This window comes from Myotis nattereri (assembly GCF_964212035.1).
Source record: "Myotis nattereri genome assembly, chromosome: 7".
NCBI lineage: Eukaryota > Metazoa > Chordata > Mammalia > Chiroptera > Vespertilionidae > Myotis > Myotis nattereri.
The window spans coordinates 28,119,838-28,364,523 of NC_138082.1; the positions used below are offsets into that span (position 1 = coordinate 28,119,838).

Consider the following 244,686-nt stretch of genomic DNA (forward strand, 5'->3'; position numbering starts at 1 on the left):
CACATTTGCTTTTCAAAAGACACCAATAAGGAAATGACAAACCACAGAATGGGAGAAAATATTCATCATAAATAAATCTGGCATGGGTCTTGTATCCAGAATACATAGTAACTATAACTCAACAGTAGGATAGAAACAATCATTTTTATTTGTTTTTTTTGTTTGTTTGTTTTTTTAATTAAATCTTTATTGTTCAGATTATTACATTTGTTCCTCTTTTTTCCCCCCCATAACTCCCCTCCTCCCAGTTCCCGCCCCACCCTCCGCCCTCACTCCCCACCCACTGTCCTCATCCATAGGTGCACGATTTTTGTCCAGTCTCTTCCCGCATCTCCCACACCCCTTTCCCCCCCAAGAATAGTCAGTCCATTCCCTTTCTATGTCCCTGATTCTATTATAATCACCAGTTCATTCTGTTCATCAGTTATTTATTCACTTGATACTTAGATTCACTTGTTGATAGATGCATATTTGTTGTTCATAAATTGTATCTTTACCTTTTTCTTCCTCTTCCTCTTCTTAAAGGATACCTTTTAGCATTTCATATAATCCTGGTTTGGTGGTGATGAACTCCTTTAGCTTTTCCTTATCTGTGAAGCTCTTTATCTGACCTTCAATTCTGAATGATAGCTTTGCTGGATAAAGTAATCTTGGTTGTAGGTTCTTGGTATTCATCACTTTGAATATTTCTTGCCACTCCCTTCTGGCCTGCAAAGTTTCTGTTGAGAAATCAGCTGACAGTCGTATGGGTATTCCCTTGTAGGTAACTGAGTTTCTTTCTCTTGCTGTTTTTAAGATTCTCTCTTTATCTTTTGCTCTTGGCATTTTAATTATGATGTGTCTTGGTGTGGTCCTCTTTGGATTCCTTTTGTTTGGGGTTCTCCGTGCTTCTTGGACCTGCAAGTCCATTTCTTTCACCAGGTGGGGGAAGTTTTCTGCCATTATTTCTTCAAATAGGTTTTCAATATCTTGCTCTCTCTCATCTTCTGGCACCCCTATAATTCTGATGTTGGTACGCTTGAAGCTGTCCCAGAGGCTCCTTACACTATCCTCGCATTTTTGGATTCTTTTTTCATTTTGCTTTTTTGGTTGGGTGTTTTTTGCTTCCTCGCATTTCAAATCATTGACTTGATTCTTGCGCTCCTCTGGTCTGCTGTCGGGAGTCTGTATAATATTCCTTATTTCAGTCTGTGTATGCTTAATTTCTAGTTGGTTCCCCAATATAACATCGAGGGTCTCATTAGTTTTCTTGTAGATCTCACTACGTTTATCGGCGGCTTCTAGAGAGTTCTTGAGAGACCTTAAAAGTGTGGTTCTGAACTCTATATCTTCCATTGACAATTTTGTCCTGTTTCTTTGTCTCCGCATTTTGTTATGCTTCCTTGGTGCACCCCCGAGTGGTCTTTGTGCACAGTCTTATAGTTAAACCTTGATTGTTGTAGCTAATACCAGGGAGGGTTTGACCTCCAGGCCAAGTGGCTATGAGAATCAGCTGTGTCTGCAAGTGAGAGAACTTCTGTCCTCTAGGGAGGTGCTAATCTAGCCTTTGCCTGAGGCTATCCGGCAAAAGCCTCTGTGCAGGGCTTGGGCGGGGCGGGTCGCACAGGATCAACAGGGTGGGCTGGAGAGAGCAGTTATGGCGGCTCTCAGTTCTGTCCCCAGGGGCTCTGCCTCTCTGAGTCCCAGCAACAGCTGCAAACCTCGGAGAGAAAGCTGCACTCGCTCTGACCGAAGCCAGACAGTCCCACTTCTCCCGTTTGAGTCTGGGTCCCTAAAGACTCGCCTGTATCTGGAGCTCAGAGTCTGCGACTCCCTCCCGATTGAAAACGCCAACCACGCACTCTGGACCTCAGAATTTGACTTCAGCACTGCGCCTTCTCTGAGTGTCCGTATGCGTTTCTCTTTCCTCCTAGTTGTAGGACTTTCACTCAGCCAGTGTTCCTGTGGTTCTGGGTGATGTCCGTTCCGTTTTTTAGTTTCACTTTTGAAGTAGTTGTTCAAGGCAGCAAACTCCGGCGTTAACCTATGCCGCCATCTTGGTTCTCTGAAACAATCATTTTTATTTGAATATTCACCTCACAAAAGTTCTATAAATGATTAATAATTACATGAAAAGATTCTCAACATCATTAGTTATCAGAGAAGTGAAAAGCACATTGGCATAGCACTGCATAAGTACAGTATTAGAATAGCTAAAATTTAAAAGACTGACAATACCAAAAGAACGTGCCACAAATATATGGAGCAACTGGAACTCTCATACATTGCTAGTGAGAATGTAAATGATACAACTACTTCAAATAACTGTCTCTTTAATAATGAAACATGCATCTCACATATGATCAGCCATTTTACTCCTAGGTATTTATTCAAGAGAAATCAAAACACATGTCCACACAAAGCCATGAACAAAAATATTCATAGCAGTTTGATTTGCAGTAGCCCCAAACTGGAAACGATTCAAATGTGCAACAATAGGTAAATGGATTTTTTAAAAGTGATATCCATACAATGGAATATTACTTAGCAATAGAAAGGAACAAATATTTTTCTGCTGAGTCAGAGAAGCTAAACACAACAGAGTACCTACTGTGTGATTCCATTTACATAAAATTCTAGAAAATTCCTACTATTCTACAGAGATGAAAACAAATCAGTGGTTGCCTGGGAATGGGATGGACAGAGCGATGACTGCAAAGGGGCAGGCAGCAACTTTTGGGAGTGAATGGATGATCTGCATCATGATTGTGGTATTGGCTTCACAGAGTCAATGCATCTACAAAACTCTTTAAATGGGTGCTGGTTTTTGCACATAAATTATAACTCAATCAATTTATTTTTTAAATGTCTGTTATGTTAAAAAAATAATCTCTGTTTCTTCCCTTAAAGGCCTTGTAAACCAGAAAAGTAAAATATGTGACAGTCTCTGTGCTATATAATAAAGGTTTGGACAAAGGTCTTCCCAGAGACCGGGACCTTTGATCTTTGACTGAGAACTGAAAACACAGGTTAATTACACCATACAGACTACAGGGGAGGTAGCTGAAGTGGAGGGAACAGCAAGTACAAAGGCATGAAGTAAGAAAGTGTACAGAGTGAACCTAAGAAGTATGGGGCGAAACAGAAGAGCTTTTAGAAGTTGATTTTGGACCACTCTATTCTAGAAAGTGTAAAAAATAGCTGTAAAGGCAAAGAAGAGCTCTGCAAGCTTTAAAATAAGCAAGTGACAGGATGTATGTGATGGGCATTACTAGCGATCACCAAATATTTCCAGCTCTTTCCAGGAATGTGGTAGATTTCATTTTCCTGCCACTTGCAAAATGAAGCATGCCCACTTTGGCCAACAAAATGTGAAGGGAAGTAGTATGTGTCACATCCACATGAAAGCTTTTAGAGCAGTTTTTGATTTGGCACATTCTCTTCCCCTTCTGAGGTGATGAGAGAAGAGCACGTTGAGTGAGACTTTCCAGGAGGTTCCTGAGAGGCTATGATAAGCAGAGCTCCTCACCTTTCCCATCTCCCTACATCCTGTGATGAGCATGTCGCATAAATGGAGAAAAAATGTCTTGTTACTGTAAGACTGGTGCTTAGTGATTGTTTGTAACTGCCCCCAAAAGTAATCTAACCTTCCTGATACAATGTGCAGTGTTTAATTTTTTTAATATATTTTATTGATTTTTTACAGAGAGGAAGGGAGAGGTAGAGGGATACAGAGTTAAAAACATCGATGAGAGAGAAACATCGATTCAGCTGCCTCTTGCATGCCCCCCACTGGGGATGTGCCTGCAACCAAGGTACATGCCCTAACCGGAACGAACCTGAGACCCTTCGGTCTGCAGGCCAAAGCTCTATCCACTGAGCCAAACCAGTTAGGGCTACAATGTGCAGTTTTAATGGAACTCTGACTATAACACAGATGATGGATTTCACAGGAGAGAACTTGCAGGGGAGGCTACTGCAATCCACAGTTGATACGTGCAGGCACTAAGGCAGGGCCATGAGCTCAGAAAAGAATCTGGAGATGTAATAGCAAGAACTGACATGTGTTGATAATGACTGAGATTCTAAAAGAACCTAGGGGTCAACTATTCTAGAGGTGTTGAAAAGAGAAAGTTCTTACCAGAAGTGGAATGACTAAGTGGGGAGGGAAGTAAAACAAGATTAATTTTAAAATTAATTAAGATTAAATTTAACCTTTTAAAAGGTTAAACAAAGAGCTACAAGCAGTCTGGCAAAGTGCAACTCGTCAAAAGCAGAAGCACATCCCTATCCAAAGAAAGATCATGAACTTTGGAAGAAAACAGACCTGGGTGTGAATCCTCAGTGAATTTGTCAAGTCATCCAGTGTCATTCATTCAGCAAATAGTAACCAACTTAAATTATTCATTCAGCAACTGAACACCAAAAAGGTCCCTGCCCTAATGGGTCTTACATTCAAGTGTAGGGAAGCCAACACTACATATTTCAGCATTGTGCAGAGAACAGACACGATACTGTGATTATGACAAGGAGGCAAAAATAATAATGTAGGACTTGTCAAAGACAATGACCACTTCACTTTGTTCAAAACCCTTATCTGGCACCAAAGTCAAAGGTAGAGATTTGTGTGTCCTTTGTATGTACAATGATAGTTCATTGACTGCAAGGGAGCAAGTGGGTTGTGCTTCACCTGCCGGCGGCCGTTCCATCCTTGTTGCTTGACACAGTCGCTGCTGGGAAGAAACATCTGCACATCATATGTTTCAAGGTACCTGGCATATACGGCATACTGTTCTTGATATGTTTGCTCCCCCTTTTTTAGCGCTATGTGTTATAACCAGCACTACCTCCCTGAGAAAGGTTGTTTCCCCAGGTGGGGATTTTTCCCTGGAGTTAGGGATTAACAGGACTAAGGAAGGGAATAAATCAGCAAAACCCCCTAGTGTTACAGAAATACCATGTACTACTTATGAAGAACTTGGACTAAGACTGTTGGCAATAAATTTGGGACTTGTTGGGCCCACATCCCCAGGGGTCTGCCCACCAGGGAAAGCACCAAAGCCTATACTCCTGAAAACCCACTGACACAGGGCAGTCCCAGGGAAGGCAAGCAGCGGGGCTGGGAGGACATAACCTTTACTGGGTAGGATAATCTCCTTCAGTCACTTCCTTGTAGTTTATCAGTAGAGCAGTAGAATAGTGACCTTGGAATAGCCCTTATAATGGAACACAGAGATTAACCTAGACAAGATTAAAATCAACAGAACTAGATAGAGACAGGATTTTTGGCAAAGGTCAGATAAGAAACTATGGAAATGAAACAAGGAACTGTAGGTTACCCAAAACATACCATGATGTGATTATAGAGACATGCTTATAGGATCAAATGGTATAAATACAGATGTAACAGGACAATAAAGAGAACCTGGCCATGCTGATCATCTGAACGCTGTCTCCGTGTCCTTCATTCATCGCCGACTCCGTCCACACCTTTGGGAACCCCTGGACCTGCTGGGGCTGGACCCCAACATTCACCCTTTTCTACTGAGCTGAGAACATCTCTATCTTGTGCCACCATTTCTCATCCACCTTATTTTCCTTTATGCAACTGGAGGATCAAATTCTACTATCGATTGTTTTGTGAAGACCCTGGACAAAGGGTTTCTACTGGGTCATTGCACTGGATTTCTATCACTCCTTGAGGTGGGTGCCATGACTATGCCCAGTGTACAGAAGAGAAGACCCAGCCCAGAGAGGTTAGGTCACACTAGTAAGTATGGAAAGGATTCAAAATTCAGAGTCTACTGTGGAGACCAAGCTCTTAACCACACTTCCTCCTTACTGTACAGGGTGGGGGAAAAGTAGGTTTACAGTTGTGAGCACATAAACCAGAGAGTTTATTTTGGTATTATTATTATATTATTTTCCATACGAACAACTGTAAACCTATTTGGTCTCCCCCTCCCCCCCATATTTACATGACAAGTTTCTCTCCTGCTCGGTTGTGGCATCAGAAGTGAGGTGCAGTTGACTGCTCCTCCCACTTCAAAGGTGATAAAACTAAGTCTGGTCTTTCATCAAAATGACTTGGTTTCAGGGAAAAGAAATTAAGGTCCAAATTGAGAAATCTTCTGGAATTCAGCAAAAAGGAGGAGCATTTAACACTAGCTTTGAGGTTATTTTCCCCCCCAGGAAGTAGTGTTAGTCCATGCAAGATTATCATACGCCACTTGGAATTCTTGGACACTGTTATTTCAACAGAGCTTCTGATGTCCTGTCTACCCAGGATAGCAGGAGAAGGTTCCATAAGAACCTCCTGTCAATAGGAAGATGCTACTACATACCACCCTGCAATATATGTGGCCTGGGCACACATAAGTCTTAATAAAGAGTTTAATATATATTTTATAAATATGTAATCTTAATAAATGTAACATATTTGATTTTAATATATTTTAATAATGCAATAAATCTTAATGAAGATGTAATAATAAAAGTCCATTTATTATTTTCCTAAGAAGAGACCCTAATTCAATGCAGCTAACTTAACATGAGACATGCATGTAAAACAGTGGCTCTCAAACTTGGTTGTAGGTGGGAATCTCCCGGAAGCTTTAAAACAAACTCATACCCAAGTCCTACCACTGGAAAGTCTGGTGTAATTGGTTTGGGATGAACTAGGTATCAGGGTTTTTAGAGGCTCCTTCGGAGATTCTAATGCACAACCACAGTTAACAATTGCAGGCATAAAAAATAAAAATAATAATAATAAAACAGAGGGAAGACTATAATATTCACTCTACAACTAAAAGGAAAAGGGCTGTGTCTTCATTCATCTACTGTCAGGGTTTTGTTCACCTACATAGGTCTAATACACTATCAGACCCAATTCTAATTGAAGCAAGTTGTTCTCAGTGACTAAACCATATATTTCACAGATGGTGTCTGATGACCAACTGCTGCAGATGTTGGGACACTGCTCGCACACAGGGGTTCCAAGCCTGGAGAAGAATTCAGGTGGTCTGTGAACTTGGATGGAAGTAAAAGTTGCACCTCCAGCTTCACTAGCTTTCCTGGAATCTCAGCATTCCCTTGGGCGATGAATATGGACAACATTGATCATTGTATTCCAGGAGAACTGATTCTGACTTAATTGTGCGTTATGTATTTAAAAGCATTATTCTGAAAAGGGTCTGAATGCATCCCCAGAGCCATTGTGGTCAGTGGCACAGGAAAGGGCACCAGGCCTGCTTTGAAGAGTGTGCCCTGACGGGCCAGATAACTGCACTTTTGCATCCAAGGCCACCTCCACCAAGGGCACTCCGGGAGGGAGACACCCCGGACAAAGATGGCTCTAGGTTTCCCCTGCACTTCCGCAGATAAGATTTAGCCTGAAAAGCCAGTTCAACACAGCAGAGAATAGGATGGGCATTCTCTTTCGCCTCAGCTGCCTTCTGCTCTTGGCATTTCGGAGTGCCCAGACTGCCAGGCTGGTGGTAACTTGAGCCTCCAACTTAATCAAAACACACAGCGCCCAGTTCAAACTCAGGCAGACAAGCCAGGGAGCCAGACACGTTCTCCTCTGGTAACCCCCAGGCCCCAGCTGCCCCCACCCTCAGCCCGCCCCCCACCCCGCACGCCCCACCAGAGATGCCAGGTTTCCTCCACTGCCCCCACCGACAGGTGTCCCTGGCCCTAGGGCAGGGACTGCCCAGACTGGGTCCTGGGCGCCTTACCTCAGGGGGCCGCCCACAGCGCCAGGAGCCGCCTCATCTCCAGCCGGCGCGGCGCACACCTCCAGGCTCTGCCGCGCCCCGATCCGGCGGATTTCACTCAGCTGCCCCTCCAGGTGCAGGCGGTTGGAGAAGGGCGAGCAGCGAGTTCGCACCGTCGGGAGCTGGAGCCCGCAGGGCCTCTCCAGTGCCCGCACCCTGCGCGCCTCCCACTTAATCTGGGCACGGCCGCTGGCCACTCCCTTCACTCTGCTCCGCCGCCTCCCCATCGCACACCCCCAAACTCCCCACCTCCGACCCGCACCCCGCCCCGCTCCGCCTCGGCTCCAAGACTTTGGGAGCGTCCCTCCCTTCACCCCTCACCTTGGACCCTCGCCCACCTGCCCCGCAGGCGCGCGGCCCTTCCTCGCCTCCTGGGCACGGCGCCCAAGTCGGAGGGACATAGCCCGGTGAGTTGGAGGGGAGGGGGGACGAGGGCGGGACCTGAGCCACTGCTTCCCTCCCTGGGAGCCACAGTCAAAAGCCTGGGTGGGGAGGGACGGACGGCGCTGCTGGGCCCTACAGAACACGTCCGGGCTGGCTGCCGAGGCCAGCTTCACAGCCGGACTCCCCTACCGAGAGCCACGCAAGGGACGCGGTGGCCGGATCGCCTGCGGGACCCGGACTCGCCGGGACTCTGAGCGGGTGCCCACCATGAGCCCCTGGACGGCGCGGGGGGCGCCCGCCCTCCTGCTGCCGCCAGTGCCGGTGCTGGCGCAGGTGCTGCTGCTGCTGCTGGCGGCCGCGCCCGCCGCGGGCAAGGTGAGTGCGGGGCGGCGCCACCCCCATCCCCCGCACTGCAACTCCCACCCTCCGCCCTGGGACACGCCCGCCCCACCCGCCGGGCGCTGTCCTGGAGACCCTTCCTGGTGGCTGCGGGCTCCATGGAGGTCCCTAGGCGGGCAGCGTGGGGGGTGAGCAAGCGGAGATGCCCAGGGAGCAGGTGGGTAGGTAGGTCGATGATCGCCAGGGTTGAATGCGTGAGAACACGGGATGCAGAGAGGCGCGGTGTCTCACAGGCTGGTGAATCAGAGCAGGCAGCGTGTCCTGGCAGAGAGCACACAGGGCTGATAGTGAAAACCCGAGCCGGAGTCCTGGCCCTGCCGCTCCTTAGATGTCACTTCACGCTGAACTCTGACCTCTCTGGGTCTCGGTTTCCTTCTTGCCAAAGCTTGTGCTCCAGTGTTCAATCCGCATCATCGGGAAAAGCTGATGCAATCACTGAAGAGTGAGCATCACCTTAGAGATAGAACTGATGTTAGTATAAATGAAGCAACCTGTCACTTTCATTTCCAGTAGGAATTGGAAAGATCCCCCATTCATTTAAATGCAGCCCATATTTCTTACTCTTTGCAATTACAGATAAGTTGGGTGCCCTCAATACTGTTATGGCTCCTAGAGTTGAGTTACTTGGTTGTGAAAATGAAATTCAGCTTTTCAGATTCTTTCTGTGACTTTTATATTAAAATTTTTAATTTGGAAAAATAATTTGGGGTAATAATGCAGTTGTTTCATTTCCAAGCATAAGCAGATGTTTTACAAATTTCATGACTGAGATTATTATTGGATATTAATAGTCCCGTGCATTTGTGTTCCATAAAAAGATTTTTGGAACCCTTGGCCACCTGTAATCCAAGTACTTTTCATGCAAATTAAAATGTAAATTAAAACATTACAGATGAAGCTAACATGCCCTTGATAACCTCCATACATCGCCCCCTCCTCTGTCTAAACAAGGCATCCACTCAGCACTTCATATTTCTTTTGCAGCGTTTCCTATGCATTTACATGAACATATGTGGACCCACAAACATTTTTAACATAAGTGATATGATTGATTTTATATGTATATATTATGTTGTATGTTATATGTTTGTTATATGTTATATGTTAATATCCTTTTGCAACCTATAAATCTGTCCACGTCAGTATTTAAGATAGATCTATCTCTTTTTTCTTTTTTGCCCCCTTGCGTAGTTTTCCACAATATGAATATGCCAAACTATTGGGCCTTTCTCCTATTGATTTACAAAACTTAGGCTATTTAGTGTTTTACATTTTATAAGTTTTGTAATCCATGTAATCTCTACACGGAGCTGGTTCTAACCAATGTATTTTGCATAGACTAGGAATGTGCAACCCAGGTAGCTCAGTACTTCTGGGGATAATGGATGGAATTCATCCAAGTCAGTGTAGATTGTCTACCAGCTTTAATCCGGGAATAGATAAATCCAACAAGCAAACAACCTCCAGGAGATGGATGCGATGGGAAGGCTTGGGGGAAAGGTCCAGAGCAGGGTTTGCACATCCTTCTAAACTCAAAAAAAAAAAAAGGAGATATGTATTAGAGAGGAGTGGAGAAAGAGAAGGGAAATCACAGGTGTACAAAGATCAGCCAGGAAAAGTGTGCTCTGTGATTATACAACCTCTAATTAGACTAATTTTCAATTATATTGTCATATTCCCATATTATTATTTTTATTGATTTTTTTTTTTTTTTTAGAAAGAGTGGAAGAGAGAGGGATAGAGAGATAGAAACTTCGGGGAGAGACGTCATCAATCGGCTGCCTGCTGCACACACCCCCACTGGGGATCGTGCCAGCAACCCAGGCATGTGCCCTGACCAGGAATCAAACCAGCGACCTCTTGGTTCCTGGGTCGATGCTCAACCATGGAGCCCATATTATTTTTTACACGTCAAATTTGAGATAACAGTTTATCTTTCCTCTTTTGGCCCTAAAAGTCCAGACTGGCAGAAGCATGGCAAGCAAATACCAGGAGCTGAGTAAGAGCTGGATTTAGGGAGGATACTCACTCAACAGAATTCATTTTTAAATTTAAAAATGTAGGTTGAATTAGGAAACATTTCAAACTAACAAGAAGTGATGTGACAGACACCATTGTATCTGTCCTCAAGAGTAAGCAGGCATGAATAAGCTTTAATCTGTTTGCTCTCACATTTCCCCCCTTTATGAAAAACAATGTATAAATAGAGAAGGTCACACACACAGTCTTTACTCCATCTCCCACCCCCACGACGTGTGCACACAGCTGACCATGTGTTTGAACTGTGAGTCTACTAATTTTTTTTTTTTAATAAATGCAACAGCCCTTCCTATTCCAGGGTTTCACATCCTCGTATTTCCTATCAGGAGATTCAACCAACCGTGGATCAAAAAACAACAGTATTTCCTCATTCCCAACTGCACATGGAAAATACTGTTTTCCAGCAGCGGTTGGTTGAATCCACCAATGCACAGGGCCAACTCTAGAGTGTGTGTGTGTGTGTGTGTGTGTGTGTGTGTGTGTGTGTGTATAATTTTGACATTTAAATGTGCAGAAAATATTTTATTCCAGTCTTTGATTTATCTTCTCATTTAATTACTGGTACCTTAATGTATAACATTTTTGTCTACTATAATCTCAAACTTATCCATTTTTTTCCTTAGTATTTTGTGGTTTGCATCTTTTGAAGAAATCCTTTCCTTCCCTGGTATTATAAAAATGTTCTCATTTTTTTTTTTAAAAAAAAGTTTTACAGTTTAACTCTTTTACATTTAGAACTTTTAATCCCAGAATTGTTTTCTACTTATAGAACATGATTTCATCTTCTCCATAGAGGTAGCAAATTATCCCAACACTACTTATTGAACAGCCCATTCCTTTCCTCACTGTTTTGTAGTATTACATCTGCAAACATGTGTAGCAAGCACTCATTTATATTTGAGTCTGTTTTCATATATGGGTGTGTTCATTTAGAGATTTACTTTCTCACAATGGTTTAGGGTTTTCTGTTTCTTTACTTCCAAAGTATTTAATATTTTATCACTACTGTAAATAGCATATTTTGCAAAACTTAATAGTCTAACTATTAAAGATAGAGCAAAACACAGTTGAATTTTGTATTTTAACTTTAATAAAGCAACTTTGAATAGTTGAAATGCATTTAAGGCTAAAAAGTTTCCTCTAAAATACTGCTTTAGCTGCACTACACACATTTTCATAAGCACTATTTTAATATCATTAAATTTAAAAATCTTTTCTAATTGATTTATTTGTCCTATGTATTATTTAGATGTTTATTTCTTTTTAATACCCCAAAATATGGGGATTTTCTAGTTATCTTTTTTATTGAATTGTGGTAGAGATAATATTCTGACTTCAAAGATTTCTATGTAAATCAATTAGATCAAGATTTTTGATCATGTTATTAAAATTATAATGTATGTGCACATGTATTTCTTAATCTGAGATTCTATACTTTTCATCAAATCTTGAAAATTCTCAGAAATTTCTTTTTTATATTTCTCCTTTCCCACTGACTCCTGGAGTTCTTAGGATGCATGCTGGACCTCTCATCTTTTCCTCCAGTTCTTCTAACTTCTTATATCAGATCCCTTCCAGATGCTACTCAGCTCCTCTTGGCCTCACTTTGCTCCTGGGTTGTGGGGACTTACTTCCCCAGCTGTCACCTTGGCCACAGACTTGACACAGGCACAGCCTGATGGCTCCTGTAGATTCTATCTCATGGCTTCTTATTGTGCTCTAGAAATGTAGGGAATTAACACCTATGGGGCAAATCTTTGCCCAGTGGGAGACAGGAGCCATTGGGTAAAATTCTTCTCTCCACAGAACAACTGTCATGAAGTATGAGGGTTATGCAGACTCCCTATGAGACCAATTGCCAGTTGAACTTGAGACCAAGTTGTAGCATTTTGAGCTTTTGTTCTGGTGCTGCTTCCCTCCAGGCTGCATTCTATGAAACATACTCATACCCATCTTTCAATTTTTAATTCTCTCTTCTGTTGATTGTAATTTTCAGATTTTTAACTCTACTTTAATTTTCAATAATAAAAGAAAACTCTAGAACCATTCCATATGGGTTGTGCCTAAATATCTGTACAACTTTTTCTCCAAACAGTTAAGGTGGTTGGCGCTGGCTGCAAATGCTTAAAGCTATACACATTACCATTTATATATATTCAATTATATTGCCCCATTATCAAAATATGAGGAAGTTTGGCTCAGTGGATAGAGCATTGGCCTGTGGACTGAAAGATCCCAGGTTTGATTCCGGTCAAGTGCATGTACCTTGGTTGCGGGCACATCCCTAGTAGGAGGTATGCAGGAGGCAGCTGATCGGTGTTTCTCTCTCATCACTGTCTCCAACTTTCTATCCCTCTCCCTTCCTCTCTGTAAAAAATCAATAAAAATGTATTTTAAAAAAAAGAATTAAACATTACCAAAACAGCAAACACTTGGAGAAATGAATGGAGATAAGGAGAGAGATATTAAAAACCAATATGGCACACCTCACTTTTCTTCTTCAGCTGTAAACTAGACATCACTAGAGTTCAGCCAGGTAGCAGGTTTAGTGTTACTTTGAACCAGTTACCTCCCAAAAGAGCCATGTTTTTGTTATCTGAAAGTGGTAGTACTTTATGTATTGTAAAGTATTCAATACAATGCCTGGTACAAAGTAAGTAGCCAGTTTTTATATTCTAGCTATAGTTATTTGATTATTACTATGAAAAGCAGGACGGAGAGAATGGGACAGAGACTTAGACATGTGGCCAGGTGTTGGGGATTCACTGAAAAACTAGACAGTCTGCATCCCTGGCCATGGTTAGGAGCCTAGCAGAGTAGGGCAGAGAGACAACAGCCCAGCAAACAAGTGTGTAACTAGATCGTGGTGCCTGCCAGAACAGAATGGGATGTGGTGACGGAGAAGGAGAGATTCTACCATAGCTAGAGGTGGTTGGGAACAGCTCTCTAAGGAACTGGCTCACAGGCTCAGCCCTTTCATGGAGACAGCCTTGGGAAGCATTGAAGAATGTGGCCAGGCCAGGGTTTCTCCATGGCGGAGAGAGGCCAGACACTTCCAATTTTACGGCTCCTGGGTTGTCAAAGAATAAAACCAGACTAACAGAAGTGTTTTTTTGTAAAAAGAAAGAGAAAAAGTTGAGATAATTTCCTCACCACAAAGGGAATGTATATACCGAGTATTTTGCTAGAGGTGGAGTGAGGAAAGGGAAGCAGGGAACCAGGGTACCCCAAGGGGTTGGGGTCAGGGTGGTTGTGCGCATGGAGGATGGAAAATTGCTCACTGCACAAGGTGAAATCAGTCCACAAGACTGCGTGTGGCTCAACATCGTATAATCTTAATGTTTGCACTGAACAAATTAATATTATAACATAAAGAGCTATTCACAGGACATTAGTACTGGATGAGTAATGAATTCACACTGTGACTTGGTAATGGGCCCACTTCTCAAGCGGTGTGATGAAAACATTCTTCTTTCATTCCTGTTGATGTGTCTCTGTCATTCTCTCCTCAACCTCATTTAGACTAGACAGGTCTTAATTTGCTGAATGTGGCTGTGAGGCCCAGGGCAGGAAGTTGATGCTGTACCTGAAGAGCCCTTGTCGCAGCCAATGTAGGCCAGGGCCTGAAGGGGCTCTAAGCCAGGGAAGAGTGAAACCAGTTAAGGACCTGCTGGAAGGAGGTGAAGAGCTCCTCACTCAAAGAACCAGCAACACCAGCCCCACCCCACCTCCACCCAACCCCATGCTGGTTAGGAAGGCAGAATGTCACGTGGGCCCACCTCAAACCTCCCCAGTGGGAATCTGCATTTTAACCAGCTCCACAGGCGTTTGTGGGCACACTGCTGTCTGAGAACAGTGCCAGCCTCCATAAGCAGTCTGGAGATGGCACTCGGGACTGTGACATGACTCCAGTTTTAAAGATTTGTTCTCTCCTTGGGAATCCAACTTACGTAAAGGACAAGTGACAAAACGGGAGACAAGTCATGTTGGTTTCTCTTTGGCTATGTCTTGCAATTCAGAAAGAGAGGAAAGAAGGGGAATCAGTCTAATTCAGTGTTTCTCAACCCTCTGGCCCTTTAAATACAGTTCCTCATGTTGTGACCCAACCATAAAATTATTTTTGTTGCTACTTCATAACTGTAATGTTGCTACTGTTATGAATCATAATGTAAATATCTGATATGCAGGATGGTCTTAGGCGACCCCTGTGAAAGGGTTGTTCAACCGCCAAAGGGGTTGCAACCCACAGGTTGAGAACCACTGGTCTAGATCAACATAGCAGTTGCTCAATCTGTCCCTGTTCATTGATTCAGTGCTCTTAATTTGATGATCATTCATGTACACACTAAGGAAGGTTAAAAAATCCAGTTCATGGTTCAATTTATGTGTACACACCTAAGCTATGTGTCCTATAAATGCACACACATATGTTTAAAGAGTATTTGATATTCTCAGCATTTTAGTAATAATTATTGCGATGAATTAATGGTTTTTAAAAAGTGGAATTCTCAGAACTATTTAAAACATAACCATATGCCCTAGCCAGTTTGGCTCAGTGGATAAAGCATCGGCCTGCAGACTGAAGGGTCCTAGGTTTAATTCCAGTCAAGGACATGTACCTGCGTTGCAGGCTCCTCCTTGGCCGGGGCCCTGGTCAGAGTTCACGCAGGAAGCAACCAATCAACGTGTTTCTCTCACATTGATATTTTTCTCTGTCTTTCCCTCTCTCTTCTACTCTCTCAAAAAATCAATGGAAAAATATCCTCAGGTGAGGATTAAAAAACAAGACCAAAAACAACAAAAAAAACCCCATAACCATATAAAATCTTTTACTTTTCTGACAGTAGTTTGGGACAAGTTAGGAATTTTCCATCTTTAAACTTTAAGATCAATGTTTGTTCATTAGATTGTCTCTCCAAATTGGTCTTAGAGCAGTGATTCCACTGTTTAAAAATGAGTTCAAGTGTATTTAGAAACCTTGGGAGATTCATCATTATGCAGACAAAACAGTCAGGTCATTGGATTTTTTTCCCCACAGGATATTTTGTTGTTACTTGAACTTCTCAAGGAAAAAGTTCTGCAAATGGAAAGTTGAGAAAGCTTCAGTGTTTTCCCTGAGAATCAAAGGACAAAGTATGTCTGGAAAGACCCAAGACAACTCATTTTTTAGTTTTACCATGTGACAGGATAGTTTTCTGTTGTTTATTTATATGTGATATTGGGAAAGCTGAAGAGTTCACATGCTGGCTTTTAAACAATTTTATGTGCTGTACAAAGTTTAGAACATGTTTAAAAGTACAAAAAGAAATATAAAAATAAAAACTGTCTATAATCATGATACTGTAGATGTTTACTGGTAACATTTTGGTGTATCCCCTTCTAGACTTTTTAAAAAATATTTTTGTATGTTTTTATTGATTTCAGAGAGAGGAAGGGAGAGGGAAAGATAGAAACATCAATTATGAGAGAGAATCATCTATCAGCTACCTCCTGCATGCCCCACACTGGGGACTGTGCCCACAACCTTGGCATGTGCCCTGAACAGGAATCGAACTGTGACCTTCTGGCTCATGGGTTCATGCTCAACCACTGAACCACACCATCCAGACTAGCCTTTTTGTTTTTTTTTAATTCTACATTTTTTCACCTAATAATTGACTGGTAAAATTTTTGAGTCATTAACTATTTCAGATATCATTTGTAAATGTCTACAGAGTATATTTCATTGTAGGTTTGTACCATAACTTATTAATGCCCTTCTATTTAATATTTTGGTTATCTGTAATTATTGAGAAATAATGCTACAATGGAGCTCCTTGAAGATAAACATTTACAAAATCGTATTTTAAATAATTTTATATGTAGATGATTTATCAACTGTCTGATTTTATGCATTCTTGAGTACAATGTCAAGGTAATAGCATTCCTGATTTATAGATGAGAGTCTTATCCAAGGGCATTTATCAAGTTAGCACAAGAAGTGGGTTTAGAATTGCGAGTTCTGGTTATTAGGGCTCTTTGGTAGAGCTCTTCCCTACCAAAAACTTCCCAGATAATCTAAGGGGAGTGTCAGATGCCACTTTATTTATCATTTAACTAACTTAGCAATATTTGAGATAAGATTGATTTTTAAAATGCTTTGGTTATTGAGAAAGAATGATTATTTTTTTAATATATTTTTATTGATATCAGAGGAAGGGACAGGAGATAGAAACATCAATGATGAGAGAGAATCATTGATCGGCTGCTTCCTGCATGCCCCCTACTGGGGATCGAGCCCGCAACCCGCAACCCAGGCATATGCCCTTGACTGGAATCAAACCTGCAACCCTTCAGTCTGCAGGTTGACACTCTATCCACTGAACCAAGCCGGCTAGGGCGAAAGAATGATTCTTGACACTATTATCCTTTTATATTCAAAGCATCAATGAAATGATTTTATTTACTGAAGTATTATTTGTTTCTTCAATCTAGAACGAGTTTTACTTGTTTCTAGGGATTTCTCCTACTGATTTCTTGAAGATGGGTGTCATGCCTTACCCACCCTTCTGGGTCCAGCTCTTGGCATCACACTGGTACTACTGGTCCTCAATGAATGTTCATGGAATGAGGCCAACATTTTATTAAATACCAAAACTAAAATTCAATAAAGAATTAATAGATTCTTGAACCCTTTGGCATAAGCCTAAAAAGAAAACTCTATTTTTCAGATGAAATATTGAAGGCTTTATTTATTCATTCAGCTAGATGCTGGGACAAAGGTAGATTAAACCAATGTTCCTTCCTACTGTCACAGAGAATGCCACCAAGTGAGAGGTTTAGATAAGTGCACAGACAGTAACAATGAAATTACACATGCTGGGACCAGGCAAGTTTGGGAAAGCAAAACTTAAGTGGAGTTGAGAAAGGAAGAACAAAGATCAGTAAAAACAGCAAACATGCAGGGTTTAGATGAAGCAAATGTGTAAGGGTAATGGAGTAGGAAAGTAAGATTCCAGTGACTTTAAAACATAGTTTATCTTTAAAGTACTTGAATTTGTTGGAACGGGCAGAAAGCAGCATGTAGAGTTGCTGATGGTACTTTTACCTTCTCTCAGCCTCTGCCCCAGCTGGAGCCTGGGTCAGCTTTTAATAACAAGGCTGGATTCTCCTTATTTTGCAGATTCCACAAGCCCTTCCAAAAAGTGATAAAACTAAGAACAGTGCTGTATCTGAAATCTCATAAGATAAGGTCCCTACCAATTGGAAGCCAGACTAAATGCCTATATAGATACCAGTGCTAATTGCTATCGATGCAGTTGGAGTGGAGGACCAAGAACTGATCAATCAAACACTGCATGTGCCTGAGGCTGTGACCATAAAACTGGTCAGAGTTTTGTACTCACTGTGACCTGCTCAGGCCTTTCATAGACGGAGCATTCAGACCTCAGAATACCTGAACAAGCAGTATCCCCACATCCCAGGCGAGCAGTCATGCAGGCAAGGGCATCTGAGGCACCCTGCCATCCAAGAGAAGCAGCACATGGCAGCAGTAAGACCTCTCATCCTGTGCAGGGATAGTTTGGGGCAGGTCAATTGAATTCCAAGACTCTCCATTTCCTCTATTATAAGATGTGGTTGATAAAACCTACCCCTCCTATCTCCAGAAATAATGCACTTGAACACATTTTGCACACAGGAAAGTGTTCTACAAATGCCAAGTAGTATTGAGACAGGAATGAGTTTCAATGTCAGAAAAGCAATAGTCCAAATATGTTTCTTATATGCATTTAATTCTCCTGTTATTTTTGTGACCTAGTATCAACTTCCTGGAATGTATTAAGGAGTTTTTATATTTTCAAAAATATTATTCAGTGCATTCTTTGCTGCTGGTATTTTCTAATAACATTATTTAGAAACATCAGCAGAAATGCCATCCTCCCTCAGCACTGTCCCCATTAAAAATGAACTGTCTTATTTACTTTGCACCATCCCATGTGAATAATGATGCTACAACTCACCCAGTGATTTCATCACTTTCATGGTTACTTTCCAAACACTTCAATGAAAATACCTGTTAATTATGGAGATAATCCTGGGTAACATTTAATGATAATAAATTATTTATTTTTTTAGCTTTAAAATATAGGCTCTTTGGCATGTATTTAAAAGAGAAGCCATTTAACTGGCTTTGGCATACAGCCTCCCTCAAATTCCATTAATATGTAATCAGCTGCAACAGGGTAGAAAGTATAAATTCACTTGGTGCTCATTCACTGAGCTCCTTAAGTGCAATGCACTGGGCTAAGGAAACCCTTGGAATATCCTTTAGACAGAGGCTGACTCCTTGGGAAATTTCAAGATGAAGTCTCTAGAACTAGTTATCAGATTGAGCAAAGATATTTTTTCTATGTTGATCTTTTTTTCTAACAATAAAAGTAATATATGCCCATTTGTAAACATTTGAGATCTATAGATAAGTATAAAAATAGTACTACTAATATAAAAACCTAGAATAGACAGTGTTAATATTGTGTTATATTTGTATAAAGTGAGATCATATAGAATTTTGTATCTTCCTTTTTTGACGTTATATGGTTATTACTTTCTTTCTCACATAATCAAATACCTTTTAGAATCAAATGCATCCTATTCCATCATGTTGATATACCATGTTTAGGTTTCTTTCCCCTGAATTTTTGATATTATAAACAAAGCTAGGATGAATTCTTGCCCACATATCTTTTTGTAAGACTCCTATAGTAGTAGGAGTCTTATTATTAGATAAACCAGTATAAATTTTTTATACAAGGGGCTTAGCAGTTATTTTTCTCATTAGAGACCTGGAGTCAGCCTAGCATTAGACAATTATAAAGACTCTCACCTTAATCAGCCCACCATTTCTCAGTGCCCCTTCAGCCTCACCCTCAGCTATAAGTCAGGAATCAGGTAAGTCCAAAGACCCCCTCAGCCATCACCATAGGGCATCTCAGTGGTTTTAGATCATCCCCAGCATTTGGAGAAAATGGCCCATTTCCAATCAACATGCCGAAGGAGCAACATTTCTCTCTCCCAGCACCTCTTCATCTACCCTATCTCCTCATGCTTCTCTCGCCCATTTTTATGTCCTCCCAGCAGGTGACATTTGGGCCTCAGATCTCTTAGACTTTTTCTAGGTTTCTTGAAGGCTGATCTGGCTTAAACCATGCATCTAAATTAAAATTGAATTAATTTAATGTCAAGACAAACAGTAAACTTGATAAACTCTGTAATTCATTATAACCTCAGTATCTTATATAATGGCCACTTTATGATCTTGGAAGCAACTGGAGTGCAGAAAAAAACACACCAAGAATTGATATAAAGAAAAAACTTTAAGACCCACAATTTTGTAAAAGAGGAAAATATTGAGAATTTTCACCTTCACCTAAAACAAAATATAAATCAGACCCCTCTTGAACCATCACATATAAGATCCAAATACTTTTCACTTAAGCAAGTTAACATGAATGCAATGTGTTTAACAGTTACTGAAGTCAAAACAGAAGACTAATGTCAATTACACTGAACATCCACCCACTAGCATACTGTAAATGATTTACCTGGGAATCTATTTTAATAAAGTTCACCTTCAGAAAGTAGCAGTCAGAAAAACCTCACTGAAGCCAGACTTGTTTTTACATGTGAAACTGCTATGCTCTGTCATTTGGATAAATCACTGAATTGGTCTAAATACAGTGGGTTCTTTGTTGTTGTTATTGTAAGCTTTTATTGGCCTAGAATTTGTCTGTTTATTCACTATGAAGAAGGCAGCGCTTTTTTGTTTCTAAAATTGGAATGGTATTTTCTAACTCTATAAGCAAATTGAAGATGATCATGTTCATCAGAACCACTGTAGTTAACCAAGACCCCCAAAAGGTGATCACCATCAGTCTATCTCTGGCACCATCTGGGGAAATGTAAATGTGCATAGCTATGCATTCAAATAAAGTTAAGGGACTGCTGATTCAAATCATAATACCTTCCTGAACTCTGAATCCATCATTTCTCATCTGTTTTAATCTGAGGACTCTTTTCTCATGTAAAAAATTTTAACAAGCCCAAACTTGTTTGAGATGCTAGAACAGCTGTGGGCAAACTACAGCCCGCAGGCCGGATCAGCCCATTTGAAATGAATAAAACTAAAAAAAAAAAGACCGTACCCTTTTATGTAATGATGTTTACTTTGAATTTATATTAGTTCACACAAACACTCCATCCATGCTTTTGTTCCGGCCCTCTGGTCCAGTTTAAGAACCCACTGTGGTCCTTGAGTCAAAAAGTTTGCCCACCCCTGTGCTAGAAAGTCAACCATTATATAACTCAGTCTACTAAGAACTAGCTATGTGACCCTAGCTAAGTGGTTAAGCTTTGCTTTCCTTCTCTGTAAAATGGGGACAATAATATGAACCTATAGGTTTATATGTATGATGATGATTAAACATGATAATGTCTATAAATGCTTAAAACTTTGCCTGTTGCATTAGTAACTCAGGAAGTGTTCATGGGGATCAGCAGTGATGTCCGGCAGGACTTGACCAAATCATCATTCGGATTTTACCTACTAGACCTCAGGGGTCAGGCATCTTTCAGTTTACTTTACAATCTTTTGTTGCATACTGAGAGCAATTGAGCTACACATTTCTAAAAATTAGTTTCTAATTATTTCACAAAGTATATGTTTTATTTTTTTAACTTCAATTTATCAACAGGAATACACATGAATTCAATTAGAATTGTTCCTAATGACACTGCATTCACTAACATTGGATTTTTTTAAAGATTTGACTTTGGAACATATGGAAAGTAATTTCTAAGTAAATAGATTTCTAAGGGTTATGCATTTCCAAAGGAAGTAGAGTGGATCTGTTTGTTTGCTGTGCCATTTTGCAAAAATTTTGGAAGTATATAGATAAATATCTTGAATTGTTCTGGTAAATTTAAGCATTTGGGGCAAAAGAGCCTAGGAGGACAGTAACCAGCATAAGGACAGGATGAATCTGGAGAATTTCTGAGAAACTGGTGGCCCAGAAACATCTGAATGTTCCAACCAGTGGCCAGAGCCACGTAGTAGATGACAAAAAGGGGAACACAAATCAGAGGGCTCATTGGAAATGTATTTGACTTCAGGCTTTAGGTCAAACCAAAGAGAAGACTGACTCAAACTTAGTGGTTATCAAACTTGGCCAGAAAGGACTCTAAGTAAGAAAAGACAAGGTCAACAGGCAGGCAGGCAGATAGAAAGCAGGTGATACCAGAAAACGGGGCAGTGGATGTCTGCTCTTTTTTCCCGACCACTCTCCTTTTCTCCTCTGGTGTTACCGTGTTGATTGTACCTGAGAAAACTTGCTTCCCCTCACAGTGTTGCTTAGCCAAGGGTTGGGCACATAACCTACACAGAACCATTCAAGTGCCCTCTCCAGGAATTTGAATCTACAACTGAAAGGGCAAGGATCTTATCCATCCTGACAGCATGCCTGGAACATTCTCCGTTAGTTTTTGTACCTTGATCCTCACAAGAGCCCGGAGGCTGAACTCTTCTGAGGCCTGTTTATTTAACTTTTCTTCAACTTCTGTGTGCTACCCTATTCCAACAAATTCCTCTTTTATCATTCAGTTAGCATAAGTAATTTCTGTTGCTTGCCACCAAAGAACCCTGGCAAGGATTCAGGAATCCAGACAACAGTCTAGCCAGCAGAACTGGTGGGTCAGCAGCCTTCTACCCCAGCTAAGGATCCTCTGATATTAACATGTGAGGAGAGAGTTACCTTCAGGAGCAACAATTTGTACCAACCAGCGTGCATGGGTGAGCTTTTGCTAGGAAACTGACCTGGCAGTTACCCAAGATGGACTGGGGCATGTGAGAACTGAATTACTGATTAATCATTGCTTATCATCAAATTATGAGGCATTTTATGGTTTATATATATCTAGCATGAGTGCCAGTCCAGGTAAATTCAAGATTAACTAAATCAATTTTATAAAATTCATGATAAACATTGAATAGTATCCCTACTCAAAAGATGGAATTTGGAGTAGCTACTTGACTTAGACATTCATTGAGGTATCCTGGCTTGCCAGCTTGGTTTCAGCCCTCTGCCTTGCTCATCCATGCCCCTTGAGAAGTTATGGTCCTTGCATGTGTTTACCAAGAAGGACTGTACTGCTGTATTTTGGTATTCATTTCCAAGTCTGTTTTCATTAAATATGCCCTTTCACTTTTTAAGGTCTGCCTTTTCGTCTCCACCAGAAATAATTTTTTAACTGCTCTAAGTAACTTAATTTGAGCATGTTTAAAGTTCAAACCCAGAATCAACCTAACCAAATAGAGCATCTTAAGTATACAAAAAGTCTAATCTTTTTTTTCCATTATGCACATTTTGGAAAAATTCTCTCTAAAACTTGTGTACACATTCTTGATCCTCACTTTGAATAGCTGCCTCATTGGACTTTTGACATTAGGTTGAATTCTTTTATTTAGGAGTGAATTCAGTCAACCAAGTTGTAAAAAAAAAAAAATTTAAAAGTTTCTGGCCAAGTACAAGGTTTAGTTTATTACTGATTAAATGGAGGATGGATGGCTTCAGGTGATCTGCCACAGGGCTCTCAACAATCACCCCAGGTAGTTAGTGTGTACTGTAACTACACAAAAATCAGAAAAAATCTCCATAGGAACTGATTAGCTTTTAGCCATCTGAAGAAAAGAAAAATTTTACAATTTTTCTTGCTCTTGAATGTAAGGTAAATCAGTCATTATTACTACTGGAAAAATAATGTAAAATGTGGGTTTAAGGTAGTGTATCCATCTTCAAAGATAAAAGGGATGTGTATTTTATTTTATTTGTTATACAGTGCACCAGTTTTCCCCACTCCAACCACCATGTTGCTATTTTAATCTTTTATAAATATTTGGTCCTGTTGAGACCTGGAGGTGAGGCCCAACCCATGGCTAATTGGATGAATGTTCCCTGTCAGGAATCAGGGAAGAAGTTGAAAAAGAGCTATAATTCAGAAGGAAAGCCTTGGGTCAGTAGTTCTCAGATTTTAGTCTGCAAAACAGTCTTTTGTGGAGATTATTTTAAAATGAAGATTTCCTGGCAAAATCCTCATGGTGTGGCCTAGGAACCTGCACTTGTCACATGATTCTGGTGCAAGTGGTCCTTGGAGCTCTCCTGTAGAAACACTGCATCAGAAAGATGGAACAGGGGGGATGTCTGCCTCTCTCTGGGCCTCACTCTCTGGGCCTGGAGTTCCAGACCTGTGGGTCCCTGGAAGAGTTCCCAGATGTTAGAGACAGCCTGTCACTCAGATAGTCTACCCAGCATTGGGCAGGAAGAGCTCTGACAAAAACAGAGTGGACTGTACATTGAAGAAGTCAAACAATGCTAGCTCTTTTGATGGAGAGTTTGGTTGAAGATGATCGCCCATCACTCATAATTATGATGATACCACTGTCTCAGCTGCCCTACTAGGAAATAAGAGGAGAATGCAATAGTGACTTGTCTTCCCCAAGTCCAGTGTTAATGGTGGCATCAATGCATCTGCTCTTCTGAGAAAAGGCTAGCATAGGTAGCAGCTAATAGTGAGAGACCTCCCAAGGGAAATTTGAATTATGTTGATACAAATCAAAGCTACAAAATCCAGCCAGTTCTCCCAAGGAGGGTCTTTCTCTGTTGTCAACTTAGGAAGATCTTGAGTTGGGTTATATTAAGAAGGCAAGTAGATTCCTTATTTGTAGATTTTACTAAGATTGGCATGCCATGGGGAAAAGTATAGATCATCAGTTTTTAGAGGTATTCTATAAGATGAAATGCCCTTGCTCAGGACACATGTGAAGAATATGAAATATTCCCTTTTTAAGTCTCCTTCGTAACAACTTGTAAGAATCATATTGATACTGACCTTATGCATTCACCGTGCCACATATTTATGTGAATTATTCAGTTTAGTCTTGGACAATGTGAAATACACATATGAATATATATAGCAATAAGTCACATAATAATTAGACTTTATTGTGTGAAGGTTAAAGAAAAATGCAATTAATTTGGTTGGGCATAAAAGCTAGCGTTTGGTAGTCAATATAACTATAACTTACTATAAATAACAAATGCATCCTAGAAAAAGCTCCAGGAAAACATGTGCCCAAAAAAACAAACTATATTGTTAACTTACTGCTTTAAAAGAAATTTTGAACCCATCAAGAAATAAATATTTAAGAATCAACTGTATATTTAAGTACTTAATTTATCTTAAACACACTTAGCAGGAAAATTAAATAGTACATCAATACTAGGAATATAGAGTTGAAATGTAAAGAAAATTTAGTCCTTGACAATATCATAAACATAGATGCTTGTCACTGACATGGAAAATTCTACCTGGAACAATAAGTTCAAAACTACTTGGAACAGCCCCCTCTTATTGATTGATGGTCTCCTCACTTATCAGACATTTTCCAGATATTTTCAGTACACGTGGTGAAATTCCAGGTGCATAGAAATAAATGTCTCCTATCCTTGTGATCAAGATGACATATCTGTAAAGGTCAGAGTACCTTACTCAGGGTAAGAGAGTAATTGTTCATCTTCCTGAATCAGGGACCTTTTAAATATGGACTGATGTGCTGAATGGATTCTTCTGCAAAATGAGAAAATTGGGAGGAGGATAAGCATGAGGATGGGAAAATGGTGGTGTTCACTCTGCACTAGATCAGATTTACCAGGGATGAAACTGAAAATCTGACAATGCTTTTGCAAATATGGGCTTTGAATGGTGTGGCCATGAGAAGGGCAAAGAATGGCAGCAGGGAAGAGCTGTGTACTACCTAAATGAGTATGCATGCTGGTTTAGTCATATATACCTGGATGAGCCTTTTTCGATGGGGAACAGAGATTCTTCCAGTATCTCAAGAAATCAAGTTTTCCATAAGTATGCACATTTAGCAATAAGAGAAACAGGAATCTAAATCTTGATTTAGGTCCCATGGATAATGGAAGTTATTTTAGGAATATGCAGCTTTAATGACCAAAGTAACCCATTGTCCCTTCAACAGCAGGAATTATAGAAATTCTGTAGAAGTTTCTGCTTCTTTCATTTCTGCCCCAGCCAACCAACCACCTTACCCTCTGCCCTGTGTGTGCTATGTCTCATGGTTTCTGCTTGCTCAGCTTCTACATCCTCATGGTTTCTGCTCATTGACATCTCCTGCCAGAATGTGTCTCTTCTGCATCTCTCTGTTGGTCTGGGCTTCCACTATCACCATCAGGCATTTAAGTTCCAACTCCAGAGAGAATCTGATTGGTCCACAGGTCAATGGACTCACTGTGCACAAGGCTGTGGTCCATCATAAACTCTCAAACAACAATCCCTATTATTTTGCCTTTATGGAGTCTTATGGGAAAAATGTCCCCAAATTATTTATTTTCTAAAATTAAAGTAAATATTAGTAATACCAGATATTATCTTATTGTTCTCCAATAGAAAAGTATTTTAGGCCCAAATATAACAACCTTTCTTTATAATTAAAGGACTTTAAAAAATAAATTTCAGTATTAACATTGGGTTTTTTTGAGGTGCCTGAAGTTAGAAAGTGATAACTATTTGGACATTGTACCTTTTTCTCTAGGAGATTTTTTTTGTCTGATTCTGTTTATAAGCAGATATTCAACACTGAAAAACGGATCCCAAATAGCCTTTTCAAAGCTCAGCGATCCATTGTGAGACATTGGCTTAACACAAAATACTTTTACATAACCCAAGCCACCGAGAGGGATATCCGGTCAGCTATTTTTAAAGCCTTCTCCCCCACACCATCTCACGTAACAGAGTTACAGCAGTTTGATTAGAAAATTGGCACAGTTTCTGTGATTCATGAAATGAAAACACAAATGAATTGTTTTTAACTTGCTTAAACTGGAACCATTTTCACTTAAATGTGCTATAATACCAAAAAATAACATTCTGGATTAGACACACATACACACACACACACACACACACACACTACATAATTTTTTGCATTCACATATATGTGGCATTATGCATTGGGTTTACCATATGAATAATTTTCTAATTAATTAACTCATTCAACAAGTGCTTATAGAACAATAATTGTGTACTGTGTTATAGGTGGGGCATGAGTGTGAGAAGGGTGGACCTGCCTTCACTGAGCTTCCAGTCAAGTAAGAGTTAGGCAATTGCAATGTCATATGATAGGACTCCAGCATGGTGGGAGAGAGTGCCTGCCAAAGAAGCACAAGGAGGGGTGACAGAAAAGGCTTCCCAGGGAAAGTGATATGGATGCTGAGACCTGAAAGGTGAGGAAAAGCCAGCCAGGAAGGATGGGAGGGAAGAATCTTCCAGTCCATCCTGAGCTGGGGCTTCCTGTTTGAGGGCCAGACAGAAGGCCAGAGTGGCTGGATGTAGAGAGGCAGGGGGAGGAACAGGATGTGTGGGCTCCATCAAACAGGGTCATGTTAAGGAGTTTGAACTTGGTCCTAAGAATAATGGGGAGCACAGAAAGGTCTTGAGCAGGACAGAGATAAGATTCGATTTATGCTTTGGAAAAAGTATCCTGGCACTAGCTGGTTTGGCTCAGTGGATAGAGTGTTAGCCTGCGGACAGAAGGGTCGAGGATTCGATTCTGGTCAAGGGCACATGCCCTGGGTTGCAGGCTTTATACCCAGTAAGGAGCATGCAGGAGGTAGCTGATCAATGATTTTCTCTCATCACTGATGTTTCTATCTCTCTCTTCCTCTTCCTTCCTCTCTGAAATCAATAAAAATATTTTTTTAAAGACAAAGTACCCTGGATGTGGTGTGGGGAATAGATTAGAGGCATTATAGTGGTCCAAGTGAGAGATGGAGGTGGCCTAAAGGAAAATAAAGGTCAAGAGGATGGAGAGAAGCAAGCAGGTCTGAGTTCTTTAGGTCTAATTGGTATACCTTGATGATAACGGATGGCTCTGCTTCTACCCAAAGTCAGCATCAAAGCACTGCCCTCCACGAAGGACTTGTGCTGCATTTATTTCACAAACTGGTGTCAGTAAAGAGTTTGCTAATTTTACTATAATAATATACATTCCTTTTATCAAGTAAGAAGTAAATAATTCAGAGTTTCAGTTGGCACCTTTATCATTGTAAGTAACCTAAAACTCTATTCAAAATGGCATAAATAATAAAGAGAATTTATTTGTTCCCATAATTTAAAAATCCAGTAGTCAACAGGGTTTCAGGTGAGGCTGGATCTAGTGTTTCAGTGATGTCACCAAGACCTGGTTTCTTTTGCTGCTGCTCTTTATTTTATGTCTGCTTCATCCTAAGGTTGTTTCCTGTCATGGTCTCAACAACATACTTTCATGTATTTATTATGTTTACCATGAAAAGACACTATCTTTACCAGTTATCACCCTCCAAAAGCAGAAACTTTCATTTCCCTGGAATCCTCAGGAAAATTTTGAAGTCCTATCCTCTAATGCAAGGGTGAAAAAACAAACATACAAAAATCCAATCATAGTTTCACTACTTAAAGACAATATCAATAATGGGTTTTTTTTTATTTTGATATATACAAAAGACTGATTTTTAAAATTCAGACTTTATGCAAAAAAAATTAAAAAGTGAGTGGGAAAGCAGAAATATAATCAGCTTTATAAAAGTGTTTGAAAGCAGTCTACCGAATCACTCTGCATCAGCAGTATAAAAATATTGAATGGCTCCATCCAAGAAGCACCCGCGGTTGGCCAGACCCATATCAAGGACTGTAAGCAAAATGCCTGTGCCAAGGGCTGCTGTAGATTACAGTGACTCAGCAGAACAGTTATCAGATTTCAAAGTCAGCCAGTAACTCATCTTGGAGACAGATGTGCCTAAAATGTTACACTATTGCCTTCAACTTCAATAAATTTCAATGTCATTCTAATAAAAACTGTGAAATCTCACATAGCTTTTAATGAAAATCACTTTCTTATTTTAGTCATTGCAAAAGTAAAGACTTTTTTCATAATTCATCTCTGAAACACGATGGTAAGAATTTAGAATATCACTAATGTTTTTAAAAAGTGCAGGGACTGTAAAATAAATTTGATAAGTTATTTGATACGGACACTGTCAAGAACAGGCTAATGAGAGTCATAGAGAGTTTAGAGAGAAAAAAACACTGAAGGAAAGAAAATATTTATATTTGCTTAAATTTCTCTGTGAATGTGTAACAGTTAATTTCTTCATTCTTTAAAGCACAACATTTAAAAGAATTAGTCTGCTTTAAATTCAAGTATTCATTTTTCTCTCTCAGGCTATAGAATGGAAAGCGAGACATGCTTTTAGCAGAGAGCTTATAAATTAAATTACATTATACCATTCAGATGAAAAATGTATTTGGAAAAGAGATGGTTAATTAATCCTGAACCAGTATTACCCAGGTGCTGACCACCTACTTCATCTTGAACAGCTTGTCTGAACTTAGTTATAGGATTGTGAAGAAGACTAAGTGTCTGGTTGTTACCTTTCCCCCTATCCTTTTATTGAATTTTTTAATGTGTGCATAATGTTTTGAAATGTTAATTTTTTTCTGTTTCCGTAAATGCATTTATTTTAATTAAATTTATCAGGGTGACATTGATTAATAAGATTATATCAGTTTCAAGAGTACAGTTCTATGATACATCATCTGTATATTGCATTCTGTGCCCACAACCCAAAGTCAAATCTTCCATCACCATATATTTGGCCCCTTTTACTCTTTACTAAATCCCCACCCCACTTCCCTCTGGTAAGCAACATACTGTTGTCTGTGTCTGTGAGTTTTTGTTTGTTTTTCTTGTTTGTTCATTTGTTACTTTCAGTCAAATGCAAGTTGGCTAGTCACATATGACTTGCTCATTTCATTTTTCCCAGAAGAGCGGGATAAATAGCAACCCCAGGCTCCAGTTTCTCACTTACCCTTGTTACATTTCAGCTCTTTGTGGGGATCAAATGATTCAGTAGATATAACCATGATCCTCTTGTAATAGGGTTGGTACCGGGACTGTGAAAGTCTTCAAAAGTAACAGTAGCTGTTCTTGGAGAGAGACTGCCTCTGATAGCCCTCTTTGCCCCAAATCCTCAATCTCTCCAAGTGTCCAAGTGTCCCTTTTCCTGGGACTTTGCTCTCTCTCTCTCTCTCTCTCTCTCTCTCTCTCTCTTGTGGTAGGGAGGAAGGTAGGTAAAAAGTGGCTTGGAAGACAGGGAGAGAGATTCGATGTGTCCTCTGGGTGGTGAGTAAAGAGTGAATAAAACCCTTGATAAATCAAGTTGACCAAAATAAGTAGGAGTTTAGAGCCATATTTCTCAAACTTTCTGTGGTGAAGGACCAGTTTTGTCTTGTTTTTGACTCTCCACTTAATCATGGACCACTACCATTGTAAAATACAATAAAAGTGAATTATAAGAAACTAGGATAAAAGAGACATATAATATAAACCTGAATATTTTATTTTAGATCCAACCAGCTTTGTTTGCTCTGTCAAATGGCTCTAAAATTGCTAAATGCTTACTCTCATGTCCTGGACAGGTAAGAAAGACCCAAGCTTTGAATTGCACTGCTTTAGAGGATCTGAATATTACAATTACCACTTACCCTGATATGTCCAACTCTATTTCCTGCATGCAAACATACATTTTTTCAGTAGTGCTCACAGAATATTCATAAAACTAATCCTATCTAATAAAAGAGAAACATGGTAATTGGCGTATGACCGCTACCCTTCCCATTGGCTAATCAGGGCAATATGCAAATTAACTGCCAGCCAAGATGGCGGCTGGCAGCCAGGCAGCTTGAAACTAACATGAGGCTTGCTTGCCTCAGTGACGGAGGACTCCAACCTTCCCTGCCTGCCACTGTAGGCCTCTGAGCTGCAACTCTAAGCAACTATGTAACAAATATAGAAGCTAAACAAAACCCCAGAAACCTACTTTAGTCCGCCAGGCTTCAGCCAGCAGGATCACAACATTGTAAGCAAAGGCCAGAAACCTACTTTCAGCCAGCCGGGATCTCAGAGCTGGAGTTGATACAGTGTTTCGATTACAGAACCCAAACAAACGAGATACCTGCTTTCAGCAGCCGAGGCCTAAGAGCTGGAGCCAAGCCTCAGAGCTAAAGCTGGCCCAGAATAAAAAAGAAAAAAGAAAAAAAGGAGTGGTTGGGAGCTTCAGTCACCTGCCAGCCTGAAAACAGCCCTCAGCCCCTCACCCAGACTGGCCAGGCACCCCAGTGGGGACCCCCACCCTGAAGGGGGTGTGACCAGCTGCAAACAGCCATCATCCCCTCATCCAGGCTGGCCAGGCACCCCAGTGGGGACCCCCATCCTGATCCAGGACACCCTTCAGGGCAAACCAGCCAGCCCCCACCCGTGCACCAGGCCTCTATCCTATATAGTAAAAGGGTAATATGCCTCCCAGCACCGGGATCAGCGGAGCCGCGAGGCCTCCTGGCACCAGGATCAGCGTGACAGGGGGCAGCGCCCAAACCCCCTGATCAGCCCTGCTCTGTGCCTGATTGGGGGGAGCTCCCCAACCCGCTGATCACCCTGCAGCTCTGTGTATGACAGGGTGCGGCGCCCCAACACCCCCTCCCCCCCCACGGGCCCTGCTCTGTGTGTGACGGGGTAGAGCTATAACCTCCCCATTGGCCCTGCCCTGAGTGTGAGAGTGGCGGCGCCCCAAACCCCTGATGGACCCTGCTCTGTGCATGACAGGGGGCAGCGCCCAACCCCCTGATTGGCCCTGCTCTGTGCGTGACAGGGTACAGAGCCCCAACCCCCCTGATGGGCCCTGCTCTGTGAGTGACAGGGGATGGCGCCCCAACTCCCCAATCGGCCCTGCTCTGAACCCGACCAGGGCCTGCACCTAGGGATTGGGCCTGCCCTCTGCCACCCGGGAGCAGGCCTAAGCCAGCAGGTCGTTATCTCCCGAGGGGTCCCAGAATGCTAGAGGGCACAGGCTGGGCTGAGGGACCCACCTCCCCTCCGAGTGCACAAATCTTTGTGCACCGGGCCTCTAGTTTATAATAATAAAAGTGTAATATGCTAATTAGACCTGACAGCCAAATGACCTTCCAGACGTCCTTCTGGATGACCTTCCAGACAAAGCTGGGGCTGTGAGGGCCGAGCTTCTTGCATGAATTTTGTGCATCGGGCCTCGAGTTTATAATAATTTGACCACAAAGAGAAATTGAGGGAATCCCACAAAAAAAGTAAGAATCAACATCTGTTTACAATGCAACTAAATTTCAAGCAAATAATATTAGAAACCAAGATCTTACCTACCCATTTTAAACCTTCCTTCTAAATAAGTCTTAGTTTTAAAAAGTCATGATCACAATAGCAGGATATTTAAATAAATATTGGTAATGAGAAGACAAGGAATAAAATCATACGGATGTGTTCAAAAGTATCCTCTGAGGAAAATGCGTAGCTCTTGTGTCAGTCAAGTCCCAAATGGAAACATGTGGCTCATTCAAAACCAGGTAATTTTAGCAGCGTTTATTTATGGAGACACTCTTTACTAAGGTGAAGCTTAGGGAAACCATCAGAGGCAGTACAGCAGCCAACTGGTTCCACCTCTGCCTCTTTTCCTGGGACTCAGAATACAGTGAGTTGCTGCCACCTGGAAGGGTCCAGGTACCATAGGTAGGGAGATCCAGAAATTCCAGGCAACCCAGCAGGAAGGGAGTCAGAATAAAAACCCTGACCTCCTCTGCTCTCTTCCCTCCCTCCATCCCTGGCCGGACACTTTAGGATCCCCTTGTTGTGTGAGTCCTCGCTGTGGACCTCACAGTCAGCCTCCCAGAACAGGGAGCAGGTCTGGAGGGAGGACGGGATGTTACCTGCCACAGCTGTAAATCACATTCTTTACAAAATAAAGATTAATATAGTAAGCAATCAACTCAACGTTTTTTGAAAAAAATACAAATACAGAAATTTAAGCAGGAGGGGATAATTAACTAAAAACATAAAAAGTGAGTGCCAAAAAAATGGAAAAACTATAAATTCATAAATTGCTAGGTCTTTTGAAAACAGAAAAATACTAGCTCATTTAATCATATTTAAACAGAGACAAACAACAGTATGGTGATTAGGAGCGAGAAAGTAGGGATTATGGAAAGGGTTAAGGGGAATAAATGATAATGGAAAGACACTTGACTTGGGGTAGTGAACACACATACAATATATAGAGGACATATTATAGAATTGTACCCCTGTCTTAACTGGTTTGGCTTAGTGGATAGAGCGTCAGCCTGCGGACTCAAGGGTCCCAGGTTCGATTCCGGTCAAGTGCATGTACCTTGGTTGCAGGCCTATACCCAGTAGGGGGTGTGCAGGAGGCAGCTGATACATGTTTCTCTCTCATTGATGTTTCTAACTCTCTACCTTCTCCTTTCCTCTCTGTGGAAAATCAATAAAATATATTTTTTTAAAAAGAATTGTATCCCTGAAACCTATATAATTTTATTAACCAAGTCACCCAATAAACTCTATTAACCAATGTCACCCCAATAAAAATAACAATAAAAAAGAAAAAATATTAATAAAACAAAAATCACTGATACACAAAATGAGAATGTGGAAATAAAGGCACATACAGGTGAAAGTAGAAATATTCTACATACTTTATGCTAATAAATTTGAAAAGATGGATGAATTAGAATAATTTTCAATTATAATATATTATCAAAATTAAAAGTTACAAAAGCCAATAATCTGGGAAGAAATAAGAAAGTGCTTTAATAATTACCTATAAGGAAACTCTTACCCCAAAGTTGTCACAAGTGAATTTTTCCCCATTTCAAGAATAGTTCATCTTCAGGCTGTTAAATAGTTCCCGTGTATAGAGAAAATGAACAGCTGTCCTATATTTTGTTTCCTTTTTTGTTATTTTGTTTATTTTTGTTATTATAAATCAATTCCAAACCTGAACATGTAAGTGTCCTGATGAAGTCTAAATAAAATGTTGGTAAAATAAAATAAAATGAAAACAGTATATTTTAAAAAATAAAGCACCAACACCAAGTAGTATCATTCCAGAAATGCAAAGTTGTTTAATACTTTTATTTATAAATTGACTGTGCTTGTAGTTCAAAAGAGAAAAACTAACCTTATTCCTAAAGATACTAGAAAGCCTATGAAAAACTTCCAGACATTTCTCACAACACACACACACACACACACACACACACACACATCTTGGAAAAGTAGAAATGGATAGGTAATTATGATAGCTAATGCTGAGCCCACCTACTATGCGCCAGCATGGTGTAAACACTCCACATGTGTTCATTAGAATGCCCCAGTACTCCCGTGAGAGGTTAGTACTATTATTCCATTTTACTAATGAGGAAATGGCAGGAGGTGAAGTTATGGGCAAGGATCATGAGGTTGGGTGAATGGTGCAGCTGGGATGTTAACCCAGAAGTCTGGCTCTGGGACACTGGGTATGACCATTCCAATATATTGCCTTTCCCATGTCCTCCATGACCTGTGGAAATCATATTTATGCCCAGGTGAAGAACAATCAAAATGTCAAGTCTCATGGAAATAGCCCCTGTTTGACTCTCACCTGTTTGAGTGTTAGTGAGGCTCAGCTCGTTGGCTTGTTGTTCTAAAGACTGTTGCATTTTCCCCTTGGTCAGAATAGATTTAATTTGGTTCTTTGCTATCTATGTGGGTCATCTGCTGTAAGTGATAGTGGGGGCTGCTATCTCCATTTGATAACCATTCATGCCATTGAAACCAAAGTCTGGAGCCGAGATGTGAGTTTCCTGTATCAGCGTTTAATTGAGCAAACTTGGGTTTGTGAATGGGCATCCGAGCCTGATTTGAAGTAGGTTATTGACCTCAAACACTGATTTTTTAAAATTATTACAATGCTCATTTAAAAATTCAAATGTAATATATTATTTATTAAGAACAAACCATTGTCAATAAAGTCCTAAACTTTTTCAAGTGAATCAAGTAAAATCAAATATGTTGCTACAAATATTTACGTTCTTACTTCAAATGAAGCAAATGAGATATAGACATTTTTGAGACAATAAAATAATTTATTCTTTCATTGTTTTTTTTAAATAGTCATTTAACAAACACTTCAGGACAATGTTAGTGCTGGGGACACGAAGATGAATGAGAAAAAAAATCCTTCACCTCAAGGAATTTCCATCGTAGTAGAGAGAAAAGTTTCCAAATTACTAGTAAAATTCCTATCGTGAGGTAAGTACTAAAAGACGAGAGAGAAGAGCCTCTAGCACCCCAAATGGACGTCAGGGTGTTCACAGGGAAGTGGAGGGAGAGAAATAGTCCGTATTTATACAAGCCCCTTGTTCTTTTTTTTCAATTTAAAAACATTTCAATTTTATATTAAAGGCAATGTAAGGTTTTAGCAGGGAATCAACATAGATTTACATTTTAGAGGCATTATGAGGTCAAGGTGAAGGGTAGATGAAAGGGAATTGAATGTCTAGAAATAGTAGGAACCAGGATGGCCCCACTGAATCAAGGGGCGGGACTTCCTACCCCCACCCCCATCCTATCATCTCATCACTGCAGTCTGGGCCCCAGTGGGGTGTGCCTTTGGACAAGGGACTTCCCCCTCTAAAAATTGGGGAATGTTCACAGGTCCAAAATAGTGTTCACACTTGAAGAGAGGAGGACTAAACTGAAGAGCTATTTAAATATTTCCCATGTATATAAAAAGTTTTCTGTTTGTTGGTTTGTTTGACAAACCAATACCCATTGTTTTTACTCTTAGTTAAGGATAGAATAGACTAAAATGAATTAAGGAATGAAAAATTCAGGTTAGACACAAAGAAGCACCTTAAGTAAATGAAACCTGGTAAGCATGGCAATGGGGCATCTCAAAATAAACATCAGAAAAACCCCAAGTTCCTCTGGAGGATATGCCTGGGTAATCTCAAACTCGGTAGTTTTATAACAGAGTTACAGTGGGGCCTTGACTTGTGAGTGTCCCGACTAATGAGTTTTTCGAAATATGAGCCGTCTCTCGGCCGATTTTTTGCTTTGAGTTGCGAGCTAAATTCGGGCTACGAGGCAGCTTCAGATACCCCACCGCTAGTTGGCACAGCGAACGTCACAGTGAACGCCACAACATCAGCCCAGCATCACGTGTCTCACTCGTTCACGTTTTGATTTGACATATGAGTAATTTGAGTTAAGAGCTCCGTCACGGAACGAATTAAACTCGTAAGTCAAGGCCCCACTGTAGTTACCAATTTCCTTGTCTAACTCCCCTAATTGGGTTGTTTCAATTGCTGATACCACTTGGAAATGTTTGCCTCTAGAAATTCTTGTCCCTGGCACCATCATTCTAGAAAAGACATATTTTAGAGATTGAACTATAACCAGGTAATCAATGCCCAATTGTAGTTCATCTTGGCTCAGCCTACAACTGTGACTGGATCCAAATAGATCTAAGGGATTTATCTCTAATCTGAAGCATTCCAAAGAGATTGATTTAAAACTTCCCTTCAGGTCCTTGAAGTGCTCAGCCAGAGAAATGACTAAGGGTCAGGCTTAATCCCCTGCTTCAATGTTCCTGAATTGTTGCCCACAACCCCAACCCGCCAGGACCCTTGGCATCACAATCACCTGGGGCAACTTCTTAAGCATACAAATTCCTGAGCCCAGCCCAGACTTTCTGAGTCACAATGAGGACCGGTTGCAGGGAACAGAAGTTCAGAAGGGCTTATGCTTTGACCATGCTCCCTGCAAAGTCTTGTGTAATAAAAGTGCTAGAAAACTAGTGTGAAGGTTGGGTCATGCCCTCCATGAGTTTGAAGAGAATAGGAAGGTTGCGCACGTGCTTATCTTTATATTTTGTATGCTAATTCATAAAGTATATTGCATGTTTATTCACAGCCTGAGGGGACCACGTTCTGTAGGCATAAGCAGAGTTTGGTTTTGTCATAGAATGCTAGAAGTAGAAGGAACGTACAGATGGCCTTGAGCAATCTAAGGAAGCTGAGGGTCAGAGGATTTAAGTCTTTTCTGGGAGCACAGAGCTACATGTTGGCAGAGTCTGACTATGGGCTGAGCCCTGTCTATCACCCCACTATCTTAGGACATTTCTTTTTGTGACCTGGATTCATTGAAAAGGAATGCACGGAAACAAATTTTGTTTGGCTGTGTGTGTGTGTGTGTGTGTGTGTGTGTGTGTGTGTGTGTGTTTCTAAGCAGGTTCTCTCTCTCTCTCTCTCTCTCTCTCTCTCTCTCTCTCTCTCTCTCTTAAAGCTACTTTCCATTAACAGCAGTTCTCAACCTGTGGGTTGTGACTCCTTTGGCAGTCAAACGACCCTTTCACAGGGGTCGTCTAAGACCACACTGCATATCAGATATTTAAATTACGATTCATAACAGTAGCATCATTACAGTTATGAAGTAGCAACGAAAATAATTTTATGGTTGGGTCACAACATGAGGAACTGTATTTAAAGGGTCAGAAGGTTGAGAACTACTGCATTAGAACTTTAAAATCAAGCATTTACAAAGTCCTTCCTAGGTGCCAGCAGCCAAGGCACCTTACTTTTCTACGTTGTTTCAAATAGCGCTGGTTCCACATAGGATTTCAACTCCTAATAGTTCTCTTCTTGGTCCTCAACTCTCTTCTGTTGTATACCCTTGGTTCCTTTGAGGCTGGGCCACAATGCATTTTTTTTCTTAGTTCCCAATACAGTTATGACACATAGTCAGTGCTTAAAGAGTGCCGGCTGATTTAATCTTGCCCAATCTTAGAAAATAAGAACGATGATGGTGGATGATGGTGGATGTTTCTAGTATACACTGGAGCTAGAACTTGAAACTGCTCAGATTCACAAAACCATTCATAGCAGACACTTCAGCAGCGTAGGGGAGGAAAATATTTTCCTCTACGCTCATAGGCTCTGTACCCGAGGCTTGCAAATTAAACCGTCAGAAGACATGTGAACAGAAGAACAGCATGCAGCTTTTATTTGATGTTAATATTTTTATGTTCATGGGGGTTTCAGAGAAAAGTGAAAAACTGAAAGAAGTGGTTAGACTTGGGGGCTTATCTACCATTTTAACAAAGGACATTACATTGTTGCAAAGTGACTAGACAGAGAAAAGGGGGTTTTGGCGTCTAGGAGTGGTGGACGTACAGGGGGAACTTGAAGGTAGCTGAGGGCTATTTATTGCAGTTTGTTTAGGCGCACTCATCTCCGTGCTGTCTCTGCCACCGGTGATAAGGGTTGCTCTCTTTCTGGTACAGGAGAGGAGAGAACACCTTCACCCGGTGTAAATTCCCTGCTTTTAGGGAAGACAGCCCGGGAGTGGGGTGAGCAGAGAATGCTTCCTGTATCCTTTTGTTCTCAATTGCCCTCAGCTCACAATAATTCTTATGCCATAGTTGCATATTTGGAGGTAACATTCTAACCCACTTCAGCAGCACAAATAGAGTTAAAATGTTTGGGGACTAGACTGTAATTTCTAGAAGCCAGTTCACACTTTCCGGAAGCAGGCACCTTGGTTCTCTGCACTTCGTCCTTGTAAACTCATCTCTGTGATCAGTTACATGATGTTAATTTATAATAAAGGTTATGGCTTCATATTCAACTATAAATATCAAATATGTGCTTATTTTTGTTTTGTTTTAGTTTGAATTTTTTCCTAAATTTTATTATAAACACTTGAAACATTCAAAAAACTTGAAAGAATTTTTTTCTTAAATTTGCTTAGGTTTAGGTTATAAATTTTATTTTTTCACATTTAATTTTTATTTTTTTGTCAATCCTCAGCCAATGATATTTTTTCCATTGGTTTTTAGAGCAGAAGGGAGGCTGGGGGACAGGGAGAAAGAGAAACATCTATGTGAGAGAGACACATTGATTGGTTGCCTCCCACACGCACCCTGGCCAGGGCGGGGATGGAGCTTGCAACCCAGGTATGTATCCTTGGCCAGAATCCAACCCAGAACCCTTCAGTCCTGGGGTGACACTCTATCCACTGAGCCAAACCAGCTAGGGCTTAATTTTCATTTAAAAATCATGAAGTGTCTTAAGTGTTTTTTAAAATGGTTTTGCTCGAACAAGTACATTTATTTTAATTAGATTGAGATGTTACCTTGATTCACCTCTGCCAATTAGTCTAGAGCCAGTCAGCTCCAAGAAGAATGAACCAAGAAAATAAAAGTTGAACAATATCTGTGTAAAGAGCAAGGGAATATTTTCTGTGGGGGGGAAAATCATCTGTTCACAAGTTCATGAGTCGTTTTAAGATGTAAAACTTTTCCACTGAGGAGGAAAATCATTTTTCCTCTTGGCAAAATTTTGATAGCAGTTGAATAGGAGCAACATGGTTAACTGGGATCAAAAAGCAGAATCCAAAATGATAAAAAAGAAAGAAAACCCAACATATTAGGGTTGGAAAAGCAAATTTGTCACATCCCAGACTTACATTGTACATGGGGTTATCTTCTCAGTCAATGGTTTTAGTTAAAGTCTAAAGGCACAAAAAGAAGAATGAGACCAGAGTATTAGTTTCCAGTTGACCTTGATTTCAATAGACTGTGAAATTCAAGGTGTGAGGTCGTGTGTGTAAAGAAACAAATAGTTCATTCTAAAAACTGAGAAATACCCGATGTTGCTACAGACAGCCGTCAAAAACAACTGTAAAACAGAAAGGATTCTGAATGGAACGAGAGATTTAAAACCATCTATGGGACTCAAGCATTCCAATTGTATGTGCTTCTCTCTTGACATCAATGACTCCTGCTATTGGAAACAGATAACCAGCGTCATTTTGCCCTAAGCAGCCCCTGATCCCAAATGAGGCATGAGTCTAGTTTGCCATTACTTGTTTTGACAGACTCTTCAGACACCACAGGATGATGTATTATTAACTAAAGTACTGAAAGGAAGCTATAGTACACTTTACATACCAACCCTTAACCATTAACCTGAACACCGGTAAAAAAGGAAAAAAAAGAAAAAAAGAAAGAAAAGAAAATAGAGGACTTCAAGATTTGCCAGTGCATTAAGCTCTATTTAGCAGTTTGATTTCAAGATTGGTTAGCAGCATGAAAATCCAGGTGCAGAATTCCTTTGCAGAACTGTTGTATTACTCTGTGCTATTAAACGAAGGCTCGTTGGAACCTGATGTGTCCAGTTCACTGTAACACTGAGGTGTCAACATCAGGTCATCCCGAGTTCTAGCTTGCCTGCAGTACATCGTTCCCCTTTGTTCAGACAGCTATGTAGTTTATACTTGTCTGTGTTTTCCTTGGGGTTATTCATGTATTTTTTTTATGTTTCATTGTCCCTCCTATCAAATGTTACCATTCTTCCGTAGGTATTTCTTGAAGCCCTAATTTCTATAACTATGGCTTATCTTTCTTTGACAACCAAAGTTTGCTGTCTGTATTGGATGAATGATTCTGGTATTAAAAAAAAAAAAGTCATATACCACAGGAGCAAAGTCCATTTTTATGTCCCAGTTCATTTTATTTTCAGCAACAATATTCCCCAAATACTCACCACATATCAAGCACATCTCTCTGGAATATAAGCTCTTTGAGTGTGGGATGTTCATTGCCAGATCTCCAGCACCTAGACCAGAGCCAGGCACATCATAAGAGCTTAATAAATATTCATTGACTCACACTCAATCTTAAATAGAACCTGGGGATGCAGTAGTAAAAAAAAATGATAAGATCCTTGGCAGTATGGAGCCTAGATTCTCATGAGAACAGTAATTTATAGCAGGAATGTCATCACTGGGTGGCATCTTGATAACAAATAGTAGAACTAGGCTACCTGAATTCAAGTCCAAATTCTATTACTTATGATCTGGGTGACCTTAGTAAAATTAATATAATCACTCTCTGCTTCAGTTTTGTTTTTTGTTTGTTTGTTTGTTTACCTGTAATATATTGTAAGGATTAAATGAATCAATAGAAGAAATAGCATAATTAGAATAATACCTGCCATGTGAATGTTCAATAAGTCTAAGCTATTATTTTAGGGACCACCCAGTACGACCCTCATAGCAATCTTTTCTTCTCTTGTTTCTATCTCTTTTCTCTCTCCATCATTACTTCTAACTTACTTTTGTCTTCTTTTTTCTTCACTCTTCCCTCTTTTCCTTTACTATATTCCTGCTAGGGAATCTCACAAACATTATTTAATCCATGTGAAGGGGCCCATGCAAATGATGGCCAAAAATATGCATAGCCCTTGGACACGGGCAATAGGGTAGTGACCTGGGTGGATGGTTGGGTAGGAACTGGAAGGAGGGAGGGGAAAAAGGGGGAAATGGGAGATATCTTTAATATAATCAACAATAAATAATATATTTGCCCTAGCTGGTTTGGCTCAGTGGATAGAGCGTTAGCCTGCGGACTGAAGTGTCCCAGGTTCGATTCCTGTCAAGGGCCTGATCTCCAGTGGGATTTTCTCTCATCATTGATGTTTCTATCTCTCCCTCTCCCTCCCTTTCTGAAATAAAAAATATATATATTTAAAATATATATATGTATATTTTAAAAAATACAAATGCCAAAAAATTTTAATCTTATTATAAATCTTTTAGAAATAAAAAGGTAACTCAACTTCATAAAATAAAAAACTGGAAATTCTCAAGAGAAAAAAAAATACAGAAATTTTGAGTTTCTAGAGACAGGCTAACAGAATCCCTTCTTTGTATTTTTCTTCTGAATGCCTCTTTCTTAGCTTAATCCTGTTACCCAACAATTGCCTAGCTGGACACAGGACCAAGAATCCAGGGATTTTAATATTTTATCCCCACACTTGCTTCAACCTGCTCTTTGTTGAAGTTGTTTAGATGTAGCACTCTTATTTAATTAGGGAAATGTTTTATACAAGAACTTAAAATGTTTCCCTACTCTGTGTCTGAATCCTCAGATCAAAAACTTGTGCGGTCAGGTGTGCACATAAACACAAAATCAGGCCAGTTTTTAGTATTTCCATTATACTTTGAAATGACTGGTCGTGTTCAGGGTCCACAGTGCGTGGAGTGGCATACTGTGATGAAAAACTGGATTCAGTTGTTCTCTTGGTTCACCTTTTTAAATGTGTAGATGAAAATCATGGAAACATTCTATTATATTTCAAATAAGAAACGGAAGTGTCTTTAGGCAGAAATGTAAATTTGGTTTCTTTACAAAATTATATAATGTTTCCACATGTTATCTTGACATTTAATATATTTTCTTTTATTTCACAGTTTTAAACAGTTTTACCTATATATTAAAGCTAAAACCCATAGCAAAATTCTACTGTTCTAGTTTGGCAGTCTCTGCAGTAGCACAAACATTATAATATTCCTTTCTAGCATAAGAGAATTTGTTTTGAGTGCCTCAGGACATACAATGATTTTATTATACCTCATGGTTACAGAATAGACATTTTAAATTGGAAATTATTTTTATAGTCATAAATAACCCCAGATGTGTGTACATTTTCTTGAGACTATTATTTATAGCTGAAATGATTGTTGATTAAAATTTAAAAATAACATGAAAGCAAGTAAATTACTTCAAAAATATTTATCAAGGTAGTACTGTTTCATAATGATTGAAACTCATGCTAATATACAATTTAATACAAGAAATATTTTTTGAAATCTTATTAAGTTCAAAATGCTCTCATAAGAGTTTCATGAGCTTTAAATATTATTAAGTCACAGCCTCCACTTTCAAGGAACGATCCACGTAACTAAGTTAAGCAGCAAGATGTCAAATGTCGTAAGGGAAGTGCCTTGGTGAGTCAACTCATATAGCTGGGTGATCAGGGCAGCTCAGTGGAGGCTTTAGGGCAGAGGTCCTTACCTTGGGCTCTCCATGGAAACCATTTGAACAGCTTTAAAAAAATGCTGATGGCTAAGTTCAGCCTCCAGGCACTCTAATTCAATTGTTGTGTAGTGTAGGACTTCAGAGGGTTTTAAGAGTCCCCTAGGTAACTCTAATGTGCAGTTAGAATTTGGGTCTGAAGGATGAGTACAATTTGGATAGACTGGGAGGAGGACTAGAAAGAGGGTGGGAAGAAAAAGATGAGAGAGCAGAAGGAAAGAACCAGGAAAGCAACAAAAGTGAGTTATTGTGAGAACAACAGAAAGAGTAGAAACAGTTGACTAGGTCCTTCTACCCAAAGTGTGGCCCATGGACTGGCCCGTGGACGGGCACCGTGGGTTTTACCTGGAAACTTGTTAGAAATGCAGACTGCTAGCCCCCCCCCCCCCAGGGTGATTTGTAGACACAGTAAGATTGGAGAAGCTCAGGCAAGATCACAGGATAGCAATCACTGACAACAATCACTGACCTTCATACACCAGTGTGCAATTTTGTGTTATCATCTCAGCTAAGCCTCATACCAACCCCTAAGGAGGTATTATTCTTTATCATCACTCTATTCTCCCGGTGAAGAAACTGAAGCTCAGGAAGGTTTGGTAGTTTGCTCAGAGAGTAGAGAGCAGACACTCAAACCCTAAACTCCAAAGCTCTTGTCCCACATTCACTCCCCACTTCTGTGGTCCGAAGGGGGTCCAGAGCACAGAAAGAGGCAGACTTTGAGATAGTTCCAGGTGGAAGCCTAGGTCCTGGGAAAGGGCAAGGACCCCATTCCAGAGCCCAGAGGTGCAAAGTTGTATACCTGAACCTGTCCATTCTTGTCATCTCTTGCCTTTCACCCCAGCTTCCTAAAGTAAAAAAACGTCCCGGTGCCTTAGAGGAAAAGTTCTAGACCAGTGATGGCGAACCTATGACACGCGTGTCAGAGGTGACACGCGAACTCATTTTTTTGGTTGATTGTTCTTTGTTAAATGGCATTTAAATATATAAAATAAATATCAAAAACATAAGTCTTTGTTTTACTATGGTTGCAAATATCAAAAAATTTCTATATGTGACACGGCACTAGAGTTAAATTAGGGTTTTTCAAAATGCTGACACAGAGCTCAAAAGGTTCACCATCACTGTTCTAGACAAGCATCAAAAAAGATAATAACCTCATACAAATGGAATGCCTAGTCACCTAGGCTTAAAAATCAAGCGCACACTAAAATGACATGCATTTTAGTGTAACATAAAGATAAACATCTCTTTTAAGTATTTCTTTTCTCTTCACTTCTTATTTACTTTCCCAAACAGAACCAGGGTAGAAATGGTCATATGTCACCAACATTGTAAGTCACCAGCACAATACTAATTCCTGTTCCATGCTGGGGTACTTGAAACATTATCCCAGGATAATCCTGGGAAATTCCCCAGGGGTGCATGGTCTAGGTCAGTGATGGCGAGCCTTTTGAGCTCGGCGTGTCAGCATTTTGAAAAACCCTAACTTAACTCTGGTGCAATGTCACATATAGAAATTTTTTTTATATTTGTAACCATAGTAAAACAAAGACTTATATTTTTGGTATTTATTTTATATATTTAAATGCCATTTAACAAAGAAAAATCAACCAAAAAAATGAGTTCGCATCTCACCTCTGACACACGTGTCACAGGTTCGCCATCACTGGTCTAGGTTGTGTTTGAGACTCTCTTTTACCTCAATGTAAATGGAATCATTCTGTATGCATTTGCTGGGACTTGCTTTTTTCACTCTACCTGTGTTGTTGTTTTTTAAGTCATCCTTGCTAATTATCAAGCTGTAGTTTCTTCATTTCACGTCTATATAATATACCATTTTATGAATGTAACAAAATTTATTTTTCTATTCTACCTTGAAGTATATGTGGGATTTTTAGTTGTTAGTATTACAAACATAACTGTTGTGAATGTGTTTGCACACCTGTCCTGGTGTGAATGTCAAGTTCTCTGTAGGGAATAAACTAGGTATGGAATTGCTGTGGAATAGGGTGTGCACACACTTATCTTAATGAGGAAATGCTGCGTTCATGTAGGAAAACAGTTTACAGCCTCTTCCTGGAGGAAATGAGGGTTTCAGTGTCTCCTCATCTTTACCAACATTTGGTGCTGTAAGACTTAATTTTTGCACATCTGGGGAGCCACTTTTAGTTTTTGCCAAAATGTTGTGTGGAAAGTCATACCTGATTACTAATGGCGTTGAGCATGCTTGTACATGTTAACAGGCTGTTTGTGTTCCCACTTCTGTAACATGACTGGTCATATCACTTACCCATTGTGTCTTTTTCTTTTGGATTCCTAAAAGAAATTCTTTGTTGGCTGTGTGTGTGTTGCACATATCATATCACAGTTTATGACTTACCTCTTCATTCTCTTTATGATCTCTTTTGAGAAACACAATTTTTTTCATTTTAATATGGTAGGATTTATTAATATTTTCATTTATAATTTATGCTTTTACATCTTATTTAAGACTAGAGGCCCAGTGCATGAATTTGTGCACCAGTGGTGTCTCTTGGCGTGGCCTGAGGGGATTGGGCCAAAACCAGCAGTCCAACGCCACCTGCCGATCCTGCCTGCCACTCCCGCTCATCCTGGCCCTGCTGCACCTTCCCCGGGCTCATGCCCAATCAATTCTGAGCGGGAGAGGCTCACATCGCTGCAGCGGCACTCGCCAGCCATGAGCCCTGCATCTGGCACCCATCCCGAGGGGGTTGTGGGTAGGGCCCGGGACCCAATCGGCCTGCCTGGTGGGCAGTGGAATGCCCTTGCCAACTTGGGATCCGGATCTGTCCAGCTGATGTTTGCACCGGTTGTCGGGAACCACTTGGCAGCCACTTTTACATAGTTTCTTCCTTGTGGAGCATCTAGGGAGGGGAAGTGTCTGAGGTGCTCGAGGCCAACTTCCAGGAGGCTGGTGGCACTGTCAGAATCATGCGGGCAGTGCTAGTCCATTGGTGCCTGGCCCATTCTCTCAAGATTGGACCTGCAGGACTACTGAGGGAGTGAGTGGCTGCCGCAGGGCTGGTGGGCCACCAGGACAGGTTGGTCAGCTGAGCAGCACTCCTGCTGTGGGACCACACTGACTACCTGTGTTGAACGTCTTTCCCCTGGTGGTCAGTACACATCATAGTGACCTGTCTACTGGTCATTCGCTTGTTTGGTCACTTAGGCTTTTATATATATAGACTAGTGGCCCAGTGCACGAAATTCGTGCACAGGGGAGGGTGTGTTCCTCAGCCTGGCCTGCACCCTCTCCAATTTGGGACCCCTCGAAGGATGTCCTACTGCCAGTTTACAGGGATCGGGCCTAAACCAGCAGTCGGACATCCCTCTCGCAATCCGGGACTGCTGGCTCCTAACCGCTCACCTGCCTGCCTACCTGCCTGATTGCCTCTAACCACTCTGCCTGATGGCCTGCTCGCCCCCAACTGCCCCCCCTCACTGCCGGCCTGCTTGCCCCCAAATGCCCCCCGACCAGCCTGATCACCCCAAACTGCCCCCCTGCTGGCCTGCTCACCCCTACCTCCCCTCCCCACTGGCCTGCTCATCCCCAACTGTCCCCCTGCTGGCCTGCTCACTCCAAACTTCCCCCCCCTGCTGTCCTGATCACCTCCAACTGACCCCCACTGATGGCCTGCTTGCTCCCAACTGGCCGCCCTGCTGGTCTGCTTACCCCCAAGGGCCCCGCCCCCCACCAGCCTGATCACCCACAACTGCCTTCCCCTCTTGGCCTCTAACTGCCTCTACCTCGGCCCCGCCACCATGGCTTCGTCCAGAAGAACATCTGGAAGGTTTCCTGGAAGGTTTCCCAATCTAATTAGCATATTACTCTTTTATTAGTATAGATACATTTGTCAGTAAATATGGTTATGATTGCAGATATGAGTAGGACCAGGTAAAATTTTATAGAATGGGCCTTTTATTACAGATGGTTTGCCATGTATGCATTTTTTCTAAAGAAGTAAAAATTACTTTAAAAAATGTTTCAGGAAGACTTTGAGAAATTTACAGTATCTGCTTTTCTTCCAAGAAAGTTGTCACTTTTATGCCAGAGTGAGAATTATTTGTATGCTTTGTATGTCAGCATTGGGCCACTGTGACTGGGAGGCACTTAGCTTGACTTGAGAGTAATTATCTTGCTCACTGGCTGGGAGGGAGGGTGTGAGGCAGAGGAGATAAATACTCGGTTCTGGATTATTCATAGATTGCTGACTTTCTGGATTGATTGTGCAAGCCCCTCCTTTTATTGATGTCCACCTTCTATTGACAGACATCTACCCTGGGAGAGAAATGAGATGAAACTCTCTTTCTTTTCATTGTAAAAAGCATTTGAATTCCTAAGGTGTGATAAGGTCACCCAGCCATCCACAGTCAAGGTACACATTTTCATGGAGGATGTTCCCACTCTTGAATAAATTAAAACAATTTTTTTCTTTTAATTTAAACTTTCATCTATAACTGTTTTCTTGTTATTTAAAAGCTAGTTTTTTTAAAACTACTTCCAAAGCTTTTCAAGCTGTATATGTCCTTGGAATGAATTTATAAATAAGAATTGAGCCCGGCCGGTGTGACTCAGTGGTTTAGCAGCGACCTATGAACCAGGAAGTCACAGTTTGATTCCAGGTCAGGCCACATGCTTGGGTTGTGGGCTTGATCCCCAGTACAGGGTGTGTAGGAGGCAGCCGATCAATGATTCTCATCACTGATGTTTCTATCTCTCTTCCTCTCCCTTCCTCTCTGAATCAGTAAGAATATATTTTAAAGAGAGAGAGAGAGAGAGAGAGAGAGAGAGAGAGAGAGAGAGAGAGAGAAAGAAGAGTATATATGTTTGTAAATAAGAAAGCATGTATTTGATGCTCTTAGAATGTCTTATTTTCTTTCATTAAAACTTGTGCAGTATAAGGAACTCCATAGATTCCCTTAATTTGAAGAAAGTTAGAGGGAAAGGAACTAATTCAGAGTTCCTTGGGAAAATGTGTCACTTATATATTTTTTATGTTTATTTTCTTTTTAAATCAAAAACTGAAATATTTTCTATTCAGAAAATATATTTGGATCTAAGTATCTTCTATAATTTTAACCCTAAAATATCAATTTAAATATTTTAAAAATGGTTGGGATGTTTATTTTTTAAAATAAGTTAGGTTACTGGAGTTCTACATGTTACTGGATCACCTGGGGTAATTTTCTGATTGGAAAATTAAGAATTATAGTCAGAGGGGAGGACATGAGAATTTTTAAAGAACATATTCAATTTACTTTAGAAGCCGAACTTCTCTTATCATGTGACTTGTATGTTTGTTAAACTATATTATCACATAAGCATTGCTGCTATTGGGACAAACAGTGACAGTTGATTCGGGTCATTTGAATGTCCACTGTCTGTTTTAATTTGTATGTTCATTTTGACTTTGTCATATGCTCAAACTTCAGTGGAAGTCATGAGAACCTATTATTTTTGCCTGCTCCCTCCTTTACGTTGAAAATATTCTTTTTTACTTAGAGGGACCTTAACTTTGATGTAAGGGATTGTTTCCGTTGCCAACTGTTTTCTTCCTTGCCAAGTAAGAGAGTTGTTGTGAACTCTTCAGTGATGCCTTCCCCAGGATATTTGCAGATGTGGTTGGGAAAAGTCATTTCATCCCCAACCTTTGCATGTCAGGTGCTGGGGTGCCGGAGTGCCTCCTCGCCTGTGCCCCAGCTCTCCGATCCCTATGCTGCTCTCTCTCCCTCTGATCACCATGGTGACCACTGGGACACAGGCCAGGCAGCACCCCCGCAGCTCTGGCCTGCTGCCTGGGTTTCCGATCACTGTTCTTCCGTCCTTCCCCTTTCGCCTCCCATCATTGTGCCTATATATGCAAATTAACCACCATCTTTGTTGGCAGTTAATTTGCATATCGCCCTAATTAACCAATGGGAAGCGTAGTGGAGGTAGGGTTAATTACCCTTTTTGTCTTTTATTAGATAGGATATCCTTCCCTACCCCAAGGTCATAGAGATGTACTCTGAAATTTCCTCCTAAAAGTTAAAAAAAAATTTTTTTTCATTTGAGTCTTTAGTCTGTTTGGTACTGATCCTTGGAAGGTATGAGTCAGAGAAGCTTTGCATTGTTTCCTCTATGGATGACCAATGGACCAGAACCATTTACTGAACAATGTCTCCTTTCCCCGGGATGTGCAGTGCTGACCCTGTCCTGTATAAGGTTTCCATATATGGCTGGTCTATTTCTAAGTTCTCCATGTTGTTCCATTAGTCTGTTTGTCCATCTCTACATCCACACGACACTGTCTTTGTTATTATAGCTTTCCATAAGTCTTGAAATCTAGAATGGCAGGTTCCCTCCCTGGTTATTTTATTTGGATCTGTTTTGGCTAGTAAGGTCCTACTAAACTTCTATCTATATTTGAAATGATGCTTCTCACTCTTTGTGGCTCTTGGTCATCCCCAGTACATGCTGCTCTTGTCTTACTGCTAAAAGAACATTCTCAGCTCTCACTCTGGGGGCTCAGATGTCAGTCCATAGTGTGGGGTGAACATCCACAACTTGTAGGTTCCTGGTGAAAGTAGTTGAGAGGTTTCAGAATCTAAAACAACATTGCCCTGGTGTGTTTGGAGACTATAAGCCCATTTAAAGGAAAACTCAAGACCCTTGCACTAGAAAGGGTTCTCAACTCGTTCAGAATAGCCTTGCCATTCATAAACAAACTTGTTTTGGTCAGACTTTTTGTTTTGACATTTAGAAATTTGTAAACACCATAATTACTTCCTTTCATCCTGACCCAGCTGTCTTCCTCCAAAGAAAGTCAAGGTTTGCGGTGCTAGTCTTCGCCTGCTGTGCACATTAGGCTTGTGAAGGATGTCCTAAATAGCATAAACACAAACTAGAATTAAACTACAAGAGATCTCATATGGTATAAGAGTATGGAGACCCAGATAGGGTCCTTAAACAGTCCAAAATCACCCAGTCTGAAAAACAACTCAAGTCTTCTTGCTGTCTGTGCCAAGGGTTACAAACTTCTTCTGAAGAGTCAGACAGCAAATACTTTAGGCTTTGTGGGTCAAGAGGCAATGTCTTCAACAATTTGAACAACCTTATTTCTGGAAAGGCTGGTTGTCTTTACATCTGAAGACAGACGTAAAACCATTCTTAGCTCAAGAGCCAGATAAAAACAGGCAGTGGACCAGATTTGCCCTCTGGCTGTATTTCTGTCACTGCTCTAAACCACACCTAAGAGATGTGAACTCTTGTTCCTGCCTTTTGTGTGATAAGAGGCTTGTGACTATAGAGTTACAGCCCAATGTCACAGATTCTGATTGCATTTTAGAAGCAACAACAGATGTTCCTTGACAGAAGCTGACTCTATCTATGTCATATAGATAATTTGAGAATCAATTCTGAAAATGGCCTAACTAAATTGGAGTCTAGTTCATTTTATTTTTTCACATAATGAGAAAAATCTGTATGATTTAGAGAATTTTATGTACCAAATCACAAAATTAGGAATAGTAATTCAGGTGAAAATTTGTTATAATCTAGTAAAATACAGTGTGGGTGTCTTATAATCCCTTAAATATACACACTGGAAAAAAGCAGGGTTATTAAAATATATATTTAATATAATTAATACTTTTTTTCATCTAAAACTTAAATGGTATGTTGAGTTATTCATAGAGCATCTTTAAACTCAAGTATATTAAAGTTCTGAACATATCAGACATGCCATTAATATTTCCAATATTCTGTTAGAGAATTCTCCTATGATGGGATTTTATCATGTGTATCTTCTCTGATTTAGACATATGTTGTCTGTTTCTTGTACATTTTAAAGAAAGTGTCATATTTATGACAATTCAGCATCATAACCTTTTCTCTGTTTCTTGTCCTGAATCCAGATCACTATAGAGTGCACCCAGAATTGTGTCTTTTTTCATTTTGTATTTCTTAAACCAGAGCCTATAAAAACACTTTATAGACCAATGCTATCTCTGGGCGTACAACTGGCTTTCCATTCTTCAAATGCCTGTTCATTGTGAATTATAGGCACTGGCTGTGTCAGTAAAAAACATTTCGAAGATTTGTATGTGGAGAACTTGAGACTTACTGCGAAGTCCTTTGAACAATACCTGAAACGTGGTCACAGGTCTTGTTAGCCTCCTTCTCATTTATTTAGTGCCCCATATTCTGAAGAGCCTTCTTAGAAATTCATAGGGCTTGTAGTCTGGGTGTCTGCTTTAAGAACTTTCTTATCACATCCTTACCTAAGGACTACTCCACAAAAATGAAAAGTATACCTGAAAATATTTGTTTTTAGACTGATTCATTCTTGAATGTCTGAGGCTTATATTAGAATTTTTGTTGATTTAATTGGCTTAGAATGTAGGATTGAAATGAGAAACCAACATAAACCTAACTTAAAACCTAGACTTTCCTCAGCAATGAATTTTTATTTTTATTTTTTTTGTGGATAGGTTAATAGCCTACCATTCCTTCATAATCATCACTATTTCCTTTTATTTTAAAAAAAATGAAAACTGTTGATTTTTCCTGATTATGAAGTAATGTGTGTGCAAAAAGTTTAAAACAATTTAAGGAAGTAAAAAGTCAAATATAAAAAGCACCATACACTCACTCTCAGACGTAATCATTTTTAACCATTCTGTGTATATAATTCCTGAATTTTTATGTATATACATGTATGTTTCATAAAAAAAAATATGATCACATTGTTCAGCAAGCTTTTTTCTTCACTTAATGTCATATCTTCTCTCCCAGGTAAAATGCCTGGCTGTATTGACATGCCATAATGTATGTAAGCAACCCCTTATGAAATCTTGTTTTTTTTTATGGTCAGATTTATACTCCCTCATTTTTTTTCCTAGCATCATATGTAGAGGTATGTATTTCATGACCTTGGATTTCAATGGTAGATGTTTGTATTACTCTTGATATTAGCACTTTAATTATGAAAAAACAAATAAGAGGATGTTTATATGTGACAGCATGGATGAACCTTGAGGACATTATGCTAAGTGAAATAAGCCAGTCACAAAAAATAAACAATGAATGAGTCCAATTATATGGGACACCTAGAGTCATCCAATTCATAAAGACAGAAAGAATGGGGATTGTCAGGGGCTGAGAGGAGGGGAGAAGGGGAGTTATTTCATGGGTACAGAATTCCAATTTTGCAAGATGAAAATAATTAAATGCAAATGTACTTAACACTACTGAACTGTACACTTAAAAATGGTGATGACAGTGAATTTTATGTTATGTATATTTTACCATAACCAGACTTTTTTTAAAAAATAAGAAGGTGTTTAAGATATGACTTTATATTTTATTGAAATATTTATTTACTATTTACCCCCCCCCCTTGCAATCTCAATAATCAAAAACCAGGACAATAATACAAAGCTCTTGAACTTATATAGTTGAGGCCTTCAGACCTTACCCAGAGTCTCTTTATTCTGAATTTACAAGCAATTCTACCAAACTCTAGTTACCTGATTTCTTAATCAATAGCATATATGAAACAATTAGAAATGTGGGAAGAGGTACAGCCAGCTATGGGCAAGAAACCAACAATAGAAAGAAGGAAGGGCAGAATACTAATACCACAAAAAAAGCCTCCCTCAAAAGAAAGCATATGTAACAATTAAAAGCATATACCATCCTGCAATCGAATGCTTTCGATGCAAGTATCACTATACAAGCAATAACATCACTCGACAAATATTTCTTAATCATCAGTATGTGCCAAGAATCTATTAGGGTGCAAACATATTGACAGTGACAGCAACAGTATTCAGAAATGGAGGATTATGTCCCTTACAACCTATTTACAAAGACCAAGGAGTGGATACTATAATGACAGATGAACAAAGTTTGGGCACTTTTAGGCTTAAACTTCAGTTACCTGGAAATTGTACTTTGTAGAACATTTCATGTGTCCCCAACAGCCCTGGATCCAAATGAGACTCTTTTAATAAATCTCATTTTGCTCCTTTTCTAAGCAGTTTGTAAGTTGTTCTTCATTAAGTAGCAGGTGTGTGCATTCTGAATGCACATTTGCTATTTTTAAACATTTGCAATAGCTTGTCTTGACTTTAGCCACAATGCTTTCTTAGCTATACCCCTGTTTTATTTGGATGTTTGTGCCAATAACCAGTTGATAGATTTGGGCTATAGAAAAAGCTGATATCAGACAGAAAAAAAAATGTTTGGGTATATCATCACTGTACGATGGTTAACTTAGGGGTCTTTCTGCATTTTTCCAGGGAAGCTATAAATAGTGAGAATTATCAGTGTGTCATCTAGCAGTTTGCCGTGCAAAGATTCAGAAATGAAATTTGTGGTTTCAGCAACTGAATTCAATAGCAGAGGTAACTGTGCAAGAAAAATGTGTTCATATAGAGTCCTGAACACCATCTGATGAGACCTAAGCACTTTTTTTTAGACAAAATATTAAAATGTGGAGGCCTGAAAGTTAAATATCATTTTGGGCATTCCTGGCTTTGCTGGTTCCACCTTGCAAATTTGTTTCTGCAAACAAGACCATGCTTGCTGGAGGGCCGAGGACACTCTGGGCATTGCTGCAATATTCACATTCACCATTCAACTGCACAAGGGAACTCCCAGAGTTAGTGTCTTGAAATACCTGAACTTGAAGGATTATTAACATTGTCTAATCACTTGTAGCACAGCCCACAACACTGCTGCTCTCATTAGGCCTGACTGCCAGTCTTATTAAAGGACTGTGACAGGTCTACATATACACTGAGTGGCCAGATTATTATGACCACCTGACGTTTGTAGGCAAATTAGCTATAATTTCACGCTGAAGTTGCTAGAGGACCAGACCATTATAAATAGGGAAGCAGGTTGTTTACCACGACAGTAGAAGTGGTTTTTTTCTGAAGATATGGGTAAACAACATGATTTAATAGCCTTTGAACATGGGATATATGTTATTATGAGTGGCCAGATTATTATGACCACCTGACGTTTGTAGGCAAATTAGCTGTACACTACATAGTATGGGATATGGAAGCCGAAGTCCTGTTCGAACACCTTTGCTGTCTGCAGTTACCAAGATAAAACGTCTGCAATTCGCACAGGAACACAAGGATTGGACAGTCGAGCATTGGAAAAAAGTCATGTGGTCTGATGAATCACGTCTCCAGTTGCATCATGCAGATGGCAGAGTGAGAATTTGGCGGAAACAGCATGAAAGCATGCACCCCACATGCATGAGTACAACCCTTCAAGCTGGTGGGGGCAGTGTTATGGTTTGGGGCATGTTTTCCTGGCATGATTTGGGCCCTTTAATTCATGTAGAACAGTGTCTGAATAGCACAAAATACCTAAGTATTGTTGCTGATCAAGTTCATCCTATCATGTTGATGGCGTATCCCAATGGAGATGGCTTCTTCCAACAAGACAATGCACCATGTCACGGTGCTCGTATTGTGCAAGAGTGGTTTCAAGAACATGAGGGAGACTTTACCTTGCCCAGGTGGCCCCCACAATCACCAGATCTCAATCCAATTGAGCATTTGTGGGATGAAGTTAAAGGAGCCATCAGGGAGCTAGTTCCACAACCATCAAATCTCACAGAACTGGACAGTGCTATTCATCAGGCATGGTGTCAGATTCCTCGCATCACCTTTCAACATCTCGTGGAGTCAATGCCAAGAAGAATCACCGCAGTACTGAAGGCAAAAGGTGGCCCAACGAAGTACTGATGGGGTGGTCATAATAATCTGGCCACTATATATAGTATATGTAATCATGTTGAATTCAAACTTTCCAGAGTAGCTAACCCCCCTTTTATGTTTTCTAAAATGCAATCATACATTTTAAAAAGATGTCATGACAGCGTAGTGATTGTGGGGGGTGGGGATGGAGGTAGAAGAGGGCATAGAGAGGATAAATGGTGGTGGAAAAATAAAATAATAAGTTGAAAATAAATAAAATCTATAGGATTACCAAAATAAAGAAGATATGAAAAACACTGCATTTTCTTAAATTAGGACATGATACTGATTACATCTCTGTATTAAGAAACTAATTTAGCCCTGACCGGTTTGGCTCAGTGGATAGAGCGTCAGTCTGCGGACTGAAGGGTCCCACGTTTGATTCCGGTCAAGGGCATGTACCTTGGTTGCGGGCACATCCCCAGTAGAGGGTATGCAGGAGGCAACTGACCGATGTTTCTAACTCTCTATCCCTCTCCCTTCCTCTCTGTAAAATAATTCAATAAAATATATTAAAAAAAGAAAGAAACTAATTTAAATGTGCTTCTGTTGTTCTTTCTATAGCTTCCCTCCTAAACTAACAGTGAAGCAGGCTATCTACGTGCCTGCTCTGTGGATCCAAGCTGAACAATCAAACTCTATTGAGCAAAGACTAAATAATATTTTCAATATTAAGAGAGAAGCAAAGCAAATATTAGGAAAGTGTGCAAATATAATCATCTCGGAGAGCTCCAAAAATGCTTAAAATTTAGACCTGAATTTCAATTGCTTTGCATTCTAAATTAGGGTATTTTGTCTACATATATTTTTATTCTAAAATTAAGATTTTATTCTAAATTAAGAATTAATAACAATTCCATTTCTCATATCCTTTTGTATTTTTACAAAACATATCACCATTGAGCAGGCTCATCTTCCCATCTTAAGAAATAGCATAGGATGAAACCTCTGTCTTCTGACTCATTATTCCTCTTTCATCTTTGTCTTTTCAAAACACTTACTGTGCTGTCCAGCTCATGCGTCTGCTCTTATCTTAGTGTCCTTCCCATTTATACTAATATACTCTGCCCGCTGGTGGATTTTTCCTCCCACTGCTAATCCCAAGGACTCTGGTGAATTCACCCAGGCTTTCTCATTTGTCTACTCCTAAAATTTTGTTTACTTGGTATTAGTCACCTGCATGAGAAGAATAATTCAGTCAATCATCAAAATGTCTAAAGTATCCAAATGTTTCTTTTGCCAGAGACATCGCTTACATTTTCCTATTTATTTTTGTATGATGTCTCACACCAGCTGTCATCATTGTATGTATATGCCTATCTCTCTGTAATCTGTTTTCAGTGCCATGAAGCATTGCATGGTACTTGGCATTTGCCCAGTTTCAGTGTTAACCTTTTGCTGCTTCAATAACCATCATATGTCTTACATCATTGTGTAAATTACACCTACCACCAACTTTATGCATTTAGTACCATGTAAATCTATCTTTTCATATGTGTGGCATTTACTGAGCATCTCCTTTTTGTAGTTGTAGCCCCAGTGCTACAACTTGAAATTCTTTGAGTGCCGTCTCAAATCCACGGAGAATCCAAATTCTGCTGATGATTTATGCAGCTTCCCGGAGTATTTCTTTCTGATTTCCTGTACCTGCTGAAGACTGAATCTCCCCAACATTTCAGTTTCCACAGGATTCGTCCCTGCCTGGACCAGAGCAGGACAGAGTGCGGCTTGTTCAGTTTCCCTAGAATAAGGCAGCTTTTTTTTCTTCAATATTTTTATTGATTTTTAGAGAGAAAGGAAGAGAGAAGGAGAGAGAGAGAAACATCCATGTGGGAGCATTACATCGATGGGCTGCCACTTTCCATGCCCCCTACCGGGGATCAAGCCTGCAACCAGGGCATGTGCCCTGACAGGGCAACTAACTAGCAACCTTTTGGTGAATAGATGATGCCCAACAAACTGAGCGACACCGGCCAGGGCCAGAATAAGGCAGTTTTATAGAACAAATTTTACTGAAGATTCAGAGACAACACTAAAGACTTGCACTGTATTTGTAATGTGCTTTTTCCTACCCTGGGTGATAAATGCAGGGGTATATGTTCTATTACTCTTTATACCTTTCCATGTATATGGACCCCTCCACCCCCAAAGGCCCATTAAGTCATGTGACACACCTATGGGAACAGTTTCCACCTGTGAGAACTGCTCCCCTCTGCCCCACTCCACGAACTGTTCTTTGCCAGGTATTGGAGAAAATTGCATGTCAACAAATAATTACAATGCAATTGGATATGTTGTAAGAGCACTTAGCACAAAACAGATGAGAAAGCAACTAACTACTTGTAGGATTAGAAAAGTGGTCTTCCAGAAAGAGGTAACCTTTGAACTGCTCCGGAAGGGGCAGGATTTAGACAAGCTGAGCAAGGGGAATGAGCAGTGGGCATTCAGGCCAGAGAAGGGCCGCATGGAAAAGCACAGGAATTTGAAAGAGCGCTTGGGGTGACCAGAGGCCTCTGAGGCAGGGCCAGTAGTGAGGACCAGAATACAGAAAGCCTCTTACACCACGCTGATGAGTTTAGACTTGACACTGCTGGCCGTAGGGAATGAAGAAATGATTTTAATCAGGGAAGAGGCATAATGGGGACTTTACTTGGGGTTGATAATTAATCCCAGCTATCCTCTATTTTTAAAAGTAAATTTTTTTCTTATTTCACAAATTGTAAATTGTGTTTTTTCTCTTCTATATTTATTCTCACTGTACCACAGAAGTTAGGGCAATAGTTTTCTAGAGGAGTCTTAGTTCCTGATTAATGCTTGATATGCAAAGGAGATTCTTAACCTCCTTTTCAAATGCAGGTTCTAGGTCCTCAGACCTACTCCCTGGACATGGGCTCCTGGAAAAAGTAAGATCACTAGGGGCTTCAGGTAATTCATGGATACTAAACATTGAGAACCTCTATTTCTATTAGAATGCCATGAAACTAAAGAGGGAGATTTTACTTCATTACAATCTGATTTGAACTGGTGTCATCAAAGAAGTGTGTGAATCATAACAAATGCAGCAAAAACATCCCAAACATTTCTATCATACATTTGAAAAAGCAAATTCAGGGTATCAGATTGCCTTCTTATTCTTTAGAGTTATATTAGTGATTTACTGGCTTATGTCCAGCCCCAATCAGCGTGAATTGGACAGCACCTACGGCCCTCTCCTTCTAAGGGAGAAGATAGTTTCATAGTGGTGACCAGCCCCAGCCAGGAATGTGTCACAGCCCAATTCAGCCATAAATATTATTCTCCTCTAAAGTGATCGCCCCTGAGACAAAACTCCCAGACTTATCGGGCCCTGGTTCTCCAATCTGCCAAAGCTCTGTGCAGAAGAGCTAACATGCAGCGTGGCTCTGCTTTTACATCTGCAGTCTCACCAAGCTGCAGGCCGCTCATCTGCCCAAGGGCAAATGAGAACTTTTGGGCTCCACATAAAACCTGGACCCACCTCAGAATCAGTATAAGACAGATGAACCCTAAGGCCTCTTGCAGTCTTCATGTTCTCTGAGTTACGACATCAGAAGAGTGCATAGCAAGTGAGAGGTCAGGCAACCTCTGGGCTTTACCTTGGTCTGCAAAGAATTGTCAGCGTAAGGTTTTTCTCATCAACTGCCTGAATCTTTTCTTTAAAATTTTCCTATGTTTATTCTCACGGTACTTTTTTCTACCAGGAAGTCCACACGAAATTGGTAGTTTTCCAAATTGGAGGAAAGTGTCACTTCAGATGAACTTGAGAAAATAATAAATTGTAGGACTTTAAATGTAAAATAAGAGGAAATTTTCTGCTTTTGAGATGAACTTTCTTTTTTGTTGTCCCAAATGAACTTTATTTTTTCTTGTTCATTTTTAGTGAAGTAAAGTAGACAGTAAAAAAATAAAAATAAATATGATAAAATACTAAAAGTAATAATAAAATACATGCACTATTGAAGACTTAGAACAAAAACAAAGTTCCTCTCCTGGCTGCATTCTCCCAACTTCCTCTCCACAGAGGCAACCACTTTCAACTCCTGTAGCTGTTTCTTCCATTATTGACCTCCATATTTCTGAAAAACAAAAAAACAGACTTATAAAGCTATTTCCCAGTTTCCCAATTTAGTATTAGTGACTGACTTGCCTTTTGATAGCTGAGGACTTTTCCATGATCCACTGCCCTCCCTTTTCTCAAACCTTTCCAACATGCTCATATCCTAGCTTTTGTTAAATCATTAGTATGTGTTTATGAAAATGTGTTCACTGCTCAGCCACTACTTCTTATGTTTGTAGAGTTTCCCAGACAAACTGCTGTTTTTCCGGAAGTTTTAAATTTTCTACTGTCACACCCATCAGACTATTTTCTTGTTTTCTTGTTGTCCTGGGGAGGCCTCCACACGGTGGCACCAATCAGGTCAGCTGTACCAGTCTTCCTGTGACAGACTTCTTGAGTTAGAGTCTCTCCTGGACACCATGTCTTTCCCTTTCTTGGCCAATTCCCCTTTTGGTGGAGCACATCCTCCAGTGGTTTTCTATGAATGGGTGCCTGTAAGGTAATATCTTTGATTCATTACATATCTGAAAATGTCTGTGTTTCCTCAAACACTGGATCAGTTGGTGCGCAAAGTCTGAGTTGAAGATCCATTTCCCTTAGAATTCTAAAGGCCTCCTGCCATATCTCCCTGTGGTATTATTACACTTGACACATCCAAGGCCATGTTGATTACACTACTTTTATATGTGACTTTTGTTGCTTACTTCTAGGATCTTTGTCTCCAGGGTTCTGGAATATTGTGATACCATGCCCCAGGTGCCTGCACATGTGAGAGGATGACATTTAGTGGACTCTGTTCATCTGAACATTTGACATTTTTACTTTCAAAAATGTTTTCATTTATTATTTCTTTGGTAATTTTATCCTTTCTTCTCTCTCTCTCTGTTGTTTTTTCAGAAACTCCTGTTGGTCAGACACTGGGCATCCTGGATTGATCCCTAAACCTTCTTGGCTTTTTTTCCTGATTGTTTATCTCTTTTCCTTTGGTTTTATTTTCTGGGAAAATCTCCTGAATTTCTCTTTCATCATTTTCATCAAATTTTTAATTTTAGGTGGACCCCTGTATTATTTATTACTGCCTAAAAAAATTGTCCCAAAATTTTGCAGTTGAAAGCAGCAAACACTTACTAGTGTTATCTCATACATTTTCTGAGGGCCAGGGATTTGGGAGCAGCTTCGCTGGGTGGTGCTGTCTCAAGGTCTCTCAAGGGGCTGCAGTCAAGCTGAAGGTTGGGGCAGTGGTCACCTAAGGCTTGATAGGGTTGGAAGGTTAACTTGCAAGATAGCTCACTTGCAGGACTGTTATCAGGGGGCTCAACTCCTCAAGACTTTGGCCTCTTCATAAGGCCTTGACTTGACATGCAGTTAGCTTCCCCAGAGCAAGTGATCCAAGACAGAAAATGGACATCACCATGTCTTTTTATGACTTAGTCTCAGAAGTGACATAGCATCATGAATGCCCTATTCTATTGGTCATACAGACCAATCCTGATCCAGGGTGGGAGGAAACTATACAAAGGCATGGACCCCAGGACAAGGGATTATGGGGAGCACCTCAGAGGCTGGCTACCACAGCTCTGTATTTTCTTTCTCTTCCTCCTTTGCCTTTGCCCCCCTTTTTGGAGCTGCCTCAGTTGGGACTCTTCCATGACCCCAATCCAAATACAGTTGACCCTTGAACAACATGAGTTTAACTACACAGGTCCATTTATACATGGATATTTTTTTTCCAATAAATACTGTAAATGTATTTTCTCTTCTTTATAATGTTCTTAATGACATTTTCTTTTTTAAATGTTTTATTGATTAAGTTATTACATGTGTCTTTATCCCCATGTTACCCCCCCCCCCCAATCATGCCCTCACCCCCTGTTGTCTGTGTCCACTGGTTAGGCCTATATGCATGCATATAAGTCCTTTGATTGATCTCTCCCCCTTACCCCCACCCTCCCTTACCTTCCCTCTGAGGTTTGACGGTCTGATCTATGCTTCTCTGTCTCTGGATCTGTTTTGGTTCATCAGTTTATGTTGTTCATTATATTCCATAAATGAGTGAGATCATGTAATATTTATCTTTCTCTGACTGGCTTATTTCACTTAACATAATGTTCTCCAGTTCCATCCATGCTGTTGCAAATGGTAAGAACTCCTTTTTTACCACAGCATAGTATTCCACTGTGTAGATGTACCACAGTTTTTTAATCCAGTCATCTACTGATGGACACTTAGGCTGTTTCCAAATCTTAGCTATGGTGAATTGTGCTGCTATGAACATAGGGGTGCATATATCCTCTCTAATTGGTGTTTCTTTAATGATATTTTTTTAGCTTAATTTATTGTGAGAATACAGTATGTTATATATACAACATACAAAATATATGTTAATTGACTTCTATGTTATCAGTATGGCTTTTGCTTAGCAGAAGACCATCAGTAGTTAAGTTTGGGGGGAGTCAAAAGTTATATGCAGATTTTTGATTGCACAGGGGTCAGTGCCCCTAACACCTGCATTAAAGGTCAACGATAGTATTAAATGGTGTTTCTTGGCTTCTGCTCCCCAGTTGGTACAGTAACCGAACTCCAGGTATCACAGTAGGCTGCCAGACTTAGTCCAGCTTCTCAGGCATCAGCCCTCCCACTGCTTTCTGTTGCCATTGCATTTTGCTTCCCAGAAACATTTATCTTGTTTTTGAATCTATTTATTTTCTATTTTGTCTTTTTATATCTTACCTTTTGTTGGAACAAAGAAAATGTGCCAAAGCAATAACAAAGCTTCCAATCGCCACCATCTTCCAAAAGTTAATTGGCACTTTTTATCTGTTTTAGTCTTCTCCCCTGTTTTCCTTATCTTTGGGTTGATACATTTTTTATTCCTTACTTTATTTTTTATTCATCATCTTATTCTGGTTTTCAAAAGGAACAGACACAAATAAAGGTATTTAATCAACTCTCTTTCTAGCTTAACTCTTCCATACATAAGTGAGCCTGTTTCTTCTGCTTAGCATGCAGAATAATATTGCTACTCAAGCAGTGTCCATATTTTCAAATCATGTGACATCAGAGTCTTTTCTAAAATCCAAATAAGACTTCCATTTGAAAAGGTGGTCTTGTCTTATGGGTGATGCTCAGTCAGTGCTCCGAAAATGTTAACTATCGCTACCATTTTGGTACTGATCAGGGCAAAAAATAAACAACTAACAGCCCAAGTTCATGATTATAGACTTAAATATCACTCACTGCATTATGGAAGATGTGTGAAGCTCCCTTAACATATTGTTCATTCCCAAATGTAGCAGGGACCTCTGAGTCAGCGCCAATGATCTGTATGCTTGCTGTCATCCAGAAAATCACAAATAGGCAGCTGGGTTAGATGTCTAGACTGGGGGTGTCTCTCTGGACAGCAGTTGAAAGATAGGAAGTGGCAGTTGCAGAGAGATTTCTGTGATATCCAAGTATGGGGACTTGGTTTTGGTTCATCAGGGTGGGGAAGAAGGGGGCCACTGAAAAAGCAGCACAAGGATGGCACCCCTCTTTACTGGAGGGCGTGTTGTCAAGGCTCAGGGGCAATTGCTTAAGGCAGACGAGGGTGGAAGGGCACAGAACAGTCCATGGACTCTGTCTGGCACAGCTGCCCGCACATGGTTGATGCTTTTCACACACAAAAACTTTTGCCTCTGGCTATTGGCTGGGCAGAGGGTCAATAAATATATTGCAAAATCAACAGGCTTGCTCGGTAGAGTGTGAACCAACTTTGAATGTCGCCAGCTTCCCCTTATGCTAACCCAGGCTGGGCTGGGCTGGGCTGGGCTGGGCTGGGCTGGGCGTGGGGGAGGGGAGATTAAACAGAGGGCAGCAGAATGCATGTAAACTGGTCACGGGCTGTTCTGAGAGTAGAAAGAGGACATATCTGAAATTATTCAAAAATTAGTTCCTAGCCTATTTATAAACAAACAAACATGTGTGCATAATTAGATCCTTTCTTAGTTTTAGGAATAAAAAGATAATTTTTTACTGCCTGCCAGACATAGCTCCTACCTGCAGTCTAGTAAACATAATAAACCTCAACTCATGAGCATTTAAAAATAGCAATATTAAGTTAATAAGTTAGTAAAAGCCCACACTGTTGGTAGCCCACAGAAACAGCTGTGGGGGAGGAAAGAGTTTTCCTCGATCCTCTTAGGGTCCCTGGCTGACCTGAAAATTAAAGCGACAGTCAGATTAACAGGAGAAAAGCACACACATTTTTTAATTAAATTTTTACATGTGTGTGGGAGCCTTCACAAGAGAATGAAGACACTAAGAAGTGACCAGAGCAAGGAGCTTTGAGATCTTTTGGATAAAGAAACAATAAATTTGTGAAGAACTGACAAGACAGTAAAGATGTAACTAGGAAGAGAAGGGTGAGTTTACCAAGGTTTACTGGCAGATCCCGACAGTGCCATCTCTGGGCTGAGTCTGTTCCAGTACACATCTTATGTACTTGTCTAAGTACTTTAACAGTGTTAACCCATTTGACCCCATCTTACAGATGCAGAAACTGAGGCACTAGAGATCACATAGAGTCACACAGGTGACTTCGCAGAGCTGGGATTCAGGCCCAGGAAGTCTCCTCTTAACCCCTCTGCCATATGGACCTGCAGGCAATATATGGGCCTTCATGAGCACAACAGGAATTGAGACAAAGAGAAAAGTGCAAGAGACAACTGACCAGCATTTCTGGAATTACCTGCTGTCTTTGTAAAATATATTTGATTGGCACTTTTCATTTATAAGCATCACGCACTGTTGGAGTCTCAATCCAATAATATATTAAGCAAACAAAGTGTGTGTGTGCTCATATACACATGATATTTGCTTAATTGACTAATATATTTAATCTACTCTAAGAGCACTATTAATGTCTGTAGTTAACGCAGTTGTAGTTGAACCAAAATACTTCTCAGTTTGCTTACCATTGGTCTTAGAATGAAGACCAGCTCTCTGGAACTAGCCAACCCCCTTCAGGAGGAAATTCTGGGAAGACCATGGCTAGTTCCGCCTGGCAGAAGGAAGGGTTGCACAGTAGCATGTCTGTCCTTTGGCATAGGATATTGCAGCAAAACAAGAGAGAAGGGTAGTCTCCATTGACTATTATACTCAGTGCAGGGCACAGGCTCTGCAGAGCCCTATGGCAGCACCTCAAGTCCTTTTCACAAAAAACACCTTGAGACAGAGCTTAGCATCTTCTTTTACAGATGAGGTAGCTTGGAAGGATTAAGTAATTTGTCCAAAGCTCTAGTACAGTGATAGCGAACCTATGACACGCGTGTCAGAGGTGACACGTGAACTCATTTTTTTGGTTGATTTTTCTTTGTTAAATGGCATTTAAATATATAAAATAAATATCAAAAATATAAGTCTTTGTTTTACTATGGTTGCAAATATCAAAAAATTTCTATATGTGACACGGCACCAGCGTTAAGTTAGGGTTTTTTCAAAATGCTGACAAGCTGAGCTCAAAAGGTTCGCCATCATTGCTCTAGCTAGTAGGTAGCTGGAAACCTGGGGATAGCTCCTTTGTAGACCTGACCTACATGAGCACACACACAATTTATTTGCTTAATAAAATATTGGTTTGAGACCCCAATGGTACATGATGCTTTTAAATGAAAAACCTGTGATTTCTGGAATTTCAAAACCTCTTAAAATTCTCCACTATCAATGTTTATTTTGCATTCAAAGTAAGGTTATTGTCATAAAAAATGAATGTGACTGTTAAAAGAATGAGTTTCACAAGTTTAACTGTTAAATATGCAAAAGTGCTAAAACATCACCATAACCTTGGTCACTTCCTGATGTGTTAATGGTTAGCACATAAGAACATTATTATGAGCTTTCGGTTCAAGACAAATGATTTCTTCATGGTGGAATATGGAAACTAAAAGGTATTTTATTGTTTGAAGAGGAAAAATAATAAAAATATTGCTTAAGAAATATCTATTAGTTATGCCTTCTAAGTAATGGCATTTGGCCAGACTGTTTTTTAATGGATTTAGCAATTAAATAGTAATTAATGGGTTTTAGTTCATTAATATATTCATAGCATTTCACAAATGGGCCCAAAAAAGTGAATTAAAATTAATGAAAATAAAAATATGGTCACTGTGCCCTGGCTGGTTAGAGTGTTATTACTTACTCTGAAAGTCATGGTTAGAGTGTTGTTACTTACTGTGAAAATCACGGGTCTCAATTCCTGGTCAGGGGGCATACCAGGATTCAGGTTCGATCCCCTGTTAGGGATTGTGTGGGAGGCAACTGACTAAAGTTTCTCACATCAATGTCTCTTTCTCTTTTCTCCCTCTCTGTTCCTCTCTCTCTAAAATCAGTAAAAAATATATATCCAGGTGAGGATTATATATATATATAGCTGCTGTATCTTTTAGCTAAGCAATCTATGAACCAGGAGGTACTGTTTGATTCCTGGTCGGGGCACATGCCCAAATTGTGGGCTCGATCCCCAGTGTGGGGTGTGCAGGAGGCAGTTGATCAATGACTCTCTCTCCTCATTGATGTTTCTATCTCTATATCCCTTTCCCTTTCTCTCTGTTAAAAAAAAAATACCAACTATCCAAACCTTGGGGAAAATACAGACTTTTCTTTTCAATTAGTTGCTTTCTATTCATATAGATTATGATGTACTAGTATGAAAATGTGGTGAGGATATATGATGAATGTCTAAAATTGCGATGTACTCCCTCTTTTGAATGACAGCATAGTCTACTGCCCTATATTCAGGAAATATGTTCAATTAAAGACTTTTGTTTGCATATTTTTATTTTGATTGCACAACTTTGGGACTTTGGGACTACCTGAGTCAATTTTTTAAAAATTTTCTTCCCAGTCAGCACATCTCCTACCCTTGCCCAGCCTCTGCTGACAGTTAATTTTTTTTGAGGGGGTGGGGACAGTGTAAGGGAAGAGAACACATTTTAAGTTAATATTTACCCAAAGAAGAAAGATAAATATGTAACCATAGAATGTATATCAAAATAAACTTTAAATCCACTAGATGAAATTATTTCTCTTTTATTCCTCTGCTGGCCTTCATCAGAATTGGCATGTGCATACGTGTGAAAGCTGGGGTCGTGTGTCAAAGTGACTAGTTAGGGAGGTAAGAGCTGCCAAACTCACAGTTCAGTTTTTGTTTTTTAATAAGAACACTTTGATATTAGCATTAGTGAATTAGTTTGTTTTTCTCTTTAAAGATACATCATGGGTATTGATCATCTTTTCTCCGTCTTGAATTATTTCAAGAAAAGAAAACCCTAGACTCAACCTCAGAAGATGCCACCAATTAATATACCCAAATACATACATGTACATTATGCTGAACTTACAACACTTGCCAATATCAGACCACGTTCTACCTACAACAATGGCAATCTCATATGGTTCAACTGTATATTGTTAAAAAAAAATAAATAAAAAAAGGACAGTTGGGTTTTTTCCATGAATAAATTTCTTAAAATTCTTAAATACCATGAGAATGATGTATATTCACCTGACAGTTCTTCCATATGCAACAGCTTCACCCTTATCTACTCTATTTCTATTGATACATTGCCACCGCATCTCATCACTTCTAACGATCAGTGTTCAATGCTCTAAGAATAGAAAACTATGTTTGCTTTTACCCAGTCAGTTGGGACTTACTAAGCTGTTTTCACCCAAAACCCTTTCTCTTTCCCTCTTCCTAGGGCTGTGTCTGCACCGACAAAGGCCAGTGCTTCTGCAGCGGGACCAAAGGGGAGAAGGTAAACGTAAAGCCTTAATTTCGCTTCTTTTCTCTTTGGAGCTCATCCTGGAGCTCACACTCTTCTTTCACTAAGGGCAGGAAGATCAGCAGTGTGTTCTTCCATTCCCCAAATCCAGTGTTAAAGTAATTGTATGTAAAAGTTAACCTGAAAAAAAAGGGGGGTGGGGGGTGGGGGGGGCTTTAGAGGAGCTTCAGATAACTTGTATAAATACAGGCAGTGATTTTTAACTCTCTTGGCCTGTCAAGAAGAAATGGCAAGTTAGCGAAAAGGAAAGTTGATGTATACCCTATTTACAATTTTGCTAACCACGAGAGAACAACTGGAAATAACTTAATTCACTCACTTAGTGACAAACTAAACATTGAAGTGCTCAAATTTTAAGTCCTTCGGCGTTGATGCAGGCCCGCCCCCTGGTGGAAGGATCCTGTAGCAGCGCTCTACTTGAGGCAAACATTTAGCAGAGGGAAGTGGCTCCATTGCAGAATTCAAGGGGGCTGGGGGAGGAGGGAATGCGATGAAATCTCATTAATTCGCTCCATTAACTTGCAATCTGTGATAATTAAGACAGAGGCAGAACTAAAGTTGTGTCTTTGTTCACAAAACCCTTTCCTCAGATACACTAATGATTTACTTAACAATATTGAAAGGTGACTGCTTAAATACTTTGAAAAGAATATATTTTAAGCTCTCTAGATAAAACAATTTACATATAATTTATATGATCACTATAATAGCTATTATTATATTTATTTTAAATTATTTTAAAATTCATGTGTAGTTGATTTAGGATTTTTCCCCAGAAGCTATTATACTCAGATTCATGATGGAAACTATGATTCATTCTCACATTCTAGAAGCAGTATTGAATCCCTACTGTGTTCAAGATGCTAATCTAGGATGTGTGAAGGGATGTGTGAAGGAACTTGAGTATTGAGAGGAGTCTAGCAAATTCTTTTATTTCTCTTTTTATTGGGTATATGCTCTCTCTCTATCTCTGTCTCTCACTCTCTCTTTAAAAATATAATTTGCCAATTGTGTAACTAAATTGACCGAATTAACTGGTGGCCTTCACTGTTAAAGAGTAAGTCCAGGATCCATGGGAAGATTCTTTGTTGGCAGAGAACCATGTAACACATTGGGCCTAAATCACTTACACTCACTCATTACTAGGGGCTTTCCCATATCATCTGACTCTTTCTAAAAAAAAAACAAAAACTATTTAGCTCACACAGATACTTATGCCACCCTTGACATATCTCTTGCACAAATATCATATTGAATTACAAATTCCTCTGTAATCAAGAAAGAACTAAGACCCACTGCCTGCATGTTGTTCTTTGCAAGCTACAGAGCAGTTGTGTACACTCCCAACAGCATTCCTGTGCCTTGTCCTCACTCTCTCCATCACTCAACAAACACACTACTGACCTCAATCTTTCTAACTGGGTTTCCCCTTCATTCTGGATTTTATTTTTCTTTCTCTCCCTGTTCAGTTAACTCTGCCATTTGGGCTAAAGTTCTTACAAATCAAGGGCCAGCACTTCCAAGCCTATAGACAATGCTAATAGCCGGCAGCTTTTCAGTTACTGATCCACTCACTGCTGAGGGCTGATTTTTGTTTACATCTAAGGGGGGAAATATGCAAAAACGTTATCAAGTCATAAAGGGGGGAAAATAATGGTTAAGACTGTGTATGTTGTTGAAGAGTTTCTGTTCTGTGTGTTTCTCCTCTTGTTTTCATTTTAATAGGGAGAGAAAGGTCTTCCCGGACCCCCTGGTTCTCCTGGCCTGAAGGGATTCCCAGGTCCTGAAGGCTCACCTGGACCACAGGGACCCAAGGTACATCAGCCTGCAAGGCTGAGGAATACTCAGCCCACCCACCTTCTTTATGCCTACCCTCTGGGCTCCTGAGAACATGGAGAGAATTCCACATCTTAGCTGATGGCAAATTCCTGCTTACCCTCACAACTGCATCCTCACCCAAGACCATCGCAAATGATCATTATTATCTTCAAATCCCCTACTCAACTTCCTCCTCCCAATCTACACAGCTTCTGCGTCTGCATCAGCTCCTACTTTCTTCTCTTCTACATGGAAAGATGAGTTCTTTTCACCTTCCATTCAGGACCAACAACCCCCTCCCACCCCCCTACCCCCCCCCCCCCACACACACACACACACACTGTACCCTGCTCACTGGAATTATAAGTATAACCTTATTCCAAGAGATATCTCCTTTGTCTTGGGATATTCTAACATTCCTTTTGATGTTGGCCTTTCTCTTTCAGTCCTTAAACATAGCAATATTTCCCCATATTAATATAAACATTCTCTAGACCTTACAGGTACAGGGACCAAAGAATTGCCATCCTTTCCCTGTCTTTTCTTTCTGTCAAACTTCTTTAAAAAATAGCTAACCAGGCTGGCTATAGTTCATCTCCATTCACTCCTCAGCAGGTGATAATTGCCTTGGGCCCCCTCTCTCCTGACAACACTCTTGCAGAGATCACCCATGACTCCAAGTGACCAGTGCCAATGGATACTTCTGTGTCTTTGTCTGACCTGGACCCCTCTGCTTTGTCTCAGAGATCACGGAGTGGATTGCTCTCTTCTCCTTGAAGCTCAGTCTTTGTTTCTGACTCTCTTCTTGCTTCCCGCCCTTCCTGTCTTTCTTGGGTTCCTTTTTCTCAACTCTTCCCTTAAACATCAGGGACCCTACGTTCTGACCAGAGCCTACTGCCTTTCACACTGGTCACACATTTTTATCCTAAAGTCTGTGATAAAACAAAGGGCTTTTGCTTAAATCAGTGCCCTAGAGGATTTGCTAAAGAACTCGTAACTACTAGATTGCTCATGGCTCTTTCCTGCCGTGGACATTAGTCAGACATAAGCCTAGGCTCTCACACACTCCCATGGTCACAACCCTGACTGCTGGTCTCCAGCAAACTATGAACTAACCAGTAAGTTATGGAAGACAATCACAATTGATCTCCACACAGTTTTTTTAAATTCCATAAATATTGTTATAGGATATTGACATGGTCATCAAAGGCAATATTTACTGAAAATGTACTCTGTGTCAGCACTAGACCGTGTATTGCTGACTACACCTCATTTACATTTCACAGTGGTTCCAGAAATCATGATGGAGATTCATAATCTAGTTCTCATTACTGTCTCCACTTTATGGATGAGGAAGCCGACACTCAGAGCACTTAAGTAATTTGTCCTGGTTACACAGCCAACAGGTGGCTGCTTTTATACAATGCCAGCATCAACCTCCGTAGCCAAAGAAGCTAAACCCACATCTGTAGTTTCCAAGTAAAAATGCAAAGATGGCTTGTTCTCCAAAAACTCCACCATTTCCTGTCTATCCCTGTATGCGTTGTTTCTTCATTTCTCCTTCTTGTGATCCTAATTTTGGAAAAGTCATTTGGATTCTGGACATTCTATGCCTGAATTTGGATACATTCTGTGGCCTCCCTCCCGGGTGTGACCTCATATTTTCCTCCATTTTGCTGGTAGAATGAATTGGCCACTTCAACCCTATACATCAGATCAGCTAAATTCTAACTCCTTCCTTTTCGTTTTGTTCTCTGTATTCTGCTTGTTTCTCTCAGCATTTCTTTAATGATGCTAACAATACATTAAAATGAAGGTTCTGAACATATGGTGCTCAGAGTTCAATGATGTGCAAGGATTCCGTAAAGCTAATTCAGAAAAACCATGTGCCACGTTGACATGGAGTTCATATTTTAAAGCACAGCTTGTAGATGTGGCCGCACAAGATAATTTGATCCAAGGCAGACAAAGATATCAAAACCTGACCAAAAGATTTTTCAAACGTATAAACTTCCTACCTTACTTTTAAATATTGTTTTGCATGAGAATATTTACAACGGGGAAGTGAAACCTGCAAGTCTCTCCTCTGCCTTCTGCAAAACACAGATAGCATCCTGCAGAGAAGGGGGCATGGTCATGCAGCCAGGAATTTCACCTCATCCAGAAAAGGTTGACTGTGGCCTTGACCATCCAATCTCAGAAGACTCTGTAGCCCCTTTCCCGAAATAAAAAAAAAAATACTGAAACTCTCAGGAATGATGAAAACAGCTTTTGGACAATGGAACTTTCCCACCCAGTGGTCTAGTTAAAATAGTATCCATTTAAGGTTATTATTTTCTAAGAAACCAGGGCCTCAAAACTGTGCTCAGTATGCGCCCAAAGCAAGCTTATCTCTGATTCAGGCAGTCCTTGCCTGGCTGAGTATTTATCTGTGCATGGCAGGTACATTTTGTTAATGAAGTATTTCTCACGCACAGAAATATTGGCTGCCGTGCTCAGCCACCTTAGCAACTGTCGCTCATTCTTATCAGACCCCAGCAGCTGGTAGCTCCAGGGCGGGTTTACAGCAGAACTTGTCAGACAGTGATGTGAACAGGAATCATCACTGCTCCTTGCTGAGATGCAGAATCTGAATCAATAGGGCTGGGAGGTGGGGGCCCTGAGATTCTGCTTTTCTAACAAGCTCCCAGATGATGCCAATGTTAGACCCTTACTTTCAGTAGCCAGGGTTTGAATGAAACTTTCTCTGTCTGTCCTTACTGGTAAATATTTTAGCTCCAATGAAACAAGCAAGTAAGTGAACCATGTTAACGATGAAATAATCACAAGAGCAAAACTCTTTGAGATGTCAATAAAACTTGGACCTTTCATTTATGGGGTTTGGGGTTGCCAAGTAATTGTCTTGGTGTTTACTTTTGTTTTCCACTTGGATCTAGGGCGCTCCAGGATGTCCAGGACTCACTGGTCCCAAAGGTGCAAGGGTTAGTAGTCCAACCTGATTGCTTAATGAATTCTTTTTTTTTTTAAAGTATTGCAGTGTAAAAGTTATACAAATATCATGAAGGAGTATATTGTTTATGGTGCACTTCTATAGATGAAGTTCAAGAACAGGTAAAATTATAATGGTACAAGTCACAAGATAGTGGTGACTACGTGGGGTTGGTGCTAACTGATGGAAAAGGCATGAGAGAACCATCTGGAGTGATGTCTGTGTCTGGACTGGGCGTTGATAACACCAATGTGTACTACACACGCACGTATTGGTGTTCATGGAAGATTGGAGCACTGGACTCTAATCAATTTACACCTTTAAAGTCTACCCCCAAAAGCCTAAAACAATTGTAATCATCTCTTTTTAAAATTGATATAAATGTAAGATTTACAAAAGTTTGGCAAACCTTTTTTTGTGTGTTTTAAGTAGTTTTTAGCCATTCCAAATTATAGTTGCAGGAGGGGGCTATTGGAATGGTAAATGATTTTCTGTTTATAAGTTGAACATTTCAAGTGTTTTTCTTGCCACCCATCCCTTTTCTATGCCTTCAGGGAATATCTGGATTACCAGGATTTTCAGGTCCTCCTGGACTTCCAGTAAGTAATGGGGAAAATGTGTAACTGAAAAAATAAAAAGTAAGCTCATTTTAATAAAGATGTCAAATCAATAGCACAAGGAAATAGGTATCGATAAATTTGCTACATGAGGAAAATGGCACAATAGAATAGCATAATATGCTAGTGTGGATTGGTAGATCATACAAATCAAATTGTATTTCCTGAAAAACTAGAATAGACTAGAATAGAATAATAGAATAGAATAGAAGAATAAAACAGAAAATTAGACTAGAATAGAAAAATAGAATAGAAAAAATAGAATAGAACAACTGCTTAATAACATCCTATCTAATAATAGACAAACACAGTAATTGACTGTACTTTTGCTATGCCTCCCATTGGCTAATCAGCATGATATGCAAATTAACCACCGACAAAGATGGCGACTAATTTGCATACTGCAGGCAGGGCAGGACAGCACCATTCCGTCTGCCCCGCTGCCATCTGGGCCTGCTATCTGTGACCCGGGGTGGCAGGCGTCCGTGTGTGACCCGACCCAGGGTGGCTGGGCGGTGCAGCAGCGATCAGCCAGCCCACCTGGCCTCCATCCGGACATCCCGTGTGCGACCTGATCCAGGGCGGCCAGGTGGGGCAGCAGCGATCCGCCAGCCTGCCCGGGCGTCCCGTATGCAACCCAACCCGGGGCGGCGCTCCAACCCCCGGATTGGCCCTGCCGTGTGCGGGGCCCCGGGGAGGCAAGGCATGCACTGAGGGATCAGGCCTGCCATCTGCTACCCAGGGAGTGGGCCTAAGCCAGCAGGTGGTTATCTACCAAGGGGTTCCAGACTGTGAAAGGGCACAAGTGGGGCTGAGGGACACCCTCCTCACCCCCCCTCCCCCACCAGTGCACAAATTTTTGTGCACCGGGCCTCTAGTATAATTATAAAATAGTTACCTCTGAGCACATTTCCCTCTTCTTTTTCCTTTCCTTTCCCCCAGCTTAGAACAGCATGTTAAGGGATTTCATGTTATATAGAAAGGCCTTTTGTTTTATTTACAATATCTGTACCTCACTTGATAATTCTTTGTTTTAATTAGCCCATTTTATTTCCTATTTTTGTTTAAATTATTTTCTAAAAGGACTACATTTACTGCTTAAATATTTAAATAATCATTTATATTTAAATAACTATCTAAATTAGCCCCTCATTTCCCTCGCGTTGGCTTCCTCGCTGTTTCCACCTGGTCCCACGGCCTGGTCGCTTCTCCTTTTTGAAACTTACTCTGTTTTCAGGGCAGCCCCGGCTATCCTGGACCTTACGGTCCTGCTGGTTTACCAGGATGCAATGGTTCTAAGGTATGTCCTTCTTACACAGGACTTGATCAGTCAATGTTTTGCTAAATGACTTAATCAAGCTGAAGTAGCAATGAGATGGGCTAGACTTTCCTGGAAACATTCTTTTAACCAGAACCAATGGTACTTGTCTTCAGGGCAGAAATGTGATTTTTGAACCAGGAACCTACCTATTTCCTGTTTTCCTATGCCTTGGTTTTTGATTGTCTTTTTTTAAAAAATATATTTTATTGATTTTTTACAGAGAGGAAGGGAGATGGATAGAGTTAGAAACATCGATGAGAGAGAAACATTGATTAGCTGCCTCCTGAACACCTCCTACTAAAGACATGCCTGCAACCAAGGTACATGCCCTTGACCGGAATTGATCCTCAGTCCGCAGGCCGACTCTCTATCCACTGAGCCAAACAGGCCAAGGCTCTGATTTTCTTTTGAGGAAGTTCTTTCCTATTTGCCCACAGAAAGATAACAAGTTATTTTCACCTGAGGTTGTGAGTGTATATAAATCAGAAACTCAAGCTGGTATGCAAGGTATGTCTTTGGAGAAGAAGGACTGAGCTTTCCTATGTCCATTCGTCTCCTCGGTTTCCTGACTGCCCACTCCTCTTCCGAGAGTGGTGGCCAGGAAAGAACTAATCACTGAGGTTTCAAGGAAACAGCAATTAAACAGTTCCTGACACAATTAAGCTTTCACCATTTATGCGCAATTTGAGAAACAGTAGATTTTAATCCTTTTTTCAATTAAAATAATGGTTTTCTGGCCTTCAGACTCATGACCCAGTATCCATAAGGCACTTTGGTTACTTTGTCTAGCTTTACCACTGCAGGGTTGGAAGAGAGAAACAGGGAAAATATCTCAATAGGCTGTTTTAGAACAAGTAAGAAGAATGACAACTTTTCTATGATCTTTCTTCCAGGGTGAACAAGGTTTCCCAGGATTTCCAGGGACACCAGGCTACCCAGGGGTCCCGGTAGGTTTTCATTTCTCTCATCATAAACATTAAGTGAAATGTAAGTGGTTTAGTCCAGAATGGCCGTGTATTGAAATCCATCATGGGGATGTCTGGTGCAGCCAGTAGTAAACACTAAACTGATAGTTGGGGAATGAATGAACAATGATTTATGAGTTCAGGTTTACACGTTGAGACTTTTTTGTGATTTAAAGGAATACAGTGGAGCTGAGTAGTAGGCAGAGGAGAGACTGGAGGGGGTGACTCAAACAGTGAGAGTGTGGGGTAGGAGGTGGCTTAGAACCAGGACTTAAAGAGCTCCAGCACGTGACCTCTAGGTCAAGGAGGATAAACCTGTGAAGGAAGCATGACCCTGGTGGTAGAAGGAGACCAGGAAGCATGTATGATGGAAGAGCAGGGAAGATGTGTTTCAGTAGAGGACAGTGACAGACAGACAGCTGCCTAATGCTGCTGAGAAGTCCAGTAAGAGAGAAACTGACATTTTATCATCGGCTTCAGCAATGTCCAAGTCATGGCAGAACTTAGCAAGGGAGACGTCCATCTTGGAGAGAGGAGGGTGGCAGCTGTGGGACTGAAGAATGAGTCAGAGATGAACAGAACAGGAGGTATGCAGATGACATGAAGAGAAGGGCAATACTGCGCGGGAGAGGAAGATTTATGGTAGACTTTGTCCAAATGGGAGTGACTTGAGCATGTTGTAAAGGCAGCAGAAAGTACACAGTAGAGGGAGAAGGTAGAACAGAGGGAAAGGTGGGATGTTGTTTACTTGATTTGTGTCTAGTGGTAAATATGCCACTTTCTTTCCTAGGGTGCCATTGGCTTAAAAGGAGAAAAGGTAAGACATCTGTGGTATGTTATTATTGAACATCTCTAACTGTACATATGAAAGGGACTTCTATTAAATAATGAGATATAAAAATTAAAAATGAGATTGCATCATTAATCCAGAATCCATAATACTTGAGATATCATATTTATTTCTATTGAACAACTTCTATCTCTCGTCATAAGTATACAAGTTTCATATCATCCTTTAAGGAAATAGAGTCTGGGAGAAAAGAGCTGGCCTTGAGGCCAGGACCCACATTCCACATCCAGAATTGCCACCAATTCTGGTATCTTGGGAAACCCGTTATCATCCTTGTGTCTTCTTTCCTTCCTTGCACAGTAAATTTTTAATTTTAGAAACTATGAAAATCCTGTGAATTCTTCAAAATGAGATAACTAAGCCATTTCTCTAAGTATATACCCTGGTATCAATGACAGAACGTTCAAACCTATAGAAAAGGTTTGTGAGAGTTTGAGCCAAATTTTTGAGAACATGCCCAGAGCAAGCTCTCAAAGGATTGAAAAAATGCCGCAGAGAAGGCAGTTTTGCAGTTTCTTTTATGAATTTGGAATAAAGAGAGGAGACATAAGGAAGGTACAAGAAACCCATTGGTGGTAGATTAAGGGAGTGGAAAAGCAAAATAAGGGAATCCCTAAAATTAGACACAAAGCAAAATAGAGAAACTTCTTTCACATGGGTGGGTTCAGGAGAGTTAACATCTACAGCACATGGAGATGGTATTGGCAACAGGATGACAATGAGGGGCTTATGATCTCACACTCTAGTGTCAGCAGTTGTGCCTTCAGGGGTCTAGAAAAGAAAATGACTGACATTTCAAAGGTATATCATCTTCGATGCATACGAATAGGGACAGGGCTCACTTAAGGTAAAAGCTGACCTTTGCTAAGGAAGCTGGGAGGTGACCTGCCCAGTTCAGAATTTGTGAACAGACCATCCTGTGTGGTTACTTTGGTCACTGAGCCTATCGGGTTGTTACATGGCCCCTTTTTCATTCACACGGGAAAGCATTTTTATCCTTGAAGTGGCATGACCCTGAATAAGCATGTAAAGGGGTTTTAAAGATATAACATTGATTATGTTCAATGAACTTCATTTTCAAGGGTGCTCCTGCTGAAGGAGAAGATGTAGAATATGATGGAAAAGGGGATCCCGGGCTGCCAGGGGCTCCAGGATTCCAGGTACAAGCACTTCAGAGAGCAGTCCTACCATCCTCGGTGCCCCCTCTGTTTTCTATGTGTGTGTGTGTGTGTGTGTGTGTGTGTCCTTCTCTCTCTCTCTCTCTCTCTCTCTCTCTCTCTCTCTCTCTCTTCTCTCTCTCTCTCTCTCTCTCTCTCTCTCCCCCCCCCCTTTTTCTTTTCACCTATATTTCTTTCTCACTCTCCTAAGAACATTTTTAATATACAATTCCTTCTATTTACATATGCACCTTATTTCATTCTAAAACATTCACCTTATAAGACACTACATGAAGCTGATGTAAAAAGATGATTTGTACATGTCTTTTCATCTTTTCTTAAGTCTCAGTAACCCAAGATTTCCTACGTCTAAGGTGGAATCTCCAAGGAAAAGTTAGGTTCCCCTTATTCCGTATTTGTTAAAACCCAAGGCTAGACTTGTATTGCACACTGAACACAATTTAAAACTGTAATGTTAATAGCTCTATCATAAAATTTGCATGATAGTAGATAACTGGTTTTTACTTAAACTGCAGCCATAAATGGAAGGTGTCATGCTCCTCAGGTCTTATTAAAATATTTTAATTCACTTAACTAATGGGCATTGTCTGTAGGTGAGTAGTACATTTACCCTTCTTATTTGTCTCTTATTTTGAAGGGTTTGCCGGGCCTCCCAGGTTTTCCTGGACCTGTGGGCCCACCTGGCCCTCCGGGATTCTTTGTAAGTATTAAGTTGTCATTGCTGTAGACGCTATAAAATAATTAAAGAGTTGTAGCTAAAACATTTAAACAGTTTTCTGGCTTGGTGCATTTCCCGCTGTAATTATAATTTGTGGATTTTTTTAGGGCTTGCCAGGAACCATGGGGTCTCCAGGACTTAAGGTAAATTACAATTCATAGGTCATATCAGCCATAACATCTTACCCAATGAGAAAGCCAAACCTGGTCTGATTTCCACACATGGGTCAGTATAACTATTATTAAAAAAAAATAAAACCAATAAATAACAAATGTTGTTGAGGATGTGGACAGACGGAAACCCTTGTGTACTGTTGGTGGGAATGCAGATTGGTGCAGGCATTATAGTATGGAGGTTCCTAAAAAATTAAAAATAGAGCTACCATGTGATTCAGCAATTCTAGTTCTGGGCATTTATCTGAAAAAAATGAAATCACTAAATCAAAAAATATATGCACCCCATTGCAACATTATTTACAATAGCCAAGATATGGAAGCAACATAGGTGTCCATATATAGAGGAGTGGATAAAGAAGAGCAGATAAATAGAATATTATTCATCGATAAAAAAGAATGAAATCTCTCTATTTGCAACAACATGGATGGACCAAGAGGGTTTATGCTTTGTGAAATAAGCCAGACGGAGAAAGACAAATACTGTATGATTTCACTTATGTGCAGAATCTAAAAAACAAAACAAATGAACAAATAACAAAAAAACAGAAAAGATTCACAGATACAGAGAACAAACTGAGCGTTGCTAGAGGGGTGGGATGAGGGTGAAAACAGTAAAGGGGAATGTAAGGTACAAACTTCTTGTTATAATATAATTAAGATATGGGAATATAATGTACAGAGTTAGTAATATCATAACAATTTTGTACAGTGACAGATGGTTCTAGATTTATTGTGGTGATTACCTCGTAAGATATATAAATGTAGAGTCATTATGTGTATGCCTGAAACATATAATATTATATATCAACTATACTTTAATTTTTAAAAAAGAATACATTATTCTAAGATTAAATAAAATAACAATTGTGACCCTGTGGGGAAAAGTTAAAATATAAGTATTCAGTTACAAATATTAGAACTTCAAAGGGTTTAGAAAATGTATTCATATTCCTTTTTACAAAATAATTTGGTTTTGTATTTCTTACAGGGTCACATGGGTGATAATGTGATTGGACAAAAAGGAGAACGGGTAATTTAAATACTATGGTTTATTTGTTGGCAATATATTTGAAGTTCCATAGCAGTTAGCTATACATTTTATTCAGTAAGTCACATTGAAATGAATGCATTTGTTGTATCTCAAACTTTCATTTGCTGTTTTCTTACAAGAGCACTAATGGGGAAAAGTATCTCTCTCAAACATAGTAAAGATAATGTCATTTCCTTTTTAATTCTTGAGTATATTTATCTTTAGGGTGTGAAAGGATTAATAGGACCTCCTGGACCACCAGGAACTGTTATTGTGACACAGACCGGCCCAGATAACATAACGGTAACTCTTCAATTTTATTAGGGTTGTGCCTTTCCATTTCTCTTACCTTTTTTTTAAATAAGTTCTGTCACCTAATCCCAGCTCATCCCAGTCCCCTCAGCCTTACTGAGCCTCAAGGTTTTATTCCTTCCCTATTTTATACTCATGAACCAGAAAATGTGAAATCTGAAGCAAGCAACTGCCAAGATTCTTGAAGGCAGAGCCCAGGGCCATTTTTGCTCACCCTTTACTCTCAGTCTTTCTCATTGTCACTAACACAGAGTGGGTATTTAGTGAGTATTTTTGAATAAATTATTACAAATTGGGTGTGCAGCTCTGAGCCAATTGGATGGGGAGAACCTAAAGATATGGATGGAAGGGTGTCATAATTATAAGGGACATTTTATCCTGCCATCATAATCCCAAGGATAATTTGGGCCCCATTCCTCTCCAAGGACACTATATAGTCTTGTATTTGGACATTAACATTTGCTTCCAGAGTACAGAGCTGAATCAAATGCTCAGAAGTGCACCACAGTATCATACACCAATCCTGACACTAGGTTGATCCTGGAATATCTGGGAAGGGGGATGGAGAAGCAAAGAGGTAGCTAACAATTTTCTAGTGGATTAACTAAGAAATAAGCATAACACACTCTTATGTTATAAACTTATAATTCATTATGTTTTAATAATAGCTTGATTGAGATATAATTCGCATGCCGTAAAATTCATCTTCTTTATTCAATTCATGGGTTTTAGTAATGAATTTTAACAGCTGTATTAGATATAAGTCAAGACCATAAAATGACTTATTTAGTGTATAATTCAATGGCTTTAGTATATTCATAGAGTTTTGCAACTATTACCACATTTAATTAGAACATTTGCATCACACCAAAGAGAAACCCCTTAGCCATCACTCTTCAATATAATTTTTAATAATAGAAATTTTCTAATAGAGACCATTATAAACTTCTGAACAATAATAGATACAGAGGCAGAGCTGCCTCAAACAGATTGTCAAACTGCAGCAGGAAGGCCGGGGAGGGTTGGGGGACAGGAGGTAGGGGGGTAAGAGATCAACCAGAGGACTTGTATGCATGCATATAAGCATAACCAATGGACATAAGACACTGGGGGATAGGGGAGGCTAGGGGACTGTCTGGGGGGGGGGGCGGGGAAATGGACACATATGTAATACCCTTTGTATTACTTTAAGCAATAAAAAAAATAAAAAAAATAATAGAAATTTTCAAAACAAAAGGTAAAAAAAAACCATAGCAAAATATAATATGAAAAAAAATAAATAATTCACTTCAAAGACTGGGTGTAGAAGGGGAATTGACCTAAAGGGAAAAAAACTAAATTTTCTGGAGGTAATTAACAAAAATAAAATTAATAAATTTAAATTTTTTATTGGCTGAAAATTGATAGGAAAAAATACCTTATCCTGACAAAAATCTAAATCTGAAAGATATCACCCAGGGTGGAGGAAATGAGTTTGAAGGAAATGATGCCCTCAAGAGAAGACACACATTGGAAAAAAAATAATAAAACATGATAAAAGCAAAAACAAACGTGATTAATAAATCAAATTCTTCTTGTAACATTTTCTCAGAAAATAATTGATCGCAATTAAAAATCTTTTCAATATATTAAAAATGAAGGTAAAATACATTAGAAATTATGTGATTGTGCTTATAGAAAGCTGATTCAATGTAGTTTGATTTAAAAAAAGATACTTTATTTAAAAAATTAGTATATGACTTCAGTGGGTTCATAAGTATAAAATTCAAAATGTGAAAAATGATTTATGTGTCATGTTAACAGGAAGTACATAGGTATTCTGTAAATCCAGTGTATTGAACAGATAGAGGACTTTTTCAAGTATAAGCAGTAAAATCTTGTTTGATCTGTTTGTAACAACCTTAAATTGTTTTTGTGGCAGGAACTCAAAGGGGAGAAGGGAGAAAAGGGCGCCGTGGGCCAACCCGGACCTCCTGGACCCAGAGTAGGTCATTTAGAGTCATATTGTTCCTTTGAAACACAAACTAAAACCTTAGTGAACATTTTGATATCTGACCTATCTTCAAATCTTAAGATTAGTTGAAGATCAATAGTATTTTACCACAGAGGTCATGAACATAGAAATTATTTTATGACCACTTCTAGCTGAAATCCTAGCACTGTTTCACCCATCTTAGAATTTATCTTCAGTATCTGGTTTCTTTAGCATCTGTTTTTTAATTAATTAATTAATACTCATAAATAAGACTTCCCTCTTAGATTACCCATCATTTCAATATTTTTAAATGTAGCAGAATAATCAGACGGGGGAGGTGAATAAAAATCAATGTAAGTCAGAAATCAATAATTTATAAAACTTGACATAACTCTCATTAATACAGGGACCACCAGGAGACTCTTACGGATCAGAAAAAGGTGTCCCTGGAGAACCTGGTTCACAGGTAAATTAGGAAATTCATTGTCATATGCCGCCTCCATTGGGCAGCATTTAGGACTCTTTAGGTGGCAACTATAACATGGCCAACTCAACCTAGCTTAGATTTTTTTTAAATGTTTGGGAAGTGAAATTTATTTGTTCAAGTATCTGAGAAGTTCAGGGCCTCCAGAGACTGAAACAGTATGGGCAGGACTCTCTCCATTTCTCTTCTGCTCCTCTCTATGTGTTTGCCTCATTCTCTCCTTTACCAAATGATCTTCCATGTAGGGAAGTGAGGAGAGTGAGCAAGCTGTAGCAACAGCCAACTTCATATTAATAGCATCCAAGGAGAAAGAGTGTGTCCACATATAAAATCCCACAGAATCACTCTGATTGGCTCAGCTTGGGTCATGTGTTTAATTCTGGAAAAGTGACCATGTCCAGGAATAAAAGATACCACGATTGGCCAGGCCAGTGGGGCAGGGGGCTCCTGTGGCTGACAGCCCCATCAGAACCACACAGAGAGAGGACAGCTCCAACGGGCACTGGGCACACTGTGATGAGAAGTGGGGAAGATGCTCTGTGGGGAAGACAGAGCAGCAGGGGCCCCCTCTCCCACCCAGCTCTATTTTGAAAAGATTTAAACACGTGTACATATTGTTTTAAAACTCTAAAAAGAATATACTGGGAAAAGTATTTTTTTCTAAGAAATATTGAACCAGTATGATTTTTAATTCTATCATGGAAGGTAAATACCGTAATAGTTCATCCAAGAGCCCTGTCTGTTTGGACATTGCAACATACTTTTAATATATTTAAACACAGGCACATCTGGAATTTATGGAACTGGCAACACTTCAAATAAATAAATTGACTGTGAAACCTTTCACTTTCTGGGTTTTCTTGTCCACCTCTCAGCTCAGTGCTTGCTTGATTTTCCTTCCAAACTTGGATGAACAGTATCAATTTAAGCTCTGCTCTTAATTTCCTCTCTTTCTTCCTTATTTCCCATTCCCACTGGTCTTTGCCTTCCCTGCAAGAGGAGATGTTTGCGTGTTCTGTGATTAATATTTGTCCTTCTAATAACTGGGATGGAAGCATCAGTCAAGCTTTCTTGCCTGAGGTTGAGAGGAAATGATTATCTCATTTAAGTTTTCCGTGTTTATTAATATTATCCACATTTATTAGATTACATGTTTTTGTTTTGTTTGTTTTTAGGGGAAACCTGGAAAAGACGGGGCCCCTGGGTTCCCTGGCACTAAGGTAAAGGCATGGTTTACCTGCTGACATAGTGGAAATGTCAATCCTATTAGACAAATAAGGATTTTTTTGAAAGTCACTTAGTAGTTATAAGCTAACCAAAAGCATGTAGTTTTTAAAAATTACACTTGAGAATCATAGTTTTACACTACAAAGAGAGAACAACTGAGCACATTTTCTTTTTCCCAAAAGGAGTTCAAACTGTTCTGCTTCCAACAGAAGGAATTGATTCCTGTGTCTTCTGACCCACTTTCTTCGCTCTGTTCTTTAGGGAGCCAAAGGCAGCAGGGGCTCCCCTGGGTTGAGGGGCGAAGATGGCATTAAGGTAATCCCCTTCCTCATGTTCTATCTTCAGCCTTTTTCAATTGGTTGGGTTTTGCCCACTTTTTCTCACCACACCCTGGAACTAGGTACAAGAAATTGCAATCATTGTTCTTTAAAATACCTTAGTATATTTAATAAATGAGAGATGTAGCAACTTTACTTAAGCACTTGAAGGTCTGGCTAGTGGAAACGATATTAAATTTATTCTATGTAGTAGAATCTTAGGACCAGTGAGATTTCAGCTCCCCACACGGAAGGAGCTGGAAAAGGCCTGGGATTGTAGAAAGTTTTGGTCATTGGAGATCAAGCATAAGGATAAGTGGCTCCATGAGTCTCAGGCTGGGCCATTACACACTGAAAAGTCATCACCAATTAGTTGTGAAGTGTATTCCACATTGTTTCTTTCTGGCAACATGTTGCAGACATATTCAAATAATTTTCATATTTATGTATATGTGCAAATTCAAGGTTTATCTTCTAATAATACCACTGCCAGTAGAATTCTGAAATGCCCTCTTCAGTAGATAGGAAAGGGGGTTGGTTACCATTGGGATTCTGGGAACTGCATACAACCCATAGCCTGGTGATCCAGTTGCTCTAATCTGGGAGAGAACTGGGGAGTGGACAGTGCATATGGACACTCTTTGAAGGGAATGGCATGAAAGAAACCTGGAGAGCAACCAGAACAACCACCTCTTCAGAACCTTGCTGATGGGACTCTTGACCCAGATACAGCCCTCCAGGAAAATAATCTAAAGTTTGTGTATTACATAGAAATAACATTACTTTGAGCATTGATTTCTTGTTTACCTGTGCATTTTGCTTTTTAAGTCTATCAAATGTGTAAATACTTTTGATGACTGTACCCATAATTGTAATTGTTTTTTGCCATAGGGGTGGAAAGGGGACATTGGCCCTCCAGGATTTCGTGGCCCAGTAAGTATCATTAAAGACAATGTCAATGTCATATTTGATCAAGGAAATTTTAAATCAGGGTCTCTCATTAATGGTTATGATAGAGATTATAGTATTTATTTTTTTTATCAAACCAGGGCAAAACAATAGCTGTTGTCATTATTTGACAAAGGACAAATATTTCTACTTGGTCTTCGATATGCACAAGTAGTACCCATCCTGGGCTGTGGGGAGGAAGGATCAGATCTGGCCCAAGGGGATCCTGAATCCTGAATAGAGTAGGAGGACAGATGGCCACCCAGAGGTGAGGGAGCCAGCTCCACCCTCTCCAGCTAGTCATGACAAGTTCACCTTCAGGCAGCAGGAAAAGCTCAGGTGTCATGCAGGGCCAGCAAACACCAATCACCCAGCCCAAGCTCCATCTCAGCAGGCCATCTCTTCTTTGCAGTGAGGACATGGATGTGATGGCTGTCAGCTTCTGACTGCAGGTGGCCACATTCTATATTCTGTGATTCCGCAGCTTAAGGAGAGGAATAAAAGGGATCCAGGCTCTGAGTCCTGGTATCTGTTCCTCTCCTCCCTCAAAAGACAGTGGTCCTCACATGCAGTGTGCTGAGCAGGGCTGCCATTTCTTCATTGAGTAGGTTTGACAGTACAGTGTATGGTATAAGAGTCATGGGGAGAGGAGCTGTCCTATTGCACATGCAGTTCTCAGACCCCTCAGACAAGTAATTTAACTTGGTCACTGGAGGAGGGTCCTGGAAACCTGCATCTTTATACTATAAGCAAATGATTCAAATGTGAGTAGTCCCAAAACACTTTTATGGAGTTGCTGGGAAGATGAAACGGGCTATTTTGTGAAAGCTCTTAGCCAACACTCAGCAGGCACACAGAGGTCATTGTGGATTTTACGAAGGTTATTACATTACTGGAGGCCTGATGCACGAAATTCGTGCAAGGGCCTTGGCCCTGGTGCCCGCCCACTGCCACCGTGGCCAGGGCCTCTGCTGCCTCTGCCTTAGCCCCCGCCTGCTGTGGCTTTGTCCGGAAGGAAGGGCGTCCAGAAGGATGTCCGGTCTAATTAGCATATTACACTTTTATTGTTACAGATTATTATTGCTATTATTATGCATTCTTTTGTTATTTTCTACTTGTTGCTTAACCACAAAGTTCTTGTTACCTCATCTTTCAATAAGTCAACAAAGAATTGCCCCATGTAAAATATGAAAAAAACAAACAGGTTTTTAAAAACCTTTTACATTTTCATCTTCTCTTTAAGATAAATGGACTGAATTCTAAGTGAAATCTACTTTTCCAATTGCACTTTAGAGGAAGTCTAAGCATTTTTAGCTCACTCTGCATTTTCTCATGCTCAACACTATATAACTGCAGCATCTACTACCATCAGAGGAAATTGCTTAGGAAGTAGATGGTTAAAGAGACCAGAAGTAGGTCCATAGAATATGTCAGAAACAGTAGTACTTATTGTAGGTCAATGGTGTCCTGAAAGTTAATGAAACAGTCAATAGAGTACTGTTTGATGTGGAGGTCTGAGAATAAAATAAATTCAGTGCATCAGGACAAGCATTTTCAAAAAGTGAAATAGAACAGAATAAAAATATCAGAGTTGATCATATTCGTAAGGTAAATCACTATTTTGTGAAACTTTAATATCTGTGTACCTAGCCACATAGACATAGATATATCTGTCTGTATGGATATATATGTAAATATAAATGAAATATATGATGCCATACCAGGAATATCAACTTTTATCTCTAAATTTATCCATCCCATATACATGACTACCCTATTTCTGCTAACACATAAGCCTATGAATTGAGAAAAATGAGGAAAGTATCATTTTGGCTAAAAAGAAGAAATTGAAGTCATTGCAGTTGGTGAATGTCCATAAATAGCTATTCTTTCTTTTTCTTCATTTCTTTTTCCTTTAAGACAGAATATTATGATGCATACGCGGTAAAGGGAGATGAGGGAACCCCAGGCCCTCCAGGGCCCAAAGGAGCGCGTGGCCCACAGGGTGAGAATAAATTCCTTTCTGAAGCATTTGCTGACCATTGTCATCTTTCAAGGTAACACAACATATGTTTATAGACCTAGAATTTGCAGGGGGAGAAGGGAAGTCTCCTCATTTTCATGGATGGTGGTATTTTTTTGGTGTCTCCTAATTTCTATACAAAACTTGAAAAATTTATGTGAAACTTTTGAATGAAAATACCAAAAAGTCATTAAATTAACCTCATGCAGGAAATCATGAACTTCAAGTCTGGCAAGCAGACACTAACATGGTCCGAGGGCAGGACCAAGGAGTGTAAGAAATCTGTTATCTCAGCGGGATTACAGATGTGAAAATGGAGACCTGAATGGCTGGAATTTGGGCAAATCCACACCAACAGTAGCCAGGGGTGACTGAAGCCCTGGTTTCCTGATGCCTGGCACCATGAATTAAAGACACGCTTACTTATCTTCTACCCACTTTGATGGATTGGAAAGGTCTCAGCCGCGAGCTCTCTCATCTCTGGCTGCGCCTTAGAACCCCTGGGACTTCTTCACTGATGCCCACGTCAGGGTCCCCCTGTGACTCTGATTTGTCAGGAGGAAGGCTCTGGACATGAGCAGATTGTGAAAGTGCCTCGGATTATTCTAACATGCAGCAGGATTGAGAATACTAATCTAGGCAAATTACTGGTTTAAACAAGACTTCAAAGGAGATTTGTGCTTAAAGGAAAAATTCCCAGTGTATTTAAATAAATGGACGGATACATTTAGATATAGATTTTTTAAGGCAATTTTAGAGCTAGAAGCAGTCTGAGGTGGGACACCAGCTCAAACTACAGAACCTTAACAATTCCAGTTGTTTGCTTTTCTTGTATCTGAACCATCCCAGCAAAGTACATACAGAGCAGGCTCTTAGTGAGTTTCTGCTGAATTATTTGAAAAGGTTATCTGAGATTAGTTTCTTCTCTGTAGTTTGTCTAAATAAGTAAAGTTTTCTAATATGTATCTATATGAGAATGGAGAAAAAGTATGGAAAATATTTATCATTAATTATTATTATATTATAACCCAAGATTGCAAGAATGGGGCGACAGGGTATTTATTTCTTCATAAGCAATTTATTGCTGTTCTGTATTCATAGGTCCCAGTGGCCCCCCCGGAGATCCTGGAAGGCCTGGTATGTACATGTTTCTCGGGGTATCAACAGAAATGCTATTAAAAAGTAAAATGCACTGTTCTCTAGTAAGTTGGCATTATTTATGGAAGGCAAATCTTTCGTTAATTGGTATAAAAGTGTTTGCAAATTTTTACTTGTGAAAAGGAAGTGAAAAATTACACAGTGTTGTAGAAGTACTCTTTTTCCCTTCTCAGTGGTTTTAACTCAGTGTAAGACAGCAAACTAGGTATATGAGAAGAAGCCTTAAAACTCAGAGGAAGCACAGAGAGAAAAACTAGTCTGATGGTGATTAGCTTGGTTAAAAATCATAGTTTTCAAGCTGCATCAGAATTCATAGGTTATATTTTTTTATGTGACATTTTAAATTTTACAATATATTGTTTATAGAAACATAGGCAATTCCGTAAAGTGTAGAAGCATCCATGAGTCATTAGGGTGGTTGCCTCTTGAGAAAGGAAGGAGAAATAGAATCAAGGATGGTTCCACAGAGGCCACAATTATAACTGTAATGATGTGATGTGTCCTTTTGTAAAGGAAGCGTAACTAAGAAAAAAACAGCAAACATTTGATAAGCTTTGCCATCCACTATATTTTTCTTTATACCATGTTGTACATTTAAACTATTTCCTAATTTGGAAAATGAATTGTAATTAAGCAGATTGCAGAAGTATGTGTATATTACCATCCTAGTGGAAAATAGGTGAATGGATAAATATTATGTGTACTTGCATGTGCATAAAAACATATACATCAAACTATAGACAGTGGGTATCTCTTGAAGTTACAATGGGACAAAAGGGTATTTCAGAGGACTGGCCAAAAGTTACAGAAGACTTCTTTTTACATGCCTGGCCCCTAAGTAATGAATAGATAGGCTCCTTCAAGAAGCCAGCGAGTGAAAATTATAAAGCTCTAAAGCAGTGTCAGTCAGAGGCATTTACCTTTATGCCCAAATCCTTCTATTCAATAATCAGAAATAATCAGATTTTTCTCAGCCCCTTGGTGATGAGGTCTCTCTGCTTAACAATTAAACCGTTTTTGAGTCAGAGATTCAAGACTTCCCCCGTCCTCACATCCTCATCATCTTAGGAGAGATAGATGAAATTCATTTTGTACCACCGGGCCTGGCATCTCTCCCAGGAGGTGCCTCCTCCCCCAGCACGCCCTTCCATATCTAAGACAATTGGCAGGAATGAAGTCCAATTACAGCTTTCTTTCTTCTTTGGGACACTACAAAGTAGGCATCTCATAGTCTCTAATTTAAAAGTCTACAAAGTAGCATATCCTATATAATACAAGGCTAACACAAATCGACCGAATGGTGGAATGAGCGGTCGCTATGATGCACACTGACCACCAGGGGGCAGATGCTCAATGCAGGAGCTGCCCCCTGGTGGTCAGTGTGCTCCCACAGGGGGCGTGCCACTCAGCCAGAAGCCAGGCTCTCGGCTCTCCTGCCTCCGTGGCAGCACTAAGGATGTCCGACTGTCGGCTTAGGCCCATGGGGGAGCGGGTCTAAGCTGTCAGATGGACATGCCCCGAGGGCTCCTGGGCTGCAAGAGGGCACAGGCCATGCTGAGCCCCCGCCCCCCCCCCCAAACACACACCAAGTGCATGAATTTCATGCACCGGGCCTCTAATATTGAAGACTTCTCATGAAGTCCTTTTAAGTAAAAGGACTACTGTGCATCCCAAATTCTGTTTCAGTCTCTTGTAATAAACGACATCAATTAGCTTGTGGGCAGGGAGAGTTCTGAGCTCTGCTGTACTGTGATCATTTAACAAGGTCACATGAAGAAAGGAAGATACTCTTAATTTTATATGCTTAATATACCTTTCAGTGGTGCAACTGTTATAAATCAGAATACATCACATTTTGCAATTGAAAATAATCATATATTAATCAGGGAAAAAACTAAAATGTAATAAATTGATTATTTTCCTCCAAGGGTCATCAAAGCCTGGCCTCAGAGGAGCCCCTGGACCACCAGGCATGAAAGGAAGTAAAGGGGAGCGAGGACCCCCAGGAAAGGATGCAGTGGGGCCTCCCGGGGCCCCGGGCTGTCCTGGTTCACCGGGCCCTCCAGGGCTGCCGGGACCTCCAGGACCACCAGGTAAAGATGCCTAACGGGTCCGTTTTGTGTACTTGGCCCAGTGACAGGTGTGTGCGAATCAGAGGCAGAGGGCTTCACTTGGAGCTTGGCCGTCAGCCTGTGTGAATCTTAGCAGTTAGCTTTCCACTGGTTTCGTTTTATCAGTTCTGTGGAAACAACTACGGTGGCATGACTACTCTGCAAGTGCAGCAAAGCTTTACCCAGAGTTCCCACAGACAGCAGAGTGAGAGACAGGGACATGAGTCATGGGGCAGGGAAGGAGTGGCAATGATCAGATTGGCCTAGGGACCAAGGGCAACTGCTTGTTCAGTCCCTGGAGACTGTCTTCCAAGAAGCTGTGTAACTTTGTCTCAGGATAACCTGTCCAGGGGGAAAGAGGCAAGAATTTATCCACCAGCTCCTACCTTTCCTGGGTCAAAGATATGCTCCCACAGCACTGGACTGCCCACCCCCCACACCTCCAGGCTGTGTTTGCCTGGCTCACAGGGCATCCCATGCTTTGGCATCAGCAGGGAAGCCCCAGAGCAAGAGGCTGTAGGTGCGCAGTATGGGCTCAAGACAAGATGCTGCCAGGTGGAGTGGGTCGGAGACCACAGAGCTGGGGTCCTCAGGATTTGAAGTGGTACCTGGAGATTCAGGTTCAGGTGTCCTTTCCTCTCCATCTCTCTGAAGAGCCACTCAGCATCTGTATTGGCTGATAGGTACATAGAACCTATGAAAATATATGTCACTCTTTGTATTTTAAATACCCTTCCTGGCAGGTGCCTGGCAGGTCTTATGATTTATCCTCAACTCTCGTAATAGCCTTAAGAATTTTCTGTGTCAGGGGCTATTTAAAAGGAAAGAGACATTTTTTATAGACAATATGATTACAAATGTAGAGAATCCAAAAGAATAATCTGGAAGACTTTTAGTATTACTAAGACAATTCAGCTAAGTGTCTGGTTATGTGAGCAATATTTAAAAAAATGAAAATGAAAGCGTTTCTTTAGGCCAATGACAATTTCAGAAATTATCCCATTGATAAAGGATATAATGTCCAAGAACAAATCTGTCAAGCTAAGGTATAGACCTATATGGGAAACAAAGCAAAATAAAGCTAAACTAAAACTCTACTACTGATTTTAACAATTCTTAGTCCTCCACGTCTTTCTCAAGATATGGGCTGTGTCCTCATTTTATTGATGGCAAGCCTGATGTGCACAGTTCTTGTACCTAATGGATGCTAAAGTCAGTATCTGGCCCCCGTACCACTCCCTCTCCCCTTGGAGACTGCCCTGGCTTGCTATCTTTTGCTCAGCAACATCTGTCTGTCCACCCAGTTGCAGCTTCAAATTCAAGTCCTGCTGACAGTTTTCACTGAGCCTGCACCCTAAACGCTCATGCTTAGCCCGGTTGTAGAATGTTTCACTTTGCCCTGCCTTTGTCAGTTTCCTCTATAGAATCAAAGCTCCTTGAGGTCAAGGACTGTGTCTTCTCTGCTGTTTTAAGCCCCATCATTTGCTTAAAGGGGGATGGAACATTGTAGATACTCAACTATTTGTTGAATTAAGTATGAAATGAGTATGAGCATGTGTTAAGCACATATAAATGTATAAATGTGTAAGTACACATATAAGTCTACATTAAGTATAAAACTGCCATCTGATTTTACTGTTGAAAGGTAACTATCCAGTCATCTTGAAGACACAGAAAACTGGATCACAAAAGGGCATTCTCTTCACAGTCAAGCAGACCTAATATAACGCACACCAAGTTCCACCCAAATTAAGTGTTTCCACTGTTATCTTGTTGCAATGACATTTTTGGCAGCTATAGGTACTGTTTTTAAATATTTAGTTTCATCAGCATTGCCTTCAACCTATATTTGAAATGGCAAGACCAAAAATTAGGTTATAGAACACAATAGTTTAAGCGAAGTCGCTATTCATGGTCACACTGCAATAGCAAATAATATGTGGAAGACTGGGAAGAGCTTTCTTGGAGAGCTGCTTTAAGAATGAGAAACTCAGTCGGTGTGAACAAGCAGTGAGGAGGAACAGGTGGCATTCTGAGTCAGAATTTTCCCCCCTTGGTATGTATTAAGCATCTACAATCTATCAAGGAGATATACGTATATCGTGTATTCAACATGCACAGAAGCACGAGATTTGACCCTTTGCCTAAAAATGCTAAAGAGATAGTCTTGGAGTAATTGGAAATAGTACAATAAGGTAAATGGGTTGCTTGTGTGATGAGAAACACCATAGAAATATCACCTGTGGGTGATGTGAAAGGAAAAGCTGATCAACACGCTTCAACCTTTCAGCTGCAGCTAACCTTCAAAGGACTCAGCTTCCAAAACAAATGGGGAAATGCATATACCATAATACATATTACTAAAATGCCTGCTAATTAAAAAAGAAAACACTTAAAGAAATGTCTTAAAAACCAGTGTCTTTTTGTAGGTAACATCGTATATCGCAAAGGTCCCCCTGGACAAGGTGGACCTCCAGGCCACGTGGGGCCTCCAGGAATCCCAGGTGTCGATGGGCGCAAAGGTTGGTTCAATCAATGGGGTTGTTCTATTACCATTCTCATCACCATCACTATCACTGCTTTTTTCTCCCTGAGGCAACAACTATCCCAAACAGCAGGCAGTCAGAGATGGCTTCTTTTCCAAAGGAATTAGCTAAAAGTGTTCCCTTATTTGTAAAGCAGCCATTTATTTAGCAGCCATGCAATAAATCATTGGCTATTCCTAGAATGTGAGTTTTGTCCTGCACTGAAAGAGAGAAACACGGACATAGTAGCTATTTTACACTAAACAGGAGTTTCTATCGAAGAGCACCTAGAAGCTCAGAGGGATAAAGTAAGCAGATGTAATGGATGAAAAGTTTTTTATTAATATGTGAAATGTCGTACATGATTTGCACCACATGGAAGAATGTTCAATGTAAGAAAGAATTGTGCAGTTGGAAACCGCCTGTCCTCTCTGCGGACGTGGTGGGGGTGTATGAGTAACCGAGCACACTCTCATTGCAGGGGAGCCAGGCCTCGTATGCACAGACTGTCCTTGTGTCCCAGGACCTCCGGGTCTCCCAGGGCTGCCAGGATTTGATGGCGTAAAAGGAACCCCAGGTACAGACAATTTGCCGACAAGTGTTTTTGCAAATACAAAGGGTAACTCACTGGATGATGTTTTCCTTGGTTTCCCTACGGCTCAAAGAATATAGATAAGCAGTAAAACCGTTTGGATTACTGTCAAAAAAAAATGTATCATGGCAAAGAACTTGCAAAAAATACATCTGAACAAATATTTGTTAATAAACTGGCCTGAAATTCATTCAAAAGGTCTTCTAAAGAAATCATCTTTACAGAGATGCTTAAATACCTATAGGAAGTTAAAATTGTACAGCAAAATGCCATTTGACAATAGATATCCGAAGTCTTAGAAAAGTTTGTACCCATTGGTCCTACAGTTGAACTTTTAGGAATTTATTGTAAAGAAAATAATTGGATAAATTTGGAGAATTAAATATCCAAAGGTATTTATCAGAGCATTGTTTACAACAGTTAAAGTTGAAAAAACAATCTAAATGTCTCAAAATAGCATTTAGCTGAATAAATGATGGTTCACCCACACAATAGGCTTATTGTGCACCCATTTAAAGTGAAGCTATAAATGTATATATTTGTCAATGTGTATGTATTTATGGATATAAAATTTTAGACTAATATACATGAAAATTTTAGCAAATACTGTCTTCTGATGGTAGATTTATGGGTGATTTTCATTATCTTACTTCTGTTCATTTTTTTTTACATTGAGCATGTATTACTTTTATCATCATAAAAATGTATCTCTTTAAAATTATAAAGACAAGAATCTTAGGAAGTTAAAATTTTTGAGCTCTTGTTTTTTTACATTGTCTCTTATCCAAGTGATATACTCCCATTCTCTTCTTGCACTGTATGTTTTAAAATAGAAATTTGTCTTTCTTTGCTCAGAAGAAAACACCCTATTTTTTTCACATACTGCCTTACCCTTAGAATTGGTGTTCAATGAATATTTACCAATTCACTGCTTTGCAGGAGGACGAGGGGCAGCTGGCATTAAAGGAAGCCCAGGGTCCCCAGGAAGTGTGGGTCTTCCAGGATTCCCAGTAAGATTTCATGGTTATAAAGCTTTAATTTCAATTTGGAGAATGGGATACTCTGGCTGGAAATATGGTTGCACCACACACAGGCTATTAGTTTAGTGCCTGGCAAAGGGCAGGCACTTTAACAGTTACGTGTTGATTGAATGAATGAATGAATGAACAAATGATGTGTGAATGAAATAATGAATTTATAATTATTTAAAATGGTATCAGAGACAGAAAGCAGATCAATGGTTGCCCAAGACTGAGGTTGGGAACAGGACTTGACTGTAAACGGGTTTAAGGGAACTTGGGGGAGTGATAAAAATGTTTTGGCACTGGATTGTGGTGTTCGTAGTATAGATATGCTAGTATACATTTATTTTAAAAATCATTGAATTGTGTTCATATTTTATATGTAAATTATACCTCAATAAAATTGTTAAAAATTTAGATTTTGATTACAATAGCAAATCAGAAAGTTATATGTGGATAAATATATTAAATTATCCAGAGATGCATGTTAAAATTTACCAATATTCTAACAGAATCTGAATTGTGATGATTATTGTATCATATTGAATTATATTATTGTGTGTGTTGCATTGAATTGTACTGTCTAGCTACCAAAAGAGAAAAAAGCTTAAAATTATATTTGTGGGCCAAATAAGTGTCTAAAAAAATACATGTATCGTTAAAATTGACATTTTCTATTGAGCTTGACACAAAAACAACTCTACCCAAAAACAATGCAGGCTCATGTCTCTCCCACCCTAGGGATTCCCGGGTGCTCAGGGTGATCCAGGACTTAAAGGAGAAAAAGGCGAAGCAGCTCAGCCAGAGGGAGAAGCGGGTAGTCCAGGGGACCCGGGGCCCAGGGGGCCGCCTGGAAGAGCGGGCTTGGATGGGATTCCTGGAACCCCTGGAGTGAAAGGATTACCAGGACCTAAAGGCAAACCGGTTGGTATCAACTTCTTTAAAACATACAATTTTCAATGTTACAACCTGGAAAATATTTTAAAAGACATTTTATGAGAAAAATTAATACAGATGGAGTATCACCTTTGTGGAAATACCTGGTGCAAATCAAAAAAAGGTTTTAAGCTGCACTGATTTGATTTTTGAAAGGTACCATTACCTGAATGTCATTTCCATTTGAACTGTTGACCAATGTGAGGTAGGTTTGAGGGGCTATTATCACATGGGTGGTACCCCATTGTCGGACATCTCAAGTGGAACTCAGGGTTCCCAGTTGATGAAATGTGACTGAATTCCAAAGGGCACAAAACTGCAGAAACCATAGGGCACCCTTACGTTAGTGATAATTCCATTCAAATGCCAACTTCTCTTTAATTCAGTACTTTCTCCCTGACCGTCTAAGTGGCATTCATATTCATGGTAATATTAATCTATGTAAGGAAATACTGGAATGAAGCACTATCCAAACATATTCCTATTGTCACAGGCCCTCCGTGGTGAGAAGGGGGACCCTGGTCCTCCAGGGGATCCTGGCATCCCTGGGTCCCCAGGACCCGCAGGACCAGCTGGACCACCAGGCTATGGACCGCAGGGAGAGCCTGGTCCAAAGGGCGCCCAAGGAGTTCCTGGAGCCCCTGGACCACCTGGAGACGCCGGTTGGTTAGTTTTCTTTCCAGTCCTGTTTTCCTGTGGGTGGGTTGATGGTTCCTAGAGCTAGTGAAGCTCCCTCAAGATCAGTGGGTGTATAGAAACTTATTCCTAAGAAGTAGAATATGTCAACTGGTAGACACAGGAAAAGAACATATAGGACATATTAGAGAAAAATCTATTTTTTCTATTACTGAGCAATTCAACTAAACTTTCCTAGTATAGTTTATATCCATTACTGACATAAATTATGGAATTAATAGATCCTAACAGATGAGTAGAAGTCAGAGTGAGCAAAGGGGTTGCAAAAAACCTATGAAATTGATCTTGAGATGCCTCTTCTAGATTTCAAGGGTCCACTAATATGATTACAAATTTGTTCTTTTTGACTCATAACCCAATAAATGAATTATAAATAAAACTTCAAAATATCTAAGACAAATGAAGAAAATTCATCTAATAGTAGTTTCAAAGTCCCGGTAACTTTGGGATCCACGTGTACTGAATGAACTTGCTAGATTCAGGAGGGATCCGATCATCAATATTTATCTGTAGTGAAGAATGAGGCAAAAGATGAGAATTACAAGTTACTGACAGTTTTTAATAAGTAATGCTACCATAATCAATTTTTACTTCTAAAGTCACTCAAAGGGTGAGACCAATGGACCAGTGGTCTCCAAATTTTTTTTTAATGTTTTTATTGATTTTATTTTATTTTATTTTATTTTATTTTATTTATTATTTATTTTTTTATTTTGTTTTAATGCTTAAAGTACTACGAAGAGTATTACATATGTCTCCCTTCCCCCCCCCCCCGCCTTGACATTCCCCCGGCCTCCCCTACCCCCCAGTGTCTTATGTCCATTGGTTATGCTTATATGCATGCATACAAGTCCTTCGGTTGATCTCTTACGCCCCCCTCCTGCGCCACAACCCTCCCCATCCAAAATTTTTTTGTAGCATCCCTCATCGTTAAAAAAATTTTGAGAGTACAACCCCATAGTATTCGTATATACATTGTATATTGTATGCTGGTATTTTTGTCTACATGTGTATGTAAAGGTTATTTTATGGAGAATATATATATATATATATATATATATAATGATGTATTTTTTTCTGTGCCTCACCTTTGAGGCTGCTATTTTAATCCAAGAATTGGCCAACCATGGCAGCTCACAGTCCAAATGCAGCTCACCACTTATTCATGCGTCATCCAAAAGCTAAGAATTTTTTATATTTTTAAATGTTTTGGGGAAAATTTTTTGAATACTATTTTGTGACAGGTGAAAATTATATGAAATTCAAGTTTCAGTGTCCATAAACAAAGTGTAATTGGCACTCAGCTATACTCATCCATTACATGTTCTTCTTGGCTGCTCTCATGCTATGATAGCAGAGTTGAGTAGTTATGACAAAAACCATCTGAACCACAAAACTGAAACTATTTTCTGTCTGGCCCTTGACTGAAAATGTTTCTCAGTCCTCTTGTAATCCATCTTCAAACCCTCTTCTATTCTTTCTAACTGTGAATCTGTAGTGAAACACTCCAATGTTCTAAAATACATTATCATCAATTTTCCCATCACACTACTTATTTTTCCTATAAATGTATAAATATATGGACAAGACTAATCACTAACATGTTTTTAATATTGGCCACTTTGGTCAGAACATTATCTCAAACCTTTACTAGCTAGGCAGGTGTTATTTTCACAGTGACACCTGAGGAAGTTATTGGAGAGGTTTGGAAATATAGCCGAACTCACAGACCTTACAAAGAGCAAAGCCAAGATTTAAACCCACATCAGCCCCACTTCATGGTTTGTGCAATATTTCATATGTCCTTCTTATGAAAACTAGTTACCCAATAAATAAGTATCCTGCCAGTATTCACCAATATTTAAGCAGAATTCATATTATCAATTCTTTTCAGAATAGGCTCCCTTCCAATAGGCCAGCATGTTGGGCTGTTAATTAAAACAAGGCATAGACAATAATAGATGCTTATAAATATTTATCAATTAAGTTAAAAAGTTCCTATGGGCTAGTCATCGTTAAGCCAATTTTGCAGAGATTATTCTTCATATTTCTTGGAATATGTCTGCAAACCCTTTATTATCCTATCATATATTTTTCCTCTGAACCAAGAAAAAGCTTCAATATGCACACTGATTTTATGATCATTAATCTTCTTAAGGCCCTAGGGGAGAATTCAGTGTTTCAACACCAGTGCCAGGGCTCCCAGGACCACCAGGGCCGCCAGGTCATGCTGGCCCCCGCGGTCCACCTGGTAAGTATCCTCTTTGCCAATTCTGGTGCCTGGCATCAGATAGCACCCAGACTTTCCTGGGAAAACACTGTCCTAGTTTTAAGGAAAAATGATATTCATTGGCTCCCAAAGAGAGCACAGGCCAGTTTGTCAGATGACAAGGCAACAGACAGGGGACTTGCTCGTGTCCTTTGAAGTTACCCAGATTATTCCCATTGGTGCTTCTGATTCTAAAAGGGAGTTGAAATAGTTACTTAAGGGGAATTCGTGAGCAGAACAGTCTTCGTGGATTTTGGTGGAGGAGCAAGGAATGGGTGCCAGCGATTACTGTAGTTCCCACAGCTTCTTCATTGGAAAACTTAACTTCTTTGCCAATATGAATGGAGGGAGACTTATATGATTTAAGATATTTAGAAAAATTCTTTTAGGAGATAAATTATATTTTCAAAATTATTTGTAGTTCCTAATGATTAGTCCACTGGATAGGAATGGGGAGGAAGTCAGGGTTGTGGTAAATTCTTTTTTAATTTCCAAAAATGTCTGGGATGACACAGAAACTTAGACATTTGGTTATAAGGCAATATAAAGGAAAGTTGCTGACGTGGATGTATATGTGTTGTTAAGGCTTCCCGGGACAAACAGGAAAATGTGAACCAGGTATTCCTGGGCCTGACGGAGAACCAGGAATTCCAGGAATTGGATTCCCTGGCCCTCCTGGACCTAAGGGTAAGTTAAAAAATTTTTAAATGTAAGGTTCATTGTGGATATTTAGAAACTATAAATATGTATAGTGAATAACATAGGAAATGCATACTATCCTTTAAAATGATGTCTTTTATCAGTCTTAAATGGGGAAAATATCCTACAATGACGACAGATAAAAAGAGAGAGTTCACATTGATTTATGCAGCCTCATCTCAATCATGTTTTTTAAATGCATAAAAATTCACCAAAGTGATTCTTCTTGATAGAGGGATTGTGAGGAGTTCTTTCTTTACTTCTGAATAGATGCCTACACTTTTTAATTTATACATTTCTTCACTTTATGCATTTCTCTTATAATAAAAAAGAATATTAATTCACACACAGCTGATTTCCCCATTCACTCCAAAATAAACCACAGAAGTTATTTTTCTTTAGGAAAAAAAGTGCTGTTTCTCATCAAAGGGAAAACTCTCCAAAGAAATGCAGTGGCTCCCCACTGACAAGTACATACACACACACACACACACACACACACACACACATCAAGTCTTATCTGAGGTGATATATGAGTAACCTCAGTCACTGGGCTGTTGCATACAATTTCAGGTTTTATAATAATTTCATGTTTTTTTCAGTATTATTTAAGGTGTTTGTTGAAATCATAATCCGAGATTATTATGCTAAGTGAAATCAACCATTCAGAGGAAGACAAATACCATATGATCTCACTATTATGTGGAATCTAATGAACAAAATAAACTTTGAGCAAAATAGAAACAGAGGTGTGGATACATGGAACAGGCTGACAACTGCTGGAGGGAAAGGGGCAGGGCAACTGGATGAAAGAAGATGAAGGGATTAGCCAAAAATCATATATACAAAATACATAGACAACAGTGTGGTAAGAGCCAGAGAAAAAGGGAATGGGGCCTAGGTAGAGGTGGGCAAATTGGGAGACAATGGGGATGGAAAGAGACTTTGGTGGGTGCACAATGCAGCATGCAGGTGTTTATTGAAGCCTGTAGGGTTTTGTGAACCAATGTCACCCAATAAATTCAATAAAATAACTCAAAAAAAAGAAATAATAATCCTTGTTTGGTGCTTTATCTCTTAAATTAATGTATCATCAGTGTTTACCATGCATCAGTTCTGCCCAAATATCGGAATATTGATCTCAATTTATGAGTATGTACTTGAAATGAAAAACCTAATCAGATTTTTCATGTGGTCCCAAGAATGTCTTTGACTGAAATTCCTTGCCAGTGACCTCTGAAGCAACCCAGCCTGGCCCATGTTTTTACTTTGTCCTTCTTGGACCCTGCATGAAGAAAATTGCCTCCTGGCTCTATCCCCTCTGGAGTCACCTTCACGAAGGAGACTCCAAACTGGGCACCAGGACTAGCCTAAGAGCTCCTGGAAACAAGAGAGTCCAAATTTCCCATTTAAACCTAATGAAGCCCATAAACTAACTGTTAATTAAAATTTGGTCAAATTAGGGGCATAAAGGAACTCTCTGAAGGCAGCTTTGCTCCACCCAGGGTTTCCTCTTCTGAACCACAGAACAGAAAAAAATGATGTGTGTGACTTCTTTCTCAATTCTCTCGCCATAAAGCAAAAGAGACAAGTTAACTCATTACGTTCAGTGGCTGCTATAGGGCATTAGGAAGTAATTCTATTGAGCAACCCATGGTGAGAAAGGTTAGGTAGGTACTGGAAATGCTTTATATCTTGATATGGGTTGTGTGTGTGTGTGTGTGTGTGTGTGTGTGTATAAATATGTATTTGGCTATATATTGAATGTAAAATATGCTTCATAAAGAAAAAGTCCGTCCAAAGGTCAACTGAGATCAGTGTTTTAAAAAAATACTGAATCAAAATTGTAGTGATGTTAAACAACAAAAATGGAGAAGGTAATTTTAAAAATTGGGAACCAATGTAATCTGATTTGGAATTGAATTTTTAAAAATTGCTAATTTAGCCATTGTCTTTTTCGTCGCTCAAACTTCCACAAAACATTTATAGCTACTTGCCTCATGACATAAGGTAAAATAAAAGAGATACTGCCCAAAATCTTTTAATAAGACTAATCATGCAACCTTTATTTTTTTTTCCCTGTAGGAGACCGAGGTTCTCCGGGAACTAAAGGATCACCAGGTTGTCCTGGAGAAATGGGAAAGCCAGGGTTACCTGGAAGTCCAGGCCTCCCAGGAGCCAAGGTCTTTGAGAATTAAAATTCAGACTGAAATGGGGAAGAGGAGGAACAATTACAGTTGGCCAGTTAGGATGTTCCTGCCACTCAGGATGCTCTGTGTAGAAATTATCAATATACTTGTAAATGATAAAACAGATGAATTTTTTTAAGTTTTTTTTAACTATTCCTCCCTTTTAGAAAGGAAAACAGAAAGTGTTAAGACAGGTTTGCCTTTCTATTTCTTCCTTAACCTTCAGAAACATACATATTTAAAATGGGAGAACTTGCCCTTACCCGTTTGGTTCAGTGGATAGAATGTCGGCCTGCGGACTGAAAGGTCCCAGGTTCGATTCCGGTCAAGGGCATGTACCTTTGTTGCGGGCACATCCCCAGTAGGGGGTGTGCAGGAGGCAGCTGATCGATGTTTCTCTCTCATCGATGTTTCTAACTCTCTATCCTTCTCCCTTCCTCTCTGTAAAAAATCAACAAAATATTTTTTTTAAAAAAGAAAATGGAAGAACTCTAGAAAGAAACGTGGATAGTTATGAGAAAACACAAGCATAGAGACATCTAGATTGTTACAGAAAATCCCACAGTATTATGAAAAAGTAGGGGATCTAAAGAATTATTATGCATAAATCTATAGGAAAGTCAGCAACTAGAGTTGAAAAAGGAGAGTTGATAGAATGGTGGTGGCTGTGAAAAAAGGTAGTTAGGATCTCCATAATGAAGATGTTATCTTCAAGTAAACAGCCCTAAAGACAAGCCAGTCTCTATGTATAAAAGGCTAAGTGACTGACCGTACGTACATCTGACAGGCTAGTACATATGACGTGCACTGGAAATTTAAAAATAGATGCTGACTCACACATGTGTGATACATATAAAGCTCCCACAGGTGCCAATCACACGTGTGTTTTAATTTTATAATACTATATTATATATACTATTTTGACATGTAGTTTTTGCTGTAACATAATTACCACACGAATCTTTCTTCTAATTAATTTCCTTTCAATGTGCATGAATCCATGCACCAGGCCACTAGTAGTCAATGAGTATCTAGAAGCATTACATAATAATACTAACACCATTTCTGTGCCACAGGGAGAACCAGGACGAGCCATGCCTGGAGAACCAGGAACACCAGGTTTTCCAGGAGAAAGAGGCAATTCTGGGGAAAATGGAGCAATTGGACTCCCTGGACTTCCAGGTCTCCCTGGAATTCCAGGAACTGGAGGGCTTGATGGACCACGAGGTACTTTTCTCCACTGTGAGCTTTGCTAAAATGCAACAAATTGAATGTGTAGGTGCTCTAGGGGGTCAAGAATTCTCAAACAAAGTTCTAGATGAATAAATAGAATCTGTGGGGCTTAATTATTTCTCCACTCAACATTGTTGCTCTACCTTTGTTCCTTCTTCCCTTCTTTGTTCCTTCTTTCCTTCTTAATGAGTGTTCTCTGTACTAAGACATATTAATGATAATAAATATTGGCCCAATTTAGGGGGGGCGGTTACAGGAGAATACTTGGGATAGCAATTCTAGGACCTTGGATTTTGGCCCCGGAATATATTCTTGGACTCTCTTTTGCAGGGGATCCAGGGAAGCCTGGACCACCTGGAGAAAAAGGACTCTCAGGGAGATGCACAGAGGGTCCCAGGGGACCCCAAGGACTTCCAGGCTTAAATGGATTGAAAGGGCAACAAGGTAAGAGCAGGGCCTCAAAACCAGTCCTAGATGGGCAAGTGGCCTGGGACGCCTGCTCGGTGCTTTGCTGTTTAACTCTGGAACTGTCCAGCAGCAAGTCCTGACCACTGCTCATGGGAACTGGTATGAAACATAAACCTTGCTGTCATGGATTTGTTACAGTGAGGACTCACGCATGGTGAGTGGCACTGAATGTGTTCTGTAAGTTCAAGACTAAGGCAAAGTCATTAAGTGCAGTCCCAGGATGTGCCCGCAGAACTAGAAAATAGATCTAAATTTTACATTTTTATTACTACAAGAGTCATTGAAACAGAGAATGCTAAAGCCAGAAGAGATCTTAAAAATTTTATAGGAGGGGACATTAACCAACCAATCAATCCATCCATCCGATGAGGATGTGTTTTATTTAGCCCCAAATCACAAAGCTAAATATTTACAGCCGTAAAATATTTCTGGAGTCGGTGGGGAAAGCACTTGTGTGTTCATTCCTTTATTTCATTCATTCATTCATTCATTTATTCACATATAGGCAAAAAAGGTGAAGCAGGACCAAAGGGAGACCCAGGGATTCCAGGTTTGGATAGGTCAGGACTGCCTGGAGAACCTGGACCACCAGGAATGCCAGGTCATCAAGGCGAGATGGGACCACCTGGTCCAAAAGGATATCCAGGAAACCCAGGATTCTTAGGGCCACCAGGTATTTTCTTCTGCTTTTATTTATTTATTTTTATTTTTCAATTACAGTTGACATATAATATCATATTAGTTTCAGGTATTCCACTGAAACTAATGATTATTTTTGCTGTGTAATCCTTTTTATATGTTACTACTAAAATAGATTTGCTAGTATTTTGTTGAGAATTTTTGCATCTCTATTTACAAGGGAAATGGGCCTGTCTTTTTTCTTTTCTTATGATGTTTCTTCCTAGTTTTGGTGTCAGGGTAATGCTGGTCTTATAGAACAAGATGGGAAGTGTTCCCTCCTCTTACATTTTCTAGAAGAGTTTGTGGGAAAGGTATCTTGTTTTAAATGTTTGGTAGAATTCATCAGTGAAGTGATCCAGTTCTGGGCTTTTCTTTGTGATAATTTTATAAATTACTAATTCAATTTATTCGTTTGTTATGGGTCTAAACAGATTTTGTATTTCCTCTTGAGTCAGTTTTGGTAATCTGGGTATCTCTAGGAGTTTGTCCATTTTCTGTAGTTTATCTAATTTGCTGGCATATGGTTATTCATAGCATTCCTTATAGTACATTTTATTTCATCATTGTGTTGACAGTTAATATGTTTCGGAAGAATATTCCAATATTCTCCTGGCATGTAACCTCACTGACCTTTCCTCTAGAGAAGAGCATAGGTAACAACTTAATCTGCAAGTTATCCTTTCATTCATATGATTGAGCTGTTATCACATGTCAGCACTGTTCTAGGCCCTAGGGACATATCAATGGACAAGTTCCACCTCTGACAGTGAGTGAGACAATAATAAATACATTAGTTATAAGTTCAACTCTAGACAACAGCTATGAAGAAAATAAAATGAGCTGTTGGTCTTGGATGGGGAGGAGGAATAGTCCAAAACATAAACATATTCTATTCTTATCCACAAATGTGATCTGCTACCAATGACTTCCACATACATGATGTAATAAGAGACTGGTTACTGACCCATCTCCTAGACAATTATGGTTATTTTCTTATTTACAGAAACCATTCCTTCAGCTCCCGCTTTTTCCTTCTAAGTATAATTTATTTTGTGGAGAAAGCACTTGCTTTTCTCATTCTGAATATGCCTTGTGTTACTGTTTCGACAGGTGAAAGAGGAACCATTGGGATGATGGGCTACCCTGGCAACATTGGCCTTCCGGGGCCTCCTGGGACCCCAGGCTCCCCAGGACAGAAGGGTGAGTGATGGATGAGCTTTCCAGTTACGAGGCAGAAGGAACAGCAACATAAGTGATGTTTTATTCTCTGAGGGGAAACTAGTTCTGAGGAAACCATGTATTTGATTTTGCTGTTTCCTGTTTTCCTTTTTCCCATTTGAACGGGATCATTTTTTTCCCTACAGGCTGTTTTAGGAAACTATTTATGAAGGTCTCAGCACTGTCAAGTGTTTTGGCTTGTTTGTTTTGTTTTATGGTAAGCATTGTTAACTTTTGCATCCTTACGAGCTACTTAAAGAATTAAGGAACTGCTGTGGTTACTCCTGTCTTACAGGTAGCTTTGGAATCCCAGGGGCGAAGGGTGAGAGAGGACCCCCAGGAGCCAAGGGGGAGAAAGGAGCGAAAGGACTTCCCGGGCCTTCTCAAATAGCTCACTTAAAGGGGGACAAAGGAGAACCAGGCCTCAAAGGTACAGCCTGCCTTACGTTTAGAACCAGAACATCAGAGCTGATTCTAAAACTGAGAATTATCCAGGCAAGCCCTTCCAGTTGGCAATTGAGAGCAGTGAGGGCCAGTGTTTAGTGTCCTGTCCACAGTCCCATAGCCAGTTGGTGGCCCAAGCCTGAACTAGAACTGGGTCTCATGTGCCTTGCACGATAATATGATGCCTCTTTAATGCATAACTCTTTATTTCTAAGTCCACTCTGCATTTTGGTCAGCTGTTTTTAAATTTTCCCTAGTCAGTTTTTAAACTGTAAGTCTCAAAACCCCTATTTGCCAAGTAAGTTGAAAAATAAACCCTTAGGAAGTTCCACATAAAAACCTTCCCTGCCTGAAATAGAAACCTCCACCCCACATTCCACTATATTCCATCAGCCGTCAGGATTAAAAAATCATCCCAAAATTGCTTCTCATGCTCAAAATCCTTTGGAGAAGAGTGTTTTATCCATTTTAAGAAAGCCTGCCTGTGGTCTCCTTGACCAATTTTAATCCCAAGTAATTTTAGAAAAAAAAAAAGAGAATTGCTGGGTAAAATGAAATATTTGCAGATTAAGCTTTCATAGCAGGGAATAATACAGAAAAATGTACATCTTCAGTGGCAAAACCATATTGTGTTGAGTAATTAGTAATACATTTTGAGAAGTGGGATTGTAGTCAACAAATATTTTTATGCTTATAACATAAGGATGGATAAAGATTTGCTTAACAAATTCTGCACAAGGTGCTGTAGGCCTCTCTAATTTAAATACAACCCATTTTTGAAATCTTAATTTCTCAAAGACTCAAAGGCATCCACTGCAAATGGATGAGGTATTGAGGGTGCAGGTAAGCACAGCTGTGGCCCTCTCCTAAAGGAGTCTGCAGGGGGGACGCAGGTGTATGTATGAAAAGGCAGTGAGTAATATTTTTGATCTGGAAAAGAGTGTGATCAAATCCATGTTCTACAAAAGCAGGACAGCGTCGTGGGAAGTTTATGAGTTCTCCCACCTGTGGAACTGGGTTCAAGTCCCAACACTACTACTGATGGACAGGGCGCCTCTAGCTTAGTCCGTTGACTTCTTAGGCCAGTTTTCTCATCTCTGCACTCTATCTGGGGAGGCTTGAGGATAGACTGAGATTGCCTGCAGATTAAATAAGATCAATAAAAAGAGAATAGTGTCTGTCATATGCTAATTAGTTAATACACCATAGTTATAATAAATGGACTGAGAATGGGATAGTGTAGATACAAACATAGTCCTCTGGCATCACTAAAATAAAGCAAGAAGAAGTTATATTTAGGCCACTAATTCTTATAATGCTTGTTAATTGCTGGTTTTGTTTGAGAGCTAACTCATGCCAGCTACTGTGCTAATATTCTCATTTAATCCTGTTTTTAAAAAGAGGTAAGTCCACATTGGCCCATTCTCTTAATAAATATCCTATATCCTATTATAACAATATCACATCAATGTTAATCAGGATGTGGATAACTCTGGTAAAAACCTAACCTGTATTTTTAATACATTGTTTAACTTTAGGGTTTACAGGACAGCCGGGTGAGAAAGGAAACAGAGGCATTCCCGGGTTACCAGGTTTAGAAGGACTCAAAGGGCCACCTGGACCACCAGGACCATTAGGTACAGTGGACTTGCTAATAGAAATATCAGGCTTTAAGTTTCCCTAAATCTAAATGTAACAAAAATGTGTTTCTAGACTTTCTGGTATGAATTTGAATCCTGCTCTAACAGTCTTCCAACAGAAATTTGTTTCTAAATTAAACCAAAATGAAGGTGTGTATAATTAGCCTGTATTAACTAAAAAATATTAATATGCAGAAAGTTCCATTTTTGTACTAAAAATGTTGTTTTGAAACTACTAATATGTATTGTAAACTTTAATTTATCACAATATTACATATCATAGAAGAAAACCAGATAATGTTTTAGAGGTTTTCAAATGTGCCTCTTTTCTTTTTTAATCAGGTTATTGAGTTTGCAAACTAATTTTTTGAACAATTAAAGTAGCCACCTTAGCCCTAACCGTTTTGGCTCAGTGGATAGAGCGTTGGCCTGTAGACTGAAGTGTCCCAGGTTCAATTCCGGTCAAGGGCATGTACCTTGGTTGCGGGCACATCCCCAGTAGGGGGTGTGCAGGAGGCAGCTGATCGATGTTTCTCTCTCATCGATGTTTCTAACTCTCTATCCCTCTCCCTTCCTCTCTGTAAAAAATCAGTAAAATATTTTTTAAAAAATAAAGTAGCCACCTTATTCTCTGTGATCCCATCAAAATATATTACATGGCAATAAATGTTCAGTGTAGAAATCTATTACTTCCCTGTCTTGGTCCTAAGATGATCTTGATATTCAAAATCAAAGCCTGCTGACAAGAACCTAACTTTCTCTAAGTTTACGTGTCTGGGTCCTCAGTTCCCTCCTTATATGAAGGCAAAAAGGCAGCTAGCAAGTATATAAACCAACTGGCCTGGCTGCTCTGGATACATAAATTCATGCAGGCAGCCAATATTTATTGAGCAGCTTGTGTCCAGGAACTATGCAGGGCACGTGACTGTTTATTTGTTCTCAAGGCCCCAGAGGAGATCCTGGAAGCAATGGGAATCCTGGAGAACCGGGCCCCCGTGGAGTGCCAGGAAGCATGGGGAACATGGGGGTGCCAGGTAATGTATAAGATCCTGCTATGAGCCTACAAGCTTATGATGAATCCCAGTTCTAGATTTTTTGTGTTGTTTTGATTTCCCATTTCTTAGAAAGTTGGTGTAATACAACTAGATTTACTTTCAGACAAATGCACTATGTGCAACTAGAACACTAGTGAGAACAAAATAATATTTACATTGTGTAAAAATAATCCATTATGGCTACCTGGTATATTAGTGATCCCGAAAAGTCACCTTCCTAAAAGAAAGGTGGTTTGTGCAAAGGCTGGAAGTAGAACACTTCGAGATCCCTGTGTTTACCTCTTTTATCTGATTTCTTTCCTAATTTCAGGGTCCAAAGGAAAGAGAGGAACTTTGGGACTCCCAGGTCTCCCTGGAAAAACAGGCTTCCCAGGTATTCATGGTTTCCAAGGAGATAAGGGAGAGCCAGGTTATTCAGAAGGCACAAGGCCAGGACCACCAGGACCCAAGGTATATCGGCCAGTGAAGTACTTACATTTTGGTGGTGGGGTGAGTCCCTTTAAATACCAACAACTATTGGATTCAATGTGAGCAGAGAACATTTTAAATATTATTATATTTTCAGGTAGGTATTTGGGTTCTCTTTAATCATATCTTCACAACTGAGGATGCCTATTACACAGCTGTCAACTTCTTAATGTATTCCTGTCAGTTTCAACTCTCAAGGAATTTCTCATAATTGTCCCTGCAATTTCAGTGTGCTGCCAGAAGGAGGCAGTGATCAGTGACTCACACAATCTGCCAGGGCAGTGTTTGTTTTCTGTGACACAAAGTAGCCAGTCTCTGCTGTGGACTCACCTCACACAGACTTATAAAAATAAATTTCCAAACCTTATAATAAAAAACAGTTGACTTATTAAACTGTAATAAAAGATATAAAGTAAAATAACTTTAGAGCATCATCAAAAAGCAGACAAAATCCTAAGATACATACTTGTATTTTAATTGTTTTAGAACTATACTTTCATTCCATTACACAGAATTGTATCTTGTCTCAGTGCTCTCAGCGCTTGTACTGTTAACTAGAGGATGAAGCCCTTGCTAGCATGTTGTACCAAGGAACAACCAAACATTTCCATGGGGCTCAGCTGGGTTTTTTAGATCCATTTCCTTCCAATCTTTCTGTGTGTACTTACAATAAAAGCCAGAGCTGGATCACTAGAGAATGGTTAATATAAATTCCTATAAGCATGGGTTTTAACATGGATTTCCATGCATCTATGGAACCCGAAGAAGTCTGCTAATCTCCTGAAATTGAATGTAAAATGAATGCAAATATTTGTAGGGGAGAGTCTACATTTTTATCAGACTTTCAAAAGTATATGACTCTCACATATATAAAACTTGTTGCTTAGGGGGCCTTTTCCCTGACAATTTTGAGCCAATAAAATATTACCTTTCCTAAAGATTTCCACCAATCATGTTCTCCAGTGGTAATTACTAAAACAACACAAAAGAAAATGTTTAGAAGCCACACAGACCCAAGAAAGCAACCCTTTATTACTTGGAGCACAAATAAATTTCCTTTGTCCTTGATTTTTAGCTTAGGTCCTCAGAAAACCAGGGAGACACCGTTTCCACTGAGAAATTTTCTCAGTGAGGAATTGTCTTATACTTAATTCACATTCAATTAATTAATAGTTTCACTTAGATTTAGGGTTTTCATAGGTAACCACAGAAGAGATGTTCAGAACTATGCATTGAACAAAAAAAATGGGCTCATTTTATCAGACTGGCAAATCATAGTAACAGAGTAATATATTTTAATCAATTACGATGGAGATTTTGTAACCATGAAATCCATACGTGTTGGTTTATCAAAAAACTGAAGTACAGATATGAAGATTTTGCTTTCTTTTTACATATGATTGACATGCATTTATTGGCATGCATAATATCTGTAGAACATATATTCATTTGGTCTAACTATTTCTTTCCTACTCCTGAGTTAATCATCACAAGTTGAAATTATACCTTTGTGTAATTATTTCCTATCTCCCCACTGGTCTCTAAAGCTCCATGAAGCAGGGACTGTATATATCACACATGTGTATATGGTTATTATATTCCTGGTGAGAACCAGCTTTTTAAGTGTGTGACCCATGTAGTCACAGAGGTTGGGTGCTAAGAAGGACAGCAACACTTGGTTTAATGCTTTGATGTCACTGTCTTGAATTGCTTTACCATTTTGTAAAAGGCGAAAGATTTATGCGGTCTGAAGAGAAACCAGAGCATGCTTTACCATTTTGTAAAAGGGAGCTGAATATTCATTTTGGGCTGGGCCCCACAAAACATGTAGCCCCCCTTTTCCAAACACCTGTCACAGTACTGGCACACAGCAGATACTCAGTATGAATTGCTAACTAACTAGCTAAATAATATTCCTATATAGTAAAAGCGTAGTATGCAAATTGTCCCCTCAACCGGGAGTTCGTCTGGGAGTTTGACCAGGGAGCAGGGCCGGCCCGGCAGCTGGGGAAAGGGAGGGTGTACCCGGCCAGCAGCAGCTAGGGACCCTACCAGTGCACGAATTTCATGCACTGGGCCTCTAGTGCTAATAATAATAAATAAATGCAAACAAATATAGTTTATACTTCATTCTGATCACATACCCTGCTTATATGAGAATTTTAAAGGTGTCTGACTGAATTTAAGGGAGAACCAGGATTGCCAGGTGTCGTGGGAATGAAAGGAGAAAGAGGGCCACCTGGGCCACCTGGACATTCGGGGCCTGCTGGACCTGACGGCATCCCTGGACATCCTGGAAGTCCCGGCCACCCAGGTGAGCATGGGCTTTACTCTGAGAGCAGAAGGCATGGCTCTCACTGCCTAGAATCGTCTCTGTAGACAGAAAGCTATTTAGGTTTTTGTATTATAATTGCTTTTATTCAACTTTGATCTTCAAATTCTAAGATACTAAGGAGTAGAAGATTAATCAAGAGAAGCCTTATTTGCCGATGAGCCAGTTTGGTGGACTGAGATCTAAAAAGCTGCTCCCGTAAACAAAACTTCTGAGGTGCTCCCCAAAATTTCTGAGGAGCTCAGCCTAAAGACGTGAAATGTTAGTTCGTTGTCCAATCTTATGATGGTTGTATCAGTTTTCTAGGTTTCCCATAACAAACAACACAGGTGGAAATTTATTTTCTCACAATTCTGTAGGCTAGAAGTTTGAGGTCAAGGTATCGGCAACTTTGATTTCTACTGAAACCTTTCTCCTTGACTCATAGAGGGCCACCTTCCCCCGTGTCTGTCCTCTGTGTCTGTGTCCAAATAGCCTCTCCTTATAGACACCAGTCATGTTGGAGTAGGGCCCACCCTAGTGATCTCATCTTAATCTAACCGCTTCTTTAAAGACCCTGTCCCCAAGTAGAGTGATATTCTGAAATATTGAGGGTTAGGACTCCAACATATAAATTAGGAAGCAACACAGTTCAACCTATAACACTGTTGTGGTTTCATTTTTCTGGCATGTTTCAAGGTCAAACTTTGGCTTTCTTTTTTATTTGCTTATAATTCAGGTTTCAGTTTTTGTCTTGCTTTACTAAAAACAACTGCTAAGCTACTGGGTTGCAGCCGCAGGTCTTACTTACAGGTACCATTTAAATTATCATTTCAAACACTAAAAGGTTCCATGGATTTGCTGTTGATTCTCAATTAAAGCAATAAGTCAGGTATCGAGTGGCCCACGTGATTGCTGTATGCACACCCTTCAAAGTGATTCAACACATTGCTGTGCTTCTCTAGGGAAGTAGCACCCAAGAAAAGCCTGAGGTGACGGGTACAAGTCACCGGAACATGAGCACCGTTAACTTTAAGAACCAACCATTTCAGCCAATGTAACCATTTATCTTTCAGTATTTTTTGTCCTTTCCCTCTCTCTCCGTTTATAGGAAAGCCGGGTCCTGATGGTGACATGGGGTCGAAAGGAATGAAAGGCTTCCCTGGATTTCCAGGAACAAAAGGCCCTCCAGGTTCCTTCTCTACTTTGTCTATCGCCCTTTCCTGAGGGAAGCGTGTTCCCCCTGAGTTTGAACTCTCTGCTTAGCTGTAGCTTTGAGCCACGACTGCTCTTTAGAAGGTAGCCTCCAGTTACTCACTCCTCAGGCAGAAATGCAGAAGAGTGAGGCTAGCTATTTATACCTAATTCAAAGGTCTGCCAACCTAGACATTCCAAAGTGATAATTCTCATGGTTGTTTTAGTCTGTTCATAGCTTTCATTGTGAAGTTAGTTGGACGGAACTATAGTTCTGCAAAATAAACACTTTTACCAGAATTACACACATCTGGCACATTAGACCATTGATAGGAAGGAAGTTCTCTCTTTGAATGACTTCTTTTTTTTTTTCAGGCCCTCCAGGATTCCCAGGAAACCCTGGACCAATGGGTATGAGAGGAGACCAAGGATGCGATGGGATTCCTGGTCCACCAGGAGAAAAGGGAGAAACGGGTACAACTTGCTCATTATCTTAGATCCACTAGTTTTATTTTGCATGAAGTAATTAGTGACACTAATTATTAATTAGCAACCCTTCACTGCTCTAGAGATTCTTTTCTGACAGAACAATCTTTAACATGTTCTGGGTGTGTGATCATTTAAACTTCCTTTTATTGCCAAGGTTAAATTGGCCTAGTAGAATGAATCATATCTACATAATGAAATCAACCACATGTAAAACATTAATATGCCAAAATTACCTCTTTCAGGTTTGCTGGGGGCACTTCCAGGCCCAAAAGGGAAACCTGGTGTTCAAGGTGAGCAGTTCTTCCTTCTTGGCCCTGTGACTCACGGGTTCAAAGACAGAATCTAATGCAATATGCTTGATCTATAAAACAAAAACATATGGAATTAAAGGAGTCCCAGTGGTAAAATAGGATGTTTCCATTCTTCAAATTCAAGTAAAAATGCTTCACTATTACCATTACCACAAAATGAATGAATTAGAAACTGTGATCCAATTTCAGAATTTCCTGCTATGGAAGTCTTTAAAAATAAAAAGGCTTCTTATCTATTTGCTTTGTTGTTGACAGCATGTTTTAAAGGCATCATTTCCTAAAAGGAAAAGGTGAAATTGGTGGCTTCTCAATGAGCATCCCTCCCAGCTCTTCTTAGATGCAGGAATAATGCCAACCCTTTCCCACCTTATCATCTTCACAGCTCTGATTCCAACCCCCAGAGCCAGCTTGTGGGTGGCGCTACTCTTGATAAATTCTGTTAACATCTCAGACCTGGCAATTTACTGAGCATATCATTCAAAGCACACACAAGTTTTTCTTTTGTTTTCTTTTTTAAAAAAAATATATTTTATTGATTTTTTACAGAGAGGAAGGGAGAGGGATATAGAGTTAGAAACATCGATGAGAGAGAAACATCGATCAGTTGCTTCCTGCACACCCCCTACTGGGGATGTGCCTGCAACTAAGGTACATGCCCTTGACTGGAATCGAACCTGGGACCCTTGAGTCCACAGGCCGACGCTCTATCCACTGCGCCAAACCAGTCAGGGCACAAGTTTTTCATTGGACAACTGTAGTTCTGAATTTCTCATGCCAGTGTTTCATAAAATAAGCAGCTTAAGTTTTCCCATTTTGTAGAGAAACCTGCCAGAAGAAACATTAGCTTACTTGTACCTTTTATTGACCCTTCTCAGCCATGGGTCCTGTGGATTTGAGAATTTTATTAGCAAAGACACCTAAACCCTGGTTATTAATACAAGAACCAGCAAGAAGTAGTCTGATGCTACTGAGAAACTCAGAGTGGCAGGAAATTCCTCTTGACCTACCAGCTCAACTGTGAACATAGACAAAAGCTACCCCTTCTGCCGGGAGCCAGTCCATCCTTGCTATTTCAAGGGACCTGGCATATATGGCATACTGTTCTTAATATGTTTGCTCACCTTCTTGGCACTATGTGTTTTAACCAAGGTCACCTCTCTGAGAAAGGTTGTTTCCCCAGGTAGGGATTTTTCCCTGAAGTTAGGGAGGGAATAAAACCCCTTAACTAAGTGCCTGGAAGGTAATTAATCACTTTAACTACGAACAATCATGCTTAAGCTACATAATCTTTACTCCCTGGAATGGAGATAAGAAACGCCCTAACCTTTGGAATAGAGATTGATAGGATTGGAATCAACTGGTATAAATACAGATGTAACAAGACAACAGTACACAGAACCTAGACACAGAACCTACACAGAACCTAGACACAGAACCTACACAGAACCTAGAGACAGAAGAACTTCGCTGGAGAGAACATGGCAAAAGATCCTGGACAAAAACTGGCCACAGAACCTAGCGAGAGAACCTGGCTGAAGAACCTAGAGACAGAACCTGGCTACAGAATCTGGTGACCGAACCTGGCTGGGGAACCTGGGGAACCTAGCTGGAGAACCTAGCAAGAGAACATGGACACAGAACTTGGCTCGAGATCCTAACCAGAACTTCGCTGGAGATCCTGACCAGAACTTGGCTATAGATCCTGGCTAGGCTGCTGATCAACTGCTCGCTGTCTCCGTGTCATTCCTTCTTCGCCAACTCCGTCCACACCTTTGGAGACCCCTGGACCTGCTGGGGTTGGACCCCAGCACCCTTCCTGTTTGTTTCTGGATGATGTGATCATCTTTGCGGATGAGTTCAATATCCCCATGTTCTCTCACACACTTCCCTCCCCCATGAGCAAAAGGCTTTCCCAGCCTAGGTCACAGACGAGTTTTAGAATTATGTCCAAAAGGAGAGTTTCTGTTCATTTTCCTGTGTTAAATTCCCAAATTAACCATTTGGAATGAGAAATCTTTAGCCTTTCTTTGGAAATAAAATTTGATATAAAATGCCCACATCTTAAGCTTTAAAAAAGCATCAAAAATAACAAATAGCCTAATTGTGTAAGTAAATGATTATGCACCTCAATCCCCCTAGGATAACTAAATATGAAGAAGAGTTCCTTGAAACATGGAAGTCTGAATCCTTTACATTAGTTTATTCTCCCAAATCCTAAAAAGAAACCATATCATAAAACAAGGAAGAATTTGAATGGAATTGGAACATATAACCCAAGACAGCAATTTGGTGCCTCAGACCATTGCCAGACTGTTGTACAAATACAGTATTTGTACAGCTTAGAGTGAGCTGAAATCATCTAAACACCTTAAAAGCATAAATTATGGGCATCCAAAAGCTAAAGAACATGATAGACAAATGGCTAGTCAATATTCATCCATTTTATTTCCATCCTCACTTTAAGTCTTCTCCGCATAATAGCTTCCCAAGCCCTTCCTGTGCCAGCAGCTTCATCCCCACTTTGTCTTCTTGCCATCATATCTGTCTCCTATTTTTATGCCACTTACTGTTCCTCTAATAACACAAAGATGGGAGAGAGGGGGAAGTTTATTTTAAACTTATACAGCATTTTTCCATTTGTGAATGTCAATGTACAAGCTCTTGAAGGTTATTGAAAAATATTATTATTGAGTAGTGACAATTGGGGGTCTTCCTTGGTAAATCCAAAGCTCCTGCCACATCCATCCTTTGCAGAGTAGAGTTTGCCGTATGGGGGAGGAGTAACCAGAGGACAGAGCCGGGATTACAGCTTTGTTGTTCCTTTGCCTGGATTGAGCTGGGTGACACCTCCAATGCACACATAATTGCCATGAAGTTTTAGCTTTGTGAGCTCTACTGAGTTTTTAGTGATTAAATAATGTCATTTTAATGAAAGTTCACCAGATAATAACAATTATGGATTACATTTACAGAACACTTTAGACCTTACACCATGCTTTTCCATCTCACTTTTCCATTTATTACCTCACTGGGTCCTTGAAGACCTGAGCTAGGCCAGATCCTACCTTCACTTTAAAAATAAGAATATGATGAAGTGAAGTGCCTTTGCCAAGATCAAATGGCTAATCAAAGGCAGAACTGACTCGAGACCTGCATTTCTTCTACCAGCTTATTTTATATATATATAATCTTAACACATTATTAGAGATAACCACAAACGATAACTCCCAGTATAGGGGCATTACGGAAACTTATAAAGCCTTTCTCTTTGCAGGAGCGAAAGGAGACAGAGGAGCCCCAGGCTTGCCCGGCCTTCCCGGCAGGAAAGGGACAGTGGGAGACGTTGGACCTCAAGGACCCCCGGGGGTGCCAGGATTCCCAGGGCCACCAGGTTTCCCTGGTGCAATCATCCCTGGCCAAAAGGGAAACCAAGGTCCACCAGGCCCAAGAGGAAATCCAGGTAGAGGGTCTACTTTTAAAGAAGATAAAAGAATGAAAATAACGTTTAACATCAGAAGCTTTCAACTCCCCCTCGTGTGACCTTATTGCTTCTTTTCCCTCCGGTCTTCTCCACCTTCCCATACCCACCGGTTTTCACACAGAGTGCCCGAAAGCTATTGGTATTGTTGAGGCAGATGGTCTATAAAATTGGTAAATGCCAAATTAGCCTAAAAGACAGAGATGCATCCATTCACCAGTGATTCCTGCTCTGTGTCAGGTACGGAGCTGGAGAAGATCCTGCTCTCACAGACCTGCATCGGGGAGAAACCATTCTTGCCTTGTGCCAGGTGCTTCACTGGCATTATCTCCTCTGTCTTAACCAGAATCCCATCACCCTCCCAAAGGGGAAACTGTTCAGGGTAATGGTCAGGAACAGGGTTTGCACTCTCTTCCAAAGAATCGCCGACAGAACCTGCCGAGCTCCCCGGCACGCAGTACTGACAGGCTCTTTCTGAATTCAGGTGAGCCTGGTCCCCCTGGACCTCCGGGGAGTCACATCAAAGGCATAAAGGGAGACAAGGGACTTATGGGCGAGCCAGGCCCAAGAGGCCCGCCTGGAACCATCGGAGACACAGGGCCACCGGGTCCTCTCGTAAGTGTGGAGAATCATTTTGACTTTTTGTAGTCTTCCAAACCAATTGCCGGGATCAGAGGCACAGAGGCTGCAAAATGTTCCCATCTGTCATGCTTCTGTGCAGTGCACCCAGGAGAAGACAGAGTCCAAATGTTCAGAGAACCAGAGTCATAAGCATTAGATTTGGCTTCTAAGAGGCCCCTAAAGTGTGGTCCATGTGGAACCCTTCTCTATGTCACTCCTGACCTTTTCTTGTTTCAGTTCTGAACAACTCCAGTTATGGAAGCTTCAAAAAACACCTGGGGGTTTGAGATTGCTCTAGAAGACATGATTGGTCTCTGTTAATATGCTTTTGAAATTATGTGTGCTACCCCTAATTGTATATTTTCTTCCCATGACATACACTGCAGTGTTTGTAAATACCTGCCATTTCCTTCCAAATACAAGGGTGGGCAAAAGTAGGTTAATAATAATAATAATAATAATAATAAATACAATAATTAATAAGTAAATAATACAAGAATAAACTTTCACATACTCACAACTGTAAACCTACTTTTGCCCACTCCTATATTTTCTCCCCCCAATAAATACCTGTTTGTGTTGCTTTTTTTTTTTTTTCCAAATTCAATTTAACTTTTCATCAACCCTGCCTCTATTGATATATCCTAGTTTGTCAACATCTCCCTTAAAAATGCAGGCCATGGACAAAGAATATCCAGGAGTGAGAACTCGGTCGTGCCTAGAGGAGAGAAGAGTCTCACTACTCTGACGTCCCCACTTTGTAACACAACCTAAAATCCACTCAGGCTGCTTGGCTGCCACGTCCCCATCTTGTCCCCACACACTGAGCCTGCAGTCAATGAAAGGCCATGTGCCTTTCCCCCGTGAACTGCTAAGCTTTCTCCATTAGTTCTTGTCCTGCATGTTTAGTTGAGACTTAAATGTGGGACTTTCACATTTACCTTTCTTAGATGTCATTTTTTTTTAAAATATATTTTATTGACTTTTTACAGAGAGGAAGGGAGAGGGATAGAGAGTCAGAAACATCGATGAGAGAGAGAAACATCGATCAGCTGCCTCCTGCACACTCCCTACTGGGTATGTGCCCGCAACCAAGGTACGTGCCCTTGACTGGAATCGAACCTGGGATCCTTCAGTCCGCAGGCCGACGCTCTATCCACTGAGCCAAACCGGTTAGGGCTTAGATGTCATTTTGTTCATTTAGGCTCATCTCCCAGCCTAGTACTATCTCTCGACTCAGCCTATCACTCAACACCTCAGCCCTCTTCCTAGCTTTCTGATTCCTCTGTTTACATCAAATTCTTGGAGACTGATGAGGAATCAGAGTTCTGTCATAGATGTTCTGGGTCAGGAATCGTGCTGCTCTCTTAAGATCTCTTGGTATTTGGCTTCCAAAATCTACCCTTTTAAAACCTTTCTTTTTTATTTGAAAAGTGAGATATTTGCCCTTCTTCAGTCTGAGTATCCTCGTGTTCTTCATGATTCTTTGAAAGTGGCAAACACTGACCCTGTGATCACATCAAAAGTTCTCCCCAGGACACTGGGATGTGGAAAGTCTGGTTTGGAAATGTGATCTCTCTCAAACCTTCTGGGGGTTCCACGATCTAGGCTTCCACACTGGCACTCGAAAGGTAATTCTTCCTGATGGAGGTCTAAACTGGCGGGCTGCCTTCACCAGCTTTCTCCTTGCCTGGAAGAGCTCACCTCCCACCAAGCCTGGGCCTGACACCGGGCGCTCCTCCCTGGTTACCTCTGCCAGACCTCAGAAGCCTGGGAGTCCTGGCTCAGATGGTTCTGTCTGCTCTCCCTCCTTTTTTTAACCTCGCATGGCCTTATCCAAGCAATAGGACTGCTTCTTCGTTTGGCCTTCTTGCTCCAATGACAGTTGGCTCAAAGGGCAGTCTTGTTGTTCTTGGCATTTTTCATGTCCACTGTTTTCAAGTAATCACATGCTGTCTCATTCACATGAACCCTGTAGAGTAGATTTAACATACAGTCTGACATATGGCTCTTTTTGGAAGCCCTATTCGCCCCTCCCCTCCTATGTCTTTGCTTGGGCACCTCATGGCTGCAAGAGCAATTCGTGTAAAGCCTCATTTGGAGGGAGCATCTCCTCCCGGGCAGATCATTGCATCCTTGTCCAAAGTGTATGTCAGAACTGCCCTAACCACGCCTTCATGCTCCCATCTTTGGACACTGTTTCTACCACTCTGACCAATTTATAACTCTGCTGGCTTAGTTAGAATGACGATGGGTGCTACAATTCAACAGCTTGTCTTCACAAGAATTACAAATACAAATTATCATTTTTATTCTAGCAGTCTGGTGCCTGCTCTTCCTATCCAATTGGATCCAATAGTCACACCGCATTCATGAGTATCGGAGGTTATGTTTGTCTTGGGCTTAAGGTTACCTTTTATTTCTTTTTTTAAGTTATTATTATTGAAAACGATAGTCTTAAGGAGATATGTAGGTGGCGGAGGAATTATAGAAGGTGAAACAGTGATTGCAAAGTTAAAATGATGTCTCTTCACCTCAGCTCATTCTTACCTATCATATTCTATCCTATTTACATCCCATTTTCTTTGAATGTTGTGATTTTTAAAATTTGTCTGTGGTTCTTCTCTCTTTTATTTGAAATATAGGGAGCCCCCGGTATTCCAGGTCTGCCAGGGCCCAGAGGTGACCCTGGGTTCCAAGGATTTCCAGGCATGAAAGGTACTGTTTTGTGCACTGCTCTTTGGATGCAAATACAGTGACTGAGATTCACAGTGTAGGTCACACACATGTTTACTGAACTCCCACAGTTATCCCAGACAGTTAGGATTTAATAAAAAAGACCTCAGTGTTAGTGAAGAAGAGGACTTAAAAATTAAAACCATACCTTAAAGGTGGAAACTATAGGAAACCTAAACAGAAACAGTTTAAAGTGGTTGGTTACCTTCGAGTGTACTAATGTGTGAGAGTTGGGGGCTGGGGACCTAACATTCATAGCAACAGCATTGCTTGGGTTATTTCTTTTACCTTGTGCATGTGTTACAAGTTTAAAAGCTGAAAATCTAAAAGAATATTCATCAAACTGTTTATTAGTCGGGGAGGGTAAGTACATTTTTATATGTAGGTTTTAGCATTTTTTTTATGGAGCACATATATTATGTTTTTAATCAGAAAAAAACCTATACTTTGAGGATTTTTATGTTTAAAATGTTCATCCCCAGAAATATAAGCTTCAGATTTTAGAAATCCTCCAATCTTCCATAAGGGTGCTGTCACCTTAAGTAAGTTTTTGACTATGGGATTTGTTGTCTTCGCTGGCTAAATCCCATTATTATTTTGTGTATGGCAGGGAATCTATTCTAGACTGTAAGATGCTAAATAATAAGTGTAGCCAAAGTGAATACAGCCACATTATCACAAAAGAAGACTTTTTCCAGGACTAAGAAGTTCAAAGAGAACCTTGTTCATGTTTTCAATCACTGACTCCACAAGGAGCACATTAGCTAAGAATAAGTCAAAGCAAGTGATTCTGATGAGTCTCATTAGACACTGGGTGGGTGAGTACTGGCAAGCAGCCTGGAAACATGTGTGCCACCTGTCACTTCCCCAGTCTTACAACAGGAATATCTAAGGATTGAAAACTTACATAAAAGCCTCACTAAAGAAACATTCTGGGGAGATATTTAGAGGTATTTAGAGGGGAGATTCATGAAATCCAGTTCTCTTATTAAATATAGGGTATCCCAATAAATGTATACACACACTTTGAATAATTATAAAGGCAGTGTTTATTAAAATACACCTCATTTTCAAAACTGAGCTATCAGCTGTTAAAGTGTGTATGGTCCATGAAATATTTAATCACCCTCATATTTCATAATAAGACCATCTATCATCTGGCACTACTGAGTTTACACTTTTTTTTATTTAGAAATCGGATTCAATGTCACTTTGTATTTTACCTTAAATATTACATTGAATTGCTTTCTGAACTTAGTGAACTCTTAGAAACTCCCCCCCCCTTCAATGCTAAAATACAAAACCTTAATGCTTACTTCTAGAATATACTTTTCAATAGATATTAAACATTGGGTCCAAATGAAATGCCAAAACCCATGTGAATATCATTGTTACAGGCTGTCATAGAGTTTATAACTTCCAGTCACAATTTCCGGTATCTAGCTAGGAAACCCACTGTTCTAAGAGGAATCACACATTCATATGAACCTAACCAATGGACACAGACAACAGCGGGTGAGGGCATGAGTGGGGGGCAATGGAGAGATAAGGACACATATGTAATACCTTAATCAATAAAAAAATAAATTAATTTTAAAAAATTAAATTTAAAAAAAGAGGAATCACATTTCCCCACCCCCCTCCCTTTGTTTTAAGGAGAGAAGGGTAATCCAGGATTTCCAGGAGAAATTGGACCTCCAGGGCCACCTGGGCCAAAAGGGCCACAAGGTAAATATTACTGCCTTAATATTGCTCTCCATGAAGAAAGGGTAGCTCATCAATAAAGCCATCGTCTTCTTATGTTCATGTCAATAGGTGCACGTGGAGACCCTGGCACAGTTAAGATCATCTCCCTTCCAGGAAGTCCAGGGCCACCGGGCCGAGCTGGAGGACCAGGGATGCCAGGAGAGCCTGGGCCACCAGGGCCACCGGGAATCCCAGGTGTGGGACTGGAAGCATTGACTTGGATCACTAGGAAGTAGTTGAACTAGCAAACGATGCTTCACAGGAAATGTTACACACTGTAGTGATTTTTATAATCGGTTTCAAATTTGAGCTCATGTTAGTCTTGACCAGCAAATACAAAGCCTTTTGAGTCTATTGAAAGCTGTTGTGCACGGTGTAAACTTGAGTAAGTACACTCTAGGGCACTTAGGGATGTTGTTTTTTAATTAATGTAAAAGTATTCTGTCTTCTCTGACAACTGTTAGTCTTAGAGCTCTATTTCTGATTGCCTGAATAAACCTGACTTCTATGTATTGGTACATTTCTAATGCTTTGTACAGCACTTGGAAAAGTAGTAAATATAAATGTAAGGTTAATCTTATGAAAGCTTTTCAAAATACTAGTGTTAGTGTATGAAAATTGAACTAACCCCTTTATATAGGTTCAGCATATTGTGATAGTCTTCTGAATAGAATTATGTTCTAAGTTTGCTTGAATCACCTGGGAGATGACATATTACTTTGATCAGTACAAGGGCATAGTGAATTCTGGAACAGAATAAATTAAAATGGCAGCAGTTTTAAAATGCTGCATTTCATAAACTCCTAGTTCATTTCTAAGGGGCCTTTTTTTCCTGGGAATGAGGGTGTAACAAATTGGATGACCAACTGTCCCAGTTTACACAAGGCTTAGCTTCTGCTCAGCTTGCAGCACTTACACTACTGGGGCATCCCAGATAAACTGGATGGCACACCACCCTACCTTTTATCCTGTATGAACTATTCAATACGATGTTGGTTTTTTTGTTTTGTTTTGTTTTTTGTTGTTGTTGTTTTATGTGTAGGACCCTGTGGGCCAAGAGGTAAACCAGGCAAGGATGGAAAACCTGGAACTCCTGGACCAACTGGAGAAAAAGGCAGCAAAGGTTCTAAAGGAGAGCAAGGTAAACGGCTGGCTTATTGCCTTTGCCAGAGAGCTCTTTCAATAGACAGAGAAGTCTTACTTGAATATGTGACCACAATAATAATCTAGATCTTTCAGTGTGTGCTGTTCAAATTAGACTAAACACCAGCAGCAGAACACTCATTTGGGAGATGAAAAGCGAGAGTTACTGGAACACACCAGGTTTCCTACCTCCTAACTAGACAAATATTCACCAAATTAGTTTGAGGACATTTAGTCCTCATGAAGTACTAATTCCATTTTCATAAAGGCCAGTGCTGTTTTTAATTTACAGGAGTACTTGGTTAATAATATCTACTTATGGGAGTGTTATACAAGTAGAGAAATATTACCTTGATATAAATAGAAGAGCAACTCGGTATGCTTACTTAGGAAAGCCATGTGTTAACTATGCCATTCTTGACTACAACTCAATAACTCTGAGGGGGGAAAAAGCTTCTTAAATATTTAAGTCTGAACATAAGCTATATGTTCACCTGGGTCAAAATTTACCTTCTGCAAAAGTTTCAAAAGCACCTCCTACAAACTACCTACTGTCCAAATCTTATATTTTAGGATTGCTGCCTTTGTTAAAATAAGAAAAAATTCTAAATGTGATTTCCCAATTATATGCCCAGATCTATTATAATAAGGTTATAAAGACTGGATATTTAAACCTTTAAAAATTCAAATATGCTAATGTTAACTACATCAATTTCATAATGACTCATAATTTAGTATTGTCATGAGTGTACATTAGAGCACTATTTATTTGACTTTCCTTCAAATGTGTTTTTTAAATTGGTAAAAAAAAAAAAAAGTCATACTAATAATTCTATTAATTAAAAAAAGTTTACTGACCAAGATAGTTCTTTCAGAATGGGACCACAGCAAGAGCAAAGGTACTCTAGTACAGATTGTACTGAGAATGATTAGCAAGTAGACTGGTGGTTCCCAATGTGGGGCACACACCCCACAGGGGGGCAACTTGATTTTTGAAGGGGGCAATTTGAGAATGAGTTATTAACAGTGAATTTTTGGCATTTCTTATGGTTCTAGGGGCCTTATATGTTTATACAGTATATAAATATATATTGTGACATATTTATGCATTCCAGTTCTCGATGTTTTGAAACTTTATTTGCTATTTTTTCATATCACTTCATATTACTATTCTTTTTTAACAATTTCTTAGAGATTTCTTCCTCAGTATTTCAACTGTCCTTTCTTTCTTTTTTCTCTTTCATGGATGCCATGTTCTTTGGAAGCTTGTTTAGACCAAGTTGATGATCATTTAGGCTTCCTCCACATAAATAATTATTCACTTTTTGAATAGTAAGAATTATATGTCACGGGGGTGGGGGCATCAGGATTTTAGGGATGCTTAGGTGGGCATGGCCAAAAAAGGTTGGGAACCACTGAAGCAGACATAGTTGGTCCTAATGCTACCAAAGACCTCCTAAGAATGAGAAAGGGATCCAAGAGTCAAACAGCATTGGTCTAAATGGAAAGCCTTGGACTTTCGTGGAAATGCAGAATATCCTCAGATCATGCTGATTTGCATAATCACTCACTTGAGTTCCTTGTCATGCTCAGCTAATCACTTCACAATTCCTGTGCAGAGACCTGAAGGGATCTTCTGTTTGAGCCAGGGATAGCCCCCTGCAAAAGAGGGTAGACACTAGGAACAGTGAAGATACCTTCTCTATCTGATATATTTAAAACAATGGCAATCTGACTTTTCAAGACAACTTTTAAGAATTTGGATATGGCCTATTTTTTAATTTCAAAGACTGACCCATGGACCCTGAAGATAAGAGTGAGGAGACTGAAAAAAATATATAATATTGGGGCTTTACCAAATTCTTGTGAAAAGTATTGACTTAGAATTAGGACTAAACTAGGACACTGCCTGACTCTATGGCCTGGTTGTTTATGGGGAACAATACCTCCCTTGACTCACTAGGGCCAAAAATCCCAGTGTCTGTCTGCTGGCTCTGCATGTCCTTAGAATTCTAAAGAACCATTACCCAGATCAGGTTGGGGTAGAGGGTCGGGGTGCAGAGGCAGCAGAAATGGATCAGGGGAGATGGGGGTGGCTAGCCTCTGCAAGTATCATAAAGAGTGGGTATTTGATGAAGAAAGGGAGAACAGGAGGAATGAGAAAAATGGATAGTGACAAAGGTGTATTAATTAGCTTACTCAAATGCAGAGAAAATTTACAAAGTAAAAAAAGTATTCTTGTTTTAATTCATATAAATAAACTCTTATCACAGAACAAAAAGTCTTCTGTTTTTACTTGCCTTACTAATTGATCAAAAACATTCTTGAAGTTTGCACCTTTGGAAGGAACTGTCAATGTTTTCCATGTTTATTGAATTTATGAAAAAAATCTATGTAACTTATCTTCTTGAATAGATTTTCAAAGCATAGATATTTAACTTCTTATTTCCATTGTAGGATACACTGATTTATGCATAAAAGATGTACATAAGACCTACCAGAGGCAGACCACTGTGCTAGGCACCACAGGGAAATACAAAGCAGAACAAGACCTGATCTCAGAACACCCATAAGATATACACAGGCATTGTATTTGTAACATACAATGTATGTACATTATGCAGTATCTATAACAGGCATTGTGTGACATTATTCAAGCATTTAATAATATTGTTTGACCATTTTATAAGCCACTATTCTGTGGCTCCTTTCTATATTTGGGGCTTATCAGATATATACAAACATTTAAATTAGTACTTTGGAATAAGTTTGAGGTTGTTTGTGTTGCAACATGTATAATGTGTTTCTTGAAGGACCACCTGGATTCGATGGACGGCCAGGTTTGAAGGGGATACGTGGTGACATCGGACCACCTGCAACCAGGACAACGATGAGAGGCTTCATTTTCACCCGCCATAGTCAGACCACAGCAACTCCTTCCTGTCCAGAAGGAACAGAGCCACTCTATAGTGGGTTCTCTCTCCTTTTCATACAAGGAAATGAACAAGCTTATGGACAAGACCTGGGTAATGTCCCAGTCCAAGTTCCCACTCACTGTTCCAAATACAGATTGTAAATTTTTATGGTGTGTGGTGCTTCGCTCTGAAGTACCTTGGGTATGTTACAGTACTTTTTAAAGAGAGTAAACAAAACATAGGCCTAATATCTAATGTTTATTCTAGAATGTAAAGCTTTTTAATTGTAGTTGACATACATTAGTATTAGTTTCAGGTATACAACATAGTGAGATTTCATATTTATATACCTTACAAAGTGATCACCACAAAGTCCATTATCCATCCGTCATCATACAGTTATTGTGATACTGACTGTATTCCGTACGCTGTACTTTACATCCTGTGACTTTATACGTTTGCACCTCTTAATCCCCTTCACCTTTTTGCCCATACCACCATCATCCAAACCTCTGGCAACAATTAGTTTTTCTGTACCTGAGTTTATTTGTTTTCTTCATTTGTTTAGTTTTGTAGATTCCATACATAAAGTATTTGTCTTTCTCTGATTTATTTCACTTATCCATATTGTCACAAAGGGCAAGATTTCATTCTTTTTCATAGCTAATATTCTGGCGTGTGTGTGTGAACATATATTTCTTCTTTATTCATCTATTGATGAACATCTAGGTTACTTCCATATCTTGGCTATTATAAATAATGCTGCAGTGAACATGGGGCTACATATATCCTTTTGAATTAGTGTTTCATTTTCTTCAGATAAGCACCCATGGGGTGTGGCAGGGCAGGAGCCTCTTTGGATGAGTGCTAACCTGGGTGGGTCCTCAGGGAAACGCCAGGGTGGGGTGAATAGTGTTCGAGAAGTTAATGTAGTGTGTCAAAAATGGCACCTGCTAGGTTAAAGAAAGGGGAGAGGGGAATGGCGCCTGCCAGCACCTGACTCAGGAGAAAGTTCTAACAGATTCCTGTTGCTACAGCACACGCCCTGAACTAGTTCAATGTTTCACCTTCACATATGACCTACGTGCTTTTCAATCTGCTCCTCTGTGCCAGGACTCAGAAAGAGCACAACCTGGGTTTCCCTTTGGCTCTCCCAGATATAAACCCTGCTAGTTTTCAAAGCCAGATGTTATAGGGGTTCCTCTTCCTGGTTTAGGTCTCCCAGGCTAGGGCTTGGACCCCTAGCTCTTTGGGGAAGATCTCTGTGGTTGTGATTTCCCTCCCACTTGTGAGTCACCACCACATGGGGAGTGGAGGATAGGGTAAGTCCTGAGTAGACTTAGTCTCCACCCCTCCTATCCATTTCAATGTGGCTTTTTAAAAATATCAGTAGTTGTAGAAAATCTGTTCTGCTAGTTTTCAGGTTGTTCTCAGAGATAGCTGTTCTATATGTAGTTGTTGTTTTGGTGTCAGTGAGAGGAGGTGAACTCAGGAACTTCCGTCATCTTTTATATATATATATATTTTTATTGATTTCAGAGAAGAAGGGAGAGGGAGAGAGAGATAGAAACATCAATAATGAGAGAGAATCATTGATCGGCTGCCTCCTGCATGCCACCTACTAGGGATCAAGCCTGCAACCCAGGCATGTGCCCAGACCAGAAATTGAACCACGATTTCTCCTGGTTCATAGGTTGACTCTCTACCACTGAGCCATACCTGCTGAGTGCTACTCCGTCATCTTGAACTCAAAGCCAGGAGCCTTGCTCTTAAATGCCAATATAGCTTGTCCTGTTCAACAAACACAATTTTCACTTAAATCACTTTTTTAATATTAAAAGCAACATCTTTTCTAAAGCTTTATCTGGCTATTAGCTATTATGTACATATCAAGAACTAGGAATACTTTGAAGCAAAAACTAACTAACCTCTACCAGTCCTCAAATACTAGACTGATTAGAAAGAGCCACGGGAAATATTATGGAAGGAGAAAGTGGATTCGTTTACCCACTGAATCTTTAATTTCTATCATTTTTTAAACTTATATAACACATTTTGTCATATAACTCTTCCGTGTTACAACTTTTTAAAAAAATTCTTTATTGCTTAATGTATTACATACCTGGTAAGTCTCCGTTTTCCCCCATTTACCTCTCCCCAGCCGCTCCCACCCCTCAGCAGTTATAACTCTTTAGTGTTGTCTTTCTTCAGTTTTTGCATTGATTATGTTTTAATTCATCTCTACCTAGTAACAATATTCAAAATAGTTTTAATGCTACTGAAAGTGATACCTAGTCTGATGTTTTATTAGGAACTCTTGGAAGCTGCCTACAGCGATTTACCACAATGCCATTCCTATTCTGTAACATCAATGATGTATGTAATTTCGCATCTCGAAATGATTATTCATACTGGCTGTCAACACCAGCTCCGATGCCAATGGACATGGCTCCAATTACTGGCAGGGCCCTGCAGCCTTATATTAGCAGGTAAAAATTTAATCCTTTAGTTTTGTGATAAAACCAGGTAAATTACTCCATTTGTAATCACACTGTAGACAGCACATCATAGTGCAAAAAGTGGCGATGCCACCACATTCTTTGTTTCATGTTACAGATGCACTGTCTGTGAAGGTCCTGCAATTGCCATAGCCATTCACAGCCAAACCACAGACATTCCCGCATGTCCCCATGACTGGATTTCTCTCTGGACAGGATTTTCTTTCATCATGGTAAGGAAAAAGGGACAGCAAATTCATAGTAAAAACTGCCTATGAAATCCTAAATGCCCCCCAAATGTGACTGTCATCAATTCATATAATATGTCATGAACATTTGCTTATAAATATGAAAATATACTCTCTTTTTAAAAACCAGTAAGTTGTTTCTTTGGTAAAAAATGGAGCATTTGAAAAAACTTCTCAGGAGATTACCCACAAATTCTAAATAAGACATTTAGGTGAACAGTAACTACAATATTGGTAATAAAATGTCTATTTTTAAAAATGTAGTACATATTTTATATACATACTCCATAATACTTATGAAAATTCTGCAAGATAGTTTCTATCATCTACAGCTTACATTTAAAAAAAAGGAATAATTTCCCAAGGTCCCACAATAAGTAAGTAGTACAACTAGGATTTGCACCTAAATCTGTCTGTCCCAAAATCTTTATGCCTTATACTTTTTCCTTTGGCATACATATGAAGATGGGAACTAAGAGAAATCGCCTTTTAAAGAAAAATTCCCCTGATATAAGTGCTAAATGAAGAAATCTATGAACTGACCATCTGTGAGTCTGACTGCTATACACTGTAGTTAGTGGTTATTCATATTCTGTACAGCATCATTTATAAGACACTATTCCCCCTTCTTTACTCACAAATGTCCATTGTTTCAAACATCAGCCCCTACCATATGCTATGAATGGTCTAGGTCCTAAAGATCCCTGCAGAGAACCAAAGTTCCTGCTCTCGTGGAGCTTCTATCCTAGTGGAGAAGGTCGACAATAAACAGGAAGACACAGCAACAACAGTAATGAGCACAGACGGTAGATGGTACTATGAAGGACATAAGGCAAGACAAAGGGAGAGAATGTGAGAGGAATGACATCAAAGAAAGCCTCCGGAAATTATATTTAAACAGACCTCTGAATGACAGGAAAAGAACCAGTCACACCTGGGGAAAAAGAGCATTCTAGGCAAAAGAAAGTTTTTACTTTCTTTTTGATGACTATAGTTCAACATGGCAAGTAAATGGAATGCTAGCAAATCTGAGCAAAAAAGCGTAAGAAGCTAAATTCATGCTTTTTTTCTTGTCTTCTGTTACTATATACATATGTAGTAATAGAAGACAAGATGCCATATATGTATGGCACTAAAAATTTCAACACCATGCACAGAATTCTTATTCTGATATTTACATTGTAATAGTTCACAAGCGCAGGTTCTGAGGGCTCTGGGCAAGCACTGGCATCCCCGGGATCCTGCCTGGAAGAATTCCGAGCCAGTCCATTCATAGAATGTCATGGAAGAGGAACATGCAACTACTATTCAAATTCCTACAGTTTCTGGTTGGCTTCATTAAACCCAAAAAGAATGTTCAGGTAATTATTCAAAATTGAATTTAATCTAATGACTCAACTGCAGAACTATTAAAAGGTTGCCATTGTTAGATTTTGATTACCTGTGTGATTACTTTTTAAAAGTTCGCATACCAATGAAATCCTGTTTAGCCTGGCACTTCTAGTTTATAAGAAGCAACGGAAAGCCATGGTTTTGTACTACTGTGCCAACAAAGGCATCACTAGATGTATTTAACCCTCAGTACACCATAAGCATCTATAGCATAAAAAGATGTGGGGATGGTTTCTGTTTTGGACGCGTGGAAGTTAACTGGTTAATATTTAGATATAGATTGATAGTAAATTACTGAATAAAACCATTAAATGATCTGCTAATTTTAATTTATATTATCGGATGAGTTTTAAGACAGGCTATTTAAAAAGTAGGTGTAGTTTTCATTATAAAAAGATGATCTGTATGTTTCCTCTGTGCTACCAAAATACAACTAAAATCATAAAATGTCTACATATATATATATATATACATTTTCAGAAATATACCTTCTATAATAAAGTTTAGGTGAGATATAACACGCATTGATAAAACTCAAACCCAACAAGCATTTCCTTTTTATCTACAAATTGATGATATTTGTCTTTTCTTTTCTTTCTTATTTATTTTCAGAAAACCTATTCCATCAACTGTGAAAGCTGGGGAGTTAGAAAAGATCATAAGTCGCTGTCGGGTGTGTATGAAGAAAAGACAATGAAGAAATCAATGAAAATAGAACTGTTATTTTTCATCTTCAATAATCAAGTAATGATGCATTTATTGGTTATTTAAGTATTTAAATGCATTTAAGTGTTTTTTTTTTCTCTCTAACCAAACAATATCGCTCTATGATGGCTTGGTACACAGTTTCTATTCGTTTCTCCACACAACAAAGCACTTACTTTAAGTTAGCTCTGTGATCCTGGTCTCTACATCTGTGTTTCAAAGTTCCCTATGGTAAGGCAGCAGAGCTTTCACAAAATATCACTGAAATTGTATTCCATTTGTATCCAATGCACTATCTAAATGGTGACTGTATAAAGTTTGATGTGACAAGTGAAGAGCTATATTTGGTCCACTAAATTCCCAAGATTTGCCCCCTTCTATTCCAGTCTTTGAGACTCAGGGAGGCTCTATCAGTTTTAGATTGCTCCACCTATTTCCTAAGACTTTTAGATGCTAAGTAGAGGAGATGGGGGTGAATGGATTATGAGGCTTCACTGATGGAACTGGACTTTCAGATCTGTTAATGAACCTCAGGCTTGAGGGAACCAGATTAAACTGAGGCGCACAGATTTCCTAGGGCTCTTTCAAATATCCCCAGCACTAGGGCCAAAGGGGGGTTCCCTAAATGGAGTCTCAATAGCTGTGGAAACACTGTGTGGTTTTGTTTTGTATTTTTAAGGTCTTTTTGTTTGTCCATTGAATTTTGTTTGTCCGTTGTAGCAATATAGCCTGTTTGTGTTCCAAGTAGGTACAATTTTTAACTTTAGTGACTTAATTTTAATAGAATATTTTTTACACACATACTCTAAAATGTGTCTAAATTTTGACTTTTACCAGCACAACCACAAAAATAACAAGAAAACTACTTAGATTTGTACTTTATCCCCATTCCTATAAATGTTAGTGCATATAATTGAGTAGTTCAGTAATCCATGAAAAAACGTAAGGCATTAGTTAGATTATCAGGCTCAGAAGATTTTTCCTTTGCTCTAAATATTCCATTTAATTTGGATATTTTGAGATTCCTTTGTTACTTCTCTAATTCTTCTTTGGTAAAAACATGTTTTTTAATATTACATATTCTTTCAAACTATATTGAGAGAGTCCACTGTGTAAAAATATTAATGTACAAATTGTATAGCTTGGCAGCTGTGTCATAAAACTTGCTTTTCAGTGTGCTGATACATTCCCAGGGTTACTAAATTCAACTTAATAAGCATTTTATTCAGTGCCAAGCCATACTCAGGCACTGTGCTAAATTACAGAAACACTAATAGGGGAAAATTATATATATATATTTGTTTTATTCCTAATATCCCAGAAAAGGTAATTTACTGTTTCTGTTAGGAATCCTACATATCTGAGTTGTTTTTCCCCCTTTTCGTTCTTTACCTCTGTCCTAATATTTCATGGTAATTCAGCAGACCTCAAAAAAGGTTCAAAAATAAGATCTATGCCCAGGGGGAACCCAGGGCTTCTGGCTTTTCCTAGGCATCACAGAAGCCAACGTCTGGACAATATAAAGAAAACAAAGACCTGCAAGACATTTAAAACCATTTATACTTGATGGTAGCACTATTTGATGAGTCTCAGAAGTCAGGCAACCTAAGAAAAAGCCCTGAATATGTTTCTTGCCCCACCTAGGTGGAGTTGGTGCTGATACTTAAATTCTGGTTTTGTTGCTTCAATCTCAATTGCTTTGGAAGTGAAGATGTGGCCCCAGAGGACAGCACAGACTGTGACCATGGTCCGCATCCTCCACTGCTCAAATGACTGCTGTCAAGCCATTTTTACACTTAAATGAGAATGCCAAATAACTGGCCTCCGCGTGTCCCCCAGCCTCTATCTTCTCTTGCCCTCTCATCAGTGTTTAACTTCTGAGGAAGACGAGTAATGCTAAATTCCAATGAAGCCATACTAAGTTGCTCAAATATACTTCTAAGACTGAGCATTGAAACACAGCTCATGTGCATTACTTTCTACAGTAGTAGCTTTATAATCTGAGGAGTTTTTAAAGTTATGAAGATTTAACTTTGCAGATAAAATGTAAAATAACTTGTTTCTTTTAAATTTGGGGCTTCACCTTTGGAATTTCACAGTTTGCTCAGAGGTCTCTCGTTTTGCAAGGTAAATATTATTAAGTAACTTATTTATAAAAAGAATTACAATAATACTAAATTTGAGTTTATTGCTAATTTAACTTACAAAGATTTTTCTATGCATCAAATGTAACTTACTGCTTCAAAACTTAATTTAATATTCACTCTATAACCAAATGAAATATATTTAAAATATATTGAATATTTTATATATCTTGACAATATTATAATATTGTAATGTACTAATATTTCTGTAATTATAGCAAAAATATAATTTTATTGTATTGTCTAATAATAAAATTTAAAATTATATCTGGTCTTATTTTTTCCAAGTGAAAATATATTTTTTTAAATTTTAAAATATATGCTCACTGTCAAAACAATAGACAATACAGAAGTTAACACACTGTGGACACATTTTCATATCTATAAACAAGAACTAATCATTATTTGCATGGATTTACTACGTAAGTCAATGAATCCCCAATTGATGGACACTTCATTAAGTTTTATTATGGACATGCTGTACATATTTCATGTCACAATTTGTAAAACTCGGTTCTTCATGGATCCAATGTCTCGGATGAATTAGAGGAAGATGAAGATTGAAGAGGGGGAGTCGTTAAAAGGGTAATGTATCAGTTGAGTCTAGCAATGGGAACAAGTGCAGAGCGAGCGGACAGCTGGCACTGAGGGACTTTAAAGACGGAGACTTAGGAGGCAGTGAAAGATGACTTCGGAAGTCTGAACCCTGGTGACTGAGATGAACTGAAAAAGGAAAATTCAGGAGAACATTATCGGGATTGAGATGAGGAAGAAGTTTGAGTTTGAAATCCTTTTGGGACCAAAGCTGCAAAGGGACACTTGGGCTAGAACTAGTGCAACCAGATGAGACTAAATGAATGTAACCTATTTAGATTTTTATGCCACCTTTTCCCACAAAAGATCTGAGGCAATGTGGTCGAAAGTCTATGACGAACTGAACTGTAAATAGGAATGGCCTCCCAGAATGAAGCTCTTTTCACAAAACACAAGGCAGCCGAGTTTCCAGGGAAGGGAGATAAATATGCCTTTTGGGGGGGTGTTTTTTGTTTTTGAAATTCTACCATCAATGTTAGATGCTTTCACATATCATATTCAGTCTCGTTAATGGAATTAAACGATTCAGGAAGATTAAGGGTGATCAGGATTAAAGGAGAAGGCTTTGGATTGGTAATTGAATTACATAAGGAATGTCCTGAGTTTATTTGAGCCAAATATATGTCAGAGAGCAAGATCTCAAATGCTCTGGAAAATAGCAGTTTGCAGCTTCTTTTATGCATTTGAAATGAAGGAGGGAACTAAGGAGAATGGCATGGATGTGGGATTGGACTACAGGATAGTTAAAAAGATCCCCTGCTTTCTTGAAGGTGGTTTCCCTGATTTCAAAGGTGTGTTAACCTAGATGCACAAAAACAATGCACAGGGCTGGCTTAAGAAGAGGACAGACCTCTTGCTGAAAGTTATGTGCCTGGGGAATCACTACTCACCGTGACCTGCCCTGTTAGGAACTTATGATCAGAGGTTACTTTCCATAGAATCCTTTTTTTTTTCAACCACACAGTCTTCATTTAAAAGTTCATTTTCTTGGGGGGTAGGGGACAGGAGTAAAAAGCAAACTGCAATTAATTAAAAGGTGAAAGGGTAGTGGTGGAAGCAGCAGGGCCCTCCTTCCTGAAGGTTTGGTTATAGATGGCTCATCCACCTTGGTCTCTTTCTGCCTCCAAAAAAACGTTGGTTTGGAAAGTCCAATCAGTCCTAAAATAAATCTCTTAAAGAGGAATGCCTTGCCATTGCTATGAAGGGGCCCAAGACTGCCATTCTCAGAGGGCCTCCCACATTATTTTGCTCAATGGTAACATCTCTGGAATATCTTCAATTCTAGGGAAATACAGACTCAAGTAGGTCTTTGTTGGGCTCAAGTCCAGGCATACAAAGTATTCCGCCATTTGGCGTCAGTCCGTCCCGATGTTGGTGGACAAGGTACTGGTTTTTCCCGCGAAAGGAAAGATGGTTAGATCCAGAGGGAGGTCTCTGAAGCTTAACAAAGGCTCACTACAATGAAACCTAAGTCCTCCGGGATTCTCATCTTGACAGATTCGGGGAGCCCGTCAAACCAAGGTCACTGTCAGGGAAGGCGTCTGAGAGTTCAGGAACCTAAACAGTCATCAACCTTAAAGTGTTTAAGAATCACCTGCAGGATGGTGATTAACAGGAGAAAGGGGGCGGAGGTAAGGAAGGGTAAAGGGGGGTCAAACATATGGTGACGGAAAACTGGGCACAGGATGCCATATACAGACAATGGATTATAGAACTGAACACTTAAAATCTATGTAATGTTATTAACCAAGGTCACCCCAAATAAATTTAATTTTTAAAAGGTCACTTACACCTCCTTCACTGCTGGTGGGAATGCAGACTGGTGCAGCCACTGTGGAAAACAGTATGGTGTTTCCTCAAAAATTTAAAAATGGAACTGCCATTTGACCCAGTGATCCCATTTCTAGGAATATATCCCAAGAAACCAGAAACAACAATCAGAAAGGATATATGCACCCCTATGTTCACAGCAGCACAATTTTCAATAGCCAAGATTTGGAAACAGCCTAAGTGCCCATCAGCAGATGAGTGGATTAGAAAACTGGTACATCTACACAATGGAATACTACACTGCGGTAAAAAAGAAGGAATTCTTACCATCTGCAGCAGCATGGATGGAACTGGAGAGCATTATGCTAAGTGAAATAAGCCAGTCAGTGAAAGAAAAATACCACATGATCTCACTCATTTATGGGTAATAAAGAACATTATAACCTGATGAACAAAAAGATAGATACAGAGGCAGAGAAGCATTGAACAGACTGTCAAATTACAGGGGGAAGGCCGGGGAGTATTGGGCATGGTGGGGGGGGGGGGGGGGAAGGGCAGATAAGAGATCAACCGAAGGATTGTATGCATGCATATAAGCATAACAATGGACACAAGACACGGGGGAGGGGGGAGGCCGGGGGAAGGTCAATGGGGAAAAAAAGGAGACCTATGCACTATCTGTAATACTTTAAACAATAAAATAAATTTTTTTTTAAAGTCACTTGCAGAACTAGCGGCATCGGCAGATTCCCAGGAGAAGTAGTTGTTTAACTGGTGCCGAAGGTTTCCTTGTGGACATGCGGCTCTCAGAGATCGCGATCTCTATGTAAGCGAGAACCAAACACCTACCGTCAGAAGTCGTTCCCTGCGGTTGGTGCGCGGCCCGCGCCAGAAACGCGCCCGGGACGGGATCCCGGAGTCACGGCCCCGCCCGCAGGCGCCGCCGCGTCACGTGACCGCGGCGCTGCCCGCACTACGGGTCCCGGGAGGGGCCAGCCCCGGCCGTTCTCGCGTTTCTGCCGGCCCGCTGCGGGCCGCTCCGGCCGGTGTTTTGCCCGGGCGCCTCCGTGCGCTCGGCCAACGGCCTCCGAGAGCGCCCACCTGAGCCCCCGGGAGCCGGCGGGCGGCGGCCCTCGCCGGGGACCCTCCAGCCGGCCCAGGGGTGAGTACTGACGTCTTCCGGACCCGGGACCTGCAGCCCGGCGCCGAGGCCGCGGTTCTCCGGCTGCCCGGGGGACCCGCTTCGCCCCGGTGCGACCCGGGTGCCTCCCCGGCCCGAGTGCCGACCCCCGACCCCCGGGCTTCTCGCCCTCAACCCCGACCTTTCCGCCTTCTCAGGCTGGCCTCCCCTTCTGGCCCTGAGGGGAAACTGCCCTGCACACGTTTGGAGCAACCTCTTCGCCTTCTAGGTCGCCGTCTCATGGTCGAAACATTTGGACTTTTTTTCCGTCTAGAAAATAGCTTGGGGGTGTCGGGGGCGGGGGTAGAGGAGGGGAGACACTAGGGATGTCCTGAGCTTGAACCCGGCGCTTTGCTGGGCGTCCTCTCTCCGGCCCGGGCCTTGGCTGGCATCTCTAAGTATGTGACCTTGAACCGGACACCTGCCGTCTTGAAAAGTAGTTTCTGTTGTTTTTCTTTTGACTTGGTGGGAAGTGCGTGTTGGAAAAGAAAGGCCTTGCTGAAAGCCGGGTGCGGCGCGAGAGGCCCAGCGGGCCCAGCCTGGGAGCATCCTTGTTGGCAGGTGCACCTGCCTGAGCTGCTCCTGCGACGGCTTCCCTCCCGGGAGCGGGGGGCGGGGGGCGGGGGGCGGCGCCGAGCCGAGCCGAGCCTGGCCCCTGCCCCGGGTCTGCGGGACGAGCCCTGTCCTACAGCCGCGGGGCCAGGCGCCTCCTCTCCCGGGGGGAGGAGGCTCTCAGAAGCGGAGGCGCCTTTTAGTTGCAGAAGATAAGAAAGGCCCGGGGCCCTTGTTCTTGGTTCCCAAATATAGAACCGGTTGTTGCCAGGCCTCTCATCCGTGGAGAAATTTTAACTGCAGTTCGAATGTTAACTTGTGTTTTCTCTTCCTGGATGAAAAGCATGTGCTTCTGTGTCAGTGTCGTTAGCTAATGAGATCCCAGAGCAAAATCCCTTAGGAAAATGGGTTTGGAAAGAATTAGAACCATTTAGCTGTACTTAGGAGTTCTTCCCCATGTAGTTAAATTGGGGGGGGGGGGGGAGGGGGCGGGACAGCTTCTATCTTTTTGGTTTCAACCGCGTGTGAATTGGTTTTGCTGTTCTTTCCAAAAGGAAATCGTGTGTTCTATTCCTTCCTGTGCGATAGGGCTGCCTCCTTTTAGGATCTAGGAAGTTTGGCTGTACTCTGCTCCCTTCTGGTGTTCAAAGTTGTTTTCTGTGGATTCAAACCCGTATTTTAAAACTCGATTATTTATATTTTTCCAAGTTTTCAGTGATTTTTATTAAGCTAAAGTTAATTTTGGATTGCTACACCCTGACTTTCTAATAAACACATCCTTTTAAGGATAGTTGCTTGGAAAGAGAACTGAAACAGGTGACCTAGATTAAAACCTTGAACTAGGTCCACACAATGGGTGATAAAGAACTGGACCTTTTTTTTTTGTAATTAGACAATTATATAAATGTGTGCAACCATGATCAGTTTGACCCAATTTGTTTCTGTCACTCCCTATACTTTTTCTCTGGGTCCCAGTGTTTTGACATAGAAAATAAGAAAGTCAAGCATGAACCATTATGCGCCAGAATTGGGATACTTTCTGTGAGTGGGACGTGACTGACTTGACTCTGGGTGGTGTCTGATTGAGGGTTTTTATAATAGTTTTTGTTACGTGTATTTAAACTGTGGTTTAAGGTACTGATGTAAAATTTCCTTTAAAAAAGTTGGGTTAAAGAAAGATTAGTGTAAGAGTAAATGTGCTGTGTGAATATGAGTAAAACCATGAAGTTGGCAAATTACTGATATTTGGGAACCACTGGGCTTAGAAAGTAGAGCTCTAAGATCATCTGTGATTCTGAGAGAAATTTTGTGTCCTTAGTTTTATAACAGGATATCAGTACTGGTTGCCTAGTAGATTCTAAGGGAGAAAACTTCAAGAATTAATATCTTAATTCCAAATGAGAAGTTTCTTTATTGTCAAAATATATTACCAAAAATGTCATAGTCTAATGAGGGAAAGTAAAAAATTAGATTTTGATTTATGTTACATAGCAGAACCCAAGTAATTGGGACAGTTCAGCATTAAATCTTTGTAGAAAAGTTTCATTTACTCTTTAAGTAACTCCGATTGGCTATAGGAGTAATTTGGCTTTTTCCAGAAGTTGTCTTTTTCATGTCCACCTTTATGATCTAAGTCTGTAATACTTGATCAACTCAGATTCTCGTAAGATGAGCTGTTGCTATAGAATAGAATGTCCAGTGGAAAGTTAATAAGACTGAAATGCAGTAAATGGAGTGTAGAGAATAGCACATTTCAGGGAGATAATGTTCTACAATTTGTGAGTCTTGTTTATTATTCTATAACTTCAATTCTTTTTTATATATTTTATTTTTATTTTTTTTTAATATATTTTGTTGATTTTTTACAGAGAGGAAGGAAGAGCGATAGAGAGTCAGAAACACCGATGAGAGAGAAACATCGATCAGCTGCCTCCTGCACACCCCCTACTGGGGATGTGCCCGCAACCAAGGTACACGCCCTTGACCGGAATCGAACCTGGGACCCTTGAGTCCGCAGGCCGAAGCTCTATCCACTGAGCCAAACCGGTTAGGGCTAACTTCAGTTTTTAATGTCCCAAGACTATAATTTTCTTGAGATACATCTTTTTAGTGTTATTTCTAAATATAAGCATTTACTGTGCTTCTGATCCACACAAGTATAGGATGAGTATCTCATCTAGAATGATGCACAAAAATTGATTTTAGAGATTGTCTGTGGGGACCTGAGTGGTGATACAGGACAGGATCTGTGAACACTTTATTTTCTCTGTATTTTCTTACATGCTTTGTACCGCATGCACATATTATTGGTTTAAATTAAATACTGAGTAATTGTTATGTATGGAATTAAATACTAAGTAAAATTTAGCTATTACATTTGTTACTTCCTAATATATATGTGTATGTATGTAGATATACACTTAGATGTATATATATGTATTAAGATTTTTTTAACTTATATATGTTTTTCATCTGCTACATTTTTCTAAATTCAAATCAGAAATAATGAGTCTATTATTTTATCTTGCTTAACTAATGAATGGCAGTAGGACCCTGTCTGGTGGCTCAGTTGGCCAGAGCATCGTCCTGTTTACCAAAAGGAGGCGGGTTGCATTCCTGGTCAGGGCATGTTTCAGGAGGCAGTGAATCCATGTCTGTCTGTCTCCCTCCCTCTTTCTTCCACTTCTCTTTCTCCCTCCCTTCACCTCTCTAACAATCAATAAATTTTTGGTTGTAAGCTTTTTCAGTGTTTCTTTATTTTGTGGCGTTTTTTAAATATAAGGCTGTGCATCTTTGATGACTTTTATGATTTGGAGAATTTCCAGAAATGAATTCCTAATGTGGTATCATCTAGTTTCTCAATTAGCCCCTGTTTTTCTCCCCCAGGGACAAAAGGGGCTCTACATCCAGCACGTGCGCACTGAAGCAAGTTAAAGGATTACTATGAAGCACAGAAGCAGATAGTGCCAAATAGCAAGTAGTGGTTGGTACACATTTGTGAGTAAAGATTTTCTCTTTTACCTCTCTTTTCTTAGCCTTTAAAACATCTGCATGCCAGATCCTTCAAATTCATACATTTGGGTAAACAATAAAAAAGCAAGTCCGCAGTCGTAATTAACCAGTTGAGCAACCTCTAAGAACTCTCCTAAACGTCTCAGTGAGGTGGAGTTTAAGGTGTGTAATACATCTCTGACATGGAGCTTAAGAAATATCCCAGCTCTGACTTGCACTTATACTGTCCTTACTATCTTATTGCCCTTGATTAATGTTTTTGCTGAAAATTTAGTATAATTTCGTTTCCAAAGTTAATTTTTTTGAAAGAAAACACTAATACATCAAATATTAAAGCTGCTTGAAATACATTTACCTCTGCCTTTTACATTCTCTTTGTGGTTTCTTCATTAGTCAATAAAATGAAGAGGATTCTTCTTCAAAATGTAATGAGTAGAGTTGTACAGCAAAGTGTTTTTGTTTTTTTTACTAATCTGACTTCTCATTTGTATATACATTGGGTTAGCTTTTCTTTATCCTGTTGGCAAAATCATAAAATAGTAACTGTACTTTACACCATATTTATGATTTTTGAACTATGTAGAATAACTTTTTTTAGGAGGGATTTGAAAATTTGTTCCTCAGATCAAGCCCCAAACCTCTAGAAATCCAAAAATTATTTTAAGTAGATATTTCTTTTATTCATATTTTTCTTATGAAATGAACTATTGTAATACTGATTTTTATTCTTTCTTTTTTACAGCTGGAAAAGCAGTGTCCGTGTTGTTATGTACACCTCCAAAAAAATTCAGATCTGTAGGGGAATTGTTGTGTAAAGTAAACTGAACTACAGGGTAGCAGTATTTTAATAGCTATTATAGACGTGTATTAACTATATTAAAAATGAGTAAAAGAAAAACCTGTGACCCACCAATAGGAAGGTCAGTGACATTTTATTCAGTTGAGCTGGTATTAATAGGCTTGAGCAATAGTGGCCTGAAAGCTAATTGCCATAGGCTAACCATGCTCTTTTACATTTTTATCAGCATTTTGTATTTTGGGGCAACTTTCTTTCTACTGCATTTCCCTGGAGCATGGATCCTGCTTTAATTCAGGTTACTCAATGCATCTGTACCATCTTTCCCCTTAAAGGCATGTCATGCTTTAAAATAATATACATGTAAATGTGATGTTAAATACAAATTAATGTGAAACTTTGAATCCCTCAAAATGAATGTATACACTAAGGATTTATTAGTGCATATGCTATCTTGGTATTCATTGCATCTCAGTCATCAGATATACATTCAGCAAGAGGAGTTTTAATTTGTATTTTGCGATTTTCAAGGGATTGCATCTTTTTTAGTACATTTAGAATTAATCTTATTAGCCTTATAAATCTGATTTTCATCTTTTTTTTTCCATGCATGACAGCAATTTCAAATTTCCTTTTTGCAAAGTCCCAGCAGCTTTTCCTCCAATAATTGATTAGGAAATTTTAATTTTAAGTTTTCTTTCAGGCATTTTTGAGTCATAAGCAGCATGCATATCTATACAGTGTGTGTGTGTATATGTGTGTGCGCGCGCACAGGCACACACACACACACACACACACGAGTCCATTATGTTGTGATTATATAATAATTTTTTAAATTTGCTCCCAAACAATAGTTTCAAGATGCAGTTTCAACTGATAAGGGAGAGAAGGCATTAAGTTAAAGAAAACATTTTCTTCACCTTTTATTTTTCTTTTGTATGTATTCAGTACTCAGAAATGAGAAGTCCCTTTTTGCTCTTTCAATAAGGTATTGTCATCTAACTTCACAATGCAGAGAAAACTAACATTTTCACACTCATCACACTGTCTTTAATTTTTTTTTGCCCACAGAGTGAGTGGGGTAGCATTTCCTTCTCCCACTGCTGCCGAGATGGCGGAAATTAGTCGAATTCAATATGAAATGGAATACACCGAAGGTATTAGTCAGCGAATGAGGGTCCCGGAAAAATTAAAGGTAGCACCACCAAATGCTGACCTGGAACAAGAATTCCAAGAAGGAGTTCCGAATGCCAGTGTGATTATGCAGGTTCCAGAGAGGATTGTCGTAGCAGGTATTTTACATTTGGGTTTTAAGTGCCTGGCATATCTTTGTTTTATATATTTTTAGGAAAGTTTATGGTTTTTTAAAACATTGGGGTTAGAAAGTGCAACTTACAATTTTTTCAGAAATTTTATTTATTACAATAGTGTAAAATTTCAAGCAATATTTTTAATCAACTAATTATTGAGGTGTAATACATAATTTATATCCTATGTAATAAAGAGGTAATATGCAAATTGAGCATCACTCCAACACACAAGATGGCAGCCCCCATGTGGACACAAAATGGCCAGCAGGGGAGGGCATTTGTGGGCGATCAGGTCAGCAGGGGAGGGCAGTTGGGAGGGATCAGGCCTGTAGGGGAGGGTAGTTAGGGGCAACCAGGCCAGCAGAGAAGGGCAGTTGGGAGGGATCAGGCCTGCAGGGGAGGGTAGTTAGGGGCAACCAGGCTGGCAGAGAAGGGCAGTTGGAGGCGACCAGGCCAGCAGGGGAGAACAGTTGGGGGGGACCCAGGCCTTCATGGGAGGGCAGTTGGGGGGGGACCAGGCCAGCAGTAGAGGGCAGTTAGGGGCAATCGGGCCAGTAGGGGTGCAGTTAGGCGTCGATCAGGCTGGCAGGGGAGTGGTTATAGGGTGATCAGGCTGGCAGGCAGAAGCGGTTAGGGGCAATGAGGCAGGCAGGCAGGTGAGTGGTTAGGAGCCAGCAGTCCTAGATTGTGAGAGGAATGTCCCAGATTGGAGAGGGTGCAGGCTGGGCGGAAGGACACACACACACCCCTGCCCTCCCCCCCCCCCCCGCACAAATTTCATGCACCTTGCCTCTAGTGTATATATAATGTGTATAATTTTTAAGTGTACAGCTTGATAGGTTTTTTTAAAAAATATATTTTTATTGATTTCAGAGAGGAAAGGAGAGGGAGAGAGAGATAGAAATATCAATGATGAGAGAATCATTGATTGGCTGCCTCCTGCATGCCCCCCACTGGGGATCGAGCCTGCAACCTGGGCATGTACCCTTGACCAGAATCGAACCCAGGACTCTTCAGTCTGCAGGCCAACACTAGCCACTGAGCCAAACCAGCTAGGGCACAGCTTGATGAGTTTTAAGAAATGTATACAGCCATGTACCTCTACCACTGTCCAGTTATAGAACATTTTCATTACCCCAGAAGGTCCCCTTGTGGCCCATCTTATTTCATTTTTATCCTTCAATTTTAGGCAACCGTAATCTCTATAATCAGAGATTATTTGTCTTTCCTAGAGTTTCATATAAATGGAATTATACACTGTATACTCTTGAGTCTGGCTTTTTTTGCTGAGTGTTATGTTTTTGAGATTCTTTCCTGTCGTTGCTTGTATCTTGTTCATTTCATTTTATTACTGAATAATAACTCAGTAGAGTTATTATTCCTTCACAATTTCATTGTGTAGACATACCATGATCGGTTTATCCATTCACCTGTTGAGGAACATTGGGTTTTTCTTTTTTTTAAGTTGGGGGGCTATTGGGAATAAAGCTGCTATGAATATTCATGTATAAATCTTTGTTAGGACATGTGTTTTTACATCTCTAGGAGTGGAATTGCTAGATCGTATTATAAGTTATGTTTAACTTTATAAAAAGCTGTCAAGCTATTTTTGAAATTGGCTGTACTCTATTATATTCCCATCCATAATGTATGAGAGTTTCAGTTGCTCCACATCCTTGTCAGCATGTTGTATTGTCAGTCTTTAATTTTGGCCATTCTAGTGGGTATGTAGTGGCAAATACAGTTTAATAAAAGTACTACCTTTTTAAAACCTCCCTTCTTACCTTTTTATATTTTTACTCCCAGGAAACAATGAAGACATTCCATTTTCAAGGCCAGGAGATCTTGACCTCATTCAGTCAACTTCTTTAAAACCTCTGGCACTAAAAACACCACCTCGTGTACTTACACTAAGTGAAAGACCACTAGATTTTCTGGATTTAGAAAGACCTCCTTCAACTCCCCAAAACGAAGAAGTAAGTAGAGTTTTAACGTCAACTGAATTTGAAATAATACAGAAAAAAGCAAAAGCTAAAGGGAGTTAAGAGGCTATAAATCATATCATTAGCAACATTTAATGAAAGCCTTCTGCTTGGACCATTGATTACTATAAATTCTGGTTTGTAGATATCCCAAATAAGATATTCTGCTATTTTGTTGTTTTTAATTTAAATTATGTCTCAGGAAAAAGCAGATTTTGGGGAAATCATGAACCTAGGCACTTCACCTTCAGTGATACAGTAAAAGTTGGGAAATTTAGCATAGAAAAAGACTAATGCATCACTTTGTTACAAAAGCAGTCTGGCATACAGAGCAAAGGAAGCTCCCTTTTTTGTTGTTACTACCTATTCTCCCTGCTTGCTGAAAAGTTTCTACCGAGTTAATTACTGTGCCATGTAACATTAATAGCCATGTTAACCTATAGATGGCAGTATGGACTCATAAGGTGTTAGTAGCCATATTCAGATCTGACCTCTGCCACTGATTCAGGGCCAGTTTTGTAAAACTTCTTTTCTGTGATGATTTCTGTAGTTGCAACTTTTTCATTATAGCTTCTGAAATTGTGCTATGAGGCTAGTAGGAGACAATGTGAAACATCTTTTTATTGATAATGGAACTACCTGTCTTTCGTCTTTCATATAGTCCTTTCCAAGGAGGATAAAGGACCTATATAACACAGGGAAGTGGCGTTTCCTAGCACTAGGTGATGGTCTTAAGTTGGAAGTTTCTGTTGCAGTTATAGAGAAAATAAACTTGTAGGTGCAATTGTGGACATTCTAGATTTTGCTTGGTGAAAAGCACTAAATTTGAGTGTTCACATGATGGAAAAGGCACTAAGATTTTTTCAGAATTGTATTTATTTAAGAAATATTTCTTTGAATTTAATTGTAAGATACTACATTGTGTGACATAGTTCCTGCATAGTGGTATGAATGAGGGAAAGATGCACACACACACAAAGATTCTTTAATAGTAAGGAATAATGAAAGTTATGAAGATCATTACATAAGACAAAAGATAACCACAGCATGCTCCCAGTTGAAGGCCCAGTTTTCGGCTCCCCAAAGTTCCCACCAGAAATTACAGCCGTGAATAGTATTATCTTGGAGTAAGGATTCTGCCAGGAGAGAAACCCTCCCTTTAATATTCTTCTAGTTATATTTTTCTTTTGATCTTCCTGCTCCCACTATTTTAAACACTTATGCAGAAACTTCCAACTTAAGACCATTACCTACTACTAGGAAACGCCACTTCCCTGTGTTATATAGGTCCTTTATCCTCCTTGGAAAGGACTATATGAAAGATGAAAGACAGGTAGTTTTTTGAAAATGGGTTGAAATAAAAGGGCAGTAAGGCCTTGTGTGCTGGTATCATAGATGACTCATTCAGATGCTATTCAGTATCAAGTGAAATCCCTGAATCATTTATTACGTAGTAGTCATTTTACAGCATATGCTAAGTTTTCTCAACCTCAGCACTATTGACATTTTGGACTGGATAATTAATTCTTTGTTGTAGTGAAGGTTGTCCTTTTGTAACGGCATTGCTGATCTCTACTTACCAGATGCCAGTAGCGTCCTTCAAGTCATGAAAAGCAAAAAGGTCTCTAATAGCCAAAAGGTGGAAACAACCCAAATGTTCATCAGCTGATGAATAGATAAGCAAAATGTAGTATATCCATATAGTGGAATATTATTTAGCCATAATAAGGAATAAAGTACTTATAGCTGCTACAACATGGATGACCATCGAAAACATGCTAAGACAAGCCAGACAGAAAAGGCCTTATGTTGTATGATTCCACTTACATGAAATATCCAGAATAGGCAATTCCCACATACAGAAAGCAGATTAGTGGTTTTAAGGGGGTTGGGGGAGAGGGAAATTGGAGTAACGGCTTAATGATAATGATTATAAGGGGGCCATGTAACAGTGGCAGCTGCACTGTTTATTTTGAATTTGCATCAGGTATAATAAGGAAAACCTGTTTCTGTTCTACAATATGTGGAACTAAGGCAGGGAGTCTCATAGACTGGGGATGATTTGGCAGCTTGAGGCTGCAGTCATCTGAGGTTTATGCACGTCAGTTAATAATAGCTGGTGTCTGGGATCTCAGCTAGGCTACACATGGCCTTTTCATGTGACGACTTATGCTTCCTCACATCATGGTGCCATTGTTGCAAACATGAACAGTCTCAAGAAAAAAGGCAGAAACTTACTATGGCTTATGACCCAGCATCAGAAGCCACATTGCATCCATCTTCCTAATTTCAAGGAAAGTGGACGTAGATCCCATCCCTAATGAAAAGAAGTCGATACATTTGTAAGAAGAGCATATGGGATGGGAGATTGTGGCTATTTCTGGAATGCCAAAGGCTTTAAGCTAAGAAGACTATATTTTTAGTCTACTTTTCAGATATCCAAACAAATCTGAATTTTTTTAAACCCCAGAAGCCAGAAATATTTATTTATAATAGAAATACAAATTTTCTATAATATATGTGCCTTTAAAACTGTTGAGAATTGTTCTTAAATAATATATCTATCTATATTACACATGCCTAGCAGCAATTCTTGGTTATTTATCTATTTTATTTTTTTGTAAATTTTGTGAGTAGTCTTGATTAAGGTTCTTTTGATGCTAAGCAGCTACTAGGCTACTAAGAATATTTCCTATTCCCTTACCTTTCTCTGTGCCTAACAGGTCCGTGCAGTTGGCCGACTAAAAAGAGAGCGCTCTATGAGTGAAAATGCTGTTCGCCAAAATGGACAGCTGGTCAGAACTGATTCCATGTGAGTACAACCACTAAGTACTGTATCTCCTTTTTAAGCTTTCTCTATAGATGTTGTCTTTCTCATCTTTTTCTAAATAATTTACATTTTTTAATTCTCAAATATTTTTTCAAAAAAGAAAAGGAGGAAGAAGTATATGTTTTACCCTAAGAAACAATTTACTTCTAATAGCATTTAAAACCTGTTTTGCATTTGCATTACTTTTACATAATTGCAATACTTTTAATAGCCTTAAAAACCTGACCATTTGTTAGTTGTGAACATTTTTCAACAGCGTTATCTTTTATGTATATGATAGTCTTAGCAAAGAATGAATTGGCTATATGGGGACTCTTCTATAAAGTATACTTAAGAAAAACTGATAAATGTGAAGTGCTCAGTTCTGTGCATCCTTCAAAACTATTTATGTAGCATGTAGGTTAAAAAATAAATAAAAGGTAAACACTTTATATAAGGAAAGTCTTTATTTCCAAGTGACTCAATTTTTGTCATGAGATTGTGAATTAACCTTTTCTAGCTCTGCTTCTAATGAGCTGTAATAAACAACATATCATAGACAAGTGGATTTTTTTTCCTTTCCAGGATTATTTTTTAGCTTCCTGCCTACTGAGTTATTGAGTTACTAGATTCCTCTTATTTTCCAAAAATGCAAGTATATTGCTTAAAGGACTATTTGTTTAAAACTCTTTCTCATTTGGCTAAATTATCACACCCTGATCTTAAAGCTCCCCCACTATAAGATGCTTTAGATCAGGCAAGTGCTTTCTTGTTGTTTTATTAAAACTTAAGGGTTTTTAATAAATTAAACATCCCTTTAAATGCTGGTCAGTATTTTAAGTCTAAAAGCCAGTGGTAATTGTGGCTTTTTAAAGTAGATGATTTAGATATTTTATGTAAATTAATATGTCTTCCTCAGTAACTGTTCAGTCAGTTACTAAGAACTCATTCATTGTGAACCATATTTGATGCCAAGCATTATAATGTTAGCTTCTTTGGGAACTGCAAAAGAATTAGGAGATGAAACATTTCTCTCTTGCAAATCTAGGTAAAAGCAAAACATTTAAATTCTATGCAAAATAACTAGAGTACAATACAAGTATACCATTTATATTAAACATACCAAGTTCTAGTTTGAACCTGACCGAAGTGTGACTATAGGGATGCAGAATGGTCTTTGATGGGCATTTCTTCTGTTAGGTGCCAGAATGGTAACTTCCCTGATTTCTTGAGGAATCTTGAAATGCCCCCTAGAGTAGTTACAGTTATTCTGAACGGTTATATAGGAGGAAAGTAAGTTCAAATTAATACATATCTCCTTTAGGGAAGATTGATCTCAAATGTTCAACCACTAATAATGCAAAATTTTTTATAACTTCCTTGAAGGTGCCTGGTTGGCAGTGATGTCAACCAGCCTATGAAATCATTTTTCTAAAATATTTACAAGCATATTCACAAATGGTGAAAAAGCTACATAGTTTATGGCTAAGGTAGCTTCTTGATATTTAGTGCCCTCAGAATGATTACATATAACCTCGGAGCTTTTATTATTTTCTATTTATAATGCTTTTTAAGGCAGCAAAGGTTTGTTTTTTTTAAAATATATTTTATTGATTTTTCCACAGAGGAAGGGAGATGGATAGAGAGTTAGAAACATTGATGAGAGAGAAACATCGATCAGCTGCCTCCCGCACACTCCCCACTGGGTATGTGCCCGGAACCAAGGTACATGCCCTTGACTGGAATCGAACCTGGGACCCTTGAGTCCGCAGGCCGATGCTCTATCCACTGAGCCAAACTGGTTAGGGCAGCAGCAAAGGTTTTAATAAACTTTTCTGTTATATAAAGATATGGCTTATTTAGGTATTTAATATTTTGAAATTTTACACTAATGCAATAAAAGCATCAGTCTAGCATCACTTTTGTTTTTTTCCTCACAACATATATATTATCAGTAGCTGAGTTCAGTTAAAAAGAAGGAAACAGAAAAGAAACGAGAAAAAAGAAACAGCTGTATTATGTAAACAAACCAGCCTACTCTATGATTTAGAGTAGATGATTAAATCGTAAGATATTTTTGCAGTTGCCAATAACATAAGTTTCTCATAACAGAAAAGATTAACAGAGTTTACTAATATTTGATTGCTTTTTTTTTTTAATTGCCTTAATGGCATTTTCTAGATGTTTAATAAACCTGAAAATCTCATGCGTTAATTTTTGGTAGTAAGATCAACATGAATATGTAACTATAAATTTAATATTGAAATGCTTACATTACTTACCCATACTTTTTATTATGGTGATTATATATGTTACCATGTCATTTTAAGTAAGTTACTTAACTGTCTTCTTAGTAATAATATAACCTTGCCTTTTCTTCTACCATTATTAATTTTACAACTTATAATTGAATTCATCTTTAAGAATCTATATTTAATTAACCTTAGGAACTTTATTTAATTTGGTAACCTGGTCAGGAAGAAACTATTAACATAATAAAGCTACATTTTACCTCTACTAAAGTAATTATCAGACTATTGCTGTCTTTACCTAAGTTAGTCTTGTCTTTGTAATATGAGAGTAATTATGTGTCATTGTGCATGAACCTTTGCCTGCCTTTACTTTTATTCCTTGGCTTGAAGAATAGAAGTACATATGGGTATAAGAACAAGAGTACTGGTCTCTGTTCTCTTAATTACTTTCAACAGACAGTAGGGTTGATTGTGGTCAGCTATAGATATAAAAATGAATTCTGACCAGTAGAATCGTATCTAGCTTTTCCTTTGTGTTATAAAAACTGAATATGTAAAAGAAGCATAATTATTATTTAAGGTGGCACAGATCAGATTCTGCCCCAAGAAATAAAATTTCAAGGTTCCAGGCACCGATTTCTGCACCGGAATACACGTAAGATTTTATCTGCTCTGCTTTTCACAAGTAGGAGTTATTTTTATTTTGCAGGCTTATGTCATACTAATATTTCACCAGGTAATTGGCATATAATACCCTAATTCTCTTACTGTTTGGCTTTTTAGTACCTCTGTTACAGAATTTCTCAAACTGTCATCATACACTTTATATAGAAAAACGAGACCAACTAAAAAAGTTATGTGTGATTTGGGTCATAATGGTGAAAGTGAAATGAAATAATTTACACATAAGCATCTGAAACCTATATGATTTTATTAACCAGTATCACCCCAATAAATTCAATATATTTTTTTAAATTACACTTAAGGACCAAGCATCCTTTTTCATTTTCTTTATTTTGCTTTGGTTGGAATATTCTCTGTAGATTCAATTTTAACCAAGTTTAGTAATCCCAATCTTTTTTTTTTTTTTTTTTAATTTTAGAATACTATCTTGTTTCATTTTGAGTCAGAGGAGAATGGAGTGTAAGTGTGGATTATCATTGAAGTTTTTAAAAAATATATCATAGATTAAAATTCTGCTTGGAAGAATATTTTGCAATTATTAGACCTATGGAGGGAAGGGAAATATTGGCATTTAGTTATAAGAATTGAAAAACTAATACAGTTCTTAAGCAACAAAAGCCATTCTGGCAACCAATGATTTTTCCCTTATTCTGGTTCTCTTATTATGCTTCTAGGTCTAGGAACTAGTAAATTGCCTTAAACAGTGGCAACAAATTAGTGTTCTCTGTATTTAAAATTTCAAGAGAAATGACACAAGATTTGTGTTCCAATGAAAATTCTTTGTCCCCCTTTTCCTATTGCACCTTTATTCATTTTTGGAAGAGGCTAGAGCAGCCGTGGGCAAACTACGGCCTGCGGGCCGGATCCGGCCCGTTTGAAATGAATAAAACTAAAAAAAAAAAAATACCGTACCCTTTTATGTAATGATGTTTACTTTGAATTTATATTAGTTCACACAAACACTCCATCCATGCTTTTGTTCCGGCCCTCCGGTCCAGTTTAAGAACCCATTGTGGCCCTCGAGTCAAAAAGTTTGCCCACCCCTGGGCTAGTGCCCCCCCAAAGAGATTATCCTCACAGTTTGAGAAACATTATTCCTATGAAAACCCATGGGGAAAGAGGTATTTGACTTTGGACTTTCCTTTTAATGATGACATTGTTATGCCAAGTAAACTTTCATTTAAATTTGAGTTTTGACATTGGCTAATATTATTTACTTAACACTCATGTCATACGATTTTATGTAAGCATGAGGTAGAGCTGTTACTAATGAAATAGCATGGTAAACATTGGTGCTTTCTTCAAAATTGTCTAATCTTTCATAAAAGAAAAAGATAAAGGTGAGATTTTGCTGTTTTATCACATTACTAGGATCAATTTATCAGCAAAGTGCATTTTTATTAAATTACTAATATTATAACATTTGCTTAAATAATCTCAGTGCCTTTGCAATACGTTTACTTTTTTTTGTTTCTCACAGTAGTTCACTTGTCAAAACAAATCCCCCCCCCCCAAAAAAAAAAAAAAACACTCTTCCTTGGTTGGGTGGATGAGTGGACTGAGGTGGAACTAACTCTTAAAGCATTCTGTGTTTCCCTTCCCAGTCCATGCTAGTGGTGAGCATGCCAGCTCAAATTAGACTGATAATTAAAATGGGGATTAGTCCTTTTTGTTCTTATATTTGCTTATTTGTAAAAAGACTTCTCAATATGTCAAGATTTGGCTTTAAAAAGATTGCTGCAGTATTTATTGCTTCGAATTAGGGTAATTTTGTTCATCTATAGATGAAAATAAATTTTAACAATCAAGGGCATTTAATCTATACATAATACTGCCCAATGTGATCATCAGTTTAAAAAATACTCCCTATTCTGTTTTTGCTGTTTATGAGGGATTGCAGTAGAAATTAATAAAAAGGCAGATTTCTTACTAATCTTTGAAAATGTAATTTCTTTTGATAAACCATCAGAAATCCAAATAGGTTTTTTATATTGGTCTTTGATGAAATATCTTTACTAGTAATGATAGACTTAATTTTATATTTTATCTTTCTACATATTTTTAAGTTACAATTGAGAATCATGTAAGGTTTTTAATTCCCATTTATTACCATACTAGAGGCCCGGTGCACAAAAATTTGTGCACTCAGGGGGGTCCCTCAGCCTGGCCTATGCCCTCTTGCAGTCTGGGACCCCTCAGAGGATGTCCACCTGCTGGCTTAGGCCCGCTCCCTGGGGGATCGGGCCCAAGCTGGCAGTCATACATCCCTCTGGCAGCCCGGCAGCCCTTGGGGGATGTCCACTTACCAGTAGGGAGCAGACCTAAGCTGCAGTTGGACATCCTTAGTACTGCTGAGGAGGCGGGAGAGGCTCCTGCCACCACCGCTGTGCTGGCAGCCATCAGCCTGGCTTGTGGCTGAGCAGAGCTCCCCCTGTGGGAGTGCACTGACCACCAGGGGACAACTCCTGCATTGAGCATCTGCCCCCTGGTGGTGAGTGTGTGTCATAGTGACCAGTCATTCCCAGTCGTTCTGCTGTTAGGGTCAATTTGCATATTACCCTTTTATTATATAGGATTATAATTTTATATGATCATAGAATCTTAGAATTGGAAGAGATCTTACAGACTTTTAGAACTCTACCTTCTGTGCATTCTGTCTTAAGAATTCTTTGCAGTTAACCTTAAAATAGTTTATTCTTGACTACTTTATAAATACACCTGATTTCCTGTTGCTTTTACTGACAAAATGATTTCTCTCAAAGGAAATACTTTCTTTTTATTTTAATGGGCAAAAATCTATCAAACTTTTTTCATGGATTTGTATTTAATTTATTGACATTGTTGCTATAAGATTATTCTAAATATTCATTATTATAGACGTCAATATAGTAGTATGTAACTAATTTATTTACTAATATAGAATGATATGCAAAAGTATTTAATTTCAGCACCAAAATGCAAATACAAAAACTTTACTTATATCAATAAATATTGTACTAATTGGTCTTTTAAAACTTGCTTAGGTAAATTTAACCACGTATGTTGGCAGCTCTATCACGGAACTGACCCTTTTTATTCCTGCCTCTTGTGACACTTTTCTAACAGGAATTCAGTCTGGTTTCTCACAAAGAGCAAGAGCTGCAGGTGTTCCTACGCTGCCTAGAGGATTCTGAGTGACAGACTAGTGCCTAGACTTTGTGACCAAGCAGACTGCTCTTTTTACTCTTCTGGGATGTTGAATATGGGTTTTGCCAAGTACAATGGGGCAGTCGCTAAGTTGGCCTATGTACATTCCAGAATATTTCTGGTCTCTGGACAGACTTTTAGGGTAACTGTCCATGAGTTTGCATCTGAAAACTTGCATTTCTTTTAATATCAGTAGGCCTACTTCCTATGGTGAATCAGCCCTGACATTAGGTTCTCAATATGTGTGTGTGTCAAGATTTGGCTTAGATCTTTCTCTTCTAAGTAGTCTTTGGAAAACATGGTTTTCATATTTATTGTACTTCTCATTTTGGATCATTAAAACATTCAAAGTTATTCACAAAATTGTGGAGATTTTGTTTTTAATTTTCTGGGACTGTGGGAATAATATTAGATGATAGCTATCTTTTCAAAAATTATCCCACACTTATTTTGTGGTTTCCAAATAAATACGTTAAGTTAGAAAAGATTACACAAGTCAAAATACAAAGTTTTTTCTTTTCAGTTGTGCACTGCGTGCTCCATTTTATTTTGTACGTAATCACAGGATGACGTTTAAACAAGTCTCTGAAAATACACCTATCTTTAGAGTCCGGGTTACAACTGTAAAACTGCTTCATTCATATGTGTTCGGCTTGTCGGACGCACTGGCAGTGGAGCCAAAGAAACTGAATCTTAGCTCATGTGGAAAAGACTGTAAGATTACTGGCAAAGAGAAGCCCAGAAATTAAAATACTTTTGTTACAACTTTTAAAACTTAACTCATCTTTAAATTTACTCATAAACTCAGTTTGCTTCCTTGTCTGTGAAATAATTGAAATAGCATTTTCATGGAATCACTTTCAATTCATGTGTTTAAACTTGTCTGACACCGGCATACCAGAATTTTCTATCTACTGTCCGACCATCCAGTCTCATGCAGGTTGCTTGTTAGCGGTTTGGTTTACTGAAATGGAATATACACCCATAGAGAACGCTGCCTTCCAAAACTAGCGGATGAGCACACTCATTGCTGTAGTGCTCTTCCCTCTCCAAAGTTGTTCTTTGATAATTAGGTGTGTTTTTTTAACTTGCTATTTAAGGCTACCCAGTTACAAATGCTGCATTGTAGCTAGTCTTTTAGGACAGTTTGAAATATTAACTTATCTGAGTGTGTGTTTTCTTAGGGGGAAATGACGGGTGGGAGAAAAGGGCAAGAAAATTAAGTTGATTCTTAAAATATAAGTGTTTGGGGAAACTGCTCAGCTAAAGTTTTATAAAAATCTGACTTGAGTGTTTTTTGTTTTTTTTTTCTTCATTTGTTGTGCTTATATAAACAGTGTGACACCATCGCCACAACAGGTTCGGGTCTGTCCTCCCCGTATGTTACCTGAAGATGGACCTAATCTTTCCTCTGCTCGTGGCATTTTGTCGCTTATCCAGTCTTCTACTCGTAGGGCTTACCAGCAGATCTTGGATGTGCTGGATGAAAACCGCAGGTGACTGGCCATCAGAGACTCTCGCCAGCTTCATTGCATACTTTTTGGCTCCTTCTAGTGGATTGTGGTGTCTTCCTTTTTTGTTTGCACTTTCGTCTCTTTCTAAGATGCAGTGGTTTAAACAGTTTGCTTTGCTTTCTTTTAATTTGAAATTATTGTCCAAAATTCACATTTCATAAGATTCTGGTAGCTTTTCTTTAGTCAGGGAAAAGTGTTTACTTAATAACTACACACAGGAAGAATAACGATTTTTCCAAAGGTTTTGTTGACTTGTTCTAGGTACTCGAGTCCATTTTGGCTATGCTAGGGATACTACTGGATTGAGTGTAGGATATTGAACTTGAGTGTATTAATTTTCTTTAGTAAGTCTTTTGATTTCATCATTTATGGTACTAATGTGGTTGATTAATGAAACAGATTTGAAACATTGATGTCAGTGTAGCTGCCAGGACTTTTTTTTCCCCAATTCCTCTAACTAGGGATTTCTAGGCCTGTGTTGAAAGACTGTCTTTTTGAAAATCCGATCTGTTTTCCATATTGATAACTTTTGAACATCAAGTAAAATCATTAATAGCATACTTAGACTTGTTCATACAAATAAATTTTTTGCCACAATTTTTGTCCTTCATTACTACCTAGTGTTTTTTAAAAAGTTGAAATTTGGGAAGCTTTCTGGCAGTATATGGGAAAGGTACAGTCTGTTTCCTTTTCACTCCTAACATTTTATCTAGTAACTCTGAGAGTTAGTGTTGGCGTTTGCAATTTGAAGAATCCCCAGTGAATTCCTCTGGTTCTTCCATAAACCTGACTTCTTACCTGAGGAACTGATATGTGTATGGCTTGCTCTGGACAAACTTCCTTGTTGAGTGCTTTGATCCGCACAGGCCCCTGGGGTTTTTCCCATACTTCAGAGGCAAGTTGTCCATATTGCTCAACAGGAGTTTCTGAGCCTTTCCAGGGTAGTCTAGTAGTATACATTCGGGCCCAGGGACTTAGTACTGTACCAGAAGGAATTTAAAGAGAAAGCCCATGGCAGGGGGGAAATTTTATATTATCTCCCCAAGGTTTCAAGTCCCTTTTATGCTCTCTGAAGCTTCAAGGACTGTCTCAGAATATTTGAGGCCTGGAAGAAACAGCATGGTTTAGGAAAAAAAAGCATGTATTCAAGGGGTTACTCAGATTCCATCTTGATCCACCCCGCTGAGTAGCTAGCTTCATGATGACCTTTGATAAATTGTTTATCTTCTCTAGGCCTTGTTTTTCTCATCTATTAAATTAAGAAAATATGAAGGGTAATAATATTACCTAGTTTTCTGGATTCTTGTGAGGAATCTCTCCCCTTTCGCCTACCACCACTACTTTTATTTCCGATATAGGGACAATGGCCTCCAATTGTATTCAGTGTGGTGGGAGAGCCTTCAAACGAGACTAAATATAAAGTACCTGGAGCTTAAGAACTAGTATTTCCGATGGCCTGTTTTCTCCACCCTCCTTAAAATAAATTCATTCGTTACCTGGTATCCTCTTTAACTTTTTAATTACAGTTGGTCCTTAGAAAAGACTAGATTATTAGGTCAAACTATAACATATCAGATGCTATTACAGTGAAAATATATGAATGAGAAAGATACTTATAAATCCTATATATATTAAATAATAGCTAGATGACAAAGCCCCAGTACATACACACAGGTCAATGCAGTTATATGGAACTTATAAAAAAGTTGGATTTTTTTTTCTTAATAATGGAAAAACATTTTGACTCCAGCTCACAAGTACAAAATCAGAAATCTTAGTAATGTAAAATTTACTTTGTATTTTTATATTATGAAAAACTATTTTGAGCCCTAAGTTTTATCTATTTTTTCATTGTAATGAATTGATAACTTTAAAATCCTTTTTCTGGGAAGGAATTATGTTTTTTTATTCAGTTAAATTAGATTTTTTAAAATACATAAAGTAGTTGTATTAATTTTTTGCTCCTGGGTACACACCATTGTTGTTATCTTGGAGCCTGGCAGGTTAGATTCTTATTAGTTTTATTGGATGCTTTCGTCATTGAAAGGGCTTTGTTTTGTTTTTTTATCGTTGTATTTCAGTCTCTTGCAATCTAAATGCTGAACAAGATTTAATCAGAATTGTAAGTGCCAAATCAGAACTGTCTCGTATGACTTTTCAGATATAAATGCTAGGAATGTGAAATTTGGATAATGGTCTACTTGCATGATTTTAAAATGATACTGCTTATAAAGTTTCAAGTGCTTTTATGTTTCTTGCTGTGCATCATTTTTTCCTTTCTATTTTACTACTCTTGGCTGTTACGCTAATGTAATATCTTATCTTTGGTCTTATGACATCACATTAGGTAGAGTTAAATTAAGCTAGAAATACTTGACAGTCGGTGAGGAGAAGAGAGGGAGGAAGGGAGAAGGAAGAAGATAGTCTGCCTACTGTCATAAAATAATGCAGATTCACAGTTGCTTAACATAAAAAGGGACACTGTTGAAAGGTTTATTTATGTATTACATACTCATTTTCTCATCTTATGAGAACGTATATGATCTAAAACCAAGCTCAACATGAAGACAAAGGTAAAACGTGTGTAGACATTAGCAAAGTTAACTTATCAAAGCACCTCAGACAAGCACAAGGTGTGTTCTTTGGATTTTAAATGCTATTATGACTTAGCCCTTGGCTAGTTAGGAAATGCCCAACTCTTCTGACATCTGCTAGAGCGCCATATCTCATTCTCCAATGCAAAATATTAATATTTTTAAAAAGAGACTTGGTATGTAAGAACATTATTTAAACACTGACATATTAGTCATGCTTAGCATGTTTCAGTTTTATTTTTAGAAGGGGCATGATTATTTTTATACAGTTTTCTTTTGCATATTCTACAAGCTTTGAGTATATAAGAAACCACCACGTACATAATTTTATATTTTTTGTAAGTGTCCGTATAAATATATTAGTTGGAAAACCTAGAATGCAAAGATGTAGTTGAAATAGTGTTTGTCATTTATAATTTGTCTTTTTAAAATATGTGTATAATTCCTGGCCCCCCAATTAAATTGTTTATTTACTGTAGCAGTTTCCATTTTTTTAAACAAAGAAACACATATTGTTAAGTTAGATTATTTTTTACTCAAGATGGTCAATATCCAAGTTAATGCTGGAATTTGGAGAGCCTTGATTCTCATTCCCTTTTGTCACATCACAAAACATACTGTTGAACATATTATCAAACTTTGAAAAGATTTGTAATGTATTAAATTATACTTATGGAAGAAAGTGGTACTATGCCAAATGCCTGTCTAATTTACTCTTATATTATATGTGTCAATTGCCAGTGTAAGAAGACAAAATGAAATACGTTGTGAAAGGTAACTGTACTATCTTCTGGCTCTGCATTATAAAAGGGAAATCTCTGTGGTGGAACATATTGAATATGACAGATCCATTTGAGCATGTTAGTGTGAATTTCTTTCAAACTAGCACACAGCATTGGCTTTATTTAAACATTCTCATGTTAGTATAATGTAAGATTTTAGTTAACTAGTAACAGTTTTCCTAATGCCACAGAGTAAATATATTAGTAGGATGGGATGGGTTTAAAACCTGTCTCAAGCCGTATGTGATTTCTCACTGTTCTTTAATGAACAAATTAGAATTCTAGCAGGTCTTCCCCCAGAAGTCTCTGGATCTCTTATCCTCTAGGCTCCAGAAAGTTATTAAAGCAACAGTAGTGCCTTCAGGAAGCGTATAAGCTAACCATTAAAACTTTCTTTAATATATTGAACTGACAAAATAATGATTTATAGTATAGCCAAAATTCTACAAGTATGTCAACTTACCAAAACAAACAAAAACTAGTGCATTTGCTATTAAATGTTTACTATAATTAAGAATTGCCTTGGTATTTAAATTCAGGCTAAACCTGATCAGTACTTAGAGAATGAGACATTCAAAATAGAATGTAAGGATTCCTAAAATCCTTATATGGATCCTATACCCCAACCTTCTCTCTGCGTTCAGTAAATATTGCTGATTACTTTTTGGGGAATTGACCAGTGACCTTGTGGAACTTTTGTTTTCTGATTTTAAAAAGTAAGATTTCTTGGAAAGGTTTCTGCTTACCTAAGTAAGAAACTCACTGTCCGCGGGAAACAAAGTATGTGCTGAGCTAAGTGACACTCCCCACAAAGTTTTCCAGGGCACCTTGGTCTTCATTCCCAACCGCCCTGTATGTCGCTCCTGGTTGTCTCGCGATCAGACTCAGTATTGTGGCTTCTGGAATATGCTGTAGTATGTCCCTCACAGCACGGCTCTGGTCTCAGCTCCAGAACTGAGGCTTGCAGCTTTGCTCTGGAGAGCTCAGGGTTTGAATGAGACACAGCTACGTTAAGATATCAGGCACTAATCAAAATTAAAGAGGCGGGAAGGAAGCAATTGTGGGATTTGTGAGTAATGTGAAATTTTGAGATTTTGAGATGGGCTGTTGCTGTCGATGAGCAACCATGATCATGCAGGTGCTACTAACCAGTTCTGGACATGCTTCTAAAGTTGATGTGACTTTTTCCAACTGGAAAAGAGCAATTACACTTTTTAAACAGAGTTGTCCTCTGTCTTGAATTTCATAAATTAAAATACAAGCACCCAAAAATTATTTTATATGTTGGTGCTATTTTGTTACATAATCATAGATGTCCTTTATTTTTAACCCATTGAAAATATTAAATTTATGAAAATCTTAAAATGGAGGACTTGGGAGACAAAGATGTTTAAAGTATTTGAAATATATTATATTGTATTGAAACATACAATATAATCCTATTTGACATTTATTTGTCTTGTTTTTGCTTTTATTTTATTACTTCTCTGTTTCCTGATTCTGTCTTGTGCCTTCTCCAAAAACCTGCCTTAGACCCGTGTTGCGTGGTGGGTCTGCTGCCGCCACTTCTAATCCTCATCATGACAACGTCAGGTAACTTTTGAGACTTTGTAACTACCAGGGTGAATAGCTGGCTGAATTTGTATTTTGCAGGCTGTAATGCATGTAGTAGCCATGCCTTTATATTGTAGCTTGAGCCTCTACAGTTTTCTCTATGAGTACATCCTGCTTTTCTCTGAGAACAGTGAATAGTCACTCGTGACATTTGGCCACCAGAATGAGGAAAACACTTAATTGTACTACAGTATCATGTATCCTCGATGTTTTATTTAAATCCAGTTTCATTAACATATAGGAGATCATGCTAAAATGGAAAATGTCACCTTAAATCTTGTCTTATATGCATCCTTTTCATTGTTGCCTGAGCTTCTGTCTAGCGTTTTCTTTTTATTTAATTGTCTATAATATCATCTTCCATGAGTAGAGAAAGCTGTCGATAAGGCATCATCTTAAATTGGGGAAAATCAGCATTGACAGTTTGAGTAAATTAAACATAAAGGGAATTTGTTTTAAGAATTTTTGTCATCTGTTGATTTCAGCTTTTCTCTTATTTTTGCCCCTTTCACACATGCTTAATCTGAGTAATAATTTCTTCTGTTAAGCACAGGACAGATAGAATAGCAATATAAATACTTAAGGTTCTCACATGCCAAAATCCCTATTTCCCATCTTCTAAGGGGGGAAATTTGGTGAGTGTTCACAGATACCATTACTGTAATTTTTTCAGAGTTCATTTTGTTTATTTAAGCACAAATACATTATCTGTAGCATTAGATTTAAAACTGGCAGCATTATTTCTGTGATGAAAGGAAGCTGGCACATTCATTTTTAGGCAGGAGAAGAGGCAACCAGCAGTTTCTCACTGTAGGTAGTTCAGGTTAGAGGAATTGGAAGTGCCTTAGGGCCCTCCCACTCTGCCGACCTGTTTCTTCTGACGGCACTAACCACATCCATTGTAAGTTTTCCAATTTACTCCTAAGTTTGTCTCTATTTTCAGCCAGTGATCTGACTTAGAGTTTTTACTTCTGATAGAGGTTTTAGTTAAAAAAACAAACAAAAACACATGGTGATTTTTTTTTCTGTTTTAAGTTAAATTATATAAATTTTTTTGCCATATCCTTAGATTTTTTTGCAAATGAAGATTTTCTTTACAGATATTGAAACCCTTAATTAATTCAGGATTTAAATTGTGAGTAATCCTTTTCAATTGTACTTCGTTCTGTGTTCGGTCCAGGTCCCCTGACCTTTGAAGCAATTGCTTCTATTGTTTGAATTTTTCCCCAATTATTCATCTCATGCGTGACCTCACAGAAATAGAACAGTTTTGTTTTGAGGATAAAGTGTAGAGAAGAGGTGTCTCCAGCCCTTATTTTTTCTACTAATCACTTAATTCTGTCATAATGTTCAAAGGAATCATTAGTGCAGATGTTTGTAATCCCATAGTTGTAGCATCTACTAACTTTACAGCTTATTTCCCTAACTGCTGCAGTTACTCTCAGTATTCCAAGACATTCATTCTGTCCCCATGAGGAAAAGGGCAGTTAATGAGAAAGCAAGTTAGTTTAGCCATCAAGGGCGCATTTGGAGATTGTTCTATATTATCTAGAGTTAGTACTACCATGTTATTGAAACTGCATTCTGTCTGGTGTTTTTGGATGGTTTTAAATTGTATTTGAAACAAAAGAATTTTCTGAATAGATTTGTTTTTAACATGTCTGCATGAGAATTATATTTCTCCTTATACCCCTTTGTGTGGTAAGGTGCTTTTTATAATGGAGACCTACTTGGTATATTAGAAAATATATATGTGCCAACTTTGTAGATTGCATAGGAATAACTTTTAAATTCAGTTTATTTATATTCCGCTCATTCAGAACAGTTAATATGCCATTTTACTGAAATAACCATACAGGATTAAAATAGGATATAAACATGTGAGGTGTGTAAATTGTATCTCAATAAAGCTGTTCATTAAAGATATATTTAAAAAGTGGAAAACCAGGCAAAGAGGAAGAGTATTTGTGTGTATTTGTTTCTCAGCAGTTTATTGTCATTCATTTAAAAATCAGTGTCCTTTTAGAAGTAACTGCATTTGAACAAGAAGTACTTTTTCATGTGCTTTTTCTGGAGTTTGTCTTAGTGGCTTTCCAGTATTATTTTCTACACAACCTCTTAATTATTGATTATTGAGCTAGTTCTGGATCTCAATGTAGTGACAAGATGTATTCAGGTGGTTTTACAGTACAGAATAATTAGAAATAAGAAGTAAAGGGTAGAAATGGCAAGAAAAGAGGCAGTGAGAGGAGGAAGAGAAATAAATATGGTCAGTCTTATTTTGCTAGCTAGAGTTAGTGTCCCCGCCAGTGAGTCTCAGCAGGGGCTCCTTGCAGCCACACATGGACATAAGGTTGTCTAAGTATTGTATATTGTTATATTCTAGAGTGGCAGCCCTCAAGTCTCTTCACCCACGGGTCCTATTTAACAATGCCAGTTCCTCTGAGTTGAAAAGTGTCTCCTTTTTTGTATCTTTAGTCAGTATTCTTCTTATTCTCCCAAGTTTCAGGACACTTGCCAATATTTAAGGTAGTTGTTTTCTTTATTAGTAACAACGCAGATTGTAAAATACTTTAGGAATTTATATTGTTATTCCAATCTTTTGAACAATTCTTTGAACACTATACAGCACATTACATGACTTGTCAGGTACTCTTAGTTCTATTCTAATATTTAATTGTATTTTAATTTCTTATCTGCTAGGTATGGCATTTCAAATATAGATGCAACAGTTGAAGCAACTGCAGATGACATGAATGTTGTAGATGCAGTTTCATTAAGACGACAGGTATTTAATGTATCAAATAAGATATAATCCTAAGTGATATTCATATACTGTTTAAAGTGACAGTTCCAACATTTCATCATATTCTCTCCTGTGGAAGTCATGAATGGAAATATTTTATCAGTCAAACTACTTATTAAACCATAATTGATTTTCCCATTTTGATTAAAGATGTATTAAACCACCATTCACATGTTTTGATCAGCATAAAACAGTATTGCCCAAATGGATTGATGTAGTTCTGATGAATAACAAAGAATCTTGACATTTTAGCGAACCAGGAAAGCCATAAAGACTTGCTTGGCTTTTGGAATGTGGAACAGTCACTTTGGGCCTGTGTTTTTGTGTTTGAGAACTGCATTTTGGAAACTGCTCTCAGTGTGCGGAGGGTATTTACATGCCTATTTCTCATTTTCTGTGGTAAGTCTTAGAACTACGGTTGCATATGTATATTTTTTAATACTTTTATTGATTTCACAGAAGAAGGGAGAGGGAGAGAGAGATAGAAACATCAATGATGAGAGAGAAAAATATGTATATTTTTAATATGTACTTCCACCCTCTAGAGCAGTGATGGCGAACCTATGACACACGTGTCAGAGGTGACACGCGAACTCATTTTTTTGGTTGATTTTTCTTTGTTAAATGGCATTTAAATATATAAAATAAATATCAAAAATATAAATCTTTGTTTTACTATGCACGGCACCAGAGTTAAGTTAGGGTTTTCAAAATGCTGACACGCTGAGCTCAAAAGGTTCGCTATCAGTGCTCTAGAGTCACTCAGACATACACATATGTGGGGAAAGCATATTCAGTATTCTAATTGTGTCTATGCCAAATAGGCGTGGAGGGGAAAGAAATCAAAGTGAAATATTTCTAAGTAAAGATCAAGAAACTAAATATTTTAGCATAAAAATTAATCAGTATCATTTTAAAGATTTAATATAATACAAAGTTAATATGAAGCAAATACTTTTTCATTTTGAGTCTCATTTTGTTGAAACATAAATGGAAGCTATATCATAAGTTCTTACATATTTAATATATTTATTTATACTTCACCTATTGAAGAACGTGATTTCTTTGACCTTTATCATTGATTTCACAATTATACCAACAACCTTGTTTTCTGAAAGTGTAATTTAAGTTTATGTTTTCACAGTGTTCATTTAAGCCTTAACTTAGAGGGTGAATTAGTATAGGACAGACAAAGATGCAGTTGTTATAAAATAGAGGCCCGGTGCACGACATTTGTGCACTGGGGGACATGGGGGGACCTTCAGCCTGGCCTGTGACCTCTCGCAGTCCGGGATCCCTCAGAGGATGTTCACCCCGAGGGGTCCTTAGCGCTGTCATGGAGGCAGGAGAGACTCCCGCCACCGCTGCTGCACTCACCAGCGGTGAGCCCTGCTTTTGGCTGAGCGGCGCTCTCCTAGTGGGAGCCCACTGACCACTAGGGGGCAGTTCTTGCGTTGAGCATCTGCCCCCTGGTGGTCAGTGCACATCATAGTAACCGGTCTTTCTGCTGTTCAGTTGATTTGCATATTAGTCTTTTATTATAAACTAGAGGCCTGATGCACAAAATTTGTGCAAGAGTAGACCTTGCTTCCCCTGGCTGCTGGCACCAGCTTCTCCCTGGCACCTGAGACCCAGCCTTCCCTCCGGCCTCCAGCAGGCACCCAGGACCTGGGCTTCCCTCACAGCCCCAGCTTCCTGTCCAGAAGGATGTCTGGTCTAATTAGCATATTACACTTTTATTATCCTATCTAATAAAAGAGAAACATGGTAATTAGCCGTACCTCCGCTACCCTTCCCATTGGCTAATCAGGGCGATATGCAAATTAACTGCCAGCCAAGATGGCGGCCAGAAGCCAGGCAGCTTGAAGCGAATATGAGGCTTGCTTGCTTCAGTGACGGAGGACTCGAACGTTCCCCGCCTGCCGCTGCCGGCCTCTGAGCTTGCAGTTTGAAACATTGTTACAAATATAGAAGCTAAACAAAACCCCAGAAACCTGCTTTCAGCCAGCCGGGATCTCAGAGCTGGAGTTGAAACAGTGTTTCGATTATAGAACCCAAACAAACCAGATACCTGCTTTCAGCAGCCGAGGCCTAAGAGCTGGAGCCAAGCCTCAGAGCTAAAGCTGGCCCAGAATTAAAAAAAAAAAAAAAAAAAAAGAATAAAAGAAGCAGTTGGGAACTTCAGTCACCCGCCAGCCTGAAAACAGCCCTCAGCCCCTCACCCAGACTGGCCAGGCACCCCAGTGGGGACCACCACCCTGATCCAGGACACCCTTCAGGGCAAACCAGCCGGCCCCCACCCATGCACCAGGCCTCTATCCTATATAGTAAAAGGGTAATATGCCTCCCAGCACTGGGATCAGCGGAGCCGAGAGGCCTCCCGGCACCGGGATCAGCGTGACGGGGCAGCACCCAAACCCCCTGATCGCCCTGCGGCTCTGTGTGACAGCGGGCGGGGCCACAACCTCCCTATCCACCCTGCTCTGTTCGTGACAGGGGAAGGCACCCAACTCCCTGATCAGCCCTGCTCTGTGCCTGATAGGGGGGAGCTCCCCAACCCCCTGATCGTCCTGCGGCTCTGTGTGTGACAGGGTGTGGCGCCCCAACCCCCTGATCAGCCCTGCTCTGTGTGTGACAGGGGGCGGTGCCCCAACTCCCCTATCGGCCCTACTCTGTGAGTGACGGGGTAGCGCCATAACCTCCCCATCGGCCCTGCCCTGAGTGTGAGAGTGGTGGCGCCCCAACCCCCTGATTGGCCCTGCCCTGAGTGTGACAGGGGGCGGCGCCCCAACCCCCTGATCCGCCCTGCTCTGTGTGTGACAGGGGGCGGTGCCCCAACTCCCCTATCGGCCCTACTCTGTGAGTGACGGGGGGAGCTCCTCAACCCCCTGATCGGCCCTGCTCTGTGCATGAGAGGGGGGAGCTCCCCAACCCCCTGATCAACCCTGCTCTGTGCGTGACAGGGTACGGAGCCCCAACCCCCCTGATGGGCCCTGCTCTGTGAGTGACAGGGGGCAGCGCCCCAACCCCCTGATCGTCCTGCGGCTCTATGTGTGACAGGGGGTGGCACCGCAACCTCCCCATCGACCCTGCCTTGAGTGTGACAGGGGGCGGTGCCCCAACCCCCCAAACGGCCCTACCCTGAGCGTGACTGAGGGTGGCATCGCAACCTCCCGATCCGCCCTGCTCTGTGCATGACAGGGGGCCGGTGCCCCAACTCCCCAATCAGCCCTGCTCTGAGCCCGACCAGGGGCTGCACCTAGGGATTGGGCCTGCCCTCTGCCACCCGGGACCAGGCCTAAGCCAGCAGATTGTTATCTCCCGAGGGGTCTCAGACTGGGAGAGGGCACAGGCCGGGCTGAGGGACCCCCCCTCCCCACCGAGTGCACAAATTTTTGTGCACCAGGCCTCTAGTTATAGATAAATAACTTGCACACGTGCTTTGAGACTTTAAAAGGAGTAGAAAGCCAGTTGGGAAACTATGAGTTTCTAAAATAATTAACATAAGTGGAATCACCAGAAGATTCTACAGAATTTATATTTGTATGACCTGGCAGCAAGGGAAGCTGCTACTTCTGCAGCTCTCTTTGCCCCATTGCCTGTTTGGGAACCCAATAGTCTGGAGTCCAGTTTAGTGTAGTGATGAGCAGCTCAGGGTCACTAGCTTTAGGATACAGAATGTAACCCACTATCGGGGTGGGGGGTATTAAAAAGCTGCCTTGGGCCCTAACCCATTTAGCTCAGTGGATAAGAGTGTTGGCCTGAAGACAGAAGGGTTCTTCCGGTTTTGATTCTGGTCAAGGCCACATTCCCCTGGTTGCGGACTCAATCCCCAGTAAGGGACGTGCAAGAAGCAGCCAACCAATGATTCTCTCTCATCATTGATGTTTCTATCTCTCTCTCCCTCTCCCTTCCTCTCTGAAATCAATAAAAATGTTAAAAAACAAAAAGCTACTAAAAAATGCTCAGATAGAAATATCTTAATGATTTAAAGCAATGACACTTTTCCATTGGCAGTAAAATAAGATTGGTAGTGTAAGAACATAGTATCCCATGGAACCAAATAAACTACCCATTTTGAGTAGTGGGAAAGGTAATTGTTAAACACTTTTATTGTTTACTGAATTGACCCTAACGGAAAAGTGGTTGCTTAGCACTGATAAAAGAGAGGTACTTTCTCAGATGATCGGAATGGCCATCCCTGCCGTACCTGGGTTGCAGGTTCTATGGGGTCACATGTGGAAGACAACTTATTGATATTTCTCCCATTGGTGTTACTCTTTCTCCACCTCTCTTTCTCCCCCCCCCCCCCCACCCCACCTCTCTAAAATCAGTAAACATCCTTGGGTGAGGATTTTTTTATTTTTTTTTTAAAGAGGGAAGGAAAATAGACCCTTTCTAACTCAGAAATTTGGAGAAGGGAAAGAGAGAAGAGTATTTAAGTGAATCTTAGCTGTCATATGTAACTTTTCTATGTAGTTTTTTTTTTATTTTGCTCCAAATGAAACTTCCCATGTTTTTAATAATTATTTTGACAAATTATACTACTTTATAAGAATTTGATCACTCCTTGCATTAACGCTTCTATTTTGTTTTTCACTTAGATAATCAAATTAAATCGACGTCTACAACTTCTAGAAGAGGAGAACAAAGAACGTGCTAAAAGAGAAATGGTCATGTATTCAATTACGGTAGCATTCTGGCTGCTTAATAGCTGGCTCTGGTTTCGCCGCTAGAGTAACCTCAGCTCTCAAAAAATACTGTCTCAACAGCTGGAAATATAAAGAATTTGCAAACTTCCTTGTTTCTGTGTTTGCGTTGAATATGCCATTTTATAGTCCACGCCCTGAAAATGTACTTCTTCCAGAAGGGAAGGGGAAAGACTCATGTTTGCAGAGGTAAAGGTATATTCTGCCACTTAGCTGTATTCCCTTGTAACTAGTCCTGCAATAACGCCTACTTAAAATTCTCTCTTTGCATGTTGTGTAAATAGGCTCTGATTTGTTTTTTAAAAGGAATTAATTTTTTGCCACATCATTTGCATAAGTAATTCTCTGAATGGGGGTAGGTAGAGAATAGATTTAGAAAAGTATCTGTAAAAGAAAAATCCTTTACTTTGATCTGTTTCCCAAACATTGTTAAACAGTTTTGTTAATAGACATGCTCGCATCCACATTCAGCATTAACACATCTGAAAGTCATGGTCTGGTGTTAGAATTAATAAAATCAAGCCACCTCATGTTTCACCTTTATTAAAATAAGTCCTGATATTTTCAGCAGTTTATCTAATATGTGTGTAAAATATGTTTGTTTTTATTTTAGTTTTTCAGGTGGTTTTCTATAAGGGACATTTTTACTAAGTTCATGTGTGAATGATTTAAAAAACTACAGAATAAGGTACATTTGCAGTGTATTTAATAAACTGTCAACCAAAGCAATATTTGTTGATCGGAAGATTTTGTTTCATCATACTACGCTGTGAGCTCTGTCACATACTCTTATCTTACATGAGCCCAAGTCTCTGTCTCAGGCACAAGTCATGCAGCTAAGGGCTTGGCAGGAGCAAGACCCTATGTGCTGCTCTTAAGGAATTGACAAATCAATGGAGGAGGCCGGGAGTATGTTTATTAAGGAATTAGAAGATGATAAAAACAACTTTATTGAAGAAGAGCAATTTGAGATACAGCTGAAGGATAGGGAGAGGGTGGAGTGTTTCACGTGGTGGATAACAGTAAAAATTAAAGTGTAAAGATTCCAAAACAAGACTGAACGTGGAGGTGGAAGTGAGAAATAAAAAACAGCTTTGTAAATGACTAAGTACTTGGGGGAGGGGGTGTACAAATACGCATTTGTAAGTTTAGGTGCCAGAGCAAAGCTGGCATGTCCCCAAAAGATACCTAAACACAGGTGATCCATAGGCTTTTAGGGACTTAATTCATGTCAGCAAACTAGTAAAATAGCAAGGAAATGACTTACCAGCTACTTGAGCTGATTGTGCTCCTTCGAGCCATCCTTTCTCGTGCCCTCTGGAATGGGAGGCTTAATCTGTCTCTTCATGACTGGAGAACTGGGTCATCTAGGGCCGTGGTTGGAAAACTGCAGCTCTTGAGCCACATGCGGCTCTTTGGCCCCTTGAGTGTGGCTCTTCCTAAGCCTTAGGAGTACCCTAATTAAGTTAATAACAATGCACCTACCTAGTTTAAGTTTAAAAAATTTGGCTCTCAAAAGAAATTTCAATCGTTGTACTGTTGATATCTGGCTCTGTTGGCTAATGAGTTTGCCGACCACTAATCTAGGGTGATGCAAAGATTGTGTGCACTGTTGCTGCCCCTCATGTTGTTCAGCTACATAGTGTAAACTGTCCTGTTAGTCACTTTTGTTTTAATTCTATGGCTGTTAGCAGTTTGGCATTCATTTAGTAAGTATTGAATCTGCTGAAAGCTAAGTACTAAAGATAGAATTCATCAGTTCATTCAATAGAATATTCCTAGTAGCCAAGATAGAATTCATTCATTGATTCCACAGAATATTTCTAGTGGTGGCCTTACTTTGTGTCAGGCACTGTACTTGGTACTGAGTATACCAGGAGCGGGTAAAAGAAACATCCCTGTACCCATGGAGCTTATGGTCTTATGGGGGAAAGTGAAATTTAAGAAGCAAGTACAAATAAAAATGCCATCACCATTGTGGTGAGTACTATCAATGAAGGAGAACTAAGGGAGGGTAAGGGGACACCTGCTTGTCATTAGGTGGTTAGGGAAGGCTTCTCAGAAAAAGGAATATTTGTGCTAAAGGATGAAGAGGACTTAGCTAGAGATTAGACTTGGGCAGGGGGATATTGGGGGCCTGGATAGAAGAGAGGCCTTGCTAACCTGAAGCAGGAAGGAGCTGATGAATTAATGGATGAGAAGCATTAGTTGGTCCTTGCTGTCTTATAATGATGGACATACAAGCAAAAACATTTATGTTACATTCTGACAGGTATGATAATAGTAGTTTGGGTAAGTGCTAACTTGATTTATTGGAATCATGCACTCTGGGAAAGCTTTCTCAAGTAGAAATAATGTAAGTTAAACTTTAAGGGTAAATTGGGATTTATAAGAGCATGAGGAGAAGGTCTTTACACAGCAAATGGATTCAGAAAGAAAGTGCCTGTATGTTACTAATTTTGAAGAGCAGCTATAATGTAAGTATTGTAAGTTATTTCTACACCTGAAGCGCAGTGAACATAAATAATTGGGAAAAAATGCAGGAATGATCACATTCAGAAAATTGTAGATTTTTAGTGTTTTATATCATTTTAATATGGTAAATACACTGTTTTATTATGTTGTCTTTTAAAGATTATGATATATAGAAACCAGCTTTTGAAAGACTGATTTTTTCTAGGTATTTATAGTTCTTTAACTATTGTGAAAAATGCAAACATAGGAAAATAGAAAAGTATAATGACTCACTATATTCCTGTCCCTATATATATAACAATGAACATTTTTCAATTGCTTTATTTTTGGTTGACGTATTTTAAAAACATGACATTTTCCCCCAAACACAAAAACATGCATTTCTAAAAAATAAGGACTTTTTTTTATATTACCGTAAAGCCATTATCAGCCGTAAATATTCACAATAAGTCCTTAATATTACCCAAACCAATCCTGTACAACTTTGCCCTATTTTCCCTGTAAGGTCTGTATAATACATTTAGTTGAATAACATCTCTTTGTTCTCAATATAGAATAGTTTCCTCAATACATTCCACTTGTTTTTTCCCTGTACATTTTCTTGTTGAAAACAGAAGGCTATTGTCATTTACTGTCCTACCTTTAGAATTTGAGTCTCTCTCTCCCTGGATTTCCAGTAAGTGAGGAATTCGGTATAAAAAACTTGATTACATTCAGGTTAGATAGTTATTTTTTCTTAAAGTATAAAGAAGTACAAGGAAAAGGTCCCCTACTTTGACTTCCAAGATAACTTGTTCCCTCTCGTTCTCCCTTCCTCCATCACCCATCTCCTTTCCCCTCCCTCTTTTCCTCTCCTCACACAAGAATGTAGAGTTAAAAATTCAAACAGCACAAAAGGATTCAAAACACTTTGAAAGCTTCACTGCACCCCAAAGTCAACTACTGGTGATATTTACTTTTTCTTATGAAAGTGGTTTGCATTTACCAACATTATATGTAAAAGGCTGATTTTTTTTTAAATCACCTTAAAAACAACCTTTTGGACTAGAAGGATTAATACAACTTTCTAGCTAATGTTCTGTTAATGAACTTCTAACTTCTAAAAGGGTATCTTTTAAATGTAATTCTCAGATGATTCAAACTGCTTATATTTCCATTTTGTTACACAATTCGACTTCTTCGCTTGGAGACTCCACACAGACAGCCCAGGAAACCGATGACAATCTGACTGAGTGCACACAGGAGCTCAAGGTTCCCCACAAGCAGTAGGCCTACAAATACTGAGAAATGGATAGTCTTGTGCCTCTTTTCTTGCAAGTTGTATTTTTTCAAGTCACTGGCCATGGTGTCATTCATGGTGGAAGAATTTAAACTGTTAGGAGCTACGCAAGATCCATTGAAGTACCACTGTAGATTGAAGGATTGGGGAGAAATCCTTCCAGAAAAATAAAAGGTAAGATGTTTAAGAATTTCTGTGGCCATCAAAAGAATGCAACATTGTGCCCAGGAAAGTATAGTAAAACAAAGTACTTTTGAAATTTGCCTAGAAATTTTAGCTAAGATCAGGCTTTCTGGGTATGTGTCTATATACTATACTAGGTTAAAGCTTTTCATTATCTATCCCATCTTTCAACAAACTGTTTCTATGTAGCCCTGGCCAGTGTGGCACAATGGTAGAGTGTTGGCCCTCAACTGAAGGATCTTGAGTTTGATTCCCAGTCAAGGGCATATACCTCGGTCGCAGATTCATTCCCAGCCCTGGTCCGGGTGTGTGCAGGAGGCAACTAGTCAATATGTGTCTCTCACATGGATGTCTCTCCCTTTCACCCTCCCTAAAAATCAATGGAAAAAATGTCCTCGGGTGAGGATTAGCAAAAAACCAAAAAATGTTTTCTATGTCAAAAGTGGTTGAACATCAACAATTGCATGTGGTTCAGACTATTTATGCAGACGTTCTTCTACTTGCTGAAGATGTGAAAATAAAGGAGCTCCCCCTTTGAAGGAGCTCCATTCTTAGTGCAAAACCACAGTGGCATCTGCTCTTAAACCAGAGGTACCGTTTTTACTCAGAGAGACATGTTAATACTATGATTATACCTGAAACCTATATAATTTTATCAGCCAATGTCACCCTAGTAAATCAATAAAAAAGAAAAATAATATGACTGATTAAAGTGATTTGTGCCCATTGTAACAAGGTATGGATTATGAAAAACATTTTGCCCTAACACGTCTATCCTGAGGTCATTTTTCTTTGGTTCACTATACAGTAGGCTAATAGTGAGTTTGCATTTTGGGTACCAGCAACTGCAAGTCCACCTGGAAAAACAAATGGAATATGAGAGTGCACCTTGCAGTTTGCAGCAAGCCTAGGATCCCTCAGGTGTAACTGTTTACTCTCTGTAACTAACTGTCTATCACCCCAACTAGAGTGGAAATACCTTGAGTTCTGTTACCTCCAGAACTTAGCCTGATACATGGTGAGCTGTCATCTGCTACAGACTGAAAGAACGTGTGCAGATCTGTGGTTGAAGTCTCTCTAAGTTTAGATTTCAGATCCTTTAGTAAAGGGAATGTCTGGATTGTGATTCTTAACAACTGTTGTATGAAAGTTTTGAGAGATTTATCTTTTTAAAGGTAAGATAAAGGAAAAGGAGGGGAAAATTTTTTATGTAATTGGAAGTCTGGTTATTCTCTAATATAGAGAGAAGTAATGAATTAGATTGTTTTTTTGTTCCAGTTTTTGACATTGTGCTTAGGTGCAGGCACAAAACCATCTTACAAGACTGAAAGGAACCATTTACTTGTAACTCTTCATTATTATTTGTTACTAAGTGACTTAAACTTTTAATTCATTCCTATCCACACATCTATTTATAGTGTGTCCCCATAATCCATCTGCTGCTAGGTTTCTTTTAGGGCTTATAAGTAAGGCTCTAGATTTTATTTATTTGGTTTCTATTCAATTTTTAAAGTATCGAAGTAGTCTGTGCTTCGGGCTTACACAGTTCATTAGTTCAGAGTGTGGAGAGTCAGTGCTTCCCCAGGGCTTCCTCATCACCGTTCTCCAAAGGTGAAAGTTAAGCTTCTGCTGTGTATTTTAGGAATTTTTAAGGCAAGGATAAGCCATCTGAGTCAATTATCCGTTTCAACAAGACCACACCCGAAACATTCAGAATTCCTCCACTTTTTATGAGTTTTTGCCAGTTGGAATTAATGTGCTAAATCCATAAGAATCTGTCCCAGTAGTTTCATTTTTTTTAAAAAAAAAGTCGCTGTGTGAGCACCACATTATTCTAATCTAAGTAGCTTCGGTGTAAGACAATCAGGGAAGGGTCACTCACCTTAATTTGTCTACTGAAAATTCACAGGTACTGTTGCCTGGAGAATTACAGATGAGAGGACCTTTCAAGAGAGCCTGCACGGATACCAGCACGCAGTACACAGCACCAACTATTGTGATTATATTCAGAAATGATGAAAGAAACATCTGAAAAATAAGGTAGTTCATGTGCACATGTCATTACATGTTCTTGGTCTGTTTCCAGTTTCAGCATCAGATCTACGGTTGCCCTTCTCTGGCCACCTTGTAGCCCTAGATGTTAAGATCACAGTTTTATTGGGTGTGAATTATAGAAGAAGGCAGAGGGCAAAGTGTCCCATTTTGTTGAATCACTAAAGGAGTGTTGGTCTTGCCGTGTTTTCTGAAAATTCTGAACCTTGTCCATTTTAACTGAGCACTGAGATCTGGTTCCTCAGTCATATTCTGTGTACTTCCTACTTCATAGAAAGAACCTGGACTAGATCATCAGCACCCACACTTTGATGTCCGCTCTCTTGACTCCTAAATATTTAGTCTGGACTTGGACCTGATCTTGAAAGTGGCCTGAGGTCAGCATTTTGCAGTGATCGATACAGGGTAGAGTTACAACAGGGCTTCTGGATCCCAGCACAACTGGCCTGTGGGCATTTTGTTGTTGGGGCCTTTCCTGTGCACGGTACAATGGGCAGCATTCCTGTCTCTACCCACTAGGTGCCGCTAACACACACTCACCCAGGTGTAGCAACCAGAAATGTTGCCAGACATTGTAAATGTCCCCCTGGTAGCAGGGCGTGTGGGGCAGAGGGTGCATGCAACTGATTTTGGTGCAGCACCACCACTGAGTTAGAGGGAAAGACTGTAAGCATCTTTCATTTTGTGAATCAGCACAGGAAAGCATGAGATTTGGGAATAGGAAGTGTTATGGCCCAAATGAAAGTTGGTTTCCAAAAAGAAGTTCTGTGTTGTGTTAATCACTGTTAATTATGACTTGTAAATCTGCAGAAATAAGGAAAGGATTTCTTTTCCTTTGATGGGGTAATATCGCAGCTCCTAGAGGGGTCACCTGTTGCATTCTTTAGACCTGCCCTTAAAGGGTAGGCAGAGTAATGTATACAGTGTGTGTCGAGGGAGCTTGGGCTTTGCTATCCTTTCAGTAACTCCACGAGATGGATGCTATTATTCCCATCTTATGGTTGAGAAAATGCAGTCCAGGGAAGTTGGCAACGTGTCAGGACCTCACGGCTGGTAAACATGAGTGCTTAGGTCTAATCACTAACTACATTCCTTCCTGCCAAAAGCACAGAATGATGGGTTTGAGTGTGATTCAAATCCTGCTTCTCCCACACTACTGTTCAATTTGCTCATCAAGAAGCGTCACTGTGTTTATATTTTGGTCATCTATGATTTCTGACTTCTCATCACTACAGAGAGGCCTGGCTTTAGAAAGTGATTCTAACATCTGTATTTCCCCTAGACTTGAAGTTCATTTAAATGACTCAGGAAAACCTAATTATTCAGAAGCAAAGTCAATAAATGGATAAAGGGAAGGAGCAGGGAACAGTTCAAGTAGGGAAAATAGTGGGAACAGTTAAGATAGAGGACAAGTCTTGGGGACCACCTCTTCCCTCCCTCCCTCCCTCCCTCCCTCCCTCCTTCCCAAGATCTAGTTTTTGCCACTTTTATGATGCTTTGGTATATACTTGAAAGATACAAGATATGACTTAAACACCAGTCCTCACATGGCTGGTGAGAAAAGTGCCTAAAAACTTTAATCAGTATAAACTGGTGATGTAATGGCCAGCACCACTATTATTACACGCTGCCCCCCACCCTTGGCCAGTGAGTCAAGCCCAACACCTGTGTGAAAAGGTGGTTTGATTATTCTCAACTCTCTGTCCCTAAAGGAGAGAGAAAAATAGCCATTGAAAAGATGACAAATTTGTCATGACAGGATATGTGCAGGGGGCAGGGAGATATTCTTAATGGAAATATGATCTGAGAGAAAAATATATAAGTATTCTGATGTCTTTAAGTTTGAGGATTCAGAAATATTTCAGGATATCTTTCTCAAGAATGTTTGGCCCTGGCTGGTTTGGCTCAGTGGATGGAATGTCGGCTTGCAGACTGGGGGATCTCAGGTTCGATTCCAGTTGGGGGCGCATGCCTGGGTTGCAGGCTCGAGCCCCAGTGGGGGGCGTTCAGGAGGCAGCCAACCAATGATTCTCTCTCATCATTGATGTTTCTGTCTCTCCCTCATCCTTCCTCTCTGAAATCAATAAAAACATATTTTTAAAAAACACACAAATGTTTGGAATACAACATAGATGTAATGCAAAATCAAACTCCAAGGGATAATAGTTTAAAAAGAAAAGCACAAGGAAGGGAAACTAAAAACTAAGATTGACTGACTACCTGCAATGTATCAGGAGCAAAGAGAGACTATAAATAATTAGCAAAGTAGTTATAACCCTAGATATCAAATGACAGAAAAGGGTAATTTTTAAAAATACAAATGTGTAATATTAATCTAAATATGTATCTCTTTAAACAGTGGTTCTCACCCCTGGGAACACATTATAATCACCTAGAGTGTTTTTGAAAAATACTGATGCTGCATCTCAGGGGAAGGGGGTAGAGGTGGAGAGATATTTTTAAGATCCTCCCTGGTGATTCTAACATCCCCATCAGGCTGAGAACCATCGCTTTCAAACCCCAAGCTCAGCCAGGAACTCACTGTGAGTGCTCATTTATTCGTCTATGCCTTCCTTAGAGAATTATGAGCCCACACACAGTGTTATTAACAATGTTCATGGCATCAGTAGTGTAGACATTGTGACTTTGAGAGTCTGATGGATTGAGATAAAACTTCACTTACTGGCTGTGCTACACTGGCAAGTTATTTGCTTTCTCTGAGCATCAGTTTCTCAGTCAATAAAGCGGATCATATTTCAAAACTAAAGGGTTTTGAAAGAAATAAGATAACTTATTTGAATCTGTTCTGAGCATAGTGACAGAAGGTTAATAAGTATTCATTATTTTCCTTTTAACTTAGTTAAAATCTTATTCATAATAGGTATGTACTTAATGTTAGAAAAAAATAATCATAATAGGTATGTACTTAATGTTAGAAAAAAATAATCATAATAGGTATGTACTTAATGTTAGAAAAAAAATAACTAGTGTCTTCTTTAATTTAATCTCATCGAGCAATGAGCATTCCGAGCCTAGCAAACCAATCTTTCATATGCATGAGAGAACTGAGGTTACATTTTCCTTAAGTATTTTATACACAGCACAAAAATAACAAGTCTTGTATTCTGAAATTGGTTGCAGCTCTGGGTGTGATTTCTAAATCTCCTTCCTTTGAAAACCTTTAGATAGTGAAACTGAAGATTGGGGAGAGGTGAGGCTGGCTCCAAAGTTACACTTTTATGGAGGGGAAAAAAACCCTCACACTTTCTGTATCATCGTACAAGCATCCTAATAGGACGTTCCTAAGACTGTGGTCCTGCCACTGGAACCACACAGTGATTTGGTAGCTACTGAAGCCCCAAGTGGCTTTGCTCAGCTGTCCATACAGTTGGTGCACTTCCCCCCCCTCCCCTCGCCGCGCAGTACTCACCCCGCCTCTGTTGTTGCAGCATGCTCTTTTCCTCGCTGCCAAAGACATTGTTGTTGCTGGAATAGCCTGGAAATTACATCCACAGGAAAGATGAGTCTTACTACTTCTCATCAGATGAGAAAGCAGTCATCTCTGCCTCCTATTTACCAGCAGTTGTGGGAAATCAAGACTCAAGAAAACAAGAAGGAAGTGTGGCAACGTCCTTGATCTTGTGATCCCATTTCAACCCTAAAGATTAAAGAGCTGGAAGGGATGGTGGGATTTCAGTAGAGCAGTTTCAAATTCTCCCATCTACATCACTTTACTGGGTCATCTTTAGAGAGACCTGGATTTTATTTTTTTTTAATATGTTTTCTTACTGATTTCAGAGAGAGGAAATGAGAGGAGAAATAGAAACATCAATGATGAGAGAGAATCATTGATCAGCTGCCTCCTGCACACCCTTTACTGGGGATGGAGCCTGCAACCTCACCATGTTCCCTAACTGGGAATCCAACCTTGACCTCCTGGTTCATGGGTCAAAGTTCAACCACTAAGCCACACCAGCTGGGTTTCAGAGACTTGGACTTTAAATTGAGTGAGTTATTTAGTCATTATTTTGGAAGGAGTATATCTGAAAGAATTGGTTATGTCATCTAAAATTCATTTTTTTTCTTTTAGTTATTATAATCTGCAGCCACTATCTAATTTCCCAAAAGCTGTCTGAATCTGGCAAGCATCCAGAAAGGAAATTGCTGGTTTTGTTTGCCTGACAGCTGGGAACTAAGAAGTCCATCACCATTCCTTTCTCTTCCCTAACTTTCCTCTCACTCCTGGGTCACTGCCATCTCTCTGGTTCCCAGCTTAGGATTTGGGAAATATTTTTGGTTCCACATTCTGCTTTCTACTCCTTTACACATGATATGTAATGGCCTTCCTTTACATTGATGTTCAGCAATCGTGTACATACTGCATTCTGTATCAAGGGAAATATATTCTGGCGAGGAACGCTGTAAGAAGCGACCTCATATTCTGAGGACTTAGTTTAAATTTTCAGTCCTATCTAGTCAGCAGCTGTGACTAGAAATTCTTACTGGAAGAAGCTTTGTGTCATTGAAGAGTGGGCTGTAAATTACTTCCCTTCCACTTGAGAAATTTTAGCCATAAGGTGGGGTTTTTTGCCACCTCAGCACAGCTGCCTTTGAGTAGTTAGTTCTGTCTTTCCTCCTGCCCTTATTTTCTAACATTTTATTGAATTCTGACGACATGCCAGGCACTGTCATAGGTGCTGTGCGTGTTTCAGATCATTCCGGCCTCAACCAGCCTCTTTTTATCCTCATCTTACAGTGAGAAAACTGAGGCATAGAAAGTTTGAGTAACTTCTCTAAGAAAGTGGAAGAGTTTGCATTTGAAGTGAGGCATTTGGTTTCCAAAGCCCAGACTCTTTACCGCTATCCACACTGGATAATTCTTATAGTTCTCTGTTCCTTCACAGAGTTGGTTCATTCTCATCTGCCACCCCCCACCCCCGCCCCCCGGCTCATCTCATTGTCCTTTGTTCCTTCCTCAAATTCTTTTTCCCAAGACCACATCCACCTTTGCTTTTCCAGAACAGGTCTAACATTTAATGCCTGACAAGGCAGCTTTCCTAACCAACTTCACCCCCTCTGACCATGTGCTGACCCCGTGGCTCTTGTGGAGAACACTTTATATGGTTATCACACTTGGCTTACATATTACCTTGAATTCCAACACCTTTATAATTCAAAGGTCACATGTATGTAGGGGCAGCCCAGCCATTCTGGGGTGGAGCTAAGAGCCCAGAAGAAAAGGGAGGAAAAATGTAGCCCCAAAACAGGTTGTCAGTGTTGATGGACTAAATCTCTTTTGTCGTACTCATAAGCTATACTGCCTTCTGAGCTTAAGAAACAATTCCTTTACAGGAACTGGCAGACTATGGCCCACCACTTCTTTGTCATAAAGTTTTATTAGAACTCAGCCTTGCCCATTCACTTATATTGTCTACGACTACTCTCACACCAGCAGTGCAGTTGAATAGCTGTGAGAGGGACTGTCTGGCTCTCAAAGCCTAAAATAAAATATTCATGATCTGTTGTTGTTGTTTTACAGAAAAAAAATTATCAATCGCTGATTTAGAAAATTAATCTCTTAGAAGAAAGTTAGATCAACATTAAATTACAGCTTAAGTGGATGAATCATTTCATTTTACTTATTGATGTAAATTAAACTCTGCTGACTTTTTAGGATTTATTTCAGAGATGCTGAATATTTATTTTTATAGTTCTCTTCCCTTGCAAAGGGTTTTATAAAGTAACAATAACATGCCATGAAGTCCCCTCCCAGTTGACTTCATGGCATGTCAACACATGTTTGTTACATCACAACTCACTGTTTTTCAACTCTTTTGCCCATTCAGAGCTGTAGAAATTGAAATGCTCTCTAAGGAATGGATATTAAAATATGAGAAAGTGTATAGGTGTATGTGTGACTGAGTCATAAATCTTCCAGATAATCTGTCAAAATTAGTATTTATGAGAATACTCTTTTTTTAATTCCTAAGCACATTTGAATGCATGAGAGTTTTTGTGAAACTAACAGCCCTGACAGTCATTTGCTTTTATAAAGAAGTAGTATTGTTCATTCTTCCTTACAGAAACCCATCCTTTTATGCAGTTTTAGAAATGAGTGTACGACTTACAAATGCAGTACAGAAGAGCTATGGACCATTGAAACTCGGTAACACAATTCAAACCCTAGGGATCCTCTAAGTACCTGACCCTGAGAGCAACCCAAAGCCACAGCTCATCACAAGTATAAAAACTATATTTTACCCTAACCGGTTTGGCTCTGTGGATAGAGCGTCGGCCTGCAGACTGAAGGGTCCCAGGTTCGATTCCGGTCAAGGGCATGTACCTTGGTTGCGGGCACATACCCAGTAGGGAGTGTGCAGGAGGCAGCTGATCAATGTTTCTCTCTCATCGATGTTTCTAACTCTCTGTCCCTCTCCCTTCCTCTCTGCAAAAATCAATAAAATATATTTAATAAAACACACAAAAAAACCCACTATATTTTGCAAATGCTTGTTACACAAACATCTACCTTGTTTAACATTCAACATTTTTTTCTAAGACTTAATAATTGATGAATTACCATTGTATAATAAGTGTACTCAATGAATAAGCGTGATTAAGATCAGGTTTACAGTTAATCTTATATCAAATGGCCTTAATACAGGGATGGGAAAAGCAAGTATATAGTTGTGAGTACCTGAAACACAGTTTATTTTTGTATTATTATTTATTAACTAGAGGCCTGATGCATGACATTCATGCACTTGGAGGGTCAGGGGGGCCCTCAGCCCGGCCTGCGCCCTTTTGCAGTATGGGAGCCCTTAGAAGATATCTGACTGCGGCTTAGGCCTGCTCCCTGTCGGACATCCATAGCGCTGCCGCAGAGGCAGGCCACCGCGCTCACCAGCTGTCAGCGCAGTTTGTGGCTGAACAGTACTCCCCATATGAGAGTGCACTGACTGAGAGTGCACTGACCACCAGGAGGCAACTCCTGCATTGAGTGTCTGCCCCTTGGTGGTCAGTGTGCATCATAGCAACCGGTAGTTCCTCCATTCGGTCGATTTGCATATTACCCTTTTATTATATAGGACTAGAGGCCTGGTGCACAAAAATTTGTACACTGGTCGGGGAGGGGGGCTGGGGGAGGTGACCCTCAGCCCCACTTGTGCCCTCTCACAGTCTGGGACCCCTCAGGAGATAACCACCTGCTGGCTTAGGCCCACTCCCCGGGTGGCAGATGGCAGGCCCGATCCCTCGGTGCCTGCCCCGCCTCCCCAGGTCTCGCACATGGCAGGGCCGATCCGGGGGTTGGGGCACCACCCCGGGTTGGGTCGCACACAGGACGCCTCGGGCAGGTCACACATGGGACACCCGGGCGGGCTGGCCGATCACTACTGCCCCACCCAGCCGCCCCGAGTCAGGTTGCACACGGGACTCCTGGACAGGCCAGCAGATCGCTGCTGCCCCACCTGGCTGCCCCGGGTCAGGTTGCACACGGGATGCCCGGACGGGCCGGCGGAGCGCTGCTGCACCGCCCAGCCACCCTGGGTCAGGTCGCACACGGACGCCCGCCGCCCCGGGTCGCAGATAGCAGGCCCCGATGGTGGCAGGGCAGGGGGGATGGTGCTGTCCCACCCTGCCTGCAGTATGCAAATTAGCCGCCATCTTTGTTGGTGGTTAATTTGCATGTCGCTCTGATTAGCCAATGGGAGGCATAGCAAAGGTACGGTCAATTACCATGTTTGTCTATTATTAGATAGGATTACATATTAATGTATTTGTATTACAACTATAACCCTACTTTTGCCCACCCCTGTGTTTTCTTAGGAACATTTTAAGTCTCTTTTTAGTGCTATGAAAGATGATATTTATTGATTTTTTTTTCACTTAACATAAAATAGTTGAAGATAATTGCATAACACTCTTAGTCATGATTTCAAAAGATAAAAAGATCACCTGTTTTGAGTAAGTCATAAAAACACAATGAATGTATTTTATAAAGTAATCAGTAATTAATTCCATAGTTGTTATTTACTACTTCCCACGAAATCTGGTTTTGAAGCAATACCAATTTAAAATGTTAAAGCAATTTTGGAAAGATTTCAAAAACTTCAACAAAAGTGTTTATCACACAGACAGTTCTTTACTCACTTTTCTGTGTATTTACGAGTATATTGAGAGTTCAGTATTTTGACAGATGTTGGAAAGGACACAATCCCTTTGAAAAGGTATTCTTGCCCTAACCGGTTTGGCTCAGTGGATAGAGCGTCAGCCTGTGGACTGAAAGGTCCCAGGTCCGATTCCGGCCACGAGCATGTACTTTGGTTGCAGGCACATCCCCAGTAGGAGGTGTGCAGGAGGCAGCTGATCAATGTTTCTCTCTCATCAATGTTTCTAACTCTCTATCTCTCTCCCTTCCTCTCTGTAAAAAGTCAATAAAATATATTTTTAAAAAAAAAGAAAAGAAAAGGTATTCTTCCACACTGTACATAAATATAGATGTATCTGTTATAATGAAGGACAGAAGAGCTGTAGACCATTAAAACCCTATAGAGTATAGATAGCTGAGGACCAGGAAAATACATCTGTATTCTGAGCCCTTCTGTCACCCACCTGTTTGCTTGTGAACCTAGTCTAGAGTTTGAGGTTCACTGTAAAATGCCTATTGAACTTTTCAAAGAGTTGTTTGATGCTTTGATGGCATTCTACCACACTGAGTAATAGAGATAGACTTGTGTAATATTCTTCGTTAATATTTATGGAGGGCAATAAAGTAAATTTAGCCACAGAACAAGGAAGCGCAGATTCTCTGGAACTTTCACAGGTTTATAGAACCTTTCTGTGCTTCAGTTTCCTGGTGACTTAACTTTATGGATTAAGTTATGAATTTCACCTTCCCCCTTAGTTAGCTTGAAACAGGTGGATTATGGTGCTAATCCTGGTGGAAAACAGAACTTGAAAGTCAGATAAGTCTGGAACTGGGTCTCACAACTACTGTGTGATCTTGTTAACCCTCCTAATGTTCTGTTTGCTTGTCTGTTAAAATACAGTTGATAATAATCACTCAGCCAGATTATTATAGAGAGTAGATGAGATGACATTGTAAAGCATGAACCCAGTAGTTAGCACTTAGCAGTGGTCTCTGCCTTTCTCTATGCCTTTGTCCTTCCTTCTTCACCCCCTGCTCCCCTGCCTTCTTCATCAGGCTCCTTTCATGCTGGCAAGAAATTTGTATTGTGGTAAAGTCCATTTGTATCTAAAGCTACACGAGTCATTCTAAATGGATTATTTTAACATGGGAACTTTTAGGAGCTTCATGGGAATTGCCACTGTTGGTAAGTCGTGGCCAGCTGTGCCTGGCTTCTGTCTAAGCCGATGCAGAGGAAGTCCACACTTTTCAAGTAGACAGAAGCCTCTGGAAGGGCAGAGCAGACACAAGATTTGCAGTCACATCACTGTGTTGGGCTCTGTGCTTTCTCTCAGCCTGAAAGAGAATGTTCGTGGCAATTTGAAGAAAAAGTCCACAATTTCCCCAAAGCTTTTCCTGTAAGTACCTCTTTCTACCAAGCAGGGTGAATACATTGCTCATGATATTAAAGGTACAGAAACCATCAACTTTTGGGGGATGCTTTACTGGAGTGGCTTTTTGAAGCCAGAGTAGTCTCAAGTCCAATGTGTGAGCCGAAGAACAAATATTTCTCTAAAGATTAATGTATAACCACTCAAGAGTGTTTTCACATTAGTCTGGGGATAAGACCAGCAGTAGTCACTGATCATCATTAAGAATTAGGGATGCAGGTAGAAAACAGTGTCCGGAAATTCTTTAAAAATCTCCATGTTTCAGCATCTGTACAACACTTTGATAATATAGGTAATTGAACTGTCACACACACACATGAACACAAATCTAAACAAAGGCTCATTTTTCTGACATTAACCAGACCCTTTAGGTAGGACCCAAGTGGTAGAACAAACAAAAGCAGCCTCTTGAATGCTGAATTTCCAAACTTCAGTATCCATATCCCCATTTTATGAGCATGGAAACAAAATCATAGGATAAGTGACTTGCAAACAGAAATATACTGGAGACATAATTAGAGCTGAGACTCTCTGCCAGGTCCAAAAACAGTATTTATTCCTCTCCACAGGTGAGTCCTACCCAGGCCTCTGCATCAGAATTCCCAGGAGAGGGTCTATAAATCTATCGGGTGATACATTGGAGAGTTATGTATTATACTGCTGTGCTGCAGACATCAACAAAGATAGACCGGTCAATAATTATCAAACTTAACATTCAACAAGCACCATGATGTCCTGGTATATGTAAGATCTGAGTCAAGAAGTCATTGAGGTCAGAGAGCCAGAATTTCAGGTCCCAAATCTCTTAGGCCAACTCCCTTTGGTACAGGCAATGCCATATTCATGCCGCACAATTATCATCCAGAATGTTTCTTCTCATTCCTACTGAGCACTTCCCACACCTGCTGTATTCCCTGTGAATAACTTGAGCATGGTATCAGCAAAGGAAAGTTGAGGGAATTCATTCAAAAGTTCCCTAACACTGTAAAACTTGGAAGAGCAGCCCTAGTGCAAAGAAATGTGCTAGGTAATAACCCAACCAACTTCATTTCTTAACCCTCAATATTTTTCCATTGATTTTTAGAGAGTGGAAGGGAGAGAGACAGAGAGAGAGAAGCATCGACATGAGAGAGACACATTGGTTGGTTGCCTCCCACATGAGCCCCGACCAGGGCTAGGGATCAAACCCATGACCTCTCAGTCCTTGGGCTGATGCTCTAACTACTGAGAAAAAATGGCCAGGGCAGCCCAACCAACCTTTATCAAATTTAATCTTTTTTTGATCAAGCTCCCTAGCCTGTACCACATATTTAATTTATTTAAATTGTCATTCCTCATTGATAACCAATATAAATGAATACCATACCACCACTCCTCACTGTATCTTAAGTCAAGACACAGCTCAGCTCACTGTAAATCTGAAAGATGGTCTGTAGGACTTCGGTAAAGCACTTTTCTCCACATCAAGTCAAATAAAAGTTACTCACCATCAGACCTGCTCCTATAATTCCTGGGAACCACCACTCAAAGCAAGAGATGGGGTTTTTAAAAAATTCGCCTTCCTCAAGTCTGTTGACAATGAGAGGTATTGCGTTGAGAGCTACTCCCGACAGAAGTAGAACCAACAGGCTGAATCCATTGCAGGATGTCCATCCTTCACAGCAGGTCATGGTCACCCCCTGGTCCAGTTAGAAATGCTATTCAAGTGGCTGTTTGTGTGGCACTGTCTTGCCTTTATCCTGAGCCTCCTAATCTAGTTAAAGTTTAGCACTTATGAAATTAATTTCAGGAGTTGGTTTAGAGTCCAAGAGGGCAGACCTTATTGTGAGGACAGGAGGTAAAGATAAGTTTATATTATGATGAGATTGGGAAAGGAAGGCGGGGAAAAGGTCTGTGGTTTCTGTTAGATAAATGTATGCATGCAAATAGGCAGATGGTAACTAAGAACAAGGAAGAAGGGGTTAAAAAACGCCCCTCTAACATATTTTACCAGTGTACCTTATAGAAGTGAAAGCAAGAATATCCAGTTAACATAAACTATTTTTTCCTGTTGTGTTGACATTACCAAGTAGTGAAGTTCTTTACTTAGAAATTGTTTAACAAGAAAACAAATAGGAGATTGGGGGAAAGTATTTCCTCTGCTGCAAATGTTCCTGATTAGTCAAAATTTTAGGGAATGCACAAAATTGTAAATTTCTTCATGTCATATCATTCCAGTCTTGCAGACTAACTCATTTAGAGGTAACCCACTTAGGACTTGTGGGAGGTTTGGTCAATGCTACTAGACTGGAAGTGTTCAAGTATGGACACCAGAATCAAACATAGGAATAGGAGAGAGGCTGGAGGAGAGATGATGTTTTATTTTCTTTAAATCCTAAGTACTTACTTGGTCATTTACAGAATATTTTTAGACCAAGCTTCCCAATTGTCTTTCTACTAGTTTGTGAGCTTCTCAAGCAAAGGTGTGTCAGTGCAATAGGCTTTAAATACAAAAGTTCTCACTTATGCTAATTGTTCATCATGAATTGACAAGGGGGCTCTGCTCATGGTAGTTGCTAAGAGTCCCATGCTCACAGAGGCAGTCATCATCTCCATTCTGGCTTCCACAATTGTAGAGGCAGAGTGAAAAGACATGATGAACCACATACTCAGTCTGAGCATTTTTGTTCATGCTTTATTGGCCAAAGGAGTCACTCAGTTATGTTTCAGTTCAAATGGGTGATAAAATATAAACCAACTTTTATCCAGAAGCAAAATGAACTTTAGGAAGCTCTAATATTTACCATGCCTTCCTCCCATCCCAGTCCATAGCACAGATTCAGCAAATGCTGTTGGAAATGATGAAGGAAGGAAAGAAGGATGGAAGGAAGGATGGTAGGATGGAAGGAAGGAAAGAGGGAGGGAGGGAGGGAGGCAGGGAGGGAGGGGTGGAGTCCATCTGTAAGTTCAGATACAATGGGCTTAGAGAGTAGCGCCCCATCCTACAAAAGTAGGAGACAGAGGGTACTGGGGAGGCAACCTGCAGACTCTACCATATCATAAATTAATGAGCTGCACCAGGAGAAACAAGCAGTCTGCAGAAAACGAGTAGGAGGAGATGGTGAAGACGCAGGTGTGCAGGAAGTGTGAGGGGTGGAAAACATCTGGCCCATGGGCCATTTAAGGCCCACAAGATCATTTGGTCTGGCCCTGCCAAGGCATTAGGGTTGAGTTAATTAAATGTTTGACCAAATATAGCAGGTTAATTTTTAAGTTAATAATCTTGTATGGCCTGCAGATGATGTTATAAATATCCAAATGGCCCTTGGCAGAAAAAAGTTCCCCACCCCTGTTCTAGATGGAGGCAGAGAAAAGGTAGCTGCCTGGTTTCTCAAAGGCTTTCTACTTTTTTATTTCTACTCTATGGAGTAGATGACTCCAGGTAGACACCTACTGACTGCAGGTCCTGTCCTTGTTTTCTGTGAGATGCCTCTACATTCCTACAATAAATTATCCCCTTTATACTACTGTAAGTGGGCTTCCATTTGTTTGCAAACAAAAATGCTAAAATTGTAAGTTCCTAAAATCAAGGATAGAAATATACAAATATCTTGTCCCCTACCACACTGAAGCTGCAAAAGGAGTTCAGAAAAAGGAAGGATTCTCTTGAGATGGACCGGGAACTAGGATTCCTCTCAGTTTTGGAGGATGGCTAGAATTGGACACAAAGAGATGATCAGAAGGGTTTTTCTGACAGGTGCAGAAAACCAAAACTCTCCTAGCTATGCTAAGTAAGGGGATAAAGTAATTGGGGGATTATGGATACAAAATTGTTAGGAGGGCTGCAGGGGCATTTCCTATTCCTGTCCCCTGGGAATGCCTTACAGGACAGGAATGCTGAATGGTCCAGGCCGCTGCTGCCTCTGCAGTAGTCAAAAAGGCATGGAAATTGGTCGAGTTCAAGCACACACCACTGTAGCTACAGTCCAGGAAGCCACTGCCACTGTTGTGGCTCCTGTCCCTACACACCCTCAAAGCTATTGACTAAACTCTGGAGCACTGCCTTTGATGTCTGCTGACACTACAACTGTTTCTTCACTTCCGTGAAACTAGTAACTGGACCCAGGGACATCGCTGCAGTGCAGAAAATTCAACACTCCAGTCTTTCTTAACAGCAACAGACAAAAGTAGCAGAAAGAAGACTTCCACCTCATTTTTGTCTTCCACATTTCTCAGTGGTGGATCTAATTGTTGCATTATCCAGAGATAAGATTTAGAGTATTCTAGGAAATATAATTTTCAACCATTTTGGCTTCTGCCATACAGAAAGGCATCCTAGCTAGAAGGACATAAAAATGGATATTGAGCAAGACAGTTCATCATAGTGATCTTGTTTAAACTTTATGAAGAAAATTTTCTGTAGATTATCTGGGATGACCATGTAACAGGTCCTTTTAAAATAATTTGAATTATGTTTGTATTTCTTACATATCTTAGATATCTAGAACGTCTGGACATTTAGACTTGCATGTCTAGAATGATATGTAACATTTTAAAAACAAGTTGAAACTGTTTCGTTCCAATGAGAACACTTCAAGAGTATTAGAAAGGTTTGTTTCTTTAAGAGATAGGAAAGAGTTAGTATGAGGAAGACTGGAGTCCCAGCCAAGTCTTATTTGTACTATTGGTGAAAACAAGAGGTGATGCAAAAGCATCTTGTTTTATCCTCTCCCTAAGCCCATCGCTCCCCTGCCTAGCTCCCTGCACACCATAGTCCTGGGAGCAGTGAGGATTATAGCCAAACATCAGGAACCACATTTCCTATTACACTGTATAGAAGAAGGTAGCTCTTGCTATTTTCTGCTCCATCTTCTCAACCCCTATCTCTGAAGCTCCACCCCATGAAAGATTCACATGACCTTAAGGTAGTTCCATCCATGCATCAAGTATGCACCACAGTACCCTGTGTTACTACCCCAGAAGGAATTTATGTGGTATGAATAGGTATGAAATGCCTAGCCATGTTCTGTCAGGCATCCTGTCCTAAATACACTCCCATTAAAGGTTTTATTAGGACATGGGTTTTATATGCAGACACAGCTATTTGTCCATCAACATTCATGCTTTTACTTTTCATAGTAGACTAGAGGCCCAGTACACGAATTTGTGCATGGGTGGGGTCCAACTGGCCCTCCCCGATGGGGGTCCATCGGACAGGGCCAGCAGGGGGGGAGGGGCCATGGATAGTTGGCAGCAGGTGCCGCCCCCGATAGGGGTGTTGGGGGCCGATCGGGGTCCAGGCCGGCTCAGGGGGAGCAACGATCAGGGCCCAGATCAGGCTGGTTGGCTACCGCAGTACATGTCATAGCCACCAGTCATTCTGGTTATTCTGGTCGTTCTGCTGTTCCAGTCGCTGGGCTTTTATATATAGAGATAATTGTTGGAAAATGTCTGCCAGTCATGAACTACATTTCCCAGCTCTCCATGCATTTACATTGGGCCATGTGACTACTTCTCACCAATGGGAAGTGAGGGATATAGACTGTCACTTTCACACTAAGGATCTTAACACATTGTGGATCAGAAGTTTTATTGCTAGCTTTGCCCAGTGGCCAGATAAGTTTCTATTGAACGGGTACAAAAAACATTTTACATAAATGTTAAAGGCACGCTTTAAAATTAAATACCCATTGTATTTTGAAGTTATTTATTACATGTTCTTACAAGCCAATATCTTTTTAAAGAATTCTTGTGATTGGCTACAAGCCTTAGAACAAAAAACACCAGAATTCTCGTGACCCGTCAGCATTGTGTTAAGAAGTGATGGGTGTTGTCCCTTCTCTTCTTTTCTACTTATATTTTGCAGACAACAAACTTACCTTGAAAGTCATATGTTGAAAATACACATCAACCTAGATCCCTGAATGACTGAGCAGAGCACAGCTCCCCAACTCCTTCCCTTTCTGCCCACCCAGAACCACTCAGGATAATTGACATCGACAGGAAATAAATGTCTACTCTATTAAGTCACTGTACGTTTTTGTGTAAATTTGTTACAGTAGGTAGCACTACCTCAATACATTCAGTGTATCCTTTTGTTCTTCACCTTAGAACCTTCCTAACATCTGCAACTCCCACCCCTCCTCAAAACAACATAAAAAACAAATCAAAGACAGTGAAATTCTTTTTCTTGGTGTTTTATTCAGAAATTATATTTAGGAGTATTATTAGAAAATACTAAAACAGTAAGAAGCATACAGTATATAACCAAGGTCAGTAATAACACAAGTGCAGGAGTTCTACAAACAGAAAAGTAAAGATTTCAAAAGAATTAAATACATTAAAAAGCATTATTTCATTCCACTGAGCTCATTAATGTGAATTGTTACACCCTAAGGAGCAAGCTGTGGCCTGTTCTTATTGCAGTACAATTGATAGATCGAGTTGGATTGAGAGATGTTTATGTATATACTTTATAAATACTGTGTATATACAAATGCCAGTACAGCCAACATATATACAAGTGTCTATTGGGTAGAGAACCTGTGGGTTTATTTTTGAGAACTCAATAGTTTCATATACCACTAAAAATATAAAGGTCTTTAGAGATTCTTAGCTCAAGCTTATCATTTTACAGATGAGTAAGTATGACAGTAAAACTCAGGGAAGCTAAGGTGACATCCATAATCAGGCTGTTCTGGCAGAGCATGGACTTGATTTGGGGGCTTCTGACTTCTAATCAGGTATCTTTCTATTAAATCACAAGCTCAATATATAGGTGAACCAGAGAGATGAAAGTTCAGGATGTCTAAACATCTAAGCACAGGAGTGATCCCACCCCCTGCAGCACCTGCCAGGAGACCAGGCCGCCTAGCAGCAGCATTGCTTCTGACAACAGCACTTACACTGGCAGCACTTCTGCTGACAGCAGCCCTTCCCACAGCCACAGCCACAGGAGCCGCAGCCACAGGAGCCACACCCACAGGAGCGGCGGCAGCAACAGACCACGGGGACACTGCAGCAGCCCCCACAGCAGCCACGGCAGCAGGGGCAGCAGCTGGAGCAGCAGCCGACCCGGTAGCATCTGCAGGTGGTGCAGCCACCACAGCCGCCACCACAGCCACCACAGCGGCCACCACAGCCACCACAACCACCACAGCCACAGCCACCACCGCAGCCGCCACAACCACAGCACCCCATGGTGTCAGTAGAGAGGACTCAGGAGATGTGAGGAGGGAGACTCAGGAGGTGAGGACGTCTGATACCCCCTCTGTTGGGGAGCCCTTAAATACCACCTTTGGCTTGGGCTTGACTCAAGCACATGACTACTTCCCTGTTTATCTGTTTCCCTGGGAGGATTTTAGTGTCCTTGGTTTACTTCCTTAAGGATTTTTGGCCACATAAGATAGCTTACTTTACTTCCAGATTGCTTTGTTTTAAAGACATGTTCACAACAGAACTGTGAGAGTCTGAAATATTTTAGTCATTTTCTGCACAACCAATGCAAGGTTAACTCTGAAGTTTTAATTTGATTTGTAAGCATGTGAGATTGAATCTTTTTTATTTTTATTCAGTCTTCACTGATCCTGTAAGAGATGGCACAAAGACATGCCTTCTGAGGCGGCATTGTCTATCAATTAGAGGCCTCAAGACTAACATTTCCCAAACCTCTCATGTCCCAGCTCCAAGGAGAAGAGTCTAGGGGGCCTTTCCCATCCTTTTTAAGGCTTCCACTGTTCCAGGTCAGTACTCAGATTCTGCAAATAAAAGAGGAGCTGGGATGAGAGTCGCTCAAAAGTTAGCAAAAAGAACTCTCAAAATCACAAGGCTTTGGGTCCCAGAGTCAAGCCTTGGAGCAGCTGGTGCACAGCCGTGTGCAATCCCACAGCATGGCCCAGGGTGCATAGATGGGCCCACTGCCTGGCTGTGCCACCCAGGATGCGAACCATGGTCCTTGCCCAGAACTTTTCACCAGACACCTAAACAGGAGAGTAGGAGCAATTGGAAAAACATATTCAATATAAATTTTTACTTGACACTTTAAGCAAGTATTACCTCTAAAATACAACAGAGTGTGAAGTGGAGATAAATCTTGTTTGTAAGGTATAGGCTCACCAGGAGACTGTATTGAATGGTTTAGAATGGGAGTGATACCGAACTCAAGGGGTCTAGGACTTGGGCTGTTACATTCCAGAACAAGACGTGATTGGCATTAGGTAGTTTTCTTGCAGCAAGGAAAGGAGACAGGGATTCACACCCAAAGCTCCGTCTCCCAGAAGGGAGGCTTAGCGATTCTTATATGCATTTTCTGGTTAACTGCACATCATATCTTCTTTGCAGTTGGCTACGTTTATCTGGTTGAGTGCTTGTCAAGCTCACCCTGATTACAGCTGCATCTGCAAAATACTAGGCTACATTTTAACATTTAGCAAGAATAGCATTTAGTGAGAGCCATACAGACCTTGAGACCCTGGTTCTATCTCACAGGAGCACATGTACAAACGAGTCATTTCAGTGGCATATGCTGAGCTCTTTTAGAGGCATGTTCCAGGGAAGGCCTTCCTTCCCAGAGGGCATAATTCTTCCATAATCATGGGAGTTTTCCATGCACCCAAGAAGCACTCTTAGATCTGGGCAAGAGGAGCCCTGCACGTTAGGGTCCCATAGATCATGAGCACACGAAAATAAACCTGTTAAAGAACACGAGGGGCCCGGCAGGTGTTGCTCAGTGGTTGAGCACCATGAACCAAGCGGGAGCTCACTGGTTCAAATCTCGATCAGAACACATGACTGGGTTGCATGTTCCATCCCCAGTAGGGTGCATGCAGGAGGCAGCCAATTGATGATGTTTCTCTCTCATGATGTTTCTGTCTCTCTACCCCTCTCCCTTCCTCTCTCTCTAAAAATCAGTAAAAACGTATTTGAAAATAAAAGAACACAAGGGCCCGTCTGCCACTTAGGATCCAGAGCTCAGCCTGTGAGCCCCCTCTGCTGTGTGGGGTGACTGACTCAGCTCAGGCCCCGGGAAGTGCTTCTCCACAGCGTTTGTCCTGTGTGCTGGAAACAGGAGCTGAACCCTCTGCCTGTCCTGGCGGGTTGTGGGCTGATGGCCTAGAGCCTGTGGGGGTGGCTTTGTATGGTAGGTATACTTAGGCAGGAGAAAAGACAGGTGGATGGGTAGCACCCTTCCTCTCAGCATGAATACACAATATCCTTGTGTAACAAAGTGTCGTTTCCAGTAAGCAGAGGCCAGCATCCTTCTCCTGCTTCTCCTGGCGTCCTAGTTCCTTGTTCTGCACGTGCTCACATGTGCCTGTGGAATTCACAACAGTGCATGTGGCTGCTGAGCAATATTTGCATTATTAAACATATCCTTCTCAGGCTGTTTACATGTGGGTCTAGAGACATAACTTGCATGGAATAGGCTATTGATCCTTCACATTGGCAAGAAATGGACAGCAAACACCAGGCTGATCAACACTTTCACTTTCATAATATATTTGCTCAAATTTAATTAAATATTTTAAAAAGTAAATGAATATTTCAGCTTTATTTAAACAAATTTTATTTAAATGTAGACATTTATTAATTACTAGAGGCCCTGTGCACCAATTCATGCACCAGTGGGGTCTCTCGGGCTGGCCTGTGGGATTGGGTGGAAACTGACTCTCCAACATCCCCCGAGGTGTCCCAGAATGTGAGAAGGCACAGGCCAGGCCAAGGGACTCAACCAGTGTATGATCGGGGCTGGGGAGGGACTCAGGAGGTTGGCCAGCAGGGAGGGGCCATGGGAGGTCTCCAGGGCATGTCTCACCCATCTTGCTCAGTCCTGATAGGCCGGAACCCAGCAGCAAGCTAACCTACTGGTTGGAGCATCTGCCCCCAGGTGGTCAGTGTTCATCATAGCAAGCGGTTGAACAACCTTAGCTTGGGCGGGGCAGGTCCCACAGGATCAACAGGGCGGGGCTAGCAGTTATGGCTACTCTCAGAGGCTCTGCTTCTCAGTGTCTGAGCAATCACTGCATGCCCCTCCGAGAGAAAGCTGCCCTCGAGTTCTGACCGATGCCAGACAGTCCCACTTCTCCCGTATGAGTCTGGGTCCCTAGAGACTCGCCCGGAACTGGAGCTCAGAGCCTGAGACTCCCTCCTGATTGAAAATGACAACCGTGCCCTCAGCCGCCAGCCCTCTCCGCATGCACCTCCTCCACACCTTAGTATTTTACTTCTGCATTGCGCCTCTTCTGAGTCTCGGTATGCTTTTCTCTTTCCTTCTAGTTGTGGAATTTCCACTCAGCCAGCCTTCCTGTGGTTCTGGATGATGTCCGTTCCATCTTTTAGTTGTATTTTTGAAGTGGTTCGAGGCAGCAAACTCCGGTGTTTACCTATGCCACCATCTTGGTTATCTTCTCTGTCTTTAATATTTTGTTAAAAATCACATATTTATGCATATTTTCATTTGGTTGTTATGAAGGTATACTTGACAAGAAAGAGGATAGAGCACATTTTAACAACCTGTTATTTTCATTTATCGTTTTATTATTGAGTCATACGATTTGCAGGCTTCTATTTGTACACAAATCTCGGCCCTGCACATGTTAGGGCTAGGCTTGCATGCAAACAAAAGTAGAGGGTATCCCAGCCGAGTACAAAAGAGGCTCACCAGTTGAGTACAGAGAGCAGGGCATGCTCAGGACAGCAAGGGTGTGGAGGGACTCAGTGCAGGGAGGAGTGGGAAGCCCTCACAGGAGGCTTGAAGACTGCTCTCGGATATCTGTGCTTATGGTGATTGGCTGCCTTGAATGGTCAGGTCGGGGAGGAAGAAGTCCCCATAACCCAGGGAACAGGCGAGGAGTCCTTCCTGTAGGGCAGCTGGTGATGATGTTCTAAACCACATCTTCTAGGAGGAAATCCCCAAAATGCTGCTTTCTTTCAGCCCATGGATGGGAGGAAGGGTTTGGATAAATCCATTTCAAATCCTGTTTTCAGAGGAAATTGCCCCCTTTTAGAAAATGGGGGCTGTTTATTATTCATCCCCAAATTCCCTGAGGCAGAAAAGTATTAAGAAAAACATGAGCATGTTCTTTAAAATGGAATAAATGGTCCTTCCTTTTATTCATGGGATGCTATAGGATAGAATACCATTTCGGGGATGTTGTTGAATGTGAAACTGGGAGCGACTATTAGGATGTATTAGGAAATGCCCTGGGGTGCGAGGTAGCCCCCCCCCCCCGCCCCGCCCCAGACTTCAGCTTATGCCGGTCCCTCCCTCCGGCTTCATGTGTCTTTCTCCACAGATAGTTTTTGCATGTCTTAGGTGGCCATTGTGTGGTCATTTCCTGATCCTGTATCACCTTCCACATTTCATTGTCTGAGAACATCACACCCTGAAAATGAACATTGTTAACTTAATGAGATCCTGATTTTAGTCCACAGTCACCACACAAACCTGGGCTCAGCTCTGCTGCCCATCAGCTCAACTTGGAGCAATCAGAAAAGGAGACAAGAGCTTGCTCTCTCCCACTTCATGTCCCAGAGGAAAGAAGAGTAAACATCTGAAGGAAGGACATGGATTAGGATGAAGGGAGAATTGGGAATAAACATGGGTTATTTTGGAATCTTGAGTCTTCTCTGTGGCAGAGCAATATTGAAAAACTCCGGGAGCCTTAGCTGGTTTGGCTCAGTGGATAGAGCGTCGGCCTGTGGACTGGAGGCTCCTGGGTTCAATTCTGGTCAAGGGCATGTACCTTAGTTGCAGATTCCTCCCCGGCCCGGGCCCTGGTCGGGGCATGTGCAGGAGGTAACCAATCAATGTGTTTCTCACACATCAATATTTCTCTCTGTCTTTCCCTCTCTCTTCCATTCTCTGAAAATCAATGGAAAAATATCCTTGGGTGAGGATTAAAAAACAAACAAAATACAAAAGAAAGGAAAACTCCAGGAAAATATCTGGGTGGCAATTCTGATAGTCATCTATTACATACGTGCAAGAGACATGAGTGAAATCATAGAGATTGTCTTGCCATAGAGGTAGTTTTCCATAGTTTCTAATCTGGTGACCATCCTTCGTTAGATATAGAAGGTTAGACTGCAGTTTTGTGCATGTGGGAGCACAGATGGTGATGTCTGCAGTATTGGTTACAGTTATGAAAATTTGTAAGGCATTGGGGAATTGGTTGAAATGTAGCTCATTGATTAATTCAATTCATTCAGCAAACATTTACTGAGAATCTCTGGTGTGATGCGCTGTTCTGAACCAATGAGACATTTCTGTGAATGAACCTAACATAAATTCTTGCCCCCAAAGCTTTCACACTCATGGGAGGAAACATTGTAAATACAAAGAATAAATATTGATTACTGAGCAAGTGGTAAGTCCAATATAAAAGTAAAGCTAAATAAGGAATATTAGAAGTGTGGGGTGGTTTTCTAATTTCAAATTAAATTATATCCACAATATGAGCTATGAAGCAGCTTTTTAAAAACGAGATAAATGTATATAGTACACATTGAAATATCTGGAGAAATTAAGAGGGGAAAAAAACAAGTTACAGAACAACATGAACTTATTTAGACATCTGTATGTGCGCGTGTCTGAGAAGATACCCAAATACCCTCTGCAAATTCCCCACCTACCCACCACACTAAACATCTCACTTTGTTTCAGGAGGGATTTTCTAAGGCCTCCTTTCACTGAGGGTGACTTTTTGAGGGTCCCCACTTCCCATAGGGGTCTCTGCTTCAAGTCTCCCCTCCTCTCCAGGGCGAAAGCAGCTGCACATGGAACTTGCAGTCTCTTTTATTTCTTCCCCTGGGATTGACTGCCTTGATTCTCCGGAGCCAGATCTGCACTTAAAGGAGAACTAGTTGGCACTAACTGGTTTGGCTAATAGATAAAGCATTTGGCCTGCAGACTGAAAGGTCCCAGGTTCAATTCCAGTAAAGGGCATGTCGGGTTATGGGCTTGATTCCCAGTAGAAGTACAGGAGGCAGCCAATCAATGATTCTCATCATTGATGTTTCTATCTTTCTCTCCATCTTCCTTCCTCTCTGAAATCAATAAAAATATATTTTTTTAAAAAAAAAAAAGCGGGGGGAGAACTTATTGTATCTTGGGCAGAATTCTAAATGTTTTGTAGAGCAGGAAGGCTTTTCAGGTATTCTGGTCTACCATATTGCTTGAAATGAAAATGAAAAAAGATATATAAAATTAAAGTTAAAAACAATTATATTTGTTTTTATCCCTATCTGTTCTGGAAAGGACTATATTGACAACTGAATGCCACGTCATGGAAAGGGAATTCTTTGCCCATCAAAGTATTAGGAGGGTCCCTTAGAAAAACTGACGGATTCCTCCAGTGTGGAGAGTATCATCAGGAAAAATCTGCCTCAAACCCTGTTATCAAATCTGAGCCATTGGTTGCTCTAGAAGTTAGCACATAGTGGCAATTATAACCTATACTTTATTCACCACAAATCAAAATCATCTGCAGTAATAATTTTTAGTTTCATTTTTGAAGATTATAATCCAACTGTTACTAAATCATTTGCTGTGAAACTAGTTCTTGTTTAAATAGATTCACTTCCAAGTTTCTCTCCCCTGTGCCAATTTTCCCTCAATAATGAACACCTCCAGTATTTCCATTTTAAAGTTGAAGATATTGAGACTCAATCAGGTAAAGCACTTTGCCCGAAGTCCCATGAGTGGGGACTTAGAGCTGGGATTCTGAGCCAGGTTGCAGTGACCTTAGGCGGCATTCTCTGTCCATTTTGTGCAAGAAGACAGAAAGGGCGTGGTCTACACCTCTGGCATTTCTCTAGCCCCCCCTCCCATTTTGCTTGGTCCACATTTTGTTTTCAACCCTTTCTCCTATACCTGGGTCTCCTGCTGCATTTAGCCCTAGGATCTGGGGTTTGGGGTTTGCTTTCCTGGCTTCCACCTTCAAAACAGAAATTCTTTATCAGGTCCCACCCAACCCAATGCCAGGTAAGAGACCTACAGTCTGGTGGGACCTGAGGCGAATAGGCTAGTGTCCATCTGGGCAGATGACAGATGAGGGTATTGGAGGTTGAAAGGGAGAGGGCTATGCCCTCCATCTTACCCCAGATCCTCCATTTTTGGGCAGCAGCCTTAGCCATGTGCTCGGCAAGGAGCTTCTTCCCAGAAGCCCAAGCCTCTGCTAGCCACACCCAGGATTTCTTTAAACTAACCAATGACAATCAAGGGATGTGCGCACCATAGACATGACCACATCCTGTGTAACAAGACACCGACTTGCGCCCAGCCAATCGGCAGGGCCCACAGTCCTCTCTCCTCCCCTTACTCCACCCCCCTTATTAAACCCCTTTTCCCACGGGGCTCTCATGCTCTCTCGGCCGCTTGCCTCTGCATCAGCGAGTGTGGCTGACAGGGGGCCCAAACTAGTTTAAATAAAGACTCTGCTTTTGCATCGGACTCGGCTGGCTCCCTGGTGGTCTATTGGGGATCTTGAAATCTGGGCATAACAAGGTCACATCTCATATCCTCTTCCTGTGACATCATTGTGACTAGCTTGAAGCTGAAATCTTGACCTGGCTGAGCCATCAGTGCCTACTGTGACTGCCCTGTTCCCTTTATCATTGCCTACCCAGAGGCCTATTACCTGTTGCCTGCCACAGACCCATCACATGGTCATTAAATACTTTTTTAATATGTGATGACTAGTGACTTCTTATCATAATTAGTGTAATTTATAATGTAGTCATGACAATGGTAAGGTATATTATTTCCAGACTTTCTGTTTTCGTAACATGAAGATTGCATATTGTGCTCTTCCAGGTACTGGACTTCCTGAGCATCCCTAGGGAAATCACCATACAGCATTAGATTCAAGGCCAAATTTTCATGGAGTAGATCTAAACATGAGACCCAATTCTCCATTATATGTGGATCCAATTGCTAGGGACACTCAACATTGTCTTCCAATTCAGGTTTCATCCACCAGAAACCATTAGTTGTCTATCTTATCATTATAGATTCTCAAGAGTTACTTAACCTCTCTCTTCGGTCAGGGATTTTTTTTTCCACCCCATGTAATGAACCTGAATGCTTAGTTTGAGCCTGATCCTCCTTTGACCACAGAATAGGTAAAACAAAACAAAAAACAAAAACATCTGGCAAACACAAGAAATCAACGAGCCTTTCAGGTATTGACTAGTAGTTATCTAATTACCTCTTAGCTATTTTTTCTTTTCCAGAGCAAGTTTATTCTAAACTCTATTATTATTATTATTTATACTTCATTAGTTCTGTTTCTTTGCTTTGCTCTTGACCATTTCTTCCCTTTCCTGTTTGCTTCCTTCTCACCTTAAGCACCCTGGTGCCTTACCAGAGCTTCCAGAATAAAATCCAGAATTATTAGGGTGCCTTAGGAGGCCCTCCCTGAGGTGGGCACAGGTGATCTCTGGCTTCGATCTCCCCGCTCTCTCACCATTTTTTCCTGCTCCAGCACAGCTGCCCCTCTCTCTCTCTCCAATAAATGTGTTCCTAGCTTAGAACTTTGCACTCACTGTGTGTATCAGTTGGAATTGGACCAGAAAAAGAGAAGCCACACTAACAGTTGTTTTTTAAAGAAGAGAAAGATTTAATTCAGAGAATCCGATGCACAACAAGAAAGGATTGAAAGAGGTGGGTGATCTTAGCTTCACAGGGATAGCCCAGCATCAGATAATCAGGGAGTCTGGAAACCACTGCTAATGGGCACAACTGCTCAGGCAGCTGACCTGAGGGGAATCAGAGCTGTGGCACCTGCAACACCAAACCCTGCATTTGCTAAACCCCACACCTCCACCTGCACCTGAATGGTGGCCTCCTCTCATACCACCATTTCTCAGGGACAGAATAAACACTTCAGTGAGTGGTTCTGGAAATACAGTTCCCAGGCTTCTAGCCTGGTGCAGGGGGAGCCCAGAGGCATGGGAGCGAAGGAAACTGACCAGAAGAGCAGATTCTTCTACCGCTACCCCCACTTCTTCCCAAGATCAGCTCTTTCTAGAGGTCGTTTAACCTCTCCTCCACCCCATACTCCTGCTCACATGACCTACTTCTCTCATCACTTATTAGTACCTAAAAGGATCATATTGTTTACTTGTTTATGTTTGATCTTCTGCTACTAAGCTATAATTGCAGTGATAGCAGACGCCTCATGGCTGTGGACCCTACACTGCTAGTGTAGTCCCTACACACATAGTGTAGACCCTGAACTTACATAGTGTAGACCTGTACTCACACTGTAGTCACATGTAGACCCTGCACTCACAGTGCAGACCTGCACTTACAGTATAGACCCTGTACTCACAGTGTGGACCCTATACTCACAGTGTAGACCAAGCATGCCAAACTCATGGCTGGCAGGCCACATGCCTTTTTGAGTTTGACATGCTTGGTGTAGACCCTGCACTCATATAGACCCTGTACTTACATGTAGACCCTGCACTCACAGTGTAGACCCTGTACTCCCAGTGTAGACCCTATATTCACATGTAGACCCTGAACTCCCAGTGTAGACCCTGCACTCACATGTAGATTCTGCACTCACAGTGTAGACCTTGTACTCACAGTGTAGATCCTTTGTGGTAGTGGCCACACAGCCTAACCAGTGTGCTGCCTAACCCTTTATGAGAAAAGTTTGTGACCTGCTCTACAGTCTTAACTTCCTTTAGATTATTTTGTGGTTTACTTGATTGATTAGAACAAAACTTTTTTCTTAATTAAGAAAATATTTACTATTATTGTTTTGGGAGAATTTAAAAAACTGATAAAAACGGGATGCACGATCCAGCCAGGTAGCTGCAGGCCTTCACTGTGTTCATCGCCATCATGTCCTACGGTTTACGCCCTTTGGGGTGTGTCTGGAATGCAGAGATTAGCTAGAAATGTGCCTTAATGGCACCTCTTTGGGGACATTGCCTGGATTAATAGCTAACAATTGATTGTGGGGAATTTCCAAGGTAATGTTTATAGCTTTTGCCACCTAGCTCTGGTTCAGCTCTTTCTGATAAAGGAGAACAGGAAGGAGGACAGCTGCTAGTCCCCTCCAACCTGGCCTGGCTGCAACACTCGGGAGCCGGACTTGGTCTTGTCAGCTCCTACAGATGTTCTTCCTGCCAGATGTGTCCTTGTTACTTGACAGAAAAATTTTCTGTGGACTCAAGTTCAATAGGAGTTGAGTTAATCAGGGAGAAGTCTTTCATACAGACAGCTGGGCCTGGGTGCATGCAATGTTTAATTTTAAGTGTTAACTGTTCTTCCAAAGGTTTTTCTAGTCACTCCACCTGGGCCTGCTCTATACCCTTTGCTCCAACAGCACCCACCCCTCTGTCCCTCTTTGCTCATGTGTCTGGGACAGTTTGTTGGTGTTGTTACTTCATACTTCTGTGTTTGGTAGAACATTTTAGTTCTCCCATAAACTTTCACAGACAGACTCTTTAAGATGCTCAGCAGCCACCGGGTCCTTCAGTCTCATGGGTTTCACCCTCCTTGGAAGGCAATTGTGGTTATAAAAAGCAAAAGGTATATTTTGGTTACCATGGTGAAGTTGGGATGCTGTGGGGAAGAAACTTAGAGCAGAGGGATCCTACCCTGGTTTGTGGGTCAGGGAAGAAAAGAGCCGAGGGCTGAAGTCTGAACAGGAACTGGCCATGAACGTAGGGGAGCAGGAGCCATCCAGGAAAGGCAAGAGTAGGTGTGGAGACTGAGGTAGGAAGGTTCTGGAATTAGAAGAATCGAAATAAAGCTAGAGTATGTGGGTTGTGGAGAAAGGATAGGGAATGACTTGTAATGAGACTGCAGGGTTGAAAGGGGCATGTCTTGCCCAACATTATAGGATCTGTTGGAATTCTGAACTTTCTTCTGTGAGTGGTGGGTCTGCTCTTAGCAGGGCAGTGAGGGTTCCATTTCTTGCTATGTGGACAGCAGATTGGAAAGGGATAAAGACAGAGATGGAGAGACAGTGAGGATGCTGTTCTGACAGACAAATAGGTGGAGTGGATTGGATTTAGGTATGGCAATATTGGTAGAAAGAAGTCAATGGATTGAACATATATCCACAAGGGGACTTACAGGTTGGTGATGGCGTGGTCAGGAATTGTTCCAGGTTCTGAAGGCCAGGTGTGGGAGGAGCAGCTGTGTGGCTGGGGGTGTTCTGGGTGAGGGAAAGACTGTAACTTTGGGGTGAGTCATGTAGAATGGGAAATACAATATCCATGGAGACATCGAGTAGGCTGTTGAAAAGACAGCCTGAGATTCAGAAAAGGACCAAAGAGGAGGAGACCTCACAGGAGCCACAGGAGAGGAAAAGCAGAAAGCTGTGCCAAGGAAAGAGGACATTTCAGGAGAGAGCAAATGACTCTAAGAAGACAAATCATGCTAAGAGCTGGGGGTGAGGAGCCTGGACCTGGTGCACTGGACTTAGCAACATGGAGCTTGGGCAAGAGCCATGTTAGGCGGAGAGTTGGGCTAAAGAAAGAAGGTGAGTGGTGACTTGTTATATTTAGATTTCTCTTGGCTTCTCCAACGAACAAGAGCCCCGCTCAGGCGTCAGGGAAAATGTCCTCAGGAATCACTTTGACACACAAATGCACTTACCTACTTGGCATCCTCTACACCTTAGGAGCTGGCCGGGAGACCACAGAGTTGTTATGTTTCTAATCCAATGCCTTTTACACATGATCCCGGGAGCCCTGCCCTTTACCATAATGGACTCAGGAAAAAATTTAGCAGAGTCATTGAGCTCAGTGCAGATAGCATCTCTGTGGTAACCGCCACCTTTCTGAGCCCCTGGAGGCAAAGGTCAGGTTTGTTCCCGCTACTGGGCCAAGTGTCCTTTGGTCATTGAGATCAGGATAAGGGGAAAAAAAAGAAAGAAAGAGGCCTCCTTTTTACAGAGGTGACAAAGACGGACATAGAAAGTGTGCTTAAAGGAATATCAGGAACGTCGGCTACCCCAATCGTCTCCCCACCCGCTGCTCACTAGTGGGGTCTCTAAGTTTACCAGCAGAGCTTCGTTTCCCTGGGGTCAGGGATTATGCCCCATTAAAAACTGGGTGCACCTGGAAGGACAAAGGACGGAGAAGGCATAAAGGTTGGCAGGGAGAGTCAGAGTCCTAACCAAACAGGAACCCCAAAGAGGAGATAGGAAAACACGCACCTGACTTCCTTCTCGAATTTGCTGAGTAGTGACCCACATGGGGTGTTAACGGCACAGCCTGAGCATTCAGGCTCCCTTGTGAGGAAGGCATTCTCTCAGGGCTGCTTTGCAAGAGTGTTGAGGTTGTGCACTGCTCACCTTCAGGGCACGGTGTGTATCTCCGCCCTAATGGCAGTTTGCTGAAGGTGAGGTGAGCCTGGGTGAAGGGTGGAGTCATTAAAATGTATGTTTCCGCATGGCAAAGTGAGTTCTTTTCATTCTTTATTTGTAACATGTAACCCAGGACAACACATAACTGAGTGTTTGGATGATTTTTACAGTGTCGATGGTGAAAGTGTCTTTTATTCCAGTTTCTTTATTTAAAAACCAATAGAATAGAGGCCCTGCTTGGGTCAGTGAATATGGGAATTTCAGATTCAGGGCACCTTGCACCTGCTTAAGGGATGGAGGGCAGAGGCCTGCCTGGGGTCCTTCTCTGTCCGTTAGAAGGTGTGTGAGCAAGACGAGCAATCTTACATGGGACTGAGAGTACAAACCCAGGTATGTTTGACATACGAAGACAAGTAGGTATGTTTATTGCCTCACATGGCTTGCATATGTGAGTATGTGTGAGTGTGTGCGTGTGCGTGTGTGTGGTGTGTGTGTATGAGTGTGTGTGTGTGTGTGTGTGTGTGGTGTGAATGGACAACACAGAAAAAAAGAATATGAAAATAGCAGACACAAGAGGGCAGTGTATGCTCAAACATCAGCCTGGGCCAGGAAAAGGAATTCAACCTTCTCCAGAAATTCCTAGCTTAACTCCTAGACCTGAGAGGGATTCATAAAATGGTTGGAAGGGGCAAGATTGGCCCTGGAACCTAATCGAAGGGGCCGAATGTAATTCCAGTGTGGAAAGGGAGCCTGTCAGGAACAGAGGAATTTTTTTTTGGCGGAGGGTCGGGGGAGGGGTTCAAAACTGTGAAGCAAACTATAGCAACCTGGACTAACAATGTACTTGTCTGTCAGGACACTGAGAAAAGACAGACTTTAAGACTGCAGAGAATCAGAAGCTGTCTTGAAAAATTGTATTCTGGCCCTGGCTGGTTTTCTCGGTGGTTAGAGCATCAGTCCATGGACCAAAACGGGTCACAGGTTTGATTCCCAATCAAGGGCATGTACCTGGGTCGCAGGTTTGATCCCCTCCCTGGTCCTGGGTGCGCAGGAGGCAGCCAATCAATGAATCTCTCTCATATCAATGTTTCTCTCTCTCCCCTTCCTCCCTCCTGTCCACTCTCTCACTAAAGATCAATGGAAAAAATATCCTCAGGTGAGGATTAAAAAAAAGAAGAGGAAAATTTACTGAGTACTTGCTATGTGCCAGGGATGAGTCTAAGGCAGCGGTTCTCAACCTGTGGGTTGGGGGTCGAACAACCCTTTCACAGGGGTCGCCTAAGACCATCAGAAAACACGTATATAATTACATATTGTTTTTGTGATTAATCACTATGCTTTAATTATGTTCAATTTGTAACAATGAAAATACATCCTGCGTATCAGATATTTACATTACGATTCATAACAGTAGCAACATTACAGTTATGAAGCAGCAACGAAAATAATTTTATGGTTGGGGGTCACCACAACATGAGGAACTGTATTAAAGGGTCGCGGCATTAGGAAGGTTGAGAACCACTGGTCTAAGGGCTCCTGAAGTTCACTTTCTAATGGGGAGAAGGATGAGTTAACAAGGACACAAATCAGTAGCCTCAGGCCCATATTTCTGTCTATTCATTCTGTTCTCTCTGAGCCAACCCAACCAGCACTACCTATGGCATAGGTCCTATGTTATCTATTCTTATTCCGAAGCGTGGCCCAGGCCACATTTCAGAGAGCCATCTGCTTCCGCTTGATCTGACTGTTTAGTGGAGAGTGGTGATGACAACCACCTTCTACCAGGTGAAAGGACTTGACGGAAGTATTCAGTCTTTGCCATAGAGGTGGTCTCTGGCTTGGCCTTGTTACCAGAGAGACTATGAGACCTTGGTTCTTGTCTTCCTGAAGGAAAGATTTCAATCACAAGACAACGTGTAGAAAAGCAAGCTAGAATTTATTGGCCACAGCAAAACATACTAAGGACAGTGAAACAAGGAAGGGCATAGAAGCAGCAACAGGAGAGCCCAGGCTGGGCTGCTGTGGCTCATTGGGAAGTCAGAGAACAGGGAAGCCAGGTTCAGGGGGTTAGCCTGGGATGAGCTGCCGCTGCCCATTGCAAACATAGGATTTGATCGTGACCTAGTGCGGTGGTCAGCAAATTCAGTAGTCAACAGAGCCAAATATCAACAGTACAATGATTGAAATTTCTTTTGAGAGCCAAAATTTTTAAACTTAAACTATATAGGTAGGTATATTGTTATTAACTTAATTAGGGTACTCCTAAGCTGGCCTTTGCTAAAAACGTCCTCGATCTGAGGGGTCGACCTCAGCAAACGTACCCCCACTTCTTCTAACGCCACTTCTTCAAAATAGACTCGCCCAGGCCAAAAACCAACTTCTGCGCATGGGCCATGAAGTTTCAATCGCACTGTATGTGTGTGCCCGCACATGGTATTTTGTGGAAGAGCCACACTCAAGGGGCCAAAGAGCCGCATGTGGCTCGTGAGCCACGGTTTGCCAACCACTGACCTAGTGCATAAACCAGCATAATTTGTCAAAATGCCCAACAGCCACACACCTGTCCCCAGGCTGGTGTCTTCCATGTGCTGTGACAGGCTGTTCTGCTGCCAATCTGTCTTGCAATTCCTGTCACTTCGCTCGATCTTGCATTTTCTGCCTCGGTGGCATTCACAGGTCATCACCGGGGCACAGGGAAGCATTGTGCAGTGAAAAATGCGTCCTGACAGTACCCTGTTCCTGACCCAAAGTGGGACTCTTGAGTTTTGTCAATCAACTCAGAAGAAATGGGGGGTGGGGGCTTTCCTCCGTTAATTTGATGGGGACAAAAACTGGATGCAAGGACTTGGATTAGCTGACGACATTGACAAAAGAAGATAGATAATCATCATTCTAAATACACTTAGCTCTTTGCTCCATCTCAGTTCTGGTGAATTGTCCGTATTCTGTCAGGCGTGCATGTCTCCATCTGCCAGCACCATGTCTCCTGCCAGGATTCTTCATTCTACCCATCAGGCGTACTTTTTCAGACTTTGTCTTTCCTGTCAGGAAAAATTAAATTCATTATTTTCCTCAGGCCTTGAGAGAGTTTTTTACTTTAGAGGAAAAGGAGCAGGGGGAGGAGGGTAAATTTATGACAAAAAAAAATTAATAATAATATAATTTTTAAATTGCTTATTTTAGAGAAAGTGATACATACCCATGGTACAAAATTCCAGAAGTTCAAACGTGGATTCAGTAGGAAAAACTCCAGGTGCCCACATGCTGTTTCCCAGGCCCCTGGTTCCTCTCAACGGGGGCAGCCACAGGTGCCAGGGTCTCACATCTTCCTAGAGACAGTGTCTGCATAAATCAGCAGGTGTTCTTCATCTGTCCTTTATTGGGTGTGAATATAGCTATTGATTTATTACATGTATTGGGGTGATATTGGCTAATAGGATCATATAGGTTTCAAGGGTACATTGCTATGATACATGATCTGTATATTGCATTGTTTTTACCACCCAAGGTCAAATCATCTTCCATCAACGAATATTTGTCCCACTTTATTCCCCACCCCACCCCCACCCCACCCTCTTCCCTCTGGTAAACACCATATGTCCGTTGAGAGTATCTTTTTCGATTTCTAAATTCAGATGAATTTTCTTTTTTAAAAAATATTATGTGTTATTGTTGACAGCATTACAGATGTCCATCATTTCCCTCCCTTTTGCCCCCTCCACCCAGCCCACGCCCCACCCCAGGCCTTCACAACACTATTGTCTCTGTCCATGGGCTATGCATATAAGCATCTATGTTCAGATGAATTTTTGTTGTTGTTGTTCAGATGAATTTTCAAAGCAATCCTATCTAATAAAGAGGGAATATGCTAATTGACCCTAATGCCATCACAAAGATGGCGGTGCCCACAGCCAATAAGGAGGGAATATACTAATTGACTGTCATGCCCTCAAAGATGGCAGTGCCCACAGCCACAAGATGTCATGCCCAGTCCCCTCAGCCCCACCTGGGCAGCAGGCTTGCAGCAAGGCCCGGCTGCTCTGCATGCCTGCCTCCGGAGACCCCCAGTCCCCACAGCCCACCCCCAGCCCCCCAGAGCCAGTCCAAGGCACAGGCAGGCCTTGGATGGCGGCTACCCAGCTGCCCAGGGCTACCCAGGGCCGCCCAAGGTTCAGGTAACCAGGGCCGGCCAAGGCTTGTGCTGCCGGCAGTGGCAGCAGCAGAGGGGTGATGGGGTGTTGCCAGGTTGTCTCCTGCCCCTGAGGGCTCCTGGAATGTGAGACGGGGCAGGCCGGGCTGAGGAACCCCCACTCCAATGCATGAATTTTCATCCACTGGGCCTCTAGTATATTAAATATACATGAATATATGCTAAATGTACTAAAATGGTTTGCCCAGTTAAAGCCCTGATGCTAAACTAACATAATTTGATGGGTTTTTCTTAAATGGCTCTGACAGAAATGTGACTGAGCTTGTAATCAGTCTGGAAACATGTTAGGTGTCCTGGAATCTGATACAGCATGTTCCTTGTCCCTTTATATCCAGCTCATCGTTTCTTGGTTATGGTGATTAGTCATTTCCCTTTGCAATGGGGAGGAAGGCAACAAAGTTTGAAAATGAGGAAAAAGAGATCTTTAACATAAGGCCTTTGGCTATTGAAGCCTCAGAGGAAAGCTAATTGGGGATCCAAATGGCCACAGTCCAAGAGGTGATACTTGGTCATTTTGGGACACATTGGACTGTCCAGGGAATGCTGGGCCTGTTATGCTCTCAAGGCTTAGAGTTGAATGGAACTACAGCAGCTGGTCAAGTGGCCAGATCTCAGTGAATAGGCTTAGCCCAGCCAGAGCAAGCACAGCAGCTCTGACAAGCTCTTCTTCTCTTTGCCCTGCTCCACCTCATACCACCACCAAGGAAAAGCTCTCCAGTCCCAAGAGTTAGTCAAATTCATTTTTTTACTTTTCTACATGCTCTAGAAAAGTACCCTGTACAAAGTAGGCCCCCCTAAGTATTGACTGAAATGAGGAAACAAGAAAAAACAAATTTCTTCTCTTATTTCTTCACTTATTTTATTGAAGTTTCACTTTTGAATTAAAATTCTTCACTTTGACCTAGACTCAAAGATACCTGGACACTTCACCTTGTTTTTGGTTGATATCTTTAGATGTCTGACTTCTGTGCTAAGGAACTATCAGAAATAGATTTCCTTGCTAAGGGATTGTCAGGAATATCCATATCAGCTTTCAAATCCCCTCATCAGCACACTGAACGGAGCGATGCTTTTGTGTGTGTTCTCTGTTGTGTTGAAGCTGTGAGTTGGTGATCAATCAAATGTTTCTTTAAAAAAAACACCTCAGCTTCCTAAATCCTAATCTCAGCTTCCTCATCTGGCTTTGTCTTTACTGTCTGTCTCCCCCTCACTAATTTCCCAACAGCTCTATAGTTCAGCCACTTATTTGACTGAAATTCTTTAATTATAGGTTGACATTCTTGGTGCCCCCGGGACAGCCAAGTATGTCTCCCACACAACAGGGATACACTTCCTCTTCGCTGCAGGCTGTGTGACTGGAGAAGGATTCTGGAGATAGGAGGATAGGATTTTGTTTCGGTTGATCAACGCTATAGATTGTCTGGATTCTTCATGGGTGACAGGTTTCCTTCCTCCTCATCAGTCCCAATGGCCACACAGGAAGAGGTGTATAGGGCATACAGGGGAGAAATTACTGAATGCAAAGATGTCTTTCAAATTTCATTCAAGTCCAACATTCCAGGGCAGTGACTCAGCCAAGCCATCCCACTCTTTAAAGAGAAGAGACACAATGTGGAGAGACTGCTCCTGAGACCCTGGGGCCCAAGTAATCCTTGAGGTTCCATTCTGGCTGCATTTTTGACTCATCTGATTTTCCGTTCACAGGCAAGCAAAGGCAAACAAACCTGCCAACTCCTACCTCAAGCCCACAGAGAGAGGCACAGGAGTTCTCGGGAAATTTCATGGGAGCTTTATTTTTGTCTATTGTTCTCTTGGCAGAATATCCTTTATGCAGATGAATTTCTTTGTGCCTAATCTAGTTTGCATGTTAGTCATTATGGAATATGGAAACCAAGCCCAGGACCTGACATTGAACCCTTAGCTGGGTGTGCCCATATCAGCCCGACCCCTCAAATCCCTCCTCTCATTTCTGTTAACACTATTCCCACCCAGACAGAGGAGTTAGAGTGAGGCACTCTCCCTGGTAACCAGGTAGAGTGGGAATTCTCTATGCAAGGGAACCGAATGAGAGAACACTTGTGGATCCTTACTTCAGGTGTCTACTCCTATTCACCTTGCAGAGCCCCACACCTAAAATGCCCCTCCTGCTGCCCCTCACTCTCAATCTCAATGCCCTCATCTGGCTTTGTCTTTACTGTCTGTCTCCCCCCCCACAGAATGTCAGACCTCAAGTCCAGGATTGGCCTGATTCTTTACAGAAAATGTTTGCAGACCTCTGTTGTGGACAGTAGTTTCAAGGTCACCTGGCTGATATACTCCAGAGCCAGGATTTGAACCCACGTTGGGCCCGGGGAAGCCTGCGCCCTGCCTCCTGCAGCAGCAGCTGAGAGGGTGCAGTGGGCGTGGTTTTTCTTTTGCTCAGTTCATGCTCTGTCCTGCGGGCAGCTGTCGTGGGGAAATGCCGAGTCATAAATAATTCTTACATTAATGCCAAGGCAGCCGGAAGGGAAATGTCAAGAGGAAATGGTATTTCAAATAAGTACACACTTCATAATTCAGCCAAATTTTAGACTATTTCTTACAACAGTCTTTCCTTAATTTGAGTTATGGTGGAATGTTAAATGGGGGAGAAGCTTATCTTCATGTGGACATTTGGCTCAGATATACACATGATGTAAAGATGAAGGCATTCTCCTGCCGTTTGGAATGGGCTAAATGAACCAGCGCAAAGAGAGGAACAATTGGTCCTATTTACCAAAAATGACCCTTGTATCATTAAATCACCCGATATAATTACAGTACTGCGACATTCTCTATTCGCGCTTATAATTGAGAGGCTCCAGGAAGCTTCCACTCCCACTGAACAGAATGGCTCACTCGTGTGATATTCTCCTTTCAGGAATGTGTCACACAAGCCTGCCCTCGCTGTCAGCTTCACTGCTGTGAATACTCTCTTCTGAGAATCAGGGGGTGCAAATGCTGGTGCCACAGGCCCAGGCTGGTGGGTTAAAGAGCGAGGCAGGTCAGGTGGAGAGAGCTGCCCCTCCCCACACCAGCACAGTGTGGCCATGAGGAAACAGGCTAGCTGTTCCCAGATCTGCTTTTTCATGAGAAGCCGGAAATCCAGATTTGATCTAAAATTTCCTGATTTCGAAATCTTGGCAATGAATAATAATAATAATTTAAAAACCTATGCCAAACTTTTCTTTTTTCTTGGTCTATGGGCTAGGTGCAGCCACGGGCCCCCAGTTTATGACTCCTTGCCCTGGTCAGGCTACATTGCAAAGTTAAAGGTCAAAACTCGTCTGAATTTATTTGTGCTCATCATAGCACATTTCAAACACTCGTGTGAATGTGTGTGGTCTGCACATGTGCATTTTTGTGGCTATATCTGACCCACCCAGTCTCATGCCCAATTTCTCTCTTCCCTTTATTTCTGGATACTGAAATTCTTGGGGTTCTCTAAACCACGGCTGTTGGAAATGTCAACCTCTGAACCACATGTTCCCAAGCAAGGAGTCAGGCTGGGTTAGGCCAGCAGGAGGGATGGCCCTAGATTTTTCTGACATTGTTTTCTAACCCTGGAGCAAGGCTTCCCAACTCAATCTCTGTCGCTCTTCACTTAGGAGTTGCCAAGGAACAGAAGGATACTAAAAGCTTTGCCATCTCTCTGTTCTTTTGTCTTCAAATCTTTCGACTACTAAATGTCTCTGACGGAACTCCTGAATCTCCATTTGTTTTTCTCATGTGCTCATTTATTCATTCACTCGATGAACATTTATTAAGCAAATGAAAGCCTTAGTACTCAACATATTGACACCATTATTTTTTCAAGAAAGATGATCCTAGTTTTTCATTCAATTTGAACATCCTTTTTTTCCCTTTTTTCAATGAAGAACAACTATATTTGCCAAGCAGATTTACCAGCAAAAGAAGGCACCTTCAATCCAAACTCTACTGGATTTATTTTTAGGAAACCCCAATGAAGAATTAGGAAACCCCAATGAAGAAAAGTGTCCTCAAAGAAACATTAGGAAAACAGCTTTTATATGAAATGTTTGGTTTCACTTTTAACCTAATTGTTTAGAAATGTATCAGCCTGTATTTTATTTTGTTATCCAAATAAATGTCTATAGATTCATGGTTTGAATGGGCTTCCAGGATTAGGATGGATAAAGGTTTGCCTTCAGCCTGCTCCATTTGTAATTATGATTCAGAAACTAAGTACGTCTGGAATCAGGACTCACTTGTCCTCTAGCACCTGACCCAGCCAGAAATATGGAGGTGTGTCAATGAGCTGGGGAGGACAGGGCCTTGTGTAAGATTAAAGAATAGTCTAACTATGTTACATGTTGAGTTCAAGTATGTCCGGGTTTGGGCATGGCTAACGCAGCAGAACCCAGACGGGAGAACTTGCTCCCTGTGAGAGGAACAAGATGGGATTACTAACCCGGATCATCACAACCCCGGTCACTGGCCCGGACACAAGGCAGTGCTGGGATCTGCGCACCAAAGACCATCCTCCTGTATCTGAGACACATCTACAGACCGCAGGTCACCAGAAGGAAAAGGAGCCAAGATACTAGTATAGGCCCTGAGGCCCTGCAGTGGTGTGGGTGGGAAAGGGAAACGGAGGTATTGAAATGCTGAATTAACAATTACTGTGACCTAATTTGTACCTGGGGAGTCATGCAGCTATCTTCTCTCAGCGCCAAACCCACCCTTAAGGCACTCTGCTTTGTGATTGTGAGGCTGGGGCTCTGCAAAGTACACCTTTGCTTTGTAGCTGGCTCCCTGTAAGGCCCTGCCTCTGGAGGAAACCAGTCAGAGACCGAAAGGCTGGAGGAGGGGACCTGGTCCTCCCTGACCCCCTCCTATTCCTGGGAGTGGCACTGGGCAAGGCTTCTCCACCCTGGCAGCAGCAGCTCCATGTTTACGGAGCCGGTCTCTTCACACTCCCTGAGAGACAACAGCACCAACCAGCTGGCACCCTACCGGAGGGTTGCATTCAGCTCTGTGAGGCTCTTTCTCCAAGCATGTCAGTTTTCGTCGTTTCAACTTTCTCTTGGTTCCCAAGCCCTAGGGGTGATGATAGCTGCTTCCTACAATTGGTACTTCCATGGTAATTTAGTACTCTCTTTTCTTTGCCATTCCTGTTGCCTAGTCAACAAATTTTACTTAGCTAATAAGTCCTCTCTGTTAAAATATTTCCTGACTGGCACGCACCCAAAGTTCGCTCTGTTGGTGTATTCATTCAACAAGCATGTCATGGGTCCCCACTGCACTAAGCGCTGGGGATGCAATGATGGATAAGTCAGACAAGCTCCTTGCTTTCATGGGGAAGAGGGAAACAGACAACAAGCACTTGGAATCTTTTAACCCACCTCCATTTACTGGAAAGAGAGATTTAAATTTTCATTCTCTAATGTAAACAGTTCTTGCTCATTTAGCTTCTCAATGACTTGTATCTTGAAGTAGCCAATACTTCCCCTTGACCAATGCCCTTGTCGGGCTGACGGCCATGCTCCCAAAGGCTCTCATCCCAGCAGCCAAGACCCACACTGTTTATGAGACAGCTGTGTTCACTCCCAATCCTGTGCCTGCCAATTGTATTTATATTTCCAATGACATTATTCAATGAAATAGTATGTCAGCCATTAAGACATAAGTGCAGAAAGGATGGACATTATTTTTATAAAAACTACATTGCATGAAGATTACTATCAACAGTGATGCAAATAGATATTATGTGTCTGAGCAAGGCATTTCATCTCTGTGTTCTTTCCCAAAGCCCATACCTGCAGTTGAATCAGGAGAAAAACAGCAGCTATTTGGAGGCACTCTACAAATACCTCACCACTACTTCTCAAGAGTGTCAAGGTGAAAGAAAGAAAGAAAGAAAGAAAGAAAGAAAGAAAGAAAGAAAGAAAGAAAGAAGGAAGGAAGGAAGGAAGGAAGGAAGGAAGGAAGGAAGGAAGGAGGGAAGGAAGGAAGGAAGGAAGGAAGAGAAAGAAGGAAAGAAAGAAAGAAAGAAAAAGAAAGAAGAAAGAAAGAAAGAAAGAAAGAAAGAAAGAAAGAAAGAAAGAAAGAAAGAAAGGAAGGAAGGAAGGAAGGAAGGAAGGAAGGAAGGAAGGAAGGAAGGAAGGGAAGGGAAGGGAAGGGAAGGGAAGGGAAGGGAAGGGAAGGGAAGGGAAGGGAAGGGAAGGGAAGGGAAGGGAAGGGAAGGGAAGGAAAGGAAAGGAAAGGAAAGGAAAGGAAAGGAAAGGAAAGGAAAGGAAAGGAAAGGAGGAAAGGGAAGGGAAGGGAAGGGAAGGGAAGAAGGAAAGATGAGAAACCGTCATTGACCAGAAGAGACTGGGGAGACATGAGAACCAAACGCAGTGTGGCACCAGGCCTTGGATCCCGGAGTGGAAAGAGACAATAGAAAAAGGAGGACATTCAAACAAAGCCCGGAGTTTAGTTAATAATTATGTAGTGATGTTAGTTTTGACAGATGCAGATGTTAACATCTGGGAGAACTGGGTGAGGGTTATTCGGGACCTTTCTGTACCATCTTTGCAACTTATCTGTAAATCTAAAATTACTCTAAAATAAAATGTTTGTTTAAAAAAAAACAAAATTACATGCTTTAAAAGATTTGATGATGGTAGGTTGCTTTTAAGCAATGCTGTTAAATTAGGCGTGGGCAAGACTTAATTGTAAAAGATAAGGAAATATTTTTTTAATCTTGCTTTGCAAGTTTCCTTATGTTCATGCTTCACGTTAAAGGAACCGAAACCAGAAATTGTAGATGATAGTTTATGGCTATAGCTTATGCAAGAAAGATGTGGCTGAACCTGAATCAACAGACCCATATTCAGGCTGATGGTCTTACCTCTAGGTTAAAGTCAAAGCAAATGAATGTGCATTTATTTATACTTTCACAACAATATTTAACATACTCATATATCACTTTTTATGATTCCCCAATTTTAGTGCCTGATTTTTCATTAATTTACCCACTACTGGTCTCCATTACATTAAGTAATACTGCTTCTACTAAAACCTAAAACAGGACAGCCGGGGTAACAGAGAGTGACAAGGTGGCAGGGCTGCCTGGGGTCATCAGGGAACTCTGAGGAAATGACATTTGAGCTGAGGTCAGAATATGGCTGAGGGAATTGGGGTTGACAGAATTTAATGAGGGAGAACGTCATGCAAACACACAAGTGCAGCAGTGTCCTGGGATGGATGTGCTGACAGGGAGCAGCAGGGACAGCGGAGGGTGATCCTTTCCAAAGGGGAATGTCAGAAGGGCTGTCAGTCACAGACGAGACTGCCACAGCTGTGCTTTGGGGAGAAGAAGGTGTTTCCCAGCAGGAGGGAGCAGATAGGTTTCAGGCAGTGGGAGCGACATCATCCCAGCACTGAGGCGTTCCCGAAGTATAACAGCATGGCAGCTGTTATACTTAGGGAACTGGAAGTAGCTTTACGTAGGGGAGCAACCCAGTCAGACACACATTTTTGCAAGGGTATTTAGCAGAGTCCAAACCTCGCTGCTTAAAGGGTGGTCCAAGGACCAGCAGCATCAGCACTTGTCCTGGAAGCTGGTTAGAAATGCAGAATCTCAGGTTCCTCCCAGGCCTACTGAAGCAAAATCTGCATTTTAATAAGAACCCCAGATGATTCAAATGTTCCTCATAGTTGAAGAAGCATTGCCTAGAGCAGTGGTTCTCAACCTTCCTAATGCTGCGACCCTTTAATACAGTTCCTCATGTTGTGGTGACCCCCAACCATAAAATTATTTTCGTTGCTACTTCATAACTGTAATTTTGCTATTGTTATGAATCTTAATGTAAATATCTGTTATGCTATATGTGTTTTCCGATGGTCACGACCCACAGGTTGAGAACCACTGGCACTCTAGAGGATGGATTGGAGGGGTGGATTCCAAAGTCAAGAGAGGATTTAACAAATTGAAGTAGTCTGGACAAGAGATGATGTCCAGAGCTAAAGCACTAACCCTGAGGAAGGAGGACAGATGTTACAAGACCTAAGGGATGACATTATAAGACCTAAAAACTAACTGGGTGTGGCTGGAAGGAGGGAAGAAGGGGAGTGTGTGATCTTTGAGCAGGAGATCCCATGGTAAGGCTGCATGACCACTCAAAATTAAATTATATACATTTATAATAAAATAAACTACATTAAAAACCAGGGTAATAAATTCTAAAAAGTCATCACTTCCTAATTATTTCAGTACATTTTACTGTTACTCAAGCTCTTGAGGGCACTTGCACCTACTGCATCTGTTTGATGGAAATGCTATTTAATTATGTGTGTCTGCCCATCTCTTCCTAACTCCATGAGCAGTGATGGCACACTAGTAGCTTGACATCTGCCATGGTGAGAATACATACACCATGGAAATGGGCCAAAGCTACAAATCAGGGCTTAACTTGTTGTTCTGTTGATTTTTCTAGCTCAGGGGTCAGCAAACCTCTACTGTAAAAGGGCCAGATAGCAAATAGTTTAGCCTTTCTTAGCCATGCAGGCCTTGTCACAACCATTCAACTCTGTCATTGTAGTGCAGAAGAAGCCATAGACAATGCAGAGATGGGGAGTGCGGTTGAGTTCCAATAAAATTGTATTGATAGGGCCCTGGCTGGGTAGCTCAGTTGGTTAGAGCATCATCCCAATACAACAAGGTTGAGGGTTTGATCTTCAGTCAGGGCACATACAAGAATCAACCAATGAGTGCATAAAATAAATGAAACAACAAATTCCTCTCTCTCTCTCTCTCTCTCTCTCTCTCTCTCTCTCTCTCTCTCTGTCTCTCTTTCTCTCTCAAATCAATCAAAATTATTGATAGAATCAGGCAGCAGTGTAGATTTTTGGTTCTGTTTTTTGTTTGTTTGTTTGTTTTTTGCCCACCAGCCATAGTTTGCTAACTCATGCTCTAGATTTAAGAAAGTGTTAAGAATGTGTTAAATTTTAGAGGGTTTCATGTCTATAGCCATTACATTGTGAATAGCATTAGAACTGCAGGAAATATTCTTCTAGTATTTAAATCTATTATCTGAGTCAGCTAAAAAGTCATTCACATCATTGATAAATGACTGAAGTTACAATATACAACTTCCTTTGCCTTACATTCACTATTTTAAATGAAAATATTAATCAACATTTGTGTTGGAGCTACATTCGTTCATCAGTTGCATCAGAAGATGTTTACAGTTACAAGAGGTCAGTAAAAATCAATTAAAGCATTCTGTAGGAATCAATAGGCTTTATGGAATTTACAATAAAGATTATTGTATATTTTATAATATTTGTAAATTGTATGACTCACATTCTTTCTATCAGTAAACATTCTTTCCATCAGTAAAACTTTAATCAATGCATGTGTATAGACGGAGTTTTTTGGGTTTATGGAGAGCTGGTTGTTACATATTTATCAGCACAACATTGCTCAGATTCTGGTTTAGGTGAATAGGGGTGGAGGAAAGCAGAAGGAACAGTTTTGCAAAGAAAATTGAGTTTAGCCCAGAGTGGGGCATGCAGAAGGCAGCCAATCAAAGATTCTCTCTCATCATTGATGTTTCTATCTCTCTCTCCTTCTCCCTTCCTCTCTGAAATCAATAAAATATACTAAAACACACACACACACACACACACACACACACACAAACTCCACAGAGAAACAAACAAACAAACAACAACAACAAAAAACATTGAGCAGTTGAGGGCTTGTATGCCATTCTGCACTAAGGAGAAGGGACCAGCATCCTGAAATTTCAAAGGGAAAGCAGGTAATTCACAGGTAGATGAGAAAGAGCAAATGTGATAAATAAATTCCCTCTGGGTCACCCTGAAACAGAGGGAAGTCCAACAACCAGGCTTTGCTAGATTTCTCCCTGTCTGCCACATTGAGTTTATATTATGATGGTAAGGTGATATTCTCTTCCTGTAAGCAGGTTTTTCTATCTGAATTCCTATAGGAGGAGGGTCAAAGGTTCTTTCTGTGTCTTTTGTTTCTTAAAAACCTGCCTAAAATCAATATCCCAAAAGGTATATTTTGAGATGGTAAAACTTCGATCCCTTTCACTTTCAATTTGAGTTTTAGCAATCTGAGAGTTGCTGATCATAAGAAAGAGTGGATCATTCTCTCTTTCTTTTTAAAATAATTTCAGCTCCCCAGTTATTTCCTACTTACAGGAATCCAAACAGCTTAGATCTTTTCTTCTGCCAGCCCTGCATGGTGTTCCCAGGGAGATTGCTACCCTGTGTTTGGTGTCCTAGAGTAGATCCCAGCCCTGCCAAGGAAGCTTGGGGGGTGTTGGTGTGAGCAGCTCAGAAAACAGGCTCAACTGGGACCTACATCTATTCCGGACTATTTGTCAGTAAAATGAGCTATGATGCTTCCCAAAGTGTGTTCTGCAGGAAAAGAAGAGTTTATGTGGAAAAAAGTTTTTGAGGTTTGAAATGCTCCAAGTTAAATAAAGTTCATGATATTGTTAAATGCATTTTCATGAATGCAGAACATGTCAGAGCCATGTGGATTGTGATTCTCCCACAGGTAAGAACATACATCATTTCTCTACCAACTTGATCTTAGAATCTCTTTTTTGTGCACATATATCTTTTACGACTGTTGTTGTCAGGAATACACTTTGACAAACAGTGCCCAGGACATCCCCAAAAGGAATGAGAAGTGGCTTCTTCCATTAGACTGGGCACATTTCTCTTCCTTAAGGTAAAAAATGTTTATTTTAGTATTTTAGTCTAATACTATACACTGTAAGGGAGGGAAATAAAACTTTTCCTCTACTCATCTTAGTTTCTCCAGGTAAGGCCCTATACCTTAGCCTGACCAAAAACGGATTAACAAGAAAAAAACAAATAGAAGTTTATTAACATGTACATCATGCATAGTTGTGGAAGCACCAGCGATGAGTAACTCAAAGAGGTGGTTTGAACTCAGGCTTATCTACCATTGTAGGCTAAACAAAAAGGGAAAGAGGTCTTGGGCTTGTGAGTAGGAAAACAGGCTGTGAGAAGGCAACAAGGAAATGTATGGTAAACAAGGGTTGTTTAGTGACACCTATTATGGCGCCTTCTCCACTGGTAAAATTGTTGACAGTCCTCTTCTTCCTGGTACAGAAGGAGACAAATATACAAATGGAAATTTCCTTTATGAAGGGAAAATGTGTGTCCTGTTTTTAGAGTGTTTCCTCTGTCTGGTGGTTCTCAAAATAATCCATAGGCCAAAGATGCAGATTTGGGGGGAGGATGGATTCGGGGACCCATCAGCACTTCTCAACTTCACAACCTGGGCTGGCATTTGACCAGCCATTTCACTATAAGGGAAAGCTGCGTGAGGTCTTACCTGGAGCTTGAACTGGTCTCATACATTGTCTGGGATGGTTCTCTTATGCATTTCTTGATTATATGATAAAGAATGTTCCCACGTTAAGCAAGTCATTTTTAAATGCAGAATCTGTTAATTTGAGAAAGATAAAAGAATCTACTGGCTCATTCACACAGATATGATTACTGCCTTCTAAATAAAAATATTTAATTACCTAGAAACTCCTAGGAATGTACGTTAAGCAAACAAAGTAAGTCTATCTAGAATTCTCTCTGTACCCTGTTACCATACATACTGGCAAAGAGTTTTATGCATACTCCCAGGAATTACGGGGGATGGAGGGGAGGTTTCTGTCTCCCAGTAAGCTAAAACCACAATGAGAACATTTCCTTTTATTATAAGTAGCATTATAGACCATGAGTATGACATATTGTCAGTTTGGGGAAGTGAAGAGGAGAGAAATAGCAGGAATTAGGGGCAGGAGAGAGACCTGTGTTCCATACCAAAGGTGTTGGATGTTAGGATCACTTGGTGCAACCTTTCATATTGCAGATGAGGAAACTGAGCCACAGGGAAAGAGCTTGCGCAAGGACTGCCGGTTCATTTGGTAGAGCCAGGACGAAGGAGAGCTGCCACATTTCCAGTTCATTTCTCTGTTAAGTCCTGGCCCCTGGAGGCAGCCTACAGCCTCATTCTGCCTTGCTAATGTGGGTCAGGTCCAAATCCACACTAACCATCTTTCACTCCTGAGGTTTGGGAGCCAATTTCCACGGCATTTGCTGACCCTAGCTGCTCACCTCCCTTCAAGCCTTTGGTAATGCAATGTAAAGGCATCAGAATGGCTTCACCACAGGAAACACTCTATTTTGCAATCCCTTTCTAAATTGAGTTAATAGCCAAGCTCCTGTGGGACACAGAACCACTGCAATCCTATTATTTAGTGATCAGAAAACGGCCCCAGCCCTAGTTTTCCCTTTCCTTTGAAGCAGCCAACATGCTTTCTTCTTTTTCTTTCTTCATTTTTATATAATATAAAACATAGGGATTGTTTTTTATGTCAGAGATATCTTTTTATTGGCATAGATAGAAAATGTTTGCAGCTCTTTAAAAAGCAAGTAAGATTTGAATAGGAATTTACATGCCTCTTTGCAAACTACTTAAAATAGATGAGATAAAATGACATAATGGAGAGAGTGAGCTTGTAACAGTTCAGTGACAACCTATTGAATTGCATGCATCAGATTAGACAATCAATCAATCAATCAATATGAAACCATACCCACAAACACCAGGAAATTGGTTTCTATGACTTACTATTTGAGTAACTGTTTTGCAAAACAATATCAAAACACTTTTTTAAAAAATCAGCTTTTTTTATTTAGGTATGCTTCCAAACAATAAAATTCATGTGTTTAAGTTTGATGTCCTTTGACAAATAAACGTGTTCATGTAACATTGTAGCCGCCATCACCACAGTCAAGATATGCGACATTTTCATCAGGCAAAAGATTCTCTGCTGCCCATCGAAGAGTAAGTTGCAGAAATGATGACCTTTTACTCCCTAAATGTATTTTCTAAAACATCGATTCTCTTGCGTGACTGCAAGACGGCAATCAACATCAGGCAATGAACACTGAAACAATACTATTAATCCAATCTACAAACCTTATTAAGATTTGTCGTTGTCCCAATAATTGTCCCAAAATTTGAATTCAGTCATCTTGTCACTTCAGACTCCTCTGATCTGGAACAGTTTCCTTAGTCTTTCTTTCTCACAACATTGGTATTTTTGAAGGGTACAAGCCAGTTGTTTTGTAGACAGTTCATCCGTTCGTGTTTGTTGGCTGTTTCCTCATGACTAGGTTGTGCACTTTGGACAGGAATCCCATGGGAGTGAGGCTGAGTTCTTCCCAGAGCATCCTATCCCAAGAAACATGCTGTTGATTAGCCCCATTGCTGCAAGGCCACCTTTGCTCATTTGGTAAAGGTGGTGTCTGCCAGATTTCCATTGTCAAGTTACCATTTTACCCCTTTGGAACTAAAACTATTTGAGTGGACTCTTCCTGGAGATTCTCTATGTTATTCCACATCTACATCATAAGCATTCTTCTCTGAAGATAGTAAAATCCCAGAGTGAATGGAGCAGAAGTTGTCCTTTGCTAAACTGTTGGTGTGTTCCCTACAGCCTGGTGAAAGGAAAACTTTAAAAAAAATATTTCAAAATTAGCACTAGGAGTTTCTCTCTCCACAGGGATTCTCCAGGGTTCACCTGAAGTTCAATCCTGGTGTTCAACCCTGGTATCATGGTAGTCAGCCCCTATCACAGATGTTTTGGTACCTCCATCTTCAAGGGGAAACTCAACTGTGATCATTCTTCTGTGCTTACAAAGTCAGGAAATGTTCTTGTAAGAGTTTCTTGTAAGAGTTTCAACAATAATGCTGAAGTGCTAAATTAGAAGATCTCCCATTTCCCTCTTAAACTGGAATAAAAGCTCTCTGATTAATTGAAGTTCTCCAGCATATAAGGAAACCCTGTTCCATCTTTGACAAGTATATCCCTAATACAAATATAATATTTACTTCATATGTGATATTTTTTATGTTTTTCCACATACATGTGAAATTGTATTCATGGAACTTTAGATTTTTACCATAATAATTCCCCTTGTCATTTAACCTTTATGGGTTAACTGTTTTTAAATGAACATTCCCAGCACCAAATCATGTGGTAATTCATGGGCAGGAATTGTGTTCATTCTCTAAAATCATCTCCTAGAATATTTACTTATTTTGTTGTTTCTTTAGAAGGAGTGTGGGAAAATGTGCTACATGCATTTCTCAAAGTTAGACGGTTACCACTTAAAAAAACACCAAAGCGACCAGCTTCCAAATGCTTCCTCACCACCAGGGAAGCTTTCACAGCTTCACATTTACTGAAGCGCTGGGCCTCTAGTTGCAGATGCCTTGTTTACATTTTCTTAAATGAGAAATGAAGACTAGAGAGGATATACACCATTGAGTGTGACTGAGTCTGTGCCTTCCTGTTCATTTGCATCCACAGACAGACCAGTGGAAGCCGAAGAAAGATGTCCTTCTTTCTTTCTCAAACAAAACTAGAGGTAAAGGAAAGAGAAGCAACCATGAATTGGAAGGTGAAGGTGTCTGGCATTCTCATCCTTCATGTCCTTCCCGACTCCCACATTGGCTGGGAGCTGCTCTCCTGTTGTCCCTCCCTAGCACACATGAGGCCTTGAACAACCAATCCAGTGGACTATGGCTGATGTTCCCACTAAACCGAGGACTCTCTCTTATTGTTATTTGTATCTAGGGCACCTAGATAAGTTCCTGAGACATGTTAGGCAGTTGAATGGACAATTGAATGCTTCAGAGGTTTGATTAACATCATGTAGTATTTTATAGGTGGAAAGAGACTTTCAATAATGTAGCACAATGCAACTTTCTGTGGAAGAGGAACGTGACTATGAGTAGTTAAATGATTTGCCATCTATTTAGTTGAAAGAACAGGACTGGAGCCCTGACTGGTTTGGCTCAGTGGATAGAGCGTCGGCCTGGGGACTGAAGGGTCTCAGGTTCGATTCCAGTCAAGGGCATGTACCTTGGTTGTGGGCATATCTCCAGTAGGGTGTGTGCAGGAGGCAGCTGATCGATGCTTCTCTCTCATTGATGTTTCTAACTCTCTATCTCTCTCCCTTCCTCTCTGTAAAAAATCAATAAAATATATTTTTTTAAAAAAAAAGAACAGGACTGGAACTTATCTGGTTGTTTTTCCAATGCAGTTTATGTAAATAACTTACAGGTTTGGATAAAAACAAATTAGAGAGAATGTAGAGACTACTTTACCCCATGTTCTTTACTTAATGTTGACATCGCTGATGTCCCTGGAAGAATTCACCTTTTGAAAATAACAGCCTTGAAGTTCAGAGTCAATGCCTTGTGATGGATAACCTCTGTCAACCTTCATGTCAAAGCAATGTTCTCCAGGGAAATCATCTGGAACCTGTTCCATTTAGTGATGTTTTCCATTTTAGAATCAAGTGCATAGATGACTCTAGGGTCATATCAATACTGAATATTTGTTCTTTTCAAGACTGGCTTGTTTCACTCAACATAATGTTCCTAATAGTTCCACCACTTGAGATGAATTCTTCTACCTACTGAAATGTTTTCAAGACATGGGTAGATCTGGAAATAAAAAAATTTTAAGTGAATAATAAAGTTGCAGAAGGATGTGTATAGTATAACAACATTCATGTAAATTTTATTCTCTGCTTTTTAGTAACATACAGTAAAATTTACCCTTTTTTTGGTCTATAGTTCTATGAATCTTGCCCAATGCATACAATGATGTTACTACCACCACAATCAAGGTACAGAACAGTTTTACCACACACACATGCAAATTCCCTTATGGAATCTCCTGATAGTCAAACCTCACCCTGTTCCCCAAACCCCTCCACTCTCTGGCATCCACCAATGTGTAAGCTGCCACTGTGGCCTTCTCCAGAATGTCATATAAATGGAATAATCTGTAACCTTTCAAGACTGTTGTTTTTTTTTCATGCAACATAATGCCCTTGAGATTTGTTCAAGTTGCTGTGTGTATCAGTACTTCCTTTTTCATCGCTAGTAGTATTCCAGTTTGTGGACAGACCTTGGTTTATTTATCCAATCCCAAACTGAGAGACATTTAGATTATTTTGCATTTGACATTGCAAGTGATGCTGCGATAAACATTTCCATACAAGTTTTTATGTGAACATAGATTTTCATTTTACTGAGGTAAAAATGTAGAAGAGGGATTGCTGGGTTGGATGGTTAGTACATGTTTTAACTTTATAAGAAACTGCTATGCATTTGTCCTTAGTGATTATTAGAAATGTTTAGGACACCCACGGAAGGGTGGAGGTCTGGGGGAAGGAAACAAACACAAAAAAATGAAACTAACATAAAACAACAATAAAATACCAGACTTAAGTCTTAACATCACCCAACTATATGCTTTTACAAGAAACTTACTTTAAATATAATGATATAGGCACTGACAATAAGTACTATAGGTAGTACTTAGAGCTCTACCCTCTTTTCTTATTTCCCACTCCCCCTTCCTCTCTTTATCTCTCTCTCTAAAAATCAATAAATAATTTTTTTTTTAAAAAAAAAAAGAATGGAAAAAGACATCATGCAAACAGTAGTCAAAGGAAAGTAGAAGTGGCTGTAGCAGTATCAGATTAATTAGACTTCAGAACAAAGAAAGTCACTAGAGAAGAAGGGAATTAAATAATGATTTTAAAAAGGCCAATTCAACAAGAATACATAGAAATCCTAAATGTACACACACCAAACAATAAAACTGCAAAACATGTAAAGCAAAAAGTGTTAGAATTAAAAGAAGGAACAGACAAATCCACAGTTATCGCTGGAGACTTCAACACTCTTCTCTCAACAAGTGATAAAACAACTAAACAGAAAATCTTCCTAATATAGAACTGAACACCAATAACCAACCGGATTTCATTGACATTTAAAGAATACTCTATCTAAAATATCATAATACACATTCTTTCCAAGTACCAATGGAACATATACCAAGATAGATCATATCCTGGGCCACAAAACAAGCCTCAAAATTTTTAAAAGAATCGAAATAGTACAGAGTATGTTTTCCAACCGTAATGGAATCAAACTAGGAAAAAAAATGAAAAGATAACATGAAAATCCCTAAACACTTGGAAACTAAACAAGGCGCTACTAGATAATTCAAAAAAGCAAGTCTCAAAGGAAATTTAAAATTGCATTAACATGAATAAAAATGGAAATACATTTCAAAATTTGACCCAATGAAGATTATATGATTGTCTACATAGAAAATCCCAAGAGAAATAAAAAAAACTCATAGAATTAATAAGTGTCGTTAGCAAGGTCCTAGGATATAAGATAAACATACAACAATCAATTACATTTCTATATGCTAGCAATGTGGACACTGAGATTAAAAATATAACATCATTCACAATAGCTTAAAAATAAAGTACATGGGTATAAATCTAATAAAACATGTATAGAACATGTATGAAGAAAACTACAATGTTGACTGAAGAAAAAAATCAAATTTCTATTTCTTTGACAGGCATACTTTGTGCATGGATTGAGAATACTGAACATAATACTGATGTCACTTCTTCCAAAATTTCTGTAAAGCTCTAACACAATTCCCATCAAAAGCCCAGCAAGATTTTTTGTATGTATAGACAAGATTGTTCTAAATTTTGTATGAAAAGGGAAAGGAGCCAAAATAGCTAAAACAATTTTGAACAAGAAGAATAAAGTAGGAGCAGGAAGCAGTCTACCAATTTTAAGACTGATTATATAGCTACCGTCATCAAGACTGTGTGGTATTGGTGGGAGGATGCATGCATAGATCCATGGAACAGAATTTAAAAACCCAGAAATAGACCCACACAAACGTGCCCAACTAATGTTTTAACAAAAGTGCAAAGCAATTCGATGAAGGAAATATACCCCTTCCAACAAACGGTGCTGGAGCACAGGGACAACCATCCACAGGCAAAAATATGAACTCCAACCGAAGCCTCAAGCCTTATAAAAAATTGTCCCAGGTCGGTCATGGAAATAATGTAAAACATAAAACTATAAAACTCTTTAAGAGAAAACAGGAGAAAATCTTCAGGATCTCAAGCTAGACTGAGTTCTTAAATTTGACAATAGAAGCACAATCCCTAAAAGGAAAAAAATGGTAAGGTGGATTTCATAAAATTAAAAAACATTTCTCTGTAAAAGATCCTGTGAAGAGGATGAAAAGACAAACTACAGAATGGGAGAAAAAACTTGCAAACCAGATATCTGACAAAGAACGAGTATGCTATAGAATATATAAAGAGCTCTCAAAACTCAGCAAGAAAACAGATAAACAACTAGAGAATAGGCAAAAGACATGAAGAAGAAGTTCACAGAAGAGGATGGCAAGTAAGCATATAAAAAGATGTTTGCCCTAGCCGGTTTGGCTCAGTGGTTAGAGCGTTGGCCAATGGACCCAAAGGGCCCAGGTTCAATTCCGGTCAAGGGCATGTACCTCGGTTGCAGGCTCCTCTCCTGCAGGAGGCAACCATTTGATGTGTTTCTCTCACATTGATGTTTCTCTCTGTCTTTCCCTCTGTCTTCCACTATCTCTAAAATCAATGGAAAAAAATATCTTAAAAAAATAAATAAGTAAATAAAAAGATGTTCAATACCATTAATTCTTAGTGGAATGCAAATCAAAACACAATGAGATATCATTAAACACCTATCAGAATGAACTAAAAAAATAGCGATGACCCAAGATGCTGCCGAGGATGCAGGGAAACTGGACCACTCATCCACTACTGGTGGAAATCTAATATGGTACAGACTCTGGAAAAATGCTTGGCAGTTTCTAAAAGAATTAAACGTGTAACTCCTATTACCCAGTAATCAAAGTCCTGGACATTTATTCCAAGGACATAAAGACTTACGTTCTCACCAAATCCTATACGTGAATATCTTTGGCAATAATAGTAATGTTTATTAACGATAGCCCCAAACTGGGAACAATCCAGATGCGCTTCAATGGATGACTGGCCAAGCAAACTGAAGTGCATCCATACCATGACTATTACTCAGCAATAAAAAGAAATGATCTACTAAATACTTAACACAACAGCTTGGATGAATCTCCAGAAAAGTATGCAAATCCCAATGGTTGCATACTGTATGATTCCATTGACATGATGTTCAAGGAATGATAAAAGTATAGAAGCAGAGACCAGGTTAATGGTTTCCAGGTGTTGAGGAGAGGGTCACGGTGGGAAAGGTGTCAGTGTGCTGGTAATGGGGCACCATGACGAGACCTTGGGGTGATAGAAATGTTCTATGTAAATCAACGTCAATATCCTGTTTGTGATATTGTATTGTACTTCTACAAGTTGGGCGGGGGGGCGGGGGGGCGGGGGGGGGGGGACTAGAGATCACTCTGTATTACTTCTGACATCTGCATGTGAACCTTCAATTATCTCAAAATAAAAAGGTTAATTTAAATACTAGACCCAAAGAGAAAATGACTACATGTTAGTATTTATAAAAATAGTTTGGTGAGTATATGAGTGTTTGTTATATATTTTTCTGTACTGTTATGTGTGAAGTTCCTTTACTTAAAAAAAAAATGCCTCAAGATTCAGGTCAAATGTCACCTCTACTCAAGGATACTGCCAGGTAGAACTACATTAATTTCTCTTGCTCCACAATTCTATGGACATAGATTCAGAATCAGAGCATCATAAGTCTAACGCCATGTAATTCATCTTTATTATATCTCTTACCATCACCCCATATTTAGCCCAGAGCCTTGAGTGCAATTGCTATTCTTATTGATACTATTATATTTATACATTTAGCTGGGTCCTAGAATTCTAACCTGAAAGAAAGAAAAACAGAGATCACGCAATTTGAGTCTTCATTCCATAAAGGGAAACAACAACAACAAAACAAGCCAAAACAAATACGTTATAGAAATTCAAAGAAGCCATAGGGCATTGAAAAGTACAGTGTGCTTTTTTCCAAAGCACTTTCTTTGCCTGAGGACAAAATACTGTTTGCGGAGTAGAAATTGTTTTGTGAGGAGACTTCGTCAGGCGCCCCAGGAAACCGCCCCTCTCTCCTTGGCTGGCTCACCCATCCCTGAATCAGCTGCTGGCCCAGGGCATGGGATTCAGGACAGACCAACCAAGTCCCCTTCCCATCCTGGGGGTTTGGCTGCTCCTAAGGACCTGAGAGTTGTCCTGAGCACAACGGGGTCAGGAGGGGTGATGGAGGCTAAGAATAAAGTCCATTTGCTCTCCCTTTCTGCCCTCTCTCATGCTGTGGCTTTTATTCCTGCCTCTCTCTTTCTGCAAGTTACTCTGTTTCATTTCTCTTAATGAGGTCATACCAGGGGTTTAAAATCCTGGGCTGACTTGAATTTAAGAAAAGAGAAACTTTCTTCCACATGTTTTATGTCCACGATAATACGGTATATATGCTAAAGGCCTCAGGCTAAGCCAGATGGGGCATGGTACTGATCACACAGTCACAGGGAGGGATCCACAGGCCTGTGGAGATGACTCAGGAGGAGCTCTTTGATTCCAAGCGGCTAGAGAACCAGAGAGTAGAAGGAAGGTAGGGGTCTGGCACCTGGTGGGAGGCCCTTCATGGCTTGGGTGAAGCTGGTGAGTTTCCCTAAAACTAGACGGGAGGCAGCCAGGATGAGTCCACGCAGAGCCCAGGAAGGAGAAGGGCAGGGGAACCTCGATACAGTAGTGCGTTTCTGGTATGTGTTTAAGAAACACAAAGGTTAAAGGTAGGTCCAGGGAGAACAGGAAACCAGCCAGTAAGATAGCCTAGGAGAGGGATACATTCCTCTTTAGGATTTCAAGGGAGTATCGAGGCTAAAGCATTTGGAAGCAGCCAGATATTCAAGGATATTGGACCACAACACTCAGGTCTGTGTGTCGGCTAATGAATGTCCCAGTTCCTTCCACACAGTCTCCAAGGATTTGCAAGATCAATGTTAGTTTAAGGCTCCACTTAATTTCACTAAATGAAGCCCTTTTGGTAATTACAGAAAAAGAGCTACAAAATTCAAAAGGGACTTGGGAACTTGGATTAAAAGCAGACAAACCTAGAAGCACTGAAGGCTGGAGAAAATGTCATTTAACGTCCGCCACTAATCTAAAGAGATTATTTTCCCTAATTGTCTGTCTAATTCATTTGGGAGAGTTTAAAATATTTATGGGACTGGCCTGGCAAATATTTATTTAGTGGTGACATAAAGTACTGTGAACTCTGGAAATAAAAATAAAATAAAAAAAGAAAGAAAGAAACTGGGACACAGAAAAAAATATTTTTTTTCTGTTCTCTCTGAAAATTTCTAGGAGAACACATGAGTTACTATTAATAGTGCTTATTTCTGGGCAATGGGGCTGGAGGTTGGGAAGGGAAATTTTCACTTCCATTCTGTGCCGTTGACATTTTTTCATTCAGCATCAACTTATATGGCTATTGTAATTTGTGCAAGTTAAGTAAAATAAAAATAATGGGAAAGAGTTGATTAGTAACCCTGGCTTATAGAGAAAGTCAGGACCTGATTTATCCATTCTCGGTTCTGTTATGATCAGTGCTATTGTCTTTGCTGGGATGAATTCCTGATTGAGTTATCCTGGGCAGCCTCACTCAGAGGGGAGGAATTGGGCCACTGATTTTAATAACAATAACATGAAGATTTTAGATTGTATGCTTTGCAGAAAGCTTTGCGTACTAAGTATCACCATGAAGCCACCAGTGAGTCTGAGCTGCACCATTCTCATAGATACCCCAGGAAATGCCTAAAGATCAGACACAGTTCATTAGGAAATGTAACAGACTGGTAACTGAGCACAGGTGACAGATTTTAACTGCAGTTAGCGCAATAGTGCAGAAAAGCTAACCTTGATTCTGTTTGGGGTGAGGGAGTGGGAAGAATGTCATACTCAAGGCACCATTTCAGGGGAGGGATAACTCCTTAATAGGCTAAAGAGAAAATGTCTTTAATGTTTCAAATGTACAGTTATTGTTCTGCTGCTGATATCAAAAAAACACATACGTATTTAACAAAGATTTGAAGTGGTTCTGGCTTGCTCCTCACACGTTCAAAACATCTGAGCTAACCTGGAATGTGGAACAGCTCTTTAGTCTTTGAAAATATTAACTCAAATTAGATTCCCCAAACTAGAATCTCTAAACAAGTGAAAATATTATGACATGTGATAAGCTTAACCTGATGCCTGATGTATTTGTAATACTACTTAATTTTATTTTTTTATAATTTTTTGTTAATCCTCACACAAGGATATTTTTCCATTGATTTTTTTAGAGTGGAAGGGAGGGGAGAAACAGAGAGAGAGAGAAACATCGATGTGAGAGAGACACATCAATTAGTTGCCTCCCACATGCTCCCTGACTAGGGCCAGGGATTGAGCCTGCAACCAAGGTATGTGTCGTTGGCCTGAATCAAACCCGGGACCCTTCAGGCCACAGGCCAACACTCTATCCACTGAGCCAAATTAGCTATGGCTGCTTACCTTTTTTTTAAAAAAAAAAATATGTTTTTATTGATTTTTTAGAGAGAGATACAGTGATCGGTTGCCTCCCCAAATACACGCCAATTGGGAATGGAATTGGCAACCTGGGCACGCGTTCTGACTGGGAATCAAACCAGAGACCTTTTTATGCACAGATGATACTCAACCAATTGGGCCACACTGTCTAGGGCAGTGATGGCGAACCTTTTGAGCTCGGCGTGTCAGCATTTTGAAAAACCCTAACTTAACTCTGGTGCCCTGTCACATAGAGAAATTTTTTGATATTTGCAACCATAGTAAAACAAAGTTGTATATTTTTGATATTTATTTTACATATTTAAATGCCATTTAACAAAGAAAAATCAACCAAAAAAATGAGTTCGCGTGTCACCTCTGACACGTGTGTCATAGGTTCGCCATCACTGGTCTAGGGCCTGCTTAGCTTGTTGATGCTAGTATTTCAGTAACAGTTCATAACTAAATTGTTTTTTCATTTTTTTCTCTTTGTAACCCCCTGCCCCAGCACACGCCTCTGTAGCACTGAAACCTACATTACAGATGAGACCGACACCAGGGCTAAATGGCATAGAAAGTTGGGGGTCCAACAGCCAAGTAGGAAGCTTATGTGAGCCAAGGTCCTCTCCCACCTGCAGAAACACAACTTGGATTTATTTATCTCTCTCCTTTCATTTCACATTTCATTTCCTTACCTTACCCTTATTCTATTTCTCCATTCTACCTTATATTCTCTTTTCCTTTATTTAGTTCCTAAAAATGAATGAATGGTGGATTTGGGGGACGGTGGGAGGATAGGGTATCTATTGAATACTCTTGAGATATTTGCTTGTTACTGAAAGCTTTCCACCTAAGGTTTTAAAGCTCCACTGTCCCTATAAAAATTAATTCTTGAAAAATATAAGCTTCTGATTAACCACAGGGCTCTAATGATTTAGGCAAGTTTGATTTTTTAAAAATATATTTTATTGATTTTTTTACAGAGAGGAAGAGAGAGAGGGATAGAGAGTTAGAAACATCGATGAGAGAGAAACATCAATCAGCTGCCTCCTGCACACCTCCTACTGGGGATATGCCTGCAACCAAGGGACATGCCATTGACCATAATCGAACCTGGGACCTTTCAGTCTGCAGGCCGATGCTGTATCCACTGAGCCAAACCGGTTAGGGCCAAGTTTGATTTTTTTTCTGAAGCATTCAATGGTTCCTTCTCCTTACGTCTCTAGAATATAATTTACTGGATCTGGAGTCTAATGAAATTTAACACAGTTTGACTCTTAAAATAACTGAAAAAGGCACTCTTGTTTCTCTCTGTGTTATTAATACTTGCTTATGTTCAGACTAAGAGCCAAAATTAGTAGGAATTTTATCTGAATAGTTTATTTCAGAATAACACGTGCTCCTCAGAGCCATGGAATTGGCTTTGTGTGCAGTTGGGTGAATAGTTAAACAGCAGGGGAAAAGAAAAAAAAAAGCTGAGGAAAAGACCAAAACCAGGGCTTCTCAGTCTCAGCACTATTGACATTTGGGGCTGGAGAATTCTTTGTTGGGGATGTGGGGGCCTGTCTCCTGCAATGTGGAATGTTTAGCAGCATCTATGCAATAGATACCAGGGCATCCTCCCCTCCCCCAAGTGGTGAAACAAAAATGTCTCCAAATATTGCCAATGAGCCCCCTCAGTTAGGGAGGGTGTTTGGGGGGGGGGGAGGGGGGGTTTGGGAGGGACAAAATTGCCCCCACTTGAGAACCAATGACCTAAATTCAGCAGCATAACTGTTTTATGAACAGTCTCAGGGAGTTATTTCAGAAACTTTCAAAAATTAAAAACCATAGCAGGGTACATTTTTACATGCCCCTGCACTTTCCTCGGTCACTTGCCAAGGAGGTGGGTCGCAGTCTCTCCCAGGGGACGTAGGCCCGCTCCAGGAATGGACTTGGATGATCTAAGAGATCTTTCTCCCGTCTCAGTATTCTGGCTAATGACAGCATAATCAATGTGCTGATGCAGAAATCATGCTGAGAAAACAATGGGAACAGGGTCAGGTTCTCCTGAAGAAAGATTTTTTAATAGCCTGGGCCAATCACAACATTCTGGGGTATGTTTTTCATAAGGTAGAAAACAGAGATTTAAGGCAAAGTAAAAATAGCAGCCTTTTTATTGTATTCCAGTACACACTGGTATATAGATGGAGCTAAAATGTAGTTATCAAAGGAGAAATCTTAAAATTTGTTAACAGGTGGCTTAAAAATCACAGCCAAATCTATATATTGAGTTTGGCAGTAAAACACCTTCCCTTTTTGGGAAAAATATCACACTATGCCTCCTAGATTCTGCTGAATTATGAAACACAGAAATTGAGAGTCGGGAACAACAACAAAAAAAGCCATTTTCCCCCTCTCTCCCTCTTTTTTCTCTCCTGCCTTTCTTTTCTTCCCTCCCCCGCCCCCATTAGTGTTCACACATATAAGAAAAGTTGATTCAACGCATCTGGATTGTGCAATCAGGCACAAGGCGCGGTTGTGTCAGTACAAGTATTGCTCACTGTTAATATTCAGTTGCACATTTAAAATCAAGCAGCCGCCTTAGCAGGCTCTGTAAAGAAGGGAGTGTGGGTTTTCCCAGCTTCTCCGTAGCTTGCAGAACCAAGGACAGGTCTTTAGTTGTAAGAGGTAAAACTATTCAATGGACTGCTTCCTATTGGGAGCCTGGCCCACCGGCTCCACCGCCCATGTAGCTGTATATGTCTGAGAGCATCTGTTACCGGAGGGAAGGCGGGTCCCAGTGAGTTCCTGGCTAACTGATAAGAATTTCACTTGATTGAACAACATCCTTATTAATGCTTTCTAAGCCCCAATAATAAAAACTGTCATTAAAAGTCTGATCTTCAAGCGCCCTATACTACGAACAAACTAAAGTCTCTATTCTTCGTCCAGCTCTTGTATTTCCCCCTTCCAGCTTTAGCCCAGGTTGTTTCTCTGCCTGGGATGTTCTTTCTTCCCAGGGCCACGTGCTCTCCAAATCTTGCCCATCTGAACTGCCACCTCCTCCGTGAGGTCTCCTGAGGAAATCAGGCCTCCCTGTGACCTGCCTCAGCACGGCTCTCACGGCTCTTGTGACACTTCACTCTCTGCCTCATTTTGCGTCATGTATGTTTCCTTTTCTCTTGCATAGGAAACCCCTGGAGGGAAGGATCTGCATGCTCTTCCTCATTCTCTTTATCCTACCACCTGGCTTAGGACTTTGCACACTGTGCTCAGTAGATAACATGTTCAACAACCCTTAAGATACCGTGCCCGTGACTGATAGTTGTTCTACCCCAGTCATTCTGCCTGGAGGGCAAGATAACGCCGTCCAGCTCCTCTCCGGCCCCCTCAGGTGAAGAGAGGCAAAGGCCAGTTTTCACGCAACTCCCGGGGCGGCTGCTGCAATCATTCCCTCTGCAACCGTGTGTCAGAGTTTTCGCTCATGTTCTTTCTACATATCTGTGGCGAGCACGCCGCCCAGTAAACGCTGGCTGCTTCTTGAAACGGGCCTGTTACTAAAGACACTGTCATTCTTTTTCTATCTGTTGTATAATGCACCAACCTGTTCTTTCATATTTAGAAACAGGAACAATGACATCATCCAGCTGAACTCCTTTGTAGGGAAGCCACTGCCAGAGAGAGGTTGAAATGAGACCCGACCTGACCTTTCAGAAAGACCAGAGAGAATATTGCAGAAGTGAAATCTAACGAATGAGGACGGTTGAAATTTGGAGTTCCTAAAAAGCTGTTGGCTTGTGACTTTATATACACCCATGTTGGGATTAAAGGAACTATTTGAGCAGAATATTGCCCCTCATAGAATGAGAGTTAGATTTCTTTAATGTGGCTGGCCCTGGGCCTGTTTGTCTCCCTTCTTCTGAAGAACTGAAATCTAGAAAAACCATCTTATGCTGTCTGCTAATTTGTGGACACGGCCTCTTTTGCAATATTTGAGATTTATATAAAGTTTATGTTGTCTTCAAGATATTGTGCCATTGGTTGGGTCTCAGACGATATTGGGGACAAGGTAATGGTACTTAGGGACAGCCTATGGAAGGGCAGCTAGTTTGGAGTCCTGGCCCTGCCACAATTGGCAATTTAGTTTGGGGTAAACCAATTAACCTCTCTGCCTGGCAGCCTTGTATTTGAGAAATGGAGTCTACAACAATACATATCTTCGAGAAATGTTGTGTGAGTGTGAGGTAATGCATGTGAAACTGCATTGAAGATTGTCAAATGCTATATAAACACCAGTTCTTCTTAGATCACCAGACTCTTTGATATCCAAACCATACACTCATTCAAATCAACTGCACGTGGTGTTTATGAGCACCTTCTCCATGGAGGTACAGGAGATAGAAAGCTGAGCTGGAGGTGCTGACCTTCCTCTCAGAGCATTTCATCTAGAAGTGAAGCAAGGAGACAAATGAGTTTAACCACGCTTACTTTGTGAATCTGGAAAAGCAGCTTATCCTATGCGTGTTGGCTTCCTCATCTGTGAACTGGAAGTAGAAATGCTTACTTTTCAAAAACAAGACAATGCACATGAAATCTTGAGCCCGGGGCCTGACATCTCTAGTTGCTCAGTAAATGGTACCTTTCCAATAAATAAGAAAAGGTGCCAACCTCATATGACAAGGGTTTAAATGAATACACAAGAACCATTAGATCTGGTTGGAAAAATCTTGACTTTTTTGAACATTAAAATATGATTTGAGGCTTAAAGTGTAAATAGATTTCTGCATTTGAACATAATGGTAGCAATGGTTCATTTGTACCATGCACTGTCCAGCGCATTTTACATGTATTATCACATTTGATACTCACCCAAACATGGTTATGTTATCATCCCCATTTGGCAGATGAGAAGACTGAGGCACAGGGAGTTGAGGTGACTAATCCAAAGAACTGCAGGTAGTTGGGAGCTGAGCAGGGCCTAGCCCAGTGATGGCGAACCTATGACACCCGTGTCAGAGGTGACACGTGAACTCATTTTTTTGGTTGATTTTTCTTTGTTAAATGGCATTTAAGTATACAAAATAAATATCAGAAATATACAACTTTGTTTTACTATGATGGCAAATATCAAAAAATTTCTCTATGTGACAGGGCACCAGAGTTAAGTTAGGGTTTTTCAAAATGCTGACACGCCGAGCTCAAAAGGTTCGCCATCACTGGCCTAGACGCACAAGCAGTGGGATTCCTAAGCTGCACCTTATACCTGCGGCATAGACTGGGGCCAGGGCCAGGGTAGCAGATGGGGAGCGGGTGGGAAGCACTATAAGAACAGGGAAGATGAATGAAAAACTGAGGAACTTTTTCTCCTGAGAAGAAGTGGCATAAAGAGAAGAAGGAGACGTGGCCAGAAAGAAACTGTGTGATGGACAATGTTTAGGGATGAAAGGGCAAGAGCGACAGGGTGGTCACAGTGGCCACAAAGATGTCACGGAGAGGGGCCTGCCATTGAGCCCAGTTAGTGCCTGTTGGCTGTGAATGCGGGAAGAAGGAGGGTTCTGGATTTTGCCAATCAGGCCAGAGTTAAATGTGGGACCTGGGTTTTCTTACAAGGCTGTCCTGTCTAAGACCCCAAGGTTATCGTCTTCTCTGCCCACAAAATGCTGCTGCCCTTTGCCTTTCACCAGAGACTCCTCTGAAAAGCTTTCCTTTGTTGTCACCCTTCACGAGGGCCTAGCCATTATGAGTCCTTTTTAGAAAGGTTAGACTGGGAATTGTGTAAGCTTGCCCAGAATGTCATCCTGTGCATGGTCGGTCACGCCAGCATCTAGATTGGGAAAGGTACAAAGTACATGGAAGGAAACAATAAACACCTTCAGTCCTTAAAACACCAACGACCACAAACATGCTCATTTTCCTTAAGAAGCATAAAGGCTCAGGGCACATTCACTTTGAAATGTTATCTTGCATGGTATTTCCTCTCTTTTCTCAAATGCTGAGGTTTATAGACACAGGTTCATTGGGCCTCAAGTGTCAGACTTTCTTTTCCGTAGAATCATGACATCTATACACAGCTGAATATTGTTAGCATTCAGATGCAAGCTTGCTTCCTCTGCACAAGTTAATCAGGAGGGTGGATGTCAGAGGGAATACATTACACCGCCTTCGTGTTACCCACGGGCCTCTCCTTTCATTACTAGTCCAGAGAGCAGGTCTCACTCGGGCTTTTTGGCTCCTGACCACATGAGCTCACCTCTGCATGCAAAATTAGAGCCCCTGCAAGGTGGTTAGCATAAATCATTCCATCCTTCTACCACAAAAACATCTTTCTTTTGGCAAAATATTTATGACTTTTAAGTAACTTCTTTGTACACGCGTTTTTGCCTCTTACCCGTTGAAGGAAAACCTAGTGTTCTATTAAGTAATCTAAGCAACTGTTTTTTTATTTGTTGTTTTTGCCAGAAAGATCCAAAGAATGGCTGCAACTTTTTTTGTTTTTTGTGTTTTTTTTTAAATTACTGTATAAACGACCTGCTGGAAGTTTTGTAAGTCGATGCTATCATCTATTCGGCCTTTCCCACAAGGACACCAATTTCTCCTTGATTTTATCAGAATTTGGCTTTGTTTCCTGGATTTTATTATATTTATATGAAAGGGATATTTTTAAAGGAATAGAATATTTGCAAATAAAGGTTTTTGTCTTCTCCAAAGCCAACTATGGGTAAAGCACTCTTTTTGTAGTATATAACTAACAAAAAATGAGAAATTTATGTTGGAAACTATTTCATGACTTGACAGGAGAGAGAATTTAGCAGGCTTGTGATAACAGGTCTTGGCTCCCAGGCCCAACTTCACAAGCCCAGAAGCTTATAATGGCTTGACTGTGATATAAAACAATGTCGGTCATAAAGGCATTTGATAATGATGTCATATTCATAAAGGTAGCCTGAAAATGGTTAAAAAATTGTTTACCTCCCCCCCTTTCTTTACTTTAGAAACCCTTTAGGGGTGGTTTTTGCTACTAATCAGTAGTCATTCCAGAACAAAGGCTTTATTCATTCATTGATTTATTCATTCAACCATTTATTCATCAAATATTAACTGAGCATCTATTAAGTGCCTAGCACTATTTAAGATACTTAGAATACATTAGTGAAAAAGCAGAAGACTCTTGCCCTCCTGGAGATTACATTCCTGTGGGAGATAGGTAGATAATAAACAATAGACATAATATATCAGAGAAGGACACCTGGGAAGTTTATAAGTGTTCTGGAAAAAAAATAAAAAGGAGAGCAAGATAAAGGGGATGGAGAGCTGGGAGTGTAGGAGTGGGTGGCAGGAGGGATCATTGGGATAGTCTCTATTGAGATGATAGAAGTGAGGGAGTTAGCTAAACACCTGGCTTATGCAGGGGCAATGGCTAGAGTACAGGCCCCAGTCAGGAGCCTGGTGTCATCTCGATATGACAAGCAATAGGTTAGAGTGGCTGGAGCAGAGAGAAAGGTAGCCTTTCAGAAGAGGACAGAAATGGGGGGCAAGCATGATGGGATTTTGAGTAGCCACATGACACAACCTGACTTAATATTTGAAATATTAAGAAATGGAGCTGAGTGTGGAAGACAAATCATCAAATCAAGGGGCACCAAGGCAAACAGAAGGTTGGAACATTCCAGAAGTGTTCTGGAATGCTTGGTGATATGCCAACAAAGAACAGAGTCAAGAAAGGGGGCCAGCATTGGGCTCTACCCTCTATGTAGCTGCTTGATTAAGTAGATAGATAGAGCTCCTATTCTTTAATATTTAGAATGACAAGAGGTAAAATACTACACCATATCTTACTCTGTCATTATTTTTAAACTTCATGGTGCAATGTAGACTTGTGTCAGTCTACTTTTTTCTTTTTCAAAAATCTAACTCTAGGGATTTAGTTAAAAGGAGAGAAAGAGAGAGAGAGAGAGAGAGAGAGAGAGAGAGAGAGAGAGAGAGAGAGAGAGAGAAGAGAGAGAGAGAGACCCCTACTACAAAAGAAGGTGTCAAAAACCAAGACACAAACACGAGCTATCAGAATAATAAGATTGAACTTAAAACTTCTAAAGAACTATCTTCGTAGTCTATGTAAACATAAGTTAGTTATGAGCAAGAATACTTGAGGGTTCTCAATTATTTCACTAGTCCATGATGGAAAATATAGGAGAACAGCTGTTAGAAGAAATCCTAGGAGAGATTACCGCCCTAGAAAAGGAGGTCTCTAGGCCTCTGCTGACCAAGTAAAGCCAGCAGAATGTTTAAAGGAGACCACAGGAAAACATCTAATCACGAGAGGCTAGAACAATGTTGGCAGGTCATTTAGCTGTAGGATGGCAAATAGGCTGCAGACCTCATTGCCAACTGGGAGTAACTTCTGGAGTGCTGAATTGTGAAGAATTCTGAGGCCACACCTGGTGTTGGTTTAGAAATAGTACATTGCAGATGAGTGATGCCTACCCTCGGCCAAGGAAACAAGGATGGCGTACAGAGACCACATATTTAAAATTCCTGACTAGCTGGTCCTCTTGGCTCCATGCCTGTCTACATTCAAGTCATCTTAGAAAGATGAGATGCTATTCTATTTTTAAGAGACCTGAAGAAAACATATAAACTTCTTTCAGAAATGCAAAGATTGCTACTTAAAATAGATACTCCTTGCATGGCCAAAGACCCTGTGTCTTTAATGTCAAGTTCTTCTCTTTTGAGTTGGCCTCGGGGGAGAATGGAGGAGTGCCATGTCCTGGGAATCCACTGTGGTGTCCTGGCCACCATCTGTGTCTAAGGTATTGACTGTCTCCTTTCAATGATATTGGCTCCATTCATCCGGGGCTTCCCTTTTCTCAATGTCCTCTTCCCCACCTTTGTCAGCCTACTGGCAAACTGGGGCAGAGGGAGCCTCAGGGAGATGGTGGGTCATAGAGAATCTGGGTTCTTGGTCTGGTTCTGCCACCAGATCCCTGAGATCTTTTTTGCTCTACTTTTTGGAACCTGATTTCCTTCATCTGTCAAACAAGAGGTAGTGAGCCTGGGTATAAGGACTAGCTTAAGAGTATATGGTGGCCCCATGTGTTTAGTGCATAGAAGAGGGAAGGGGGAGGGTTGGCATTTTTGATCCGATTCTCAAAAGGGGCTGTAAGTCCCAAGCTGCTGAGAATCACTGCCTCGGTGATTTCTAATATTCTTTCCATTCGAAGCTTTGTATGTGAACACCCCTTTTGGTATAATCATGCTCACCCCTGGGAGATGTGGCAAAGCATTCTCAAATGGTAGCTTCCAGTTCTTACAGAAAATGGACTCACTGCTATTAATGGAGTCAGATTTTAGAAGATGACTAAGGTACAACCCAAAATGTATAAGAAAGAGGAAGTGGGGTTGTTAAAATTACTCAGAAAGCCCACAAGTTATGAAAAAGGAGACCCTGTTCTAGAGGATTTCCTTGCCTTTTATTTTATTTTATTATTTATTTATTTTAAATTTTTTTTAAAAGCTGATTTTAGAGGGAGAGGAAGGAAGAGGGAGAAAAAGAGAGAAACATTGATTGGATGCCTCGCACCCCAACCGGGAATGGAGCCCACAACCTGGACACGTGGGACCAGCAACCCTTTAGTGAACTGGCTGACGCTCAGCCAACTGAGCCACACTGGCCAGGGCAAACTTCCTTGTCTTCAGTGGCTTTACATCAGAGGCAATCATTCCAGTCCCTGTGGTCCCTGGGAGAAGTAGCAGCAGCAGCTGCCCTTGTCCTGGCTGTAGGCCACAGCCACCTGCTGCCAAGGTCTGGCATGTTGGGTGGCTGGAGTGAAAACAGTTTAGCTACATTCACCAAATGTGGTTGTTGTCCACTGGATGCAATATGTTAGGAATGCGTGTAAGAACAGAAGAAGGTCTGGAAAGGTAACAAAATGCCTCTCCTACCGGGCGAGGGGACGTGGATGGGTGAGCTTAGCTTTACTAGCTGTACTTGCTCCTAGGATTCCTGGAACAAACGGGTGGCTGACAGCAGCAGGAATGTATTCCCTCACAGCTCGGGAGAAGAGAAGTCCAAAAGAAAGGGGTCAGCAGGGCCACGCTCCCTCTGAATGTTTTAGAGTCTTTCCTTGCTTCTTCTTGTTTCTAGTGGCTCCAGGTGTTCCTTGGCTTGTGGCAGCATCACTACAGTATCTGCCTCTGCTGCCACATGGCCTTCTTCCCTGTGTGTCTCTGGGTGTCCACTCCTCTTCTTAAATGACACAGTTCTTTAAGGCTTACTCTAAATCAGGAAGATTGTACCTCAAGATCTCCAGCTAATTACATCTTCAAAGACTCTATTTCCAAACTAGAGGCCCAGTGCCCGAAATTTATGCGTGGGTAGGGTCCCTAGGCCTGGCTGGCAATCAGGGCTGATGGGGGCCTTCCGGCTGCCAGCTGGGGCCTTCCTTTGTTCCGTGCTTCCCCCTGGTGGTCAGTGCATGATTGATCTCCTGGTTGAACTCCCATGGGGACAATTTGCATATTAGGCTTATCTACACTAATAAAAGACAAAGATGCTAATTGGCTGTACCTTCACTATGCCCATCAGCCAATCAGAAGAGTATGCATATTAACCCAACAAAGATGGCCATTAAATTTGCATACTGCAGGCAGGGCAGGACAGCGCGATCTGCTGCCCGCCCCGCCGCCAGCCACCATCTGGGCCTGCCGTGTGCGACCCGGAGTGGCGAGGCAGGGCAATGCAATCCGCCGCCCACCCAGCCGCCATCCAGGCCTGCCATCTGCGACCCAGCGTGGGATACGGGCCTGCCATCTGCAACCCGGGGAGTGGGCCTAAGCCAGCAGGTGATTATCTCCCGAGGGGTCCCAGACTGTGAGAGGGCACAGGTTGGGCTGAGGGACACCGCCCCCCGCCCCCCGCTAGTGCACAAAAATTGTTGTGTGCTGAGCCTCTAGTATATATATATTCACATCCTGAGGTTCCCTGATGAATGGGAATTCGAGAGAACAGTATTCAACCCACACCAGTATTGTCTGAAGTTTTGTGTGTTTTTTTATGAGATTGTATTCATGTTTTATGTTAGATATTAAGAAATAAAATGAAACTAAAAACAGGGTGCTATACCAGAAACCAGTACATATGCACACACACCACACACTTGCTTACTTGGGCTGGATTGTAGGGGAGAGGGTTGATGGTTAGGGCAGGGAATATAATCCTATATAATAAAGAGGTAATATGCAAATTGACTATCACTCCAACACACAAGATGGCCACCCCCATGTGGACACAAGATGGCCAGCAGGGAAGGACAGTTGTGGGTGATCAGGCCAGCAGGGGAGGGCAATTGGGAGGGACCAGGCCTGCAGGGGAGGGCAGTTAAGGGTGACCAGGTGGCAGAGGAGGGTAGTTGGGGGCGATCAGTCAAGCAGGGGAGCAGTTAGGCATCAATCAGGCTGGCAGGGGTGTGATTAGGGGCAATCAGGCAGGCAGGCAGGTGAGCGGTTGGGAGCCAGTAGTCCTGGATTGTGAGAGGGATGTCTAACTGCCCACAGTCGGACATCCCTTGAGGGATCCCAGATTGGAGAGGGTGCAGGCTGGGCTGAGGGACATCCCCTCCCCCCCACCCCATGCATGAATTTCGTGCACCGGGCCCCTAGTAATAATAATAATAGCCAACACTCATAGAGTACTTACTATGTGCCAAACACTCTTTTTAGTGCTTTTTGTGCATTAAAGCACTTAATTCTTGGAGCAACTTATGAAGTTGGTGACATTATTATCCCCATTTCACAGGTGAGGAGACAGAAGCTTAAGTTACTTGCTCAAGCTCCTAGGGGAGATCAGGACTGTAGTCTGGACAGTCTGACTCAGAATCCATGCTCACAACTGCCCTGCTGTGCTGTCTCTCCTCATGCAGGTACATACAAGAGATACGGGCCTGATGAAGGAAGCTTGTCATCACCTCCTAAACACACACAGACACTCGCACTCCCCCGCCCCTCCACATAAAACCCAGCAAATGAACATGCAGCTTCTATGGCTAGATGTGTTTGGAGCACTTCATCTGCAGAATCTATTGAACTGCACATTGTCAGGTATTTACTTAGGACAAATATAAACTTGTATGAACTGAGCAAACCATAGTTATTCATGTGCTTTACTCAGGGCTTTGCAGACCACTCAGACCACAAGTTATTTCAGCCAATCAGAGTGCAGCATTGCTCTGGTCAATGGGTAGCCAGATAGATACCTCGAGGGGTTCACTTCCTGCAGCTTCCAGCAAACCACCGCTAAACTGCAGTTGTGGTTGACTTGGTATCTTACAAGCAGCACACAGAGTGAAGGAAAAGGAATTTTAGCCGGCATATTTGCAGTTCTAAGAATGATCGAAGTGCTTACCTATATGCCAGATGCTACGTTGAGTATATTTTTTCATTTAATTCTTCTGAATCATGAATAGCCTCAGGGCTGGAAAGGTAAACTAATAATAGAATCAGTGGGTCCATTCTTGTGGTAAAGATGACTATGGGCTTCTTCCTGTAAACTTTCCCCCGGGCTGCCCCAGCTGTGGACTTTGCCATGTGGTTCTATGCACATTCAGGGAGGCAAGTCTCTATGTCAGCGGTTCTCAACCTGTGGGTCGCGACTCCTTTGGGGGTCGAATGACCCTTTCACAGGGGTCGCCTAAGACCATCGGAAAACACATATATAATTACATATTGTTTTTGTGATTAATCACTATGCTTTAATTATGTTCAATTTGTAACAATGAAAATACATCCAGCATATCAGATATTTACATTACGATTCATAACAGTAGCAAAATTACAGTTATGAAGTAGCAACGAAAATAATTTTATGGTTGGGGGTCACCACAACATGAGGAACTGTATTAAAGGGTCGCGGCATTAGGAAGGTTGAGAACCACTGCTCTATGTCAAAAATGATCTACACGATATTGACCACGTTCTCACTGTGGGAGCACGGTGCGTGAAACTTGTCAGGTACTTTCCCTCATCTGAATAACTTCCCAGTAAAAACAGGTCCTTCCAGTGCACAGCCTGAAGCTCTGGGGGCAGAGCAGACACCTCTGGCTACACCAGCTCAGCTGGGTCCCTCTGTGTTTGTCCCCCAGGGGCCAGCTCAATACTAGGAAAGTCTACATGCCTGGGGAGTTTCCCTGCTGTCTGTCAGGGAGGGCCAGGTTTGATTCACAAGAGCATCTAGCTGACCATAGGGATTCAATTGTGGATTCTGATGTCACACTGCTGACCTTCAGTCTCAGCCCCATTATGTCCCAGCCGTGTGACCTTACCAAGGTCCTCAACTGGGGAGCCTTAGTTTCTTCAAATGTAAAATGGGCATAACGGTCAAACCTACTGCAAAGGCTGGTGTGAGGGTTAATGAAGTTACTGTACAGGGTGTGCTTTGCAACGCCTGATGCTTAGTCCCAGCAAATGTTCGTCATCCTCGCAGGGCTGTCAACCCTGGAGTTCTGGGCCATAGCTTTCCTTCTCATGGGCTTGGGTGCCATAGCAACGTCGTTCATGGGGCTCAAGAGATTTACTTTGTGCTCAGTTCACCCCATGTGGTGTAATGAGCCATTACCTATCTGCCAGCATTTGGTGAGAAGTAGAAAAGGAAGGACGTGAGGACTTTTTAGAGAACCACACTTTTTAAAATTTTTTGCATACACTATGTTGCTTTTATTAACCCAGTATGGCATGCTACAGATACTGTACAGCAGGAACGCTTGTTCACTACAAAAATGGCTTCCAAACCATGCACAATGAAATTGGAATAAGAGCACAAAATGGAGTGGTAGCATCACAACTGTTAAGAAACATCCAAAGTATTCACAGACACACACACACACACACACACACGTTCTAGTTAGCATTTTAACAAACCAGAGAAAAATCAGAGACAGTTTAACAGTCACTTTATGTCAATCACAGTGGCACTGAACGAACAGGTTTATACAGCATTTTACAATGTAAACATGCCTAGGTGTTTTTTTGTTTGTTTTTTCATTTTCAAAATTTATTTATTTAAATTCTTTATTTATTTTTTCAGTTTTAAAGTTTACTACCTACTTGTATGTTGTGCGTGTCCATAAAAGCAGCAGCTGGTTTTTCCCGTAAGAGCAATCTAACATACAGAATTTTGGCCCTTAAAGGTTTATACCTCTTCATTTAAAATGTTTTTCTGGACAATCTACTACAAACACATTAAAACTACACACACATCCACCCATGTAACATCACAGCAAAACATGATACAAAAATCACAGCATCCAAAAGAGGGAGAAAGCCAGGGCCGCTGGGAATTTGGCACGTAAGGTTTTGCACAGTCAGTTCACGTGCTTGGGGTGCAGGGCATTCGACTGTGAGTTGCAAGGGAAGCAGGCTGGTTTCCACTGTTGCTCATACAGCGTCGCTAAAAGTCAGAGACCCACCTTTGAAGTGTCTCCATCCCACCCCTTCAACACAGGCCGGACGGGGGAAGAGTCCATTTCCTTTTCGGTAGGGCCCGGAGGCTCTGTTGATTTTTTTTTTTCCTGATAACTGGAGCAGGTTTCTCTCCCCATAGGGATCCCTTTCTTTCCCCTGAACCGGAAGAAAAGGTTGCCTTTCTCTCTCTCCAGTGACTGGCGAGAACAACGTTCCATTGACGACGTGAATGGAGCGTTTCTTGCCCAGACTCTGGCTGCTGCAGCGGCGGAGCCTTCCTCTCTCCTCTGGCTTCTGAGGAGGATGCTCCGTGTTCTCAGGCAACCAGGGCCGCCAGGACTCCTGATTCTGGTACAAACTAAAGAAGGGAGGCTGCTCCACGCCAGGCCTTTTCCCCTGTGATCTCTGACACATGCCCGGCTTAGAATTATCCCGGCTTCCCCTCCCTCCAGGCTCACCCTGACCACCCAGTAGCAACCTCTCCTTTCACACTGTATTCCCTCACTCTGCTTCATTTTCCATTTTCCATTTCTTGGCATCACCATGCCCACTTCTGTTAATGTGTTTACTGCCTGTTCTCCCAATCCCAGGAATGCAAGCGTGTTCATTGCAGAACCCCCAGAGTGTCCGGCAGATAGTAGATGCTCATTATTAGAGTGAATGAATGAATGAATGAAGGCTGAACGCTACTTCTGATTTCCCTCTAAAATCCAGCAAAGGCCTTTCTGATTACTGGATAACTGAAGCCTCGTTGCAATTGCCCTGAGTTTCTGGAATGGACTGAGGCTGGCTCAGTCAACCCCCTGGCCGGACCCTCCTATGGGCTGGCAGACTGAAGGTGAGGACCTAGTCCCTGGTCTCTGTGCAGACGGAATCCAGCTGGTGAGACCAAGTGCCCAAAGGACTGTGTGCAACGAACCCAGGCGGAAGGAGAGCGGGTCTTAGACCCAGGAGCTCGGAGGGGGAGAGGGCAGGCTGGCAGGGCCTCCATTTCTCGGCTCCTGTGGGGAGAGGAGGCCAGGTGACTGCCCGTCAGCCCCCCAGCATTGGCGCTCTGAGTGTGTACCCAGAAACCATGCCAGTGTTTCCAGGAAGCACACGCCAACTGCTTGTGCTCCGTAGGGTTTTTCCCCTTCCTTTTCTATCTCGCTGCTTCTGACAAATTAAAAAGCAAGGCAGGAAGCAATGTTAAAAATAATCAAACCACAGCCACAGAAAGGTGCCATCGAAAGAAGAAAGGGGAAAACTCGAGCTGAGCATTATTCCACGGTGCTCCATTCGCCGGCCCTGTGATTACTCACTCTGTGAAACCTGCGGGGGCCTGGGGGAGTTCACGGGGGCCAGCACTGCTTTCCCTTCGCGTTGCTTTAATGGGCCATAAAAATTAGCATTGGCTCCTCTGGAAAAAGTCACGCCATGCGGAGAGGAGAATGTTAATAAAAAAGAAAAAAAGAGGCTAAACCCACAGCCCTCCTTTGCCTGCATTGGAAAGGCTCAGGCACGCACGCTGTCAGCTCAGTTCCCTCCTCTAATCAAAATCCGGCGGGGGCGGGGCGGGGGCGGGGGGGGGGGTGGAGAGGAGGGGAGCTAAGGAAAAGAAAGATCTGAACACCCCAAGAATGGAGAATCGCGATTCCCCAACAACCCAGACGCACTTGCTTGAAACTGAGCGTCTAGAGAGGATGGAGGGGTTTTGAGAGGCTCTGTGCTCCAAGGGTTGGGTTCAGGCAGAGCCTGTGGAGTTGTGGGGGGCCTGCAGAGTAAGGGGCCTCACCTCAGAGAAGGTGCCTGGCCACTTTCATCCTGTCAAGGTTCCCAGAATATTACAACATGAAAAGGTGTCCGGACAGGGCCACAAACTGTGGCATGTATTATGTACTTAACAAATTAGCCCTCTTAATACACAAGCAACCCAAGAAAAAGGCAAGTGTGCGAACCCAGGGCTTATTAAAAGTGTGACTTCCTAGTGCCCTGCAGGTGGCAAGGATGGATGAGCGGCACGCATGTGTGTCTGGCAACGTCTTTCTATTTTGTCAGTGGATACAGTGGGGAGGTCAGAGGTATTGTCTGAGGTCTAAATCTGAGTTCTTCGAGAATGGGGAGGCGCCCTCCTCTCCTCGTTCAGGTACTCGGAGCTAGGAAGCCACCGCTGGCCATCCGATGCTGTTTGTTACTGCTTGTCCTGCTTTGCTCTGGAGCAGACAGAGGGGCGCGGAGGGTGGGGTGGCACAGGATCAGTTGGCAGCTTGGATGGCTGGCTCTATGGGGCCTCTCCAAACACCAGGGTTTGTTCAGGGCATTTTCTTGGAGTCGCCCTGGTGATAAGACTGGTGGGAGCCGCTAAGCAAGCCAGGTTTTAGAATCTTACCCCCAGAGATTTGATTTCAGAATTTGCAAGTTCCTTAACACAACTATTGTAGCTTAGACAGAACTATAGTCATTCTGGGAACCAAAGCACCAGAGACAATGATAAACAAAATGCTGAACCTGCTGCATAAGACTGAGGGAAGCTTTATTCTCTGGCTCCGCATTGCTGCATTTATTTATTCACTCAACCAGTATGTGTTGAGCCCCTTTAAGAACCAGGCCCCACGCTAAGTGCTAGAGAAATAATGGTGAGCAAACACAGGCCTGGTCCCCTCCCAGGCTAAGCCTGCAGTGCAGCTGGGGGGCTAGGGATCCCAACGGAAAGCCACAAAGCGGTGTCAACAGCCACTGCAGTGAGTGCCCGAGAGGAGGGGTGCATGGCACTGTGAGTGCATGTTTATGGGGTCTGACTTGGTTGGTTAGGCAGGGCTGGGAAGCATCCTGAAAAACAGATGTTGAGCTGGATCTGAGGGATGAGGTGGTAAAGAGGAGAGGGAAGGCTGTTTGGGGAAGCAACAATGGCATGTGTAAAGGCCCCGAGGTGGAAGAAAGGCGAATAAAACAAACTGATAAGGGCTGGATCAGAGTGGGGGAGATATAGGTGGTGCCCAGGAGACCAGGGGCACAGTGGAGCTGGGGCGGGTCAGCGAGACCTCACAGGTAGGCAAGAATTAGGCCCCTTGTGCAGGGTGTCTGGGCCTCTCTTTCTTTCTTCCTCCCTTCCTTCCTTCCTTCCTCCCTCCCTCCCTCCCCCCTTTCTTTCTTTCTTTCTTTCTTTCTTTCTTTCTTTCTTTCTTTCTTTCTTCCTTCCTTCCTTCCTTCCTTCCTTCCTTCCTCCTTCCTTCCTTCCTTCCTTCCTTCCTTCCTCCTTCCTTCCTTCCTTCCTTCCTTCCTTCCTTCCTTCCTTCTTCCTTCCTTCCTTCCTTCCTTCCTTCCTTCCTTCCTTCCTTCTTTCTTTCTTTCTTTCTTTCTTTCTTTCTTTCTTTCTTTCTTCCTTTCTTTCTTTTTTTTTCTTTCTTTCTTTCTTTCTTTCTTTCTTTCTTTCTTTCTTTCTTTCTTTCTTTCTTTTTCTTTCTTTCTTTTCTTTCTTCTTTCCTTCCTTCCTTCCTTCCTTCCTTCCTTCCTTCCTTCCTTCCTTCCTTCATTCCTTCCTTCTTTTTTATTGACTTTAGACAGAGAGGAAAGGAAAGGGAAAGGGAGAAAGGAACATAGACTGGCTGCCTCCTGCAGGCCATGCACTGGGGATCAAGCCTGCAACCCTGGCATGCGCCCTGACCTAGAATCGAACCGGTGACCTCTAGGTGCACTGGACGACGCCCAACCAACTGAGCCAGCTTTCTTTCATTTTTTTTTTAAGAGCAACTGGAGTCACTGAGATGCAGGGGGAGGAGACTAGGGATGCAGGGATACATTTGCATTTTGAAAGGTCACTCTGGCTGCAGTGTGAACATCCGAGAAAGTAATTTCTGCTTTGCAAATCCAATAAGCAGGGTTAGTATTCAGTTACTGGAAACAGAAGCTGAAGTCTTACAGCCAGATCTGAGTTTGAATCCCAGGTTAATTTCCACCACAGCCTTGGGCAAGCCAGCCTTTTAGAGCCTCAGTTAGCTCAAATATAAAATGGGATAAGAATACCTCCTTCTGTCTTGTTGTGAGGGTAAGATAATTAAAGTTAATAAATAGTCTTGCTTGACACAAAACTC

At 40.7% G+C, this 244,686-nt stretch overlaps 4 protein-coding genes across 35 annotated transcripts; 2 read left to right on the plus strand and 2 right to left on the minus strand.

Annotated features, from left to right (window-relative positions):
* Positions 1-8,262: 8,262 nt before the first annotated feature.
* On the plus strand, positions 8,263-129,133 carry COL4A3 (collagen type IV alpha 3 chain). Its single transcript, XM_081095749.1, has 52 exons — positions 8,263-8,513; positions 66,065-66,121; positions 67,874-67,963; positions 70,903-70,947; positions 71,510-71,554; positions 72,810-72,872; positions 73,787-73,840; positions 74,649-74,675; positions 75,791-75,868; positions 76,524-76,586; positions 76,712-76,747; positions 77,769-77,810; positions 78,036-78,113; positions 80,044-80,106; positions 80,504-80,563; positions 81,757-81,801; positions 82,070-82,123; positions 83,017-83,058; positions 84,994-85,078; positions 86,198-86,233; positions 88,183-88,347; positions 90,795-90,887; positions 91,372-91,467; positions 92,422-92,492; positions 93,246-93,428; positions 93,934-94,102; positions 96,295-96,387; positions 96,991-97,092; positions 99,190-99,287; positions 100,370-100,520; positions 100,857-100,970; positions 101,500-101,667; positions 102,786-102,875; positions 103,189-103,323; positions 104,876-104,974; positions 105,922-106,011; positions 106,343-106,482; positions 108,688-108,814; positions 109,923-110,003; positions 110,381-110,479; positions 110,737-110,784; positions 114,080-114,265; positions 114,768-114,898; positions 117,550-117,622; positions 119,297-119,368; positions 119,456-119,581; positions 120,429-120,527; positions 123,343-123,555; positions 125,756-125,933; positions 126,061-126,175; positions 127,379-127,551; positions 128,195-129,133. The coding sequence occupies exons 1-52, from the start codon at positions 8,406-8,408 to the stop codon at positions 128,277-128,279; spliced, it is 5,034 nt and encodes a 1,677-aa protein (XP_080951875.1). The 5' UTR covers positions 8,263-8,405; the 3' UTR covers positions 128,280-129,133.
* A 4,612-nt stretch (positions 129,134-133,745) lies between these two features.
* On the plus strand, positions 133,746-165,302 carry MFF (mitochondrial fission factor). Of its 32 annotated transcripts, none has more exons than XM_081095750.1 (12): positions 133,774-133,957; positions 137,414-137,524; positions 138,282-138,459; positions 139,407-139,627; positions 141,452-141,621; positions 144,351-144,439; positions 147,269-147,343; positions 151,896-152,054; positions 155,408-155,440; positions 156,982-157,041; positions 159,766-159,850; positions 164,473-165,302. In XM_081095750.1, the coding sequence occupies exons 3-12, from the start codon at positions 138,422-138,424 to the stop codon at positions 164,602-164,604; spliced, it is 1,062 nt and encodes a 353-aa protein (XP_080951876.1). In that variant the 5' UTR covers positions 133,774-133,957; positions 137,414-137,524; positions 138,282-138,421; the 3' UTR covers positions 164,605-165,302. The 32 variants fall into 32 exon arrangements, with proteins under 32 accessions (XP_080951879.1, XP_080951887.1, XP_080951897.1 ...); XM_081095778.1 differs by lacking the exon at positions 133,774-133,957 and adding an exon at positions 138,565-138,670 and having other exon boundaries at positions 137,445-137,524; XM_081095761.1 differs by lacking the exon at positions 155,408-155,440 and having other exon boundaries at positions 133,768-133,957.
* Positions 165,303-167,247: 1,945 nt separating this feature from the next.
* TM4SF20 (transmembrane 4 L six family member 20) lies at positions 167,248-181,815 on the minus strand (the record flags this gene model as incomplete). Its single annotated transcript, XM_081095785.1, has 4 exons — positions 167,248-168,487; positions 170,397-170,542; positions 173,997-174,062; positions 181,633-181,815. 4 exons carry the CDS (start codon positions 181,813-181,815, stop codon positions 168,214-168,216), a joined length of 669 nt encoding a protein of 222 aa, XP_080951911.1. The 3' UTR covers positions 167,248-168,213.
* A 5,179-nt stretch (positions 181,816-186,994) lies between these two features.
* On the minus strand, positions 186,995-187,324 carry LOC308522395 (small cysteine and glycine repeat-containing protein 6-like; the record flags this gene model as incomplete). Its single annotated transcript, XM_081095809.1, has 1 exon — positions 186,995-187,324. The coding sequence occupies one exon, from the start codon at positions 187,322-187,324 to the stop codon at positions 186,995-186,997; it is 330 nt and encodes a 109-aa protein (XP_080951935.1).
* Between the last annotated feature and the right edge of the window lie 57,362 nt (positions 187,325-244,686).

What these genes read in the sequence shown, in the direction of transcription:
- COL4A3 (XM_081095749.1), top strand. Translation starts at nt 8,406, where the DNA reads ATGAGCCCCTGGACGGCGCGGGGGGCGCCCGCCCTCCTGCTGCCGCCA. An exon ending in CTGGTCCCAAAGGTGCAAGG is followed by an intron (nt 70,948 to 71,509) that starts GTTAGTAGTCCA and finishes CTATGCCTTCAG; the next exon opens with GGAATATCTGGATTACCAGG. An exon ending in AGGATTTCCAGGCATGAAAG is followed by an intron (nt 117,623 to 119,296) that starts GTACTGTTTTGT and finishes CTTTGTTTTAAG; the next exon opens with GAGAGAAGGGTAATCCAGGA.
- MFF (XM_081095750.1), top strand. Translation starts at nt 138,422, where the DNA reads ATGAGTAAAAGAAAAACCTGTGACCCACCAATAGGAAG. An exon ending in ATTTCTGCACCGGAATACAC is followed by an intron (nt 147,344 to 151,895) that starts GTAAGATTTTAT and finishes TTATATAAACAG; the next exon opens with TGTGACACCATCGCCACAAC. An exon ending in GTGCTGGATGAAAACCGCAG is followed by an intron (nt 152,055 to 155,407) that starts GTGACTGGCCAT and finishes GTCAATTGCCAG; the next exon opens with TGTAAGAAGACAAAATGAAA.